Source organism: Dermochelys coriacea, chromosome 22, assembly GCF_009764565.3.
Source record: "Dermochelys coriacea isolate rDerCor1 chromosome 22, rDerCor1.pri.v4, whole genome shotgun sequence".
Lineage (NCBI taxonomy): Eukaryota > Metazoa > Chordata > Testudines > Dermochelyidae > Dermochelys > Dermochelys coriacea.
Genome location: NC_050089.1, coordinates 3,186,669 through 3,430,461, shown reverse-complemented (window position 1 = coordinate 3,430,461; position 243,793 = coordinate 3,186,669). Strand labels below are relative to the sequence as shown.

The window sequence follows — 243,793 nt, the reverse complement described above, 5'->3', positions numbered from 1 at the left end:
CTCCCCCCCCCCCAACCCAGAGAGGCTGGGTGACCTGCTGAGGTGAGTGGGGTGGGAGTGGGGCTCCCTTCCTGGTCCCTGCCGTGGGGAGCTGACCCAAGCCCCACCAGCCTTTGCCCTCCCACACCCCAAAATAGAAGTCAAACGACACCCGTGCCCAAGGGTGGTCGTCGTCGTCCCGCCCCGGGCCCTGGAGCTTTTCCTAGCACGTTGAGGGGGGCTCCGAAAGAGAGGCTGAGAACCCCTGCAGTGGGGTGAACGGGCCTTTTCCTTCCCTAGCAATAGAGAGTTTATCTGGCGCCCCACACCGGTGTGGGCACCCCCCCCCCCAGTTAAAGCGACAATCACACGCTCACATGGCCTGGAACTGGGCGGGGGGGGGGGGGGGACAGGCTTAGGCCTGCGGTTTGAGGTGGGGCTCAGGGTGTGCAGCCCCCGGGTCGTTCTAGCAAGGCAGCGTTCACACCCGGCTCCGTGCCTGTATTGTTCCATGTGGATCTTTCCCCATTTCGTACGGCAAAGGCCAATCTCCAAAGACACACCACTGCAGTTCCCCACGCCCGCCCGCTCCCTCCACCCTGGCCGGGAACCGCAGCAGCCAGGCGAGCAGGGCGCCATGGCTAGACCACGGCATGCCAGCAGCAGTTAAACCGCAGGGGGTGTGCTCATGCCAACGAGGGGCGCAGTCCTCAAGGGGTGCTGCTTCGCCAAGCCAGAGAGAAAAGTGGGCGTGGGGGGGGGGCGGGAACTGCCCCTCTCCATGTAACCCCTGCATGTCCAGTTTTAAGTTCAGCCCGGGCCCCGCTTTCACGCTTCGTTGCACAGCTGGGAAGGCAGCGAGGGGGTCCCCGGCACCAGCCACTGCCGTGCTCTCCACCAGCTGGGACGCTGGGGTGACTGGGCACTGCACAAACCCGCGACAGACCCTGCCTGCAAAGGGCTCACTCACCGCAGGAGCCGGGGGGGGGGCGTCGCGGCTCCCTCCCCGTACGGTGCCCCCTGGCGACGGGGGGGTCCGGTGCTGTGGTGGCCTCTCTTCCCGCCGGCCAGGCGACGACGTTGGTCTGCCCCTTTCGGGGTAACCGAGTCCGACACGTAATTCCTGGGCCTTGGGTCGGGTCTGGGCTCATGCCTCTTTGGGCAGTGGCTGGTAGGGAAGCCAGCCCCTTCCTCTACGCAGGGTTCCAGCCCAGGGAGCCTGTAACCCGCAGCCACGGTCTGCCCCATTCCCCTCCTTGCTGCTGTTTCCCTGGGCTCCTTCCTACCCAGCCTCCCTTCCCCACAACTTCTCGGGGTGGGCCCTTCTTCCAGGGCTAGATTCACCCCCAGGTTTCCTCCTCACCACTTCTCTGCTCCCAGATAGTGGCTGCAAACACCCCCCCTTCATAGCTCCCTTCTGCTACAAACTTCTTCTCCTTGGACAAGCCAGGCTGTTTCTGCCCAGCTGGGCCTCATGATCAATTGAGCCTGGATCTGCCTCCAGATGCAGCCCGCTAACAGAATTGACCTCACAGCCACATTTAACCCATGCATAGCCTGTGTAGGGTACCACCACCCCACCAACACACAGAGCAGTCAGTGTAAGTGCTGCTTCCCTTCACCATAGCACTATGACTAGGCAGTAGTTTGCAAAGATTTAATATTATGACGACATTTGTTTTATAGGAAAAAATGATGGATCTTTTGCCATTTTTCCAACCAGCTTGGCATATCGCTGCCTCAGTTTTCCCACCTGTACAATGAGGGGTAATACTCACACATCTGAGGCTGGTTGCAAAACATTTTGAGGATTAAGAGCATGGTAAACACTTCTATCGTTCTTTACAGATTGATTAGTTTGTCCTTTTATTATTTGATTCTAATTTTGAACTGACACATTCTAATTTTCTCAACAGTGGTTTGACTGTTTCCAAAGCCGTATTAGCTACAGATGTTCCTATTATCCAGAAGGCCGTGCTAAATGTGTCCCTCGAACCAATTTGAAAGTTGACGTATGGATAAATACCGGCCTGCTGGCCTGGCATCTTTCACTGGCACTGCAGTCCTTCTCTCTCTCACACACACACTCAAACACACAGTTTAAAAGAAAAATGAAACTTGGCCACCAAACGCCTTTTTTAGGGTTTTATCCACAAATGAAGTTCTTTGTTTTGCCTTTTTCAAGCATACGTTTCATTCTTTACATCAGATTTTTTTTTTAAACTGCAATCTAGATTTACAATATATACAATCTAGAGAGTAAGGGATCATCAGCACATCTTGCAGATTTACCTATGTACAGTCTTTGGAGCAAGAATTCTTTTATAAAAAAAACTCTTTTCAAAAAGTCTTTACAATTGAACCGTGGTACAATACATCAGTCATCTTCGGAGGCAACTGGGATTCTGAGATCGCTCGCACTCCAAAGACCAGTGAGCATGACAGAGTTTAGAGTTGACAGATACTGTACAGTAAATATTTCAGTGTCCCGCCCCCAGAGGGTCAGGTCTAGACACACAGGCATCACCTATCCCAAGTTCGGGAACAGCTCCACCAGACCCAGGGAGGACCACACAGTGCCATCGCTCCCATGGGTCTCGGAGAGCAGGGGCAGAAGTCGTCTATCATGATTTCCTTCTACATCTCCCTCTCCCCTTCCACACCTCCCTCCATCTAAAAACCTATGCAAATGCCAAAAGCTTTGGAAACCCAGCAGCAGGGGACTGCACTTTTGGAGCAGGGGCACATGGGTTCCACCACTGCCATCACCACAAGGTACCAAGCAGCCATGGTGCGGGGCACCGAGACACCAGGAACAAGCCCAAAGAGGCAGCTGAGAAATCTCCCGCCACCCTTCAGAGCTTGACAAAGGGAGCTGGGGGGGGAGCGGGGGCTCCCCTTCCTTGCCTGAGTGAGCATGGCATTCAGCAGCCCACTGCAGTACCCCGCAGCGCGTGTAGTGTAGGAAGGAGAGTGGGGATGCTCTGCTGAGACCACAAGCCCTGTGGGACAGGGACCATTCTCATACGTGTCCACACAGCGCCCGCTGTCTGGAGGGGTACTGGCCCTGCAGAGGGCAGCTACAGCCATTGGGCTACCGTAGTCACCCCACAGCCATTCCAAGGTCAAGGGAGGGCGAAGCTGTTCTCCCCACCTAGCAATACCCAGCGCTCAGCCCGATTTTCACCCTGGTCCCTGCATCAGCCCCACCGACCCCTTCTTGTCCCCAGTACACCCAGCGCTCAGCCACCTCCTCTGTGTTGGCCCCCTGGACAGGGGCTCTCGGAGCAGGAGCCCGTGGGTGGGGTTCCAGAGGAGGCGGGGGCAGGACACACACAATACACTGGGCATCCAGCACTGTGCCCACTGGATAGGCTGGGCTTCCAGGCAGGGAGTTCATGGCTTCTCTCAGCGGGCGATAGCCGGCTGCTGCGAGTGCTGAGAACCAAGCAGCCCTGGGACATGTATGCACACACACACACACACACACACACACACCCCTCCAGCAGGGGCAGCAGGGATGGACACACCCACATGCACCCATGCACCCTCACCCTCCAGCAGGGACGGACACACCCACAGCCACCCTCACCCTCCAGCACGGACGGGCGCACACCCTCCAGCAGCGGGCAGCAGGGACGGACACACACACACACCCTCCAGCAGCGGGCAGCAGGGATGGACACACACACACACCCTCCAGCAGCGGGCAGCAGGGATGGACACAACATACACACGCTCGTTCCCTAGCCATGCCCCCTAGTGGTACCAGCCATGTTACACATGCCCGACTGCTACAAGGGAGAAGGGGTGCAGTGGCAGGAAAAGCTTTGGGCCCTAATCCAGCACTCACTAAGTCAACGGGAGTCCTTGAGTGCGGTTAAACACTTAGTGATGAAATCAAAACCCTACAGACACCCAAGGGACAAAGCTGCTACCCCAAGGCTGTGCCACTATGGAGGATAAGAAGGGGCTGGGTACTTGCTCTGCATTGGAACTGGGTTAGGAGGGAGTATCCCCAAAGGTCACTCCCGCTTCAGGCAAAGCAGAAGGATGATACAGTTTCAATCCCGCTGCTCCTTACCCACCCCACAGGGCAGTTCAATGAAAACAACATTACACTCGTACTGCAATAGACACTGATGCTTCTTGGATAAATAATCATTTAAATTAGTTCATTAAATTAACTAGCATTGAGCCACAGCATTGCCTGCTCAGGAGAGACATTTCTGCTCAGTCCCACAAAGTCCAAGCTCCTTTGGGTCAACATCTTGAAGAAGAACATTTCCCCCTATTCTCCCCCACCCCAGGGAGAGATCTGGGCTTTAGCAGCATGCATGCCCCCAACCCCGCTTCAGGATCTAAAGGACCAGCTCCCAGGAAACGTGTGCCCAGAGCCCGATAGTTGGCAATCTCGGCAGAGAGGAGACAGCTTGAAGGGCGGGCTATGGAGACTCACCTCCTGTCTGAGCCCTGCAAGTTCAGGGCTAAGACACGTTGGCTGAGAGCAAGGTGCAGTCCGGCAGCCTGCGTGGTACCCAATGGGTGGTGGGTGTCATAGGCCAAGGGAGGCTAAGCCTCCCCTAACCCAGGCCATGGCCCTGCCCACGCTCTGCCCCATGGACGGTGCTCCCCCTATCTCTGAAGCCGGTGGGGGCTCAGCTTGGGCCGGTGGGTCAGGGCGGGTCGGCTGAGGCTCCTCCGGCTGTGGTTGGTGAGGGGGCACGCTTGAAGCTCCAGTGGGCAAGGAGGGAAGCAGGGGGAGGCATAGCCTCCCTGAAGGGGGCATTCACCCACCGCCCACGGTGGTACCTGTTTTGTGGATAAACTGAGGGCTGCATTCCCCAGGCTGTTGGTCTGGCCTCTCTCCCCTGCAAGAAATGCACTTGCAATTCAAGTGGGGGGGGGGGGAGGAATTTGATCAAAAGTTTTTTCTAAAGGAAAAGGAAACCCTATTTATTCCTACTTCAGATCCTTAAGTGTGGCCGAGCGGAGGGCGTCTGCCATCCGATCTCAGCCCCACGGTGGAGGTGGCCCTGGGGACAGCTCATTCCTGAAGCGGCCACGATTCCTCCTCCAAACCAGGAGTCACCTTAGCTCCCCATGCTAGACCCTCTTACAGAACAGAATTCAAACTCCTCCCCTGCACTGCCCGAGGGCTGCTGGGGGTAAAGCAGGCAGCTGTGCTCTGTCAGCGAAGAATAATTTAATGCTCCCACCACTCTGCCTCTCTGCCCCCACTTTGATCGCCACCTCCCCATTCCCACTGGGAAGCAGCATTGGGGGGAAGGAGGGTCAGTCTAAAACCCCATCGGCAAAATACTGCACGGTTCCCCTTCCCCCCCCCCCCAAATAAATGTTTAAAAAAGGACACCATTACAACTTTCACCTACAGCAGCATTCCCACGCGCTGCACCCCCAGAGACAGCCCCCCACCCTGGGAGGGGGGCTGGTGTAGGGGGGTCAAACCAGCCCCGCTGCCTCTTTCGGACTGAGAGCAAACTGATCTGGCGAGAAGTTGACAATTCTTCACCTGTCCAGCGTTCAGTTCAACAGAGCGGCAAACAGCCCCAGTCCCCTACACAGAGCAGGCAGGCCAAAGATGGGGGGTGCAGCAGCAAGCCATGAGGGCCCATCCCACGGGGGCACCCTCTGCGCCACCCTAAAAGCCGGCAAGTCAGCGTTGGCTTGGCCACAAAGGGATCCAGCCACCCCACAACTGTAAGGATTTTGGATGCTCTGCTTCTCAGCCTTGACACGACGTGGCTGAAAGCCACGTCAGCCTGGCCGAGGGGGACTCTGCAGCCCTCTCCCCCTCTGCCCACTTTCTCCAGGACCAGCGCTGTCCCCAGCAGCCAGCCCTCCCCACGAGCAAGGAGCCCATTCGGGGCCCTGCGGCGAAGCAGCAGGTATCTCCGGCCCGGTGGATGTTGGGACGCGCTGGGCAACAGGCAGCCAAGGTGGAGGCCAAGGCAATGCGGGGAGATTCCAGTCCACGTCCCATCAGAAGTACGTAAGGTTCTTGACGATGCCTAATTCAAGCATCCTTTTTATTGCCAATGCCTCGTGCGAGACATTGTGCTCCGAAGCCTGCAAAACAGACAAAAGAGAGCTCATCAGCTGCCACTCCACCCTGCCCTGTCGTGGTTCGCCCTTTGTGATACTCAAGGGGGCGGGGGGGCTGCAGCTTTAAAAGGGGACTGTCATTGTTTTAAGAGTTTAGTATTTAATGCCTATAACTGCAAAGCAGAATTTCAGAAAGCCACAGAGTAAGCCACTCGGCCTCACTGAACCCACTGATAAAATGGGCCCATTGGTAACTAGCCACCTTGCAGATGAGAAAGCTTGGAAGCTTGGTTAGCAAGAAAGGGGATTGTCCATTTTGCATTGATTCAACAGCGAAGCAGGCTGGTGTCTCCTCCTTTGTCTACTAAGCTGCTCACAGACTAAATTCTTCTCTGGGCTGGGGAAATCTTTGCTGTTATATTTACAACCCCACAAATTCTATCAGGCTGGCAGTGTTTGCAGAGGTTAGTCCCACCAGGAAAGGGGGAAGTGGATTCAGCTGACTCCCTAAGGCAGATAACTCCTATCTAGAGGGGGTAGTAAGGGAGCCCTCTGGGGATGAAGGATCTAGGGTGTGAGCTGAGCAGCCCTAAAGGAGGAGCCCTAGGAGCAGCCCAGTGTGGAGAGATGTTTTGAGCTGAGCTGTGTATTAGGTCATTGCTAATGTCTGTGCTCATCGCTAATGTCTGTGCTCATCAAGCCAAAAGAAGGAGGCAAGTTTGCACTTTACACAGCACAGGGACTGTGTGCAAAAACACTTGCTCTGAGGCTTTTACACAGACTTGTTCTGAGAATTTGTGTTTTACTGTAACACGTGCCAGCTGGGGAATGATGTGGACTTTCTTGTCTGTGCCACAGGAAACTCACATCCAATAACTCACCACCAAGATTCAGCCTGGCTTCACGTTGCACTTGTGCTTTAGATCAGTGGTTCTCAACCTTTTTGGGCTCAGGACCCATCTATAAATGTTTATGGCCTGTTGTGACCCACTAAATAGGGTGGGGGTGGAGGCCCTGGGGTGGTTTTGGTCGGGTCCTGCCCAGCACTCACCCCACAGTGGTAGCTCCTGCATCTCCTGTGCTGTGGGGCTGGCTGGGCTTGGCTCTCCCCTCCGGGTGTTGAACCTGTGAGGTTGCAGCGCCACTCTGGTTTGGCCCCATCTTCCTGACTGAACCAAATTTGTGCAAGTGGAGTTGTGACCTGGTTCAAGGGGTTGCAGTGCCACTCACTCAATTTTGGCCTACCTGGGCTCCCATCATCATGACGGCTGGGCCATACCTGAGTGGTGCTGGGACCCCAGAGGTTGCAGTGCCTGGAGTGGAGAGGTGAGACCAGCCAGCCCCGTGGGATAGGAGCCGCAGGAGCTGCCACATGATCTTTGAAACATTCTGGTAACCCAATTTTGGGTCCTGACCCATGGGTTGAGAAACCCTGCTTTAGATGACACCATCTCTCTGGGGAGGGACTATCTTCATTAGCAATTTATTAATCGTATTGCAGTAGCATCTCACAGCACAAGTCATGGACCTAGACCCCAGTGTGCAAGGCGCTGTACAGACAGAATGAAAAGATGGTCCTTGTCCCAGGGATATGGCAAGCTAGGTGATCTGCTGTCTGTACAGGGCCTAACACATGATCTTTGCTTATTGTTCCTAGACACTACCATAATACAAATAGTGCTACTACCTAGAGTATTTCCTAGGTATCCCCTCTACTTACTCTGAGGAATACTCCAAATGCCAAGGGAATGGAAGAGTTTTTATGGATCATCACTGTCATATGCACCATTGCTCCCTTCTGGATGGAATGCATCATAGCTATTTATGGATATGACCATGGATAGTGCCCACAGCATATGGAGGGGCGGTGTAACCCCTAGTTCTATTACATACCGAATCCAGACAGCTTACCGCTTATACGTTAATAACACAATTCCCTCTGGTGACATTTGTAAAGCCCAGAGATTCGCACAGGAAAGTAACAGCAAACCGTGACCACCACCAGAGGGGAAAGAGTGCGGTCACTTACAGCCATTGATTTAAGTGTGATTTGCTCGTAGTAGTGTATAGTCTGTTTCTTATTGGCAGAATCGGGGTACCCAAAGCCTGCGATATGTACCAGGTCACAGAAGTGCAATGCCAAGGTGATGGCTAATAATCCTGTTGTTGGTTTCTAGAGGGAGAGAGATGAAAGAGAGAGTCAGAAGGGCTCAGGGTGATAAAAAACCCCATACATACTGGGTTTAGTTCAGATTGGTTTTCTCCTCCCTTCTTTCTTTGGGGTCAGGTCCTGTGTATAACACTGAGGTTAGTATGCATGATCATCAGAGCTGTGCAAACACTGGGTCTAGGCTCACCGATGACCATGGTGACTTGTGATACATGGATGCAATTTGTCACATACGTGTGACTTAGAATGAAGGTTCCCCCCTTAGGAAGGGCAGCTTCTAGCTATAGGGCTGCCGCCTTTACAAAGTGGGACTCTCAGTTTTGTCCTGCATATAATCACCACCTGTCTCATGGGGTATGTGATACATGACGGGGGGGAGAGAGTAGCTCCCTTTGATGGACACCCAGCCAGCCAGTTATCTGTAAAATCCCTCTTGGTCTGTTCTCTGCTTGCTTTACCTGTAAAGGGTTAAAAGGTCCCTCAGGTAAAGAAAAGGGAGTGGGCACCTGACCAAAAGAGCCCATGGGAAGGTAGAACTTTTTAAAATTGGGAAAGAAACTTTCCCTTTGTCTGTTGTTCTCTGGGCTGCAGGGACAGGGAGCAGTAATGCTGAAACCAACTTTAAGCCAGGTATGATTATAGATTATCAATTCATACCTCAAACCTACTTATCTGGAGCCTCAGATATGTAAGTAAATTAAGGGAATGTCTAGGAAGATGTGATTAGGGTTATTTATTTTATTTCTTATTGGCTTGTGGATCTCCTCTGATGCTTTTGTTTGCTTGTAACCTTTAAGCTGAAGCCCCAAGAAAGCTATTTTGGGTGCTTGATTTTGGAATTATTCTTTTAAAATCTAGCAAGAGCCTACATTCTAGATGTATTAAAAACAAAAAGGAAAGACAATACAATTTACCTTTTTTAAGAACAGAATTGAATTTTTGGTGTCCTGAGAGGTTTGTGCACATGTTGTTTGATTAGCTGGTAGCCACAGCTAATTTCCTTTGTTTTCCTTCTCAGCTCTTCCCCAGAGGGATGAAAGGGCTTGAGGGTACCCCACAGGGGGGAATTCCCAAGTGCTCCTTCCTGGGTTCAAAGGATTTTTTTTTTTTTTGCATTTGGGTGGTGGCAGCATTTACCAAGCCAAGGTCCGAGAGAAGCTGTAACCTTGGGAGTATAATACAAGCCTGGAGTGGCAAGTATTCATTTTTAAAATCCTTGCAGGCCCCCACTTCTGCACTCAGAGTGATAGAGTGGGGATTCAGCCTTGACAGAGTATAAAACATCTGGACAATACAAGAGAGGGAATATTGGGTCATGAACTCCAAGACACAGATGGATTGTCCAAGTAGCTCCTTGAAAAATCTCCAGATGGGAGAGCCCCCATGACTGTGTGCCAGGTCATTAGGATCTGCCGTAGATCAAGGCACTGAGAATGGATAGTTTGAGGAAAGCTTTATTGCCCATGACTGCAATGGACGGATATCCAAACAGCACTGCTTAAACTCCCAAAATCCTGTCCCAGCATGCACCAGGCTCAGTGTGAATCTGGGACAAAAATTCTCTTCTTTAGCTGATCCAAAGCCCCAATAAGAAACCTGGAGGGGTAATCCCTGGGACATTATACCCTCCCCTCCCAAAGTAGCACATGCTGGACGAAATGGGGAGGACAATGGAGACTCTTGCATGGAAATCCATTTATGGGAACAAGGAGAAAGTCATACAAACAGTTTCTCTGGGCGTGGCAATACCGTCCTTCAAACAGCCAGCTGCTCTGGAAGGAGCTTCTCCCCCTGCTAAGTTGGTAGGAGCCATGCTGAGCTGGTCTCAGCTGGAAATGACCTTCCCCTAGCCAAGCTGGTCTGGGAATCTCTCTTTGCAGATCCTTTAGTAAGTTACTTCTACCCTGACCTATAAGATTTCCATGCTTGGGACATTTCTCTCTGTTTGACATGGCTGGGGGGATGTGAGCCTTGATGGAGAAAGACCAGAGAACAGAAGAGCAACTTATTGCCTCCTCAGCCAATTCTGTTCACTTCCAGGGAGAGGAAGATATTCCTCTCTGGCCGTGGCAGCCCCCCATCCCCGAATGACGCTGTTCCATTTGGACATCTGCTTACTCCGATCCCCCCTCATTGCTAGATTTAGGGTCACTGTGGCTCTGCACAGGGTTACTCATTCCTCGGTTATACGCTCTTCCATATGTAGAATTCAGCAACATCAACACGAGGTCAATGTATGCCAAAGATGTGCTCCTTGGAAGCAGCTATTTTGAAAAGGACATGGGGGCTGTAGGGAATAATCACTGAACACGAGCTCCCTGTGTGATGCTGTGGCCCAAAGGCCTAATGTGATCTTTGGAAATATAAACAGGGGCATATTGAATAGGAGGGGTTCTATTACCCCTCTGTTTGGCACTGGTGTGACTGCTACTGGAATACTGGGTCCACCATTCAACAAGGATGCTGATAAATTGGAGAGGGGTCTGAGAAGAGCCATGGGAAGGATTCAAGGATTGGAAAACCTGCCTTATAGTGAAAGACTCAAGCAGCTCAAATGCTTTCGTTTATCAAAGATAAGGTTAAAAGGTGACTCGAGCACGGTCTGCAACTACCTACATGGGAAACAAAATTTGAGAATAGCAGGCTCTTCATTCCAGCAGACAAAGGTCTCCAGTGGCTGGAAGTTGAAGTTAGACAAATGAAGGCTAGAAAAAAGGCAGAGGTTTTTAACACTAAAGGTAATTAAGCATTGGAACAACTGTGGTGGAGTCTCCATCAGGGTAAATTTTTAAATCAAGATTGGATGTTTTTCTAGACAATCTGCTGTAGTTCAAACAGCAATGAATTTAGGACAGTTCTTTGTCCTGGCCTATGCAGGAGGTCAGACTAGATGATCACAGTGGAACCTTTCTAGCCTTACCGTCTATGAAGCTATATGATTCTTTGTGAAACACTGACTGGCTCTGGGACATTTAACCCTCTGAACCTCAGTTTCTCGAGCTATAAACGAGGACTCCATCAGATTTCTTGCAGGTCTGTGGGGACATTTGCTAGTCAATCATTCCCAAGTGTTTTGAAGATGCAAAATGCTACGGCATTACAGCGCCACTACAGAAAAGGATGAGAAGAGAATTCCACTCTGAACTCCGGAGACCTTCATAACTTCCGCCAAACGTTATGGGTTTGTCTGATTTCTCACAAGTGATGGACAACATCCTTGAGCAGAAGCTGCTTGCTAGCTTCTCCCTCCAGAAGAGCAGCTCCTCTGGTTTAGACTCCAGCCACAATCAGTTCCTAATCGTGGCCAACTTTCCCCCCAACAAACAGTGTGAATATAATCTCAAGGATGCAGGGAAACAGAGGTGAGTGGGTTGCCAGCATCTCCCCCCACCCGGGAGGCCCCATACTGCGGATGGATGGATCACCTAGCATTTTATCTACAAAGCACCGTAAGAATCACCCAAGTGGCCTTCACCTTGGTCTCTTCCTGCCTTGGAAAGGGCAGTAATTTTCCAAGCCATGTGGACCCAGCCCTGGGCTACTCAATAAGTTGATGGGACACGATGGGGAAAAAGGAGGGGGGGCAGTGCAGCAGAATGGCACCAGGCCCCCTTAGTGAGTTCCAGTCAGGACCGCCCTGTGATTTAGATCCGGGGCACTGCAAGTCTGTCTTGCTCTCTCTGCCCCCAGCACACTGGCTCCCTTACCTGTTTAATCTTCCGCGGCTGCCTCATGGAAAGATTAAGCAATTTAGCAGCAGTAATTTCCATAAAGTAAGGGTTCAGAATGCGCACTTGTTCGGGATTGGCATCCCAGATTAAAGGGGGCTGCTTCCAGAACCCTTTGCGAACCTGGAAAAGGACAACAGGAAAGTCAGGGGCTATTCTTTCCCCACTAGGGCTGCCCCAGGCTTGCACCCAGCGGCGAGAGCGAAACAAGGCAGAGGAGAGGCCAGACGTAGCCCCCTGCTCTCCCTGCGGCACTTACTCGCTTCTTGTCATTGAGGATCGTCTCCAGCCACTGGAAATCCATGGGTTTAAAGGGCACCAGCACCAGCAGAGTATCCGGGTTGTTTTCCCGTCTGGGGTTGAAGTGCGCGGACTCTGGGTAAAACAGCCGCATAGTGGTTTTGGAGCCCACGTCCCCCTCGTACCCATGAACCGGTGCGTTGTTCAACCTGTGGGGAGGGAGCGCAAGATGAGGAAGGAGATATTTCACACATGTCCCACTTTCCCCATGACCTGTCCCATTAGCACCTGGCTTCCCGTCCCAAGCGGAGACGCCTTCAGGGATTCGAGCCACCTGCTCGCTATACTTTGACATGATAGATGTTAGGTTAGGGGACATGGGGACAGGATCCTTCAGGAATGAACTCCCCCGGGAAGTAAGGCCCATCCCAACACCCCCCACCTCCCACTTGAGTGCCAGGCGCATTGCTTTGACCTGCCTTCTCTAACAAATCCTGAGGAACGTGAGTGTATATTTCCACAAAACCACCCAAACCCAACCCTTCGCCTGCCAACACATCTCTCCCTGGGACAGGATGAGAGAGCAAACACAGGACAGATGTTAGTCACATTGCTTAATGCATGACTGCAAGGTGCTCATACACTATAGTGACAAGCGTGGCAGAAGGGCCTGAATAGACTAGAATTTCCAGGTTGGACTAACCCAGATCTCCCACATCCCTTGTGTAAATCTGTGCATTTCCGTTCAGATCAGACTGAGGAACTGGCCTAAGGAGTCTGAGCACTTGCTTCTCGCTGGTGCTGGCAATTCCAGCTCCCAGGAAAGCCCAGCAGCCTGCTTCCCTGTCAGCTTGCCACATGGGCTACTGGGGAGCCCTGCCATCTGGACCCTCTGGCACCAGGAACCGCAGACTTCCAGGGTCCAAATCGCCAGGGCATCCCTACCACACAGTCTGCCTGGGTCCACATCTCCAGAGCATCCCCACTACATGAGCTGCCCCAGGGACCCCAGATTTCCAGGGCCAGTGTCTCAAAGGCAGCCCTGTTATGTCAGAGCTTCCAGGCTGCCTGCCATGGAGCCAGGACCCTGTGGGCTCTCCGGGCTTCCAAGCTCTCTGCTGTGGTGCCAGGAACCTGGCACTTTTGAAAGCCTGACTCTAACTGGAGCTTGGCTCCGAGATCCTCAGCCTGGAGTCTGGAAATCCTGAGGTCTCTCAGGGTCATTGCCATCAAGCTGATAGCCTGGAGGTCCTGGAACAGGCTGCCTCATATAAGCTGCCCAGGGACCCTGTATTTCCAGGCTCTGCAACTCAAAGGGTAGCCCCAGGGCCAGGGACCCCAGAGCTCTCAGACTCCCCTGGCCAGCTGCTAACAGCCACAGTGAAACTGGTATGAACATTTGGGAAATGCCACGGGTCCATGCTTCTGCACCAAATTTTTGTTCAGGATTTCCCGTTCGCCAGCCATTCTGATAACATTTGATTCCAATTCAGAACTCAATCAAATGGCAAAATGTCTTGGCCAGCTCTTGTCTGTGCAAGCCCTGCTCCCTGGCTCTGCCTCCTTTCATGCACTCCAACGCGAAGTCAAAGGAAAAGGGAAAGATACGTGGCTCACACGCCGCATCAATTCTGATCTCTCAACATGAAAAGAATGCATTCCGTTTTCCTCCATCCCATTAACGTAGCATGGATCCCAGAGTGTTTATCTCAGTCTGTCCCCAGGTATCTGCAAACATATTCCACTGGGTCGAAACAGATGTGATGGATCCTTGTTGGGAGGAAGACTAACCCCAATTTTACTGAATCTCCTTAGTGCCTTACCTGATTACCACGTCATATTTGTTGATTGCTTCCCCCATGGAGCTGTTTCGGAGCCGGTGTCCGTTCCCCACCACTGCACATCTTCGGCACTTCATGCTGCAAAAGAAAAGATAATCTCAACCAAACGCCCTAACTGCCCTTTTCATCTCTGGGGGATTCTCTTCCGCTTTACATTGAACAGTTTAGTTCTTTACACATTTTTAGAAGCAACGAAAAGAGCCTCGACTCCTTGGCACCCTCTAGGGTTGAGCTTCTTGCTGTCCCGGGGGGGAGGGGGGTGTGAAGTTTTGTACGTAATTCTATGGATTTGTGATGCAAAAGGTCAGACAAGATGGTAATGGACGCTTCTGCCTTGAGATCTATGAATCTGCAAGCACTGCATTTTTACCGGTGGATTCCAGGAGAAATGCAGGTGTGAATTCCCATTGCCGCTCTCCCTTGGCCTAGTCAGTAGGGCCATTTCTCTGATGTAGACACTTGCCCCCTCCCACCCACTAGGAGCTAAACTGAAATCACAAACCCATTTCACACAGACCCCTGAGTAGCAATGGCACCCAGTCACTACCAACACAGCTAGATTCCAAGTGGAGACCCAGAGACAAGAGAGACCCTTTATCAGCACATTAAACTGCAAACAACACATGTTAACACCCGAAGAAGGTGGCAGGTGCGTATAATAAGCCCTCTGCTCAGTGGACAGCAGGGATTGAACTTGAGACTTTCATCACTAAAAGCAAGAGCCCTTACCGCTTGAGCTACAGGAGTAACTCCTCTAAATTGGCACAGAAGTAGACTCTTATCCTCTTATGTGAACTGCACCCTTAGCATGAGTTACATATCGTTCCGCAGGAAAGACCCTGGCCTGGGATTCTGTTCCCTGGTGTGACGCAGACTCCAGGTGTGATCCTGGGTAAGTCTCCATCTCTCTGTGCCCCAGTTTTCTCATGTGTGAGCTGGGGATGCCACCCCAGCAGCATAGGGAGGTTGTGAGGTCTACAGAAGCTCCCGAGCCCGTCAGACGGGGGATACTATGGAAGAGCAGGTTTCAGAGTAGCAGCCGTGTTAGTCTGTATTCGCAAAAAGAAAAGGAGTACTTGTGGCACCTTAGAGACTAACAAATTTATTAGAGCATAAGCTTTCGTGAGCTACAGCTCACTGCATCCGATGAAGTGAGCTGTAGCTCACGAAAGCTTATGCTCTAATAAATTCGTTAGTCTCTAAGGTGCCACAAGTACTCCTTTTCTTTTTATGGAAGAGCAGAGGCAGCATCCTCCTGCAGGCCCTGGGCACCGTTCCGGCAGCAACGGCTGAGGTCGGAAGGTGAAAACCAAGTGCCAACCTGCCTGTTGAGGAAAAGAAACCTGCTGGTGCCAGAAGCTGGGGTGGAAAGAAGCATCCATGTGATAAGCCAGCCCCGCAACTGGACCACTGTCAGAAAGATCTCTAGGCAACTGGTGGAAGCTGCTTCACCCAGTCAACCCAATTCTTCCACCAGTTCAAGCCACTTCAGAGAGATGACTCCGTGGCAGCAGCTTGTTGAGGCCAGTCTCTTCCCTTCCACTGCTGCCTCCAGCTACCTGGAGAGCTGCGAGGCAAACACCAAGCCGTTGGATACCCTCATAAAAATGGGATGAGAGGCTGGATTTCATCCCAGAGCTTATAGATAGTGCACTGAAATGCAGGGAAACATAGGGGGTGAGCCTGCACTCCGCACCTCCCCTAGCAAACCACAAACAGCACTGTATGGCGCGAACAGCCCCATGCTTCAGCTCACCAGGGTGCAACAGGGAGGTGGCTGCTGCTGCTCTAAAGCCGCCAGTGTGGCCTAGCGACTCGAACACCCCACTGAGTCGCAGGGATCCTTGGTTCTATTCCCAGCTCAGCTGCTGGGTGACCTTGGGCAAGTCACATCTCTCTGTGCCTCAGTTTCCCCATCTGCACAATGGGACTAGTGATACTGACCTCCTTTGTAGAGCTCATGGAGATCTACGGAAGAGATGAGCTAGGCGTTAGTATTTTATTGCATCAGAGACAGGCCTTTAACTGGCCCAGCAACTGCCTCTGCAGCATGTTCCATAAGTCCTGGCTTGACCCCAGGTTTCCCTTCTGTCCTAGGGACAGCAGCCCAGCTGCTGGAGGCGACAGCCACACGAGGAAGTATCTGATTACACTGTTCAGCCCTGCATTGGAGTTTTGTTGGGCCTCTGAGATCTGGTTCTCGTTCCTGATTCTAGGTGGGCTGGGTGAGTGGATCCTGTTCCTTTGCTCTGCTACAACAGTGCCCCAGATCCTCTGGGGTTGTAGGAAAGGGGAGGGAGGGGGTCACTCACACTGTATTTATGACCCACGCCTCGCATGGTCCGTGCCTGACTAGCTCAGACAAGCAGACAGACCAGAGCAAGAGAGAGCCAGAGCTCGGCTGTCAGACAGAATCATGGGCACGGGAGCGAGTCACCATTCCACAGCTGACTGACCCTGCAGCTCGTTACCCGCCTGCCAAAAAGCAATGGCTTGTTTTGCCATACATCCCCCAGAGAGTCCAGCAATGTACTTCATTTTAGTGCAAACAAACAGCCAGGCCGCTGGCTGGGGCTGCAGCACCATTACATCATGTCCTGGAGCATGTCTGTCAACACGGGGCTGGATAACAGATTGCAAGTCTACCAGGGGCTCAGAAATCCAATCCTGCCATTGGCTGCAGGGAAGCAGCACACTGGGGGGAGGAGGGGTCTCATCCAACCAACTCCCTTGTGCACATCATAAATCTGCTCATCAGCCTGGCATGCAGTTTGGCAACCTTGGCTCACAAGGGGCCCAAGGACTGAAATAGCAGCGGGGCTGCAGGGCAGGATTAAGGGGTGTCAGCATAGACACAAGGACTGGCAAGGCAGGCGGGCTGAGCCACATGGAGAAACTTGCCTGTGCTGGGCTTGACTCTGTCCACCCCTCCCTCCCTCTCTTCTCACAGTTTACATGGGGAGAGGAAGCAGCAGGAGAGTGGGCGTATGTGGGACAATGCCAGGGAGGGGAGGAGAGATGAGGCAGGGGTACAGATGCGGGAGAGATCTGGGCAAAGCTCCACATACACACCAAGGGAAGGAGAATGGGGCAGTTTGGGGATGTTAGTGATCAAGAGGGCACTGGGGTGGGGTTTGGCGATGCGCTCCCAACACACACAGAAGGCCAGGGTCTCCGACAGTCAAACACCCCAGCAGGTGCACTCACACGCCAGAGGTATTTGTGAAAGGGCACAGCTCAGGGCAATGGCAGCTCTTCGGGTGAGCAGGGCAGCCTACATAGGAGATGGAAAACTCAGACTTCAAACCCCCCTCCATGGGTTAAAGCCCAGTGTTAGGCAGTGGTAACACCTGTGCCACGTGCTGGAGGTCCACCAGTTCTACAGCAAGATGGTGGGGAGACAGTGGGCATGCACTTAGTTCAAGGGGGAGAGGCCCTCTCACTGCAGTGTACATCAGGGACACCGACTGACACGCTGAGTCTCTGGTGCAAGGGGACTAAGTCTGTGCAAGCAGTTTCTTCTTTTTGGCAAGTTTCCAAAGGGCAATAGTAGACGATGGTTCTAAGGAGAGGTGAGAGTGACCTGTATGCTTCTCCACCAGGAGCTAAGGATGCGAGGACATCTCAGCCCCAGGACAGGAGTTCACCCACCTGGCTTTTGGATTTTCTGGCAGCCATCACCTGAGCTGTCCTCCAGAGGGGGCTGGCGGCCAATTTAGGATGAATGAAAAGCACATGGTGACGATGGCATGGGCGGAGAGGGTGATAGGAAAGACTCCCAGGAAAGAGGAGGAAGAGATGGATTGTACCCAAGAAGATGGTAAACATGTGGACCTTTGCGCTGCCTCAGACAGACATAGATGGTGGATGTTTGCATGACAACCCAACCCCACCTGATGGAGAAGACGACTCCATTGTCTCTTTGTCTTGATCCAGAGCCTGGTCAGATGATTTATGAACATCCACAAGGGGACCAAGAAAGAGAACACATAGGCCAATATAAATGGACTTCAGCCTCCTTGGTATTCAGGCCAAGAGCTTCCTGTGTTCATTCGGAGAGGGGGCTCTGCTGGGTTTAAATCCAATTTTTGGTTCATCAAAATCTTTGCTAGGGATCTTCTCATCCAGCGTGAGTCCAGGCTGGCAGTAACTGAATGTCTCCAAATGCCACCTGAGCGCCGGTGACCTACATGAAGTGACTCTGAAAACTCAAGGCCCTAGCCTGGAGATCCAGACACCAAATCCCTCAACTCACAGATGGCTCTAACTGGCCCAGCAGAGAAGCCAAGGGCCGGATGGGCTGTGGGGCTTGAACTCCTCACAAGGGCACACTGATATTAGACAACACATGAGGGGCAGAAAGGAGCTAGCCCTGCCACTGTGCCCTGTGCCTGACTGGTGGATAAAGAGTGGACTTGAGTCTCCAGAGCTCTCAGTCCAGCCCCTTCCACAGCTCTGTGATGATCATTCACCCGACAATGGCAGCACGGGAGGAAACGTTAGATGCACTGGAATTACCTTTGGATGCTTTCGGGCACCGAGTAGCTGGTGATCGCTAACACCCGGAGGAGAATGTCTTCTGCAAAGGAATGCAAGGGGGCAGTTAGTGAGATCAGCCCTCCCCAGAAGCCATGAGATCCCCATGTTAGGGACAAGACCCCAGGCTACCCCCATGCACCACATGGCAACCAGAGAGGGAATTCTTCTTTTGGAGGGCTGTTTCCCTGGGATCATCCCCTTTCCCACCATCAAAGGCTCCACTCCCATCCTCCCTCTGGCCAAAGGCAATTGGGCCTGGCCATCTTCCACACGCAGTCCCCTCTGCCATGTGCTGACTGGCAGGGCTGGGGAGGTCAGATAGAGAGAGGGGTGCAAGTAGCAAAGATGCTCTGAGCGCCACTCAGGTCTTTCCCAGTGGATGGACCCTGCAGCACATCCATGCCGGAGCATCCTCCTCGAGGCTGTGGCAGCCACACAAGACAGATCACAAGTTGTGCAGCAGGAAGGAAAGAGTGTAGCAACTTAACAAGAATGGTTCAGTTCCTCTGAGGCTGGCGAGGGAAACAGAGGCGGCCATGTACTTATTGATCAGGCAGCAGTTGGAACAAACAACATGATGCACTTAGGTGCCTTGAAGCAGGAGCACTGAGAAAGACTGGATAGAGCCTTCCTTAGCAGCTGTCCTGTTAACCTGCCCTCTGGCATCAGCACTCACCAGCCCCAGGGCTGCTCCCAAATGCACTCTGTGCAGAACCCTGCTTCCTTGGGTATCCTTGTCTGTCTGCATCCACCTGTTGTTTCTTGTCTTAGACTTAGATTTCAAGTGTTTTGGGGCAGTTTGCACAGTACCCAGCACAACGGGGTGTTGGGCCACGACTGGGGCTCCTAAGTGTTACAAATAAATAATGACAGTAATGACAGAAGACTCTCGCTCTCTCCAGAGGAGCCTGCATCTGCACCAGCAGATCTCCTACCCGCTATTAAGACACAGCGCTGCCCAGAGCTTCCCCTGGTGGCTATACACCTCCCAGCTGCAGTGGGGTTCACCACACTCATCAACAGCCATGGGGCAGGCAGGCAAGGAGGAGCTGGGAGCAACCATGTTCACTGGCAGATGGTGGCTGAAGTCTCTCGCATTCCACCATTGGACCCCTCCCTGCCATCCACACTCCCAAAGTGAACTGCTCCTGCCAGGAGTGAGGACTTGGGTAGATGTTCAAGAGAGCTGGCAGGTTCTCAATTGAATGCACAACTTCAAACTATGCCAGTGCGAAGGAAAGACAGGAAAAATCAGAAGAGACCCATATGGCTCCATCAGGAGCCCTCTGATGACCTGAAAACCAAAAAAGAATCCTACAAAAAGTGGAAACATGGCCAAATTGCTAAGGAGGAGTACAAAAGAACAGCACAGACATGTAGGGACAAAATCAGAAAGGCTAAGGCACAAAATGAGTAACACCTAGCCAGGGACATGAAAGGCAATAAGAAGAGGTTCTTTAAATACATTAGGAGCAAGAGAAAGACAACGGCAAGTGTAGGTCCTCTACTTGACAGGAAAGGAGAGCTAACAACTGATGAATGAAGAAGGCTGAGGTATTGAATGCCCATTTTCCTTCAGTCTTCACTAAAAAGGTTAATGGTGACCAGATACTCAACACAATTAATATTCACAAGAAAGGAAGGAACACAAGCCAAAACAGGGAAAGAACAGGTTAAGGACTATTTTGATAAGTTAGGTGTATCCAAGTCAGCAGGGCCTGATGAAATTCATCCTAGGTACTTAAGGAACGAGATGAAGAAATCTTGGAACCATTAGCATTTATCTTCCAGAATCCATGGAAGATGGGTGAGTCCCAGAAGGCTGGAGAAGGATAAACATAGTTCCTATTTTTATAAAGGGGAATCAGGAGAACATGGGGAACCACAGACCGGGCAGACTAACTTCAATATCTGAAAAATACTGGAACAAATGATTAAACAATCAATTTGTAAGCACCTAGAGGATAAAAGGATAATAAGGACTAGCCAGCATGGATCGGTCAAGTACAAATCATGCCAAACCAACCTGATATCTTTCTTTGAAAGAGTTTCTGGCCTAATGAATGGAGGTAGCAGTGGATGTGATACATCTTGATTTTATTTCAGAGTAGCAGCCGTGTTAGTCTGTATTCGCAAAAAGAAAAGGAGTACTTGTGGCACCTTAGAGACTAACAAATTTATCTGAGCATAAGCTTTCGTGAGCTACAGCTCACTTCATCGCAAAAGCTTATGCTCAAATAAATTTGTTAGTCTCTAAGGTGCCACAAGTACTCCTTTTCATCTTGATTTTAGTAAGGCTTTTGACACAGACCCACATGAGACTTTCATAAGCAAACTAGGGAAATGTGGTCTTGATGAAATTACTATAAGGTGGGTGCACAACTGGTTGAAAGACCAGACTCAGAAAGTTGTTATCAATGGTTCACTGTCCATCTGGGAGGGTTTATCTAGCGGGGTCCCGCGGGGACAGTCCTGGGTTTGGTATTTTTTTTAATGACTTGGCTAATGGAGTAGAGAGTATATGCAGATGACACCAAGCTGGGAGAGGTTGCAAGCACTTTGGAGGATAGGATTAGAAATGACACTGACTTTGACAAACTGGAGAACTGGTCTGAATTCAACAAGATGAAATTCAGTGCAGACAAATGCAAAATACTTCACTTAGGAAGGAAAATAAAATGCACAACTACAAAAATGGGAAATCAGTGGCTAGGTGGTCGTACTGCTGAAAAGGATCTGGGGGCTATAACGGATCACAAATTGAATATGAGTCAACAATGTGATAGAGTTGCAAAAAAGGCTAAACATTCTGGAGTGTGTTAACAGAAGTGTTGTATGTAAGACACACAAAGTAACTGTCCCCCTCCAGTCGGCACTGGTGAGGTCTTGGCTGCAATACTGTGTCCAAGTTTGGGTGCCACACTAGGAGCGAAGTGGACAAACTGAAGAGAGTCCAGAGGAGAGCAACAAGAATGATTAAAGGTGTTCATTTTTGTTCATCCTAGAAAACCTGACCTAGGAGGAAAAGCTAAAAATCTGGGCATGTTTAGTCTTGAGAAAAGAAGACAGAGGGGACCTGATAACAGAGGTCAGCTATGTTAAGGGATGTTACAAAGAGGACCGTGGTCAATTGTTGTCCTACCTTCAGTGGACATGAAAAAGTAGCAATGGGCTTAATCTGCCGCAAGGGAGATTTAGGTTAGATCATAGGAAAAACTTTCTAACTCTAAGGCCAGTTAAGCTCCAGGATAGGCATCCAAGGAAGGTTGTGGAATCCCCATCACTGAAGGTTTTTAAATCCAGGTTCGACAAACCCCTCTCAGGGATGGCGTAGCTTTACTTGGTCCTGCCACAACACAGGGGGGCTGGACTTGATGACCTCTTGAGGCCCCTTCCAGCCCCATGTTTCTATGACCCTATCTATCCCTGGAGCCAAAAGCCAGGAGGAAGGGGAGGGAGAGGACTGCTGCCATCTCCCAGGAGCAGTTGCTAGGGGATAAAAGAGATCCACATCTGGTGTGGCTTGGGCACGGAGAGGGACACTTTGCACACAGGAACTGGAGGGGTATACATAACCAAAAGCAGTCGCTATTACTTCCGCGTTGCCAGACTTTGCTGTGTTATAAATGATGTTAAGGCTCCTACAGCTTGGAACAGGCACCCTTTTACTATTTTTAATCTACATAAAATAGTCTTTATTCACCTTTTTAAAAAGAGATTTAGTTATCCAGTTAGGGAGCAGAAACAGTATCGTGTGACTCTGACAACCAATCACGAATCATGGGCAACAAGCAAGTTGCTGCAAACCGTTTGTGAACGCCCGACTGGCTGAAAGTTTTTCTCACAACCTGGGCAAGCAATCACCAAACCTTTGTAAGAATTCATCTGTTTGGGGGTAATTCCCTAAACAAAAACAGGGGTCAGCTGACAAGTAGTTATTTGCAACACACTCACGGAAAGGCCATGCAAACCATAAGCAAGTCCAGGGCAGAGCCAAGAAGCCACGGGAGAGAGCAGATCAAGCCACATTGGTTAGATTGCAAGTAAGAAATAGGAGGCAGCAGGAGAGACAGAAAAAGCAGGTGTAAAGGGGAACACATTTCCTTTATTATGTGCCATGCTGCAATTAACCAAACCCCAGGGATTGATGCTGCAGAGCAGAGAAAGCAGGTTTGCTTACCGCTTCCTTTAGTCCCATATGGCAGCTCATACGGCGACTGGTTCTTCACCCAAAAGTAATCGTTTAGGTGTAAAAACATGGGATGGTCCCGTGTGTAACTGCAAGGAACACAGAGCGGGATTAGCCAGAGGGAGGTGCAAACCTGAACTGAACTGGCATCTTCAGCTGACTTCACAGTCTATTCTCCGCCCTTGCCTCACCCCCAGAGCCCGCCGTGCCAATCCTCCCCCAGTTCCCACATGCCATCCATCCCCTGGGAGCAAAGAGCAGCCCTGCAAAGGCCCAGCTCCTGCTCAGAACAGTTACTCACTTTCCTATGAGCAGCGTGGCTTTCTTTTCCAACTCTCCTTGGGGACACGTCATTCTGACATCTTGCACGGGGAAAGAAAAACTGTAAGGCAAGCAGCGGAGATGGTGATTTCCCCAGCCCGGGCTCCGCCCGCATGACGAGCCGTCCTTTCCACATCCGGCAAGCAGGCGCAAGTCCACGCGAGAGCAGAGCATGTCACTGCCAGACAATAACTGAGGGCTTGGGTCCCATGTCACCTCCAGGCCATGTGCCACTAGCAGAGCTTATTGCAGGTCATCCTAGTGACAAGTTGCCAGAGGAGCTATGGCAGAGCCTGAGGGAATCTCCAGGTATACTAAACTAAGAATATGCTTAGTGGGTAATAGCAGCCCTCTCTCTACTGACTGCTATATGCTCAAATACTAGGCTCTTAAGAGAGAGAGCAGTATGCAGAGATGTCACTCACGTCTTCAGCTCTAGGCAGAAGCACCAAAGAAAACTGCCTAACATCTTTTTCGACTGCTTATCCTCTGCACTTATTCTTTAACCCTTTGGGTGCGTCGTTGAGTAGAGAAAAAGGTGCATTCTCATTCTGTGAACTAACCCCATCGTTTAACTCAACCTCCTAACATGCATTTAAAACTACAACCAGCCTTCTCTGGGATTCTACCTCACTTAAGTTATTAGTCTTCACTAACATGGTAAGAACGCACCTTTTAGTGAAGACAAGGCTGAGACGCTCACTCACCATGATCCACAGCCCAGATTTTTCAGGATCATCCCAAATTCACCTTGGACAAGCACTGAGCTATCCCCCAAAAATCCGATAGGCTTGGGAAGGGGAACCCCCAATGCATGGTTATGCAATGTCATCACAACAAGATGGCACTTACTGGTGCCCTTCACCTGTTGTGCGGTTGAATTATAATCGTGTTTATCCTGTAGGATGAACTGAGGAGGTGAATCTCATCAGCTGATCCAGACTAGATAGGCCTCCCTTTTATCTAGCCAGAAGCAGTGTCATTTAGCTATCCCTGACTCCAGCTTCACACTGTTCCTGAGATCGAGAGTGTGTCCCTTCCACGCACTGTGTCTTAGTTTCAGAGCGAGGCAGCCTGAAACCATCAGGAAAGGGCAGAAGAGAAAAGCCTCTTGCCCCCACTAAAACTTTTAAAAAGACACTCACAGATGTATGTACCTTTCTTCGCGGGATATAGAGTACCACGCCAACACCAGAAAGAACGCCAGCCCTAAGATCATCTTCCATCCTATGAGAGACAGAGAACATGCTGTAATGCTGGGACCACGGAGCTGGGACCACACAACATGCAACCCTCCCATCAGCTCAATACATGGACCTTGGTTTACATCCTTTTAGCCAGATCTCAATTCACAGGCAAAGCCAATTTGAACTCATTTTTTGAATAAGGTTTCATGGGGCAGTGTGTCAAATGCTTTAGTGGTTTGCAGATCAGTTCTCCTCCTTTCCCTGGTGTCTATGGTATAATGCAAGTTCCAAAGTAAACTATTGGAACTTACAGGGCCAGATTCACGCCAGTCCTAACTAATCCTTCCCAAAAATTAATATGTGAAGAAAATGCAGACACATTCCAATGGAAGAGGAGATGCAATTTCTGGATCAAATTCTCTTCTTCGCTGACTTCAGTGGAGTTTTGCCCATTTACACTAGCAGGGAATTTGGCCCTCTGGCAGTGGTTTCTCATTAACCCTGCTTTCTCCAGAGCAGCAGCTGTTCCATTTTTTTGCTGTGCCTGTATGGAGAAGGCAACTAACCCTTTCTTTCATTTCATAGATTTTTTTTTTTTTTTTAAGGCCAGAAGGGACCGTTATGATCCTCCTCCTGCACAACACAGGCCTGAAATTTCTCTCCCTCATTATTGCATCAAGCACAGTTCTAGTGGTTGAGCTGGAGCAGGATTTCAGAAAAAGACATCCAATCTTCGTTTAAAGACTTCAGGATTATGGCAAACCCACCACAACCCTAGATAAGTTGCTCCAATGGTTAATTGCTTTCCACTTAAAAGTTTGCATCTAATTTCTAGCCTGAATTTATCTTGTTTCAGCTCACAGCCCACAACGGATTTTGTTATGTCTGCTAGATTAAAGAGCTCTCTATTAGCAGAATTTTTCTCCCCACAATGGGGAATCGCCTGAGGTGATGCTACTGGGAATTGAACTTTTGGTTCCAATGGGTCTGGCCTATCGGCCCACCAACTCAGCATCTCCCTCCTTCTGCTGGCACCACTAAACATCTAAGAAGCCTGCCCTTCCGCAGGGAGAAGTTGCCATTGTATGATGTACCACTCATGCAGCACGTTACAGAGGGTGGCACATGCTGAGCTCTCTCCCTCTCTCTCTCTTATAGAGATTTTACCTTTAGTTTCTTTTTGTTTTGACATTTCTCAGACTAGAATAAAAGTCATTCAGGCTCAAAGTGCCTGTTTGCTGGGTGTGTGGAAAAGCAAAATTTATAATGGCAAAGTCCAATGCATATTCGATCACTCAGGGAAAAATAAAGTTTGACAAGTCCGTATTTCAGTGCAATGTGCAGCAACAGACCAACGTGTCTGCTCTATCAGTGACCGATGGGAGACTGAAGGTCCAATTCTGCAATTGAGGAGACTGAACTCCTCCATGATTTGAGGTCAACCTGTAGCTAGAATACAGGTCAAAGATATGGAACTGTTATTAACAGCATCAGTGCTTACGTTGGAGAAACTTGTTATGATTCACCAGGCTACTGAGATAACTTCAATGCAAATTACTCTGACTGGATGTCTGGTTGCCGACCAGGGACCAGATTTGGGTTGGTGCAACAGGAGAAGAAAAAGAAGCCAAATGCACAGAAAGCAGCTAAAGGGGAACAACAGCATGGAGCCCACAGTTTGCAGTGGCACATGATGTGAAAGGAAACGTCTGCTCAAGCAGCATCCAGCACGAGAAACACACTGGAGAGGTATGTGTCACACAAGAAGATGACAGAGAGGAAGCTGTGCTCATTGGTATAATGATGAAGTGCAGGTGCCATTAGCACCCATCAGCAGGATGGCCCAGAAATGGAACACCTGACCAGGTAAGGCTGGTGACAGGAGCACACAGCTGCATTATGAAAGATGAAGCAGCTACTGAAGTGTGGCTATCCGAGTCATGAGTCCCACCCACTTAACTTCAGCCAAAGAAATTTGCATCCGAGATAAATTTATCGTTTCTGTGGAACAGACACTTCCTGTTCAGAGGCTCATGCTCACATGCTGTGAAACAGAGCCATTTGCCAAGCCCCTTAGCTGGCCCAGACTCTTATACCCGGTTGCGGCTAGTGATATGTCCACCACAGGCTGGGCTGTTTAATCTACCTTTATTGGTCTTTACAACCAAACTAGACCTGATCTGCCTGCCCTGCTCAATGAACAGGAAGTGTCTGTTCCACAGAAACGATAAATTTATCTCGGATGCAAATTTCTTTGGCTGAAGTTAAGTGGGTGGGACTCATGACTCGGATAGCCACACTTCAGTAGCTGCTTCATCTTTCATAATGCAGCTGTGTGCTCCTGTCACCAGCCTTACCTGGTCAGGTGTTCCATTTCTGGGCCATCCTGCTGATGGGTGCTAATGGCACCTGCACTTCATCATTATACCAATGAGCACAGCTTCCTCTCTGTCATCTTCTTGCGTGCGCTCATCCAGAATCATCTAACCAATCACAAACTGATCCCGGTCGACACACCCTGCCCCAGCCTGTCACAACCCCTTCCCTGGCTCAGGGTACCCTGCCTGCCACCAGCCAGCCACAACAGTCTCCTCACGTCTCTGCCCGCTAACCTAGTAGCAGCTGGTGTCCACGTAAGATGGGAGGATTCACAGCGTCCCTCCCATCACCCACCTACTACCTGTTTATATTTGCCCATCACTATAACACGTAGGTACCAAGCACAGGGAGTAGAAGCTCCAGCAGGGACCTCTGGGAATTACATCCTAGTCCAGTCTCATATGGGCTGTAGATTCACAGGGCTGTGTGTTTTTTATTTCCCCTTCTCCAATCCCCTCCACTCCCCCCCAATACACACATATTAGCCCAGCCTAAGGATGAGGGAGGTGGGAAAAGATGGCCAGATCAGAAACAGTGACAACTGTACATATCGTGAGAATGTAAGAATGGCCGTACCGGGTCAAACCAAAGGTCCATCTAGCCCAGCGTCCTGTCTTCCAACAAGGGCCAATGCTAGGTGCTCCAGAGGAAATGAACAAAACAGGTAATCATCCAGTGATCCATCCCCTGTCGTCCAGCCCCTGCATCTGACAGCCAGAGGTTTAGGGACACCCCGAGCATGGGGGAATATCCCTGGCTAATAGCCATTGATGGAGCTATCCTCCCTCTCCCACCAGCCTCCTGGAGAAGACAAAAAGCTCCCTTCATCCTTCTTTGTGCCACCTCATCACACCATGCACGACCCTCCACACACTGGCTGATCCTCCAGAGCCACCGCGAAGGACAGAATGAGATCACGCCCTTGACCCCACTGGGAAGGTGATGAGTCATCCCTGAACTAGAGCCTGGGTCAACTACACGCTAGGCTCCAGCCAATCCAGGAGCCAGGAGCTGGTCTGGTGACTCTCAGGGCAGGTATATAAACCGCTTGGGAGACACGGCAGCTCCGTCTCCCCAGCTCACTTCATGGCTTGGAACCCTCCCCTGCCTGACAGTGGGGACAGACCACAGGCCTCAGCCTGCTCCAGCCCTGCTCTGGGTCCAGCCTGGCTCCCAGCCCTACTGCTGCCTTGCTCCGATCCTGCTCTTGACTCCTGATTCTGGCTCCAACCGTTGGGCCCAGCCATCCTTGCCTTGGTTTCTAACACCCACCTTGTTCCTTCCCCAGTCTGGGGGTCGCCATGGTGCTACAGGTCAGTATTAAATACCATTCTGTACATGAATTATCCGTGACCCTGCAAACCCGTCTCAGGGAAAGAACACAAAGCGACAAGGACTTACGGGACTTGTTGATCATTTTTATCAGCAGGAGAGGCGCCACCCGTTGGCTATTGCTCTCATCGCGGCCACTGCTGGTCACCTAGAGTGGGAAGAGGAAGACGCTTTGAGTCATACCTGCCAGGCAGAACATCTGATCACCCTGCACACATCCCTTCCCCTCCACGCTACATGGCACTGAAAGTCCTGCCTACAGGTATTCAGTGCCATAGAAGCACTTGCATTAGTGTGGCATGTGTGATAGTGATGCTAGCAGTTAAGATTTTATGTTAGCAATCACACACACACACACACACACACACACACACAGAGGCAGGCAGATGCTGATCATATATATCATCTGGTCACACACTCAGGGATTCAAAAGTGCCTCTGTGAATTAGGAGCGTAAGTCACTGTTGAAAATGAGACTTTGGAAGATTTCTATGCAGAGAGATTATAGACAGGTGTTTAAATTATACATGCCCTTCAGCAAGAAAAAAAATCAAAACCATTGAAATTTCTGTTTGAAAAAATGTGGTTTGTTCCATATGAACAAAATGTATTAATGTTACAGAAATAGGACTTCAGATGAGCTTATGTTTCCCGGTATAGTTCACAAATGTTATATGCCATGAAATGCTGTAGGTCAATTGTTAAGCACTTACTAAAAAAAAAACAAAAAAACAACCTAACTATACATATGCGCTTCTAATCCATATTCACATAACATTATATTTATGCAGCTGCATATTATTCCATAGGGTATTGTAGATAGAGACTAATAACTGTACTTCACTTCCCATGGAATCCCTGACGCACAGTACAGCTAAACATAGATTATTTATTAGGTTGTGAGCTAAAACATGAAGAGTTATAAATTCAGGCTGCACAGAGAAAGTTTTCCCCATTGAAGAGTTCTCTCCATGTTGTTATCAAAATAAATTAGATGTGAATACTTTCCCTTGCCCTAACTTTGCAGGATGGGGTATGCATAGTGATAAGCCATCTTCATTTTCAATTCACATTTTTAAAAAATAATTCTGCACACACACACACACACACACACACACACACCCATAAAGTGAGAGAGAGCGACCACCCAGACTGACAGACTCTGGGTCTGCACCACGCACCAGATGTGCTTTGCAGCTCCTGAACCAAGCAGACAGCTGCAGAGCTGATGCATCACCAAGGAGCCAAGCAGATCAGACAGAAGAGGCAGGTATTAAAGCAGCACACATCATGTCAGATTCCACGTACTCAGAAAGAACCAGATTCCTTTGATCCAGCCATCCACTTGAAAAGAGGCTTGGCTAGTGCTGTGTGTTTTCTAAAGACTTCTGCACTCACTCTGAGCTCTTCGGAAAGCCGCCCTGCGACGCATCGGGTGACTGCACCAGGGTGGAAGATCTCAGTGGAAAGGTTTGAAACCACCTTCCTAATTATCTCTTTGTGGTTAATTAAGGAAATATAATGAGCAGGCCTTCCCCACCCATGTACAGCATGTTTACTTTTTTCAGAGCAGGTGTCTGCAAACCAAGCGATTTTCAACAGCTCAGTCACTTGATTTATTACTTGGGTTCCTGAATGATTCCATAATTAAGTCATGTTTCCTTGAAATCTTTAGGCTGCCGTGGATCTTCGCAGAGGCAGACACCCCTCTGGAGAAGGGTGCCAGCAAACCAGGCAGGACATTCTTCCAAAATGACCTTTGCTCCATGCATCCATCTTGCTGATCCTTAGTCACTGGCAGGACAAAGCTGAGCATTCTCACATCCCTGAGCAGTCTAAAACTCTTCCAGGGCAATGGGAGCCAGTGGTTAAGCTCTCACCACTCCCTGACCACTCTAAGGTCAATGTTTACTTTGCCACACAATCCTCATTTTACCCCCCTTCCCGCCCGCACTCAGCAGTCACCATCTTGGCCAGCAAAAGCCAAACAAAACTAATCTAAAGCCACCTTTATTCGGGGGTGGGGGCACCGCTCGTTAAGAGCGATTCCCACCCTAAGTTGCTGGGGATATGCCACGAATCATTACAGGACGGAACAAATTAATTTCATAACCATGCGGCTCCTCAGAGCTTCAACACGCCCTGGAATTTATTCCTTCGCTAAGTGAATGTAAGTGCTGGGGAACAGGCGCCAAAAGGTCAAGCTTAGAGAGGCTTTGTTCTTCTCTTTACCCCTGCACTGCCCCTCAACCTGCCTTATCTCAGATCTAAAACTACCATATGCAGGGGAAGAGGATACTTCACTTGCCAGGACCCAATCAGCTGGGGTGCTGTGACCATTGCCTGTCACCAATATTGCCTCATTGTTTCCTTGTTCTCCCCTGTCTGGCTGTAGCCAGCCATTCCCTCCTGCCTTGTACTTAATTCATAATCTTTCCGAGTCTGGCTCTTTGCCCTGTGTTCAAGAATCGCAGCGTTTAAGACCAGAAGTGATCACTAGATCATCTAGTCTGACCTCCTGTATATCACAGGCCACCATCAGCCAGCACCCACGCACTAAACCCAACAGGTGAAATGACACCCCACTATGGCTAACCTCAGGAGACTAAGCTATTGTGTGCAGAGAAGAGACGGGCCCGAGGTGCACCAATGCCCGAGGCCCCACCAGTGGCAGAGAGCTACCAGAGAGAGGTAACTCACAGTCCCTTCCAGCCTCGGCCCGTCTGCAACAGCCACCTCTCATGAGCAATCTCTTGAGCCTTCTCCTATCTGACCACCAGCAGGGCTGCCCAGGCCATCGATAAAGACATCTGAGAAGTAACAAAGGACCAAGGGTGACCTTACCAACTGCAGGGGATTGAGTGGGCAGGACTCACCTACTCCATCCTAGCAGAAAACAACACCTGCTTAATGCTCCAGAGAACAGCCCCAGACAGTCTCTGCTGATAAATATGCCCTGGAATAAGATTTCCTCTTCACGCCCACCTTGGACAGGAGTTTAACTCCAGCAATTGTCTCCGTCTGACTCTCTGCACTCCTTACATGCATGGATTCCAAGGCCAAAAGGGACCATTGTAGCATCTAAGTCTGATAAAAGACCACACTGCTCCACAGCAGTGCTAGGATTGGAACTCACATCCTCCAGTATCAAAGGCTACAGCCTTACCCCTGTGCCACCACACCACCTCCACCCTTGCTGTGAGGCCACTTTGCAGGTCAACATGGTGCATGCCTACCGTCTTTCCTGCCCAGACGGAGCAGATATGACTCTTCTCATAGCCCATACAGGTCATTCTACAGATCAACTGGAGGGAGCACTGCTGAGTAATGTGATACTTCACCAAGGAGCTGCCCAAAACCGGGGATTTCTGGTTCCTGGGAAACGTCAATCTTTTGATTGTTTTCATTCCACACTTTGAATGTAAATTGTTTTTTTTGTTTTTTTTTCAAAATTTCCCATGAACCACAAATCTAAAAAAAAAAAAAAATTGTTTTGGAAATACCGACCCCAAACAAGACTTGCTCCCCAGAAGCAGGGCAGCCACTGACTGACAGTCTTGTCAATTTCACTAGAGCTGTGAACCTGACAAGAAATTTCAGTCCTCAACTGTTGGGGCTCCTGGGGTCTGCAACTCTGGGGCAAGGAGTCTGAAAGTCCTCATTGTCCCCAGATTCCCTGCTGCAGATCTGGGAGTCAATCCTGATTACAGCTGGGGCTTTCAGGAACCCAGATCCACAGCAGTGAGCCTGGAAACCCTGGCACGGCAGGGCTGCCTTGCAGCTCTGGACTCTAGGAAGGTCTGGGGTCCCCAGCCTGGCACTGCCCACAAGGCTAGGCTGCCCTGGAGCTGTGGACCAGGAAGTGCTGGTTCCCCAGCATCCCGCTGTGCAAGCTGGCAGCAAAGGATAGAATCTTGCATGGCAGGCAGGTTTCTGATAGACCAAAACCATTTTTACAGGCCATTTGGGGATCAATACACGGGCATTTGCTGACAAAAAGGTTCAGAGTGGAAGTTCAGACTTGAGCCCTCTGGCTGACATTACAGCTAGGCCACCACAGACAGTGAGCGTCTGCCTTTTACCCCATGCATTGTGTCACTGCAAAAGCAAAACAACACAGTGAGTGCGTTTCTGGAGGGGCAGGGGTTCACTGCCAGTGAGTTTAATCTCAGCTGATTAAACTCACCGGGCATTCAGCTGTGTGCCTCTGGACCCCACCCAAAAGGATGTGCTCTAATTACCCACAATGTCACTGCTCATCTGTCTCATTGCCCAATGAAGCCACACAGCTGAAGGGAGTCTTTGCAGCTGGGTTGGGTGCACCCTGAGCACCAGGGTGGCTCATCCACCTGAAACACTCACCAGGTGAGGAGATCTTAAAACAATATAGAACATTGGCACTTTTCTGCCACATTTCTTTGCTAGGAACTCACAATGCTAACCAAACCCTAAATCTGCCTCAGCCCATCCTCAACAGTAGGTCAGCAGGAGTGTCCCCATTTTACAGACAGGGAAAGTGAGGCATAGAAGTCAAATGCCTAGCCCCAAGTCAGTGGGAGATCTAGAGACAGAACTTGGATCCTTACCTTCCAGCTCCATGCTTTGGTCACTAGACCGGAGTCTTCCTCTGTAATCCCAACCACCCACACACTGCACCTACTAATCTACAGCCACAGCAAAAAATGCTTCAAAATGAAGAATGGCATTAAAAATGATGGAGGGACGTGTGAGGTTTGTTTTGTAAGTCATTGTGCTACACAATAAACGCGTTTTGAAGGTGAAAAGTGCTACAGAGTAGCAATGTCAAGAATTATTGTGGTTAGCAACAAGCCTGTGAAGGATTCTGTGCTCTTTCAGGGCCTCCATCCTCTGCCTTTGTTTCTTCATGTCATCTAAATGTGATTGGTTCTTTAAAAGCAAACCTATAGTCATGAATCAAGGAAACATTTAATAAGAGAGACTGTTGATAGCACATAAAATATAGAGTAAACACAATTAAACTGTAAAGCGAATGAACAAAAGAACTGGAGTACTGGATGAAAGGAATCTGAAGAACACACACAGAGCATGAAATAAGGAGTGACAATTAGTCATTTGGTTGTAGTGTTGGTCCCAGGTGAGTGAGACAATAGCTTTTATTGGACCATGTAGTGGGGTGGCTGCCCCACTCCTGCAGAAAAGGAGTAAAAGCAGCCCGGGGATAGGCAAAGACAGCAGGTCCTACCCCCTTGCCAGTGATGAGTGGCCATTACACTGCAGTCTGCCCCAGTGAGCGGGGGCTAGATGACGACTGGCAGTAGCCACAGAAGCAAGGTGAGTTTAGAAGGTTGGGGGTTCCCCTGGGAGGGGAGACCCAGAGCATGGGGGTACTGCTGGGGCAGAACCCTGAGGTAAAGGGGCACCGGGGTCCAGGAGGGACATGGGGGCCAGCGGCAGGCGAGACACCCGCCTGCAGAGGGCACTCCGGGCGGGAAAGAGCTAATTCCAGAGACGACCAGCAGGAGGCGCTGCACTGGTGAAGTGTCTCCTCGCTACAGACCAACTTCAGCTGGTAAGCTTTCGTTTGACCTGAAGAAGTGCTCTATGGAGCTCCAAAACGCATCTCTGCCAACAGAACTTGGGCCAATAAGAGATATCACCTCACTTATTGGAATCACCGCAAACATAGGACTGGAAGGGGCCTCTTGGATCATCAAGTCCAGTCCCCTGCTATCCCAGGCTACCCCATCAAATACTCCCCTTCATAAACATAACATGCTTCACCTTAAATCCAGTCCAGTTTGTTGCCCCCACTGCTCCTAGTGGGAAGCTGTGCCAGCGCTTCTCTCCTCTGACAGTTAGAAACCTGCCTCTAATTTTCAGCATAAATTTACTCATGGCCACTTTAGCCCCATTTGTTCTTGTGCCAACATTGTCTTTTAGCTTCAGTAGCTCTTCCGCCTCCCTGGCGCGTACCCCCAATGTATTTATGGAGAACAATCAGATCCCCTCTGAGCCTCTGCTTTGCTAGGCTAAACAAGCCCAGCTCTTAGGCTCTCCATTCTCCTGACCAACTTAGTAGCCCTCCTCTATGCCTGTTCCAGTTTGCATTCATCTTTCTTGAACATGGGTGACCAGAACTGTAGCCAGTATTCCAGATGAGGTCTCACCAGTGTCTCTTACAATGGCATTAATACATCCCCATTTCTACTGGGAATACCTCACCAGATGCATCCTCGGACCACATTTGCCTTTTTCATGGCTGCATTGCATTGGTAGCTCATTGCCACCTTGTCATGGCCTAATACACCAGAGTGGGCTCTGGACAGTGAATCTGGAGACCTGAATTCTATTCCCGGCTCGCTGGGGGACCTTAGGGAAGTCGCATCCCCCATCTGTAAAATGGGGATGGTATTCTGACTTGCTTCTGTAAAGTGCTTTGACTTCCATGGGTGAGAAGAGCAAAGTATTAACAACAAACAAGGAGGAGGGGCACAAGTAGACCAGGAGTCGGTAGAACAGCATACTGCATCTCAGTATCCATCCCTGCAGTATCCAAGCTCTTCCAAGGTAACTAATGGCTACATTTCGAGGTCCCTAGTGGACTTTAAGTCTTCTGCTCTTCTCCCTGTCCAGTGGAAGGAGAGGGCTAGGCTTGGGGTATACACGTTTGGAGGGTGTCCCTAGCCTCTGTTTGCCCGAAGCTGGGATTGGGTGACAGGGCATGGATCACTGGATGATTATCTGTTTTGTTCATTCCCTTTGGGGCACCTGCCATTGGCCACGGTCAGAGGACAGGATAATGGGCTTGATGGACCTTTGGTCTGACCCAGTATGGCTGTTCTTATGAGGGAGTGAGGGGTCTGTCCTTCTCTGTAGTGGGACAGCTTTGCAGAGCATCCAAATGCAGCCAGCATCAGGGTTAGTCTGAACTCCACTGGAAGCTAGTTTCACAACCAAACCCTTTCGATTGAGAGACATTTGGCCCCATCAATTGGGCAATCAAATAGCTTTGAGTCATTCTGTGATCTCTGTTCACAGAGGACGCTGGATGCAGTTCAAGTAACAGCTGTCCCCCCTCCTCCCCCAGATTGCTACACCCACAAACTGATCCACATGAGTAGTCCCCTGCCCCTGTACTTTGCCCCACTGACTTTACTGGGACTATACAGGTATTAGGTCTGCACATGAGGATTAGAGTGCAGGATCAGGACCTTCCGCTGTGAACTCTTCGGGGCAGGCAATGTCTCCTAATGCCGATACTGCACGCATGCAGACACACACAGTGCCTAGCAGAATGGGGTCCTGTGTAAAGCTGGGTGAAAATGGTTTTCCCGTCACTCAGTCAAGAGTTCAATTTCCTCCCCCCCCTCTCATATTGGGACAAAAAGTCAAAAATCTCAAATATTCAGGAACCAAAAAGCCAAACAAAATTTTGGTTTGGGTCCAATGAAATACTTCATTTCAATATGTTGTGTTTTGGTGTTGCCATTTGTGTGTGTGTGTGTGTGTGTGTGTGTGTGTGTGTGTGTGTGTGTGTGTGTGTGTGTGTGTGTGTGTGTGAGTGAGATTCACTGAAATTTCTGAATGAGAGAGTTTAAAATCAGAAAACTAGAATTTTTCATTTAAAAAATATCAAAGAAACATTTCAATAATTTCAAAATTTTTTCAATGTTTTTTCAAGTTGGGAGATTCAAATCCAGCCGTTTGGAGAACAGCTTCGGTTTTGATGCACTAGGATCTTTTGACAGAAAATGATTAGTTGAAATAGAATTTCTATGGAATTGAAATTCCAGGCTTGAATAATAAGAGTATAGCAGTCAGAATATACTACCAACCACCTGACCAGGATGGTGACCAAGATTATGAAATGCTCAGGGACACCAGAGGGGCTACAGAAACAGAAAACTCAGTGATAATACGGGTTTTCAACTAACCGCATATTTATTGGGAACATGTCACCTCAGGACAGGATGCAAAGATAAAATTTCCACACACCATTAATGACTGATTCTTGGAGCAGCTAGTCCTGGATCCCATAAGGGCAGAGGCAATTCTTGATTTAGTCCTAAATGGAGCAGAAGTTCTGGTCCAAGAGGTCAGTATAGCTGAACTGCTCAGTAATAGCAACCACAATGTAATTAAATTTAACATCCTTGTAAGGGGAAAAATTCCAAAGAACCACCATAGCATTTAACTTCAAGAAGAACTATGCAAACATGAGGAAGCTAGTTAAATGGAAATTAAAAGGAACACTCACAAGAGTGTAATACCTGCAAGCTCCATGGAAACTATTTAAAAACACCATAATAGAGGCTCACATTAAATGTATATCCCAAATTTAAAAAAAACAGTAATAGGACCAAAAAAATGTCACCATTGCTAAACAAAGGAGTAAAAGAGGCAGTTAGAGGCAAAAATGAATCTTTTTAAAAATTGGAAGTCAAATCCTACTGAGGAAAATGGAAAGGAGCATAAACTTTGGCAAGTCAAGATTGTAATAGTATAACGAGGCAGGCCAAAAAAGAATTTGCTGTGTAACTAGACACAAAAGACACAAAAACTAACAGCAAAAAAAAAGTACATCAGAAGCAGGAAATCTGCCAAATATCCAATGGGACCACTGGATGATCGGGTTACAAAACGAGCACTCAAGGAAGACAAGGCTGTGGCTGAGAAATTAAATGAATTCTTTTATCGGTCTTCACTGCAGAGGCTGAGCGGGCGATTCCAACACCTAAGCCATTCTTGTTAGGTGACAAATCTGAGGAACTGTCCCAGATTGAGGTTCAGTAGAAGAGGTTTTGGAACAAACTGATAAATTAAAGAGTAATACATCACCAAGACCAAGTGGTATTCACCCAAGAGTTCTGAAGGAACTCAAATATGAAATTGCAGAACTATTAACTGTGATGTATAACCTATTACTTAAATCAGCCTCTGTATCAGATGACTAGAGGATAGCTATGTAAAGCCAATATTTTTAAAAAGGTTCCTAGGTGCTCCTGGCACTTAGAGGCTGGTAAGCCTAATTTCAGTACCAGGCAAATTGGTTTAAACCATAGCAATGAACAGAGTTAGCAGATATATAGAGGAACATGATACGTTGGGGAAGAGTCAACATGGCTTTTGTAAAGGGAAATCATGCCTCACCAATCTATTAGAATTCTTTGTGGGTGTCAACAAGCATGTGATCCGGTGATATAGTGTACCTGGACTTTCAGAAAGCATTTCACAAGGTCCCACACCAAAAGCTCTTAAGCAAAGCAGGCAGTCATGAAAGTTGCAATACTACAACAAAAAAACTACAAAAACAGAGAGAGACTGCTGAATTGGAATTAATTTGCAAACTGGACACCATTAAATTAGGCTTGAATAAAGACTGGGAGTGGAGGAGTCATTACACAAGTAGAACTACTTCCCCATGCTTATTTTTCCTCCTACTGTTACTCACACCTTCTTGTCAACTGTTGGAAATGGGCCATCCTGATTATCACTACAGAAGTTTTTTTTCTCCTGCTGATAATAGCTCACCTTAACTGATCACTCTCATTACAGTGGGTATGGAAAAACCCATTGTTTCATGTTCTCTGTATATATATATCTTCCTACTGTATTTTCCACTGCATGCATCCGATGAAGTGGGTTTTAGCCCACGAAAGCTTATGCTCAAATAAATTTGTTAGTCTCTAAGGTGCCACAAGTACTCCTAGTTATTTTTTCTCATGGATCAGTAACTGGTTAAAAGTTAAGAAACAAAGGGTAGGAATAAATGGTCAGTTTTCACAATGGAAAAAGCAGCAAATAGCAGGGTCACCCAAGGATCTGCACTGGGATCTGTGCTGTTCAACATATTCATAAATGATCCAGAAAAGGAGATAAACAGTGAGCTGGCAAATTTGCAGATGATATAAAATTACTCAAGATGGTTAAGTCCAAAGCTGACTGTGAAGAGTTACAAAGGCATCTCGCAAAGCTGGGTGACTGGGTAACAAAATGGCAGATGAAATTCAATTTTGATAAATGAAAGTAATGCACATTGGAAAACATAATCCCACTATGCATACAAAATAAGGAGGGTCTAAATGAGCTGTTACCACTCCAGAAGGAGATCTTGGAGTCATCGTGGATAGTTCTCTGGAAACATCTGCCCAACGTGAAGCAGCAGTCAAAAAAGTGAACAGAATGTTAGGAACCATTAGAAAAGGAATAGATACTTACTGCCATATTACCATAATGTCATTATATAAATCAGTGATAAGCCCACACCTTGAACACTGTGTGCCGTTCTGGTGGCCCATTTCAAAAAAGATAGATTAGAAATGGAAAAGGTGCAGAGAAGGGCAACAAAAATGATTAGGGGGCATGGAACAGCGTCCATATGAGGAGAGATTAATAAGACAGACTTTTCAGCTTACAATAGAGATGACTAAAGAGGATATGACAGAGGTCTAGAAAATCATGACTGGTGAGGAGACATGAATAGGGAAGTGTTGATTACCCTTCTCAACCCAAGAACCAGGAGTCACCCAATGAAACTAATATGTAGAAGGCTTAAAACAAACATAAGGACCCACAACACACAGTCGACCTGTGGAATTTGTTGCCAGGGGATGTTGTGAAGGCCACAAAAATAACTGGGTTCAAAAAAGAATTAGGTGGATAGATCCATCAATGGCTATTAGCCAAGACGGTGTGAGATGCAGATCCATGCTCTAGGTGACCCTAAACCTCTGATTGCTTGAAGCTCAGAATGGATGGCACAGGGGATGGATCACTTGATGACTGCCCTGTTCTGTTCATTCCCTCTGAAGCATCTGGCACCAGCCACTGTTGGAAGACAAGATGCTGGGATAGATGAACTGGTCTGACCCAGTGTGGCCATTCTAATGTTCTTATGAAAATTTCCCAACAAGCTCCAGCACTGCTTTCTGATGGGGGGTCTCGAGCACTACCCTGGTACAAACACCACAACAACACTGCCCATTCTTTCAGAACCTGGGGATTCACTGTAACAGAACCTGGCCTCTCTCTTGCATGTCCCATCCTGCTGCTTTTCTTCCTGATTTTGATACCACTCCTCCTCAAGGAAAGGGGGAGATCCAGCCTGTCCACTGTTTGAAACCAAAGAGGTTTTGTATGGTATGGTTACCAGCCCTGACTGCTCTCCTAGCCATAAAGCAGTTTAACCTGTAACAGGCATGCAGAGCCACAGATAATCCTGTTAGCGCAAATCAGCCAGTTACATATATTAATATTTTAATAAATAAATCAGACAAAAAAACCCACAGCAATTATTCAGTGACTTCCCCTCTCCGAACACACCCTCTAATCCCCAATTAAGATGGCCAGCTAGCACTTATGTTGGATAGCATCTTCCATGGGAAGGATTCTACAAAGCAGGGCCTGGATTGTGCCCCAGAAAAGGATGCAAAAGGCCAACAAAAGCCCGCTAAGTGGGACTTAATTGATGCACAGGCTTGGTGCTGATCCTCTACATGGTGGACCAGTTCCAGAGGAAACACCGCACAGCTACGCATGGGAGACAGGTAAACTGGGCCCACATACGAGTACGCGCATGAGCGCCTGAAGCTGTTTATTTGGATTTGTTTAAAGAGCGCCTCAAGTAATCTGGTCTGGGATAACGGTAACCCACTGTGCATGGGCAAACAATTGCTTGATTGCCACATGCTAAAATCCTGTGGGTGCAACTCTCGGTCACTTCTGAAGGGAAAAAAAAAACCCAAAAGTTAATCCTCGAAACAAAAAAGTCATTATGCAACTGGGCAGCAAGAGTAATTGAATCAATGCAGAAGAGCACAGCTCAGGCTTCACACGGCCTGGTGGACTCTGGAAAGTAGCCCATGTGCATATCCAAAGATCACCGGGAGGTCAATGATGATTCTTCTCTGTATTGTGGTAGCATCTACCCTATTCATGGGCTAGCAACCCAGTGTGCTAGGCGCTGTACAAACACAGAGCAAAAAGGTAGTTCCCGCCCCAAAGAGCTGTCAATCTAAAATCACATTGTACTGACAGGGCACTTTTCTTTATTGTCTTCTTGGACATCTCTTAATTAAAATGTCTCTTATTTTCCCAGTCTGTACGAAGTTTGCCTAGGCATATGAATAACCCCCGTTACTACTTCTGTCAGAACTATGTCCATTACTTTCCTCAGTACAACCGACCCCAACAAAAGTGCCATGCACTCAGTCTGGCAACCCATCAAACCAACAGCATGCAACCAGAGGGTTAAACCTACAGGCCCAGATCTGCAGCTGGCATCGTTCGAAGTAGCTCTATTGGTGGCTCGGACTCCTGCATCAGTGGGGCTAAGTTCAAAACTAGATGCCTTTCTGAACATCTGCCCTAGTGACCACAACTGAGTAGATGATCACCATGGTGATCTGGCCTTAAAACCTATGAAAACGTATAACCATTTCTCTTCTTGCGGCACAGAAGTCATGAGCTCTGCAGCTGCATTGATTCCACCTGTCCTCCTGCATCCCACACTGCAGTGCTTCAGATTGGGAAGGTACCCCATAGCTCCTGCAACCCAGCCACAGTGTTGGGAACTATGAGATAGATGCTTCCAGAGGCCCTGCATGTACTGGCCCAGTCACAGGTGCAAATCACAGTGGGTGTTGTTGCCCCAACACAGCTGTGGCAGGAAGAGCCGGCAGCGTGAGACTGACACATGACCAGGCAATGTAACAAGCCATGCTTTGCAGCAGTCTCCTGACTGAACTCAGAGGTCATAAGAACTTAAGAACAGCCCAAATGGGTCAGACCAAAGGTCCATCTAGCCCAGTATCCTGTCTTCTGACAGCAGCTAATGCCAGGTGCCCCAGAGGGAATGAACAGAACAGGTGATCATCAAGTGATCCATTCCTTGTTGCCCATTCCTAGCTTCCGGCAAACAGAGGTTAGGGACACCATTCCTTCCCATCCTAGCTAATAGCCATTGATGGATCTATCCTCCATGAATTTATCTAGTTCTCTTTTGAACCCTGTTACAGTCTTGGCCCTCACAAAATCCTCTGGCAAGGAGTTCCATCGGTTGTCTGTGTGCTGTGTGAAGAAATACTTCCTTTCGTTTGTTTTAAACCTGCTGCCTATTAATTTCATTGAGTGAACCCTGGTTCTTGTGTTATGAGAAGGTGTAAATAACACTTCCTTCTTTACTTTCTCCTCACCAGTTATGACTTTATAGACCTCTATCATATCTCCCCTTAGTCGTCTCTTTTCCAAGCTGAAAAGTTCCAGTTTTATTAATCTCTCCTCATATGGCAGCTGTTCCACACCCCTAATAATTTTTGTTGCCATTTTCTGAACCTTTTGCAATTCCAATACATCTTTTTTGAGAAAGAGCAACTACAACTGCCCTCAATATTAGAAGTGTGGGCGTACCATAGATTTATATAGAGGCAATATGATATTTTCTGTCTTATTATCTATCCCTTTCTTAATGATGCCCAATATTCTGTTCACTTTTTTGACGGCCACTGCACATTGAATGGATGTTTTCAGAGAACTATCCACAGTGACTCCAAGATCTTTTTCTTGAGCGGTAACAGCTAATTCAGACCCCATCATTTTATATGTATAGTTGGGATTATGTTTTCCAATGTGCATTACTTTGCATTTATCAACACTGAATTTCATCTGCCATTTTGTTGCCCAGTCACCCAGTTTTGTGAGATCCCTTTGTAGCTCTTCACAGTCAGCTTTGGACTTAACTATCTTCAGCAATTTTGTATCATCTGCAAATTTTGCCACCTCACTGTTTACCCCTTTTTCCAGATCATTTATGAATATGTTGAATAGGACTGGCCCAGTACAGACTCCTGGGGGACACCACTATTTACCTCTCTCCATTCTGAAAACTGACCTTTTATTCCTACCCTTTGTTTCCTATCTTTTAACCAGTTACTAATCCCTGAGAGGACCTTCCCTCATATCCCATGACTGCTTACTTTTCTTAAGAGCCTTTGGTGAGGGACCTTTTCAAAGGCTTTCTGAAAATCTAAGTACACTATATCCACTGGGAAAAAGAAAAGGAGGACTTTTGGCACCTTAGAGACTAACAAATTTATTAGAGCATAAGCTTTCGTGAGCTACAGCTCACTTCATCGGATGCATTTGGTGTGAAATTTGGTTTTTTCCACCAAATGCATCCGATGAAGTGAGCTGTAGCTCACGAAAGCTTATGCTCTAATAAATTTGTTAGTCTCTAAGGTGCCACAAGTCCTCCTTTTCTTTTTGTGAATACAGACTAACACGGCTGCTACTCTGAAATATATCCACTGGGACCCTCTTGTCCACATGCTTGTTGACCCCCCTCAAAGAATTCTAGTAGATTGGTGAGGCATGATTTCCCTTTACAAAAGCTATGTTGACTCTTCCCCAACAAATTACGTTCATCTCTCTGTCTGATAAGTCTGTTCTTTACTATAGGTCCCTGCAGGACTGTTTTCTTTCAGATGCACCCGGCGGCTGAGCTGTTAAGGGCTTCGCTGACCTGCCAACAAGTGTGACTTTGACAAAGCAAAGCAAATTCCACCTGAGCAATGCAACATAGCAACCAGGCAGCTGAAGGCAGGTTCAGGAAGGGTGGCATCTGAAGGGTGGAAGTGCAAAGGAGGAAGAGGAGAATTGTTTCAGGTGGGATAAAGGGGTAGAATTAGGACGTGGGAGCAGAGTAAATGGTGAAATCCCCCTTTGCAGATGAGCACAAGGACTAGCTAGGCGTCACAAGGCCTCTTGCACTTGTAAGAATTTCATCCAATGTCTAAACAAAAGTACTTTGGTAAAAAGGAAGAGAATTGCGTTTGAGAACGTGTCAAGCTAGCACCCAGAACATGGTATGACACCAATAAAATTCCACAGCTTCAAGGAAAAAAAAACCCACCTAACATAAAAATGCCTGAAATTAAACCCGAAGAGAGCCAGCCAATTCCTACTGCAAGGGAATCCTTCTGGATTTATGGCTCACTAGGACAATCTGTAACCCACTCACCTCACCCTTTGGTCCTATGACTACAGGGGTGTGAACAGGCCACTTCACCTTGATGGTCCCTTTAGCTGTGACACTCGGGAACCTTTCCCAGCCCTGAAGAAGAGCTCTGTGTAATCTCAAAAGTTTCTCTCTCTCACCAACAGAAATTGGTCCCATAAAAGCTATTATCTCACCCACCTTGTGTCTCTAATGTCCTGGGACTCTCATCACTCATTGACAACCCCATCCAACCTTAACTCTGACCCCTGAAACTCGCAAAAATACAGCAAATTAGTGATTTCAAAAGGAAAAAAACTAAAACTTGGGAGCGAGGGGAAAAATCAGTCTAGCTTGAAAATAAAAACAAAAACAAAAAAAGACCTGTTTGCCAAATCCTCATCTAAACTTCTTTGTTTGACCAGTTCTATTTGTAGATCCCATACTGTTAGGAGCTCATGGAGATTCTCCTCGGTGAGACAATCATAGAATCATAGAATATCAGGGTTGGAAGGGACCTCAGGAGATCATCTAGTCCAACCCCCTGCTCAAAGCAGGACCAATCCCCAATTTTTGCCCCAAATCCCTAAATGGCCCCCTCAAGGATTGAGCTCACAATCAGTCCTCTGCTTTGTGGAGAGGAAGAGGGGATCTGACCCCCTGAAGTGCTGAGTAGGCACGGCACGCAGTGATACCTATGACGTGTCAGCCTGTCTGCAGAGATGTTTACCATGGCTGATTTTCACAGTAAAATAAAGGAGCAGGTAAATGTCTAGTTATGGCTATGCAGAAAGGGCAGAGCTTGTGCATCACAAGGTCAGCATAAGGATACAACATACCTAAGGGACTTATCAGCCCCACCACTTCCTGTAAGTTCCCATCAAGCCAGGAAGCAAAGCTGCCAGGGGAATTCTGGGTTTGTTGACTAAGCGACACCCTGAAGAGAGCTGTTAGGGGCAGGTATGCAAAAAGCAAATAGATTTTACTGCCAGCATCACCCTGGCTCTGTGCTGTGGTCTCCTGAAATGGGGAGGGGAAGGGCCACCAGACAAAGCAGGCGCTAGTCAGCAATGGGAGCACTAGCACAGGGTCCAGCTTCTAATTCATGTCCTCACACAGGAAGGGAGCATATAGACATGTCAGCTACCACCTCTTGCACCTTCTCTAACACCCAGGTGATTCTGTGCAGCCCACAGCACTAGGATTCCTATCTCCCATGGATCCTTCCATGACACCCTCCCATTCTATAGTGATCTCACAAGGGGCCCATGTACAGCATTTAACTTTTAGGCTCCTGCAGTTATTAGCTGCCTCCTCTTAGCCACTTGGGGGTTAGCCAGCAGCAGTCCATTCCACAGTCCCCATTTTAAAGGGCATGTCGAAGCCCAAGAGTCAGCCAATCAATGGGAGCTTTCCATTGACGTCAATGAGTTATGGATCAGGCCCACTCTAAAGACTCCCATCTCCTTCAGTGCCAGCACCGTGCTGGGCTTGACCCTGCAAGATGTGGAGTGCCTCTCGTGGGACTCTGGCCAACCTCCGGGGTGGAGCCCTAGGTACAGATGGAAATAGAGTTCTGGGAAATGCAATGCTATGGCCAGGACATGACAGTGTGCTGTACCTTTTCATCCTCTGTTTGCACTACTCTTATTTAAAATACCCTTTCCCAGCTGATTTTAAAAAAAGGTTTGCTTTTATTAGCATTAAAAATCAAATCCCCACCTCGGCCTGAAGAACAACCAGACGGGTAATGAGCTTTAAACTCACATTTTAAGTCTCTCGCACACGCAGAGGGAACAATCAGCTTGGTGCTGTTCCTTACCATCCAAAAATCACGTCGGTTTCATCCCTACAGAAGGTCATGCACTTAGACACTAACACCCATCCCGAGGGTAGTGCTCTATTCCTGTGGTGCGTACGACGTATCCCTTTCCCCATCCAGGGCCAGGTTCACCCCCTTTTAACACGAGTTAGGGCGATGTGGGAGACCTCGGTTGAAATCGCTGCTCTTCCTCAGGAGGAGAGGGGAATTGAATCAGGGTCCCCCACGTCCCAGGTGAGTGCTCTAATCACTTGGCTAAAAGTTCTGAGCCATCACTGGCCCTTCTTTGAATCTAGCTTTTTAAACGTGCCTGGAAACACAGGATTTCTGCTCAAACAATGTATGTGTTTGGGCTCAAAGAAAACATTTTCAATTCACTAGAAAACTTCAGAATGTTTGGATTTGGTTCAGGTTGAATTGAACTGTTTTGCTGATTCTTCAGAACAGCCACTGAAGCTATAAATTAGTTATTCACCCAGCTCTGGTCACAATTATTAAGCATGCTGCTCTCAGAACTTGAGCTGACAGCTCTACTGGTCAAAGAACAGATTTGGATAAGAAATAATAGGAAGCATTAGGCAGAGTAGAATCCAGTTTACACTCCCATAGCAGTGTCAGCTCCTGAAGAGCTTCTGTGGGTTAAGGAAGAGCAGATGGAAAGGGATCAGAGACAAAGTGTAACAATGGGGCCCTTCTCCACTCCCATAACTACAGTGTGGTGACCCCCCACAGTCAAGGAAAGGAGTATTTCAATAGCACCCTTTGGGGCTCATCCCATGGAGTCATGTGCTGGGGTTTAAATCTGGAGCTACCCAAATCAAGAGAGAGTTAATAGATTTCACTGGGAAAGGTAATTTAGCCAGAGATTACCACCTTTCAGTGCAGCCTGGGATACTCTGGGGCATGAAATGACCTTCTGAAGCAGCACCTACTTCACAACCACTCACCCCAGCCCAGAATGTTAATGCAGCAGTCAGAAGCTTATATTAAGGAGAGGATCCCAACATCTAGTCTGGAAAAACACAAACTTCTCACCGCGAGGAGAGGGCTACAAAGAGCACGTCTCACAATGCGACTCAACGTGCTTTCCTTTAGAGTCCCCCTCATCCCACTCCCAGTCTCCCTCTCCCCACCCCCAAGCAAGATGTACCACCCAGATGGGGGCAGACGTAATTGGTGACCAGTCTCCCAAATCCACTGCAGCAGGGGTGTGCTGGGAATGGAACATTTGGAAGAGTTTAGACGGGATGGGAGCTGAGATTTTATACCCCCAGCACATGTAGTGTTTTGCATCACATGCCTATAGAGCCAATAGGCTTTTTTACCCCTTTGCACCTGAGGAATCTCAGCCATTCGGTCTTCCCCAGGGGCCAAGGGAAGTCCTTAGCCACAGTGGCAGGCAGCGGAGCAAGTGTCGCAGACAGGGATAGATGTTAAACCCCAGCGCGATCGGCATACGGGATCCCGCACTCCTCGCCCACCCAGCCGACCGGGTTTGTGCAGTCGCTTCCCACACACCCCCGGCACAGGGTCACAGACTAAAATCACCTCTTCACCTGCACCGGGGAAAGTCCAGAGAACCCTAAAAATAACATGGCAACTTCATGCAGCGCGGCTGTCTCCGGGGAGCTGGTACTTGTTTCCCTCTCCCCAGAATGTCTCTCTCAGTTGAAGGGCAAGGGGGAGGAGAAACAGATGAGGGGAAGATTTAACATTAAAACAAAAGGGCCTGCAAGGCTTTGGGGATCCCAGGCAGCAAAGGGTGCCTGCAGAAGTCTTTTCCCCACCATCCCTTATAAGAGACGGTGTGCTGCAGGAGGGCGGATGTGGGACGCGTAGCTCGTCTGCTTTCTATACATCAGCCCAAACCTCTGCTTTCTATAATCTGGAAATACTCACATTATCTCTCATCTGCTTTAAATTAGGGATTCATTCTTGGGAATGCTGGAGTGATTAAGAGCAGATCAGCTATCAGAAATGCAAGCTGGGGTTGGCAAAGGCTCTGAAATCTGCCTGGGGGAAGGCGATTCCCGCACGTCACTTTTATTAAACAACACAAGTTTCTGGGTCCAGATTGCGATCTAATTTCAGATCAGAATGATGGGACAGCAAAAGCCCTCCGGATTGCAAAGGACTGGAGTTGTCCCTGCCCACACAATAATATATCACTCATCACACAAACCACAAAAGCAATAGCTGCTATTTTAGTAGGATCTACAAAAATATGTTTCTATGCCAAACTTAAGGGAGTGTGCTGCTTTTAAACTTTAGCAAAGTTAAAAGCTTTAAGTGACAGAGGTAAGGCTTGGGCACATGGCAAAGGTAGAGAAGAAGGAGAGCAAGGGGAACAGCTGTGGGGTGCAGCATGCAGCAGGACTGAAAGCAGAGAGTGCAGACTTTGGGGTGAGTAAGCACAGAGCAACGCTACGGTACACATAACAGATGCACCCTCACTGAGTAGGGTCATCAGATAGCAACTGTGAAAAAATAGGACAGGGGGTGGGGGTAAATAGGTGCCTATATAAGAAAAAGTCCCAAAAAACAGGACTATAAACATGGGACATCTGGTCACCCTATCGCTGAGTGCTTGTACACAGAGCGAGATACAGGTGGGATGCAGACCTAAAGAGCACTGTGCACAGAGCAAAGTCAGGATCAAACTCCAACGAGCAGGAATCCTACAAGCTGCCTGTGTACGAACCAAACAGGGTTATTGCAAATGAGATCCACCTTCCAACTGGCAGACAGGACACAGAGCAGCCCCTTGGCTGGAGAAACCCCTTCCCCACAGCAGCTTGAGAGGAAGGAAAAGAATCTAGCAAGCCACTGCACGTATCTGCATCTCCAGCCCCTCCAAGGTGCAGGGTACTTTGGAGGTAGGAACTTCATCTTGACCCTCTTGCCTTTCCAAATTTCAGACTGCAGTTCTCTCCAAGGGGCATGCCCTGGGGATTACTGATACACGATCACAACCACCAGGGTGAATCCTGCTGTCCTTACGGAGAGGATCCTACTAGTTTCAATAAGGCAAAGGGTCAGCTGCCCTTGATTCCAGTTTCACAAGTTTTTTCCCACGTGGTGACAGGCGTTGCCCTCAGCAAGAAGAGCAAGCATGAAGCCCACCGTTACCTTTATTTTACATTTGGGGCTTTTAATGAAAAAAAGACAATTTTAACAAAGCCAGTAGTAACAGACATCGCTCACCATCCACTATTTTGGATCACCCAGCCTGCAATTAAGCAAGTATTTTAATATGAACAACAGTGTAGAATATATTCAGTGCCATAATCCCAGTTTCCCACCTTCCACACAAACTTCCTCGTGGCTGGACTTTACAAAAACTAGACAAGCCATTTACAAAACACACTTTGCTTCTCTACAAAAGAAAAAGGACACTAAGCTATCTAAACTACTATATGCCACAAGGGGCCACAACAATGGTTCCCGTAACCCACCCAGCAATATTGTTAATCTATCCAACTATACTCTTAGCCCAGCGGAAGAATCTGTCCTATCTCGGGGCCTCTCCTTTTGCTCCTCCACCCCCACGAACATGATACAGTTCTGTGGTGACCTAGAATCCTATTTTCGACGTCTCAGACTCAAGGAATATTTCCAACACACCTCTGACCAACATATTAACCCACAGAGACCTTCCTGCCAACACTACAAAAAGAAGGATTCTGGGTGGACTCCTCCTGAAGGTCGAAACAGCAGCCTGGATTTCTACATAGACTACTTCTGCCGACGTGCACGAGCTGAAATTGTGGAAAAGCAGCATTGCTTACCCCATAACCTCAGCCATGCAGAACACAGTGCCATCCACAGCCTCAGAAACAACTCTGACATCATAATCAAAAAGGCTGACAAAGGAGGTGCTGTCGTCATCATGAATAGGTCGGAGTATGAACAAGAGGCTACTAGGCAGCTCTCCAACACCACTTTCTACAAGCCATTACCCTCTGATCCCACTGAGAGTTACCAAAAGAAACTACAGCATTTGCTCAAGAAACTCCCTGAAAAAGCACAAGAACAAATCCGCACAGACACACCCCTGGAGCCCCGACCTGGGGTATTCTATCTGCTACCCAAGATCCATAAACCTGGAAATCCTGGACGCCCCATCATCTCAGGCATTGGCACCCTGACAGCAGGATTGTCTGGCTATGTAGACTCCCTCCTCAGGCCCTTCGTTACCAGCACTCCCAGCTATCTTCGAGACACCACCGATTTCCTGAGGAAACTACAGTCCATTGGTGATCTTCCTAAAAACACCATCCTAGCCACTATGGATGTAGAAGCCTCTACACCAACATTCCACACAAAGATGGACTACGAGCCATCAGGAACAGTATCCCCGATACTGTCACGGCTAACCTGGTGGCAGAACTTTATGACTTTGTCCTGACCCATAACTATTTCACATTTGGTGACAATGTATACCTTCAAATCAGCGGCACTGCGATGGGTACCCGCATGGCCCCACAGTATGCCAACATTTTTATGGCTGACTTAGAACAACGCTTCCTCAGCTCTCGTCCCCTAATGCCCCTACTCTACTTGCGCTACATTGATGACATCTTCATCATCTGGACCCATGGAAAAGAAGCTCTTGAGGAATTTCACCAGGATTTCAACAATTTCCATCCCACCATCAACCTCAGCCTGGACCAGTCCACACAAGAGATCCACTTCCTGGACACTACGGTGCTAATAAGCGATGGTCACATAACCACCACCCTGTATCGGAAACCTACTGACCGCTATTCCTACCTACATGCCTCTAGCTTTCATCCAGATCATACCACTCGATCTATTGTCTACAGCCAAGCGCTACGATATAACCGCATTTGCTCCAACCCCTCAGACAGAGACAAACACCTACAAGATCTCTATCATGCATTCCTACAACTACAATACCCACCTGCTGAAGTGAAGAAACAGATTGACAGAGCCAGAAGAGTACCCAGAAGTCACCTACTACAGGACAGGCCCAACAAAGAAAACAACAGAACGCCACTAGCCATCACCTTCAGCCCCCAACTAAAACCTCTCCAACGCATCATCAAGGATCTACAACCTATCCTGAAGGACGACCCATCCCTCTCACAGATTTGAGTAGCCAGTGCTACTCAAAGTGGTGGTCCGCGGACCAGTGCTGGTCCGCGAGCCATCAGCTGCTGGTCTGCGTGCACATTAGGAAAAAAAATTGCCAGTCCCCCACATCAGAGAGCTTGAGAAGCACTGATGTAGGCCACGTCTGCACTAGGAAAACTTTACCCTACAGATATGGGTACATTGGGATTCCGGCAGCACCGGCGTCCAGCCACAGAGCAGGACCCCATTGTGCCCGGTGATGTGTACGTACATACATACACACACACGCATACAACAAAGAGATGGTATGCTACACCGGCAAAGTGCTCCTACTACGGATGTAGCTTATACTAAGAAAGCTGCACTTTCACCAGTTCCCTTCCCCCCGCAAAAAAGTAAGCAATACTGGCAAAAGTGCCCTCCTGCTGGTACGGCCGCATCTCTGCTAGGCACTTTGCTCACACAGGCCTCGCACTTCTTCCCGCCCCTGTCCGACATAGCTACGCCAGAAGAAATCTGCAGTGTAGACATAACCTTAGTCTCTCTCTGGCTTTGTTTCCCCATCTATATCCTGGGGATCAGAGGACTGGGGGTGCGGGAGGTGCTCAGATGCCAGGGTGATGTGGCCCAAGGAGCACCTCAGAGAGAGAAGATTGCAGCAGCCAGAAATGCAAGCGTCCTATTGGAGTTTCTGCCTGCCAGTGACAGCACAGTGCTCCCCTGGGTAAGAGGATCACTCCAATATTAAAACCAAGCCTAGTTTTCTTCTAATAAACAAAAATCCCTTCTTACCTGGCATGGTAAGAATTGCCTGAAAATTGTCATCCCTCTTACTATAATCTCTGGAAAGGTTCCTACAGCTTCAGCCCTCCTCTCCCAAAGCTACGGTGGTCAGTGCACAGCTCCCATTCTATATTCCCTGGGTCTGCAGCTCCGGGCCCAGAGCAGTCGGGACAGAGAGGGGAGGAGCAGGCTGTTGTTTTTAATCATGTTCTGTGACTGTGTCCCTGCTTCTGTTCTTTTAAAAGCTGGTTTGGGGCTGGGTGGGGGGGAAGGGGCAGGGGCATAGATTTGATCGGCTTGCTAGGGATGGGCACATCTGACTAATAAAGATTTCTACTGTGCAGTTACGTGCACAAGTCAACATCCTCCTCTCGCTGCAGTGGCTGGAGAGGTGCCAGTCGAATACAGTTACCTGGAAAAGGGCAGGGAGCAGGAGTCTTATGTTTGAGGTGGCTTTTACACACAAACCCAGGGCATCAGATGACAATGGCAGTGCAAAGACTTGGGCTTTCCTGCTCTAGAATGTGCTGCGTGTTGTTGTTAGACAAAGGGCAAAGGGACTTGCCACATAGGGTATGTCTACACTAGATCAGGAAGACGCAACTTTTCCAGCTCGAGGAGTCAAACCTGCACCAGCTCTGGTCCAGCTAGCGTGCTAACAGAACCTAGCCATAGCAGCATGAGGGGCTAACTGTCCTGAGGCTGGTGCTGTCCAGGATGCTAAGTACATACTCAGCATGTATGGGTCCCAATCCCGCCACTCACGCTGCAATAGCTATGCTTTATTTTTAGTGTCCCCTTGCTCACAATGGGCCTGATTTTCAGTGACTTCAGCTGAGGTACCCATCCCCTCCACCAATCTGACCTCGTGTGCTCCTGGCTAAGCCAGGGCATGCCCATCTGCCACACTGGCACCACTCTGAAGTGACCTCCTCGTTCTCCAGAATCTCTGCATTCATATAAACATCTCCGCATTCATATAAACATCATATAAAAATGGCTGCATCAAGCCCTCAAAAGCATAAGCAGAGCGGAACCAATGCAGAGATGACTCTGCAGCCAGCCTAGAATAACAGCTCAGAGGCGTGACCTGCCCCATTCCTCGCAGCAGTGTGGGGTTACCTCTGATGGCCCATGCGAACTCATTCTCTCCCTCCTCCAGCACGAAGGCAGAGGAAGAAGCACTGATCTGCACAATTTACTGCAAGTGGTGTTTCATTTTCGTGCCACAAGCAAGTGACATTTGGAAGAGGGCACTACTTAATTTTTCCCTTCCAACCACAAAGGATCCAAGCCAGAGATGGCCCAGGTCTGCTGACAGTGTGTGTGTAGGGGCAGGGGGAAGGGCAGAGTGAGGACAGCTGACTTCAGCCGCGTGACTGAGCATGCTCAGTACAAGCCAAGCAGCAAATCAGAGGGGAAGGGCACGTGCCCTCCCCCCTCCCTTCTGATCCACGCCCAAGGAGCCTAGCAGGGACCATGGGCATACTGAAGTGGGGCAGCCAAGGTCAAGGGGACCAGTGGAGCTCCGAGTACACATGACAGGTTTCAGAGTAGCAGCCGTGTTAGTCTGTATTCGCAAAAAGAAAAGGAGGACTTGTGGCACCTTAGAGACTAACAAATTTATTAGAGCATAAGCTTTCGTGAGCTACAGCTCACTTCATTGGAATGCATCTGATGAAGTGAGCTGTAGCTCACGAAAGCTTATGCTCAAATAAATTTGTTAGTCTCTAAGGTGCCACAAGTACTCCTTTTCTTTTTCCGAGTATACATGATCATCCTTGGAACACCTACACAATCTACAGTGAGCAGCATCTCCATTTGGCAAATCACGGGGTGGAGCTTATTATGTGGACGGAGCTTGGAGAACTACCACCTTCCTCCCCACCCCCAAGCTGACTCCCAGGTTCAATCCCCCCATCCCAGTTTTCCCCTTCTGTAAAACTGGGGTTGATGATGCTTCTCTCCCTCACAGAAGGCTGCACAGATTAACCAATGCTTTGAAGAGTCAAGTATTCAACATTATTCTCTCTGGATTCCCTTTCATCGGGTTAATTTTACTCTTCTCAATTCTGTTCCTGTGTTAGCAATATCATCCCCACTTGTGGTATCTACACTCCACCCAGGATCTGCTCCACATCCATTTCCTTTCTTGCCCTTTGATTTCCAGTGAACCATGATTTATCCCCACCAGATGAAATACCGTAACTTCCCAGCCTGTTACAACTCGTCCCCCTGTTTGTGCTCATACCGCTGTACTGGTTTTATGGAAAGCCAAGAAAGAAACAGAACTTCCCTCATCTTGGAAGCCTCAGAACAGCCAAGGAGACCGGATGAGGTGCGAACAGCTCAGATTGCATTGAGGAGGAACCAGGAACGTTCATCCTCAGGTGTTGCTCCTCTCTCCGGATCGGTCATTGCCTGTCCAACTGATGAAGGAACAGGAACAAACATCCTGGGATGCCAGCGCACACTTGTGTCCCTGAGTTGTCCTGAAGACAGCTATGGTGACCATGGTTCTCTCTCTAGGGCAGGTGCCACATGGGCAGCAGTGCTAGCTAACCCAGCAACATGCCTCAGCCCCGGACTGGAGCTTCCCTTCACACCACAAGGCCACTGCTAGCTCTTCACACCCTAGTCAGTTCTTGGCTTATCTGTGAAAATCACCAGCGAGGGGGTACTGTCAGTACCAGCTGTGGGGTGCAGGGAGGGGGGGCTGTGATGTAAACATCTGACTGGAAACTGGACAAAGACATTATTTCATGAAGGCCAATAAGCAGCCATCGTAGGAGAGAGAGACAGAGAGCCTGGAGCACTGGGCCTGGTGCAAGAATTGAGGCCTGAACCAGCGGCTGTGAACCAAAGTCACACCATGTATTAAAGCAGACAAGATCACTGTCCAGCATATGAACTTGGCAAAGCTGCTGGTAGCGTACTAGGCGCTAGATATAATGACAGGTTTCAGAGTAGCAGCAGTGTTAGTCTGTATTCGCAAAAAGAAAAGGAGTACTTGTGGCACCTTAGAGACTAACAAATTTATTTGAGCGTAAGCTTTCATGAGCTACAGCTCACTTCATCGGATGCATTCAGTGGAAAATACAGTGGGGAGATTTATATACACAGAGAACATGAAACAATGGGTGTTATCATACACACTATAAGGAGAATGATCACTTAAGATGAGCTATTACCAGCAGAAGAGGGGCATGTATATAAATCTCTGCACTGTATTTTCCACCAAATGCATCCAATGAAGTGAGCTGTAGCTCATGAAACCTTATGCTCAAACAAATTTGTTAGTCTCTAAGGTGCCACAAGTCCTCCTTTTCTTAAGGCGCTAGATATTTACATAAATATATTCCAGCTAGTACTGAATTGGGATGTATTTGTACAAGATGGTTTGACAACACAATGAAGAGGGATGTTTATTCAAGCTATCAGGACCAGGTGGAGGTAACAAACAGATGTCAAGAAATAGATAACGAAATAGGCAATGTGCCTGGTTGGCTGTTTGTTTTGGTCTATAATGTCTGGGTTCTTCCCCTTAGTTCTTTGTGGGGAGTCCGGCTGCTGACTGAGCCGTTCCTTGCCACAGGGCTCTCGGGTGTTAGCGTACCTGTAATCATGGAGCCAGAGCGCTATCCTGTGTCTTTGGGGCAACAAACCTGGCCTGGGGCCTTTGTCACCGAACCGGGCTTTATGAGTAACATCGAAGCCTGCAGAACTAACTCGCTGCCCAGTCTACTAACAACATTGAAGCTTCAAGGACAGACTCACTGAGCTGTCTAAACAGTGCTATCGAGGCAACAACTTTCCAGCCGCCAAGACTTGACCACACTGGGTAGTACTCTCGAGGTCTGCTGAACCAGCCTTCTGCATAGAGCTGGAAAGACACACGGAAAGAACACACACACACACACACACGCGCGCGCGCCAACTGACAACAGCCATCATCAAGTGGTCACCAACAGTGGATCTGGAGACATCTGACAGGGAAAGTGGTCACAGGTGACAGCAGCATGTGAAGATAAAATGCATCCAACCCAGAGCAGGGCAGGCAAAGCTTCCCCAGGAACAGCTTCCAGGCTTAGATTTAGGAGTGAGAGACTTCGTGCCCACCCTGTCCAATGAAGGAAACAAGCTGTTCCGCTGAGGATGCGTGGAAAGGGACAGTTGTGTGGGGAGATGGCACAGATTAAACCCTTCATTGCATTTCCCTTCCCACCATGATAAACCAAAAAGGGCCATTAAAAAATACTGCTAGCATCTCAAAGCCAAGAGAGAGCCAGACAGAGTAAGACGCAATTGTGCTAATGCCAGGGGAGTGGGATGTCACTCGCTCAGTGGAGATAATCACAGGCCCATAGGGTTCAAAGGGACCGCAAGGATAATCTTGTTTAGACTGTCAAGCTGCAGGATTTGTTGTGTCTAAACCCTTCAAGGCAGACGGCTATCCAGACTCCTTTTGAAAACTTCCAGTGAAGGAGCTTCCATGACTTCCCAAGGCATCTGTTCCACAGTTCTACTGTGCTTACAGTTAGGAAGGTTTTCTTGAGATTTAATCTAAATCTGCTGTGCTGTCGTTTGCATCCACTGCCACTTGTCCTGCCCTCTGTGGCAAGAGAGAACAATTTTTTAATCGAGGGAAGGAATTAATTCCACATTCACTTCTCTGTCCAGCCACACCCATTCCTCCTGCAGCAGTTGATGGAGACATTTCCAGCCGTTTGCTGGCACTCCCTGCTCTGCTTTACCTGCCTCTGATTAACTGCGTCAAAGGAAATTTGTCCCCTAATGCCCCTACTCTACTTGCGCTCCACTGATGACATCTTCATCATCTGGACCCATGGAAAAGAATCCCTTGAGGAATTTCACCAGGATTTCAACAATTTCCATCCCACCATCAACCTCAGCCTGGACCAGTCCACACAAGAGATCCACTTCCTGGACACTACGGTGCTAATAAGCGATGGTCACATAAACACCACCCTATATCGGAAACCTACTGACCGCTATTCTTACCTAAATGCCTCTAGCTTTCATCCAGATCACACCACACGATCCATTGTCTACAGCCAAGCTCTATGATATAACTGCATTTGCTCCAACCCCCCAGACAGAGACAAACACCTACAAGATCTCTATCATGCATTCCTACAACTACAATACCCACCTGCTGAAGTGAAGAAACAGATTGACAGAGCCAGAAGATTACCCAGAAGTCACCTACTACAGGACTGGCCCAACAAAGAAAATAACAGAAGGCCACTAGCCATCACCTTCAGCCCCCAACTAAAACTTCTCCAACGCATCATCAAGGATCTACAACCTATCCTGAAGGACGACCCATCCCTCTCACAGATCTTGGGAGACAGGCCAGTCCTTGCTTACAGACAGCCCCCCAATCTGAAGCAAATACTCACCAGCAACCACACACCACACAACAGAACCACTAACCCAGGAACCTATCCTTGCAACAAAGCCCGTTGCCAACTCTGTCCACATATCTATTCAGGGGACACCATCATAGGGCCTAATCACATCAGCCACACTATCAGAGGCTCATTCACCTGCGCATCTACCAATGTGATATATGCCATCATGTGCCAGCAATGCCCCTCTGCCATGTACATTGGTCAAACTGGACAGTCTCTACGTAAAAGAATGAATGGACACAAATCAGACGTCAAGAATTATAACATTCAAAAACCAGTTGGAGAACACTTCAGTCTCTCTGGTCACTCGATTACAGACCTGAGAGTGGCTATTCTTCAACAAAAAAGCTTCAAAAACAGACTCCAATGAGAGACTGCTGAATTGGAATTAATTAGCAAACTGGATACAATTAACTTAGGCTTGAATAGAGACTGGGAATGGATGAGTCATTACACAAAGTAAAACTATTTCCCCATGGTATTTCTCCCTCCCCCACCCCCCACTGTTCCTCAGATATTCTTGTTAACTGCTGGAAATAGCCTACCTTGCTTGTCACCATGAAAGGTTTTCCTCCTTCCCCCCCCCTGCTGCTGGTGATGGCTTATCTTAAGTGATCACTCTCCTTACAGTGTGTATGATAAAACCCATTGTTTCATGTTCTCTGTGTGTGTATATCAATCTCCCCTCTGTATTTTCCACCAAATGCATCCGATGAAGTGAGCTGTAGCTCACGAAAGCTTATGCTCTAATAAATTTGTTAGTCTCTAAGGTGCCACAAGTACTCCTTTTCTTTTCTTAGAGACTAACAAAAGCTTATGCTCAAATAAATTTGTTAGTCTCTGAGGTGCCACAAGTACTCCTGTTCTTTTTAAAGGAAATGCAAGACTCCTGTCCTGCTGGACGGGCAGGTGTGCCAAGGAGGAACTGCTTTGAGAACCAGTTGGCTTAGCCCCCAAAATCAAGAGAGCACGTGCATGGTTTAAGTACCACAATGTATTTTGTTGCTAATCCTTAGCAACCATTTTCCATACGGATTTAGAGCTTTGCCACTGAAGGACTCAGACCCAGGCCATCACAAACAGCCTCAATGTAACAGAAGCTCAGTCACGGTTCTCAATGCCTCGTTTTGTTTTATTTGGCCACCTTCACTGAAGACAGTCACCAAGGCCGTGCATGCATTAAAATATCGCATAGAATGAGTTTGTGGCAGAACCAGAAATGTTATCAGGCTACCCCGGAGACCTGACTCCCAGAGCTACACCTTACCTCACACCATCTTTCTTCATTATAACTTGACTGCAAGACCAAGCATAATGGGATAGTTAGCAGTGACAGACCAACCCCTCCACACACAGCCACTCACACAAAGGACCGGATTCTGCCACCCTTACTCATGCTGAGCAGTACTCACTTGTATAGTCCCATGGATTTCAATTTCTATTGAAAATAGAATCAGTCCCTCTTGCAGTTCAATACTCTACATGAGTATTGCTGGCAGACTTGGGCAAAGTCTACAGTAATCACGAAGGGAAGGGAGAAGTTCCGGCCAAGCCCATCTTCACACAGGGAAACTCTCTCAAGTTAACTCCAATGTCAGAGCTACTCTTCAAGGAAGCCATCTCTGTTGTTTTTCATTTAGTGAGCAGTTGGAGGCACTTAGCGCCCCTGTACTGTGTTTCCAGTTTACAAGAAATTGGAAGAGACCTTTACAGTGCAGCTGAGGCCTCAACAGAAGAGGGAACACTGGGTGAGACATGTCTAAAAAGGCAATTAATGAGCTTCCATAACTCAATTAGGTACCTGTTAGACCAATTCTAAATGGAAAGGCAATGCATCCTCTTTCACCTATGCTCTAGCCAAGTCCTAATAAGTGCTCTCGCATTATATTCAATTGCAGTCCTGCCTGAGAGTACGTCACTTCATTCTCAGATGTGGCTGAGATATGACAGAGACAGAAAATACACTGTTGCTTTGCTAGACTCTGATACAGTGTTATTGTTAGTTTAGAGACATACCAAAAAATACAAGATCAAGTTAAAGCTATATAATCATACAGCCTGAAAATATGCCAATAATATACATAATGGGTAGGCCTGGGGGATTAGATTTATCAGTAAACATCAATTTCACTATATGCACACAAACCAATGAAAAGAATATGGCCACTGATGAGAATCAAAATTTAAAGAGAGGCAAAGTAAGGAAAACACTGCTTGAGAACGTATGAGAGTTCGATTTAAGGCTAAAATTCTGACATGTAATGATGACAGTTGGGTTTGAACCATCATAAAGCTTTAACTTTTTGAATCTCAGCATCTACTGTCGTTCAATAATTATTGTCTGACCCCTCCATTGTCTGGTGCTCCATAATTCCCCACAACTGTGAGAATTTAAAATCAATACAAATCTTAAAAAAAAAGGCTTAAAACCCATCATTTTGCACAACTGATACTTTTAAAATTGATCAAAATAAAAATAAGTGCTTAAAAATAAAAATCAATATTATCTGTCAAGATAAATAAAAATTGAACTCCGACAAGCTTAATCATGGGCCAGATACTCAGCTGGTGTAAACCAGCATCACTCCAGGCCAATTTACATCATCTGAATGTTTGTATATTACCCCCACACAAGCAAAGTGTCTAAAGTTAGCCACGTAAATTCACATTTAGCCATCTGTTCAGTAGTCGGAGCACCCACAAACTATAAAGGACGTCACCTGTCAGATGGGGTGCAGATGGATTGGGAACATATGCAGCTAGAAATTACAATAGTTTCTCACTGTTCTTGCTGTGATTTTTGACAGTCTCCATCACTAGACATGAGAACAGAGAAACATCAGCGACCATCTTGAACTGTCAAAACAACAGATTTTCTGCATACGAGACTAAACTCTACAGGTGCAAGCGAAAGCCATTTCTATGGAATAGGTTTCTGCATTTCAGCTGCTTCCCCCCGGCTTTCCAGAGACAAGCCACAGACCAATTCAACAGCCTGTCCTTAAACGCAGCACATTCCTTTCATACTAGCTCAACCTAGTAGTTCTGTCTGACCGCGGTCTTTTAGCCAAACTGCACCAAGCAGTGTGTTCTGGGAACCAGAATCAAATTGTTTTAATCTCTCAATAGCAGAAAGAAACAAGAATGGATGCTGCAGGCTCAAAGGCAGTAACTAGGAGTGACATGGGGAAATGGAGCAAAGGAGAATTTTACACTCAACACAAGTCAGATTGCCTAAGAGCGAGATGCATCCGGCAGGGGAGGGGACTCCTGCGGGAACCAGGAGACACCACCGTCATAGAGTAGATTCCAATGGCCAAGCGGAAACTGTGCAATTCAAATACAACCAGGGCGCAAGTGTGATCAAAGAGCTAATTAAAGATAATTAGCTAATTTGTAGGTGGGATGGGGGCAATTATAGGGAATTAATTACATGAAACAAATGCATGGCTGAACATTCTGTATTCCAAGGACTATTTACTTTTCAAAACATTCAAAGCAGCTGAATTTCACACCTGATTCCAACTCCCACCAGGACCCAGCGCTCAGGTGATGTGCAGTCCTCATTCAGAGCCACAGCGCTCACTCCTGCTTAGCTCGCCCTGTGGGCCAAGTGCACTTTTCACTCCAACATTCACCAGTTATTCAAGACCTGCAGACAGGGCTGGCTCCAGGCACCAGCATCTGGAAGGGGGCGGCAGTCGGTGTCCCACGGCAGCAATTCGGCGGCAGCTCCGCCACTCTTCCTGCCACGGTGGCTTTTGGTGGCAGCTCCGCTGCTATTGCGGCGGCGGCAATTCGGCGGCGACTGCTTGGGGCGGCATAATTAGTAGAGCCGCCCCTGCCTGCAGCACTGGCTTTGGTACCAGAAACGGTGCACCAGCCTCGCAGCAGGTGCATTCAACACCAGCAGTCTTGGAAACCAATGCAATTAATTTCCTTCAGCAGATCGGACCAGTCCCAGTGACAGAAGTGGATGGCCAGTTAGCGCCCTGGGGAAAGCGTTAGTGAAGGAGTAGGGAGCGTAATGGGAAGCCTGGAGAGGTTATGCATGTGGGTGACCAGCAAGGTCAGCTGAGAGTTTGGCTTCAAGTGGAGAAGGCCATGTTCCAGCCCCTATTGTGTGGAAAGGAGGGCTGGTGTCTCTGAAAGTACAACTCCTCTCCAGTATCATGCAAGGAAAGGAAGCGTGCTCAGGGTTCAAACCATCTGGGAGACACACACCAGGGGAGGAGGACTGGGCGATCTGTGAAACAGTCGGGTCCTGCTACAGTTCAAGCTTCAATTCCGAAACGCACCAGGAAGTGTTTAACGCCACTAAGAGAAGCTCATAGCTTTACTTGTACACCCAGGGGAAAAAGACTCCACTAATATGCACACGGCTCCTGCTCGCCACACATCTGTTGTATTGATTCAGGCTGTAGTACTAAAAAGGTATTGCTATTTTATCTCCTTAACCTTTCAATTGGTACTTGCTAGCTATTTAAAAAAAAAAAAAAATCAATAAGCAGGCAAGGACTGAACCCAACAGCAAAGCACTATTAGCACACGTCTGCATAGCAATCCGTTGTCAAGAACAATTTATAGATAAGGAATTGGGGATGGAACAAACATAAAAGTTCCTGACTAGAGAGAACTCCCAAACACTCATTACAGCCTCATTTGGCTACAAAGAGCCAGCCCAGACAGAGCCACAGTCTGGGGGAGAAATGCAGCAGCCCTAACGATACTAATACTAATCGCTCGGGCATAGCTCATCCAAGAAATTAGCACTTAGGCGTGTAGACAAACAGCCGAGAGAGAGGACAACAGGGCACATGCGACAGGAGATTCAACCCTAGGGGGTGAGAAAAGATTTAGGGTGTGTCATCACTAGGAACAAAGGTGCTTTCTTACTGCGTGTGAGCTAATGCACGATAAGAGGTAAAACCCTAGTGAACACCAGCCAGCATGTGGTTTTCCACACCTAGTAGCAGGTCGAGGTTGTCATCAGTTGGCTTGTGTGTGTGTGTTCTTTTCGTGTGTTGTCCCAGCAGGTAGCTGGCTCAACAGACTGTGATAGTACTGCCCAGTGTTAAGTGATGAAGGATGGACTATTTTTGCCACAGTAACGCTGTTTAGGCTGCCCAGTGCCTCTGTCCTTTGAGCTTCCATTTTATCACTATTAACAGCAGATAAGGCAGCCCTGAAGCGACTCAAAGATAGATCACAGGTGCAGTTTGGTGGCAAAGCCACTCGGCCAGGTTTATTGGCTCCTCGGCACAGTTTTAGTGCCTGGCCCAGTGTGTGCTTGATAGCAAGGATTGGCTCCGTCAGCAGCAGGAATTTCGCTGTGCCCAAGGCCACCCAAACAATTATGGTGAAGTACCCCAACCTTTATAGGCTAAGACAAACAACTGGAATACACAACTTACACCTCCCCCTATGTATTTCATGACGTTTCTTGGTTACCATTTTTTGGTTTTGATATTTTGGACACAACATTTTAATTTATGATGTTATTTTGTACTAAATTAAAATGTATTTGTCTTCATCATCATGTTCCCATTACGCCTCTGGAGTTTAGGGTAGCAACGAAGCTCCTCCGCTCCTGTCTGTTTCTGCCAAGTCTTTCAATGGTTCCCCAGCTGTGCCCCAGGTTTTTCAGCTTGGCTTCCACAGCTCTTCTCCAGGTTATTTTCGGGCAGCCTCGTTTTCGCTTGCCTTCAGGTGTCCATCCTATTAGTACTCTGGTGACAGAATCAGATTCCATCCGAAGCATGACTGATCCATCTCCAATGCCTCCTGGCAACAATGGTGCTCAGATCTTGGTTTGAGATTGTTCTGGGCCAAAAGATAGAAGATTTTTCTGAGGCAGGTTGTATGGAATGAAGACAGTTTGGACATGCCAGACTTCCTCATTCCCCAGCATTCTGCACTATAAAGTAGTATTGAAAGTACGCAGCACCTATAAATCTTGAGTTTGGTTTTGGTGTTGTATTTTGATGATTTCCAGACCATATTTAAGCTCCTGAAGGTGTTCCTGGCTTTATTGATTTTGTTCTGGATGTCCTGGCTTGTTCCACCATCCTGGCTGATGGTGCTGCCCAAGCATATGAATGTTTCTACATTGGTGAGAACATAATTCTCTATCTGTACTGGTGATGGTGAGGCAATATTAAAGGTCATGACATCTATCTTATTGCAGGTTTCAGTCCAGTTTGCTGGCTGAACGCACTGAGTTAAACTCTTTTTTCTTGTGTATGGTGTTGGGTATGTGACAGAAGAGTGACATCATCTGCAAAGTCCAGGTCTTCAAGGGATGAGAAGGGTGTCCCATTTAATGCCTCTTGGCACGTCTTTTGTTGTACACTGCATTACCCAGTCGAAGGCAGTGCTGAAGAGGATTGCAGACATGACACATCCCTGACGTACTCCTGTTTTGACTTCAAGACTGAGCTCACTGTGATCAACACTGCATGCAAAGTTGAAATAGAAGCTTTTGATGACATTGATTTATGGAAACGAATTCCATATGCCCGTAGAATGTGCCATATGCTGGTCCTGTGAATGCTATCAAAAGCCTTCTCAAAGTCTATGAAATGTATGTAGAGTTGCAGTTGCCGTTCTATGCACTGTTCTGTTATGTTTTGTAGATCTGGTCTGTGCATCCACACCCTTTCTGAAAATCAGCTTGTTTTTTTCTGATAACACTATCAACTGCCTCTGATATATGCTGGACTGTGATCTTACAAAATACTTTGCTTGGCACAGATAAAAGTTTGATACCTTGCCAGTTACTACTATCACTCGGAGTTCCTTTCTTTCATATCTTCACTGTAACCTCATTGGTCCACTCATCTGGCACTTTTCCCCTTTCCCAGATTGATGTAAATAGAGGGGCAAGGATAGATACTGGTAATTTAGGATTTAGCATGAACAATTCTGCATTCAAGTTATCCTTGCCAGGAGCTTTCCCATTTTTTAAGGATTTGATGGCTTGAATGATCTCTTCCTTAGTTGGGGTATCTGTGTTGAAATCAAGATCTTCTTCTGCCTCTGGGATGTTTGCTTCCTTTTTAGGTAGCTCCCTGTTCAGCAATTATTTGAAATGCTCTATCCAGAGCATTTCTTGTTCTTTTCAGTTGTTAGTAGGTGTCCTTATTTGTTCCTGATGAGAATGTTTGTTGGGGTCTGTCGTTTACCACCGATAAGCTGCATCATTTTGTAGACGGTTCCTTGTTCACCATCAGCAACTGCATCCTCTGCTCGTGTTGCCAGATTATCAATATAATGCCGTTTGTCCGCTCTCACAGGGCGTTTGACCTCCCGGTGTGCCTGGCTATACTGCTTGTGATATTTGTCCTTTAGCTTCTGGGATTTTGTGTCTAAAACTTCTTTCGTCAGAGCTCGTCTGGTTTCTATGGCGTTCCATGAGCTGGGTGTAATCCACTCTTTCCTTCTCCTTTTCCTGTAGCCTAGACAGGCTTCACTGCTCTGTTTATAAATTGCTGTTACTTTGTCCCACTTCTTGTTGATCTCCTCATCTGCATTCCCCTCCTCTTCATCAAGGTCTGCAAGTGCTTGAAATCTGTTCTTTAACTGCATAACAAAGGCTTTCTGTATTTCAAGGGACTTTAGCTTGTCAAGATCATAACATCTATGTCCCTTGTTTGGTGGACCCACACTTCTCAGTTTTAGCTTGAGTCTTATTTTGTACTAAATTAAAATGGATTTGTACTAGCTAAAATACATTTACGGAAATATTTAGTGCCTAGTACACTAGCCACAACTTTGCCAAGTTTAATGCCATTGCTGAGAAGGAGGCATGGAAGATTACATCAGGGAAGGTCTGTAGAAGCATTTTATATTTGCCAAGGGTGTTGGGGAGGGGAAGGAGGGAGAAGAGAGGGTTCCCTTTCCCCTTCTTAGAAAACAAACTCCTTTTCTAGTCTTATACTCAGCCAAAGGGGTGTGTGAATTCCCTCTCTCTCCCTATAGGCTCATATTACAGTAGGAGGTTGAACTGTGCTTTTCCACAGGTAGAGAGCATGAGAATCGTCTACTTATTACAGCAGAAGGAGCCACCCCCCCAGCAACTTCTAATCCCAGCTGTACCCTTCACCTCTCTGATGTCAGGCCCCACATTTTGGATCACGCTTCCAGAAGTGCCCACTCATTTTGGGTGCACAACTGGAGGCATCCAGGGGCTAATTTGCAGAGATTTTGAGCACCCACAATTCTGACCAAAGTCAGCAAGAGCTGAGAGTGCTCAGCACTGCTAGAAATCAGGCTCCAGATGTCTCAGGTTGGGCATCCAGAATCAGTGGGCACTGTGGGCCGCAAGCCTTCTCTGTTTCAGTTTACCGGTCTCTAAAATGAGGCTAAGACCTACATCACCGGGCAGAGAGAAGGGGAGTGAGAATTATTGTTTGCAGAATGCTTTGAGATCCTCAGACAAAAGGGCCGTGTACTCAGTCTCATTATGTGATTTCCTGGGGTCTGAACTGGGGCACATGGGAGAACATTTATTGTCTAACCAATACATCACCATCCAAGGATTTAGAGGAAGTGATTTAGGGTCCAAGTAAAAAGCCTGCACATACATCTTGAGTAAAGATGACTGGAAGGCTTAGTCATGCTCTGAGGACCTTTCACAGCCAGTTTTCACTGAGAAGTGACCCCAACTGGCAGGAGAGGTGAATCACTATGTTTAGTTATTGGTGCAACATTCTCACAGATTATTTTCACTTCTGTATGTTATTGCATGCATTAAATAAATGTGCGATGTTTATATCTTTACAAAGGGCTATGTGCCAGTGACCACGTCTATAGCAAATGGTACATAGAGAAATAAACTGCATTATTCTGCTGTTGTAATTTACTACCCTCCTACAAAGTCGCAATGAACTGGTTTCCAAATCAGGAAAGAAATGATAATCTATATGCCCAATTTTCATAACACCTGCTAATAAAACCACCACCTTCTTCACTGTTGTTTTCAAAGACTCAGATTTTAAGACCAGAAGAGACCATTCTGACCCTTTATTTAGTCAGTCATCCTAGCTTTTCACCCAGTGATTCCTGCATGACGCCCATAACTTCTGGCTGAATTGGAGTGTAGCTTTTTGAAGACTTCAAGCAATGGAGGATCCATCACAATGAAGTGAGCTGTAGCTCACGAAAGCTTATGCTCAAATAAATTTGTTAGTCTCTAAGGTGCCACAAGTACTCCATCCCTGGGTAAATTGTTCAAATGGTTAATTATCTTTGCTGTTAAAAATCTGCACTTTATTTCTAGTCTGATTTTATCCAGCTCCAGCCATTGGATCTCACTCTGCATTTGATAGATTAAAGCGTCCTCTGATATCAGAAATCATCTCCCCATCCAAGTGTTTAGAGATTAAATTACCTCTTAAACGTCTTTATTAAGCTAAATAGAGTGAGTTCCTTTAGTATTTCACTGTAGGGCAGGTTTCCCAGACCTCGAATCATTCTTGTAGCTCTTTTCTGATCCCTTTCCACTATGTCAAAATCCTTTTCACAGTGTGGACACACAGCCCTCTAGTATTGATGTATATTTTCACTACTCAAAGAGCAACCATCACTCTACACTTTTCAGATTCAGGAAAATAACAGAATCAGAACAAGTGAGCACACACACAGCAGGCAAGTCTCCCCTCTGCAACATGCTGCATCAACTCTGCCTCATATCACCTGAGCTGCCTCTGAAGAAAACAGGCTCCTAGGAGTTAAGAGCTCCAATACCGAGAAAACAAGCTCCTAACAGTTCCAGGGCTGCATACATACAGCACATTCAGGCTAGTAGATTTCTCCCTAATTCCCTAGCAGCCACTCTCACAAGTGAAAGGAGATGGAGAGTGGAATTCACTGCTGTACAACAGCAAGGGGCAGATACACACAGAGGGGGATAGGAGGATGAACAGAAGTTGCTTGGTTTAATCCACTGGAACATTCCAATATGCTGTTTCATTACCAGAAGTAAGTGGCTATGGGAGACCATGCAGCATGGTTCTTTGAATATATTAAAACACACACAAAAGTCAGACACCCAGTTACCAAGACTCCCCAAATCGCTGGCCACCTTCTAAAGTCAAAGTCTACAAAACCACTGTCAATAATCACAGCTCCTTTATAACAAAACCAAGTAGTTCTAATAACAAAAAGCCACCGGAGCTTACCTCACACGAATCGTGAGCATTTCCCGAGTCTGCCATGCGTTCAAATACTGAGCTCAATTTCCCAGGTCCTAAACTAGCTCTGCAGAATGGCAAGATGGCAGTTCCTGTTTGATTAATTAGTCTGTTATTATGTTTCAGAGATTACATACATTACATGCATTACAGAGCACATAGAGAGACCTGGCCACCTGATGAAAAGCAGATCAAGGGGATCCCTACTTATTTCTTTTTACGATAATTGGACCTTGTTATTAGGACATCATTTGGATTTTGTTGCTGTTCTCCCTCTGCTATAAAAATATATTCCTGGCAGGGTATATATATTCTCATTGCACACACGTGGGACTGTTAAATTTAGTTATTTAGTAAGGACGGACACCCAGTGCTCCCCAAACAAACCACGATTCTTTGTTTCCCATTCACCCCGTTTGAGGTAATATGTGGTGGTGTAGCCATGTTGGTTCCCAGATATTAGAGAGACAAGGTGAGGGAGGGAATCGTGTGGCTTGAAAGCATGTCTCTCTCACCAACAGAACTTGGTCCAATAGAAGATGTTATCTCCCCCACCTTGGTTCTCTGAGTGTTACAGGAGAGGTGATGCTGTAGTGTGGTAGCCAGCGTGGGACCCCAATTCCCTGCCTGACCTTGGGCCAGATTTTCAAAGGTATTTAGGCGCCTCGGGTGATTTTCAATGGTGCCTATCTGCCTCTTTAGGGGCCTTTGAAAATCTGGCTCTTACATCTCTCTCTGCCTCGTTCTGTATCATATGGGGATCTAATACCTCCCTGCTCACGGGGGCGTTATGAAGAGGGATACTGCATGGGAGGCACTCCCGTCTATTGGCCAGACCAACCCTGGTCTCTGGGGCAGGGTATTCAGGCTGTTTCTCATTCCAGCTCTGCCAGTGTTTACATGCCTGCTATTGACTGTGAAGGGACTCCACCCTGAGTAACACGTGTGGGTTTGGAGGATCAGGGCCGTTATTAGGACTCCAGCCAGGGAACATTAAGAATGAGTGGGAGACACGTGGAATGTGATTTTCAGGGCGCTCCAGCTGAAGTCAATGGGAAATGCAGGTGCTCAGCACCTCACAAAGGGGCCTCAAGCTGGGCTCCCCAGATCAGAGGCCACTTTTAAAAGTGTGGCTGATTAGTCCTTGCCAGGCGAAAGCTCTTTGAGGGTAGGGTCATGGGCTAACAGACCCTGGCACATGGGTCATACTCAAGGACTAGGTTAAAGAAGGATCATAGTAATTTAGCCCTTTGATTGGGGGGGCTCTACGGAGCACAAACAGAGACCTGGCCATCTGATGAAAAACAGATCAAGGGGATCCCTACTACTAACCCTCCCCTCCCTCACTACCTGGGGTTTTGTAACTGCCTGGATTTCCTAAAGCTCTGAGCCTGGGTCTGGCCTTCACCATCACATCCCATCCCATCCCATGTCCCCACAGTGACCCCCTGCAGCACTCCCAGACAGATGTGTGGTTTCTCCTACCTGCGGCTTTCACCACCTGCACATCAAACTCCACTAATTCCAAGGGCTGTCCTCTTAATCTCCGCATGCCTCCAGCCAGGCAGGTGTTTACTCAGGGACTCCAGTTACCTCGTCTCTCCACCTGCCCCTGGATACTCCCTCTGTGTTTATCACCGTTGCCTCGTTGCCCTGTTTACGGGCTGGCCTGTATGGCTTTGGGAGTCATCCACTGGGGATATTTCACAGCAGAGAGACACACACACACACAGCGCGATTTGAACAGGCCTGCATTTCGATTGGCTGCAGCAGGTTGTCTGTAACAGAGGGGCAGACATGACCCTCCGGTTCCGGATCAGTGGACCGAGGGTGCCAAACTTTTATCCTCTCCCCAAAGAGGGAACAGCTGGTGTTTAACCCTTACAATGCTGGCATTCTCCGAATTGTAATGCAACAGAATACTCAGGATGGCAGCGAGAGAGATTGTTACTGAGCTGGGTTTAAGCCCCGACAGAAAAAGTTTTAGACTTTACACCGCATGCTCCAGGGATCAGAGACACACAATCCAGGTCTGTTTCTCTCTGTGGGATGGCAGGAGACAGCTAGGTGGGAGCCTGACCCCCGAGCAAGTTGAGACCCTGGGACTTAGACGAACTCACCTCAATTCAGGGGCTTCAATTCAGAGGGAGAGGGCTGGTGGCAGAAGAACCAGGTGGCCCAGCCCTGCTCCCTGCTGCTACATTAGGGTAGCAAGGATGATCACTGGGTGGAACCTAGGAGATTTCGGTGGGGAGGGAATCAGCAACACCCAAGGTTGGGCTTTCAAAGGTAACGTCTTCCAGAGAAGCATCCCAGAGTAATTTATATGAGCAAGCGGCAGTTTTAATAAATGCAAACTTACCATTTAAAGAGAACAAGTCAACTTATAATATATATATATATATATATATATATATATATATATATATATATATATATATATATATATATATATTTCTACTGTCCCACCTCATGTCATGCACATTAATGGCTATGCAGATACCAGTTATATAATTAAACTGGTCTGGCAAGAACACTCATTTCCTCCACTCCTCCCAACCTTGTACAGATTTGGGACAAGAGTACATGATGCTGCTTACAAGTGTCAGGAAGTCAAAACATGCTTCATTGTATTTCATTGATAAGTTAATTTCCAGAAGATCACAGCTTTCCAAAGCAGAGATAAGTGCTGAGACCCTTCATGGATCACATCCCTCCTCTCTAAGCCCAACACACCCAGATCTTACATTCATTCTCTTTTAAGGAGACAGAGGAATACTCAAGTCATCTTCACCCACCCTTTAGATTCCGCTCTCTGTTCACAGTTCTCAGTGCATTATGTCACATGTCAAAGCAGGGGAGCTTCCCCAAAATAGTGAGAGAGAGCACTCCCTTAAACCAACTCCTCTTGGGTGGTGGTGCAGGCACCAGCCAACACAATTGCACAACCACAGACATGGTGCATTTCACCCCTTCTTGTGGTTTGGCCCAATGCAAGCAGCGAAGAGATCCAACAGAGACTCAGTCTGTATAGTTAAGCACAGTGTCTATGCATAAAAGTAGGTCGTTTCTTTTCAGCTGTCACTGGAAACAAAAGCATTCATACTTCTAAAATCCACCCAATGGAAAGGAAAAGGGTTTGTCAAGAGCAGGTTTCAGAGCCTCTGAACTTGAATTCAGCCTAAATCCCTATTGGCTGAGCAGATCAATAGCCCAACAATGCATTTGAGCTTCCCTCCCAGGTCTCTTTGAATAATCACAGTTTTGCTTTATTTTTGTTTTGTGTTGCTTTAAAAGACATACTGACACCTTAGGGAAAAGGACAAAGTTGGGGAAGAGCCCTGGTTTTCTTGTCTGGAAGTGCCAAGCGCACTGCATTATCCTGTTGCTATGCTCCATGTACTCGGAGCTTTTGGTCTTCATTAATACAAAGACAACATTAATAAAACCCTTAGTCTTTATTATCTATGAAATTTGCAGGAGAACAGGTTCTTGGTTAAGGGCTCACCTAGTCCTGTAGTCTCGTTGCCACCTGAAATTAGTCCTCTCTGGCACATTAATCGCTCCACTACAAACTGGAGTTGACCTGATGTTTGCCATTGAGTCTTCCCCTACCTCCACACAAGAAACATGAGAATTAAGGGGTCTCTTCGCTCTCCTCTAGAGTGGCAGAGACTGGCTAGCAGCAAGATGGATCAGTGGCCTGCTCTCCTGGCCCCAACACCCTCATCTATACAGGAAAGCTCTATCTACACTGGGTTGTTTTACACCCAGAAGGTGACAAGTGCTAACCGCGATGGAAGTTGCTAGGTTAGGTCCGTTTTGCAATGCTCCAGGGTGGTCTACATTAAAGGCTCCCTCCCACTCTGTATAGCTGTAGGGGTTCCCCACCCCAGCCCCTGTAGCTATATCAGCATAGTTCCAGAGGTGGAAGTTTCCCTGGTGCAGGCTGCAGCTGGATCTGGCTTAGGCGCAGTTTGAGTTACTGGAGACGTACTTTTATGTTCCTGACACTTCCAAGCTGTTTGCGGCACTGAAGGGAGCCATAGCAATAACACTCCTTTGCCATTCCAGAGAGACTTCCATCTGGGCATCGTAAAGCAATTTACGTTCATTTATTCATTAACACGCCTGTGAAGCAGGAACAGGCTGCTCCACTCATTTTACAGGTGGGTAACTTCTGCTGTGCAGTGATTTCAGTGACTTGCTCATGATAACATAGCAGGGAAAGAGCAGAACCCAGGAGTGCTGAGTTGCAGTACGCTGCTCTAACCATTAGGTAACACTACTGCTGCTGTTGGCATCCAAGGGCAGGGAGCAGAAGAGATTTCCGAGGGATGTAATGCTCCCTGTCTTTGGTTCCACTGATTGTCAGAGCAGCATGAGTGACAGCTTGGGATTGTTCCTTTTGGCACCACAATGTGGATTCCCTTGGGCATACCGTGTGCTGCGCTGACATTACAACAGTGCATACTCAAGCCTAGAAGAGGTCAGTGATTTGAGGGAGGGGAAGGGAGAACTGCAGCCTTGGCTCAGTTACAGCATCTCACTTTTGACACTAGATTTGGCACTGCTATTACAAAACAATGGATCTGCCTCTCTTGTACACAGCCTAGCACCATGGGCTCCTGGTCCATGGGTGGGGCCCTTAGACAGTTGCCAACCTACAGCACAGAGATAGGGCCCTGACACCGCAGATGGGTCAGAGCACAGGTAAGGATGAGGCATGATAAGGAGGTCTCACAGGGACTGGTCTCTGCCCAGTTTGAAAGCCAACAGGGCCAGCTTAAGAATCATCCTCCACTCCCAGCAGACCCAGTTCAGAAAAGCTCTGAAGCATTTGCTTAAATCCCATTGACTTCAAAGGGACTTAGGCACATTCCTAAAGTCAGATGTGAGTTTCAGTGATTTGCTAAATAGGTAAGGACTTTTCTGACTCAGAGCCAAGGCAGGTGGACTGCGATCGGCGCTGCTCAGACCACCGGCTGGCGTTACCCCAAGCAGCAGGAAAGCCGGGAAGGAAATGCAATAACCGTTGTGTGTTGTGTTCAGAAGACACCATAGGACAAACCCAAGGGGGCAGCCTGTGCACAGTGGGCAGCTGGAGAGAGCACAGACCAACGGGGGTGGGGCAGAGAAAAGAGACCAAGGGCGCCGTATATCGTTGAACTGATTCTCAGACTGCACACCAAGACGCAGAACTCAGGCCAGCTCACCAGTACCCCATATGGCAGCTCATTTCCACCCCACCCCAATGTCACTGCATCATCTAGCTCACTTTAATTACTGCACACAGTGGAACCCCCCAGTAGTGACCTTGGTGAACTCCCCGATGGCAAAGTGGCATGAGCATCACTTCTGTGCTGTTCAGCAGCGAAACTGCACTTCCTCTCCAGCCGGAGAGAGATTCTACCTCGCTCACAGATGCTCAATACGGCATTCTGCCCACCTTCTGCTCTCACTGAGCAGAGGGGAGAAATTGCCACTACCCTAGAAAATCAGTCTTGCTACAGTCACCCACACCCATGCCTCCTTGCGAGTGCCCCCTGCCGCTTGTTGCTTCTCTCAAGGTGATTGTACCTGGAGATCTTTTGCCAGACGCAACCCTTTCTATTCGGTAAAACCCTGTTTGCAAGGAAGCATTTGCATATGATTTCTGTTAATGAACAACAAAAATAAGGAAAAAGAAAAGGAGTACTTGTGGCACCTTAGAGACTAACAAATTTATTAGAGCATAAGCTTTCATGAGCTACACCTCACTTCATCGGATGCATTCAGTGGAAAATATAGTGGGGAGATTTTATATACACAGAGAACATGAAACAATGGATGTTACCATACACACTGTAACCAGAGTGACCAGGAAAGGTGAGCTATTACCAGCAAGAGAGCCGAGGGTGGGGGGAGAGGGAAACCTTTTGCAGTGATAATCAAGGCTGGTAATGGTCCACCTTGATTATCACTACAAATGGTTCTCGCCCCGCCCCCGCGCCCCCTGCCCTCCTGCTGGTAATAGCTCACCGTTCCTGATCACTCCTTGTTACAGTGTGTATGGTAATACCCATTGTTTCATGTTCTCTGTGTATATAAAATCTCCCCACTGTATTTTCCACTGTATGCATCCAATGAAGTGAGCTGTAGCTCACGAAAGCTTATGCTCTAATAAATTTGTTAGTCTCTAAGGTGCCACAAGTCCTCCTTTTCTTTTTGCGAATACAGACTAACACGGCTGCTACTCTGAAACCAGAAATAAGGAAGCATTTCACTGTGATACTCAGTAATTCACTGGCCAGAGGTAGTAAACAACATTTTTCTCAGCTACTTTACTGTCGGGGAGTTTGCCACGGTCACGCACGTACACACGTTAATTACACCTTAATGACTGCTCCAGATTCATGATTTAAATTTCCCAGCAAGTCACTAATCTGACCTGAAATTGCATAGCACACTCATGTAGGCGTCCTCAAGGGGCCAGGTGACAACTCTGTGATCCTGTTATTCAGAAACGGACCATGCAGCCTGAACAGTCTGACTGCTCCTCACACGGAGCGAAATATGTAAAATCATTTTCACGTGGAACGGGCTGGGGGGTCTCTCTCTGCATCCTTGCAGTCATATGTGAACGTAGATGTCCCTGCTCTAGCGGGTCAATGCATGGGCCGCTAAACAATATTGAATAGGATCAAATCCAGGTTCTATCAGTCTGGAGTTCAGAGGGAGGGCAGGGCTGGCTTTCACGCCCCACAGACCCAGAGCCCATGGCTGGCTTTTTGCTGGTGATGGGCGCCTTCCAGATGCTAATGGTAAATAGAAGGCTGGCATTTCCATGGGGTCACAGGTTCTGAAGAACCGTTATCAGAAAAGAAGAGGATGAAAAGTTACTGGAAGAAAAGCGTGTGGTTGGGGCCTTCTTTCCAGGTAACACAATTACTGGCTATTCCCCAGTGCAGGGGTTCTCAACCCAAGGGGTTCATGAACAGGGGTCATGACCTCCTGGCCCTTCCCATCACGCTAAGAGGGAGCAGGGTCACTTATTGAACCACTGCCCTAGCACTCAGAGCATACAGCGGCTTCGTTCTCATGCTGCTAATAGCGACATCTGCACCGCACTGCCCTCCTTTCCTTTGGAGAAAAGTTAAAGAATAAAAGGAACAGCTGGGGGGAGGAGAAAAGGAGGCTACTTACGTCCGTCCCCTCATTCCAAAGCCAAGACGGCAGCGCCTCCGCAGGGTGGGGCTTTACAATCCCACTCTTCCTTCCCCTATTAAAGGAAGACAAGAGACAGAAGGAGTACTTAGTGCAGTGGCATACAGGGAATTGTTACTGCTGGGGGAATTCCGTCCCACTGTGCATGCTCAGAATTCATGTCCCCTGCAGATTTCTTTGCTTCCCCGCAGAAAAATGACTTTCAGACAGGGAAGGAAAGGGAAGCTGCAAGAGCAGCCATGCACCACTCTTTAGCAGAGCAGATGCATCGTTTCAGGCACCCGGAGCAGCCGGCGGAGAGGTAAATCACTGTGGAGCTGGAGACACCCCAGCCAGCAGCTCCTACCCTGAGATGGGATCAGTTGCTAGTTCCGGCTGAGCTGGAGGCAGGAGAGAACTGGACTTCTTCTTCCCCTGAAAGGAGTGGCTGGGGCTGTGTCAGACCCATCCGCAGAAACCTCCCCCTGCTGCACGAAGCTCAGCATCCTCCCCTGCTTCCTGTCCCCATCGCTCTTCACCTGTGGGGGGAGAAGTCACTGTACCGGAGCTGCTCCCCCATCCATCCAGACCTCCCATACCCAGACACCCCACCAAGCCTCACCCCGTACCCCCCTAGCCCTCCATACCCAAAACCCTACCCCACTGAACCTCAACCACTGCACATGGAGCCCCCTGAACCCAGACCCCCTGTCTCCCGACCCCCACCTTTTCATCCAGACTACCCCTGAGCTCCCTGCACTCGCACCCCCACCCTGATGAGCCCCACCCCCGAACCCCCACATCCAGACCCCATGCCACTGATCTCTAATTAGCTGCACCCAGCCCCCTACCCAGCCCCACTCCCCCAGCACACAGACCTCCCAGCTGAGACCCCTACACCCAGACCCCTCTGCTGAGACCCAACTACCTTCACCTGGAAGCCCCTGCAGGGTCTCATTGCCCCTGCACCTGGAACCCCACTCCCAACGAGCCTCTCTGCATCCAGATCCCCCCACTAAGCTGCCTGCACCCAGACTGTCCCACACAGAATCCTCTCACCCCACACCTGGATCCTCCCACACTGAGCCCCTTCACATTTGGATCCTGCCTGGTTGAGCCTGCCTGCCCCACCCCTGGTGCACTCGGCACAGAGCCCCAGTCTTGTGCTGTCAGGGTCGGGTGCAGCCTCACCGCTGAGTCCATGTCCCAGGGGTGGGTGGTGGGGTTGCAGGATGATCTCCCACTTTCATGCAGCCAGTGGCCTCTGCATTTATTTATTGACAATTAAAACTTGCAGAATTTTAAAATATTGTGCACAGAATTTTTAGGTGCAGAATTCCCTCAGGAGTAAATTGTGCATCACTTAATTGCTTCTTGTATTCAGGGCCACTAGAACCCGCTGTGCTAGGGCTGAGGAGTTAGAAGACACGAATGTCCCCATGCATCTCACCACACACCGGCTGAGCTGTGAATTCAACCTCTGAACAGATAATTCCCCCTCCATGTCTTCCATTGCTCCTGCTACCATGATCTAGTCATGTGCAATTAGGGGCAATCCAATCAGAGCCCCCATGCAGGGCTTGTTATTTTACCTTGGAAGATGTTACCAATCCCAGCTCTTGAGCAGAAACAGAAGCTGCTACCTGAGATCATCGGGGGTGTCTGGTGCCTGAAACTCAGAGCCATTTATGCTGCTGGTGAGAAGCTGCATCCCCACCCATAAGCAGCAGGCTGCAAGACTCTTTGGCTGACTTTGAGTCACCCTGAAATTGCCCAGCCCACAACTCTTGAGCGGATGTTTACATATATTAATTTACCACAGCAATAACTACGCACCCTGCTGTGACTCCTGGCCGTTTAGATTTTAATTAGATTCTGCTTAGATTCCAACAAACAGGGCAGATGCTCTGCTGTATCTAGTTCATCAAAGGGGCGTGGCACACTTAACAGCCCCAAGGAAAAACAAATTGAACTGAATTGCCTGGCTTCTTCTGGTAAGTTTTGGGTCTTGGCCCATGGGGTTCCTCTTCTGACCCAGACCTCTGCTGCTCTGGGACGTTTAAGAGAGGATATAAAAGAACCAGATCCTAGGCATAAAGCTTTATGCACATGCACAATCCTTTCCCTGCACCCACAGGCTGCTCTTGTGGATGGCCGCAAGCACAGTCCCGGTGCAGGGTCTGCTGCGTCTCTGGTAACGTATTAGCATCTCAGTGCATGGAGCATCAGTGATGCTGTGGGGATCCTAATGCTAAGATCCCCCCAGGGCAATTAGCTAATACCCATGGCACTAGAGAGGATGAGGACCTCTCCGGTATGTTGACCTCCACTGATTGACCTTATGGTCCATAGGCATCCATTGCGAGTCCTGGCAAAGGTGCGGCAGGATCTATTTGGACTGGAACTTCGCCTGCTAAGGGAAACAATGGAAGCAGCGTTGCTCTGGACATTACAAACCAGTGAAGGAGAAAGCATCTTTCAGTAGGCCAAGACTCCCTAACTACCATCCACAACCATCTTCTCTCACCTTCCTCATCTCTGCTGCGGTTGCTATAACTACCTTGTGAGTCATCCCAGCTTTAGCTGACCTCCAGGAGGGGTTCCTAACTCCTATTGCTCTGCTTCCTCCACTTGGAGTCTGATGGGACATGCAACATCGCTTCCCACTTTTAGGTTTTAGTGAGAATTGCAGCCCCACTTACATGTTATTGCATGCTGTTCTTGTCAGCAATGGAAAGCAGTAACCCCTAGTAGTTAGAGCAGGACTCCTGTGCCCAGCTGGCCACTGAATCACTTTGGACCAGTCTTTTAACCTCTCTCTGCCTCTGGTTCCGCATCTGTAAAACGGATCCAACAAACAACATCATCATGTACCTACTTCACAGAGTGTTGCATGACTCGATGAATCTGAGTCACGCAAAGCTTGTCAGATGCTAACCTAGAGGTCACATTCATCACAACTGTTACTGCAAGAGCCAGTTTAGAAACACAGGTAAGAGTCAAAGAAGGAGCCAGTTTAGAAACACAGGTAAGAGTCAAAGAAGGACCAGCAAGCGTCTTCCCTTCAGGGAGGTCCCAGCAGCCCAGGTGCAGCATGAAATGAGGCCAGCTTCTCACAGCAGTATCGGGATTTCCAGAAGAGAAGTGGTGGAATGCAGTGAGTTTGTTGCCCACCATCATCCTCATTCTCCTTGGGAGTGAAGCTTTGGATGACTCTAATTCTATGTCTCCACGGAGAGTTGTTCTTTCCCTGGCTCGCTCCTCCCCATCAAACCTCATCGCCCTGATCTGAATGGGGTGCCACTTCAGTGTCTCCCCTCCCCGTATTTTTAAATAGATCATCTATGTTTACTAGACCGCCCCACTTGGAGAGGTCCAGAAACGTAGGCAGCGCAGAGTTAGCCTTCAAGGTCATTAGACAAGTATGTGAATCCTGTCCCCGTATCGCATCCTGAGCCACTTGACATCCTCCCAATCCAACAACCTGTTTGTGAGCCAGCCATTTATCCATCCTGCTAGGCAGCACTCCTTGGCTCGCTCAGCAAACCTCCCCTGTTCTACAATCCAGTACCTTTGCAACAGTCATGATTAGAATTAGATCTGTCGCATTGCTATCAGCTGCCCATTCAGTTAGTAGGTCAAAGAGAGCATGATCTTGTTAACCAGGCCCCCTGCCTACACTAGCCATTACCGCACAGCTTAGCTCTTCTTCGGTTGCTCGCCCACAGCAGAGAAGCTCATTTAGTGCTGCTGGAATGTTTCAGAGTGACATCACTGGAGTTTAATTGTCCTGTGGATGACAGAGAGCAATGAAAGCCAGAGAACCGCAGCAGTGCCAGCTTTCCACACACACACACACACACACACACACAGAGCCCTGCTCTAACATGTTTCAATCCAGCCTGGGAGGGACCCCTTCTAGAGGAGTTACAAACACACAACTCATTCCTTTTGGTCCTCCTGCCAAGACTGGAGTTAAGGTAGGCAAAGGAGAAGGACGTGGACCTGTGCCACTAGAAGAAAGAAACCGATCTCGTTTCACATGAACACCAAAAAGCCATAAAGGAAAGAGTCTATAACAAGGGGGTGACCAGATCACCAGTAAGCCCTTAAGGGAAACATGCAGCTATCCAGGTCTCAGTGGCAAACCACTCAGGAGTGCAACATACATGTGAAAGGTACGTATCGATAGAGCACTGTTTGCAAGGATTCCAGGCAAAATACAACGTGAGCAAAGCAACCTAAGCCAGCCTACTTTCCATAGTCCTCAGAGTACAGCAGCAGTTCCCCCTAGCAAATCCCAGCTTCACTCTGAAAAATACGAACGCCTTAGAACACCAGAGGAAGCAGATAGCAGAGGTTCATAGAATCATAGACTATCAGGGTTGGAAGGGACCTCAGGAGGTCCTCTAGTCCCACCTCCTGCTCAAAGCAGGACCAATCCCCAACTAAATCATCCCAGCCAGGGCTTTGTCAAGCCAGGCCTTAAAACCTCTAAGGAAGGAGATTCTACCACCTTCCTAGGTAAGCCATTCCAGGGCTTCACCACCCTCCTAGTGAAAAAGTTTTTCCTAATATCTAACCTAAACCTCCCACACTGCAACTTGACACCATTACCCCTCGTTCTGTCATCTGCTACCACTGAGAACAGTCTAGATCCATCCTCTTTGGAACCCCCTTTCAGGTAGTTGAAAGCAGCTATCAAATCCCCCCTCATTCTTCTCTTCCGTAGACTAAACAATCCCAGTTTCCTCAGCCTCTCCTCATAAGTCATGTGTTCCAGTCCCCTAATCATTTTTGTTGCCCTCCGCTGGACGTTTTCCAATTTTTCCACATCCTTCTTGTAGTGTGGGACCCCAAACTGGACACAGTACTCCAGATGAGGCCTCACCAATGTTGAATAGAGGGGAATGATCACATCCCTTGATCTGCTGGCAATGCCTCTACTTATACATCCCAAAATGCCATTGGCCTTCTTGGCAACAAGGGCACACTGTTGACTCATAGCTAGCTTCTCGTCCACTGTAACCCCCAGGTCCTTTTCTGCAGAACTGCTGCCTAGCCATAACTATTCAGTCTCTAGTCTGTAGTGGTGCATGGGATTCTTCCGTCCTAAGTGCAGGACTCTGCACTTGTCCTTGTTGAACCTCATCAGATTTCTTTTGGCCCAATCCTCTAATTTGTCTAGGGCCCTCTGTATCCTATCCCTACCCTCCAGCGTATCTACCTCTCCTCCCAGTCATCTGCAAACTTGCTGAGGGTGCAATCCACACCATCCTCCAGATCATTTATGAAGATATTGAACAAAACGGCCCGAGGACCGACCCTTGGGGCACTCCATTTGATACTGGCTGCCAACTAGACATGGAGCCATTGATCACTACCCGTTGAACCCGACAATCTAGCTAACTTTCTATCCACCTTATAGTCCATTCATCCAGCCCATACTTCTTTAAATTCCACCAGAGCAGCCCAGGGCAGGTTTGGCTCAAGTCCCCACCACAGCAGTGCAGGACGGGAGATGTTACCTAATAGCATACAACAGGTACGAGACACCTCCTGTGTTGTATATAGTCAATGTACTGTAACCAGGCAGGGGGAACATACTCTGAGCTTCATTCCAACTGGGCTCTGCTTTTTACCCACTCAAAACAAACTCAGCAGGATTCAAACCCTCAAGCCCAGGGGCTGCTCCATAAACTCTGATTACACGTTGCTCCTAGAGCCAGTTGCTAGTCAACTCCAGCTCCGGCATGCATGTGTTACCTGAGTGACAGGCTGCAAGATGTGTGGTGCACCTGAGGCAGTAGCATATGTGGAATGCAATGAGGACCCCGTCTGGGCACACACATCAAAGAACAAATAGCCGGCCTGCACACACCACATGGGAAAATGCAGAACATGACTCATCCCTGTAGCACTGGGATTTGCTAACATTAGAGAGGCAGTGGATAAATGACAAGAGAATCCAAAGAATGGGAGGGCGAGGATGATGAGGGCAGATGTGGAGGAGGTTGAATAAGCACTTATGGCATTTTTCATCCTTAGATCTCAAAGCGAAGGTAACATTATCCCCATTTTACAGAGATGGAAACCAAGACAGAGAAACGTGAGCAACATGGCCAAGGTGATAGCAAATCACTAGCAGAGCCAGGAATAGAACCCAAGCCCTCCTCAACCTGGCGCCCCATCCAAGAACCTGTGTATCGCAGCTGCAAGCTGGCAATCAGCTGACATCATCCACCACAGAAGTGGCATTTCATTGGTCAATGGAGAGTATCTGCAGGCAAGGCTTTATCAGCAAGAATCAGAGATGTGTATTAATCACACAACCATTATGCAAATATTGTCAAGGAAGAGCCAATAAAACCTTTTATTGCACACCACGATGGCACCAATACTTATCCTAGGATAATTTTCAACACTACATTATTGTTCAGCTGTTCCTCTGAATCTCCTGGGATCTTTAGTTCCAGCCTTTGGTTTTACATATCTGCCAAGATGACCCCTCCCTGCCATATCATAGGGTCCCTGCATGCAGTACAGGCTCAGAAGGAAAGAGTGCCACTTAACAGGTACCAGCCGGCTCTTCCTAGAAGGCTAGACTTGTTCCTTCAAGGTTCCCACTGCAGCACTGACCAAGCTGGACTCTGCTTACCTTGGGAGGAGCTAATAAAACAAGAGCCCAAGGGGAGCTAACTTGTATTCAACCCCAACTTTCTCTTGCACGTCACATTACGCGGTGTCTTATGACGGTCATGCAATGAAAGCTCCCATTGTAACACCCTGGCGCACCGAGTTACAGCTGCTCTGGGAACCTTATATGACTTCTGGGAAGCTCCAATCTCAACCTCAGTGTGGCATTAATAAATACAGCCCATTAATACGTTCACAGCACATGCACACACATGTGAGATCCGCTATGAGGACTTCTTGGACTGGGCTGCAGTGAAAACAGTTCCCAAACAGGTTACACATCTGGAATACTGAAGTAACAAGATTCCATGATACAACAGCTGGTCAACACCATCAACATTAAGGTCTCAGTCCTGCCAGTGGCCCCATTAGCAAGGATACAGCACACTGCAGCTGATTGCTAACAGCTCCTCTTGAGCACACTGCTCTCTTACTCCAGAACTATTTTATAAAGGAGGGGGGAAGAGGCTATGGATACAAGGCCAAACTAGCTCCCATTACGCTTTGGAGAGCGAGTTAGCTCTCGCTCTTCCACTGCATGCTGCAGCAGCCTGCCCGCACTCCTAGCTTCTGCTTGCAATGCTTGTCTCAGAGGAGTTGAAATCTTTCAGAGGGCCAGGGGATGGAGGGTAACAACTGGCTGTTGAGGTCATGGTCCATCATTGCGAATGGGCAAGTCCCACAGAGAAGACAGGTTTTGCGATATCCCATGGTTACGCATGGCAAACACACTGTCTAATGGTCAAAGCAGAGCACTGGAGTCAGAACTCCTGGGTCCTATTCCTGGCTCTGCACAGACTCACTTTGTGCCTTGGGCTTCCCGATGAGGGAAATTGAGGCACTCTAGACCCCTCAGGTGTTGTTCTCCTTGATGTTAATGCTGCTCCAGTTACTAACCCTCTGCAAGTGCCCAGCCTCAGTGGGAATTAGGGTCAGGGTACAGGTGCTGCTGCTGCAAGCAGAACGCGGCCTGGCATCTTTATTGGCTACACTGATACAGCTAGATGAGAGAGGAAAACAAATCAGCTTAGCATAATGGATTTACTGTCTGAAATCCAGCTCAGCCCTAATCAATGCCCCATCTCTACCCAGTACCAGCCATACTCGCTTGGCAAGCAGAAAGGAGCAGCTCCCTTAGAACCACCACTAATTTGTCCTGCTCCAGCAGAGATCACCAGTGCTCACACATACACACACCGCCAGCGCATGGTGGCCGGATAGAGAGTGCAGACTGTCTCGGGCATGCTGTGAAGCATGAATGAAAGTCACTGTGAGGAGAAAAATCTCCTACTTGTGCATTTCCAGTTCAGGCATTGCAAATGCAAACCTGGGGTTCTCTCCGTCTCTTCTAAACCAGTGGCTCTCAACCTTGCCAGATGACTGTACCCCTTTCTGGAATCTGAGTTGTCTCACGTACCCCCAAGTTTCACCTCACTTAAAAACTACTTGCCTACAAAATCAGACATAAAAATACAAAAAAGGGTCACAGTACACTGTGACAGAAAAAGCATAGACTTGCTCATTTTTACCATACAATTATAAAATAAATCTGGAATATAAATATTGTACTTACATTTCAGTGTATAGTATATAGAGCAGTACAAACAAGTCATTGTCTGTATGACATTTGAGTTTGTACTGACTTCACTAGTGCTTTTTATGTAGCCTGTTGTAAAACTAGGCAAATCTCTAGATGAGTTGATATACTCCCAGAAGACCTGTGTGCATACCTCTGGTTGTGAACCACTGTTCTAAAGCCATTGCTTTCATGCATTTCTAGAGGAGAAGTGAAAAAGGAAATGCAAAAACAGGTATTGGCAAAGAAAATATATAGGCATTCTCCAGAGAATGCAGCACAAATGTAAAGGCAGGTTAATGTTCGCACGTTTTACTCTGCATTAATTCTGGTTAATTTCAGATCATCACTTGACTAAAATAGATTTGCCTTTTCAAGGGAAAAAGCCCTGCTGTGGGCTGTAGAAGAGGTTCTTGAAACTAAATTACAAGGCCAGTATTTTTAGACAGAAATAACTAGAAATTCCAGACTGACATAGAGGTTGTGTTAATCCTACTGAAACGTCTATGGTGTCACGAGAGACTTGTTTAGGGAGCGTTCCCCTTAAAAAGCAGGCTAAAGTAACACATGGTGCCCAGCATCCCATGGGCAGACACTGAGTCTCTTGCACTGAAGATCACAGAGTTCCTGCCTAGGGGGCTGGCTGACCTTTGCCTTGTTCCAAAGTGCACACATTAATCATACAGCAGATAGGCTGGGAATCTCCAACCCTTATGGGTAACCACCTGTGATAAATAAAGGAGTGGGGGGGAAGAGAAGCTCCCTTTTATGGGCACCCAGTCAGCCAGCTAGCTATAAAATCCCTGTTAGTGGCTGTTCTCTACTTGCTTTACCTGTAAAAGGTTAAAAAGTCCATAGGTAAAAGGGAGGCAGGGGGCACCTGACCAAAAGAGACAATGGGAAGGCTAGAACTTTTAAAATTGGGAAAAAACTTCCCCTTTGTTGGTCTATGTTGTTCTCCCGGAGAGCAGGAACAGGGCTGGAGCTATGCTGTAAAAGCTTGGGCGAGGTATGAAAATCATTATATCCTACCTAGAAACTACTCATTTGAAACCCCAGATATGTCAGTAGGGCAGGGAATGTCTAGGAAGACGCGATCAGGTTATCTCCTTTTATTTATTTATGGCTTGTGGACTCTTCTGTGGTCACCCCAGGTGCTTTTGTTTTGCGCGTAACCTTTAAGCTGGAGCTCAAGAAGCAATCTTGATGCTTAATCCTTGTAATTGTTTTTGTTTTTTAAACCTAGCAAAAAGCCTAAGCTCCAGATGTCTTTTCTTTCTTTTTGTTTTTAATAAAATTTACCTTTTTTTAAAGAACAGGATTGGATTTGTGTGTCCCTAAGAGGTTTGTGCACATGTTGTTTAATTAACTGGTGGCAACAGTTCATTTCCTTCTCTGCTCTTCCCCAGAGAGGGGATAAAAGGGCTTGAGAGTACCCCACCGGAAGGAATTCCCAAGTGCGCCTTCCTGGGCTCTTAAAGGGGTTTTTGCACTTGGGTGGTGGCAGCATCTACCCATCCAAGGTCAGAGAAAGGCTCTAACCTTGGAAGTTGAATACAAGTCTGGAGTGGCCAGTATTCATTTTTAGGTTTCAGAGTAGCAGCCGTGTTAGTCTGTATTCGCAAAAAGAAAAGAGTACTTGTGGCACCTTAGAGATATTTTGAGAGTGTGTGGCACAAGCTGTCAGCATAGTCTGTGTGGTATGTAGATTGTAATGGATTTTTTACCTTCAGTCCTTTCGGTATGATGTCCATCTGTTTGCATTTGGAGAGGAAGATGATGTCTGTCTGTATCTGTACGAGTTTTTTCATGAAGTTGACAGATTTCCACTCTATACGGCTAAATTCAGTGCCTTGCATAATGACAGGTTTCAGAGTAGCAGCCGGTGCCACAAGTACTCCTTTTCTTTTTGCGAATACAGACTAACACGGCTGCTACTCTGAAACCTGTCATTATGCAAGGCACTGAATTTAGCCGTATAGAGTGGAAATCTGTCAACTTCATGAAAAAACTCGTACAGATACAGACAGACATCATCTTCCTCTCCAAATGCAAACAGATGGACATCATACCGAAAGGACTGAAGGTAAAAAATCCATTACAATCTACATACCACACAGACTATGCTGACAGCTTGTGCCACACACTCTCAAAATAAATTTGTTAGTCTCTAAGGTGCCACAAGTACTTCTTTTCTTTTTATTAATTTTTAGAATCCTTGTAGGCCCCTACCTTCTGCACTCGAAGTGCCAGAGTGGGGAATCAGCCTTGGCACCACCCCATGGTCCTACCCCAATTACTGACTGTGTACACAAATAGCTAGACATCTGAAATATTGCCGAGCATAGAGATCATCTCAAAAGCCCAGTTTTACCTGGAACACAGGTGGTTTTGGATACAGAGATCAGTATCCAAAACAAGCAGGTCTGAGGAAGGGCACACAGAGGCTGACTGCATGCCTGGAAAGGACAAGTACTGTGTGAGTCACATCATTCAGCAGGGGCAGAAAGTTTCTCTCATGCAAGACCCTGATCCTTTCTGAGGTTTACCAAGACAGGCTTGCTCATGGCAGAGCCCAATAGAGCCCATTCAGCCACACCTCCAGGCATGCCCTAACCTCAACGCTTTCAGTCCAGCAGCTGCACTCTAACCAGACATACCCAGCACTTCTCCAACGGCAGCGTGACGGGTACGTTCTGCCCCATAGCAAGTGCTTTGTACCAGGCAGCCGAGGGGCTAAGTGCTGGATGTTGTTACGTGACTTCACAGTCTGTGTCTCAGCCAGGCCCAAGCCCTGGAATAACGAAGCCGGCAGAGTTCCGGAAATGGAACCACAGTTGTTTATCCATGGCAGAGGGCACAACGGCACCTGCCCTCCTGCTGCTGCTGGAGTGGCTGTACAGCAGTTTCTACCCCGTCCTATTAGCATCTTCCTACCGTGCACATCCTTGCAGAATAGCTTCCGAGACAAGGATCTCCCCTCCCTGCAATCTGGGAGGAACCACGCTGGTTAGGGGCTGCCTATGCCGGGTGCCAACAGCCACCAAGCCAGCGCAGTCGCTCTGCTCCACCACAGTGGTCACCTGGCTGAAGAGATGAGTTTGGTTTTGGGGGTGGCGGGGTGTTGGAGTCTGCAATGTCTAAGACAGGGGTAGGCAACCTATGGCACGGGTGACAAAGGCGGCACGCGAGCGGATTGTCAGTGGCACTCACACTGCCCGGGTCCTGGCCACCGGTCCGGGGGGCTCTGCATTTTAATTTTAAATTAAGCTTCTGAAACATTTTAAAAACCTTATCTACTTTACATACAACAATAGTTCAGTTATATATTAAAGACTTCTGGAAAGAGACCTTCTAAAAACGTTAAAATGTATTACTGGCACGTGAAACCTTAAATTAGAATGAATGAATGAAGACTCGGCGCACCACTTCTGAAAGGTTGCCAACCCCTGGTCTAAGAGGAGCTCCACTTGCCCAGCCCCAGCTGAAAGGAGCTGGCAGGCAGGCTGGGGGATGTAGTTTTAGTGGGGATGTTGATTTTTAGTGGGTGTTGGTCCTGCTTTGAGCAGGGGATTGGACTAGATGACCTTCTGAGGTCTCTTCCAAACCAAATATTCTATGATTCTAGTAACATTACAGAATCCAGGTCGAGCTATCAGAGAGGGGTGGGGGGGGGGGTGTATTTTATTTTATTTTATTTCTGACTTTTGTTCAGCTGGTTAAGAACTATATTTGTACAGCTTTCAGAGTAGCAGCCGTGTGAGTCTGTATTCGCAAAAAGAAAAGGAGTTCTAAATTTGTTAGTCTCTAAGGTGCCACTAGTACTCCTTTTATATTTGTACAGCTGCTGCAGGGGAGAAGGTGGGGGGGGGGGGAATTAAAGCATGAAGTTTGAATGAATTTCTCTCTCCCACAGTCTAAGTGGAGAAAAAATAGAAACATTCAACGCTGGAAAAGAGAGGAGAGACTTGGTTCAATATTTAAAGAGTTGAGAGACACTCCAGAAGGAGTTTTTCAGTTTCAGCACCTCAGGTTTGAGAGCTGGGATCTGCGGGGGAGGCGATTTCACAAGTACAAGCTTCAACAGCTCATTGTTAAACATTCGAAAATGGTTTTTAAATAGTCATTGATTCCAAGGCCAGCAGGGACCATGGTGATCATCTGTCCCACCTCCTGTATGACACAGGCCAGAGAACGGCCCCCAAATAATTCCTAGAGCAGAGCTTTTAGCCAAACCTCCAATCTGGATTTTAAAATGGCCAGTGATGGAGAATAGACATAGTGACACGTTCATCTACGAGGGAACAACGAGGCTAGTGGCAAGGTACAAGAGTGCAGGTAATTTGTTAGGGCCTCCCGCAACAGAGGCAGGGTTCATTTCTAACAGGACACAATGGGATGAAACAGGCAGGATCCATCTGACATGGAGTCGATACTGCACGGCCAGATTGACGCACATGAGCAGAGCTGCGTGGAAGGCAGGGGGCAGGAATGGACTAGCAGGGGTGTTGCAGGTCAAGATTGTGGGACTTTGGCAGAGCTGCGGGGAAGCTCGTGATCGGATTCAGAGCTGTACCAAATAGCAGGGGTTCTAGGACAGCAGAGTGGGCTGTGGGTGAAAAGTGACGAACTATGGCACAGCTCTGTGGAAACCAGTCACTCTCCCCCTGATGTTGTCTTCCCCATTGCTCCTTTCTTTGCATTTCTTTACCCTTTCTGATCAAACCTAGCCTCAAGTCCTCCAGAGAGTTTGGCTGCCCTCCCTTCGAACCTCTCCTCCCGGTCTCTTTGGCACTGAGTCATCAGCAAGGCCATGCCCAGCATTCCAGGTGTGGGCTAGACACAGATTGATTTGGAGCTCATCAGTGCCAGCTGCAAAAGGGCAGGCAAGGAAGGAGAGAGAGTTTAGAACTCCGGCAGGTTTACTACTTTGCCAAGGAGAAACCCACATGCGACATCCAACCTTCCCCATGGGAGAGCGAGGCCCAGATCCTCAAAGGTTTTAAGGTACCTAACTCCCATTGGAGTTGGACACTTAAATACCTTTGAGGATCAACTGGGCCTGAGTCTCCAGAGGGAGAGAGATGTTAAACCCGCCCTTTATACTTGGTCTGACTACGAAGGAAATATGCCGGCTCTTCAGTAACGGGTTTCCAACTGGACTCTTCTTTTAGTTGGAAGCTGTTGCATATTGGAATTACCTGCAGGGTAGGTTCCTGGGATTGGACATGCAGGAAGGAAATTTGCATAGCAGATCCCAAAACAAAAATAAGCTCATTGGGTGCCCAAACGCAAGCTCACAGATCCTGCGGGAGGATCTGGGATGGAAGGAGAGATCAGGGACTGGCATTACACACATGCTGTTTGCCCCAAGGAGGGGCCTGCGTCAGCCTCAGAAAGGAGGGCCTGTGGCTGAGGCTTTGAACTGGGTGGGGTTCACAGCCCAGTCAGACAATCCTTCTGAAACCTTGAGGGAGCCACACAAGGCCACATTCCAGGTGCTCAGCACCTGCACTTGGGGCCAGGTTTTCAGAACAGTTCAGCACCCATCATCTCTTTTGAAGAGACATCTCTTAATCGGTGTGATGTATCTGTTAAACCCGGATAACAAGCCTGTCCTACTTCACCGGGTTGTTGGAAACAATCACACACAGTAAGGAGTGCAATGTGCAAATATCAAAGTGACAGAGGCCACATAAGATCCCCACAGGGGTTGGGAGGAGACCAGAGACCTGCATAACTTTGTTTTTGCCCTTGGGGGGGAAAAATTCCTTTGCTCAAAGCAAAAAAAAAAAAAAAAAAAAAAAAAAGGAAATTTTATAGGCCAACATCAAAACTGACCCAGTGAAATGTGTTTATGATCAACCATGTTCCATACGAGAGGGTCGAAAGGTTACAGCACACACCTGAAGAAAAATTTCCCACTCATTTTTTGGTTTGTTAGACTTTGTGCTATGGAAAATTTCAACCATGAAGAAGGGGAAGATCTTGTCCAGCAAGTTTCAGTAAAATCAACGTAATAGGACAGCCCCTCCGCCATTTCCACTGCAGCTTTAGCATGCTAGGGAGCAGGAACAGTTGCTCCATCAGTGGGTGTGAATCTCATGTTACAAAAAAATCCATATCTGCACCAATAGGAAAAGAATAAGATACATAAACCGAAATGTGGTGCCAACACAAATCCCACCGCTAACACCCAGAAACTTGAACTAGTTATCTCAGACTTGGTAAACTCGCTTCTTATCTACAAGGACAACCCAAAAAAAATCAGCAGCAAGGTGGATCACTTCCACAGACATTCAACCTTGAGGTCCAGACTGGATCGCCTCTCATCCCACAGCCTGGGCTTTGTACACAGGTGACAAATCTAAACATACACATGCACACACCCCAGCATGGGACACAAGCTTCTGAACATGCCTAGATAAATAAATGTGTTAGTCTCTAAAGTGCCACAAAGTATTCCTGTTCTTTTTGAGCATGCCTACAACATCCTGAATTCTCTGAGAATCTGCAAGGTCTCTACCATATTGTTTCCACCCACACAAAGATATGTTACACTGCCATACCCTTTGGGTATGTCTACAGTTGGAGCGGGGGCTGTGATTCCCAGCCCCAAATGTAATGCCCTTCCTTCCTCCCCAATTCTGAAATATTTCTTTATAAACATTGCATAGCACTCCAAGTTTATGCATCACTAAGCTGTGGTGCAAACTACATTGCTCAGCTGTGGTGCTAGCTATAAATAGAACAGATGCATCTTTCTTGCCCTGAAGTGCTTTAAGTTGTCTGGAAAAAGAAATTAAAAAAAGATGATACAAAAAGCACACATTCTGGAATTTTTACTATCAAAAAGGTTTTGTTCATCTGAGTTCATTTTGCTGCGTAGATGCAGTTTCACCAGTTTTATACACCTGCATTTAGCATTCCTGCAGAATGTGAAAAAGGAATCACTCGAGCCTTGCCCGCAACACTCCTCAAATCTGGACGGTGTCCCATGCTTGCCTGCGGGACAACCATCACATTCCCTTCACTCTGTCAGACCATGCCCATCACTGGGCAACATCTTCAGGTTTGTGAAGCCAACGAAACTACACCAATTTACATCAGCTGAGGGTGTGGCCCCTGGATTCCAAGCCATGTTTGCACAAAGCTCAGCACTGGCAGAAAGTTTGAATTTCACATTGTGTAGGGAGATTTTAGGCTTGGCACAACAGATGGTAAATTTCACGTCTTCCAGGAAATCTCCAGTGATTGCGGACAGCACTGTGAATGCAGCCTCCCCTTGGCAGATCCTGCAAGGGAAAAGGCAATCAGAGCTCTGTGTTTTCAATAACGCAGACCCTGGGAGTAATCCACTCCCACCAGGAAAAGAGGGACCAGACTTTGAGGTCACCCCAGCAATGCAAAAAAAATCCTCAAACCCTAATTGGTGAAAATGGTTTAAAAGGAAAATAAAGTTACTGTTTCTGGAGCCTAGTTTATTTCCATTTTACTAGACAACATTGGGATTGTGTCTTTTACTAGCAGCAGCATGTAATGAAATCATTACACCCACAGATCAGAAACTAAGAGCTCAGAGGAGGGCTCTGGATTGGTTCCTTTTTTTTAAAACCACTCAGACACCGGCACGTTCCACATTCAGAAACAGGCTGTGTCTAAAACACCCTCCCTAAGCCTGGCTTACGAAGTTAGGTCTTATCCAGTTTGTGCATGGAGAAACTGAGGCACAGAGAAACAGAGACGTGCTCAGAATCACCCCTCTACTCTGCCAAATTCCAAGGGGCAGGGAGGTGAGGAGAAGCGTGGGCACTGGGCAGCTTGCAACCTCCACTCTCGCAGGACTTCTTCCACTCACTGACCCTAGACTCCATGACAGGGAAAGAGCTGGCTCAAGGACTAGTACAGATGGGGAGAACTTCTTGGAAGGCCAGGAGGGAAAAGGTCAGGCTAGCAACATGACACACCTGTGGGAGTTCTTTCTTGGGGGCACTAGCCCTGAGTCAGCTTGCTGTTGATTTCACCTGCTCTGTTGGAGGCCAGCTCTCTCAGCAGGGACTGGCTAAAATTAAGACAAAACACTACTGGGCTTGACCCTGAAAGCCATGACACTGCAGCTTGTAGGGAACACAATCCCTAGCCACAAAGCTTCTCTGGGTTATCCCATTTCCTCGTGTTGGCCCTTCTGACACCAGTGTCTGTTCCCTGTGCTGAGCAATACAAGGCCACAGTCACCTACCTGCTAAGTCAGCTTCCCGGTGGAAAAGAAATCAGTAGTATGGAATCTGGGCTTATTCTAAGTGTAACTTTTCTTCTTTACACCCATCCAACAGCCCTGGAAGGAGATGGTCAAACAGCATGCAGGGCAATCCCCTCTACTGGGAATCACAGCCCCACACCAATGCCTTATTCCCAGGAAGCAGCTCTGCCCCAAGAATTTACTCTAGTTACATCCTAAGACAGAGCGCAAACTCTCCCGCGGCTCACACAGCTCTTTCTACACAGAAACGGACAGAACTAAAAACTAAACAAAGCATGTCTTCCTAGGGATGAACATTTGCTCTCATGCTAAGAACGAACTTGAATGACTAACAGCTCCACCTGGTGATGCCTTCTATAACTACGGATGACAATATTTCAAACATCTTTATGCCACATAAGCCCCCAAAGCAGTTTACAGATATTCATCAGAGAGACAGGCCCTATCTAGAACAGGGACCCTCCCAACATGCCCTTAAGTAGGAGATACAGACCCCAACTCATGGCTCATGAATTCAGATGTAAAATTGCCCAGTGAAGTAGACCCTGCTCTGTGCTGCTCCTCTCCAGCAGGCTGGGGGTACAGCAGGCTCCTCACCGTGCTTGGTCACTGAGGGATACAAAGACTCCTCAATGTTGGACCACCCCCATAGCAACACTGCCCTGAGACTGAGGTCTGTGACCAGCAGCTCCAGCTCCATGCTCTGGTGCTACATAGCAGGTCTGGAATTACATCTCAGAAGATTTCTGTAGACCATCGCTTAGCATGCATACGGTAGCTTTCATCCCAAGCAATGCAAAGCTCACACAGCACGGCTCCATTTATTGATCAATCAGTTGGTGCATATGTTCCATAAATAGACTGAAGAGCAGTTTACCTGGCCTATGTAACTATGAAATCGATGCATTTTCACATGGTAACGTCAGCATGCTCAAACAAACAGCCACCGGATAATTTACTTAGCAGGGATTGGCACTGCTGCGTAAATGAAATGTGTCCTGAAAAGTGTGGCTTGGAAGCTTCAACACATCCAATAAGTGTGTGCCAGCTGAAAACAGCACCACAACTAGTTCTCACACACACACACACACACACACACACACACACCCCCTGGTAAACCTCATGTACATCAATGCAATAAACACATCAAATGAGAGGGATCTGAGAGGATGGGGACACTGGTGGAATCACCGTTGAGTTATGAAGTTCCACCCAAAGGGTGTGCCAGTATAAACTTTATTCTACCCCACTCAGTGACATGGATTTGTGATACCACCCCAGCTTCACCCCACCTGGAAACACAGTCACCTCTGCAGGGAATTGCAGCCGCTCTCAGATATACGACATGGGAGTTTAGGGCAGGGAGTGAAGAAGAAAACCAGTTCCACTTGAAACTGCAGGGGGAAGCAAAGAGGGAGCAAGTGGGGATTTGGCCAGGACCCCAGGGTAAGCCCCCCATCGCTCATCAAACATACCATTGGATCCTTAATGTCACAGGTGGTCAAGGCCTGAATGTTACATTTCATCTTAAAAGGCCACAGAAGGGAAATTGGGGTGGGTGAACCAGTTGGGCTCAATACATCCCACCCAGCAAGCTTCTTTAATCTGTCACTAGCAGCTGGTAAGTGCATCTGGAGTAAGCACACTCCAGGGCATTGGAATCTATTCTACTCAGGCATCAAGCTGGGTTTCCATAGTGTAATGGTAATCAATTTGCCTAACATGCGAAAGGTCCCCGGTTCAAAACCGGGTGGAAACAGATCATTGTCTCTTTTGGGGGAGGGAGAGCCCTGTGGTTTGAGCATTGGCCTGCTAAACCCAGGGTTGTGAGTTCAATCCTTGAGGGGGCCATTTAGGGATCTGGGGCAAAAATTGGGAATTGGTCCTGCTTTGAGCATGGGTTGGATGAGATGACCTCCTGAGGTCCCTTCCAACCCTGATATTCTATGATTCTATGATTATTCCACGGCCATCCTTGTGGCGGCTGAGCGCCTGTACCCAGACCACACTGACAAGAGCATTTGCTGGGAGATCCTGCACGAGAGACATAAGAGGCATTTCTCCTTTCCCTGGTGACTCTGGACACACACCAGTTTGGCATTTCGAGCTTGTTTTGGGGGATTTTTTATGGACAAACTAAGCTGAAAAGTTTCTGGTCATGCTACGAGATGCTGGCCTTGCCCTGCGAGCCCACACCAACCCCACCCTCTGCCAAGCAGGTCGTGGCCACTGGAACTATTTGGGGAACAGAGTCATTCTGCTAGGCCCCAGGAAAGCACAGAAACATCTCTACATTGCCGAGGGGATTTCAGCTGCCTCCGTGGTTCGCTCAGCACTGGAGGACAGGGACTGGCTCCACGTCTCACTTGAAACCCAGCTTCTGCCCTCTCCTTAAACTTACAGGTACCTCCAGGGGCAGCATACAAAGGGAGGAGTGGGGGAAACAAAACACAATCATGCAGAAAGCACAGGGGACAGACGGAAGCACAAACACATGGGCATGTGTGTGCACAGACACACAAGAACTGTTGATGGAGAGCCAAAGTCCACTAAGCAATGCCAAACCTGAAGAAAGCCAGCAACAAGGTGAGTATAGATTATTTCTCCGCAGTACCACCCATTCCTACAAAGACTTTGGCTCCAACTAGCCAGATACACCAACATCTGCAGAAAACTCCCAAGAAGAAGAAAATTCAGCAAACCAAAGATACAATGCAACTGGATTCCCCAGTAGGGGCATGCCCTTTAGACACCTCACTTCCAGCTGTTTCTTCTTACGATCCTAGCGTCCCTGCTCATGGGACTCCAGAGATCAATCAAACCTCAGAAAAGGTGTGAAAGCCAGAAAGCCATGTCACCTTAGAATCATAGACTATCAGGGTTGGAAGGGACCTCAGGAGGTATCTAGTCCAACCCCCAGCTCAGAGCAGGACTAATCCCCAATTAAATCATCCCAGCCAGGGCTTTGACAAGCCTGACCTTAAAAACCTCAATGAAAGGAGATTCCACCACCTCCCTAGATAACGCATTTCAGGGCTTCACCACCCTCCTAGTGAAAAAGTTTTTCCTAATATCCAACCTAAACCTCCCACACTGCAACTTGACACCATTATTCCTCGTTCTGTCATCTGCTACCACTTAGAACAGTCTAGATCCATCCTCTTTGGAACCCCCTTTCAGGTAGTTGAAAGCAGCTATCAAATCCCCCCTCATTCTTCTCTTCTGCAGACTAAATAATCCCAGTTCCCTCAGCCTCTCCTCATAAATCATGTGCTCCAGCCCCCTAATCATTTCTGTTGCCCTCCGCTGGACTCTTTCCAATTTTTCCCCATCCTTCTTGTAGTGCAGGGCCCTAAACTGGACACAGTACTCCAGATGAGGCCTCACCAATGTTGAATAGAGGGGAACGATCACATCCCTCGATCTGCTGGCAATGCCCCTACTTATACATCCTAAAATGCCATTGGCCTTCTCGGCAACAAGGGCACACTGTTGACTCATATCCAGCTTCTCGTTCACTGTGACCCCTAGGCCCTTTTCTGCAGAACTGCTACCGAGCCATTCGGTCCCTAGTCTATAGCAGTGCATGGGATTCTTCCGTCCTAAGTGCAGGACTCTGCACTTGTCCTTGTTGAACCTCATCAGATTTCTTTTGGCCCAATCCTCTAATTTGTCTAGATCCCTCTGTATCCTATCCCTACCCTCCATCCACCAGCCTCAGTGGGAGGAGAGCACACAATGAGACATCCAGAATACTGCCCTCAGCTGGGCGGTGTACACTGAGTCCCTGGTGTACGTCTCTATTACCTATCAGCTCTGTGTTCTTGGGAAAACAAGGCACAGTACTCAGCCTGTCTGACTGACCTTGGCCCCCGCCCCCGCACCCAGCCTCTGCTTGAACAAAAACCGATCAGAAGAAAGATTTACAAAAAGCAATGAAAAGGCTGTAGGAGACACACCTAAACCCCTGGGATAAGGGTGACAGGATTAAGGAAACACCCCTAGCACCAGTTGCATCGAAGATGGGACAAGGAGGAATCTCTATTAGCATATAGAATGTAGAACAGAGATTCCAAGGCAAGAACTGCATGGAACTCTGGGACCAGAAAAGCAGGGAAGCACTGCATGATGGGGGAATCTCTGCTCCAGATGTTAACGAACCCACGCCTGCACACACCCAGCTCAGTAGTTATCAGACCAATTCTAGTAATAAATTCTTTACTGGTATCCAAAATAGTGAAGCTCCCTAATTGCATTGTGAGCTCCCTCCAAGGAACACCGCCCAAAGCCAGGAATGATCAGTTCCTATTGTCTAACCTGAACAACTCAACTTTGGTATACTCCCTTGAGCCATCAGTTTACAGATAAATGAATCTAGTGTCCTCCCTTGAACCATTGTTGTTTCTCTACAAAAAGCCCTACCCATGCTCAAGTAAGTGTTCTGATGCCTGGATCCAATATCTGCATCAGTCCCATTGGGACTTCATCTTCTCCTGACTGATCATGCCGGGGGTTCTGCCCGTCTCCAGCATTCTGGACCCTCAGCTACCACCACTACCTGGGACCCCTGATTGATTCAAGCTTCATGGAGTGGTGAGAACCCAGCACTCCCTCTCTCTAGGTATAGCCTTCTGACCCTGACTTGTGTAATCAGTTATCGCTTTCTAAACATGATTTTTATAACCAAATTTAAGTTAAATTTAATATTATAACTGTTTTGTTTGTTTGGCTCCCCTATGGTTATTATCTGGCAATAAATAACTTTTATGATTAAGCTGGTTGCTTCTCTCTCTCTCTCCCCGCTTCATGGGTGTTTTTTGGTTTCCTCATTCACTCTGCAGCAATGCTCCTTGTACCTGAGCTAAAAGGTCCCTGTAGCACCCCAAAATCCTGTGAGGTCGCTCATCAAGTGGGTTACTACCAGAACAATTGTAACATGAAAGTGGGGATAGGGACATGCTGAATCTGGGACATACGAGGGCGACAGCTTGGAAATGCTGCTCAACCCAGCCTGCTGAGTCCAGGGACATATAAGGGGTCAGCTTGGGAGTGCTGATTAACCCGGTCCTCTCAGAGGTAATCTGTTAACGTGTGTGTATTCATCTGATTCTGGGGCTGGAAGAACCCAGCCCTGGGGAACCTAGGTCCTGCAGGATAGCTCCATTGGGAGGGAACTTGCAGCAGGGAGAAGTAGAGCTCCATATGAGAACACGAAGTGACACAAGCAGTACACTGAAAGAAGTACAAACCCTCCCCCACCCCGAAGAGTAACCCTAATAAATGAGCATACCCCAAAGTAATGGGCAAAGCTGGTAAGAGTCTCCCCCTTATCTGTTGTTTCACCTATCTATCGCTCATCAATAGGGGAACGTGTTCCGATTCATTTGGATCCCAGTCTGCGTATCCGTCCTTTGCAGTACAGTACTGTATGGTAGGTTGCAAACGACGGACAAGCAGATTGGGAGCGACGTGAATTGGAACACTTTCCCCTATTGTACAGTACTGTACTTGTGTCCGCCAGCGACCCGCAGGGCCACTGATCAACTCCTCCCCCTCCCTCCCAGTGCCTCCTGCTTGCCTGCCTCAATCAGCTGTTCAGCGGTGTTTAGGAGGTGCAGGGGGGAAGAGGGCTCCCGTGTGTGGACTCTGGGAGTGCACAGACCCAGCTGCAAGGGATCTTTCTTTAGAGATGGCTTTTGAACCCTCTATTAATAAGTCACTGATCTCTGAAGGTGAAGTGTTTCTGTGCTGCCGTTTATCCCCTCATGCCGGTTTGTTTGTAGGACCACATGTGGGCTTTGGCAGTGCCGAGGGCTCGGACGGGAGGCCACTACTGTTGCAGTTCATAGGCTCACTCTTAAGGGCTGACTCTCTGGAAAAGATCCTGGAAGTGTTTTTGTGGGTCTCTTGGAGGATGTGCATAGCTACACATAGAAACCTGGGGAAACGAGAGGTCAACATTTGGCTCTTCTGATCGTTCTAGTAACTTCTGCCTGCTCCTTGCAGGTGTGCAGACTCCCTGGGAGCCCTGCTCTCGTGACTGGGTACATTAGAGGGTGGTGAATGAACCGGAAGTGATACCTTGAGAGGGCAACATACAGCTGTATGTAACATCTGGTCACCAAACCACGCCCTATGTCCTAGGGCCACTTCCTCTCACCTGTGCATGATCTGTGGTAACTCTCGGAGCAGGGGTGGTAGCCCCATGACATGCCCCTTCCACTGACAAAGGGTGGGAGAGAGAGGCAGTCACACGGCAGGTCAATGGCAGAGCAGGGATAGAACATACATCTCCTTACTCCCCAGGGCCGGGGAATGGAGTCCTACAAAGGGCAGGTATAAATGGTCAGTTTTCTGAATGGAGAGAGGTAAATAGTGGTGTCCCCCAGGGGTCTGTACTGGGCCAGTCCTATTCAATATATTGATAAATAATCTGGGAAAAGGTGTAAACGGTGAGGTGGCAAAATTTGCAGATGATACAAAATTGCTCAAGATAGTTAAGTCTCAGGCAGACTGCGAAGAGCTACAAAAGGATCTCACAAAACTGGGTGACTGGGCAACAAAATGGCGGATGAAATTCAATGTTGGTAAATGCAAAGTAATGCACATTGGAAAACAATCTCAACTATACATATAAAATGATGGGGGTCTAAATTAGCTGTTACCGCTCAAGAAAGAGATCTTGGAGTCACTGTGGATAGTTCTCTGAAAACATCCACTCAATGTGCAGCGACAGTCAAAAAAGTGAACAGAATGTTGGGCACCATTAAGAAAGGGATAGAGAATAAGACAGAAAATATCATATTGCCTCCATATAAATCCATGGTATGCCCACATCTTGAATACTGCATGCAGATGTGGTCGCCCCATCTCAAAAAAGATATATTGGAATTGGAAAAGGTTCAGAAAAGGGCAAGAAAAATGATTAGGGGTCTGGAACGGCTTCCGTATGATTAATAAGAGATTAATAAGATTGGGACTTTTCAGCTCGGAAAAGAGACGACTAAGGGGGGATATGGTTGAGGTCTATAAAATCATGACGTGTGGAGAAAGTGAATAAGGACGTGTTATTTACTCCTTCTCATAACACAAGAACTAGGGGTCACCCAATGAAATTAATAGGCAGCAGGTTTAAAACAAACAAAACGAAGCATTTCTTCATACAACACACAGACAACGTGTGGAACTCTTTGCCAGAGGATGTTGTGAAGGCCAAGACTATAATAGGGTTCAAAAAAGAACTAGATAAATTCATGGAGGACAGGTCCATCAATGGCTATTAGCTAGGGTGGGCAGGGATGGTGTCCCTAACATCTGTTTGCCAGAAGCTAGGAATGGGTGACAGAGGATGGATCACTTGATGATTCCCTGTTCTGTTCATTCCCCCTGGGGCACCTGGCATTGGCCACGGTGGGAGACAGGATACTGGGCTAGATGGACCTTTGGTCTGACCCAGTATGGCCGTTCTTATGTACATGCTTCCTGCAGTTAAGGCTTCTTTCATCAGTTCCTCTCCTGAGCTGTTGTGGAGAGCCGAGTGCTGTTGAACAGCTGCGACGTCCCACTCCAGAAACAGCCACATTTCATTGTTGGATGAAGTAATTTCTGTGGGTGCCTCTCGGAAATGCAGCACAAACCTGGCATCCCAGGGGCAGGGGATGCTCAGGTGGCTTTGAGCCAAGTCTGGCCTGCTCAGCAGCTGAAACTGCCCTCATGTAGCCCAAACCAGGCTGCCAATGGGTGGCAGCACCACACAGACCTGTCGTTGTGGTGCCCACTATTGCCCTACTCCCAGTACATCACTGACAGTGAAGCTTGTTCATGGCCATCCTACTCTGCCCCCGCCCTGTGCGAATTCTCCCCTGGCCTGACGCAGTCTTTGATGGGCTGCAGAGGGAAGGAGCCAGAGCCTGTATTTTAGATAGACACAGACAGAGGCAGGCTGCAAAGACCATCCTCGGGGTTACGGAGCACTTTATGAAATAAGAGAATACTGAATATCTACCTGCTAGGCATTACCAGCCTAGGAATTATTGCACGGCTGTGACTCTTGCTTTCATTAAAGAGCAGGGCATTCATCTTGTGCACAGGAAAAATCCCAGCCACCAGAGTAGAAAGTCCGTGTTTCCCATCCTTTACTTAGGACCATTGCTCATTTCAGAAACAACCCACACACAGAGCAGAGGGCACTGGCTCCTGTGCCTCCCCTCCCAGGGCCACTGCCTGATCGGTCACTCCAAACCCACTCTCACATGTGCAGTATAAGCACCAGGCAGCCAACGGCTGCGTTCAGCGAGGCAAGGCTTCTTCTGGGCGGCTTAATGGAAATCAGGTATGTTTTCTCAGGGTAAGATTGATGCTTTCTCCTTCCCCAGCCAGTCTCGGAGCACACGCATCCCCCCCCTCTCCCCCGCACTGAGCGCCCTTACAGATTTCCTGGGACAGCTACCTTAAAAAAAGGGGACGATCCTGGAAAAACCTGGATAGGTGGCCCCACTCTCCCCAGCTGGGTCGCTGCTGCTGCCCTATATACCCATCTTGCCAAAATCTGACATCCCACCAGCAAGGGGTTAAGTGAGGCAGACGGAGGGAGGGCCCCACTACTCCCCTCTCCAGAAGGGAAGGATTCAAGATGACTCAATTGTTACACAACCCTGAGTAGGAGAAGCTGGGAACATCTGGAACGGCAAGAGCCGAAGCTCATGAGGTGCTCCTCTGCGCATTGCTGAGGCCTCTCTGGGAATCCCAGCGGAAGGGCAGTTCTGTGAGCGGGAGCCAGCACACCTGGCTGTCCCTGGCTTGCTGCAGGGCAGGAGGAGGGGAATACAGCCTCATGCTGCTGGCCAGAGACACCAAGAATCCTGGACCGGGGGGGGGGGGAAGGGCTCTAAGAAAGAGGACGACAGCCTGGCAGTGAGCGAAGGTCCACCTGCTTGCAACCCCGCTGAACGCAGAACCCCGCAGCTCACACAGCAGGCAACAGTTCAGTAAATCTGCTCCCAGTGGGTGCCTGCATGCCCCATGCACTGCCGCCAGTCCCTCCTACCCTGCCCCCGTTTACCACAGCCACCTTCCCAGCTCTTTGGGGCAGGGCTGTCTTCCGTTCCCTGCGTCCAGCGCCTAGCGCAATGGGATGCTACCCTGCAATACAACTGGAAGTAACTCATAGTCAATAGCCTGGCCTCCTGGCTCCCAGTTCAGCTGCCTCCATAGGAAAGGCCAGCCCCAAAGGGTTAAGAGAAAAACAGCCCGCGCTTCTCTTGCTGAAAAGTTCTCCTACGTTTCCGAGAGCCACAAGTTCCTGCCGAAGGGGGAGCGCTGAGGGCGGCTCAAGCAGCAATCAGAGGATATGTAACAAGCACAGGAGCACAGACCGTGAGAGACTAGAGCGTGGCAGGAAATAAAATTGGAGTCTGGCAGGCAGAGAGATTCCCTCCTGACCCTCCGTGGCCCCGAGCTTCAGGGTTAGAAGAACCACCAGCTCTCTGCCTACCCCGGCCAAGACAGACGGGTCACTCACTTGTTTGCCAGGTTTGGGTGTGGGGGGGCAGGAGACAGAATTCTGGTGTGTAAATGGAGCATTACTGAAAGTCTCCCATCAGGGAAGGGACTCGGGTTACCTTTCCCCTCCCTGGCACAAGTTCAGCACTGATCTAGAGCCCGCCTTGCCCAGACTGATGACTGGCCAGCACGAGTGGTCTCACTCCCACTGGTAGTGGACAATGGCCCATATCAAAGAACCCCACAGCCGGCCCCTCAATGGCCATCTCAGCAGAGACTCCCCTCTCGCTGCTGGAGCGCTCCCAACCTGCCCACGGGGTGGAGCCCCAGGGGCAGAAATCGCTGCCATCCGTGCTGCACCCCTTCCATGCACAAAGCACTTCTGCTGCCAGGCTGCCACGCGCTTGTGACGAAGTGGGAATGTTCTTAATGTTTTCTCTGAATACTGTGTGGGTGCCTCAGTTTCCCCTATGCAGTTCTTAAGTATCCCAGTGGTGGGATAAGGGTGTGTGATTGTGGTAGAGCCCTTGGGGGCCTGTGTGATGGTGTCTGCACAAAGAATGGCCGACACCCTGTCTCCTGGCAATTGATGGCCTGGGCCCCTCCTCTGCAAAGATGCCAACTGAAGGTGTTGGAGAACAAAGAGATTGGGTGGCCTCCTGGCCCGGAAAAGAGAAAGGCCAGAGGAGGGGCTGGAGAGTTTCAGTTTGGAGCTGGCTGGGGAAATAGGGGGAGGCTTAGATGGGGCTTTGGCTTCCCTGCCCCCCCAAGACGGACTTGACTGAGGGGTCCTATTCTCTGTACCTACAAGCTCTGTTTTAGACCATGTTCCTGTGGTCTAAGAAACCTTCTGTTTTACTGGCTGGCTGAGAGTCATGTCTGACTGCGGAGTTGGGGGACAGGACCCTCTGCCTCCCTCAGGAGCCCCGCCTGGGCGGACTCGCTGTGGGAAGTGCACGGTGTGGACGGGGATGCTGAATGCTCCGGGGTCAGACCCAGGAAGGTCGACGTTGTGTAAGCTTCTTGCCCTGGGGAGAGGAGGGTTCCTCAGAGTCCTGACTGGCTTTGTATGGAGTAGCTCCAGAGCATCGCCCGGGGACTCCGGGAGGGCTCTCCTCCTCAGGGCCACATCGCTTGGAGCACCACAGCCTCCCTGGCAGGCAGGTGAGCGTCCTGCCCATCGGGTCAGTGGGAACAGAACCCAGGGGGTCGGACTCCTTGTCACTGCCCACAACCACCAGAACCTGCTCCAGGGGTCCACAGAGATGGAACACGAGCAGAGTTCGGTGGTCCGGAGGCTAGCGCTTCCTACTGCACACGGGATCCCAGGCCATCCCCAGCAGTCACACGGCACCACAGTCAGTCCAGGCAGCCCCACTAGCTTCATTTGCTGGTATACGCACTTCCCGTTGGCCCTCCAACACCTCTCTCCCCCTATGCCTGTTCCAGTGCCCAGGGCTACCCCACACCCAACTGCTCCATATGGCATGTGGGACCTAGCATACAGAATCATCAGGCTGTGATCACCATGGGAGATCCCACAGGCCCAGCCGGTTCCCACCTTGCATGGGCACCAAGAGCAACCAGATTGTCTGAGGGTTGTGAATTCCTGCCACTCGGCAGCACCTCAATCCAGCCCAGAGGCAGGGAGCGCACGCAGGTGACTGTCTGGGCAGCACAGTGCTGGCTTTACTCTGCAGGACCAGACAGCACAGCAGAGTGCCGGGCACCTACGTCCAATGCAACCGGCTCCACCCCATCGTGAGAGCTTGGGAAGGATGCCATGTGGAGGGCAGGGCGGGACTCTCTGGGGCAGTGCTGGTGGGTGTTAGCTCAGCATGGGCTGGTTGGGCAAAGGTGCAGAATTTCTCTGGCCATCCACCCCAGCTGCAGTCCCCTCCATGCTCTTCCTGCCGTCTGGACTGGCTTCACTCGCCCTTACCCAGCAGCTTGAGCTGCTGCTACCGCAGGGATTTCCAACCCAAAGAAACTGTCACCGTCTCACTCCTAATTCCTGCCATCTGTTGACTGGCTCAGACGCAGAATTCAGTCTTTGTTCCCACTGGCGTACCCGGCACTGCCGGCTTTCCAGGAGCTGGGCTGCACTGGGCAGCCGGTTCCCTGAGCTCAGCAGATTAGAGCTTGTGGTTAATATCACATGCCCTCACAGAGACAGAGGAGGACTAAGACCTGGCTCAGGGGCCCCAAGCAAATGCATTTCCAGCAGCAGCTTCTGCATGTAGGGCTCTCTCACAGCTCCGCTCTGGTACATAGCAGAAAAGGGTATGAGCCACAGAGGGCTGCCCTGCCAGTGCTAACACTGTTCTTCCACTGCGAGGATTAGCTGCCCTGTCCAGCACAGCATCTCCCCAGCTAGCAGGGATCAGCATTGCCGCCAGGTGGACGTGACTTGACTAGGAAGTGGAAAGGGCACCGGACTGGGAGTAAAGAGATGTATGTTCTATCCCTGCTCTGCCATTGACCTGCCATGTGACTACCTCTCTCTCCCACCCTTTGTCAGTGGAAGGGGCATGTCATGGGGCTACCACCCCTGCTCCGAGAGTTACCACAGATCATGCACAGGTGAGAGGAAGTGGCCCTAGGACACTGGCCGTGGTTTGGTGACCAGACGTTACATACAGCTGTATGTTGCCCTCTCAAGGTATCACTTCCGGTTCATTCACCACCCTCTAATGTACCCAGTCACGAGAGCAGGGCTCCCAGGGAGCAGGCAGAAGTTACTAGAACGATCAGAAGAGCCAAATGTTGACCTCTCGTTTCCCCAGGTTTCTATGTGTAGCTATGCACATCCTCCAAGAGACCCACAAAAACACTTCCAGGATCTTTTCCAGAGAGTCAGCCCTTACTAGTGAGCCTAAGAACTGCAACAGTAGTGGCCTCCCGTCCGAGCCCTCGGCACTGCCAAAGCCCACATGTGGTCCTACAAACAAACCGGCATGAGGGGATAAACGGCAGCACAGAAACACTTCACCTTCAGAGATCAGTGACTTATTAATAGAGGGGACAAAAGCTATCTCTAAAGAGAGATCCCTTGCAGCTGGGTCTCTGCACTCCTAGAGTCCACGCACGGGAGCAAGCTTCATACCAAGCAAGAGGGGGCCAGCATCTGCCATTCGTGGGTTAACGTTTACAATGCAGGAGGCCACGCGCCATTGACAAAAAGCCAGCAGAAGTACCACAGCTCAGCCGGTACTAGTGGGTTTCTCACCAGGAGTCTCTGAACAGGCGATAACAAAAGCTATTTGAGTCAAACAATATTTACTGGACTCTTTATTTGAATTTTCAACAGCTCAGACTGCAGCTCAGCATGACACAGACCACTCAGGGGAACACCAGGCAACACAGACCATCACTCCCACGCCACCAACCACATGCAGACGGAAACCAGAACCAAACGCAGGCTAGAGGATGCTACAGACCAGTAGGAGGGAGACTTGTTTAGGGGTTCACACGCAACACTCCAGATAATTAAGCCTCAACACCCCTCTGGAGTAGTTCTCTATATTTACAGATGGGGAAACTGACTTGTAGGAAAGTCAAGGGACTTGCCCAAGGTCTCACAGTGACTTAGACTGTAAAATCCTTGGAGAAAGAAGGGGCTATCTTTTTGTTTTGTGTTTGCACAGCGCCCAGGATAATGGGGTCCTGGTCTATAATAGGGCTTCTATGCACTATGAAAATTAGACCATTAATCCTTTTTATTTTTCTTTTCTGTGATCACTCTAGGACCGTTTAAAAACATTTCAAAAGATCTGTTAATATCACCCTAAGGAGTGTGAAAACCAAAAGAATTTCTAGGTCTCGTTTATTTTTCTGTCTCTGTCATTTACTTTTTGCATGAACATGACAAGTAGGCTAGTTGGCTTTCCTTCTGCTCCCTTTTTTATTGTTCAAGTCAGTTTCACATTGTAGTTTTCCTACACTAGCATGGCCCTGCAAAGTTTGAGTTGCAAGCACTGCAGGGGAATGCTTCACTGGAACTTTAAAGGAGAAGAACACAAACGATTCAGAGATACAGTTCTAGTTGTCTGAGCTGGAGTAAAACAGAGGGATTGGTCAACAAATTAAAAATCTAAGGAAACTCTTACTCATGTACATGAGCATTCCTCATGTAGCTAATCAGCGCGATTACCCATGGCTCTCATTCAAACCAGCACTTAAGCATTGATCACAATTAATGGAATTTAAGCAGAAGCTTACATTTTAAACTTTGGGAGACAGGTCAGTCCTCGCTTATAGCCCCCCAACGTGACGCAAATACTCACCAGCAACTACACACCACACAACAAAAACACCAACCCAGGAACCAAACCCTGCTACAAACCCTGGTGCCAACTCTGTCCACATGTCTATTCAAGGGACACCATCATATGGGCCTAATCACATCAGCCACATTATCAGAGGCTCGTTCACCTGCACATCTACCAATGTGATATATGCCATCCTGTGCCAGTAATGCTCCTCTGCCATGTACATTAGCCAAACCAGACAGTCTCTACGCAAAAGAACAAATGGACACAAATCTGACATCAGGATTCATAACTTTCAAAAACCAGTAGAAGAACATTTCAGTCTCTCTGGTCACTCAACAACTGACCTAAAAGTGGCAATTCTTCAACAAAAAAAACCTTCAAAAACAGACTCCAACGTGAAGCTGCAGAACTGGAATTAATTCGCAAACTGGACACCATCAGATTAGGCCTGAATAAAGACTGGGAGTGGTTGGGTCATTACAAAACCTAAACTTAATTTCCCCAATACTAATTTCTCCCTACTGTTACTCACACCTTCTTTCAGAGTAGCAGCCGTGTTAGTCTGTATTCGCAAAAAGAAAAGGAGTACTTGTGGCACCTTAGAGACTAACAAATTTATTAGAGCATAAGCTTTCGTGAGCTACAGCTCACTTCATCGGATGCATTTGGTGGAAAAAACAGAGGAGAGATTTATATACACTCACACAGAGAACATGAAACAATGGGTTTATCATACACACTGTAAGGAGAGTGATCACTTAAGATAAGCCATCACCAGCAGCGGGGGGGGGGGGGGGGGGGGGGGGGAAGGAGGAAAACCTTTCATGGTGACAAGCAAGGTAGGCTAATTCCAGCAGTTAACAAGAATATCAGAAAAAGAAAAGGAGTACCCGTGGCACCTTAGAGACTAACAAATTTATTAGAGCATAAGCTTTCGTGAGCTACTCTTAGGTCTGTGATCGAGTGACCACACCTTCTTGTCAACTGTCTGTAATGGGCCACTCTCACCACTTCAAAAGTTATTTTTCCTCCCTTGCTATCCTGCTGTTAATTGATTTATTTCCTTAGACTGACCTCACATTTGGCAAAGCAATCCCCATCCTTTCATGTATTTATATCTGCTTCTGTATTTTCACGCCATGCATCTGATGAAATGGGTTCTTACCCACAAAAGCTTATGCCCAGATAAATTTGTTCGTCTAAGATGCCACAAGAACTCCTTGTTATTTTAACTTAAGTGCCTTGCTGAATCGGTGCCCACTTGAATAAGGATTTCCAGGACTGAGCCCTAGATACGGAGATAAATTTAACCCAAAAGCCCCTCTAGAGTTTTTCCTAATTACTGAAAGCAAGCATTGTTCAGTCAGCAATTCAACTCTGGGTAGTTGCAAACTACCAGAAGGAGCAAGGGGGAGACAGTACATGGCAGTGCATACATCAGAGAAAGAAACAAAGAATGAACACTGCTGCCAGTCATCAGCAATGTCACACTCATAAATGGGCTCTACCAGCAGGATATACTGTAGGCTTAAAATTCAACCCATATTGCCATTGTTCTAATCTAGACAGGAAATGATGGTCCTTTAGATTCCAAAGGGTTCCCCCTGCCTTTGATTTAAACAAATTAGAACTCCACCACACTGTCAGAGAATTCTATCCAAAAATGAAAGTTGCAGCGATCAAGTGATTGAAACCTGATGTCCTTCTCTCCGGGCAGCAGCGTCTAATGTTTGAACCGACAAATGAGCAGGTCTCTCTGGGTCTATTCCTGCCTCACTGCAGCCTTGGGTCAGCAACTCAACCACAGTGCCTCAGTTTCCCCACCAATTAGAATAGAAACACCATTCATCTGCCAGCTGGAGAGCATTGAGAGATTTAATTACAGATTTACAACGTGCTTTGAGATCCTGTAATAAAAGGGTGCTCTGGAAGTGCAATACAGTTTTTCCATCCGAATGCACAAGTTTGCCATATGGGAGACATTAGGATCAGACTAAAAATAAAATAAAAATACAATTGAACAAGCTGAGAGGAAATTAACATTAGAGACAGATCAAAAGCCTGGAAAATAATATACAAGTAGCAACTCTCTGAAAGACCAACAGGAAGTTCCTGGAAGAAAATCTGAATGGGATAAAGCATTTCACTAAAAAGCAGAGCTTGCATCGTCCTTGTTAAGGCAGGATTTTGGGATCTGGGCTTTCAGGAAGAGAGGCTGTTTTATAGCATATAGAGTAGAGATTGGCTGCAGTGCTAGAAACTGCAATTATTTAGGGCCACTGCTGCCCTTACAACACTAGTAACAATCCAGGACTTGCTACAGAAGAGTGATATGCTACTGTATTTTAACAGGGGTCTCCCTGTAAATGTCACACCTTAGCCTGATATAAGCCCCAGGCCCGTGCACCAAAGGTACATGCGCTTACCCACAAAGGCAGAGATGGACTGAGGAATGGATTAGTTTCTTTTCTCTGTTTCAAGGCAAATGCTCTTAATTATTATGCAAGGAGGGAAAGCAGGAGCACTCGAAAACAAACATGCATTGAGGACACTATGCTGGAAGTGTAACCCACACACCTCCTGGCTATGGTGTTCTGTCCATCTAGTTGCACCCAGATGAGCCAGAGAGAGAGATTGCACTAAGCTCCAGAGGCCCCAGGTTCGAGCCCACCCGCTGACGACCAGGGTCTGTCAGCGTTACAGAAGCCCATGTACTCTGTACCTGAATGCACTCACTGAGCACATGGAGAGCGTAGCCCAGGGTGCAGCGGGAGGCATTTGAAATTTGGGGGAGGGGAAGAAGAGGGAACATCATGGTTATTGCTCATCACCTGCCCAGAAGAATATTTTTGAGCAGGCCAACAGCATGTTCAAGTGTGCCATGGTAAGTAAGCCATGTCTTCCTCCGGCTGGTGATCCACACCATATAGTCAGAGCCTGCTACAGCTACCAGCTAATGGAGTTACTCTTTTTGCTCAAGTGCCAGCATGATTTTCCTGCCAAAGGACCAGAGTTCAATCCTTGCTGACGACCTGAGAATGAGCCATCAGGGAATGAGAGTTGGAACTCGCAAATAGGGTGTTATTACGCCAAAAAATAGGCCCCTATGGCTAACAAGTAACATTGCCAGTGAGCAGCAGTAGAAGGCTCTGATGCTCATGCTGTGGACTTGCACAGCTTACCTGTATATGCATTCCCAGAGCCAAGCAGCAGAAGGCCTGGTCCAAGGACGAGTCACCACACTGGAAAGCTGGAACCCCACTCCACTAGCACCAGTAAGTGCATGAGACGGAGAATGAATAACTTCCCCCATCTCACTAACCTGCTTCCCAGCTCCTCTCACTGTACCTAGCCGTGCCCCACTGCCCAAACACTGGAAGGACCAGCCCCTCCCTCGCTCCAAACAGGAATTCCCCTCCCCTCCTCAGAGAGCCACAGCCATCCACCCTGGAATGCATCCCCATCACTGAAGCAATGCTGCTCAGTTCTTTATCATGCAAGCGTTTCTCAGCCCCTACTCATTGCCCTGGCTATGAACCCGTTTAACTAGAAGAGCCAGCAGGGGCACTTTAGCTTCTGCAAGGCAAGAAACTCAACCTCTGTGCCTGGGTTTTCCCACCAATTAAAATGGGAACACCACACATCTACCACCTGGGGAGTGTTGAGAGCTTTAATTACAGATTTGCAGAGTGCTTTGAGATCCTCTAATAAAAAGGTGCTATGGAATTGCTATGTTTTTTCCCTCCTGCCATATGGGAGACATTAGAAGTATAATAGCCCTGGCATCATACAGCAATCTAAAGAAACCCACAAGCTGAGAGGATAATTACATTAGAGACCGATAAAAGGCCTGGAAAATAAATTCACACACAACTCTCTGAAAGACCAATAGGAACTTCTTGGAAAGCCTGAATGAGATAAAGCATTTCATTAAGGAAGTAGACCATGCATGGTGCCCCACACATCTCCATCCAGACTGGGTGCTACCGGGGCTAAGGGGACATTCATTCAGATGATTTTCAAGGGCTCCAAATTATTGTTCGAAAGGGCCAAATATGTGCCAAGTTATCCAATGTTAAGCAATGGAAGTGACAATGACATGGTCCTGGCTCAGTAACCAAATTTTGCCTTTTTAAACTCAAAACTCAACATTTGCCAGGGATCCTACTAGCTGCTGGACTGCTGGAAGATTGTTAGTTTTTTAAATAGCAACATCCAAGGCCCCAAAATACCCACTTGCCTCACAATAATGGGACCCTAGAACTGACCCTGCCTCCATCCCCTCATCATCTCCACATAGACAACTCTGGTGTTCTGCTAAAAGACCATTCCAGTTAAAAACATCTGGATGTGCCAGGTACGTCGCATGGCATGCGGGCTGCCCAGGCATTTCCCAGATGCGCCCAGTGCATTCAGCAGCTGCAAAATAATTAACACAAGAGGGGGCATATGCTCAATAGGTAGAAGCCATTGGATTCCTCCCAATCTGACCAGAGCGTTTCCAAGAGACGGATTCCTCTGCCATCCCAAATGCTTCGAGCCCACAGGAGCTCCTTCCAAGGGGTGTGTACGCTCACCACCACACACAGTCTCCTCTGCACAGCAAACGTCCTGAGTAGGCCAATCTTTTACCATCCCCGGTTCTCCATGTCCCATCCAGGGGAAGCCGGATAGATGGGTAAAGGCAGCTCCAGAGCCAGTGAATGACAAACACCTCAACAGAAGGGAAGAGGAGGAGAGAGATGCGAGATGCCGCTACAGCCGAGCGAAATTTTTCATCCAAAACCTTCTTTTCTTGATCCCTCCTCCCCCAAAAATGCACATTCAGTGACCCCAAACCCTTTCGCGAATTCGTGCCAGTTTCACTAAATTGCACATGGTCAGAAAAGGACAAAAATTCCCCAAAAAAGTCACAACGTTTTGTTGCGACATTTTCAAACCGTAAGGTTTGGAGTTCCTGAATCCACTATTTGTTTGGCAATTTTATCAAAAGATGGTTTTTGAAAAAAGTGAAACACACTTGAAATCCAAATGAAATGTTTCATTCACACCCTCCCCTCCCCCAACCCTCCAAATTTTTCTTCTTCATTTTCTCAGATTGGCCAGCGGACTGAAAAATCCATTATTCACTTCACTCTCCTCCTCTCTGCCCCGCCAACTGCGTTAAGACCCCCACCCCCTCTGAGATGTTGATAGCACTGAGCTACAATTTTGCTTCAAGGCTGACAGGACCCACATCAAACCCTGAGGAAACGGGCTGCGGCTTTCTGCTCAGACGCTGCCAAGCCCAGCACTCGGCCCTCCCTGTGCTGCTTCAGGGGGAGAATCACCACTGAGCCCTGCCACGCGGTGGCTTGGATCGCACAGCCTGCCCGTCACAGCCCTCAGAGAGCTGGCAAGCTACAATATGCCGCCAAAAGAGCAAACCTCTCCCACAGAATCTGTCTGCGAGCTGAGCAAGAAGTGGGGCTCCCCCGCTGGGCTTCACTCAGCTGCCTGCCAAAAGGCAGAGCTCTCAAGGGCAGAGCCAGCACAGCCTGGTCTGCTGCAGGGCGCCCCCTCAGAGCTGGGGCTGACAGACACACCACGTCTGCCTCCTACCAGTGTTTAATTTGTGCCAAGGCTTGTCAGGCACCTCTGGGCTTGCTGCATCAGTTATGAATGTAAAAAAATTGCTTGAGCCCCAGCACCTCCTTCATTACAAATTATGCACTGCCTCCTACCCAAGTTAGACCCTGGGTTCAAGGTGACATGCCAGGAGATGCGCCAGGCTCTTTAACACCTTGTTCACCAAGATCTTTCATACCAGAGAGAAGGGAAAAGGCTACAGGATCGAGGGAAGCCAGAAAGAGCACCGTGAAAAGCAGGACACAGCACCAAGACACATTTGCACCAGGCTCCACCCCGCCCACACTCTCCAGCTAATCTGGCTCATTGAGCAACGAGTCCTCTCGTTTACTGATGACCTCACGCTACCGTACGGCAAAAGGAATCTGACATGGCTGGGCCATGATGCAGCCATCCCCTTGGAACAACTTATCCAGGGTTGGGATGGATTCTTCATCACTGGTAACTGATAAATCAAGATTAGATGTTTTTCAAAGAGACCTGCTCTAGTTCAACAGGTATGAATTCAGGGGAGTCCTCTATGATACAGAGAGCCCTACCAAACTCACAGTTGTGAAAAACACAGCACGGACCATGAAATCTGGTGTTTCCCGGGAAATCTGGATATTGTAAGGGAGTAGCAGTATTGCCACCCTTACTTCTACACTGCTTCAGAGCTGGACAGGTGGAGAGTGGCAGCTGCTGGCCAGGTGCCCAGCTTTGAAGGCAGTGCTGCCGCCAGCAGCAGCACAGAAGTGAGGATGGCAATACTGCAACCACCCTACAATAGCCTTGCAACCCCACCACGACCTCCTTTTGGGCTGGGATTCCCATGGTTACAACACCATGAAATTTCAGATTTAAATATTGGAAACCAGGAAATTTGAGATTTTAAAAATCCTGTGACTGTGAAATTGATCAAAATGGGCCGTGAATGTGGTTGGGCCCTAGTTATTGAGGAGGTCTGACCAGATGATACCGATGGCCTTGGAATCTATGAAATCCCCACACATCCAGGTGTGTCATGATCAAAGCCTCCCACTTAGTCACAATTCTGCAATGCAGCAAGTGTCACAGCTGGGTGGTGGACAGCCAGACCCAGTAGTCAGAGCCAGAGTCCTCAGTCACAAGACAGGAGTCAGCTGGGTCAGGATAGCAGGATCTGGAGACAAACTGGAGGTCAGAACCACCAAGCCAATGCCAGGAGTCAGGCCGGGTCAGAATGCCAGGAATTCAAGCAGTGGGAGCAGAAAGCACAAGGCGCAAAGTTGTTCAGACCAGTTCCTGTGCTGATGGCTAGCCCAACTTAAGCCAGCAGCGGATCAGCTGGTCCGGGACTCCACCAATAGAACTGCAGGGGCAGAGCCTCAAACTGGGCTTCATGGGTCCTAGGTAAGCAAGCGTCAGCAGGCTGCCAGGTGGAGGGCTGGAGCATGGCTGTTCCTGCAGACCCAGCTTCAAAACCTGTGGGTCAGGACAGTGAGGGCATCTCTCCCAGCCAATGGCTCCAGCTGCTCTGCACACAGCCATGTAGAACACTGCCGTGCACCCAGGGGGTGGATGCTAGGGGAAGGAGGGTGGGTTTGTTCTTTTTCCACGTGAGGCCTAGGATAGCCCTTCCCACAGGAGGGCAGCTCTGGTGCTGCGTGGGGTGGGGGGCTCCCTACTCTCCCCTTGCACACCCAGGAGGCCTGCCTGCTCGATGGCCTATTCCTCTCTTTGACAAGGGTCACTGGCAGGTCCCATCTACTTTCCAAGGTGTCAGGGGACGAGCACTAACAAACATGACTGAGGCTGTCACATAGATGGGCCCACAGCAAGGGACGGAGCGGTGCTATTTTAAAAGGAACTCAGTGGAAGACGCCCGGATCAGCCGGAGTCCTCTTGAGGAGGTTGGCGCCTGGACACCCTTCGACCTTGGGAAGTAAGAGAGACAGACATCAGCATTCCCTATCTCCCGACCACAGTCATGAAATCCACCCAATCAACCAAGATCAAAGGCTAATTGCTACTTCCAGAGAAGTCAACGGCAAAACTTCCAGAGATGGCAGTGGGAGCAGGGTTGTGTTGGTTACATTCAGATGATAAAACATCAGAGGCCACATTGCTACTAGAAGATGCAATATCTACAGAGGATGGATCACTTGATTATTACCTGTTCTGTTCATTCCCTAAAGCACCTGGCATTGGCCACTGTCAGAAGACAGGATCCTGGGCTAGATGGACCATTGGTCTGGCCCAGTCTGGCCGTTCTTGTGTTATTGATTAGAGACCAACGGTCAGGCCAGTTCCTGCTGCCCTTCCTCAGAGCACAAATCAGCAGCTATGGATTCAGCAAAACCCACCAGCTCCTCAGCTGCTGATCAGCATGCAAGTCACAGGAAGGTTATGGCCTCACACAACTTCATTCACAACCCTTTCTAGCATAAAAATATCTTCAAAAAGACTGTCGTTATGGAAAGAGACCTCCGCAGAACTGCTGAGCAGTGACAGTTTGAAAGATGGAGTTCTTTTAAGAGGACATGATGAGCGAGATTTTCAACACCTGGCTGGAACAAATGGCAAAATACTTCAACCCAGGACAGGGACTTTTTTTTTTCCTTTTTCTTTTTTTGTTTTTTGAAAGTATCAGAGTAGGGTTTTTTTTGTTTTTGAAAGTATCAGATCCCAGTGCTTGGGAAATGTTGGCTGATACTGAAAGCTTTTGCCCCTGGTCTGACAAAGAGCTCTCCAGCCCTAGCATGTCATGAGGTATAAGAGTCACATCATTCTGATTACCTTCATGCCTGGATAGACATGATGGTAATGGAGGCATTAGATACATAGGAGATCAGATCACATTAAATAGCAGCTGAGATGAATAAAGATCCTTGTTGAGTCCTAAACTCCACTCTTGAGCCATGGAATTAATTCCAGCTCTGATAAATGCTCCGGCTGGTTCTGATTTTACCCAGACAGGTTTTCCCCCTCGACCTTGGCTGATGCCTCCAGGAAGAGTGGAGACCCCAATGACCTCCAGGGAGATGAAATAGGATGTCTCTCACTGCACGATTCAGGCAGGAGAGAAATGACTATGAAGGAGAGGAGATAGTGTCCGCTTCATGCACAAACATCTTGGAAAATCAACCATGCTGGGGAAAAGTAAAAAAGTAACAGTTCAGTGGGCTTTCCATGACCCATTGCCGTTTGCAAAATTTATCAGAACTCGGCAGCTCTTTAAAAGTATTTTACACAACTCCCACGAAGGATAGAGCACCGACCAAAAACACCCTCCCTCCTCAATCGGCATTCTGGAGCCAGATGGGAAGGTCTGAGGTTGCAACTGATCTAAAAACGAATGCTGGCTACTTAAAAAACCTCTCTGGATGTCTGTAAGAGGGACCTGGTTGTCCCAAATGAGAATGAGGGGAGAGATGGAACAAGAGTTAAGGACAGCAGAGCATGAATGCCTTGCAATGCTGCATGGAGAATTTCAGAGCAGATTGCAGGGATGGCACTGGTGGCTGGGGGAGCAATTTTAACAGGAATGGGGAGCACACTTTAATGCCACAGAAGGTTAATTCTAGTTACATCGACTCCCATGGAGTAGCTGAATCATTAGCATTTAAAAGTTCCTGCCCACAAGCTGTAATGCATGACCAAAAAAAAAAAAAGAAAAAAAGAGAGGCATGATCAAAAGCCTCACAAGAGCCATTTTCTTTAGCCAATAGGTCATTAGTAAACACTGTAATTAAGGGCTCGGGAGAAAGCCGGTGGAACACTAGTGAATTTGGAACAAACCCATTCAATTAAAGGCACATACATGGGAAATGCATACATCAGATCTTCAGTCCTTTCTGGGCATCGCACAGAACCAGCCCATCACACCAGAGCCATTGGCTGCCTATGAAACGTGCAGAGCTGGGGACATCTGGAAGGCAGAAAACACTGGTGCGATTCTTTGCAAGCAACGCAATCAACAGGGTCAGTCGTCCCATTCAAAGCAAAAAGGCCTCCTTTGTTCTCATGCTGGTTAATCAGGAGACTCTTGTTCAGGCAGCTTTTAGGCTCTTCCATTCTTAATCACAGGCTCATCCTCTTTTATACAGTGGCTGTGCCCATAGTTCAGGGCTAACACTTCAAAGGTCTGTTGGTCTCCCTCCCTAAGCAACGAGGAACTTCTGTTTAAGGACGTAGGAAGATAGGGGCTGTGCAGCCTTAAGTTTTGTATTATTTTTGTGCCTTATACTTCCCCGAGTCAGTTCTCTTACAAAATTAAAGCCCAAACCGAAACTAGTTATGTGACAAATAGGTACTCAAAGTTTCAAAAACCTGCTTAAAGTTTTTCCCTATGATTGAAAAACTTTGTAATTGGATCCTAAAAAGCTGTAGATTTACTTCAACTGTAATCTGCAGTGGGCTGAATAGGCAAAAATCTGGCCATGCTTGTTTGTCTTCACTAGACAGCCACAAATAAGGCAAAAGAAAACCTACCACATTGCCTTGCTCAGACTCAGTGTAGAATTAATAGCCACCGAGGCGATAAACCAGTCGGGCTTGTATAAATGGCATGTTATCTTACTTTGCAGGCTACATCTAGGAGCAACGGAACAACACCGGAGACCAACAGGTAATGAATAAGCTGACTACAATCACAAATGTCCTAAGCAATGCCACAGATATCTGAGTTATTATGGGTTTCAGAGTAGCAGCCATGTTAGTCTGTATCCACAAAAAGAAAAGGACGACTCGTGGCACCTTAGAGACTAACATATTTATTTGAGCATAAGCTTTCTGATGCATACAGTGGAAAATACAGTGGGGAGATTTTATATACACAGAGAACATGAAACAATGAGTGTTACCATACAGACTGTAACAAGAGTGATCAGGAAAGGTGAGCAATTACCAGCAAGAGAGAGGGGGAGGGAGGGGAAACCTTTTGTAGTGAAAATCAAGGTGGGCCATTTCCAGCAGTTGACAAGAACAAAAAAAATTCAAAAACAGACTCCAAGGAGAGATTGCTGAATTGGAATTAATTTGCAAACTGGATACAATTAATTTAGGCTTGAATAAAGACTGGAGTGGATGTGTCATTACATAAAGTAAAACTATTTCCCCTTATTTATTTCCCTCCCTATTGTTCTTGTCAACTGCTGAAAATGGCCCACCTTGATCATCAGTACAAAGGTTCTCCCCCCCGGACCCCCCCACTCTCCTGCTGGTAATAGCTCACCTTACCTGATCACTCGTTACAGTCTGTATGGTAACACCCATTGTTTCATGTTCTCTGTGCATATAAAATCTCCCCCACTGTATTTTCCATTGTACGCATCCGATGAAGGGCGCTGTAGCTCATGAAAGCTTATGCTCAAATAAATGTGTTAGTCTCTAAGGTGCCACAAGTCCTCCTTTTCTTTTTGAATTATTATGCTTAGGGACATTATGGCGACAGGACTTTACCAGTAAATATATGCATACATGATAACAGTTGTCACCACAATGATTATAAAGATACTGATGAAAAATGCAACATATTTCTTGGAATAAAGAGGCAACGCTGTTGAGCAGTCTGGTAAATTGTTAGTACAGTTCCAGCTGAAGACTGATAAGGTACTCAGGGAAACTGAGATAAACCAATACAAAGGAAAACCCTGTACTTTTTATTGGCACCATAAGGCCTCCTTTTAATCATAGTCAAATACCTCTCGATGGCTCCGGCTAACAGATGAAACGTGGAAACTCCTAGCTCATAAATAACTATAAAATAAATCAATTGGCATATAAATATTGTACTTACATTCAGTGTATGGCATATACAAGTCATTGTCCGTATGAAATTTTAGTTTGTACCGACTACATTAATGCTTTTTATGTCGCCTATTGTAAAACTAGGCAAATATCTAGATGAGTTGATGTACCTCTGTGTTGAGGGGCTGTACTCCGCTCCTGGGAGAAAGGGGAGGGTGACTGGGGAAGTGGCCACAGCAGCCCTGATAAAAGCGCTAAGGGAGGAGCTGAGTCTCTCTCGCTAGCCTTGGAGGGAGAAGGGCCTGGCTGCCTGGGAATGGAGGGTACCTGATGCAGAGCAGGGCTGGGGAAAGCTGGGGAACTCCAGCCTGGCAACTCCACAGGCTGAAGCCTTGTTTAAGGCCTAAAGAGGCACCGGGGTGAAGAGGTGTAATTTGGGGATAGGCAGTGGCAGCTGGTCCAACCCCGTTGCCGATGATGAGTGGCCATGACAGATTGCAGTTTGCCCCAGAGAAAGGGGGCTAGATGATGACTGGCAGTAGCCACTGAGGCAAGGTGGGCATAGGGTTTGGGGGTTCCCCTAGGAGGGGAGACCCAGAGCATGGGGTACTGCTGGGGGCAGAACCTCAAGGTAAAGAGCAGCAGGGTCTGGGAGCGACACGGGGACCTGAGGCAGTAGAGACACCAGCTGACAGGATCCGATGAAGTGAGCTGTAGCTCACGAAAGCTTATGCTCTAATAAATTTGTTAGTCTCTAAGGTGCCACAAGTACTCCTTTTCTTTTTGCGAATACAGACTAACACGGCTGCTACTCTAAAACAGCTGACAGGAGGCGCTCGGAGACTGGAAAGAGCTAATTCCCAGACAACCAGCACACCTTTATGTATCCCCAGGGGTATATATACCCCTGGTTGAGAACCACTGATCTAGGCCATCCAAAAGTAGCCGTTGAATCCCTCTTCAATCATTCCCTCTTCTACTTCAGCTGGGCCTTTTAGTTTCTCCCCAGCCCTCTGCATTAGGTCTTTAATCACCGTAACATCAGTAATTTCTCGTTATTTAATGTTGTAAAGCATCTCGGATTACAGCTGGTATAAAAGTAAAATGTAAAGTGTTATATAAAAACACAAATAATTCTTCAGGTCCCCTCGAATGTAATGAGAAACAAAACCCAAAAACCAAACAAATGTAACTGTGCTTTTGGAGGGACAGCTACAAAATATCGCCAAACATGTAACCCCCGCAATGTTTTTGTTAATCTTGTTGATCATTTCTGAAGCCCATTGTATGGAGGAAATAATTCCTCAAAGTGGGAAAAAGTGCTTCTGGATGACAAACGTGCTTGCCCATGACACCTAACAAAGAATGGCTACCTACAAACCCGTTTCACTGAAGGAAAAAAAAAAAAAATTTCAGTCAGTTATCACTATTCCCCTAAAATCCAGGACAGTTCTCCAATCCCCATGTCCTGGTTTACATGTTAAACTTTTAAAAGTTTATTTCATATGATGAAAAACTTTGCGTTTAGCAAAAGAACATGACAAAAATGACAGTTTTAAACTGAGAAAAGAAAGTCAGGAAAGGAGGTGGGCGGAATGGGGAGGGAGTGAACTTGGCACTGCTACTGCAGAGACTACAGACTCCTCTCTGAACTTCAGCTGTCACAAAGCTGTGGATTTTGTCATTTAAATTTTTTTTTTCTTTATTGAAAAAGCCATTAATTGTGGGGTTCATACTGTGCCTTAAATGTTAACGCATTCTTTACATTTACAAGTAGAGCAGTCTTTGGTTGGGTTGTTTTTGTATTCTAGTCAATTCACTTAGGCAAAAAACTTTAAAAAGCAAACAAACAAATTTATCGTGGGATAAGTCCCCAACCCAAGAGCAATTCTGTAGCAGCAGCAAATGTTAAAAGTTTTTCCACCAACTGTGGCAGTTGCTGTTATAGCAAAAAGGATTTTGACCTGACCTGAAGTTTAAGTAACACACACTCTGTAAACTTCAATCTCTTCAGAGATGCTACAGGGAGGGGTGAGAAGGAGGACTCTGGGGTCAAGGCACTAGACTGGGACTCAGGAGATTTGGACTCAAACATCCAGCTCTGCCCCTGACTTCATGTGCAACCTTGGGCAAGTCACTTTATCTCTCTGCATCTCCATTCCCCATATGGAAACACTCTTTTCCCCAACACTTGAACTTGTGGTATAGTAAAATATGGACTGTCCTTGTGATGGAGAAGCTTTCACACCAAGTGAGTACACGCAAGAGAAGCGCCAAAAAGATGATAAATAGTTAGAAGTTTGGTTACCCTTTTTAGCATATGCAGAAGGGGAGGGCTCCCCAGCCAGCAAGCCAGAACCTTACTTGGATTCTTTGAATATTAACCTGATCCTGAATAAGTCATGTATGATATAGTATGTTAAATGTTTTATTGTAACTGTGCCTTATTAGCAGCTGCCTATTTTTTTTTTTTAAATCTCCTCCCTTGCCCTGGCTCCAGCCACATCATCCCCACCCCTAACACCTCCCGACTTCCTCCATTCCACTGCCTCAGGCTCCTGGCCTGCAACACCTTACACAGCTCTGCCTCTCTTCTCCTCCGGATGCCAGTTTCATCGCTTCTCACGTGCTCTCCCACACCGACCCTCATTCCCGGAACAGCCGCCCTGAGCCGTTCCGCAAAGCCACCTTCAGATCTGTCCTCCAGATCCAACTCTGCATTAACATCTTTGAGAGATCGGGCCATTCATGATGGCTCAGCTGAGGGCCAGGTGAGAAGAGTTGACGTATGCCATTGATAACCGTTCTTACAAGAAAATCTATATACTTATGTTACATTCAAAAATCTACATTCAAAGAACACAATCAGGCTTGCAAAAGTCAAGTCCTCAAAAGCTAGGAGAGATCAGAAGTGAGGCTGTCCATTATGACAGTCTTTAATTACACAATCACAGACAATTTTTCCAGATGACACCTGCCTCATTCAGTGCACAGGATGGACTCGCCCTGGGGATGAACCAAGGTTGTGCAGTGAAGGAAAATATTGTCTACAGGCCCCTTGTCTAATTTGTTGCAGAAGTTGGAAGGTGCGTAATGAATAAAACGGGGGTGGGGGGAGAGAAAGGACGGTCTCTTGGCTAAAGGAAAAATCCTGTGTGATGCTGCGCAAGTAACATGAACCAAAGTTTTCACAGGCCACCGCGTGGTCCTCGTCTGCTGGGGGCACAATGTGAGATGCCTGTGGTCTGAGCTGCAGACGTGCTGAGCACTCAGACCTGTGGTAGACAGGAGCTCTGCTCTGATGTGCTATAAAATGATAAGGACTCGCTTCTCACACTGGACACCCAAGATTAGATAACAATTGACAATTTTGGCTTCAATCTCTGGGTCTCAGCACCCATCTTTAAAATGCAGATAACACACCACTTTCCCTCTCAAAGGGTATTATTGAAGATAGTTCCGTACAAACATTGAACTGGCTTCAATTCATTAAGGAGAGCACCATGGAAAAGTCCATGAGGAAATTAATAATTCTGTACTCAAGGCAGGGTTTGGATGGTAGACAGTAAATAATGCATAGGGCCACACAGTGAATGAGGAGGATAAAAAGAAATATAAATAGCTACCCAGTCAGTGAGCACTGTCCATCCTGTTCAGTGAAGGAGGCAAAGGACCTGTGGAGCAGAAAAACAGTGTGCAATCATGTAATTAAAACCGATCACAATGCATACACACAACGGGGTCAAATTAAGGCCGCACAGACAACTTTTATTCTGGTATGTGACTTTTCAGAGATTGACTTTGCAACCTAAACATTCTTTTAGCATATTTTTTATTACATCCAAAAACTAAGCGAGACAGCCAAAATCTCTCTCTCAAAATTCAGCCCAAACATCAGTGCTGCCTAGTGACCAAAGCCCTGGGCTTTAAGTCTGGAGATTCGCAACTGCGCCACGGGCTTTCTGGGTGATCTTGCACAAGTCTCGTTATCACTGTGTGCCTCAGTTTCCCCATCTGTATTTCAGGGATAATGATGTTTACTTTCTTTGCAAAGCCCTCTGAGATCCATGGATAAGAGCTAGATATCATCAATCATCATCATCATCATCATCCTCAGAGAAGGTGTTGGATCAATGTATTCCACCCTGTTTAGGAATGAAAGCACAGACTAAGGCCTGGTCTACACTACGAAATTAGGTCAGTATAACTATATCACTCAGGGGTGTGAAAAACCCACACTTCTGAGTGATGCAGTTAAACCAACCTCACCCACCCCCCACACACCCCAGTATAGATAGCACTAGAATTTGACCTAGCCACTGCCTCTCAGGGAGGTGGAGTACCTATGCCGACTGGAGAACCTCTCCCACTGACATAGGTAGCTTCTTCAATGTAGCATTTGAAGAGTAGACAAGCCCTTAGTAGCTGAAGAACAAGACTAGGCAAAGCCATTTAGTCCCTGTACCTCACTCCCTTGCTCGTTTGTAAAATGGGGATAACACAAGCCTCCCATGGACAATTGTGGGGGCTTGAGTCATTCATGTCTGTAGCCACTCATGAAGGTGCTATACATGACAGATACTTCCCGTTTCCCTCTCCTCCTCCCCCATCACCAGCTAGATCAAGCTTTACATGTCTGGGGGCTCTACATGGAGGAATCAGGTTAAAAACACATCTGACATAAATGAGCCCCTTAAGTCAATGGAGCTACAAGCAGGCTGAATTTTGCCCATGAAGTTTGAATTTCCCTTATACACACCATGCCTGCACTTGGAGACCGAACAATACAGCTGCTGCTTGGGGGGGGGGGGGGGGAGCCTTTGTCTGCAGTGGGTAATGGGATTAGTCTACACTTATCAGCTCACAGCAGGTACAAGTGCTGCCCAGGGAAAGTCCTGGTTATAGACTCTATCTAGGAACCCCACCCCATTTCATACTCTGTGAGACAAAGCGTCAAGCTGCCCTCTTCTATGAGTGAGTAGCACCCACATGCCCTGTATGGTGAAAAGAAGCCACTCTAAAAGAGCATTCCCGGGCAACACGTGCCATGGATATCTCCAGCCTTAAAATAACCCCACCTGGATGCCTCAGCATTTCCTGCTAGGGTAGGAAGCAGAAATCTGCATCTGAAGAAGTGGGTTTTTTACCCACACAGCTTATGTCCAAATAAATCTGTTAGTCTTTAAGGTGCCACCGGACTCCTAGAAATTTCACCAAATAGCCCAGTCCCCTGTATTTCCAATCCAATTTTCACAGCAAAGCGGTTCAGGAAACACTACTTAACATTGCAAAGCTCCTTCCCCCCCCAGCATTCAAGGCAGCTCACAAACACGAGCTGATTTAGCTCTACAATCACTGCTGCAAGCTAGTGCAGCACTATGATCTTTGTTTTTAAAATGGGGAATCTGGCCTAAGTCCTTTCACTTCTGTGCCTCAAAGTAACACAGGGAGCCAGGTAAAGGAACCCCACTCTTCCATCTCTCCCTAGTCGTCTTCTCCCACTGCTGCATCATGCCACCTTAAGGCTTGAATTCAGCAGCATATCCCTTGAGGGTCTCCAGTCACAGCTGTATTCCGAGAACACCAGCCTGCATTGCCATACCCTGGCAAGAAACACATGGGCTATCGCACTGGCACTGAGCCGCTGGTCACCTGCACAGTTATGACCAGCAAGGAGGCTGTAGGGTAATGTAACCCCAACTCTAGCCATCCAGGATTAAAATGCATGATGGGAGGCAGGGGAACTCTAGGGGAAGGAAAGGTGGGGGTATTTGGGGTTCAGATCCTTGGCAGCATCTTGCCATAAAGTATTTGAGAGGAACCATCAGTCCCAAGAGAATTAGTCTTCAGGGGGACAGACACTGGAGCAACATCAGCCTGACTATTAGCACCACTCAACTCTGTTAAGTGAGACACACCCATCACACAGCCTGGAGAGATGGCAAAGACCTATTTGGACAGGCAGTGTGCTTTAGTTCTTCAGTGGACTGGGCATTTTCCAGGGCTTTGCCCAGCTAGGTTTTCAAGGCCCCAAAAGACAGGCCTTTCCCTCAGCAGCCTATGCCATAGTCTCATATTGTCCCTGTACAGTCAGCAGGCAGGGAAAACCACAACGTGGGACAAGGAGCATGTGCCGAGGGACCCACTAGTGCCGTAATGCCATAACCCTCCCTCTCCCCTGCCCCTCCGCACAGCAGACAGGGGGGATGGAGAGGGAGGAAAAACAAAACCTACAACAAAACCACAGAATGGGAATAATGTGAAGCCACCAGTTTTACGTAGCAAGCGCCCAGAGGAGCAGTCACCCAGGAACTCCTCTGCTCCGCTGACTCCCTCCCTCCTCCCCACAGACAGGGGAGCAGGGCCTGGGTGTGTGGGACATACAAACTTCTCCAAAGAGCAGCCAGGGGAAAGGGGGGGGGGGCACCACGGATTGGCAATGGGCTACCAACTCCAAGAAAACCCAGCCCAGGACTGGCTTTGTTCAGCGCCGGGCACAAGGGCAGCTTACTCCAGGACTCAGGCTCCTAATCACTGTTGACAAAGCTCTGGCTGGGATGATTTAGTTGAGGTTAGTCCTGCTTTGAGCAGGAGGCTGGACTAGATACCTCCTGAGGTCTCTTCCCACCCTAATCTTCTATGATTCTATGTTGCAATACATGTAATACTACTACTACTCTCTCCCACAGCAGGTCTCTGGCCTGAGACACAAATTAAGGGGGCTCAGGACACTGAAAGTACCAGAATTAGACCTCTGGGTCAGGCCCTGATATCCCCAGGACGTCCCCTCTGCAGTCCCATGGCATCCAGACGCATTAAAAAAAACCCACACAGATAAATCAGCCATTATTGGCAGCCCTGGCACAGAGCCAAGGAAGATACACAGAACTAGTGAAGGTGGGGGCGAGGGGGGGGGGCGCGTGACTGGCAACATCTAACTGCAGCAACCCTCACAATCTGGTGCCTGAAGCCATTTTACAGCGACGGCTAAAATAGAGTGACCAGATGTCCTGATTTTATAGGGACAGTCCCGATTTTTGGGTCTTTTTCTTACATTGGCTCCTATTACCCCCCCACCCGCTGTCCTGATTTTTCACGCTTTGCTGTCTAGTCACCCTATGCTAAAATCACACCGTGCCCAGCTCAGGGCAGGCCAGGGACAGAGAACTCTCCAGGGGAGATTCCTTGCACAGACCTTTGGCGTTGTGCTTCATGCCTCACAGCACCCGCTGCAGGGGAAGGAAACAGCGCAGCCTCAAGTCTCACTGCTGAAGAATACAGTCCCAGCCAGCATCTGGCCCTCCCTCAGCCATCGGCTGGATCGAGGCCCTGTCCTTTCCCAAGCAGTAACCACCAGGCAGGGAGAGAGGGGCCTGGAGTCCTGGGCAGGGAAACCCAGATGCACACGAAGCAAAAGCAGGAAATGCGACTGAATATAGCTCAGGGAAATAATCTCCTTACAACAGCCACAATTAACCGTTGTTTTATGAGCAGCTTAATTGTCCCTGCCTGGGCTTTAGGCTGTTAATTTTGGCTCTGAAAAAGGGAGAGAGATTTGTAGGCCAAGGCCCAAAACAAACTAAGAATTGGTGACATTTCACATAGAGAAGAGCAAAATAAAGTGGGTTGAAGGAAGCGGGATGAGAGTTCTACCAGGCTCCAGGAACCCAGCTCCACCACCGCTCTGACAAGGAGCAGACAGAGAGCTGTGGATAGAGAAATTTGTCGTCTACTGCATTACATGCAAAACGCAGCTGGTAACCACAGGGCCTGGACTGGATCCCCGCTCTGGAGGAGACACGACACCACTGACAGCGCACGTATTTCAGGCTGGTACATACATTCTCTGTGGCCTGTCGGGCTTTCAAGGGAACCCCAGGACTAGGGGAACCACACACTGCGTGCAAGATCAGGACCTGGAAGAGCTAAGCACTTCGTTCCAGGTCTTCAGTCAGCAAAAAATGTATATTGCGGGGTTCTGCTCGCAGACCATGAGAGAATGTAAGGGCAAACGCCCAGCTGCTGGAAATAGGAGTAGTTGCACTGAAGTCTGGCTAGCTTTGGTACTTACACAGCCCCATTACCATAGGGTTGCCAGTTGAAAAGGGACCCTGGCGGCTTCGGTCAGCACCGCTGACCAGGCTGTCAAAAGTCCGGTTGGCGGTGCAGGCAGGTTCCCTATCCGGCCCCATGCGACTCCTGGGAAGCTGCTGGCATCTCCCTCTGGCTCCTAGGTGGAGGGACAGCCATGGGGGCTCTGCCCGCTGCCCCTGCCCCCAGCGCCATCTCAGCAGCTCCCATTGGCCAGGAACTGTGGCCCCTCAATCTTTACTGTATTTAGCCTCACAACACCCCTGCAAGGTAGGTCCTGGCTATTAACCCCTTTTTACAGCTGGAGAACTCAGGCATGGAGAGACTAAGGGTATGTCTACACAGCAGCTAGACAACCGTGGGGCTGGCCTCCGCTAGCCAACTCAGGCTCGCGGGGCTGTTTCATTGCTGTGTAGACTGCTAGGCTCGGACTGGCGCCCAGGCTCTAGGACACTGCAGGGGGGGAGGGTCCCAGAGCTCAGGCTCCAGCCCAAGCCCCGAAGTCTACACAGGAATTAAACAGCCCGGCAGCACAAGCCCTGCAAGCCCGAGTCAGCTGGCATCAGCCAGACGCGGGTTTTTCTTTGCTGCATAGACATACTCTAAGTGGCTTGCCCAAGGTCACACAGAGAGTATGTGACAGAACCCAGGTCTCCTGAATGATCAGTTAGTGCCTTAGCCATTGGACCGACTTCCCTCTTTCGTAATTCATCTGAGCTATACCAGTTTATACTAGCTGGGGGTCTGAGTCACAGAGCTCACAGATAACAAGGAGCTTGCACATTAGGGATTAAAAGCCTCTGATTTGGATAACAGGTAACAGTAGCTGGAGACTACGCTCTAGGGAGTTTATACCCATAATATTTTAGTGGTGAACGAAGATTCCCACCATCTGATGCTCTGTTTGAGGTGTCTATGTCAAATGAGCTTAGGAGGGCTCCGTAGGAGAGTTGTGAAAAAATACGATATTTTTTTGCAGTTGTTTCTTTTTAAATTTCTGCAAAAGTTTTCATTTTCCGCTGAAAAACCAAATCATGAACATTTCTGGGTTTTGGCTTTAGGGGTTCCTTCCCCTCTCCCCAGTCTCACTCTTTTCTCCCCATCTTTTCCAGTGGCACAATGGAGAAAAGGGAGAAGAAAACACAAACACTTTTCAGGTTTATATATATATATATATATATATATAAAAAAACCACTTCGTTTTTCAGGGAAAAAACAGAAGGTTTCCTTTCTTCGGAAAGAGGCGGCATTATGTTGAAAAATATCTGAGTAAGGCACATCAAGCAGCTCTGGCACCTAGCGGCCGGGTATCCACGCCCTAGCTGGCAGGCTCAACAGGGAGGCCAAGTTATAAGGAGTAAACTCCCCCAGGTTGGAGGGCTCCATTAGGAGCTGCAGAAGTGGGTCAGGTGCACTGCAGCCGGGGGGGGAAGCTTGTCCTGCCACTGCCTAGGCTGTACCACTCCTCTGGCTACACAGAGGACTTTGGATCTTCAGTGCTTCTTTAGCCATGAATGACGCAAGCTGGCAGGCAGAGTTGTAGGAGAGAGATCTTTATTAGGAATGCCAAGAGGCCAGCATTACATGCGGAAGCTGTCCCAAAACCTGACCTTCTCTCTTCCCAGTTCCACTCACCACTCTACATCCAGGGCTTCTGAGCCCACGCACCGTGGCCAGCACAAATTCACTTAGAGGAACTGAGAAGCAGCCTGCAGTAGGGCCGTAACCCCAGTAGATGAGTTTCTCCAGAATACAGAAATCTGATTTACAGCCTGTAAACTCTGGGTGCCTTGCAAGTGACATTTGCACCAACAACACTCGTGTCGGGATGTGGCATAAAAAGATGAGAGTGAGGGAGAGAGATGGGAGGGTTGGAGAAGTAGGTTGGGCATTTGTGATAACGCATAGCCTTGCCAGGTCTCCAGTGTGCGAAGCTGCTCTGCAACTGGAGGTGACGTGAGAAGATGCTGCACACCCCCCTACCGCCTGCACCTTTCTCCCGAAGCCCAACATGTTTTCTCAGGTTCATCCTGCAGGAGGCACTCTTGTGCTTTGAGTTTTTCTTAAGGATCTAGTGGACCCTGCAACCTAACCCATAGTCACACAACTATGTGCATTCAACACAGCCAAAAAGCCTCATTTCACACCCCTCACCTTAGCACAGATAAAACAACACAGGATGCCTTGACTTCCTTGCAAGCAAGGCCAGTTCACAGCTCCAAAGGAAGGAGTATGTGAGCTAAAGGGCTCTGCTCCATGGATGAAATTTGCCAGCTGCACACAATGAACTTGAATGAAGATGATAAATCTTCTCAAGAGGTGGGGTGGAGGGGAGGAGCTTGCACAGATTAGAATCATGTGGGGTCTTTGCAGTCTAGAACTGGTGGAATGAGAAGTGAAACAGAGACTGACCCAAAGGGGGAAGCCAGTGAGTGTCTGGGGGGGGTGAGAGCTTGGGGGGGGGGAAGAGGCTGCTTCCTGGCCTAGCAATGCAGGAGAGGAGAACCTAAGCTAGGGTCTCTGTTGCCTTGTGCCTCCTGAACCAGAGGGACCATCTATTGAGTTCTCCTCCCCCACCAACAATACTTCTTTGTCCTCCCATATAACACCGCCTTTCCAGCGATCTCTACATAGAGAGATTTCAGAGTAGCACCCGTGTTAGTCTGTATTTGTAAAAAGAAAAGGAGTACTTGTGGAGACTAGAGACTAACAAATTTATTTGAGCATAAGCTTTCATGCATCCGATGAAGTGAGCTGTAGCTCACGAAAGCTTATGCTTAAATAAATTTGTTAGTCTCTAAGGTGCCACAAGTACTCCTTTTCTTTTTACATAGAGAGAGCGACTGGCCCAAGGTCACACAGCAGAGCAGTGGCAGGATCTGTGGCTCCCAATCCCTCTTGCTCTAGTCACTAGGTAGCACTTCCACCAGCTGCTGCCTGGACAGCGGAATGAACAGAACACAAGAAGCAGGCTCAGAGGGTATTTTCTTCTACAGGGACTGATGCCCCCGTGGCATCCAGAGAACAGGCACAGCACAGCTCATTTCCCCCACTCACTGCTCCCTAGTGCCATAAGTCATTGCCCTGGAGGGACCATCTGCAGGGGGAGAGGGGATTCAGATGCTATTTCCCCCTTGGCCTGGTGCCATGGACATTATGAACGAGACCAACACCAGCGGGAGAGCACGAAGAGCTGGGCAGGTGCCAGCAACATTCTGGCCTGAATGCATCCGATGAAGTGAGCTGTAGCTCACGAAAACTTACGCTCTAATAAATGTGTTAGTCTCTAAGGTGCCACAAGTCCTCCTGTTCTTTTTGCGAATACAGACTAACACGGCTGCTACTCTGAAATCGGTCATTCTGACCTTGTGCGCCATGGAGCTGGAGGGAGCAGCTGGCACAGAGGCTGCTGTAACCTTAGCCCCTCCCAAGTGCGCCGCAGGCAGGAAGCCCCATGGTCCGTTTGTCGGGCCAAGTAGATAGGGCACAGGGAAGGGAATCTCGCTGCATTCAGAGGGAGCCAAGAGAGCTCAGACACTCCATACTGCTAAGGTCAGGCCCCACATGACCGTACTGCCAGCCCTACGCATTGATAAATCATGAATCAAGGGTCCTCCCGCACAAACCTTAACATTGGCTTAAAAATCATGAGATTTTAAAGTGTATTTATACGTTTGAGAGTCTCCATTTGCCTGCTGCTTTTTGAGCCTTTGAGGGTCACATTTCTCAAGCTTTTCTCTGCAACCACAAGGGTTAGAGATTGTTTTCTTTTTCTTTTAAAAATCAAACTCACAATCACACGACTCCAGAAGCAGGAGCATTCTGAGAAAAAAAAAAAAGAAAAAAGCCATCAACTAGGGTGAAACTCACTCTCAAATTGTGAGAGCTGGCAACAATGAAATAAACACACACACGCAAAGCATCCTGGTTTTCCACATGATGACCATGTTCCAGGAAATTTTCAGGGCACCTGAGAAGTCCTGCTTTTCATTTCAAGCAACATTCGTTCAAGATGCGCTGCTATGCCTAATGAAAAGTTTTCTGTGCTTACTAGGAGCGAACAGTCCAATGCCATGATGGATCAGTAGGAGAACAATATTTGGAGAGAAGAGACTAAGCAAATGAACAAAGATTAGAGCTGGTTGGAAAATGGGCTTTTCCTCCATTGAAAATTTTGAGGTTTAGGGAGGAAAAAAAGCAATAACTAAAATATTCAATATTCAAGAAATGCCATCCCCGGCCTCATGGGAGTTGCCGTTCAAGTGTCACATTCTAATCTCCTCTAGAGTCTGGGCAGCCTGCTTGGATTACATCTCCCATGATGCACCACAGCCTACCCTCTAGGTGCATCCTGGGAAAAGAAGTCCAGCTGGGGAGCCCAGCCCACAGAAGAGAACGGAAGCATGAGGCATCTGAACTACAACTCCCATGAAGCACCACTGCAGTATTTCAGAAACTAAATATTTGGGGTTTGGGATGAAAACTGAGACTTTTTTGGCTTTCAGACATTCCATTTTTGACCCCCCCCCTCAAAAGTTCCCTTTAGAAAGCAGACGTTTGTCACAACAAAAATGCATTTAGTCAAAAATCAAATTTTCCATCAATAAAAGTTTTGATGGACAGTTTTCAGTCAGCTCTAGCGTAGGCACGGTCAAAGCTGTTCTTTTGCCAGGAGTCAATGCTGGAGACATTCAGTGTTTTATGCTGAATTCATTCAGAAAACTATTGGGAGGACAACTTGCACTTGGAACAGCTAGGCCTCCTGCCTGCCAGGTGTCACATGAATAATCTGTAGCAGAGCCGGGAACTAAATCCAGATCCCCTGGCTCCCGGTCCAGTGCCTTAACCACAAGACCCTCCTGTCTCACTACATAATAAGTGAAATTCCACTTTCCAACAGCCACTTAGCTGTTCCCATTGTGGCATTCAGAGGAGGACACTGTTCCACGGGTTAGGGCACTAGTCTACAAACTGGAAGATGCAGGTTCAGTTCCTTGTTCTGTCACTGACTCCCTGTATGACTTTAGACAAGTCACCAAGTCTCTCTGTTCCCCATCTGTACAATAGGGACAATAGCCCGGCCCTACCTCACAGGGATGTTGTGAAGATAAATACAGTAAAGATTATTTAAAATGCTATTAGGATGAGGGCTGTTGAGTTGACTGGGAATTCGGGAATTCCTCAACAAAACAGTTTGTCAGAAAAGGACTGATTTGTTGAAAACAGAACTTTTTGCAGTTTTGACAACACTTTCTTCAGCGAGGTTTCTCAAATCCAGTATGGAATTAAGGTCTAAACCAGGAGAGACCACCTCAGAATAGCCAATAGCCTGGTGGTTTGGGCATTCACGTGGGATATCCAGGTTCAGATCCCTTCTTTGCCCAATTTGCAGCAGGGACCTAACCTGGGTCTCCTATGTAGTAGGTGAGTAGCCCAACCACCAGGTTTTCTGGGGGTGAATCTGTCTCTCTCTTGCTCTCTCTCTCTCCTGATGCAAAACAGGAAATGTATCAAAATGTCAAATGTTGCAGGACCATAACATAGTTTCCTGCCTAAGTGTACATAAAAGCGTACAATAGATTCTAGGCCCTAGACTCTTCATGTTATTTTCCCATTCTCGCTGGTGTAATACCCATCCCCACCCAATTAGATCATACCAAAGCTTCAAAGCACATGTGTCTCAATCTCCAGTCTCCTCCTCACCCCCAAACCAACCTCTGCATAGGCTGTTAATAGCTTATTCTCATTTATGTGAAATAAGAGACAGAGTAACAACCCCTGCTGATTACATGCGTGAGAACTTTCGCAACGAATCAATTTCACAGCATGTCACCGCATTAATTCTGTTGTGATGGCTAGCACAGGCCACTTGGGAGGTCAGCATGTGAAATGGTGACAGGGCTGTACAGTGCAGTGGAGTGATTTGTGAGATACGGGGGTAGAGCAGGCCAATAGACTGAGACACCCCTAAAGACAGGTCCAGGCTCCCTCTATGCCTCAGTTTCTCCACACAGATAATATTTGCCTTCCACACGTACTATTGAGCGGCTTAATTCCTGCTCCTTATGAAGCACTTTCAGATCTTTTCAAGGAAGCAGACAGGAGAAGTTTTTTTATTTTATTATTTTATTAGTTATTTTAACCCGCAAACCGATTCAGTTTATTGGTGCTAAATACTCAGACAGCAGATTGCTGAATCCAAGGTGGTCCCTGCAGAGCTGCATCCTAAACAGATTTTGGAAGCACAGACCTAAGAGTACAGTGTTCGGATCTAGCCACGCCCTTCGCAAAGATATTAAGGGATCTTATATTTGTACAAACACGGAATGGCACATGGCAGCCAGAGAAGTTGGGTAGTTCTTACTGGCCACACTGATTAGACTTTTTTAAATCTTAAATGCTACCTACGGCATTGTACTCAGAGCAGGTAGCCTGACCCACCTCCCACCTGTCCTACCACTAGTGCAGATATGTCTACCCAAGCTAGAAATAACATCTCCAGTGTAGAATAACCTTAGATTCAGCGTGAGGGAGCCAGAATCCACTCCTTGAACATTATCAGAAGAGTTCCGACCCATCACACACATGAAAACCCACTGAAGGCACCGAGGGTGGCACCAGAATCACTGAAGTCAATGGAAGAAGTTAAAAACAGAGGGTTGCATGAGAGTCCCTGAGCGCGCCGCAGGACTGACAGTGGAAAGTTCTTCACTTGTAAACTGAGCACAGCTGCATCTGGAGACACAACCACTACAAAGCCACAATGCCATCTTTAGCAGAGCCACACTTTAATGCTCACTGTATCATTGAACTCTGCTCCAGTCAGGTCTAAATCACACAAGGTTTGGAATGCCAGCAGTCACTAGTTGTCCATCTACTCTACAGCTTTCCCCTATTGTTCTCCTCAGTGGAGCTGCATGGATGCTACAGCAATGGTGCGAGATTTCCCCAAAAGGATCTGGGGAGACAAAGCCGTAGCATTCCTGGTTCCTCAGCCAGAGCTGGAGGAGAGGGCACAGTGCAAAAATAAATAAGACCTTTCTGGTCTCTTAACACCACCTCTCTCACTATGGGGGAAGGCTGCTATGATTAGCACGTAGGACAGTTTCCCACAAAGTGCAATGTGAGCTGGGTAAGGAGGAATCCAGTCGTAAGAGTTTGCAATTTTGAGCACTTTTTCTCCCAAAGGATTTCAGGGGCACTTTAGAGGAGGGATGTCTGCCACCACTGGAATGCAGCCTCCTCTGGGGTGGAGCACAGCGGCTCATTAATCGGTGCCCAGCAACCAGAATAAAAAATAATCAACAGAAAATGAGTTCACTGAAATTTTCCATAAGAAAAAAATGTCAGTTTCAATTAAGTTTCTCATGTTAACATTTTGAAATAAAATGAAACATTCCATGTCCAAGTGTCAATTCGAACCAAAAACATTTCAGTTCAAATTGACATTCTGACATTGCCAAACTTGGAATTTTTTGTTCCACAAGAAGGCCAGGGCACGGAGGCTACCCCGGCCTGGACTTTAAAGATCCCATGTATGGCCAAGACTCCTGTTTCATGGCTCGTTTATAAGAGGAACCTCCAAAAATAAATAAACCAGCAGATTCCTTAGGAGGTTCTGCACAAAGCATGTAAGGGCACTTCCTCTAACCCCTTCATCACAACTCCTCCCTGCCCCAGCAAGGGAGGTAAAAAAAAAAAAACAGAGGAGAAACAACTCCAGTAGGTTTATCCTAGTTTCCTTCCTGCCTACTGTCTGTCCAGCTTGTTTGCTGCACCGAAGAGGGCTGACTGATGCAGTCGGATCAGGAGCCAAAGCCCCAGCATGTGGACAGAACCTCCCCATATCTGCAGTACTTCTGCAGCAGGTGCCATGGGGTGGAAATCTCAGCACAACTCACTTTCACAGCCATGGTTCACCTTCCCTGATTCCCTGCCAGTCCCCTCAAAGCGCCACACCGGCTGCTCTACTGAGGTGATCTCATCTGTGCCACTCTGATCTCGGTCATTCACACCCCAGCATTCCTCCTACGTTCACACTGCACTCTGCTCTCAGGGGTTGCTGGGGCTCTGCAGAGAACAGTGCGGACACATCAAGAGTCACCAGCCTCTCTGGCGAAAAGATTGGGTTCCAGGAATGGCTGCGAGCACAAGTGCACAGGAGGGGTATGTGCCACCAATCCTGTGCCCGCAGCATCTGGATACCACACCACAGAGCTCAGGGAGGCTGCATGCATGAAGAAAGAGAACAGATGCCAAGGGACATTTACTCTCTTTCCCCAGGTGCTTCCACCCTACTGGGGAGAAAGCAGGCCATGCCGACCAGAATGCTATAGCCTGGCTATTACAGCAGGACACCTGGGTTCTTTTCCTGGCCATCCCAGTGGCTCATTGTGTGACCTTGGGCCTGATAAACGTCCTGTGGGACCCGTGGGTGCTCAATGTCCCTGGAAAGCAGGCCATGCATGTGTCTGCCTCAGTTTCCCCAGCTGTCAAATGCAGGCGCAGATGCTTCTCTACCTCAAAGCACCTTACAGAAGTTCTTCAGGCAATGGGAGCCCAGGTAAGTAGAACAATGACCAAAATAAATAAATAAATAAAGCTGCCCCCTGATATTTTATTTTTAAGGTGAATTTAGTGCTGGTGAAAGGTGTCCCATTGACAGACCTGGCCTTGAACTACTCTCCTTAGCTTCAGGATGGGCATGGCAGCAGGGGAAGTTCCCACCACAGCTCCCTACCAATGCACCTCGGTCTTCTTTTAAAGAGAAATCCCTGCACCGGAAGGAGTTCAGCCTCCATGGCCCATTCATTCCCAGAGGGAGCCTTTGCTGAGACTCCATCAGTACCAATGGGGATGTGGCTTGTAGGGCGTGGACACCAGGCTGTGAGAGATTGAGGCTGGTGACTGGCTCAGAGGTTTGCCATGCAGTGTATGCAATGGTCCAGTTTATCCTGACGTAGTTACAGGGCCTGGCTTTACTGCAGTTACTGGATGTGACTGCAGCTCGTGCGGACATCCCTGGGCTAGCTTCAGTCTAGCTAGCTCGGGTCTTGGAGCAGTGAAGTCTCAGCAGAGAGCGCTAGCTCCGTGAATGTTATCCAGGGATCCAGGCAGGTTTGTACCGCGGCTTCACTGCTTGGGGACCCAGTGTAAAGCTATCTCGGGCATGTCAGGTAGTCAGATGCCCTGACTGCCGTGTAGACAAACTGGTGCAGAAATACTGCACCAATCCGGAGGCTCGAAGGCAGCACGCTCGGTATAAACTACAGGCCTGAAGTTGGGACTTGAAGCTGTGGGAAACATACAGTGAGCATTCACACATCACTTCATGTGCAACACCTCCACCAAGTATAGGCCTCTTCCAGCCTTTGCTTGCAAGTACTCACAACTGGAGCTATTTCTTTCTAAATCCCACTGAGGACCCAGAGGCCCAGCAGTTGGGCGGGACTGGGAAGTGCAGGAACCCAGTTCTGGGCAGACCCTCATAGTACAGGGCCTTCACAGACAGAGAACGCCCCGTCTCTTCCTCACCAGGCCGTGGGGCGCTTGGGTGTTTACACGTACATCCCTGACCTCCACCAGTCTCTCTCCCCCTTCAGTGGCCTGAACCGAGCATAAGTCCAAAGATTACTGACACCTGATGGGGGAGGGCTACGTAAATAGCCTACTAACGTTTAAGATCACAAGCTGCATTCTCCAGGGCTACATGCACGTGGTCAGCAGCGGTGCACATGCGGGTTCATGTCCGTGCCCACCCCCCACCAAAAGTTATAAAGCAGTAGCTGACACCCACAGCAAGAGGCCCTTTCCCTCTTGTGGCCTGGAGTTAGACCCTGGGCACTAGCTGCCTACAATTACTCCTTTCTCCCCTTCACGGCTACGGGAGCACACCCTCAGCCCTCTCCCGGATTCCTGGCAATCAGCTGTCCTTTGCAGCCTGGAAGGTCAGCAAACTTGGGCCCAAGACTTGGGCCCAAAGGGAAGAGCAAAGTCCGGAGTCCCAAGCCCTCACAGAGAACACCTTGCCAGCCACCCCTTCTTTTATAACGAGGGGGATCTAATTGAGCGCTCCAGCAGGCTGGTAGTATGGAAGGGGGGGGCAATCCCTTCAGCGGGCTGGCCTCCGCACTTTATAAAGGAGGCAGGCAGTGTTATCCCCATTTACAGAAGGGGAAACTGAGGCATGGGGAGGTAAAGTGATATGCCCAAGGTCAACCAGCAAGCCAGTGGCAGAGCTGGGAATCGCTCCTAGATCGCCTGAATCCCAGCCCAGTGCTCTATCTCCTAGGCAACATTGTACTGTAAAAGCAGGGCGGTCAACTCACTTGAGTGCAACACCTGTTAATTCACCACCAGCCTGATTGGGAGGGTGAGCAGGACACACACTTTGTCCTGATCCTAAGAGGATCGGGCATGGGGGAGCTAGAAAGGGAGGGAACAGACCAGGATAATGCTGGGAAGGAGAAGAGCAGGGGGAGACAAAAAGGCGTATAAAGGTCAGGCAAATAGAGACAGGATAGGTCAGCAAAGTGCCTTAGACAGCGGGTTTTAACAGGAGGAGGAGAAAGCCAAGAGGAAAGGTCTCAGGGAAATTAAACCACGTGAAACATGCCGAGAGTATTGCCAAAGACAACGTGCATCGAGATACAGAACAGAGCCAGCAGCAGGAAGGGTGGTTTGGAATTTTACAGACAGATGGTTTCCGCCAGCATTTCCATGCTGCTTTCACAAGGATTTGATTTTCTAAGCCCCAAATAGACAGGGAAAGGGCCACCCCTCCCCTCCCACTCCAATTCCTTTGGGATGCTACAGACCCGGTCTTGACAATCCCATGATTTTATCATGAATCTCGCGATATTTGGTTTTCCGCTGCTTAAAGCCCCCTGCTGGAGACAGGCAAAGATGGGGAAATTGCAGTTTTCATTTAATAAATAAATAAAATCTACCCCACGTGGCTGCAGAGAACAGCTTCAAAATGTGACGCTTAAGGGCTAAAAAACCAGAGGTTTTAAAAATCTCCTGACTTGGGGCTCACTCCTTTTCTGATTTCCCCTGGCTATCTTTCCCTGCCCTGCTTCGCTCCTTCCCTCTCCCCATCCTCTACCACCCACCTGACTGAAGACAAGAGGTCTAGGAGAACCCAGGCTCTCCCATCTGACACGACCTCCAGATTTGATCAAAACTGTACAAAAAGCAGTTATGGCTTTGGATGACGCAAACCTGCAAGATGACAGGACAGAATGGCACGGCGGAGGTCTGCAACCTCAAAACACCACCAAGCCGTTGGGGTTTCACAGAGCAGGTGTGCAGACCACACTCAGCTGAACCATGCACAGCTAAGCAGGCATGCAGCAGACACATTGCCAAAGACACCCAGCAGCAAGAAAACCGAGATTTGCAACAGCAGCTTCAAATATCCCCTGCAAGGGTGGAGAGAAAAGCCCAGCACTGAGAGCTACAGAATTAGCCTTTATTTAAAGCACAGGGGATACTGCTTCCCTAGCAGGCCCTGCTGCTCACTGTGGTACTCGCTCTCCAGTGCTGGGAGGATTTGCCACAGCTCTTCAATAGCTCTTCAATCCAGCAGACATGGCAGCTTTCACTCCCAGCCCCGGGGACGGCAGCGCGTTTCCTCCATTTATTTATTCCCTTTTAAAAGATTTAATGTCTTCCCACAGTGATGCTCTGGCAGAGGGGCTCCTGGCTAACAGCTAAAGGGCCAGCACTCTGCTTGCAGCCCGTCACAGCCATGGCATGCAGAAGGGGGAGAAAGGAGGGGACAACGGTACTGGGGCCCTGAACTCAGGACCCCCCAAAACATCTATAACTGGGATGAAATGGCAGGAGGTGGAGCCCCAGCAAACATGGATTTATCGGGGCATCAAATTTCTTTTGACTGGCCTGCCAGCATCAGTGGCACAAAACCAGGTCCCTCCTGAACAGAAACACAGCAATAAATTCATAGTACAGAAGCATCGGTGGTGCCCTAGAATAGCCCATAAACCCCAACTGATTTTGTTTGGGAGGGGGCCCAGCCTTGACTTCCACTCCTGGATTTGTTTGTCCCACCTTTTTTGGGGACAAGCAAAAGTCTCTCCTAAATCAAAGGAGCTGACAGGCATGCTCTGCCCGCTGGTCCCGAGTCTGTGTGATAAAAAACCCACCACACAGCAGCTGGTTCAGATCAGCTGAGTAGGGCTCCCGGGGCATGGGCTGCAGAGTCAAGGAGTGCTCCCCCATTCCACAGAGGAGGAAAACCAAGCCAGGGGAGCTCCACAACTTCCCCGACACCACCCAGAGCGCTTATGTCAGCGCTGGGATTAGGCCTCAGGGCTCCCTCTCATCTCACCTCATCCACCTGCCAAAGCTAACCAAGTGGGCGAATAAGACAGTTCTGGGCACAGCCCCTGTGCCTTTGGCTGAAGAGACCATTCCAGGCTGTATGCAGGCATAAAGCCCAGGGACTCGCCCGGCTGATGGAGAAGCACAAGTGAAACAGGGCTGCAGAGACTGCAACAGCTTCCCCTCAGTATATACTTCCTTCTGTTAAAGAACACAGGCGAGACAAGGAAGGCGAGGTAATATCTATTATTAGGCCAACTTCTGCTGGGGAGCGAGACAAGCTTTTGAGCTTACACAGAGCTCATCTCCAGGTCTAGGAAAAGTAGGGCAGGTCTACACTTAAAACGCTGTCGCACTTAACTAAAGATGTTCCTATGCCAACAGCAGAGCTTCTCCCGTCAGCATAATTAATCCACCTCCCTGAGAGCCAGTAGCTATGACCTGGCGCTGTCTACACAGGGGGGTTAGGTTGGTATAACTACGTTGCTCCTGGGTGTGGATTTTCACACCCCTGAGCGATGTAGTTATACCACGCTAGGTCCGTAGTGTAGACCGGGCCATGCTCAGAGTGTCACAGCTAACTACAAGGTGGAAGTTTGGAACAGATTAGGGTCGACAACCTTTGAGAAGTGGTGTGCCAAGTCTTCATTTATTTACTGTGATTTAAGGTTTCGCATGTCAGTAATAATATTTTACATTTACAGGGGCGGCAGACAGAACCCCAGACCGGCGGCAGGCGGAGCCGCTCAGCCCGCTGCCGGTCTGGGGTTCCATCCGCCAGCCCCTGCCAGCTGGGGTCCCAGCCGCCAGCCCTGCTCAGCCCGGGGTTCCGTCCATCCAGGCTGGCAGCAGGCTGAACGGGGCCGGCAGCCGGGACCCCGGCTGGCAGCAGAGTGCCACTAAAATCAGCTCGGGTGCTACCTTTGGCACGTGTGCCGCAGGTTGCCGACCTCTGGTTTAGCATGAGGAGCTGACATGTTGTAAGAGACTAATCAACTTGAAAGGGGCAGTTAACACCACTGCAGTGATAGGACAAAAAGAGGTTTAGTGGGTTATAGATTGCTGCACTGAGCCATAAATCCAGCCAGGACAACCCATGTAGGCTCAGCTGCGCTAGCTCAGTAAAAATAGCAGGGTAGCCGTGGCAGACCAGGTGAGCCAGCTGAGTACACACCTAGCGTCTCGGGCAGGACTGTACTCTGGTGGCAAGCTTATGCCACCACGTCTGCATTGCTCCCTTCAGTGAGCTTGCTCAAGGCTAGCGTGGGCATGCCGCCACGCCTTGCCCTCACCCCATGAGAGGCAGCCCCAGAAGCTGCAGTTTCTATCTTCACTGCCCTTATCTGTCCCCTTTTGTCTGTGTGTCTTGCTTTTCTTCAAGGAAGCAGGCCTGGACTTCAAGAACATCTCCAGACTGTCTCAACTCCCCTCTTTTCTTTCCCCACAACAGGATGGTTATTACAGCTCTCTCTGGGTCAAGGGAAAGGGCACCTTGCTGAATACTTCACATGGCAAATGCTTTAACTCTTCCTCCTTTTTCTTTGTCTTTAATGAAAGGCTGAAGAGATTTTTAATGGTGATTGTTTGTCAAGGGACTAAGCAGGCCAAGGTCTCTGTACCCGAAACCCTGAACAAGAAAAGGGAAACCCAGTCCCATTTAAAATGAAGCACTGGACACCAGAGGCTAGAGTGCGGATTGGGGTTAGATTTAGCAACTAAGTAGCAACTAGTCACAGCCTGTTGTTACGGCAGACAGTGCTCCTGGTGTTCCAAGGTCATTTTCTTAGCCTACGAGCAACTTTTGACTCTTGGGAAGATGTGCTGTGGCAGTTCTGACTTTTGCAAGGTCTTGATGTAGAGACAGCTTGGGAGAGGAGAAGCTGTGTGAGCAGCAGGAGGGTTCACTCACCGCCAGGGGCTCTGACTAGAGTCAAGCCCTGAGCCACAGCTGCTCTCTGGGAAGTGGGCCCTGGCGCAGAGATTCCTGGCAGCAGGGTCTGCCCTGCATGCTGGTTGACCACCTCATTCCGGGACTGGTGCTTTATTCACACACATACAAGCTACAGCTATATATACTCCCAGACTCCACGTCACTGATTTCTCCTCCACCAGCTGCAAGGCCAGAGACACCTGCTACTACGTGGCAGAAAGGTGACACTGGCTTCAGAATGGCTGAAAATTGACTGGATGGCTCGGATTTGGCACCTGCCCCTTCTAGGCTGCTGGTGGGCAAGTTTCAGGGTAACGTTCTGGATGCGTGGGTGTTTTTGGAGCAGACCTTTAGCAACTGGGCCTAGAGAGACTAAAAGGCCCCGCTCCTACAGTCAGCTAAAGGTGATCTCCTTCAGTTCAAGGGGAGGAGGCCTGTGGCTCTGAAGATTAAGGACCAGGGGTCGAGCTTGGGGGCTCCCTATGGATTTTTCTGGGGTTTTTCATCTGTCCATATACCTGCAGAATGAGCATGTTCCATCTGATCACCTGGGACCGAATATGGTGCAAGTGGAATGAGAGGAGTGCCCCAGTCCAGTGCCTAATGGGCTATCCACATCACAATTGCTATCAAAAAACAGGCCAAGGCAACTTGAGCTATGCAGATACCTCTCCTGAAGGTGGTTCCACTAAAGCTGGGGAAAAGGCCCATTTTCAGTGTCCTGCCACCGCCCACGCTCTACCGGCTCTGTGGCTAGAGAATGGTTCTCGGCCCGTGGGGTTGTCACCAGCCACTTTGAAAAGCCACACACTGATACTACAATAAATAAATAAATAAATAAATAGATTGCATGCCTCAAGCTACCACGCTCTAGACAGCCCATCAGTATTTGACATAAACGCCCTAAGCCAGAACTAAACAGGGAGTGAAATGTGTCAAGGAGAAGGGATGCTTACTTTAAATTTTCAGAGTAGCAGCCGTGTTAGTCTGTATTCGCAAAAAGAAAAGGAGTACTTGTGGCACCTTAGAGACTAACAAATTTATTAGAGCATAAGCTTTCGTGAGCTACAGCTCACTTCAGTAGCTCACGAAAGCTTATGCTCTAATAAATTTGTTAGTCTCTAAGGTGCCACAAGTACTCCTTTTCTTTTTACTTTAACTTGTTAGCAAAAATTGGCCCGCTTGCCTGAGATGGGGAGGAGCTGATGAGGAAGAATCTAATTAGCATAGATAAAGGGCACATTCCTGCGACAAACGTCACCTGGGTGGAAGCAGGAGGCCAGCAGCAACCCAGCCATCGAGATAGCCAAAACAGCCCTCTCAGATTTCAGCTCCGCACAGATGTGAATGGAAAGAACAGCACAGTAAATCTAGGGCCCATCTGTGCAGCAAGGGGAATGCGAGCGGCACACAATCAGGATTGCCATTAAAGGAGCCAGACATTGAAACATCCCAGTCCATGGGTCATCCATAGGGGATCAAGATCACGGGGGCTGGGAAAGGTGTTCGTAGAGACAGACACCAGCTAGATCCCGCAGAATGGAAATGAAGTGCAGCCTAAATCCACACACAAGAGGGGTGTGTATCATACAGAATACTAGGGACCATCTTTTTATTCTCTGCTTGTACAATGCCTAGACCAACGGGTTCCTGGCCCATGGCTGGGGATGGGAGGTGCTGGGAAGGGAAAACCACTGTACAGAGAAGGAAACTACAGTATAGAAAAAAAGAACAGGAGAACTTGTGGCACCTTAGAGACTAACAAATTTATTTGAGCGTAAGCTTTCGTGAGCTACAGCTCACTTCATCGGATGCATTCAGTGGAAAATACAGTGGGGAGATTTATAGACACAGAGAACATGAAACAATGGGTGTTATCATACACACTGTAACGAGAGTGATCAGGTATGGTAATGCCCATTGTTTCATGTTCTCTGCATATATAAATCTCCCCACTGTATTTTCCACTGAATGCATCCGATGAAGTGAGCTGTAGCTCACGAAAGCTTACGCTCAAATAAATTTGTTAGTCTCTAAGGTGCCACAAGTCCTCCTGTTCTTTTTGCGGATACAGACTAACACGGCTGCGACTCTGAAACCTACAGATAGAAGTTTCCCAGGGTCAACCAGCTAGTCAGAGGTGGAGCTGGGAGTCCAGACTCCCAGTTCTCTGTTCTACACTCCTCCCTTTCACCAGTTTAAGCACTAGCAATGATTGGAAAGAAGGAGAAAGGTAAGAGAGGATCTCCCCAGAACACCCCAGTATTTTCCACTTGAGTTCCACTCCTTAACCCACAACCCAGCTGAAATGATCCTCACCAGAGCGCTGCCACACAGCCAAACCTTCTCCTAAAGGGCTTGGTGTTTACAGAAGCACAGGATTTAGTAGTTACGACACTGATCAGTATTGGCCAAATTCCCTACCATACGCAATGCTAAGATTCATGAACTGAGAGATCTGGCATTGTCCCGCTAGCCAATTTCTGCTCCATTTGTCACACGAGACTGTGCAGTCAGTCATGATCGTACGCAGCTGGGATATGCCCCGATCCAATGACTTAATCCTTACCAAGTGATCTGCGCTGCAGAATGCCCAGGATTGGAATGACTTGGCAGGCCACTGCCCTCTACGGAAGGGAACCAGAGCTGTTACCTGTGTGTCTCCGGCCCTGCACGGCTAAGGGCTATTCCCTTGAGCTCCTGTGGCAGTAACACATGCTTTTTGAAGAAGATCTGGATTTGATTGTGGCTGTAAGCATGATGCTTCTATTGGCTGCAGCGTGGAGCCCAGGGATTGTGAGGGCTAGATTCACAAAGGGGCTTAAGTGCCTAAAGCGGCAGTTAGGTGCCTAAGTCCCAGATTTAAGTGCCACGGGTTTTCCCAGAACTCCCGCTCGGCCGCTGCAGGCACCTACGCTTTGCAATAAAAGTTTCCTCGGTGCCTATGTTTCTGCCTCTGGGCCTGAGCACTCACTCCAGCCACCCAGACCCTTCACCCCAGAGCAATTCACCAACGGGGGGAGACAGGGTCTTCCTCTGCTTAACCTGCCTGCGGGGCCCCGTCCATAGAGCACATCTAGCTCCACACAAAACCGGAGCGTGAGGGGGGACCTGCCTTGTAACTTTAGCCTGGTGGTGAGGGTATTCACCCAGGATGTTGGAGACATCCTCAAGTCCCACCCTGCCTGATGAGGAGAAGGGATTTGACAGGGATCTACCACCTCTCGGGTGAGCACTCTAACCACTGGGCTATTGGAGAGCCTGATGCAGCTAAATCTCTCCTGTGGAAGCTGTTAATAATCTGGATAATTAAAGAGTCATTGGGCCACGAGGGAATGACTCTGTAGCCTGGTGGGGCAGGCATGCCTGGGGGAGACCCAGGCTCCAATGGCTATTTGTTTGTTTAGCCACAGTTGAACAGCATCAACAAGAGATACGGAAAAAGCCCCACATCTGACTGTCCCATAGCTCTGTGGGTAGGACCCTCACCTGTTCACCTGAGCCCAGTTCAAATTCCATCTCGGAGGGGGGACTCAAACAGGGGGTCTCCCTCATCCTGGGTAAGTCCCCTAATTCCTGAGCTACAAGAAATGCTTTAGGCACCTAAGGCCAGGAGAGGGTTCACAGCTGATGCAGAAGGTGGCTATAGCTTAATTTAGGCACTGAACTACTTGAGAGGGAATGGAGCTTAGATCATACCCTTCTCTTTGGCATCTCCCATTGGCTAGCCTAGGCGGCTCTCTGCTCAGCGTGCTGGCTTCTGTGAATCCCATTCTGAGGTGCCAATCTCCCTCCATTCACCGGATCGGCAGCGTGAGCACCTAACTCAGGCTGTGTATGATTTCCTGGGCACTAAAGCCCTTCGTGAATCTAAATTCCCACAAGTGGTACAGCTCCATTACCATATACTCTGGGGAAAATGGTAGTGGAGGCTCAGCCTTCACTGAACAGCTCCACGCTGGCCTGTCCATCAGCCCCCACACTGCTAGTCTCCCAGCTCCTTCCACGAAATGCACACAAGGAAGATTCTGGTTGGGCAGAGACTGCAGAAAATCTGATGTCAAAGCAATACTTACATCATGCCCAAGCCACCTGGGTTTCTCTGCCCAACATACACAGCCCCAACAACTTCCCAGGACCTGGAAGAGGCTCCATAGTTCAGAAGGGGAAGCTTTGGGACTGGAAGGGAGCAATGAATTATTTCAGCAATGTAGAGGCCCAGGGAAAGGCAAACAGATGCCAGCAGATACTCACAGCAGTTGGACACAAGGTTGTTTGTCCGACAGAGGGGAACAGAAGCAGATTGGAAGAGACCTCACTTGCCCGTGTCCCAAAGAGAGCGAAAACCCTGGATCAAAGCCCAGGATATCCTGGCCTAAGCTCACTTGCAAACATCTCAAAGAAGAATAAAATGGGGAAGAGCTATACTTATTTTTTGGTGGGGCAGTGAAGATCCCAGGAGCTCATTGCTACAACATGAACAATAGTCTTTTCATCAGAAGCCAAGGCTTATGCCAACCTCCAGAACAGTACATGCTGGCCAAGAGAATAGTCCTGATAACTTGACAAGCAGCAGATGGTACTAAATCCAGAGCATGCCATGTGAACGTCTTATCACTTAGGATGCATTAGTCCATATTTTACCAGCTGTACGTTCTCCCTTTTCCCTGTGAAGGGGAGTTGTAGGAGAGAATGAAAAGCATTGCTCTAGATGGCAATTATCTAGGAAGCACCCTGCACTGCCAGGTTGTCTAAACGATCCCAGCATCAACAGAAGAGCTACAGCCTGTTATCACAGCAGCACCGTGCTCCCAGTAGTGAGGACAAAAGCCCAGCACGGATTCACATACTACCATGATAAATGCCATACTAACGGCTAGAGAGAAGTGAAACATCAGAATTCTAGGATCAGGTGGCACCAGGAAGATAATTCCTTTTAGAAGATGTGACCCAGTTAAGATCTCGTTTCCTACCAATTATGACGCCGCCAACAAGTGCAACAATTGAACGCGTTGAACTAAGACCCAGAGATTAGACGACAACATTGTTAAAGCCTGGAATGCTGAGAATCAAGCCAACAGTATTCCAGTAGCTGCATTCACTCTGTTGCACCTGGGAGAAATCAGGAGCATTAAATTGGGAATGTCAGGTTGCTTTGGTCTCCCAGACTATTATGATACGTTCCAGGGAGGTTCCACAGGAATTTGCAGGCATCACTCATTTTGAGTTGACTGCTATTACTGCAGCCAAAGAATTTGTACCAGTTAAGAGAAAAGCTTGCTTCTTTCACCCGTTCAGAAGTATTATAGTGTTTAAGGTACCTACACAAGGAGGTAGTGGATGGCTAAAAGGACCGGTAATGAGCTAAGTGGCAGTCGTTTATCAGTTTAAATCTCGTATCAGAACACTAGTGAGTTGAAGGTGTTGCAGGGATTGGCCTCTGCATGAAATGAAATGGGCAGAGAGGTTAAATATGTTATGGGAATACACATTTATTCATGAATTTGAAAGCCAAATCGGATTCATTGTATTCTTGGTTCTTTCCACAAAGATGAGTGTTTCTCCTTTACTGGTGCGAACACTCAGAGCTAATTTTACACTTGAATATTTTCCAGAAATTAATGTCAAATTGTGAGACTGTAAAATTCCCAAGCCCTGGGACATTGGCTAGTTACACTGATCTGTTTTTGTTCCCTTGATTGCTTGAGTTATGGGACCACCCAACCCACAACATTTCATCCCAGGAATGTAATCAGAAGTAATTTTGAATGAGAAATGAAATCAGGAATTTTGCAAATCAGTTCATAGACAATTCATGAGCAGGAAAAAAGGCACAATTTGGCAAATAAATTATTGATTCTGCACAACTCAGAAGACTCAGTCCAGTCGGCATCAGCTAAGCATCCAAGTCACAAAGTCACCATCACTAATGGGCTATCTTCTTTGCCAGCTCAGAGACAACAAAGTTTGAATGGGCCATGGAGACTGAAGTCTCCTCATTCCTAGAGCAGTCCTTCCAAGTCAAGGAGATGGCACTTCCAGCAGGCAAGGTGAGGGAAGCTTGCAGAGCAGCTGCCTGTGAGATCCCTGTTCTGGTCCCAACAGAGCGAAGTACTTCAGCATATGTTTAACATTAAGCATGTGCTTAAGTCCCATTGACTTCAAGTGCTTAAAGTTAACACCATGATCAAGTGCTTTGCTAATCAGGGCCTATGGTTACAGGACCATCCATCTGTGCCAGACAGATTGCTGCTACAGTTCAGCCTTAAGCTCATCAATGATTTTATTTGTAAAAGGAAATTTAAAATATGCCCCATTGGCACTTTGGTACGGAAAGGGCCCAGGAATGTCTGAAGTTACAGGACCTGCCTGCATTAGCTTTTCTGCACTCTGGGAAGACGCCAAATAGCTTACGTTCACTAGAGGTGGTGTTTGGCTCTGTGTCAGAATTGGGTTTGGTCTAGGGATTGAAGCAGAATCAGACAGAGGGTTAGTGTTCAACAGTGTGAAATTCTCACCAGACCTTCGGCACAAGACTTGTGAGATCAGCTGCACTTGTAGTTCAACCTCAACCAAACTGAAACTGGGAACAGAAAATTCTCTGAATGAAACCTAAGCAGAGCCAGAAGGGCGGGTTCAGAACCAGGGATGCAAATCAGACCTCCGCTTCTCCCTGGTTTTAAGATTCAATGCTCTAGTTTTGACCTCTCGCTAGCAACATAAGGGGTCAAATTCATCCCCAGTATTACTCCATTGACTTCAGCAAAGTTAGATCAGGGATGAATTGGAAAATCAGTATTGTATACAGCTTGTAGAGCCTCAGGGGAGAACAAAACACACAGAAATAGAGCCATACAAGTCCACAACCAAAACACATACATTTTTTGCTACAACGGTGGTCAATACATGAGCCACATGGATGATTCTCAACAGTTTAATCCCAGTGGTAGCCACTGGGTCATTTACAGCTGGAGAGATCAACTACAAAGGATGGACTTTGCCAGATTTTGGAGGTGGGAGAGGCTTTGGAGAAATGTTGCAAGAGGAACTACAGAAGTGAGAGTTACAGATGGAAATAATTGTGGCCAAGGAGCCACACCCATCCACAGAAGTGAATTCCAACACTGTGAGCTCAGGTTAAAGACTCGTTTAGAAGGCAAACAAAAAAATATTTACGAAAAAAAATATTTTTAAACATACAAAACAAAATTTGCCCCTAAAGAAAGTAAATGCTCCTCTCATTCCAGACACAAGTTTTCAGTTACAAAGATTTAGTAAGTGACCCTTCTTTACCACCATTTCTGTATATACCTTTAGGGAGGAGGAACAGAATACTATTTTCTTGATTTTAGAGTATTTTCTTAAAAAAAAAAAATCTGTGCTTTTATTTATAGGTATAATATTTATTTTAATCTTCTCTATTAAAAAAACATGAAAATTAGAAATCAGTGTCGCAGAGGGTATGGCTTAAAAACTTAATCACACATTTGTGTTTGTACAGAACCTAGAACAGTGGGGCCCTGGTCTTTGACTGGAGCACCTTGGTGCTACTGCAATATAAATAATTACCACCACCAAAACACTGTCTTCCTAGGACCAAAAGTTCAAAATTCATCAGGGTCAGCTTCAGTGTTTGCAAAGAAAACAACAGTTAAGGAACTCCCAGAGAGGCGGAACATCCTGTGCTCAGGTTAGGTTGCATCTCACTCCATTTCTGAGACGGCCCTTCCTTGGTGCTGTTGTCCATGCAGCAGCTTTGTGGAACCGACGTCTGAGCAGCAAAGCACCACGCGAAACTCAGACCAGTGGGTCCACCTCTGAACCCAGCAAAGACGCAGCAACTTCCAAAAGTGAGTTTAATTCTGTGAAGGGGTCGGCCGCAGAGATCCCCTTGGGACTATCACCTGATGTGCTGAAATTACCTCTGAGCCCGTTTTCCCTGCCAGCATGGGACTCCAGAACCCTGCCTTGTTGAGCCAGACACGCTAGCCTGCTGCAACACAGACCTAAGATCTGGGTCACACCCCCAAAGCTGCAGACTTTAACTAAAAACAGCTCAGCAGGTTACCTGTCTCCAGCACCCAGACACCCAGCTCCCAATGGGTTCCAAACCCCAAATAAATCCATTTTACTCTGTATAAAGCTTATACAGAATAAATTTGTAAATTGTTCACCCTCTATATCACTGAGAGAGAGATATGCGCAGCTGTTTGCTCCCCCAGGTATTAATCACTCACTCTGGGTTTATTAATAAACAAAAGTGATTTTATTAAGTATAAAATGTAGGATTTAAGTGGTTTCAAGCAATAACAGTTAGAACAAAGTAAGTCACAGAGCAAAACAAACCAAAACCCGCAAGTCTAAGCCTAATACATTAAGAAACTGATTACCGATAATATCTCAGCCTCAATAAGCTTCTTTCACAGACTAGACTCCTTCTTAGTCTGGGCCCAATCCTTTCCCCTGGTACAGTCTTTGTTAGATCCAGCGGACATCTCAGGTGGTAGGCAGGGGTTTTCTCATGACTGGCATTCCCCTTTGTCCTGCTCTACCCTCTTTTATAGCTTTGGCACAAGGTGGGAATCTTTTGTCTGTGCTTATCCCAACCCCTGCCTCATCAATAGAAAACAACAAGGATTAAGATGGATTCCAGTATCATTTGACATGGTCACATGGCACTGTCAGACACCCCCCCCCCTCCAGTCTCCATTCTTCCTGGGTTGGCCCAAGCATATACAGGAAGGTTTGCAGGTAAATAAACCATTTACAACCAAATTGTCCTAGTCATTGGGAGCCATCAAGATTCTAAATCACCATTAATGGCCCACACTTTGCATAATTACAATAGGACCTCAGAGTTATACTTCACATTTCTAGCTTCAGCTACAAGAATGATACATGCATACAAATAAGGGAAATAGGTTTCAGAGTAGCAGCCGTGTTAGTCTGTATTCGCAAAAAGAAAAGGAGTACTTGTGGCACCTTAGAGACTAACATATTTATTTGAGCATAAGCTTTCGTCCAATGAAGTGAGCTGAAGCACTCTAAGGTGCCACAAGTACTCCTTTTCTTTTTATAGGAGAAATATATTCAATACATCATAACCTTTGTTATGATACCTTACAAGAGACCTTTTGCATAAAGAATATTTCAGTTACATCATATTTACACTCATAAGCATATTTTCATAAAATATATGGAGTGCAACGTCACACATTCCTCTCTGAGTCAGCAGTTTCTGAAACAATCAAGTTATTTTACTATTGGTGCTTGGGCTTCAAAGTGCTGAGTAGAACCTATGTGGCACTAGAGAAGAGAGAAATTTTTAAAATGACACGAGTCCTTTTTAGGAAGTCAATAAAAAATTAAGCGAGACAAAGGCTGGTTTGGTGGTTAGAACACTGGAGTGGACTGAAAAGTTGGGACATTCATTATAATGGAGGGCTTGAAAGTGACGAAGAACTCAGCATTGGCAAGTTAGTTTTAGAACAGCGCTTCCCCTCAAGGTCCCACTCTGCATTTCAAAAACAACCACCTCATTGAGATCCTGCTGGATGGAAGATGCTATACCAACATAAAAAATTAGTGGAAGAACCTTTTACTGGAAGAACCTTAGGCTAGCAAAATCAGGCTTAAATTGTTCACCATCTGAAAGAGTCCCTGCTTTGATACAAAAGCTAACACCAACACGCAAGAGATCTGGCTGTAAGCTAACATTTCAAGTATTTCAGAGTCTCCTTTAGAGAAGAAGAAAAACAAAAAGTGTATATGAGATTTGGCCAAGTTATTTGCCATATCCTGTAATTTAATCTTTAAAAGAACTACCTGTACAATAGCATCAATTCTATGATGTTGCAAAAAAAATAAAACCAACCAGCAGCCACGGGAGGTCCTTCAAACGTCCTTTTTTTGCATTTGTGTCTGGCTCCAGGAAAACAAGTCTGACAAGAAGTGTGGCAGGTAATTCTGGGAGGACTTATGAGGCAATGAGAAGGCACTCACTGAACACAGTATCCCTTTGCTCCAGGGGCTGGGGTTGTGTAATACCACAGCCTGCATGGGTCATCAGCTACAGGGATTGAATCTGGGACATCTGGATATTCATGTCAGAGTCTCTGGTGCTTATGCTAGAAGACCCAGGTCTCCTAGCCAAGGCTATAGCTGGCTAATCAATGTCTGTAACGCAGCCACCACTAGTGGGGGGGAAAAGCACCACACTCGGTAGGCAGGGCTTACAATTACATCTCCCCCTCCTTTTGGGGGAAAAAACACCAACATAATATTGCATAAATGATCCAGAAAAACGGGAAAACCGTGTATTGACAATGTTTGCAGGGGATACAAAACTGATCAAGATGGTTAAGTCCAAAGCAGACTGTGAAGGGTTACAAAGGGATCTCACAAAACAGGGCGACTAGGCAGCAAACTGGCAGATGAAATTCAATGTTGATAAATGCAAAGTAATGCACATTGGAAAACATAATCCCACCTATCCATACAAAATAATGGGGTCTAAAATTAGCACTTAAGAAAGATCTCGGAGTCATTGTAGATAGTTCTCTGAAAACATCTGCTCAATGTACTTCTTCATAGTGCACAGTGAACCTGTGAAACTTGCTACCACGGGTTGTTCTGAAGGCCAAAAGTATAACTGGGGGAAAAAAGAATTAGACAAGTTCATGGAGGAGAAGGTCCATCAATGGCTGTTAGCCAAGATGGGCAGGGATGCAACCCCATGCTCTGGGTGTCCCTAAACCTCTGACTGCCAGAAGCTGAGACGGGATGACAGGGGACGGATCACTCAAAAAATTGCCGTGCTCTGTTCATTTCCTCTGAAGCATCTGGCACTTGCCACTGTTGGAAGACAGGATCCTGGGCTAGATGGACCACTGGTCTGACACCATATGGCTGTTCTTCTCTTCTTAACCACAACCAGTCACAAATATGGCCAATTAGACAAGGCACAGGGATACTTAGGAGGCAGATGAGTAGATGACCTGAACACCTGACAAATGAGAGGATTACTGTGCCTCTCATTGGATGTCTGTCAGTAGCTACTAGCTCTGAACATCAACGGCTTCGTGATCACATGGCCGCTCGTTCTCTGCACAGTTCCTTCTGCTGCGGCTTGGTCAGCCACTGGGGTGGCCTGGAGCCACCTAATGTCTGCTTGCTGAGCCTGCTCCTCCACTGGCCATGACTGGGTGGGCACGTGTGATTTCCATCAGCACACACAGACTGAATGCCATTCTGTCAAGAATGTCAAGAGAGCTGGCGCCTTCCTTGGTTTGGTTTAGATTCTTCTGTTCCTTCTGTCAGCCTGACTGTCCAGGTGGCGACAGTTCAAGATCTTGGTGTGGTCAGCCATTTCCCACCTGAGATCGAACATTCCCTCCCCCTCACTGCTCACCAGGCTTTCAGGATTCCCGCTCTCTCCAGAATGGAACATTTGCAGCTCTGGATGCAAGTTGAGGGCTTTAGCAGGTCTGACGTGATCCCTTTTTAGTAACCCTGGGTATAAACAACTTCCCCACAGGACTGCCTCTGCATCACGGGATGGGCAGGAAAATGGGCAAGTGGCCCACTCTCACCTTCACTGGGAGGTCTTCTTTAGCTCCCTGCCACCATGTCCTCCCACACAGCCATCATCAGATCTTCCTGCTTGTGTGTGTGCCGTCTACCTACACTTGAACCTTCTGATTGGGACATTCCCAGGGCTCCAAACTTCCATGCAAAAGTCAGGATACTTTTCCATATGAACAACAAAATGGAAGTGACCTGTCTTGTATGTAGGAGCCAAGGGGATCCCAGAAGGGGATTCCAGAGTGTCATCAAGCATGTGGCATTCCCCCTCTTCCTGCAGCTTTGGGGCTGGGAAGGGCCCCAGGGCCAGTTACCAAAAGCCAAGTACCTGTAAAAGTTAGCTAGCCAACAGCCCCCTCCAGCAAACTAGTCAGTCTGGATAGGCAAAGTGTGAGCAACTCCATGTGGTTGTCCCTCAACTGTAAAAATCAAAGAGTGTCTACACACATTCCCTGTCTCCAACCACACACTGCTCAAGACTGTTGCCTTGCTGCTGTGGACAGGATAAGCCATGTTTAACACCCACTGTGCATGAGCTCTCACCGTCTGCCAGTTGTGTAGCATCCTCTGCTAGAACAAGGGTTAAACACACCTCATTTTTGCAGGGCAAACAGCGCCTCCCACTGGCACATAGTGAGCACACTGCAAGCATCTCACAGAGTTTCACTCCCAAGGAGCAGCTGAGCCAGGTAACTCTGCTAAAGTGCACTAGTGGCTTAAGATCCTCCTCTCCACCACCAACAGAACTGAGACCTGCCAAACTCATCTCATAGCTCCAGCAGCTGTAGAAAGTGATGCCCCCAAGCATGTCTCAAACTGGAAAGCCTCAAAGAGTTCATGGAGCCACCTGAAAAAGTCCTGAGGCAGGAGCCAAATGCTCCTAATCAGAGAAAACAAAGAGGTGCAGTTTCCACAATCAGCAAAAGAGATCGCTAATTGTTACACAATCACGGGATTATACAATCCTGGGAAGAAAGGAAGGGCAGTCAAAGCTGTCATCAAGAATGAGGAATGGCTGGGAGCACAGACTACAGGAAGCAGATAATTACTTCTCCGTTTCTCTTCACTGGATTGAGTTTAAGGCATGTGACAATTTGCTGCAGAGCTACCCCAGTCTGGGATGATCTATCCCTCAGGCCTTGACCTCTCAGCACTGGCTTTAAGAGGTTACCCATGTGCCAGGAGCCCCCCTCACGCTCCAGGGCAGGAATTGAAAGGCACACATGACCACAGCAGCTGAAGAAATATGCTCTCCCTCAGGGATACCAATTGTGGTTGGACATATTCCTGGAGGCTTCATCACATGACAGAAGATTCCAGGACAATCCTGGAGGGTTGGCAACACTATCTGCCTTCCCTACACTGGGGGACTGTGAGGGGGGTCTGGTAGATTGGTTGACATAGAAAGACACCTCACACTCTAAGGGTCCAATTTTGTGAAGCGGCTCTGTCCCCGTCCCGCCCACAGCAGCCTGCAGGAGGCGCTTCACAACTGGCATGTTCACATCCTAAACCAAGGCTCTCCCAAAAGGTCTCTCCAGCTGCTCCATTCCCCAGCAGCCCAACCTCCATCCCCACTTGCGGGGGATGCTCTAGGAACCTACCTCACACCGCTCAGGCTGCACCCCAACCCCCTCTTCTCTCCTTAGCCTCAGTTTGTTATTCAGAGCCCCAGGTTGCAATCAATCGATCCTGGACACATTCTCAGATCAGCCAAGTAAGGATCCATCTCTGGATGGTTTAACCTGGCCAGTCTCCCCTTCCAAATCCCACCCCCCACAGCGGCAAGAGCAGCAGAACAGACCCAGACGGGGAGTCCCTTCCACTTCCAGTTTTCCCCATGCCTGGAGTGCTGCATTTCACCAAACAAATGAACCTAATGCTTAGTCCTAGAGATGTCAACCTGCCTACCCCAAACCAAACCAAAGTAGTCTGTTAGGTGCACACTTCTTGCAGTGTCTGTCTCTTTAAGGGCATGATACACACACCCCAGCTTCCGGCACGTGTCTATTGTTCCCTAATGAGGACATGACCACACCATTTTGGGGGGGTCAGGGAGGAGGAAGAGGGGATAGTCTTCTACAGCAGTGTTTCTCAACCATCAGTCCATGGGCTGGCGCTGGTCTCCCTGACGCAGTTGAGAAAGCAAGTCTCTGGTATCGAAACACTGCTCTAGCGGATAAAGATAATCTAGTCACTCAGGAATTTTAAAGGAGGGGTGGGTTCTTCCCAGCATTTCATTTACAATTGTGGCTCTGACCGGGATTCTCGCTACAATGTAAAAGGATCCGACCACATCCCTGCATAATGCTCCCAGGATCAGGGACAAGGCCATTAGACAGAGGGAGCTCTTGGGTTGACAAACCCCCTTCTAGCGGCTTGGCCAATTTGTGGATTCATCACGTTCCCCTGCCGCTTTATACGTTGTTTCCCAGACACGATTGCGTTGAGACTTGGAAGCAAATAATTCACCACTGACACTGCCTTGCAGTGAGGTATGGCTGAGGCCCAATCCGGATTCAGGGGTGATGAGCATCCCCATAGTCAATGGGCATTAGGAGCAGCCAAGGACACGCTGCATCTTGCAGGATCCAGCCAAACTGATAGTTTACTGTATGTGTCTCGCTCCATAGGTGTAGATGACATTTCACAACCATGTAGGAAGACAATGTTCCTGGCCCAGGGCACTGACAGTCTAAATTAGATATTAATTACTGGGGATTAGGAGCAGGCTGTAGGCAATAAACAATGAAAATACTTGTCAGTTGCACTAAGCTTTACAGATATCACCTAATTAATCCTTAAACCCCTCTGTGACCTAGGTCTAATCCCAAATTTATATGTATTCCTCTCTCCATAGCTTAATGAGCTGCAGAAACACTTCCCCCTCCTCTGCCCTCCCCCCAGCGCAGCTACAGAATGCATTAGGAGACTCATCTCATCCCATCAGTAAGAGTTGTTCTGTGAGCTGTAGCTCACGAAAGCTTATGCTCAAATAAATTTGTTAGTTTCTAAGGTGCCAGAAGTACTCTTTTCTTTTTTTTTTTTTTTTTTAAAAGAGATCAACAGGATACATCTCCACAGATATAGAATCACAGAACTGGAAGGGACCCCGAGAGGACATCTAGTTCAGTCCCCTGCACTCAAGGCAGGACTAAGTATTATCCAGACCATCCCTGACAGGTGTTTGTCCAACCTGCTCTTAAAAATCCACAATGTTGGAGATTCCACCACCTCCCTGGGTAATTTATTCCAGTGCTTAACCACTCTGACAATTAGGAAGTTTTTCCTAATGTAAAACCTAAACCACCCTTGCTGCAATTTAAGCCCATTGCTTCTTGTCCTATCCTCAGAGGTTAAGAAGAACAATTTCTATCCCTCCTTCTTGTAACAACCTTTTAAGTACTTTAAAATGGTTATGTCCCCTCTCAGTCTTCTCTTCTCCAGACTAAACAAACTTCTTCAATATTCCCTCATAGGTCATGTTTTCTAGACCTTTAATAATTTTTGTTGCTCTTCTCTGGACTTTTTCCAATTTGTCCACATCTTTCCTGAAATGTGATGCCCAGAACTGGACAGAATACTCCAGTTGAGGCGGAATCAGCGTGGAGTAGAGCGGAAGAATTACTTCTCGTGTCTTGCTTACAATACTCCTGCTAATACATCCCAGAATGATGTTCACTTTTTTTTTGCAACAGCTTTACAATGTTGACTCATATTTAGCTTGTGATCCACTATGACTCCCAGATCCCATTCCGCAATACTCCTTCCTAGGAGGTCATTTCCCACTTCGTATGTGTGCAACTGATTATCGCCTAAGCGGAGTACTTTGCATTTGTCCCGATTGAATTTCATCCTATTTACTTCAGACCATTTCTCTAGTTTGTCCGGACGATTTGGAATTTTAATCCTATCCTCCAAAGCACTTGCAACCCCTCCCAGCTTGGTACGTCCACAAACTTTATAAAAGTGTATTCTCTATGCCATTATCTATATCATTGATGAAGATATTGAACAGAACCTGACCCAGAACTGATCCCTGCAGGACTCCACTCGTTATGCCCTTCCAGCATGACTGTGAACCACCGATAACTACTCTCTGGGAACAATTTTCCAACCAGTTATGCACCCACCTTATAGTAGCTCCATCTAGGTTGTATTTCCCTAGTTTGTTTATGAGAAGGTCATGCAAAACAGTATCAAAAGCCTTACTAAAGTCAAGATAAGCGCCTTTTGGTTTAGAATAATAAAATGAGAGAAAAGGAGATCTCTTTAAGAGCGCACAGTGCGTCTCTTCTGTGAACAGTCTGCACTGAACAGAATACAAAATGGCAGCTTGACTCTACAGACAACTATACCTTTAATTCTAAGGACTGCAATAACCGAAAACAGAATACGTAGCACAAAATCTTCAGTGAGGAGTAGAAAACTCAGTGGATCTTTCCACTTTTAGTGCCCTCCCTTGCCATAAAGATCCTGCAATGAGAGCTATATTGCCAATTTATTAAACGACGTGTGAGGCAGAAGAGAATCCACCTTCCCTTCCTGTACCTGTATCAATTTTACAGGGCTAACAAGATAACATCTTGTCTCTATCACTCATTTCAGGAGGTGAGATTCAGATGCATAGGAAGTGGAAAGGTGGCTTCTGGGTCCGTTTTCACATGGAGCCACTTTTCTGACAGGTAGACTTAAGGGTGTAAGCAGGGCCCATCAAAGGAAAGAAAGTGACCCGATAAAGGAGAAAATGCCACATCGTCAGGTAAATGTGAATGAATCCTACTCCTGCGAGGAATTTAGGTGCACAAATTATAGATCCTACAGTATATTAGGGCCTGAGTCAGGCTCTGATTAAGTCAAAAAGGGGATTGCCTTTGACTCCAGTGGGAACTAGATTTGACCCACCAGGGACGTGAAGCAGAACCTCACTAGTTCCATATGTGAGCCACTTCAAGGTAGCAAGTAATAAAATAAAAATAATAAATAATAATCTCTAGATCTTTTACACCCTTTCATTCACAGATCTCAAAAGCACATTTCCAAGGAGGTCAGTACCATTAGCCACATTTTTCCAATGGGGAAACTGAGGCACATGACACACAATCATTTAGAAAGGCAAGGTAATGCCTCAAGTCACATTCAACTCCTTCTGCTTGTTTTATAGTGTGGCAATAGCACAGAGGTTCTTATTGGTTAAGCCCCAAGAAACGTTAAAGTTAGCCCTGCCACAAGGAGTTTGCAGACAGAGCAGAGAACAATCCCCCTGGGCACACCATATTGGGTAACAAGGAGTGATTTAATCACTGCTTATATTCTCAACTATCTTATTGGGCGTCACAGATCATTTCTTATTTCCACAGTTCACTTACAGCCCTGGCTGGTTTTCTTGGTTGTTACACAGCGGTCAGGTTTTGTTATACAGTAACACAGGCAGTACTAAAAAAAGAATACAGGGACCAGAAGAACTAGTATGTTAGAATTTAAGGGCTTATATATCGCACTCATTCCTATCCAAATAAACGGAAATCATTATAAACTTAAAATGTGCTTTTGCTAGATAACAGTTTAAATGTTATGGTGCCTCATGTCGCTGCAAATGTACTGTACGGAATTCCATGCAAGACCCGACTATAGCATCTGCTATTAAGTCTCACTTGAACCATTTTATGGTGTTGGCAAAAAGAAAAGGAGTACTTGTGGCACCTCAGAGACTAACAAATTTATTTGAGCATAAGCTTTCGTGAGCTACAGCTCACTTCATCGGATGCATTTCTCACAAAGCTTACGCTCTAATAAATTTGTTAGTCTCTAAGGTGCCACAAGTCCTCCTTTTCTTTTTGCACATACAGACTAACACAGCTGCTACTCTGAAACCTGTCTTTATGGTGTTGCTTATCAAGTGCCTGGGTAGTAAGATTCCACTGTGCCTGCCCAGGCCCTGTCCATGCTACGACCGAGGTTGTGATTCGTTACTGGCCTGGCTAGCTCGAAACACTGTTAGCGTCCACCACACCATGATTAAAACTAGGACTGGTTGAAAAGTTTTCCATCCAAAACAGGTTTCTGAAGGCAAATAGAGTTTTTGACTCAATTAAATTTTTCCTGCAAAGTGCGCTTTCCGCAGGCAAATGCCAACTTTCCATCCAAAAACCCAGGCACCTGGTAACAGGAAAGAAGTTGTTATTTTGGTGTGCGGGCTGCCGCAAGGCCTCATCAGGGTCCCATTCTTGTCCCCAGCTGGGCAGCATCCCCTATGAGGCAACACACCAGGGACTCCCAGGGTGCACCGCGGTGGCTCACCAAGAGAGGACCATGTTACACAGGAGACGGCTGTGCAGCCAGTCCTTGGTCCAGGTGCGTTTAGGCCATGCTCAGTTCATCTAGGAGCCAGGAGTCAGGAAAGGGGAGAAAAATTTCAAACATTTTAAAGACCTTATTTATTCTTAGTCAGTCACTGAAAACCATTGCAGGGGTTTCCGAGCCACCTGTACCTTCAAATGTCACAGCAGGAATGTATTTTACCAGAGGAAAAATACATGAGAGTTAGCTTTGTAAAGGTTTCAGAGCAGCAGCCGTGTTAGTCTGTATTCGCAAAAAGAAAAGGAGTACTTGTGGCACCTTAGAGACTAACAAATTTATTTGAGCGTAAGTTTTCGTGAGCTACAGCTCATTCATTCATCCGATGAAGTGGCTGTAGCTCACGAAAGCTTACGCTCAAATAAATTTGTTAGTCTCTAAGGTGCCACAAGTACTCCTTAGCTTTGTAAAGGGAAATCAAAGCTGCTTAACTCTTTGATTGCAGGCATTTTCCAAACAGCTTAGGAGAACGTGTGATGTTTTTATTGCACAATTGCAACTCAAAGTGCAGTGCACTGTAATTGGGTGATACCGGACCAACGATATTGCTCAGGCACTAGAAAGATAAGATGCGGGGTGGGGGAGTAAATGGATTTCTTGTTTCAAAACTATCTCCAGGATTGCAACAAGTTAAGCTGGCAAGCAGTGAAGAAGTGTTCATTAACAGAGAGCTCATTTAAAAACAAACAATCTCAAGGAATGCGGCTCTCAGAGAGGAGTACATAGAGGGACTCCTGGGTTCCATTCCTGGCTCTTCCTCCTGGGACTTTGGCCAAGACACTTATAAAAATAACTTGGCCCTTCACTAGCATCTTTCATGGGAGGCTCTCAAGGGGACGTCACAAATGCTAAAGAATGACACCTCAGCCCGCAGAGGGCAAGTAAGAGAAGAGACTACAGAACAATTGGATTCCGCTGCAGCAAGACAGATATGACACTGCAGAGAACCGATGCTTGAGGCACGGGCAGAGCACAACTCAAAGGCAAGAGCACTAGTGTAAAAGCCAGACACAAGAAACAAAAGCAGAGAGAATACCACTGGGAGCTTGGCTTGTTTAGCCTAGCACAATGAAGGCTCGGAGGGATCCAGTGGTTTTGGGTAATACATCAGAAGAGTCAGTTTCAGGGAAGGTGATGAGCTCTTTAAGCTGAAGGATAATGCGGACTCAAGAACAGATGGGGCAAACTGATCATGTGTAAATTTAGGCTGGAAATTGGAAGCCGGGAAGCAGGCTCTGGAACAGTCTCCCAAGAGGAGCAGTGGGGGCAATAAACCTCACTGGTTTTAAGGTGGAGCGGGATATATTTATGAAGGAAATCATACAACAGGGTTGCTTGTGATAGCAGAGGACTGGACTTGATAACCCAGGGAGTCCCTTCCAGTCCTGTGCATAGTCTAGGTTTCCCCACCCCCATCTCCTATGGGGAGAGATTGGGCAAAACAATGCATCCATCACAGCCTTTAGGTGTGCACTTGTACCTAGCCTTTTTTAAGGCTACCCAGGAAAGCTGTGACTAAGGGCCCGACCCTGTAAACACTGCCAGGCATAGTGCTTAGTCCCTGTGGGTGGAACTCCAGAGTAAGTGATACATTCTGTAACAGAAAGAAAAGGAGTACTTGTGGCACCTTAGAGACTAACAAATTTATTAGAGCATAAGCTTTCGTGAGCTACAACTCCCTTCATCGGATGCAGTGAGCTGTAGCTCACGAAAGCTTATGCTCTAATAAATTTGTTAGTCTCTAAGGTGCCACAAGTACTCCTTTTCTTTTTGCGAATACAGACTAACACAGCTGCTACTCTGAAACCTGTCATTCTGTAACAGAGCGTTCACAGCTCAGGTCCTCAGTAGGTCACAGAACAGGAAGATAAGACTTTCCCCTGGGGAATCCAACCTTCAGATACACAGACACGTGACCTGGATGAGCAGGGTGTGCGCACATCTCTGAGGGCAGAATTGGGCCCAAGGGGTGAAAGTGATCATACCAAGAGGGAGAGAGTTGGAGGAGAACCCAGACGGCTGCAGACATCGGCCCTCCTGGGACACCCTAACCAGCCAGGTGATGAGAGGTCACGTGAGGGAGTCAATCATTTTAAAAAGAAAAAGGCTAATGTGAAAACTGGCACCTTTGTTGTGGCTGGGGACTGAACGGGGGGTGTCCGGGGCTCACAACACGTTACAGTTTGGGCTGAAGGAGCGAGTTGACTAATCTAGGAGCTGTAACAGATTTATAGCCTCTATGGATCAGACTCAAAGAGGGACAGGCTGAGCGGTGGATTACATGAACTTAACTCCTCTTCTTTGGGCTTCCCACTGCATCCTCTCCTTGTGCCCATTGCTCAGCTCTTCACGGCAGGGGCTGTTTTGATTCCATGCTGAGGGTGGCACCAGAGACGCTGACGCTGCTCAGAAAAAAAAAATATTAGTAATTCCACTAAAAACAGACTGTGGAATCTCTCTGCAAATGAGGCTTTTATGTCAGAACCAGCACCTCTGAGCCACATGCCAAGGCAGCCAGCTTGCTGCAGCGGGGGAGTGGCAGAGAGAAGAGGAATGAGAAGTAAGCCCATGTCAGACCAGAATCAGTTCCCTTTCTTCTTTTGTTGGCAGCTAGAGAGTCCTGCCTACAATAAACGCTGGGAGAGCCAGAAAACACTCAAGAAACTGACAGCACAGAACCCAACCACCTAAGAGGAGATGCCAACGCGCAGTCAGAGCACACCGACTCTGCTTTCCGCCCTGAAAACCTTTATCAGCTTTATTCACTAATAATCTTCAACCAGACTGAAAGTTCAACAGCCTCTCAAGGAGCCACTTAAGCCACCTCCTTCCCTCCAGGCATTTGTTTCGGTGGGAGGGAGGGAGCCATTTCAAAGGTGGAGACACAACTTTCCTGGATTTAGTCCCATGAGCACGGCCATTTTGAAATCCATTTTCCACAGTACGAACCAGAGACTCATTTAGTTTCCCTGCCCCCTGTAGAAAGACAAAGCCCTAAACACGTGGGAAACCAGGCGTGTACTGCCCCTGCCTGGATAGAATGAATCAGACTCCCTGAAACATAGGGGTCTTTCCCTCTGTTGCCTGGAGGTTTGAAGAGAAGTTATTGTATCCCAGCTTTACAGATGTTTAAGGGAAATTCCCAGCCCCATGATCACAGAAACATAGGACTGGAAAGGACCTCGAGAGGTCATCTAGTTCTGTCCTCTGCACTCAAGGCAGGACTAAGTATTATCTAGACCATCCCTGACAGGTGTTTGTCGAACCTGCTCTTAAAAATCCCCAATGATGGAGATTCCACCACTCCCTAGGCAATTTATTCCAGGGCTTAACCACCCTGACAGTTAGGCAGTTTTCCTAATGTCCAACCTAAACCTCCCTTGCTGCAATTAAAGCCCATTGCTGCTTGTCCTATCCTCCAAGGTTAAGGAATTCTTCTCCCTCCACAGCGCTTTCCACATAAGCAGGTGCAAGGGTTCTTTCACAGCAGTACAGCAGGAAAAGAGAGAAGAGCTCATCTCGCATGGCTTCAGAGAACATGGCTGCACACCTCCAGCGGGGCTCAGCCTGATGAGAAGGGTGGAAAGTGCATGTTCAAGGCTTAGTTTTTTGCCGTCTTTCTCCAGTACCTTGGCAACCTCACTTGGGGCTGGAGACAAACTGAATGGCTCCAACTCCTCCTGCACTGTCGCTGTAAAATGACCTCTCACTCACTGGTTGTTTGAAGGACTGAAGTACCCTTGTCATTTCTTGCTTCCTTGCTCCAAGAGTAGACTGCAAGTGGTAATTGTGTGTATGGTCCAGAATTTAGGTTAATGCATTTCAGGCACTCCTGATGCACCCAACCTTTACACTGACATTTCTACTACTCTTTAGTGGTTCACGTACCGGGTCCTGGGTAATAACCTGAGAGGACACCACATTTCTAAAACTCACCTGACTCTTTGTTAAGAGAACTAGTTACAGAGATTATGCAACTGCAGCTAGCATTCTAGCCATGTGCAGGGAGACTGACTTCTCGGTGCCTCTTCCAACCTCTTCCCTTCGGCAACCTGTGTACCTCCTTCCAAGTTCCACACGGGCTGCTACGGTTAGTAGCACTGCCCCTTTGGCCTGAGAGCTTAGGCAATATTCAGAGCCTTGCAAGACTGGTTCTTTTAAGAGGAGAAATGGATGATGTGAGTCAGGTACATTATTTAGCTCTACCCTGTTTATTTATAAGAAATGTCAACAAACTCCTGTTTCCAGTGGAACCAAACAGCAGGAAGTTCCATTGCTCAGAAATCCCCATGCCTGCCTTTGCATCGAGCTCTGTGCCCAAGGAGCTCTGCTGCTCTGCACAGTCTCAGGCCATGCTCGCAACTGCTTCTCTGTCTGCTGGCTTTTTGCCTCACACACATACCTTGCCAAACAATCCCCTATCCCTGCATTTGCAATCAGGGAACTGCTCAGCCCACACAACTATAGCTTCTGATCAGGCCTTGTCACGAGGCCTTGGGTGGTAGCTTCTCATTTCCAGCTATCAGTACCTAAAGGGATTTAATTGCTCCTGTTATTTAGCCTGAAAGCAGGATTCTTAGCATACTCATGGGCACTAACCAGATTTGCAATTGTCTACAGATCAAAGACCCGCTTGATGGCAGCCATTTACACCTGACAGCATAACAGTAGTTCCTTTCACACCTGCCCTCTACTTCATGCCCTCTTGATGCTTGCCCCTTCTCTCTGCCATCCACGTTAACTTTTTGGCAGGGGAGAAGATCAGGCACCACTGTATTGCCCTCCATACCAACATGTTTATTTTGTAGCTTCCTCTCTAGATGCCGCTTTTAAGCACCCAGTCATGAATGCAATTCTTTCATTCCCCCAAACGAAAAAAATTCAGTGGTCAGGGAGCAATCTTAGCCACACATAGCACAATCCTGTTTTTCTCAAGCATGTACAGGGAAAAGATCCAGGGACTTGGATAAATGGGGAAGAATTCACAGGACTCCCGGGAAATAAGACCAACCTTCAGTTACACAGAGGTGAGACAAGTAGAATTATGTCACAGTTTTGTTTTCACTTTAGGAAATAAGAGATTGCAAAACAATGCCAGTACAATAAGATTGCTCAGCAGGTTCCCAGTGAGAGGTAGATTTTTGCCAGTCTAAAGAAACCCAAACTGGGGCACTTGGAGCAAAGTCTTATCAGGGACACATACCAAGCTTTGTCTTTCAGTGATGGAAATGAGACCAGAGCAACAGGGAGGAATCTGAATTCCAGAGACACACGGTAATTGACAAATACGGTAAGCACCCCGGACCCGCCAGCAGGGAGAGACCAAGGCTGGGCTGGAGGCCAAAGGGATGAGGACTGTTCAATGCAATCAAAGCAGAAAGCAGCAGTGAGGTACATGAGCAAGCCACCGCTGGCAGAAGAGCAATACACAAGGATGCGCTAGACACCGAAGTGCATGGGATTCTCCAGAAAAAGGGCTAGCACAGAATCAGAGGCGCAAGTTCTCTGACCTGTGCTTCACTGGCACAAAGCCAGTCTAGGTTGGCAGTGCCCCCAGCTAATGGCTGACCAGCAGCCTATCTGAAATGAGTCTGGCAGGTCTCAGTCAAGTCCCTGGCAGACAGGCCTTTACCACGGGTGGCGGGTATAATATGACAGCGGAGGCTAAGCCCCCCCAAACCAAGCCCTGACCTCACCCATGCTGCGCCCCCTCCCACAAGTTGGGGTTGGCGAGAGACCCTGTGCTGGGGCCCGTGAGCGCACCAGAGCTGTTTGGCCAGGGCTACTCCGGCCACGACGGGGGCTCGGGGCTCCGGCGAGCCTTGGGGGAGCTCTGGTGAGTGGGGCAGGGTTGCGTGGCTAGCCTCCCAAAGGGGGGGGGGGGAACTCATGCACCGCCCATGGCTGTCTACCATATATCGCTCAAGCCATCAATCACAAGCGACATCCCCTGCGGGCAGGCTAAGCGGAGGCAGAGAATTGAACGGGCCATAGGACACTGCACTATGCTCTTGCTCCTCAGGGTGGCACTTCTGAGACAGGACTGAGGCCTACTGAGGTTTGTCCACACTGCTGCTGGGAATGACAGCAGCCCGGGAACAAAGACTCAAGCTAGCGCACTAAAAATAGGTGTGTGGACGCTGGCGGAGACTCAGGATAGCCACTCAAGCTCAGACCCAGGGAGTCGGGTGAGCCGGAGCCCCCACCCGAGCTGCAGCGTCTACACTGCTGTTTTTAGTGCACTTGTTCGAGTGTGTCTACCCCAAGCCAGAAGACTTGTTCCCAGCTGTAGTCCAGACGTACACGACTGCCGGAGGACACCAAGGTTGCACTTCCAAGAAAGTCGGTGGCAGGGCTAGAGATGGAACCCAGCAGCTCCTAGCTCCAGGTCTTCTATTCAGATCCCTCCTCTCTCTGATCAAAGTTCAAACACCTAGCGCGTGCCAGCAACGCTGCACCAAGCAGAAACTGCCTCCCACAGAACACAGAGAAAAAGGAACAAAACAAAACACTACAAGAGGAGTTAAAACCAGCGCTAGATCAAGATAGAGACAAAGCAATACATCACTACGGTCAGGACTAAGAGGAACATTCAAGACAAGCACATGCCTCTGATCAACCTAGGGTGACCAGGTGTCCCAATTTTATAGGGACAGTCCCGATATTTGGGGTTTTTTCTTATATAGGTGCTATTACTCCCCACCTCCTGTCCCGATTTTTCACACTTGCTATCTGGTCACCCTAGATCAACCCCTATTTAAAAATTAAACAAGAAACTGAACCAAAGGAGAACCTTTTCCCCAACATATCAAGGGGCAGCTTTACTCGAACACTACTGTTAAAGTCTATTTGGAATACATCCTGAGCCAGGATCGAGATCCATTTTACAACTTTTTAATGGTCAGTTTCAGTGCGTTACGCCCAACTTATACTGGCATCCCAAGAGGAGAATCAGTGCCTCTGTTTCTAAAAGTTCAGCAATCAGCCATTTAGCAAAAAACAGCAGCTTTTAAGTTTCTGATCAGCTGCTTACCTGTTCTTTAAACAAATGTAGAAAGAGAAAGTTGCTTAGATGTGATTACATAATCCACTCCACGGCGTATGCAGAAAAATTTAGTCACCATCCTATAATTGGAGCTCAAAGCCTTTGACTCTCATGCACAGGGATCATGGAGATAGGACACGAAATGGGGAGGGTGCTGAGTTATTACAGAGAATTCTTTCCCCAGTGTCTGGTTGGTGGATCTTGCCCACATGCTCAGGGTCTAACCAAACTGCCATATTTGGGGTCAGGAAGGAGTTTTCCCCCCATGTCAGATTGGCAGAGACCCTGGAGTTTCCTCTGCAGCGTGGGGAACAGGTCACTTGCAGGTTTAAACTAGTGTAAATGGTGAATTCTCTGTAGCCTGAAGTCTTTAAACCATGAGTTGAGGACTTCACTAACTCTGCCAGAGGTTAGGGATCTATTTCAGGAGTGGGTGAGTGAGGTTCTATGGCCTGCAACGTGCAGAAGGTCAGACTAGATGACATAGATGCTGGAACTACGGGTGCTGCTGCACCCCCGGACTTGACGTGATTTCCATCATATACAGGGTTTACAGCACCCCTCATTATACAAATTGTTCCAGCACCCTGGCTAGATGATCACGATGATCCCTTGTGACCTTAAAGTCTAGGACTTAAATCAGAAGAGTTGCTTGCAGTTTGCAGTGTGAATGGCAGAGCAGTTGACAGAGTCTGTAATTTGCCTTCTTTTGAAAAGCCACTTGATTAAAAAAAAAAAAAAAAGTGTAGCACTATAGAGATCTCATCACCATTGTCCATCAGAGAAGAAACTAATTTCTAGAAATTAATCATCTCATCTTAATTATTAGAGCTAGATAGGAAATGATTTCCCCATCTCAGGAGAGTTTGAGATTTCAAAACGTTTTTTCTGTCCCAAATCAGGATAATCTCAAAAATATTCATGAACCAATAACAACAAAAGTATTAGATCAGGTCAGTCAAGACATTTTAATTTTAATAATTGCACAATATTTTGTTTTGATGTTGACCTTTTTATATTTAACCTTTTTTAGTAAGAGGTAACTAAAATATAAAAATAAAAAAATATCAGTAGGAACCAAAAAAACCCCAAAACACTTTTCATGTTAAAAACGTGGAAACAGGATGCGCAACTAATTTCAAAACTTCTTCAAAAGTTTCAAAAAACCAACCCCTTCATGCAAACAGCTTCAAGAATCCCAGCAGCTCTGTTAATGCTTTGCTGAGATTCAGAACACGTGGCAAATGCTGGTCACTATATTCTCGAGAACGTTAGCACCTCAACACTACAGCTGTATCTACATACAACACAGAAGCCACTTACCCTGCCAAGGGAGAGGAAGTCTGGCCCAGGCACCTGCTGGCTACTGGCCACCATTTCTGTAACCATCACTATCATAGGCAGGTGGCCGGGTTCGAACTCAGGGCTTTCCACACGGAGCTGTCCCCACTGAGCTCTGGACAAGTCCGTTTTAGCAGCAGGCAGAAACAAGTGGTCAGAATAGTCACAGAAGGGGCATATGCAAAGACACTAAACAGCGGGTTGCATACAAACTAGCAAGCAATGCTACCCCACCCCAGTGAGGGCACGAGTGAAGACAAGGCCTTGATCTTTTTTAATCACCACATTGTCTCACCCTGCTCATGGACAGCCAGGCAAATTGTGCAGATTTTGCACAGTTCCAAGGCAGAGCCAGGTGCAGCTCCCCATTTTAGGCTTGAGTTTTCTTTGACAATTTTAGTTAATTCCAACCCAAAACTTGGAGGAAAAGTTTCAGGGAGATGCAAAAGTGGCATGAATTGAAAGCCAAGGAACATTAGCCCAGCTCCGTCCCTGACCACATGCCACATCTATAGTAGCCATCACCAGGAAACCTCCCCCGGTGGCAGCAACAGTAGGAATGTTACAGCAGCTGGGACAAGGGCATTTTTACCACCATAGTGGTTAACCAGGTGGGGAAACTGAGGAACAGAGGGATTAAGGCCAGGGTTTGCCAAAATTAGCCACCTGAACCTAGTCTCCTAAATCTGTATTTAGCTCTAAATAAAAGTGACTTGATTTTCCAAGATGCTGAACACCCAGCAGCTCCCATTAAACACTTATAATTAGAATTAAGTTATTTATACCGAGGCAACCCAATCAGAGACTAAGACCCCACTGTGCTAGGCATTCTACCTCCCAGTCCGGATATTTTTCATGTGAGTGAGCTGGCCACACAGCAGGTCCATGGCAGAGCTCAGAAGAGACCCCAGCACTGAAGACTTCTCCATGCTTTGCTCTAACCCAGTGATTCTTAATGTATTTACCATGGGGGGCCACATATGTGGCCCACAATGTGTTATGTGGGCTGCCTCCAATACTACCTGTATGGCCCTGAAGATGTCATAGGGCCCACAGCTCTGTGCTGATTAGGCCACCAGCAGCCTGCGGGTTGAGAACCACTGCCATATGAGGCAATTGATTGAATCTGCAACCACATACCTCAGGACAGAATTGTAAGATCTTTAGGTAAAAGTCATGGCATTTACTCATATTTCTATTGACTTAGAAGCAAATGTCAAATGTCTCTTGGCTGGGAGCAGCTCCCATCTAGGAGTGGAAGATTGGGTCAGAGGGACCACAGCACTAGTCCATACCATCCTGAGAGCAAGTGATCTGCCTGAGGTGGAGTGTAACTGAACACTGCCTCTGATAAGAAGCTTGTTACTTGAGTTACTTAGAAGGAGGAAGGGAAGGAAGGGCGTTGGTTGGTTCTGTGACACATGATGCTGTCAGCAACAATGATCAGGAAAATACCCGGCCAAAGCTGCAAAGCCACAAATGGAAAGAGGTTGAGCACAGGGCTTATTGTACCAGAAATTTTAGTTCTAGTCTGCGTGAGATCACATGGCCACAGTTCTTGCTGCTGAATCAAGATGATTTTAGTTGGGGATTGGTCCTGCTTTGAGCAGGGTATTGGACTAAATGACCTCCTGATATTCAATGATTCTATGACCAGCTTTCAGAGTAGCAACCGTGTTAGTCTGTATTCGCAAAAAGAAAAGGAGTACTTGTGGCACCTTAGAGACTAACAAATTTATTTGAGCATAAGCTTTCATGAGCTACAGCTCACTTCATCGGATGCATCCGATGAAGTGAGCTGTAGATCACGAAAGCTTTTGCTCAAATAAATTTGTTAGTCTCTAAGGTGCCACAAGTACTCCTTTTCTTTCTATGACCAGCTTAATTGACAACCAGACACTCTGGCCCAGCCCCACAAAGAATCAGCAGCAAAGTTAGCAGGGATGCTGCTAATGTTTTGCAACCAACCCAGAAGCTCTGACTGCTGCAGAAGGTGGCCGCCTACTTGCTCAGTGGTGTGTGTGGGAAGGAGAGGGGGTGCATTAGGCCACTGTGCCCCGGGCTGCTGAATACTGCAGGGCGACATTCCACCACCCCAGCCCAGACTGCTCCTAGACCTGATTGCCTGGGGGCAGGGCTCTCAGCTCTGGAACTCACGCCCTCAGCCAACTCCACTGGTCCAACACAGCCAGAGTTTGCGTCCCTTCACGAGGACTGTTTGCTCCAGCTCTCGCAGCGGGTGGAGGGCCTTGCAAGCTTGGGGAAGCCCTGGTCACCTAGAGGGGAGGGTGTCTGGAGGCCATGCTCTTTCCAGTCACTGTTGTCAGTTTGGGGGTCTCCTTTAATGCAGCTAAGTACACCAACAGGGTTCTGAAATTAGGGTGAGTATAAGCGTATCTGCACTGCAAGGTGTAGGCAGAGACTACAGATCCTGTGACCCTACCAGCCCAAACCACCATATGCACAGCTGGGCTTTCTGGGACACATCTGACATCCCGAGTGTGATGTTCCCCTGGCGTTATCTGGACCGGTCACGCCAATCCTCGACTCTGGGAGCCAGCCTTACCCTGCTCTGCGGTGAGAACTCCCACTCCTGGGCTGTTCGCGCACAGCCTCTAGCATGTAAGGTGCTCCCAGTATGAGTGAGGACTTTTGGCCAGTGGCTGCTTGGATTGTGCAACCGAATGACACTAGCCAATATCTCCAGTCCCAGACACAACCTCCGTCTTGCAGTGTCCAGTTATGCTCACTGGACGCGGCAAGCTTATATGAATTCATCATTTTAATAGAGAAATTGATATGTACCAGGCTGGTTATCCCAAGGGGAGTCTCTGACATGCTTCAAAACAAATGCACTGTTTCAGGTAGAATAAAGAAACAAATTTATTAACTATAAAAGATAGATCTTAAGTGATTAGAAGTCAAAGATTAACAAATTGGATTTGGTCAAATGAAATAAAAGCAAAACACATTCTAAGCTGATCTTAACACTTTCAGTGCCCTTACAAATACACATGCTTCTCACCACAGGCTGGCTGGCTGCCCTTCAGCCAAGCTCTCCCCTTTGATCAGCACTTTAGTCACTAGGTGGTGGTGTCTGTAGATGGAGGTGGAAGAGAGAGGAAGAGCATGGCAAATGTCTCTCCCTTTTATCATGTTCTTTCTTCCCTCTTGGTTTTGCTCTCCATTCAGGGTCAGGTGAGCATTACCTCACTGTAGCCCCAAACTGACTGAGGGAAGGGGGGTGACTCACTGGAGAGTTCAACAGATCCTTTGTTGCTGCCTAGGCCAGTGTCCTTTGTTCCTGTGAGGCTGGGCTGGGTTTGTCCCATACATGCCCTGATGAAGTGTGAACTGCCCCTCTGTTCCTGGAGAGTTTTGCCTGGGCTTGTTTTAAGCCACGAGGTCACATTTTCAGCCTCATAACTATATACATCATATTACAACCTATAACATTACTATAACAACAATGCTCAGTCATCATGAGTCTTCCGAAGACACCCGATATGACAAACTTTGCATTGAATACCACAGAATCATATTATAAGGATGAACTTGGGGGTGAAGATTGTTCCCCCGAGATACAGTGTCACACTGAGCCTTTAGAAGCCCCCTGCCTCCAGTTAGCTCTATAGTCACCCAATCTGTCTGCTCCATTTTCTTTTGGCTCCCTCCATGTCTTCTTCCAATGCCCCTTGCCCGGTCTCCCCTTGTGCATGCCCCCGCCCCGCAGATCTCCTCATTAGAGCACCCAGAAAAGGGCTGCAAGGCCCAGCTGAGCAGCTTGGCCCTACAGAGCATTCCACCATCCAGGCATACCCAGCTTAGAGCAGCAGGATCATCCCCTACACCAGTGGTTCTCAACCATGGGTACATATATCCCTGAGGCTATGCAGAGGTCTTCCGGGCGTACATCTACTCATCTAGGTATTTGCCTAGTTTTACAACAGGCTACATAAAAGCACTAGCAAAGTCAGTACAAACTAAAATTTCATACAGGCAATGATGTGTTTGTATTGCTCTATATACTATACACTGAAATGTAAGTACAATATTTATATTAAATTGATTTCTTTTACAGTTATATGGTAAAAATGAGAAAATAAGTATTTTTTCAATAATAGTGTGCTGGGACACTTTTGTATTTTGATGTCTGATTTTGTAAGCTACTAATTTTTAAGTGAGGTAAAACTCAGGGGTACGCAAGACAAATCAGTCTCCTGGAAGGAGTTCTGTAATCTGGAAAGGTTGAGAGCCACTGATCTACACATCACAGACTAAATAAAACCCTGGGCAGTGAACGACTAACATCTAGCAACCCAGATTCCACAACTTACCCCTGGGACACCAGTTCCACAGTGTGACTGACCTTGGCATGAGGAAATGGTTCCTCTCCTTCACCCCAGCCAGAGTTTTCCTTTGTTCAGTCTCATCCCATTCCTCTAAGCTCTTCCTTTCCAAATCACCCTGTGCGATCCCTCTCCTTCCCTGTTTAATCAGCGTGCATGGCGCTTTGCAGAACTTTATGAGCTTGCTAACACACTATGGGCACAGCAGAGACAAGCCAAGGCCCTGGAAACCTGAATTGTTGAGATCTGGCACGTAGCTTGCAGTTTGTTTTCTTGTATGCAAGACAGCAGGAGAGAGAACAAGAGGCGGGTGGGGCTTGGAGCAGGGAGACGCTGGTAGGCTGGTCCAGACAGAAAGCAGTAGGCAAAGACAAGTGGGGACATGAAGAGGTGGATAAGGGAGACATAGGGGGTTATGAGGAGGGTCAGAGTAGGAAATCAAGACTGTTATAGGAAGGGACAGCAGCAGCATGCAAGGCATGAAGGCAACAGCAGCCTGTCACATGGGGCAGCATGAGCTAGTGGTTAGAGCACAGGGTCAGGAGACCTGGGCTCCAGACATGGTTCTATTGCTGGGTCACCTTTGGAAGCCACTTTGCTCTCAGTATGCCCAAGATCACCCCCACCTGCGTGAGGTGCTTTGGGAACATCAGATGAGAGGCACTAGATGTGGCCCGTATTCTGAGCATGCAGACTCTGCTCCCCATCCACCATTGAGGTGACGCACACTTGACTCTCTCCTTTGTCAGGAGCCCCTCTCCCTTGGCAGGACTTTCCTGGCGTGAGAGTTACCCAGATCTTTATGCACTGTTCCCCAAGCAATGGTGTTGGGGACAGCCCTTCCTGCCATACTGCAAGTTCCCATCTTGTTTGCACCCACAACCACACCAAGATCACTTCTCCACCTCCAAAGCATCTTCCTCCCTGCACATCACGTTCCTTCTCACCCCCACATCCACCCCACATATTAGTTTGGAGTTCTCACTGTTTTCATCCCGAACCAACTCACTAAGCAGCTCTATCCCCCAGTACCCATTAGCGAGCTTTTCCCTGCTGCTTCGTCCAAACGATCATAGAATCCTAGAATCTCAGGGGTGGAAGGGACCTCAGGTCATCTAGTCCCAGCCACTGCTCAAAGCAGGACCAATCCCCAACTAAATGAGCTATTGGCCCTACATCAGTCAGATTCCACAGGCAAGTGATTTCCTCTGGTCCCTGATGGGCACTTCACATGAAACTACCTGGGTATTCTTTGCTTCCAGCCCATCAGCAGGCATTGGAGCCATTTCACAGGGGCACTTGCTGGTAATACAGTCAGCAGGTCCATGACTATATAATTCAGGCCAGGACTTCAGGAGAGCCTGAGTGGTGATGCTAGGTAGTACAACCAGCCTGGGAGCTAGAAAGGATGACAAGATCTGTCTGCACCCAGCAGCCTCAATAAAACACCCCCTTTATATTCATTACAGCCAGATCCTATCGCTTTTCTATTGCCAGGGACACTGCATTGCCCAACCCAATTTTAAGTGTGTTTGTTGAGAGGAAAATGCCTCTCTGGACATAGCAGGCGACAGCTAATTGCCTGGGCCCCAACAGACCATGTGTGTTTTCAATTGCTCATTAGAGGAAAAACCTGTAGAACAGCGGAAAGATACTCCCCCATCAGCAATAACAGCAGGTCAAGCCATTCTCAGCAAGGCCGCACCCGCTCCTAAGGAGGAGCAGGCTGGAACGTGCAGCCCGAAAGAGGAAGCCTTCCCTGGCGGCCATGGGGAGGATGCACATGCCTTTGGCGGGAGGCCGGGACTGCCCGATATTTACAATCGATCAGTCCCATGTGGGGGCTGCCTACATCACAGGGCAGAGCCACCAGTTTAAATTAAAAAGAAACACAAAACCTTGCCCCTGACTAGCACTGCCCCAGTGATGGGATGGTGACCTCAAAAAGAAGCAGTCCACTTTCCTTTTCTTCTCATTTCTCTTTATCTCCACCCACAAACCACTTCTCTTATCAACTCAATCCCAGGAGCTGCACACATGACTGAGCAGATTCAGCAGGAGAAGGGGACTCAGGACACCTGGGTTCCATTCCCAGCTGGTACTGGTTTGCTCTTTGGCCTTGAGCAAGCCACTTATCACTGCACCAGATGCCCCATAGGGGAAGGGATCCTTATGCCCTTGTGTCAAGCAAAAAGATGCCATAGAAGCACAGTGGCTTATTAGGCAAGGAAATCTCTCAAGAGCCGCAGTCAGAGGAAGTCCTGAGAAGGGTTGGGGCCTTGTAAAGAAGGCTGGTTTGATTTACAAATCAATCGTGCTTAGTGTTTGCTACTATGTTATCAGTATGTTCCAAACACACACACATCAGTGCTCCCAAAATATGGAGCCACGGAGGGAGGCAACACAGATTAGCTCATGTCACCAACAAGTCAGCAGGTTGCTGTGCTGGACTGTTACTGGTGGTGTAGGAGGATTCTAATGCACATACACAGGGTCGAATCTTTGCATAGTTATACACACAGCTGTGTGCCTGCATTGAATCTAGTCCACTCAAACACTTCACAATCCTCCTCCCAGATGCTCTGATCCCTTAATTCACCATGCCCTCATCCTGACAAATCCATCCCATGCAAGACCCCAACGGACAACTTTCCTTCTTCCCCACCCACCTCCCAAGATTTCTGAATTTCCAATGGCTCTTAACGGTTCCTCCTGCAGTGGAGCATCTAGAGTTCATTCATGCGTGTGCATTACAGAGACCTGAACCCTCAGCAGAGACATTCTTTTGCAAAGCAACAAGTAAACAGAAAGAAACTGAAAAGCAAAAACCAAATTGTATTTGTATCAGCGCCTAGACCACAAATCTGAGGGGCTATTTGCTGACACACAAATCTGCAATGCCCCTGTCAAAATATCCAAGTGTGACTATTAGCCATATACTTAAAGGTGTGACACATTTAGAAAGACAAGATGGGGGAGGTGACATATTTTACTGGACCAATTTTCTGTTGGCGAGAGAGACAAGCTTTCAAGCTACACAGAGCTCTTTTTCAGGTCGCATTTAGAGGCACCCAAAATAATCTCTGTCCTGGTTTTAGGGCTCCTTTTCCCTAATAAGCACTGATCTACAAAATCAATGCAAAACCTGCTTAAATAATAATACTGATCTATTGCCAATATTCGAATCCAGCAAGATCACATTTTTTTGATGCCAGAGCCTAATGAAAACCAAACTCATGTGTGTGTCTGTCCATTCCATTCCTGTGATTTCCTTTTAGCAGTAAATTCCAGTAACTCAGCATGCATCTAGTTGTTCTCACATGCCTTCTACTAGCTCCCCCATGATACCTTAACATTAGTTTCAGAACCACTAGAAGCTGTTTCCTATACCAAGCAGCCAGTGATGCTATGCGCAGATCAGACACATGCCAATACATCACCCTTCCTGAGTCTCATCTTTTCCAAGCTTGAAGTTTGGTGGTGGCTGTTTATTTTACCCCCCACCCCCTTAAGAAGTCTAGATAACCAGATACCCCAAACAAGCCTATCAAAAAGACCTGCAGTATTTCTCACTAGATCCTTCTAGTCTTAAAATCAGAAAAGCAGAGACAGAGGTCCAAGTTCAAACACATCCAGAACATTTCAGGCACAAGAGGCTGCTCCCTGCAGTGCTTTAAAGGTGGATTCTGGATCAGCGGTGGACATGAGCCCAGTTTATGGGCGCCTTTTGTTGCAGCCTTTAAATCCGCTTTAATTTTATTTTTAGCTCAGGAGTAAACAAAAACAAAAACCAGACCCGCACGCCCCTCCTGGGTTGGTCCCAGGCAGCATGTCAATTACACACCCACCCTCCCACCCCGGTGCTGCAGCCAGAGGAATGCAATTGACCAATTTCCCCCTTTAAAACGCCTAACGCTTGGGGCGGGTTCGGGTACAGGGGCTTATGCGCATCCCCCCACCCCAGGTCTGCTCAGCTGAGCTGCTTGAACTCACCTTCAAGCAGCCATCCGGGTGCCTAGGGGGAGGAGGGGGCTCCGATCCGCTATTTGCTAGCCAAAGCCGTCTGCAAAGGGAAGAAAGGATTGTAATCCGAATTGTGCGGGGGGCTGCAGGGCTCCCCGGAGGAAGGGCTGCAGAACGGAGCTGCTTTGCAAAGGAGGGAGGGAGGGAGGGAGGGATGCGAAATAATGGCCCTATATAAAGTTAGCATGAGCTGGGAAGAGAGGAGTGTGGGCTGGGGCAAACGGATGAAGTTGGTCCGCCCCTGCTGACCACGCTTGCGCATAGAGCAGCTGGCAGCCTAGGTCAGCTGTGTGTGTGTGTGTGTGTGAGTGAGTGTGAGAGTGAGAGAGAGAGAGAGTTGGGGTGGGGGGAGCAGGAGGGAGATGCCAGCAGGAGGTGGGGGAAAGGGGTTGATCCCGGGGAGGTTGGAGCACAGAGGGGTTCCCTCACTCCCCCCACCTCCTGTGCTGGGTGCATGAATGAACAATAGGTGTGGAGGGAAAGGTCTGCTCCCAAGATAAGAATAGCCCCTTTCATAGCTGTCTCCCTTTCCCAAGGTCTCTGTTTACCTCTTTCCCAAGGGAGATGGAGGGTATTGATCTTGTTTCCCTGCTTTGGGGTTGGAAAAAAGATAAATCTTTAAAATGCATCCTAACTGAAGAGGGGTGTGGGGCTAACAGAAATCCCTTGCACTAAGTAAGGCCTTTCTCTTTGTTTCCTTACACCTTTCTCCCCACCCTCTTTACCCCCAAGATACAGGCCCCTCCAGAGGAGACAACCCTGGTTGCATGCAACCTCCCAGTGCAGCACAGCCTGGGGGCAGTTCACCAGGGAAAAGCATCTCCTCCCCCACCCGCAGGTGCGCTCCTGCCCCCTCTGGCAACACTGCCGCTCACCTGCTGCTGTTCTGGAAGACCCGCAGAGTCCATGGGTTCTGGCAGTGGCCCGACATGTAATGGTATAGGCCCTATGCTGGGCAGCTTGCAGCCTAAAATTAGACAGGGCTAAGCAGCAGGAGAGGAAGTTATGTGGGCTGCTTTTGTATCACAAATCACACACACACCCGCCCCAAGGAGCCTAAAATTCAAGGGCAGCTCTGATGGTTTCATCCTGGCTCCAGGATCTCAGTGCACTTCACCGCCTCACAAGCCTCACAATGAGAGTGTTCATCCCTATTGTATGGATGGAGAAACTGAGGCACAGAAAAGCACAAGGTCTTGGCCAAAGCCACAAGGTGAGTGCAAAGCTGCTGTGGGGTAGTATTTGCTAAAGACATTTCCCCATGTCTGCACTTGAGGAGCTCCCATCCTGCTCACCTAAAGAGGGGACTTCTCCTGAAGATCTCAGTGAGGAATGATGGTCCATTGGTGGGAGACCTGGGTACAGTTCTCTGTTCCACCACAGCTTTCCCTGCATGAGCTTGGGCAAGTCTCTTTGGCTCAGATTCACAAAGATATTTAAGTTCCTAACTTCAGGGAAACCAATGGGAGTTAGACGCTTGAGAATCTGTGTCTGTTCCCCATCCGTACAATGGGAATAATAGCACTGCCCTACCTCACAAGGGTATGGTGAGGTGCTCAGATACTATGCTCACAGGGGCCAGATAGGTACCTTAGAGAGATCGGGGAGCAGCTCCTTTCCGAGAGACTTCTCAATGTCCAAGGAACAAGTTTCAGGCAGGGGTCCTTGCTTGGAGCCCAGCCAGCGAGGCAGTGACTCAGAGAACTGGCTGAGTTCTAAGGCAGCCCTGATGGGAAGCTGGCAGAGAAAGCGTTCTTCATCAGGGATTTATCCTGCAGTGACATTCTCCATGACCTGTTCGCTATTGACAGATGAATGAAACCGTGGGTATAATAACTGGTACTATGACACCAACCAACCAGCCTGGTCTGGCTTCCAGTCCTGTCCAACATCCTCCCCCCCCTTCTGACAAGTCCTCGTGCAGAGTCTGCTCCTTATGGTTAAATATGTGCCTAACACACCAATCTACCATTTTAGCCCAAGCTGTGCCTGTTTGGACAATTTCTTTAACGAAACTCGATGTCATCCTCAGGTGCCATAGGAGCCAATGCCTATTGTATGACAGATCCAACAGTCCAGCCCCCTGGTTTTGACCTTCTGCCCCATCTGTGGGCCAAGCTTAATCACTTGAAATGTAGAGTGATCAGATGTGCTGCAAATGACTATAAGTGGGACTTTCACGACTCTCCCTTTTGCTGCTGTGGCCAGTCAGAAGATGCAGGCCGCACTCATTGGGCTGGAGTGCCTGGTTCCCCCCATGGGCTTGCACAGTGCTCTTCCCTCAGCAACTCGATGGCCAAGACTTAGACTAACATGCTTGACTTGAATGTCTATGTAGATGCAATTGCCAAAAAAAACCCAACCCAAATCCATTAGATGGAACAATGATTCTCTGACAGACTCGGCAGCAGAAATGGACGTGGTTCTGGCTACAGGTGTCACTCGTCAAAAACATGTCTGTGAATAAACATTTCAAATAGCCTTAGGTTTTGGAATAATCTATTATATTAGACTCCATTGTCTCCCACTTCCTCCCCGCTCCCAGAAAAGGAGTAATTTTAAAATGCAGTTTATCTTGGGCTTATTGGGCTTAAGCGCTAGATAACATAGTAGTGAAAAACAATTCCCTCCACTGCAGGAATTAATGGTGCTATCCTGGGGCTCAGGAGGTCTGACTAAATTGGTGGTTCTCAACTTTTTCCAAACTGTGACCCCCTGCTGAAACAGAAAATGGCCGCTATCCCCCCAACCATAAAGTGAGGAATGGTGCTCACCACCACCCTCAGCCTGCTGGTGACCCCAGCTTGAGATCCCTGGGGGCTAGATAGTCATAATGGTCCCTTTGGCCTTAAAATTCTATGGATCAATAATCTAATTAGCAGATTTACCTGTTGTCTCAGAAAATGAATTATATATTCAAAAGAGAAAAGATGGGAGTTTGGGGAGGATGCACTATATTGCCAATATTAACACCTCCCCTCCCCCCCCAAGGTTAAGTCATTGCTGTAAAGGCAAACATCAGTGCAGCTTTCCTGCAGGACAACTTTGGTGCCTCCATCATATTTATTTACTTACTTGGATTTTTACAAAATATCATTTTTTCTTTTGAAAAAGTGGCCATCCAATGTTTTGCAGGCCCTTGACAATCTTTGAACATCTACATTAAATAAAGAATTTGTCATTCTAGCACTTTGCCCTCTGAAGTTTCTCATCATCTGGATCTTTCTGCTGAAATCAGGGGTGACACAGCTAACAATGTTGATGCTGAAACCTAATGATGACAACATAAAACAGTGCCAGTGCGAGCCCGTTGAGGGCCCTAAGCAAGAATATTTTGGGAGGCGCCATACACAACACACTAATAAGTAATGGGGCCCCCTAGAGCTGCTTGGGGTCCTACACCATTGCTTAGTCTGGCTCTGATGTAAAATGTTAGCAACCTAAATGAGAAGAGCGGGGCTGTCCACAGGTCTCTCAAAGCAGTTGTACCAGGATGTTTGAAGAGTTAAGAACAGAACATTTCATCTGTTTACACTTGGTTCCCATTATCGAGTTGTTCTACAAATTCATGAGGGCTGGAAAATGGGCTATGTGAATAGAAGCTCACATGCTGGGGCATTCATTTGATGACAGATATGTCCAATCATAGGTACCGACTTCCCCTCTGCCCAGTGGATGCTCGACCCCTCCTGGCTCCGCCCCTGCCCTGCCTCTTCCCGCCCCGCCCCACCCTCACCCCACCTTTTCACCCCTGCCCTGCCACCTTCCCCTCCCCCATTTCACCTCCGTCCCCCAAGTCCCCGCCCCTGCCCCGCCTCTTCTCCACCTCCTCTCCTGATCGTGCTGCGTCCCCACTCCTCCCACTCCCTCCTGGAAAGTCCTAAGAGCCACCAAACAGCAGTTAGGCGGCAGGCAGGAAGCGCTGGGAGGGAGGGGGAGGATCGGGGACATGGCACGCTCGGTGAGGGAGAAGGAAGGAGAGCTTGGATGCTGGTGGGTGCAGAGCACTCACTAATTTTTCCCTGTGGGTGCTCTAGCCCCGGAGCACCCACGGAGTCGGCACCTATGTGTCCAGTAACAACCAGATTAATTGACAAACCTATCAACAGTCACTGAAATGGTTAGGATTAGCAGTGTTAATAAAACAAAAATGATCTTATCAGTCCTTTAGAAAGATAATGGAGCAAATAATCAAGCAACCAATTTGCAAACATCTAGAATATAATAAGGTGATATGTAACAGTCAGCATGGATTTGTCAAGAATAAATCATGCCAAACCAACCTAATGGTTTTCTTTGACAGGTCAACAAACCTTGTGGATATGGGGAAGTGGTAGACATGGTATATCTTGACTTTAGTAAAGCTTTTGATACTGTCCTGCATGACTTTCTCATAAAACTAGCGATCTACAACCTAGATGGAGCTACTATAAGGTGGATGCATAACTGATTGGAAAATTGTTCCTAGAGAGCAGTTATCAGTGGTTCACAGTCAAGCTGGAAGGACATAACGAGTGGGGTCCTGCAGGGATCAGTTTTAGGTTCAATTCTGTTCCATATCTTCATCAGTTATTTAGATAATGGCATGGAGAGTACACTTATAAAGTTTGTGGATGATACCAAACTGGGAGGGGTTCCAAGTGCTTTGGAGGATAGGATTAAAATTCAAAATGCTCTGGACAAATTGGAGAAATGGTGTGAAGTAAATAGGAAATTTGTGAAATCAACAAGGACAAATACAAAGTACTCCACTTAGTAAGGAGCAATCAGTTGCACAGATACAAAATGGCACATGAGTGCCTCGGAAGGAGAACTGCGGAAAGGGATCTGGGGGTCATAGTGGACCACAAGGTAAATATGCGTCAACAGTGTAATGCTGTTGCAAAAAAAGCGAACATCATTCTGGGATGTATCAGCAGGAGTATTGTAAGCAAGACACGAGAAGTCATTCTTCCGCTCCGCTCCGCGCTGATTAGACCTCAGCTGGAGTATTGTGTCCAGTTCTGTGTACAGCATTTCAGGAAAGATGTGGACAAACTGGAGAAAGTCCAGAGAAGAGCAACAAAAAAGATGAAAGGTCTAGGAAACGTGACCTGTGAGGGAAAATTGAAAGAAGTGGGTTTGTTTAGTCTGGAGAAGAGAAGACTGATGGGGGGACATAACAGTTTTCAAGTACATAAAAGGTTGTTACAAGGAGGAGGGAGAAAACTTGTCTTCCTTAACCTCTGAGGATAGCAATGGGTTTAAATTGCAGCAAGGGCGGTTTAGCTGGGACATTAGGAAAAACTTCCTGTCAGAGTGGTTAAGCACTGGAATAAATACCCAGGGAGGTGGTGGAATCTCCATCATTGGGGATTTTTAAGAGCAGGTTGGACAAACACCTGTCGGGGATGGTCTAGATAATATTTAGTCCTGCTTTGAGTGCAGGGAACTGGTAGATCATCCTGACCTACAGCCCCCCTGCCATTCCAGTCCTGAGCTTCCCTTCAGCAGAGACCACAAGTCAAGCTGAATTATGCCAAAGGGTGTGTTGTTTCTGGGATGGTTACTCATAGGGATGATCTCACAACCAGCTCCTGTGGCCAGCATCAGCAGCTCTTCCTGATCATCTCTACTTTATAAAGGTTCCACTCTCTAGAGTTAGAGAAGGTGCCATCCCCTGTGGGCTGCTATATCAGTGATCACAGTGTCTCTGTCAAGTGCAGTAATATCTGTGTAACCTCTGCTAAAGCTCGGGCTTTATCCACTAAGCTACTTATTCCCCATATGTCTGGTATTTCAGCATACCTGGCACTAGGGTTTTCTTTGTGGCAGGAAGTGAGGCAACGGAGTGGGCTCATCCGTGGGGACCGTTATGAATGGCAACATGCGAACTGCATCTCCAATGTCAGGCTGTAACAAGAAGATCCAGTGGAAATAAGTGGGGCCCCAATCCCACACGGGGAACTAGGACCTGTCTGAATGGTGTCCAGAGCCAAATATTCAGTTGCTTGGGTTCCTCACTGCAAGTTTTGTGGTGCCTGAAGACAATAACAACATTCAATACAATTGTAATCATGACACTTCCTCTCCATACAAAAATACTAGATCAAAACAGCAGTCAGCTTGCAAAAAAGTGAGCACATAAAAACAAAACACACTCGAACAACTCCAGGAAGTTCCAAAGCCCAGGTAACTTTAGCTCCGCTCCACCCGTGTCTGCAGGGCACCACCATTTTTAAATGACATGAGCATGTACCATTATTTTTGCAGTTCTGGCTCATTCAGGGTGCAATTGGCCCCCATACAGAAGGCCAGCACTGGGCCTATATATGGACACCATCACCATGGCTAAGCCCAGAGTGAAAGTGCTCAATCTGTTGCTACTGTAGGAGTACAATGCTAATGCTCAATGCCACCCTCCCAGAGCCAACACTGGCTACATTAGCAGCAGCTGCTGCTGATTGGTTGGGAGGTAGCATGGCCTAGTGGATAGTACACGAGACTGGGACCCAGGAGTCCTGGATTCTATTCCTGGCTCTGCTGCTGGGCGACCTTGGGCAAGTCATGGCCCTGCTCTGTGCCTCAGTTTCCCCATCTGTAAAATGATGTTGACCTCATTTATTGAGCGCTTTGAGATCTACTGGTGAAAAGTGCCAGGTGTTGTTGTTATTCTCCCTCACCCTGCTCTGTGCAGGGGCAGGGATCTTGAACCCATCCCAGAACCACAGCTCCATGGCTCTTACCCAACAGACCAGTCCCCTGCCCCCGTCTATTCAGCATCTTAGCTGCCAACTCTTGTGAGGAGGATAAAATGTAACCACGCTGGATTTCTGGTTAGCTCCAAGGAGGTAACAAAGCTCTGCAGTTTAATCTGGACACAGGATTCTTCTTTTCCTGCTCTGAACTGTTGCGCAGAGAGTTCTGCTATCTCCGCCCTACCTCACGGGGCAGTCTGAGGTTTAATTAAGAAATTTTGGGAAAGATCCTCAGATGGAAGGAGTGTTGTATCTGATCATTCAAGTCCCCCCAGAGTCCCTGACACACCTGATTCTCACTGGAGTGAGCCCTGGAAACAGCCATTTGTCTATGGCGTTGACATCTGCCATGAGACCACACGATGCATACTCTAAGGCAGTGGCTCTCAAACTTTTATACTGGTGACCCCTTTCGCATAGCAAGTCTCTAAGTGCGACCCCCCCTTATAAATTAAAAACACTTTTTTATATATTTAACACCATTATAAATTCTGGAGGCAAAGTGGGATTTGGGGTGGAGGTTGACAACTCGTGACGCAAGGTTATTACATGTGGGAACTCCCTGAGAGGTCCCGACCCCCCAGTTTGAGAACCCCTGCTCTAAGGGAAACCGCAGATCAACTCAACAAGCTGACATGTGAGGAGATGAAAAACCCCTCACCCTTGTCCTTTGAACTCAGTGCAGAAACATGCCAGGGAGAGAGAACTGGCAAAAGATTAAAAGAAATTCCAGGCAGGGGAGATGTGGCAAAGGGTCCTTCATGGATCCAGAAGCACTTAGAGAATTCTACACGAATATTGTGAGATTTTGACTTATTGGGGACACAGAAAACAGCCACCAAAGTCCAAGCAACAATGGAAGCAGACAGTGCAGCCTGTAAGGGTGATTCTGAGCAGATCAGGGAATCTAGGTTAATCTCATATGCTAATACTAATTTTTGGTCAGATATTTTGTTCTTCTCCCCTGGAATAATCCAATTTGCAGGTATGATACAGTGTAAAGTAACTGTGGCACTATAAGCAATAGCGATCCATGAATGCATCAGATACGCCATGGCCCAAACCGTGTTAGTGTCACCAAGAGTGGAATTTGATGCTTTTAATTTTGAGGCTGGAAATGCCAGTTCAGAACGACGACTATAGGGCTTCATTATATATAAAGAAAAAAGTCAATTGTGTAGTAATGTGCACAGCACTTTACAAGCAGAGAGCAATACCTGTTCCCTGTCCTTAAGAGCTTAAATCCCGTTGGCAGATGCTTGGGAAGGCCCGAAAAGAAGACACTGGAGTAAATTTGCTAGTTGCATCCATATGTTCTATAGTATCCAACTCAACTTGCAGTTCTACTCCAAAGAGCGACTGTAGAATGGGAGTTCCTTCAGCCCCCTTAATTAGTCAGAGCTTTGATCATTTCCCAAAGCAGCAGGATTTACACACCTTCCAAAACTATTGTCACTTTGGATGTTCACATTACCCATCTAAACGTTCAAATCCTTCAAAGCCCATATCCCCCAACATGATCTTGTGGTGGTGAGTACACTCTCTGAAGTAATAGTTCCTTCTATCAGGACAAAGTCTGCTGCCTTCCGAGGCCACAGACTAGGTTAGCTTGTGGAGATCCAGCCGAGGAGCCAGGGGTGATTGCACTACAACCTGACTGGGGTGGAGGAACAAGGCATCATGCTAGGGAAGAATGGCAGAGCAGTAAACTGCAGGGGATGCGTGCAGGAAAAGAGAACAGCTCTGACTGAGTGGGAAAGGTAACCAATAGACAAACATGCCAGTGAACCTCAGATGTCAGTTGCACATTAATTATCATCGCCTACCAGTTTCTGGGTGCCCAGGCATGACAGAAGCTAGTCTCTCTTGGAGATGTTAAGCAGGGTCTGTGTTAAGATGGCATGGTTTATCTTTTCATTTGTTGCCTGCTGTGCGTTCCCTCGTTCTGCACGGATTGCCTCTGAATGCTATTACCCTGGGGCTTGTTATGAAGCAATCTGTTGGAGACAATGCTCCCTGTTTGCTGTCAGAGAGCTTCCCACTTAATGCCCTGCAAAGATGCTGTAGTGCTTCCTTTGCTTGGCTTTCCACCATGTTTCAAGCCTGCGCTTGTCTTGAAATCAAAATGGATTGGCAGCTGGCCCAGCCACAGAGGTCAGTCGAGGCAGCCTTGGTTATATCCAGGTGAGCCTGGGGTTATGATCAGTCTGCAGGGTACTTTTGGGAATGACTAAATGGTGGTTTAGATTAATGCCAGCGCAGCTTCTATCCAATTTGGTGACCTTTGCTTCTTGCTCAGCCGGCATAATAACAGTAATTATTTTACACTGTTATTCATGTTTAGTACTGGGCCCACTGCCATGCAACCTGATGGCCTGTATAGCTCCTTTCATCCTACAGTGTTTGCAAGATACATCCATCCAGCACTGCCCAGTGCAGTCAGCTCTGGGGAGGAGACTGGGTTGCCCTGAGTATAACCACACTTCTGGCTGCAGGGGAGAGGAGAATGGGGGACGTTTGGTCAAGGATGCCGCAGGGAGCGCACCCGATTTTAGGATCTCTAAGGCTTGATTTTCCAAACGGTGGTTTTTGTGTGTGTGAGTAATAACACAACTTCTCGGCCAATATGGGATACTGCAGAGTATTTGAAAGCCCAGCATATTACTTGGTTACAATCAGCTGTGGATTTTGCTACCCAAATTGTGCAATACTGTTCGTTTATGGATGATATAGACGTCAAGGTGTCTTTATGAAAGATTTGCTACGTTTACCAACAAATACAACAGGAACACAGATATCAGAACCACTGCATTACTGCATAGGCTGAAAATACAAATTGGACTAGGCAAATTGCAAAGGAATTACAAGTGATGGTGCAGCAAGATAGAAATAGCGGAGTTGTGAAAAAAAATACCTGAGGCAGCTGGTAATGATGTTTGAAATCACTGTTTCATTCACTGCGAAGCTTTGGTGTCCAAGGGTATTTTCCCTGATTGTATGGCAGTGCTGAACGAAGTAGTGAAAACTGTTACTTTTCGTAAAGGAAGCTCATTGAACAGCAGGCTTTTTGAAGCGTTATGCTCAGAAATAGAAGCAGAACACATTCATTGACTGTTTCACACTCAAGTCCAGCAGCAGTCATGGGGCTGGGCACTTACAAGGGTGTATGAACTCAGAAAGGAGATCCACACTTTTCTGGTAGAGAAGCAGCCTAACTCGGCAAACTTGTTTGACCCTGATGGTTAAAAAAGTTGGCATCTCTAGCTGACGTTTTCTCTATTTTAAATGACCTGAATTTGAAGTCACAAGGAAGAGGTAATGATTTGTCCTCGACATTATGAACGGATACACGCATTCCAAAAGTCATTAGAACTGTGGCAAGCACGACTGATAATCCGAGCTACTACATGTTCCCAACCCTGTTACAACACACGGAGGAGAACAGCATCGGTGAAGAAAAAGTGAATGAAATGAGAAGTGACAGACAGTCACACCTCGCTGCTTGGTCTGACCATTTTAATCGCTACTTCCCTGCAGAGGGGTTTCAAAACTTGAAGAAAATGCATTGGGTGAGAGATCCTTTTGCTTTCAAAAATCCCAACTCAATACTGGAGCTAAACTTGATGCCTGAGCAAGAAAAAGAGCTGCTGCAAGTCACCTGTCATAGCACACTCAAAACATGCCACAAGTCATTAAATTTGTCATTGTTTTGGATAAGTGTTTTCAGAGACTATCCACCGTTAAGATCAGTGTTCTGTTGTTGCTACGGTTCACAACAACCTCCATGTGCGAACTGTGATTTTTGATGTTGACAGGGTTACAAAGGAAAGAAACGGACCCAACAGCACACCTGATCTGCGATTAGCACTTTCATTTTATGATTCAGATTGGAACGAGCTCATGAACAGGCAGGCAGGCCCATCCATCACATTGAAGAAGTGAGACTCAACCTGAATGTCCTTTTTACAGTATTCGTGCTGTATTTTAAAATGTTTTACAAGTAGCGTATCGTCAATCTCTACATTTAGTTATCACTTGAAGTGAAGTGGTTAAAGCTAGCATGTGTTTATTGGGATTTGATGAAACCTCTAGTCAGAAGATATTATTGTTTTGAATCCCGGGGATAAGTGTTCTTCCACTGATCTAGATGAACAGTTAGTGCATGCAAGCTGGGGTGTAAATCTGCAGTGCGTTAGCATGCTGTGCACTGTCTGTGTAAACCCTGCTACTGAGCATTAAAAGTTCCCCAGTGCACTTTGATCTACTATGCATTGAAACTTGCTGTAGATTTACACCCTGGCTTGCTACCCACCAACGGTTCTTAGAGTCTAGACAAGCCCTCAGAAAAAGAACATGTAAGAGTACGTGCAACAGTGCCATCTGGTGACTCCTGCCAGAACAATCTTTGTATTTTTAAGGTCTCATTCAAAAAGACGCACACACAAAAAGCTGCTTAGATTTTGATTCAGCTGCTTCAGAAGCATAAATTGAATTAATCCTGCCAGGATTTAAACCTGTGCTTCTAGCATCCGTCTGAAGGGGAGGGAGATGGAAGCTGGATGGCCCTTTGGTACAAGGCTCTCACCCACCCATGAATTCTACATCATCGCTCTCGAGGAGGAGGGTAGCTTTGCTTTTTCCCCTTAGGGAGGGGAAAGGAGGCAGGATCTCCACACAGATCACATTGGCTCCTCCTAAAGGAAATCCCCCTGTTGGTGCATAGGGTTTGCAAGTCGGGAAGCACCAGTTGCATCATATCTCCTATAGCAGAGCTCAGCTGAGTTCCAAACAGATCATACCGCACCTGAGTGGTTGTTCCTGAGCCCAGACAGCACCTTCACTGCGCTTCCAGAGCATTAAACAAGCCTTACAACCTCCCTGAGAAGGAGGTAAGCTGGATCAAAACCAGACAGTAACAACTGGACAGAGGACGCTTCCCCTGAAACAGGGCAGCATCTACTAACCTGCCATCTTTTGCAGACTGCACCCACCTCTGGTGGAGAACTGAGGCACCTGCCTTTCTCTCACCCTTTAGCAACACTTTGTAGAACTTGTCACGCCAACCAGATATTAGTGAATGTAAACGGACACCCCCATTTCAGAGAGGCAAGAAAGTGGGTGAGGTAATGTCTTTTACTGGACCAACTTCTGTTGTGTAAGAGAGAAGCTTTCGAGCTACACAGAGTTCTTCTTCAGGACTGGGAAAGGTATTAAAGCTAAATACAAGTTGGAACAGATTGTTTAAAGGGTAAGTAGTTAACACATATTCCAATGGACCATTCAAGGTGAAGTGGCCCATTAACACCCCTGCAGTCACAGGACCAAAAAAAAGTATCTTTATTAAAATCATGATTTTTAGTGTCTAGCAAAGTTCTGAATTTAAGCTCCCAGGCTTGTCTTTGGCAGGTGTTGGGCAGGTGTCCTTTGAGGACGAGGACTGAGAGGTCAGGTGTAGAGGGATCGTTTTGTGGGAAGTGTTCACCCACAGGTGATAGGGTGTTTTTGTCTTTTATCATTTTCCTGTAAGAGTTCATTTGAGAGTCTTTCACCAACAGAAGTTGGTGGAATAAAAGCTATTACCTCCCCCAGCTTGTGTGTCTACTCTCCTGGGACCAACACAACTACAACAACATGGCAGATCCTCATCTCACACACAGGACCCCAGGCACAGCATGGTTAAGAATGAAGCCATGCAGTGAGTAAAATCAGGAGTCCTCCTTCATTGCCTCCTACCCCGGTCCCCGGCCACCTCCCACATCCTGGTTTCTCCTGGCAAGACCACAGGGTTGGATAACTCTCCAGCCAAGCTCTCTGTGGTTCTCTTAAGCTCCTTACCTAGCCTGCCTGGCTGATTTGCCTAGGAGGCTCAGCTGTCCCTCAAGAGATCCATTTAGTCTGCAGAGAGATCTCTAAAACCTGGTCTAGATTGCATGGCCACAGCAATGCTCTTCCCAGGTGCCGGATACTGGTTCCTTCTGCAGCCAGTAAACGTCCTGGCACTTTGTTCACTGGCAAAGAGGAGTTTCCCCAGCATGTAAAGAAGGAGCAGGATGTGTCTGGGGAGCCTAGGCCTTGCAAACCTCATCACATGCCATTTGCATCCTGCACGTGTGCAAAACCAAATTGCCTTCAATTAATGAGGGTTGATTTTGTTCTATTCTATTCTATTCAATACAGGTTCATACACTGCATGCACCACCATAATATCTGAGCACCTTCCAGTCATGCTTTCAGCAATGTGACTATGCATCTGTCTTGTGTCCTTTCCCCTCCCCTGGGAGCAGTGTGCGCAGGGGAGGGTTTTGTTTTGATTCACACTCTGTCACAGTTCTCAGCTTCTGCGAGGCACCTCCAACTGGGTAGGCGCTGCGAAGACCTAAGGGCACCCCCATCTGCCGGAGTGATACCAAATGTGCTAAAAGGTCCTTTTGCATTGACAGGTATGGGGTGCTTGACTCTCACTCCCTTGTGTATGTTCTCAGTTTCCCTAGCCCTGAAGGGCTGGAGGTCAGGAGCACAGGATGCAACAAGATGGATGCAATAGGGTCACACGAGCAACAAGTGAAGGGAAAACAGTGGGGCAATCTGCTCAACATCGTAGCTGTCTCTACATAAATTCAAGGAGAATGGGGGATGAACAGGAAGACTGGAAGTCTTAGTTCATAAGCTAAATTATGACTTAATTGCCATCACAGAGACTTGGTGGGGTAGATCTCATGATTGGAGTATTGGTACAGAGGGGTATAGCCTGTTCAGGAAGGACAGGCGGGGGGAAAAGGGGAGTAGGTGTTGCATTATACATCAAGAATACATACACTTGTTCTGAGATCCAGAAGGAGGTGAGAGGCATACCAGTTGAAATTCTCTGGGTAAAGATAAAAGGGGGGGGGGGAAGAGGTGGGACATGAAGTAACCAGCTTAATCTACAGCAGAGGTGATTTAGGTTAGATGCTGGGAAAATCTTTCTAACTCTAGCAGTAATTAAGGACTGGAAAAGGATACGGATAGTTAAGTACTGGAATAGTTTACCAAGAGAGGTTCTGGAATGTCCATCGCTGGAGGTTTTTAAGAAGTTAGACAAAAACACCTGTCAGGGATGGTCTAGGTTAACTTGGTCCTGCCTCAGTGCAGGGGGATGGATTTGACGACCTCTTGAGGTTCCTTCCAGACCTTCATTTCTGTGATTCTATGACTCATGCCCAGCTATATCACATTGCTGAAGAGGAGACAAAGGCATGAGTAACTGAGATCAGGTCATTGCCAGTATGGGATGGAGTGTCCTAGCTGACCAGAGATGGTAGAAAGCATTACTCATGGATGGTGCTACGTGAAAGGTTAGCATCATCAAGAAATCCAGGAGCACGCCTGAACTGTGGACTGAATTAACCAGTAGTGTGTGTGTACCTTCAACCAACACACCATGGCTGAAAACTCTTAAACTGCTGTCCTTTGCCCACCAGCATCACCTCTGTCTTGCTTGGGTTCAGCATCAACCAGCTGTTTGTCATCGATGAACTGATCTCATCCAAGCATTGGACCATCTTGGTGGTAGTGTTGTGGTTGTATGTGGTAAAGGATAGGTAGAGCTGTGTGTCACCTTCATATTGTTGGCACCCAAGTCCGTGTCATCTGACCAGTTCACCTAGTGGCTGTGGTAGATGTTGAATAAGACCGGAGAAAGAACTGTTTCTTGTGGCTCTCCACAAGAGAGGAATCAGGTGGTAGATGTGCAGTTTTCCATCACTACTTATTGGGTGCGTTCCTCCAGGAAGGACTCAAACCATCCTGAACCCCTGCCACCTCTCTCAGGTGAGACAGCAAATTCTTATGGTTGACAGTGCTGCAGAGAGTCCAGGAGGTTCTGTTGTGAAAGGCTGATGGTTCTTTTTTCCACCCCTTCAAAAACAAGTGAGTGGATTTTGCTAAGTCACCTTCAAAATATTCTCCTTGGAGGTGAGACCCGGCATAGGAATTCCCAGCAGAAAAGGAGAATTTCTGTAAAAGACTGCTTGAAAGTAACCTTAACTATGCAAAAAGAAAAGAAGTACTTGTGGCACCTTAGAGACTAACAAATTTATTTGAGCATAAGCTTTCGTGAGCTACAGCTCACTTCATCGGATGCTGTAGCTCACGAAAGCTTACGCTCAAATAAATTTGTTAGTCTCTAAGGTGCCACAAGTACTCCTTTTCTTTTTGCGAATACAGACTAACACAGCTGCTACTCTGAAATTTAACTAAGCAGTCGTGTTTGATAGCAGAAGCAATTATAATTACCTATAGTAATTCTAACAGATGGTGCATTTTTAAAACTCATTGTCATGACAGACTGTAATCCATTATTTAGAAAACCTGTACAAAGATTACCTTTACACTGAAAATACATATTTTTAAAATATATTTTGTGTGCTAGTTGATTGCCAGTAGCATTCTTGATAAAGTCAGTCATTGCTAACTAATCCACACTGCTCTAATATTTAATTTACAAAGCACACAAAGGAAAGATTTGCCAGTTAGATTAATTCAGCACGATCACTCAGAAGTAATTTAAAGAGGGAGAAAACATCTGAAAAATGAATTCATAATGAGTACCATCTCACTGCCTTTAAAGCTATTTGTCCCAGCCGTACAAGAGGAGTTCACCATAATAAAACTGCTTAAAAATTAAAATGTTCAAACTCACTCACTAACTAGGAATTTGGCCAGGACACCAGTAGCACCCTGACTCTTGTGAAAAATGCCAAGGGACCTTTAATGATCACAATCAGTCAGGCACCTCCCTCTGCACTGCACCTCTTACCCCCCATGCCAGAGTATTATTATTATTATTGATTCGTATTGGGGTGGCACTAAGAGGCACTAGGCCCATTGTGCTCGGTGCTGTACAAACATAGCATTAGGCTGCAACGTGCTAATGGCTGCCAGCAGGTGAGTCCTGGATCCAAGACAATCACAGCCCTCATTAAAGCCAATGGGTGCCAAGTGCTCTCTTTAAGGCTGAGCAGAAGGAGCAGTTAAGCCCTGTTATGTTGTAAAAAGAGCTGGAGGCTGTGGGATACAGCCCAAGGATCTAGGCCCCATGGCAAGTCAGAACTAAGCCATGTGGACTGAGGGGTTTCTCTGGTTGCCAAGGCAGAGACAAGGTTGTGCGTGTTGGAGGCAGGAAGCCATGAGATGGAGTTGTAAGTGTGATCCCAAGAGGAAACAGAGAGAGAAAGCTTCTTGGGCACAGAGCTTGTTGGAGGGGCAGATTTGGGGATTTCTGAGCAAGGAAACTGCTTGTTGCTGTTTGTTTCTACTGAATTCAGAGAAAAAGGACTTTGTGTCTATTCTTTGTAAATAAACAATGTTACACCAGATTGAGGCCTCATTTGGATCTTCGACTTTTCTTCCTACCAGAAACAACCCTGCAAGGCCCCAAATTCTAGCTATCTGGTCAGGCCGAAGGGGCAACAGGCCGAAGGGGCAACACTATAACAAAACCCTCTTATGAGGTCTAACAGGACTCCAGCCTGGGATGACTCAGCTGAAGGAAACAGAAGCAGGGGGATCGGGAGCAAAGAAATAACATGCTGATGTTTGCTAAATGGCGAGAGAACCATCTGATGTTTTCTTGGAGTCTCACCAGAATGCTGCCATCTCCGGAGATGCTGTGTCTGCTAGAGTGCTGCGCATTGGGAAGACAACTTTAACAAGCTTGATTTTTTACACACAATACATTTTGAACTTTGACAAATGAAGGCATCAAATAAATTTGAAAATTAAATTGAAATCACTGCTGAGAGGTCATCTCCGTGTTGGTCTTTCCCTCCCCAGTATGTTTTATAAAAATGCTTATAGATGGCTTGTCGGGATTTTTTTTTTAATTTTGATGGATAATATCAACATTTTCAATTTTTATCTATTTAAATTTTCATAGTTGTGGAAAATTATGGGAGGATCAGACAAAAATTATTTAATGACAGGAGACATTGAGATTCAAAAAGTTAAAGCTTTCTAAGCATTGAAACACAAATTGTCAACATCGCATGTCAAAATAGACAAAGTAAATATCCTTAAATCCAACTCTAGTAAGTTCTCAAGCTGCATTTTTCTTATTTTGCCTAGCTGCACATTTCAATTATCATTGATGGAAATAGCTTTTTGTTGGTTTGTGCATAGATGACTAAAATCAACATTTATCGACATTTACTGATAAAAATCTAATCCTTCCAAGCCTATAGATGGAGCTTGTTCCACATACTTTGTGAGGTTTCTTATCAAACTGCTCTATGAAATCTCTTTACTACAGAGTTGAGACTCATTCAAAAGCTGGACTTGAGGGAAATGACTTTTGGGAACAATAAAAGCCAAGCTATAAAATTCCTAAATTGTAGCACAAGCACAGAGTAGTACGATAGCCACAAAGTGAAAGTACCACATGCCCCTTAATTATACACATGTGTTTGAACTCTTCTAAAACTAAGAGAAGAGGTACCATTAACTGCACTTGAACTGCCAGCAGCGGTAATATCAGCAGACCCAAACAATATTATACGAAGTCATCAGAGTTCTCCTTTACAACTTTATGATGCTCTATTTCCTTGAAAGAGGTTGGTTGAGTTAAAAATGTGTCCAAAGTTTCGGATATCCTCCTAAAGCTATCAAACATGTGATGTCCAAAGAGCTGTCACAACGCCATTGCAGGAAATACTCATTAATTAAAGCTCATTACTATCAGATTCTCCCCTGGAGCTGATGCTATTAGTTTTGTTGGAATACTTGTCCACAGGCCACTTTAGTCACGTTCAGATTACATGGCTGGGAGGCTAGAGTTTCAACTGTTTCTCCCCTGGGTGATATCACTCCCCTCACCAGCCAATGGCAGTTCCTCCCTGATACAAGCGTTATCATCGATCTGTCCCTACTCCCTTAAGGGGTCTAGATTTGCCAGCTTGCTCCAAATCACCACCCCTAAGAAGCCATGTCGGGAGGAAACAGGCCCTTCCCTGCTTTGTGCTCCAAGAAGAGTCAGAAGCATTATACCTCCATGGCCTGGTCTATAAATTTAAGCTAATTTGGTTGCTTAGAGAAGCAACCTACATAAGAATGGCCATACTGGGTCAGACCAAAGGTCCATCTAGCTCAGTATCCTGTCTTCCGACAGTGGCCAATGTCAGATGCCCCAGAGGGAATAAACAGAACAGGTAATCATCAAGTGATCCATCCCCTGTCGTCCATTCCCAGCTTCTGGCAAACAGGCTAGGGACACCATCTCTGGCCATCCTGGCTAATAGCTAATAAAGCTGACTCCGTCCCATTTACCAAATCAGCTGCAATCTGGAGTGAGGTCCAGACATCGCCTCCAATACCCCCTATCTCCATTGGCTTCTGTGCAGACAATGACCCTGCTGGTAGAAAACCCCTTGCTCCAGTAGGGGTTGGTCATCGCAGGAGAGAAGGATACACCAGGTTGCTTTTCTTGTTGTTGCTAGAAAGGTGCCTTTTCGGCCTCAAACACAGGAACATCTTTCCATAGCAGCAAGATACTGTTTGAACAGTGGAGCCAAGGCTGCTGAAAGCTCCTCCTAGGTCAGACAAGTCCTTGATCCTGACCAGGCTTGGGTGTGATTGGAAGAAATAGGCAGGGTCTGAGCTGCTCCCAAAGTGGAATGTCAGCGATGCTCGCTGATAAATCTGAGCTGCTTCCTCTATCATCAGGCTCGGACAGACTAGAGCTGGCAACCAAAACAGTATAGAGCAGAAAAGCAAGCAGTTCCCTCACAAACCCCAAACTCTGGGGGAATCACAACCAAACTACAATGGGGCTTAAACTAGCCTCAGAATGCCACTAACTGCTCCCACCTAAATAGAAAGTGACAAAGCAGGGGCGGGATAGGCCCTCTGTGTTTCACCCCACGATGGAAACACGGCAGAAGGTGATAAGAGTCAAATGTATGGGAGGCTAGAAGGATCCATGAAGGGACCTGGAGCTTTTCACATCTGGCTCAAGCTCAGCAGTGAGCTGAAGCTGGAACCATCCACTAGACAGTCAGTGACCCATGTAGAGTGAGTTTGGCCTAATTCTCAGTGGGCAGGTTCTAAAAAATCTACTGCTGCCCATCCATGCCACCAATCCCACTGAAGCTGGGCCAGGGTCCAGAATGCCCCTAGATACTCCAGGAAATGTTAGCAGTGGTTACCTCCTACAGTCATTGGAGGCTGCTGCTGGGGCTGCCTGCATCACGTGCTCTGCCTTGGCTTCCCACACCAGGTGCAGCATTGTCGTGAGGACAAATGCAGCCAAGGAGATTCCAGTTTCATATGCTCCCTAAGCAGAGATGGGAGTATATAGGGGTGGTGGCAGATGCAGGTGCTAGATGGAGGAACAGGCCAGGTCACCATCCTTGGAGGGAAATGAGCGTGCTGTCTGACCCACACACACAGGCGGGAACAGGAGGCTACTAGACTTATCTGCTCCCTCAAGAAAATGGCTGTTAGGCCGTGTGAGAGGACAGTAGGACTCTAGGGGTTTGGAGGAGCATCCAGACTTCTTCCACGTTGGCCCTGAACCCTGAGGGGAATTATGCAGATTGTGGAGCATGAAGAGTGGTTGCTAAGGCTCTGATGAGTTATGTTACTGGGCTGAAACCGCCTCGCTTGTTGCCACAGCCCAGGAGCAGCATGGTCTCGACTCGAGCAGACAGGGCACCGGACTGGGACTTGAAACACCTGGGTTCTGTTCCCGGCACTGTCCCGGACCTGCTGTGTGAGCTTGGGCCAATCACTGCCTGTCCCTCTCTTTCCCCTCTCACCCACTACCGCTCCTCTATTTAGCTCAGTGATACTCAGACCTCAGTAATTCAGGAGCTGAATTAGGCATCAGCATTACCTAAAAAAGCCACAGTCGTGTGAGTTCATTGTGTCATCTACTATAGTACTATGCATATTTAAACAGTGTGACGGGGAAAATATTTAGTTTTGCTGTGAGAATTAATATATAACAGTGCAAGTTGACGACTTAATTGGTTAATAACATAATAAAAGCATCCTCATTGGTTAATAACATAGGTTAATTAATAACTAAATAGTTTTAATACCAGGTGCTGCAGGAGACCCATTAAAGAACCACTCGCGACCCGCAGTCCGAGTATCACCAAGCAGCTGCACATACTGTGCCAAGCAGAGTGGGGGCCCAATCTTGGTCTGGCTATCCCTATTTTAGGGTTTCCTCCTCTGAGGCACACAGCAGAGAAGTCAGTTGGCCAACATCATGTCTGTAATAGAGCTGGGAGTAGAACCCATGTGGCTAAGAGTCCCACACTCCAGCGCACTATCCCCTACCCCAAACTGAACAACATGAAAACGGGACTCATTTGGGTGTTCTGATTGTTTCAAATCAACAAAGTTAAAATCCATCTAAGCCCTAGAGGTACACCCCCCCCACATAAGCTGAAGGTACAGGAAAAGAGGGCTCAGTGGTGTTCAAACTGGGTTACGTGAGCTCTCCTTGGGGTAAACGAGAAAAATCCTGCGATGGCGGACAATGCACTCTATTTAGTAAGACTTGGTAATCTAATCATAGGTATATTAGGACCCTATCTCAGATGGGGGTATGCAGTAAACTACTTGGAAAGGGGTACACAGCCTAAAAAGTTTGAAAACCACTGCTTTAGAGTGAGGACACTTTACTGCGAGAGACCAAAGTCCCCATCGTTGGTATCGTGACGGTGCAAATACAAAGCTACTCCGCCAATTTCAAGAGACTTTCAAACCAGCCCCAAAACCCCCATATTGTTTACTTAGATCAAAGATCAACTTCTGTTTGAATTATTTAACAAACTTCATTGTCAGAGGGTTAATTGTTCAGAGACACTGTATTAACTTTTAATATAAATTTTAAACTCAACAATCGTGTATGTTACTAATAACATGTTAGAATGCAAATCAGGGAAGATTTTTTTTTTAAAATCAAATCTTTTTGTTGTTGTTGTTGTGAGGCAGAACGTGGAGAGTGGTCAGGGAGGACAGCTGTGTTCAAACAAGTCAGTCCCTTGGAGGAACATAGGTGTGGGAGAAAGAAGACATGGGTTTCAATCCCAGCTCCTCCTCTCACAGTGTGTGTGACCTTTCAGCAAGTCACTTCACCTCTCTGTTTCTCTATTTTAATCCATAAAGGAGAGGTAATATTACAATGGCATGCATCACCAGGTGGTGCTGTTACAGTCCTCCAAGTTCTTTTTCTTAATATCTGAGCAAATGTTCAGTCTTGGGAAGACATGCTATGTTGTATGTTTCTAGTTATATAAAGTTCTGCATAGAGGGACCTGTACAAGGAGCCGGAGATTTTGTTCTGTCTTGGGTTCCCATCGGAGTCAATTCTTGAGGCAGAGTTGCTCCCTGGGAACTAGGCACTGGTGTTGGGCTAATATTCCTGGCAGAAGGGATTGCCCTTTGACCATGCTTTTTGACCACCTCTGTTTCCAGATTATTGTATGTAAATAAAAAGATACAAATTAGAACAGAGGCAGACTCTGCATCATTGATTTCTCCTCCACGGGGAAGCTGACCTGCAAGGCCATAGACAGTTGCTACCTCTTCACAAAGGAAAGACACTAGTGTCAGAAACAGGCCAGTGGTGTTGGGAAAAGGGACACAAATATTTACTTCCCCTTACGAAGCAACTTGTGGTCTATGGATGAAAAGTGCTACACTGGAGCAAACCATTAAGACCACTTCCAAGACCAACTGCTACAATAGTTTTCTGTCTCTTAAAGCATCCCTTGATCTGTATGTATTCTGCTCAGGCTGTAGATGACTGATGAATCTGAAAACACCCACAGCAGATCATGCAACATTTTATTTATTTAGATGCATCACATGCACTGCATTTCTGTTGTGAAATAAGTGGATCTTATGGATATTTCATCTCTTTCTCTCTTTCACTGGAATGCTGCAAGAAGGTACTGTAGTCTGAATATTCATTAATCAGGTGACAGAGTGGAATAAATTCCTGGGGCAGCTGTGACTATTCTGTCCATGTGACAGTATGTTGTTGTACTGTTCTTGTGCCACTCCCATTGCAGAACTGTTGGTCATCACTTAGAGTAATTGTCAGAAAAATGAATTCCCTGTATTTCTTACAAGAGAAGGAAACAGTGATGGAATCAAAAAGAAAAGGCCACTCGGCTCCATCTGTGGCTTTTCCAAGGAGACTCATGCTCCAGTGAGTTGCATAAAATAAATAACCTGCCTTCCTGGAAAGAAAGCTGCATGAATCTGGCAGTTACATCAATGGTCACCAACAGACAAGCCAAAGACCCTTTTAGCATCTTCAGCTCATGAACTTTCAAGTTGTTTGAGGCACGTCCAGGTCAGTTCAGTCAGAAAAACAATAGAAAGACAGGCAGATATACCTTTGACCCTGAAGGATCCCAAGGCCTTTACACATACACAGAAATCATTTTGCCCAACAATAAAATGCAGTCACCACTGGGTGGGAACAGTGCAGCTATTTAACAGCACACAACAATGCTAATTGCGACAGAAAGAGAATTAAAATACCGCATCCAACTGGAACTGCAGGAGGGAATTTTCAGGATGCCGGAAGCAATGATCAGAATTGGACTGGTCAGAACCAAGTCTGGAGATGCACATGGAAGAAAAGTTTAACAAGATTGTGTGAATGGCTTTTCACTCTCTGGCTTATACCCGTTCAAAATCTGAATAGACCAGACCTGTAACTATTTTTAGTGAAAAGTTGTACTGCAGTTATACTGGCATAAAGATGCCTTATACCTTATACCGGTATAGCTTGTTTCCTTCCAGTATGGAAATAGCAGAATAAGCACCTTTAGACTGGTATCTCTGCATCCAAACAGGTGGCAAGGTTTGTGCCAGTAAACTATGCCAGTACAGTTAAGCCGTACAATGTGTGTGTGTAGACAAGGCCTTAATAAATCAGGAAGTGAGAGCACTGTCATTCACAGCACTGCTGGTTCAGAGAGCTAGAGGGTGAGTAGACACTGGGGGCTGAATGGCAGGGGATCCATAACAAGCTAGAAAAGCTTAAAATAAAAGCATTACAGAGAAAACATATTGAAACAATAAAAAAACCTACACACATGATGAGCCCAACTCCAGGAAGGGTTCTGGCAGGTGAACAGTCCTTCAAACTCCACCAAGGGATTTTTCTGTGGTCACAACTTGGGAACAGCTGTTAGCTCAGAATAAGCACCCCCACAGCTCTGTCATTCCTTTCAACAGGTGGGGCCTTGGGGAACAGGTGATCAGCAGACGATGGGTTGCTCCTCAGGGCGTAGCTTCAAAAGGCTGGGTCCGGAGGTGAGAAGCTGCCTTCCCCCTCCTCCCAAGTATTTTCTAGGAACCCACTGAACCAGAAGTGCACTCTTACCTGGCACATTGTTTAAAAGAGTTCGCTGAAGCTCATAACACTTCCCAGAGTTGACATGAGCCATGTCTCCCTCCTAGAGACGTTACATATAATCCCACTATAATTTGTGAACATTTCAATTTTTAATACAAGAACTCCTGGGACACTTATTTCAATAAGGTTTGTCCTGGATATTGCGGGAAATTACTGTAGCAGCCAGAAGGAGATTTGAATTGGCAATTCCACCCTTCCATAGCTCTGCTGCTTGATAGTAAGTTGCCCTGTCCTCCCCACAAACTATTGGGTTTGCTATATTCAGATTTTCACTCCGGACATGCAAGTCCCCGAGTATTCTGCCATTCACCAGCTGCAAAAATTTGCAGGCAATTTCATTAAAAAGGTGTTGTGAAGAAAACCTTCCGTACACGAACCGCCCTATTTATCTGTTAGCTACAACTCTGAAACCAACCGTTGACAATTTAAATGTCAGCACTGTTAACTATTGCATTGCTGCTTATTTTAGCAGACATTAGCAACTCATGTGTTTGTTCCATGATCCCAAACTGCTCCCCAGGTGCCAAGCCCTCTTCCTCCTCACACAACTCCTGATATGCAATTATGTGTTATGAGTACATCCTGCAACGCATTGAAAATGCAGGGACAGTGAAAATATCTAAACATTACAGATTATTCATTTTCAGATTGAACTCAGTAAAAATCTTCTTTTTTTCATTTATCTAAAGCTGATGAGGAATTGCTGCAAAATCCGGGAGTGTTTATATCACAGAACGGGATAAACCTTTAAGAGAGGTGGGTTTAGCTCCACCTGTGACTTATCCTCCTAAGTCATAGGTGCCGACTCCTTGGGTGCTCCAGGGCTGGAGCACCCATAGAAAAAAATTAGTGAGTGCTTAGCACCCATTGGCAGCCAGCTCCCCCACTCCCCCCAGCGTCTCCCCTCTGCCAGCAGCCCCTCCGATCAACTCCTCTCCCCGGCTCCCAGTGCCTTCCGCCCACTGTGATCAGCTGCTCCACGGCATGCAGGAGGTTCTGGGATGAGGGGGAGGAGCGGGGATGGAGTAAGCTTGGGGGAGGGGGCAAAACTGGGTGGGAAGAGGGGGGCGGGGGTGGGGGTTTGGGGGAAGGAGTGGAGTGGGGACGGGGCATGGGGCAAAGTGGGGATTGGGCACCCCCAGGGCAAGGAGGAAGCAGGTGCCTATGTCCTAAGTGATAGGTCTGAGGCCAGGGATCAGGTGATATCCTACAGGTTACATGGTCCTTAGATTAAAGATCAACAAAGAGAGCCCTGCAGGTGACTCTGGGGTCGGGGAAAGGACCTGGAAAGGGACCAGGACAACAGGATCTGGTTTACAGAAATAAATCATCTCTGAAGAAAGGGACTGAAATTCTGCTGCTGTTGGGAGCTTTATTTGATCAACTGCCCTGTGAGTCAGCCCACCAGCTTCTAGTTTGTCACAGAAGTTAAGTGAACCTTTCCACAGAGCACAGAGGACATGATTCCATGGGACACAGGGATGAACAGTCTCTGCTCAAACAACATTTTATTGATAGAAATTAAGGGAACGGTTACTACGGTGATGGGAACACAATCCCAATTCTTACAAAACTGAGTTAAAAAAAAAGTCAAAGACAATAAAAATAATCCATACATAAAAAGGTAGAAAAGCAGCCCGCTTCCAGTCCCTGGGATCTCAAGCTTTGCCTGCTTCCTGGAATTTTTTCAGCAAGGCTTCATCTGCCCGGAGGGCAAAGGTCAGTGTACGCTTCTGGTAGTACTGGGGGTCGAGCTCCAGATTGTCAATAACGTCCGACAGGAGGTGAGCTCTCTCCACTGAGCAGCCTGGTGCATCGTAGCTTAGAGCGGTGAAATGCACATGCAGGTGGAAGTAGGATGGCTGGTAATGCAGGTAAATCCGCAGCTGGGAGCCAGCCACGCCAAAGCGCTTTAATATGGCTTCCTGGGGAAGAAAGGGTAGAGAATTTAATCTCCCAAATAATACACTGAAAAGTTTTAGCATCATATCCAAGGGCAGAGGACTGGATAGAAGCACACTGGTATATCCAATGACCTAGCCCAGTCTCTTGTGATGGTGAATTAACATCAAGGGACATCAGTACTACTCCTTTCATCCAAAGATCTGAAAATATACAATTTCCAAATTGTACAAAGGAATTGCTGAAATACAGTAACCTGTGAGGTGGAATATAAAAACTGAGTTCACAGTGATGCTGTGGATCATTTAGAACAGAAAGTGCAGAGTACTGGCTGAAACAGCAAGGGGATGGGGATAAGATTTAGGTAGCAGAATGCAATTACTCGACTGGAATTTAGTCAGGACAACAGGATTAATACTCCTGCTTTACAAAAAGTGCCATGGGACCTGTAATGACCATGAGGGATCAAGCCCTCAGTTCTAGGTCTTGTCTGAGAATGTCAGAAGATGAGGTTTTGATTACACACTAAGGAACTTGCTCTCCAGTGTTTTTACATATTTTCCCCTTCTCAGATTCCTGCAGAAGGAAATTGACGGACAGGGTCATGCAATACTAGATGCTTGGCCGACAGTCCGCCCAGCTGTAAATCCACCGCTCAGTGTCTCTTTGAGAATTCTAACCCGGTGCAGACAGAGGCCAGCTGCACACTAAAGCTTTATTAGAGAGGCGGGAAAGGGGGGAACAGACTCCCAAGCCCTGCCCAAAAGCCTGTTACCAGCCAAGCTCACTGGCCATCAGGTACATGCCTGCTGAAGAATTTAAATGGGTGGAGAACTACTTTAGGTTCACATACCATGCAGTGAAAACATTAAGGAAAGAGCTGTAAAAACAGACTGAGATGAGAGCTTACTGCATGGGCTCTACCAGAAAGGATTTATGAAAGCAGATGTCAAGGCTGTGATGATGTTTGAGCATCTGAGCTGTTATCTAATGTTTAAAATACAAGCTGGGAGGCAGGAGGCGAGCAAGTGGGAGGGGGGAGGTGGAAAGGGAGGAGATGGTGTCTGCTGTGGGGGAAAGCATCCCAGCACCAAATATAGAGGAGCAGGGGGAAAGGGAGGGTAAGTTACAGTTTCTCCAACTAATCCGAAAGTCACTGTGGGAGCAGAGGTGGGAGTAGTTTTGGCCACCACCCCACACACATAGCTGAGCCTAGTGGCACATGTCCCCTCAAACTTTATTCTCCAAGGCAGATGCCTGCTCCAGCAGGGAAGCCAAATCACCAGGCCCATACGCACGGGACACATCCTCGTGGGTAGGAAAGCAAAGCGTGCTAGCTCTGCACATACCCAGCACAGGGAGAGAGGTGACTATAGGCCAGATTCTGATCTCAACTCCGCTAGTATAAATCTGGAGCCATGCTACTGAAGTCCCTTGAGTCTGTCCCCGCAGGGTCACCAGTGAGACAGGTCCAGAGCTGCCCCCGTACAAGCCCATTTGCTGAAATGGGGGTTTGAGGAGCAGAGGGCTGCCTCCTTCCCATTAACTACCTCCATAATGAGGCCTGTTTGTTGTAGGGGCTGGAAAACACACCCAGCATGTTTACCCTTAAGAATGCATCCTGTCAGCTTTTGTTGTTCTCCATTCCAGACTTATCGCTCCAGTTTGCTGGGTGAGTTACAGGATCCTGTTACCAATCGGTGTAATTAAAGCTAGAAACAGCGACAGAGAACTTGTCAGGGACCTTCCAACATGCTGCGCTCGTGTGCGGGTTGGGAATGCTAAGATTCCTCACCCCATCTTTTAATTAATCTCTGCTTTCCCTGATGCAATTACTTCCTGAATTTCCAGTACAATGAAGGGGAAAAAGCTCAAGTCCCTGTTACTGAACATGCTATATCATGGGCCTAGAAAGATCATCAGGAGCAGAAAAATGGGCATGAACTTAGAAGCAAGTTAATAATGCAGGGGACAAACCTCCTGCATGACTCAGGAAAGTGACTGCCCCCCAACTCCAGTGGGCAGTTTCTGCAGGGCTCATGGTCATAATGCTTAGCACCTCTACAGCACTTGTATTCAGAGATTCCAAGGCCAGAAGGGACCCTGGGATCATCTAGTCCGATCTCCAGTATGACACAGACTTGATTAAAAAACACCCTGTGACAGAAGAATCTACCACAACCCTTGGTGAGTAGTTCCAATGGTTAGTTACCCTCCCTTAAGAATCTGTATCGTAATTCTAGTCTGAATTTGTCTGGCTTCAACTTCCAGCCAGGCACTGGATCTTGTTAAACCTTTGTCTGATAGACTGAAGAGCCCATCATCAAATTTCTGTCCCCCATGTAGGTACTTACAGACTGTGATCATGTCACTCCTTCACTTTTCCTTTGGTAAGCTAAAAAGACTCTAAGGCATGTTTCCCAATTCTTCTAAGTACTTCACATATTACCTAGCGCATCTCTCAGACCCTGGCAAAGTAGGTATTATCCCCCTGTTGCACATGGGAAAACTGAGGCTCAGAGAGGGGAAGCCCATGATCACACAAGTGAGTGGCAAACAGGAATAGAACCGCGATGTCCTGACTCCCTGTCCCCTGCTCTAACCATCCCATTTCTCTCTCTAGAGCCAGGAGTTTCATATCTTGCAGCCATCCTTGAGTTCAGCAATCTGCAGAGCAGCAGTGAGCTTTCTCCGATGGGCCCACCCATCAGCCAGAGCTTCATTTTAAGTGCTGGTGGCTCAAGCCAGGGCTGTTATAGTTACAGCTTTGGAAAGGAATGGAAGAGGAGCCTCATACAGCACATGCTAAAAACAGTCTCAGTGAAGGATTGACTGGCTTTGCGAGAAGGGGTGAAGTTGGCTAAAAATCTGGCTAAAGTCTGGCTAAAAATCCCAATTCCAAGTCAGACTGTGTGTTCAGACTTCAGTGCTCCAAGCCCAGGTGCCAAGATTCTGCTCCAAAGAATGGGTAATGTCACAGCCAGGATTACAGGTTTCAGAGTAGCAGCCGTGTTAGTCTGTATTCGCAAAAAGAAAAGGAGTACCCGTGGCACCTTAGAGACTAACAAATTTATTAGAGCATAAGCTTTCGTGAGCTACAGCTCACTTCATCGGATCCTGCAGCCAGGATTACATCCACCGTCTCTCCATGGCTGATCATAGAGCCAGCTAATACAGCGACATGGAAGCCAAGAGACAATAATCATGTGGGAGGCTGAATTCAGTGAAGATGGATGCTGCTGCTCTAGGCCTTGAGACAGACTCTACCAAGAGTTTGAGCCAAGTCCACTATAGGATAAGCTGCTGTCATCAAAACTCATCATCCCTGCATAAGAAATGCACTAGTCTGCCATGGAGAATCCTTGTCCTGGCTCCAATTCTGAAGCTGGAGGAACCTTTTTCCTATTCTTGGGTCATGTTCACAGAACTGGGAACTGCAGATTGGGTTTGTCCCACGAGGAGGACACTGGTAAAGCTACGGAAGAGCACATTAGCCTTTGGAGCTCTGTGCTCTGACCTCAGGACAGAAAGCAGGATGGCAAGACAATGAAGACTCCCTGCTTATGTCCAATGGGAGCAGGGAGAAAACCAGAAAATGCTTCCCAGGGCCCTAAAGAGACATGTTACTTTCCTACGCACAGAGCCCTTATTACTGCTTGAAGCAGTTCAAGCAGGGCCACTGTAACTCATCTGGCCTTTAGTGAATAAATCTTGCATCACACTTTAGATTTTATCTTTTTCTTTTGCTAGTTTCTCCCTCTAGCACAGAAGCACCACCAGGCACGTCATATACAGCAACACAACAGGCCTTAGGCAGTGTCCGGCAGGGCAGCCACATTCATGCATAAATTAATATTTACCTAACCATTTTCATCCCCAAGAGCTTCACAAACAGCACTCAGTGTCACTGGAATTGCAGCCACCTCTGGGGTAGGAAGAAACATGCCAGGTATGCAGTAAAGGCAGAGCTCTTTCAAACTGGATCCTTACACTTCTAAGCCATTTCCTCCACTCTGTGTTTCCATTTGGGTAACAGCTGCTGTGGAGACCCCATTTCCAACATCTGGTCTCACAGAAAGAGTCACCTTTTGTTTTGTCAGTGACATCTGACGGCAGAAAATTAATCATAATCAAATTACTGTCCCCAGCAGAATAGGAGCGGCTGGAGGACGAAACTATAAATGCAGGCCCAGGGTGGGTAGGCTGGTGGGTATGAAACACTCCAGACAAAACCCCACGCGGAGAGATTGTGGAATATACAGGCACTTTCCAGTCTGCTCCCTGAGCAAACAGCTGTCATGACAGCCCAGGTCGACTCCCTAAAACCTCACTGGGGGAAGCCAGCATCAGCAGGGTGAAGTTGGCTGCTGATGGGAAACCGAGGCAGTTCCCAAACTGATCTTCCACAAGTAAAACAGAGACCCTGATGGGTGCTTATATACTAAGGTGATGAGGGCCATAAGAAGCCAGATAGATAAGTGATATAATACCCACCTTTCCTTCTTGCAAGATGTTCCTCAGCAAAGGCAGGTGCTCAGCGGTGAGGTCTCGCAGTGACTTTATCCCCCGACAGTGGCAGATGGCTATCAAGTACAGGTCATCTAGCTGCAGAGACAGGACCTTGTTACCACCAAAATATAACATAAAAAGCAGCTGGAGATTCTAGGTCTTAGAGCTTCACAGAAAATATAACTATACTAGTGCAGCTATGAGAGGGGTCTTGCCCCATATCGATATGGACTGTTGTCATCCATTGCACTGCCACCTAGATTGGGCTGAATAGTATTTGTGAAACAGGATATTAGAGATCTTCCTCCCCATATACTAGGGAATGATTTCTTTGTGAATGGAGTTTCCCCCACTGTTGACCCAGTTCTATACTTGGTCAAATACCATTAATCAATATTTTCCCCCAATCAGTAAATAATGTATTTGCAATTTTCCCCCCATCATTTGACCAGTTCTGCTGACACCTTTGTTATGGTAAATGGAACAGCTAAAAAAACCCCTAAATATGTTATAGTGATGTAGGATCAAATCTTTACGACCACGTCTTCTCTCTTCTTCCGTCCTTTGACAAATCTCTCTTTGGCCTTGAATATTCATACTTTCCTGCTCCTAATATGCTTAAATTAACTAGCAAATTGAATCACCTTTCACAGTGACACTTACTGCTTTTGTAGCACCTTTTACATGAGTATCTCATAATCAGTTTTAAAATGTTAATATCAAGTCCCACATCTCTGGGAGGAAGACAGTGCTATGACTGTGACGTTCCCCTCTGGTGTTATCAGGACCGGTGATCTGCTAGGTCACTCCAATCCTTGACTCTGGGAGCCAGCCTTACCCTGCTCTTCTGGGAGAACCCCACTCCTGGGCTGGTCACGCACAGCCTCTGGCATGTAAGCTGCTCCCAGCTACTTGCAACCGAATGACACTAGCCAATATCTCCAGTCCCAGACACAACCCTAGGAACCTCCATCTTGCAGTGTCCCAAGGGCCACACTGGGGTTGCAAAACTGTATGGAGGGCCCGGTAGGGAAGGCTGTGTCTCCCCAAACAGCCTGACCCCCACCCCCTATCCGCCCCCTCCCACTTCCCCTTCCCTGAATGCCCCCCTCAGAACTCCCCACCCATCCAACCCCCCCTGCTCCTTGTCCCCTGACTGCCCCCTCCTGGGACCTCCCACCCCTAACTGCCCCCTTCCAGGACCCAACCCCTTATCCAACCCCCCCGCTCCCGTCCCCTGACTGCCCTGACTCCTATCCACACCCCCATCCCTGACAGGCCCACTGGGACTCCCAGGCCTATCCAACCCTCCCCCACTTGCTGTCTCCTGACTTCCCCCGCCCTGAACCTTCACCCCATCCAACCGCCCCCTGGGACTCCCACACCTATCCAACCGCCCCCTGCTCCCTGACTGCCCCCCAGGATGCCTCACCCCAGCTCCCTTACCATGCCCCTCAGAACAGCATGTCTGGCAGCCACACTGCCCGGCTGGACCAGATATGCTGCCGTGTTGCCCTGCAGGAGCGTGCAACCCCGCCGCGCAGAGCGCTGCCCACGCGGCGGCGTGACAACAGGGGAGGGGCCAGGGGTTAGCCTCCCCGGTGGGGAGCTCAAGGGCTGGGCAGGATGGTCCCATAGGCCGGATGTGGCCTGCGGGCTATAGTTTGCCCACCTCTGGGCTGACTGGTTGCCCTTCAGCCAGGCTCTCCCCTTTGATCAGCGCTTCAGTCGCTGGGTGGTGATGTCTGTAGATGGAGGTGGAAGAGAGAGGAAGAGCACTGCAAACGTCTCTCCCTTTTATCATGTTCTTTCTTCTCTCTTGGGCTTTGCTCCCGCTTCAGGGTCAGGTGAACATTACCTCATCGTAGTCCCAAACTGGCCAAGGAAAGGGGGATGACTCACTGGAGAGTCCAACAGATCATTTGTTGCTGCCTAGGCCAGTGTCCTTTGTTCACAGAATCATAGAATATCAGGATTGGAAGGGACCTCAGGAGGTCATCTAGTCCAAACCCCTGCTCAAAGCAGGACCAACTCCCAGTTCTGTGAGGCTGGGCTGGATTTGTCCCATACATGCTTGATGAGATGTAAACTGCCCCTCTGTTCCTGGAGAGTTTTGCCCGGGCTTCTTTTAAGCCATGAGGACACATTTTCAGCCTCATAACTATATACATGAAATTACAACCTACAACATTACTATAACAACAATGCTCAGTGCATCATGAGCCTTCCGAAGACACACGACATAATAAACTTTGCATTGGACACCACACAATCATATTATAAGGATGAACATGGGGGGTGCAAGATATAGAGTGTCACAATGACTGCCTTTTTACAGCTGGGTAAAACTAGACATAAACTTGCCCAAAGCCAGAGTGAGGCAATGGGAGAACTGAAAATAGAAGTCAGGAGCCTAGATTCCCAGCCACTTGCTCGAAGCATTGTCTCCCTGCAGGACGAGAGCGCAACGTGTCCCCCTGAACAGAGGTTAAGGAGATTTTTCTAAGAATTCAAAAGGGCAAAAGCGTAACTTTTTATTTCAAAATGGAAAGGTCTCATGTGTTTCTGCTTGAATATTACAAATTGGGCCAGTTTCCAATCACTCTGGTTCTTTAAATAACTCATCTCTCAAGAATTAATGAGTCAATTCACAATACCAGTGCAGTGAGCTACATCTCATCTACAGAAGATGATCAGCCAGGCTTCCAGCATTGCCCCAAGGTACTTGGTGAAACAAACATTTGATCACCCTTATGGACCAAGTCATTATAAAGGGAAAGAAACAAAAATCTTTTGGCTAGGTATTACATACAGGGTAACGCAAATACACAGATGTTCTCTCAAGATTCTTATTTCAGAGTAGCAGCCGTGTTAGTCTGTATTCGCAAAAAGAAAAGGAGTACTTGTGGCACCTTAGAGACTAACAAATTTATTAGAGCATAAGCTTTCGTGAGCTACAGCTTCCGAATGCATCCGATGAAGTGAGCTGTAGCTCACGAAAGCTTATGCTCTAATAAATTTGTTAGTCTCTAAGGTGCCACAAGTACTCCTTTTCTTTTTGCGAAGATTCTTATTGAGTTTCAAGGGCTGTACTGGTCATAAAATCAGTTGTAAAGTTCTGATTTGTCAGAACATACATACATACTATTATTAATTATTATTGGTATTCCATCAGCATTGCGAGACCGCAGCTGAAATTGGGGGCCCATGTAGAGCCATACCTAAAACTCCATCTATATTCTGCATGTTTTCTGCCATGGGATGACAAACCTTTACAGAACACAGCTTTTGTAGCACATTCTATCAGCTGCCCCATGCTTCCAAAGTGTAATCCTTCATGTATGCAAACATTCCCTTTCTATAGGGTTCGACAGCTTGTGCTCCTTGTACTGAGTTAACTACTCTCTTAGGTACGTTCACAACATGTGTATATAGAACAAATAATTTAGATGTCTAAGATCCTCTCTGCCTTTTCGCTGTTAAAATAATTCCACCTGGCTATTCGGAAAGAGCAGTTTATTTGAGAATATGGCTCTCAGGATGCCTGCTCAGACACCCAAAGCATGACACTTCCAATCACATCTTTTCGTTTCCAAGGCACAAAGTGATTTTCATTTCTCGACATTTATTTAGCATTCTCAGGCTGACCTAGTTAGCTCAGTGGGTTCACTTTATAGCTCCTAGATAAGACAGCATATTATTGAGGCTTATTAAAATCACCCTGGGATCCCTATTGGACCTGGACTACAGACACAAAGCAAATCTCTCTCTTCTCCTTAGAACAACATCTGTATGTTGCTGTTTGAAATAAATAAGCCTATTGCTAAAAAGGCTCTGGATGATGTAATGTAAAACATTTCAGGCAATGCCGCAGGGCCCTTGTGGGTTTGAGAAGAAGTGAATGGTTAGAGAGATCTAAAACAGGCTTTTAGCAGCATGTTTAACTAAAACGCATTCCTCCATGCAGGCCAAAAAACCAACTACTGTATTTCCTAGGTATCAATTTACTCCCATTATATATGGCCTGGTGATCCTGGAGAAGAGCCTTCTAATCCAAACCTCAGCAGCTGAAGTGGATAATTAGAGACACTTCCTTCACTAGTTCAAATACTTGGAAAACTCAGCTTGTCCATGTGGGAATTCCCATTTCCCTGACATCACTGGGCTGGAACAGAACCTCACCCACAATTTCAATTTGAAAGTTACAATTATACAGGGAGGTCTGTAGCTCTGCCCACTTGCCGACCTTGGTGAGTGGTCAGAGCAAAGATAGTCATGCAGACGTGTAATAAATCAGTGGCCACAAGGAGTTTGTAACCATTCTTTATAGAGCATGCTGTGGTCCAGATTCCCAGCTAATGTTAACCGGTGTGGTCTCACTGAAGTCAATGCAGCGGCACCATTAAGAAACTGGCCCTATAACCGCTTAGGCTTTATAGATGTCAGCTAGGAGAGAACGCAACCTGTGTAAAGCCCAAACGCCTTAACCATGGAACCTGCCCGTTATCTGTTATCATACTAGGGCTTATAAACTCTGTGGGTCCCCAGCTGCTAGAGAAAGACACGATTACACACAACTGGGCAGGTCTAATTCTCTCCAGCAGAGCAATAGCCAGCACACTGCATGCCCACATTGTGGGAAAAGGTCATGCAAAATGTACACTGCACAAACAGCTCCAGTCTTCTCTTTACACACAGAGCATACAATGTTTTGGAAGACACAAGCCCTTGCAGATGCTGAAGCCTGAAATCATAGTTGTAGATATCCAGCAAGAGCATCACCTCCATTGCATTATTTACGTGGGGGGGGGGGGAGAGAGAAAAGAAAAGAAGAAACGATTGTGCAGATTTCACATTTTGACAGCGAGGAACGCTAGCATCTTCTGTTCACTTTATTGAGGTCACCGACATTCAGAACAATTTCAAAGAGTAAACAAACAAACAAGAATTCCTGCTGCAATCCACCAGCCTGAAATAATTAAAATCTACCCGTGCGTCATCCTCAATTAAAGTGATACGTTAGTGGAACAGGACCCTGCTGAGCAGGCTTCTAAATCCTAGCTCGAGAAATGCTTTGACAGCTTGGGAGCCATGTGGAGATGATGTAATTTAATCTAGTGCCTAAGGCTCTGGGATGGAGCCTGCCGAGTGTGCTGATCGGATGAATCAAAATCAGACAGTTCAGAACAGATGAGTGCTTTGAAGGATCACTGCTGAATGGTTGTTATGACAGATAGCAAGTTTAATGCGATATACTCCTTGTAGGACTCGAGATGCACTGGACTCCAACTCATTCGGTGTTTTTCAAACTGTAATTTATTTACACCGGATCTCTATCTTCCCCTAGATATTCTCTCCTGACTGCACATCCCTGAACTTCCCACAAGTCACCTGATCTGAAGTACATAATTCTGCTCTTTCTGGGGGCAAGACTATGAACTGCATATGTAACCTGCTGACTGCAAGAGAGCATGCATGCACTGAAGTTTGTAAAAAAGGCTCTATGATGCGTGTTTTCTTTGTCCTGACTCTATTCTTTTCCTCCCACTTCTTAGGGGATATCCCTGTTGAAGCCGCATTGTCTCAAAATAAAATAATTTATCATTTGTCTAATGCCAACAGTGTCCTAAAAATTTGAGGGCAATTTGCGATGCTAAAGCGACTTCCACCCAAGGATCCCCAGGTGTCTTGCAGATATTAATGAAACTAAACTTCACAATACCCCATGCAAAGCAGGCAAGTGTTATCCCCAATTTTAAATAAAAGAGGGGGGCCGCAAGCCCAAGAACTTTTGGAGTTCATCCCCAAAATATGCATTAGGAGGAGGCTGTCCAACTGGGCAGAAAGCAAGTGAGAACACAAGTGCTCTAGTGAGAGGAAAGCAGGTGGAAACTGGCCCTGGGGGAACCCAGGGAGTGGACATTATGAGGTGTCCACTTTGAAGGCCCTGGGAGGTAGTGCGGTAGTGAGGAAAGGCAAGACAAAAATGGCTTGCCTAAGGCACCAATACACATGGGATGAACCTGACTCCAAATGGCCCCATGCTTGTTCAAAGCCATTCACAGCCAGGGACCAATCCCTGGTTCATATGGGGCCAAAGACCAAGTGTTCATCACTCTTCCTGTATAGGCTCTCAGCTGCAGGGAGCAGCTATGAATCCTGGGGGGATCTAGATACTGGAGATGGAGTCTAAACAACTTCCTTGATCTTTTTGTTGCCTCAGTGAATCATTAAGTAAGGCAGCCTTTACACATATTCTATGGGTTTTTAAATCTCAGCAGCTGCTCTGTTACCGACAACTTCCGCACGTGCAGATCACTGAGCAGAAAGGGTCCGACGTCCTATACTAGCCTCAAGCTTTCTAACAGCTCTCGTGCTCCTTTCTAGCATCCAAAAAGAGCAGAGGCCAGAAGACAGAATTTGCATTAAAGAAACCAAACAGATTATCCCGTAGTTTTAAAGACAGTGGAGACCTGTGGGAACGAGCGGTATTTTACGCCTGCCAATATTTGGCAATGAAATGGAAGGGCTCACACTGCTTGGCCTTCTGCTTGGTTTTTTAAATGAAGGAGTAGGAAACAAGGAAAACAATACAATCTAGGTAACACGTGGCCTAAATATCTGAATTGGTTCCAATGATGCTGACAAACTAATTTCTCTAGAGCAGAGGTTCTCAACCTTTTTCTTTCTGAGGCCCCCCAACATGCTATAAAAACTCTACGGCCCACCTGTGCCGCAATAACTGGTTTTCTGCATATAAAAGCCAGAGTCAGCATTAGGGAGTAGCAAGAAGGGCAACTGCCTGGGGCCCCATGCGACAGGGCCCCCCCACGAAGCTACATTGCTCAGGCTTCAGCCCCGGGTGGCGGGGCTCAGGGACCTGGGCTTCAGGCCCACGCGGTGGGGCTTCGGCTTTCTGCCCTGGGCCCCAGCGACTCTAATGCTGGCCTTGATTGGAGGCCCCTCTGAAACTGCTCAAGGCCCCCTAGGGGGCCCTGGACCCCTGGTTGAAAACCACTGGTGTAGAAGAACTCGTATCAGCACTTCTAATCCTGGCTGGAGTCACATGTTTCCGTTCTAGAGAACTAGAATTCATGCTTTTTGGAATTCCTAGATGAAATATTTTCACCAGGGGAGGGGGGGATGGTTAATTATAAATAGCACTTTTCATCCTGAGATCTCAAAGCACTTGTCAAAGTTGGATAAGTATCACTATTCTCCTTTTACAGATGGTGAAGACCAAGACACAGAGATTAAGTGTTTTGCCCAATGTTGCACAGCAACTCAGTGAAGACGTCAGAAATAGGATCTCCTGACTCCCAGTCTAGTGCACTATTTGCTGGATCACACTTGAATATAAGAGTATAAAGTTATTTTGCAGCATTAACTCAGAGTGCTCAGAGTTAGTTTCAGTCCTGGTCCATATATTTTATAAAGTGGAACAATAGAAAGCCTTCCCCAATTTAGCCTAGTTAAATGTTCTGAGGATCAGAAACCCAAGGCAAAATCCTGGCTCCACTGAAATGAATGGGAGTTTTGCCAAGGATTTATATGGAGCCAGGACTACAACCTTGGAGTCTTGTTATTTTGAGTTTTAGGGCTTAAACTCCATTTATTTGGTCCCAGGTCTTGCAGTTTTTAGACCACAAAGTACCACATTAAGCATATTGGTATAAGAGCAAAAAATGTGAGTTAAGAACCACTACGTTAAGGATTATAGGCTGTACTAAGATCTGTGAATGTCAAGATGTGAAGAAGAAGGAGTATCATTCCAGTAAGGGGTTAAGTAGTTGCTTATGAGGTGACTGTGTAATACAAGCTATGACAGTAACCTTGATGCAAGCGCAAATAGTTAAGCACTCTAGAAGAAGGAAGGTCTCTGTGGGTTAATATGTTGGTCAGAGGTGTGTTGGAAATATTCCTTGATTCGGAGACGTCGAAAATAGGATTCTAGGTCACCACAGAACTGTATCATGTTCATGGGGGTGGAGGGGCAACACTTCCTACCAACACTACAAAAAGAAGGATTCTGGGTGGACTCCTCTTGAAGGTCGAAACAGCAGACTGGACTTCTACATAGAGTGCTTCTGTCGACGTGCACGGGCTGAAATTGTGGAAAAGCAGCATCGCTTGCCCCATAACCTCAGCCGTTGGTTGAACACAGTGCCATCCACAGCCTCAGAAACAACTCTGACATCATAATCAAAAAGGCTGACAAAGGAGGTGCTGTCATCATCATGAATAGGTCGGAATATGAACATGAGGCTACTAGGCAGCTCTCCAGCACCACTTTCTACAAGCCATTACCCTCTGAGGGTTACAAAGAAACTACAACATTTGCTCAAGAAACTCCCTGAAAAAAGCACCAAGAACAAATCCGCACAGACACACCCCTGGAGCCCCGACCTGGGGTATTCTATCTGCTGCCCAAGATCCAATAAACCTGGAAATCCTGGACGCCCCATCATCTCAGCATTGGCACCCTGACAGCAGGATTGTTTGGCTATGTAGACTCCCTCCTCAGGCTCTACATTACCAGCACTCCCAGCTATCTTTGAGACACCACTGACTTCCTGGGGAAACTACAATCCATCGGTGATCTTCCTAAAAACACCATCTTAGCTACTATGGATGTAGAAGCCCTCTACACCAACACTCCACACAAAGATGGACTACAAGCCGTCAGGAACAGTATCCCCGATAATGTCACGGCTAACCTGGTGGCTGAACTTATGACTTTGTCCTCACCCATAACTATTTCACATTTGGAGATAATGTATACCTTCAAATCAGCGGCACTGCGATGGGTACCCGCATGGCCCCACAATATGCCAACATTTTTATGGCTGACTTAGAACAACGCTTCCTCAGCTCTCGTCCCCTAATGCCCCTACTCTACTTGCGCTACATTGATAACATCTTCATCATCTGGACCCATGGAAAAGAAGCCCTTGAGGAATTTCCACCATGATTTCAACAATTTCCATCCCACCATCAACCTCAGCCTGGACCAGTCCACACAAGAGATCCACTTCCTGGACACTACGGTGCTAATAAGCGATGGTCACATAAACACCACCCTATATCGGAAAACCTACTGACCGCTATTCCTACCTACATGCCTCTAGCTTTCATCCAGATCACACCACATGATCCATTGTCTACAGCCAAGCGCTACGATATAACCGCATTTGCTCCAACCCCTCAGACAGAGACAAACACCTACAAGATCTCTATCATGCATTCCTACTACTACAATACCCACCTACTGAAGTGAAGAAACAGATTGACAGAGCCAGAAGAGTACCCAGAAGTCACCTACTAAAGGACAGGCCCAACAAAGAAAATAACAGAACTAGCCATCACCTTCAGCCCCCAACTAAAACCTCTCCAACGCATCATCAAGGATCTACAACCTATCCTGAAGAACGACCCATCACTCTCACAGATCTTGGGAGACAGGCCAGTCCTTGCTTACAGACACCCCCCCCCCAATCTGAAGCAAATACTCACTAGCAACCACACACCACACAACAGAACTACTAACCCAGGAACCTATCCTTGCAACAAAGCCTGTTGCCAACTCTGTCCACATATCTATTCAGGGGACACCATCATAGGGCCTAATCACATCAGCCACACTATCAGAGGCTCGTTCACCTGTGCATCTACCAATGTGATATATGCCATCATGTGCCAGCAATGCCCCTCTGCCATGTACATTGGCCAAACTGGACAGTCTCTACGTAAAAGAATAAATGGACACAAATCAGACATCCAGAATTATAACATTCAAAAACCAGTCGGAGAACACTTCATCTCTCGGTCACTTGATTACAGACCTGAGAGTGGCTATCCTTCAACAAAAAAAACTTCAAAAACAGACTCCAGCGAGAGACTGCTGAATTGGAATTAATTTGCAAACTGGATACAATTAACTTAGGCTTGAATAGAGACTGGGAGTGGATGAGTCATTACACAAAGTAAAACTATTTCCCCCTGTTATTTCTCCCCCCCACCCCACCCCCCCACTGTTCCTCAGACATTCTTGTTAACTGCTGGAAATGGCCCACCTTGCTTGTCACCATGAAAGGTTTTCCTCCTTCCCCCCCCCCTCCTGCTGGTGATGGCTTATCTTAAGTGATCACTCTCCTTACAGTGTGTATGATAAAACCCATTGTTTCATGTTCTCTGTGTGTGTGTGTATATAAATCTCCCCACTGTATTTTCCACCGAATGCATCCGATGAAGTGAGCTGTAGCTCATGAAAGCTTATGCTCAAATAAATTTGTTAGTCTCTAAGGTGCCACAAGTACTCCTTTTCTTTTTGCGAATACAGACTAAAACGGCTGTTACTCTGAAAAGGACCAGAAAGTGAAGCTACTAGTAAGTCACTAAACAAAAGTGAAACTGGCCAGTCTGTTCTCATTGTCAAGCAGAGCGAAACATAGTGTTACATTAATGATACATAATTAACTAACAACACCATTAACGATAACAGTATATGTAATTTTTAAAACCTGCAGTTTTAATAATCGCAAGTGTTGTTAAAAATACAGCTAAGGAGGCTTCTTGTGTGTTACTTCGAAACAGACATTGTCCCTTTAAAGAGCTAGAGGATCAAATGAGAAGCTAACCTGTTTCTGATTCCACTTAAAATCTGGAATGAGAATGAAACCATTGGAAGACTCAGGGTTTTCGTGGATTATTCGATCAGCCTCGGCCTTCTTCTCCAGGATATTATACACCCACTGGAAGAAAGAAATACGCAATTTATAAGACAGCAAACAAACAAATGCTGCATCCTTCACTTCAAGATCTTAGATTAATTCTGATTCACTGCAATGGAAGCTGCACTTGGATTTAAAAAGGACCAAATAATTTTATGGCCAATAACATTTGTAGTTAATTATCCATGAAATAATCAAATATGATCCAGGCCCATCAGCTGATCACTAGAGAGGTCAGGAGGGAATTTTTCACATATGTACATAATTGCACAATGGACTAGATGAGTTATGGGAGATTTTTGCTTTCCTCTGAACCATTGAGGGAGATTTAGGTTAGATGTAAGGAAAAACAAACATTCTAACTGTAAGGATAATTCGAACAGGTTACCTAGGGAGGTCATGCAATCACCCCACTGGAGGTTTTTAGGATTGATTAGACAAAAACCTGCCATGGATGGTCTAGGTTTGCTTGGTCCTGCCTCAGCACAAGGGAATGGATTAGATGACCTGCTGAAGTCACTTCCAGCCCTACGTTTCTATGATTCTATTAAGTATTGACCCACTGCTGGAGATGTGATACTAGACTTAGATGGTTTAATCCAGCTATAGCAATGCTACATTCCTGTGTGAGAAAGCTTTGAAAGAACTGTCCCTGACAGGATCATCGATGCTATGAAACAGATACTGCTGAAGCACAGCTGTTTAATATGGCTGGGGAAGAGTTTATCTAGGGTATTAAATGAGACTAAGGGTATGTCTACACAGCAACAGACACCCGTGGCTGGCCCATTCTACCCAACTTGGGCTCATGTTCTGGGCTGGGGCAGGAGCCCAGGCTCTAGGAACCTGCAGCAATGAAACAGCCCCTCAGGCTGAGCCACATGAGCCTGAGTCAGCAGGCATGGGCCAGCCGTGGATTTGTCTTTGCTGTGTGAACGTTCTCTAAGGTGTTTGGAACAGGCACTCTTCTCTTACTATGAGTTTTACAGCATGTAACCACAATGGGGCTCTGATTCTGATTGGGGCTCCCACAATAATAATTCAAAAGACTGCCAGTTGCCCAGAACATGTTGTGTGTTAAATTATGGTTTGCTCCTGCCTATGTGGCTGGACCAACCTATTTTATAACCAGGTTAAAAAAAAAAAAAGAAGAAAAAGTGCATTCGCCCTGGCTTTAAACAAATTTTGATCCATCCTCCCAGGCTATACCAAATGGTTATAACACAGCTGGTCTTCCCCCATGTTAAGCCACCATGCTTTAACACAGTCAGTTTCACAGGGAAGACAGGTTCTGTTAGTGCTAATATCCATGGTCAACGTTTTATGCCATGGTCATTCCCATTAATTTCTCTTTAAGGAGGTTTGCAATATGGTACGTGCGCGCACGCTTGTTCTGTGTTTTGCTAAATGACTCCGTAGTGGTTTTGCTTGTTTACCTTCAGTAAATAATCTGTAATAAGAACGGTGCTTTAAAAAGGGAGCTGGGATCTCATCACAGCAAGACTCAGCTCAGAGGCAGAGCTAGCAAAGCAGGGATCTTGACTTTAGTATGGCATAGCGGGGTGGCCACCCCACTCCGGCCCTGAAGGGGTTAAAAGCAGCCCTGGAGAGCTGTGGCTGGGAACAGCTAGGTTGATTGGGGGAAGCAGCCACAGCTGGGGCCGCACCCCAATCAGGCCACAGCTGGCCCTTATAAGAGGGCTGTGGGCCAGAAGCTGAAGAGTCTCACTCTAGCCCTGGAGCAGGAAGGGCTAGCTGCCTGAGAGTGAGATACCTTAAGCAGAGCAGTGCTGGGGAAGGGCAAAGGGAGCAGGGGAGCTCCAGCCTGGTAAACTGCCAGGCTGCAGGCCTTGGTAAAGGCCCAGAAAGGTAGTAGGGCTGCAGAGGGGCAACCTGGGAATAGGCAAAGGCAGCAGGTCCTACCCCCTTGCCAGTGGACTCTTTTACAGACTGCAGTCTGCCCCAGGGAAAGGGGGCTGAATGATGACTGGCAGTAGCCACTGAGGCAAGCTGGGTTTAGAGGATGGGGGTTCTCCTGGGAGGGGAGACCCAGAGTGGGGGTACTGCTGGGGCAGAACCCTGAGGGAAAGGGGCACCGGGATCCAGGAGGGACACAGGGCCAGCGGTAGGCAAGACAGAGGGCACTCCAAAAGCTGGAAAGAGCTAATTCCCAGATGACCAGCAGTAGGTGCCACACTAGTGAGTCTCACCACGCTACAATGGCTTTTGATACTGTCTCGCATGACCTCATAAACAAACTAGGGAAATACAGCCTAGATGGAGCTACTAGAAGGTGGATGTATAACTGGTTGGAAAACCATTCCCCAAGAGTAGTTATCAGGGGTTCCCAGTCCAGGAGGGCATATTGAATGGGATCCTGCAGGGATCGGTCCTGGGTCTGGTTCTGGTCAATATCTTCATCAATGATTTGGATGGCATAGAGAGTCCATGTATAAAGTTTTCAGATTATACCAAGCTGGGAGGGGTTGCAAGTGCTTTGGAGGATAGGATTAAAATTCAAAATGACCTGGATAACTGGAGAAATGTTCAGAAGTAAATAGGATGAAATCAGCAAGGACAAAGAGGTTTTTAAGGCCAGGTTTGAGAAAGCCCTGGCTGGGATGATTTAGCTGGGGTTGGTCCTGCTTTGAGCAGGAGGTTGGATTAGATACCTCCTGAGGTCTCTTCCAACCCTAATCTTCTATGATTCTATGAATTGCAAAGTACTCCACTTAGGAAAGAACAATCAATTGCACACATACAAAATGGGAAATAACTGCCTAGGAAGGAGTACTGTGGAAAGGGATCTGGCAGTTATAACGGATCACAAGCTAAATATGAGTCAACAGTGTAATACTTGCAAAAAAAAAAACATCATTCTGGGCTGTATTAGCAGGACTGCTGTAAGCAAAACACGAAAAGTAATTCTTCCATTCTTCTCTGCACTGATAAGGCCTCAGCTGGAGTACTGTGCCCAGTTCTGGGTGCCAGATTTCAGGAATGACGTGGACAAATTGGAAAAAGTCCAGAGGACAGCAACAAAAATGATTAAAGGTCTAGAAAACATGACCTATGAGGGAATATTGAAAAAATTGGGTTTGTTTAGTCTAGAGCAGAGAAGATGTGGGGGGGGAAGGACACGGACATGGTAACAGTTTTCAAGTACATAAAAGGTTGTTACAAGGAGGAGGGGAAAAAATTATTCTCATTAACCTCTGAGGACTGGACAAGAAGCAATGGGCTCAAATTGCAGTCATGGAGGTTTAGGTTGGACATTAGGAAAAACTTCCTATCAGGGTAGCTAAGCACTGGAACAAATTATCTAAGGGAGGTTGTGGAATCTCCATCATTGGAGGTTTTTAAGAACTGGTTAGACAAACACTTGCCTGGGATGGTCTACTTTTACATAGTCCTGCCTTGAGCGCAGAGGACTGGACTAGAAGACCTTTTGAGGTCCCTTCAAGTCCTATGATCCACCAAGGCCTGAGATTCCCTGCAGTCCCAGGAAACTGATCATGGGACACATGGTGGTATCTGCTGAGCCTCATCCTTCCTCCCAGTTCCCAGCCAACACGACATGGGATTAATTCCATGGTTCACAAAATGTGAACTGCATTCAAAAACAGTAAGTCCTCATAACTACAGCTGAGCAGCCACCTTACTGAGAAGAGAGAGCTAAAAATAATCTGAGATCCTAGCAGAGGAGATACCACCATGCCCTTTTATTGTGTTTTATACAAGGACCATAGATCTTGTCACCAGCATCTCAACTTCTACCAATGAGGCATTATCCACATTTTATAGAGGAGGAAACAGAGGCACACAGAAGTGACGGGTCCTCCCAAGACTGAGAGCAAGTCAGAGCTGGGAATAGCACTGTTGTAATAATTGGGGCCTGACAGGCCTACCCCAATTGTGAGCTGTGGAAAAATGGCTACAAGTTTATAAAATCACCGTTCCAGTCACGATAACAATTGTTGCTGGGGAAAAGTACAAAAGGGAAACTCCATTAGTCCAAACAAAAAGGTTTGCTGATATAACTCAAGGACTACATTAAGATCATCTGGTACACAGAAGGATTGGGGGACCAGAAACCAATGGACCAAAATTTGTTGTGTATGGAAATTGGACTTAAGTGGTGGACAAAATAATGAGGGGATGGGCTATTCTTCCCACCATTCCTTTTTCAGTGCCTTAAAAAATCCTAGAGGCTGCTTGGAAATGGGTGAACCAAACGAAGCAAGGTTTGGCATCATGGCTGCCACCCCAGCAACTCCTGGGGCCTCGTGACACTACTGGACCTTCATCATCCTGATCCTGAAAAGTTTCTTGACCTGACTGGGCCAGAGACAGCGACCCAGGGATCATTGCCACCTCCAACAGCTCCAGCTAAATCCCAAACACCACCTGGCATGAGAGACTTTGGATCCTGCTGTCACCTGCTCTTTCATGTGTCCTTTTCCTTCTCCGCTTTATTTCTTCTCTTTCCAATTGCTCTCTTTTTTTGCCTCCTGTTTAACAAGCGTCTGGCTTAGCCAGCCAAAGCTGCATATTTTGCAGTGCTGTGCACCTATTACTGGAAAGGCAACTACAAATAATGCCTACATAGTCTGAGGTTTGCCAGATCTTGGAGTGGTTGAGAAGACCCATATGCTGTACCTGTGTTCCTCCAGTAGTGAGGCTGTAAGTGAGAGCTTCACAGACAGAAGCTGCATTTTCTACCTTTGCTATGCTTTTCTTTCCCTTTGTGTGTATGTTTGTCTCATTTCATTTTAAAGGAAGCAGGATTAGACTTTAACAACAACAGCAAAAACAGCACCAGGCCAGCTCAGCGAACATCTCTTTTTCCCTCCTGAAAAGGACAGTTTTCACCATCTTTAATACCATTTAACTGACTGTGAAGACGGGGGTTTTCCCTTATAAAAATTCTTTACAGCTGAAGCGAAAGGGAGTAAGAGCTATCGGTTAAAAGGAAAGCCTTATTTAATAACTTTACATTTCAATAACTGTTTTTCCTTCTTTTTCTGTATCTTTAATAAAAAGTTTAAAAGATTTTTAATGGTGATTTTGCCATGGGACTGCGCAGGTCAAGGTCGCTATACTTGAAACCCTGAACCAACTTTAACTGTTGTGTTGTATTGTGGGGGTTGTGTTAACACCATTGACTCTCTGGGCCCATTCCAAAGAAGTTAACACAATGGCACGCCCAAGTCTAGACCCTGGCATCTGCTTTAACCACAGGGAGTCAACAGCAGAGCTGAGTACAGATGCCAGGAGTCTTCACATCCCCAGTCAGCAGTTTTAATGACCACCAAACACTGCCTCTAGATTGGGGTCCTGGTAAGCCAATCCCATCCTACTGCTGCATTGCTTTAATCAGTCAAAGAAGGGTACCATTTCAAAATGAAACCCTTCAGCGGTTTAATAAGACAAGTGCCTAAGGCATTCCATACCACAGTGAGGAGCAAGGGATACATGCTCAGACAAATCCATTAGATTGGTCTCCCAATGCCGATTAACCCGTATGACGGCAAGAGAAACTGGCCTGCAACCTTGGGGACTAGACCCCACTGCTAGTGCCATTCTAATGTCACCTTTCAAGTAAGCCGGCCACTCCCCACTTCAAAACTGCAGAGCTTAAGGCAACAGATACAATTTGGGGCTCTATAGGGTACCTTTCATACCCTTATACTGTACACATGCTTTCTACGAGACTGTCAGAAGAAGAAAAGCTTCTGGGTCAGTTTAATAAGTCTGCGTGAATCTATGGCACACGACAAACATCGGCCAGTACAGCTACATTGAGTGTGAGGAAGGGTGATCCCTTTCGAACACAGCTGTGCTGGCACTACTTCCTGTGCTTTTCACAGTATAGCTTATTTCATTCATGTGGACTGGGATAAGCTAAACAGATCCAAGCGCCCTTGTGCTGGTATAAATTGTGTCCATACAGGAGCGCTTTTCCAGGATAGTATACTGATATAGCTACACTGCTCAAATGCTCCAAGTGTAGACATGGCCTAAATCAATCTGCAAACTCCATTTTGTTTTGTGAATGCCATTCTGAGTGTAAGACCACATGATGCCTACACATTTGCCTTTTACCTTACATCTTATGCTGGAACCTCCAAGGTGGAGTCAGGAGAAATTCCTACACCTAGCAGAGAGCTAAAAAAGGAAAGCTATTAACATGGATGATCTTTCATTGAGATGAAAGATTCCAAAACAATGAGCTGGTCACTGCCCAGGAGAACCTGTTCCACCTGATAGGCTTGTAACCAAGCAATGGATCAACTGAGGAGGAGCTAAAGCATCTGACTAAGGAGGCTGGAACTTTATAAAAAGGACTTGCTGGAGCAAGGCCAGAGCCAGAAGCAGATAAGGTTAAGTAGAAGAAGAGGAGGAATCCTGGACCCCCTGAAAAGACATTCACCAAAGCCACTGATCAAATGTTACAGGTTCTTGGATTGGGGAGGAAACTGAGGCAGGGATTTGCGCATGTGTGTTTTTTCCCATAGATCTGTATCTCTCTTGTGGCATCTTAGAGAGAGAGAGAGAGAGAGAGTGTGTGTGTGTGTGTTTTAGAAATTCCTTTGCAGAGTGCGTGTTACTTATTCACATGTGCGTAGCTCCCAAAGGGGGGAAACAAGCCAGAGGGTCCATACCTTTGGAGGAGGCTTGGGAGAACCAGCACTAGTTTGAGAGCCGAGGTAACCCACCAGGATTTCCAGCTCAACTTAAGCACAACCTCCTGGTTCTGCATGGTCTTCAAAGCTGGAGCCTCTGCTTGCTGATTTAAGAACTTTAATGACTTGCTCTGGCCATTCACATTTCTCCTCTCAGCAACTACACCATCCTTAACAGCTCCACTTATATTATTTGACTTTCTGTCTGGCAAGACCCTGCTTCTCAGAAGGGATACAGGGCCCTAGATAGTGCAGAGGAATGCCTCCTTCTGGGGCACTACTGTCGAAGGACAGCAGTGTTTGGAGGTGCCTAGATTCCTGCTGAGGAAAAGGAAGAGGACAGGAACTGAAGGCAGAGTAGAAAGCTTGTGGATGTGGGGACAGATGCTTGTGAAAGGCAGACCTGGTAGGTTATCTTTGTGCTGTCTGGGGATTGAGACTCTGGCATTCCTCAGCTCACACTCAGAAGGGAGGAAGCCATCTGCCCACCTGCACTGGGGTTCTAGCCTCTGTACTACTGTCAGAAACGCAGCCTCTAGGGATGCCTCTTGCAGCAGTGTTGTTCAGTGGTTATAGTACCTGGCTTCAACCCAGGAGATCTGGGTTCTATTTCTGTTCTGCCAATGCCTTCCTGTGTGACCTGGGGAAAGTCACTTCCTCCCTCTGTGCAACAATTTCCCCCATCTGTAAAACAAGGATGAGAGAGACTTGCGTGCCTTTGGAAAGTGCTTTACAATCTGCAGATGAAGACACTGTTTGCAGTATTGTATTGAAAAGATTCTCAAACTTTGCATCACCTTGCTAGCCCTCATACAACTGTAGGTGGCTACTGTGCATTTGTTCTAAATATCGCTCCATTTCTTTTTTTGCAACAGATAGTGTCTGTTAAATAGGCTGAGCAAGCAAGGGGGAGTTCAAACTCCTGGATTCTATCCTAGTTCTGCAAAGACTTGCTGGGTAAGTCATCCCCTGTGGCTCAGTTTTCCCACCTATAAAATGGGTCAAATCCATTTTTCTTCCTGAATTCATGCCTGTAAAGCTCAGTGACACTTAGAAGAGGAACAAGCCATTCAACCACGTTTGGATTCTCTTGCTTTGAATTCCAGTAGGTTTATAAGGAATTGTCAAAAGCAACACTGTCAGCTCCCCATCACTGATGTATATCTCTCCTAGACTGCAGCTCGCAGAATTTAAAAACATCTTTTTAGAAATTATATCTGGGGCTTGGTTTCTTCTAAGTGAATTGCTGCAAACATTTTCTTGGGTTCCTAGGTGATGCCCTCAGCATTAACTGCCTCTTTAAAAAGGCAGGTAAGGTACGTAGCAGAGTTGGGTTGGCAGCTGAAGATCCATTTTAGTCATTTTGAAGCCACAATTCTGCCCTATCAAACTCCTACTAGTCTACATTGGAAAACAAGGTGGTCCTGTGTGATTAAAAGGGGATCAGCTGATCATTGTTAGTCTACTTGCATTAGACACTAGAAGATGCCTGTCCAGAGACAATTAGTGCAGCTACAATGGGGACATTGCTCTAAAATTGTCCACGCCTTGGATTCAAGATTCTTCTGTCTGGAAGGATGGAGACTAAAGTGGAAAACAGACTGTTTTCCGAAGGATGGAAAGTAATTTTTTTACACCCTTCTTATTTTGTCTGCTCTGCTGGTTTCAACAGGAGAAAGAAGAGGATGAGAGACTGCAGTATGAAAAGTGGATGGCTAGGGTATACAGTATAATAAAACTATGTTGGGGGACCTCTCCCAGTTTACTTGAGATAGACCATCAGATGTGCCTTGGTTACTCTGCTTTCCCAGGAGGACAGTACAACTCACGAGTGCAGACTAGAATATATACAGTTCAAATGGTCACAACAGAGAGGGTTAATCCTAGTGTAGTGTCAACAGCAGCCAAGTCCAGGATGCTTACAGCTGTCAGAGTAAAGACATGGAGAAAAATGTTTGCTTTAGAAAAAAGAAAAGGAGCACTTGTGGCACCTTCGAGACTAACAAATTTATTGAGCAAAAGCTTTTGTGAGCTCCAGAGTGAGCTTTAACACCTGTTCTTTTTGCGGATACAGACTAACACGGCTGCTACTCTGAAACCTTTGCTTTAGAAAGGTACAGTAATCTACACAAACATCCTCTTGTTTTCTCCCCGCTAATAAATGCCTATTGTAGATGATTGGTGGTGCAGTTTGATGATGCTGGCGTGAGAGCTGAAAACTGTAGCAAACAAAAGGATATGAGACAGGAGAGTAATTGAGAGCACATTGCAGCCTACAAAGTGGCCTCTCTCAGATGCAAAGAAGCCCAGCCATGTTCAGCTGTAAATGATTAGAAAAGAAACATCACAACAGCTACCCTGTTCTTAACTGCTTCAGTGCTGCGGAGGGTAGTAGAGAAACATGGACAACACCCCTGGCTACCCTGGGAACCAGGTACAACACTGATCGAGCCCCAGCATCCCAAAGAGAGATCAGCACTTTAGAGCAGTGGTTCCCAAACTTTAACAACCTGTGAACCCCTTTCACTAAAATGTAAAGTCTCGCAAACCCCCTCCTAAAAATGAGCATTTCCAGAGATTTTCTCCCTTACCTGAGCATAAATTATAAAAGCAGTGATCTTGGAAATATAAAATTTGTTTATGTCATGCTTATTACACACTATTTATTAATTAATATTTATCATTACCGGATTTTTATTACATTATGAAAACGGCAACACTCTTCCAAGATCTCACTATTGTAGCCTGTATCACTTTGAATAAGCCTGTTGTAAGACAAGACTCCTGTGTTTAGTCAAGTAGTACCAGAGGTGAAACAGCAGGAAGGTATTTAAGAAGCCAACTCAAAGAGTTCCTCCTACACAATCATTCAGGTCTTGACCAGTCCAGGCAAACAACGCACATTAGAACAAAGCTTAAATTTGTTCTTCATAATAATTTTAAAAACAAAACAAGCTACCTATTTAATTTTAAAAACAGCAAAAAAAATCCATCTCCCTTTCCATTCTTATAAGCAGTCTTGAAGTTTAAATCCCCTCAGTGTGATAGGTATGTTTGCTTTGATCTGCTTAGCTCTTGGAAGCCCAGGGGCTCCAGGCCACTGGCCCTGTGCTGCTCAGGGTCCCTATGGACAACTCTGCCCGCCATTAGGGAATTTTTTCCCCCGAGAACCCCCGGTAACATTTTGCAAACCCCAGTTTGGGAACCATTGCTTTAGAGAGAGGTTATTTCTAACGTATTGCCTCAGTGGACCCTCACCTGTGGTCCTATAGCAAGGCATGCAACTCCCTCATCAGGAATTAACCCAGGCAACTTCACAAAGGAAAATGCATGGAGGCTGCAGCAAAGAGGGTTAGGAATAGTTTGGATTGGGGGCTGGTTTTGATTTTATATCAGCTGCTGTTCAGATTAGACAGGAGTTAATTACTATCCTCACTTTTAATGCACTTTTCAAAGCCCTACACAAATATTACCTAATTAGAGTCAATGTTGCGTTTCCAGAATAATTACTCCTACTTCTGTGCAATCAGCATAAGCTGGTCCCAGCAGACTAGTAGAATTGTTTTCCTCGACCCTGTGAAGCTCAGAAGTGTGATTGCAAGTGGGGCTGTTCAGTCAGAAGGTGGGTAAGAAAGGAGAACAAACAAACCCTTGCTCCAAAGTGACCCTCCCCCCCCCAAAAAAAATCTGAAGAAGACAGAAATCATCCAAAGTGATGGGTTTGTGGATACACAAGACAGTATTTCTCTGCCCTGGCGACCATCATCCCAGCACAGGACTGAATTTTTCCACAAAAAATATTCTAATAGTAAGTTATAAACTCAGAGGTTCACAGCTTGTTTCGAAATAGTAACATAAAGGACCAACAATGTTTTGCGATGAAGCAAATCAAGGAGAAGGATTACAATGCCTCACATTTCTTTCCGAAAGGTCCCAAAAAACCTTAAAAGGCAGCCACCTCTCGAACAGAGGGTGGCAACGACCCACTGGGCAGCAAACTACCTCACTGGAGGGATGATGAGAGGTTTTGGACAGGCCATCACAGCAAACCCTGTCTCATGAAAAGGTTAGGGGGATTTCAGTGTCCAGCCACAGCACAGGTGTTTAGGGCCTCATCTGAACGAGCCTGACACAGTAAACTTCAAGAACTCAATTATTATCCGTATTGCACAGGGAGCACAGATCACGACCTGACAGTGCTAGGCGCTGTACAAACACAGTACAAAAAGATAGGCTGTAAGCTCTCTAGGTCAGGGACAAGGGACAACAGCTGGATACAGATAGAGAGGAGTACAAAGAAACAGTGTGGCAATATCAGTCAATATGATGGGACGTGGTTTCAGCACACCAGCAGCCTAACCATTCGTCAAGTTTTTTGTAGGCATCACAGGAAAGAGTTTTAAGGAAAGGGCCTTTGAGAGAATACAAGTCATTTGCGTTTGGTATGCTAGAGAAAGAGGAAGCCGTGAAGAGTTGCAAAGAAAGGGGCAAAGTTTACATCAGTATTATGCAGGCAGAATTGGCAAGATTTAGACATAGCCCTCTCTAGAGACTCGCATCCAGGTTAAGATGAAGATGATGCCTAGGTTATGGTCTTGAGCGACAGGGAGGATGATGGTGGTGTCCATGGTGAATGTGAAAGGAGGTAGGGGAGAGGCTTAGAGGGAAAGATTAAAGCTCACTTATCAACACTTACAGTGCTGTAGCACTTAGTGAAGATGCTACTTACACTGACAGGAGAGCTTCTCCCATTGGTGTAGGGACTCTACTTCCCCGAGAGGCAGTAGCTATGTCAACAGGAGAAGCCCTCCTGTCAACATAGTGCTGTCTACACAGGGAGTTAGGTCAGTAATAACTGCGCTCAGGGGAGTGGATTTTCCACATTCCTGAGCAACATAGTTATACCGACATCAGTTTGTAGTATAAATCAGGGCTCAGATTTAGCTACATTGATCTTAAGCTGACGGCTGGAAATCCATGAGAACATGTCAGAGATACAGGGCAAGGTTTGAGTTTAGACACAGGAGAGAAACCCAGCACAGAGAAGCAGATGTGAGAGTCATCGACACAGACTATAGTTGAATTTAAGTTTGCAGATGAGATTACTCAGAGATCAGGTGCAGAGGGAGAGGAGAAGGGACCAAGGACAGAGTCCTGTGAAAACCCCCCCTGCCCTGAAAGCTGGAGGGGATGAGGAGGATCCTGCAAAGGACACACTGAAGGGGGGAGTAGAGAAGTAGGAGGAGAACTAGGAGAGGACAGAGTCAAGAAAGCCAAAGGAGAACGAGATATCAAGAAGAAAAGCATGTCAATGGTATCAAACAGCTGACAAATCAAGAGGAGGATAGAATATTGGTTCTGAGCTTTGGCCCGGAAGAGGGCATTATCAAGTTTGGCTAGAGGGGTGAAGAGGGAAGGAGTTGGATTGTAGAGGGCCTAGACTGGAATCAGAGGAGAGGAACTCCAGACAGCATGTTCAATGAGCTTGGAGATGAAATAGCTGGAGAGGCAAGAGGGGCTAAGATGTGGTTCGGTTTTTTGAAAGATGGAAGAAAATGTGCATATTTGCACCATGAAGAGAAAGAACCTGAGGGGAGTGGGAGGTTAAAATGAAAGTAGGCATGAGAGTGGAGTTGAGGGAGATCAGGAGATGGGATGGGATCAATGAAGCAGGTGGAGAAGTTAGAAGAGGAAACAGATGAGAAACTTTTGTACCAATGATGGAGGTGAAGGAAGAGGGAGTGGTAAGAGGGAAAATGGGGAAGGCGGCCAGAAAGGAGGAGATATCACAATTAATCTACCCTTGAGCTGAGCCCCAGGATCTGAGCCTGCGAGAGAGGAGCTCATGATCAGATATTTTCAAGAGCTCGCCTGTGCATATCAGCGCAAGCTGACAAAGGCAGCAGGGTGCTGCTTCTGCTCCTAAGACTCCCACAAATTCAAGTTGTCATGTAGATATTTGGCTCAAAGACAATTTTTTATTTCTGGTTTGTTTATCTGAAGAGCACGATGGGCATCTGCTTGTCTTGACATCATTAAGCTTGTCTCACACTTTGCAATTTAAACATCATCAACAATATGTGCTCCCATGTGCACAGCTAGCAAGTTGGTGAAAGAAAAAGAGACATCAGAAGTTACTGAGAGAGAGACTGTATACAGAAATTTCAAATTCAAGGTAACTACCAAGCTAGGGAAATATTCTATGGATTAAAAGCCAAGGGCAACCAAACCTGGGCTGAACAAATGATGTCTGACAAACTGACAAGCAGCCAACCAGTACTGCAAGATCTTGGGTGTATCAACCTTTTCCCCCTCCTTAACTTCAGAGTTATTCCGAATCCACACTAATCCCATCCAGACTGGAATCTGGTCTTATATATTCAAACTCGGCAGCCAGTACCACACAAACTAGAACATAGGGGACTATGCCATCGTCCAAAAGGCTCACCCTCACAGACTGTCTTAGGAAAACAGCTGGATGCCCTAGATAATACAGGGCCGCAGAGGCAAGAACCTACCATACCTGGATGCTGAAGCTCTGGGATTGTATAAAGGGCAGCGTAATGTTCTTGTAATCCTCCCCAGTCTCGTGGATGAGATGCACATCTTGGCGCAGATATTTCTGAAGGTGTTTCTCGGTGGCTGGATACACCACTGTGGTTTTTATCTCTGGAAATAAACATGTTTACAATGTTATAATCAGGAGACTAAATCTAAGTTCCATCCTGTCACTGGCTAATTGTTTCTCATTTTTAACCAACAACACGGTAACAGATTTCAGAAATTACTTCCAAGGTAGTGGGCGATTTGCATAAATATCACAGGAACACTATGCCCTAGAGCTCATGCTGCTCATTTGCATCAAGAAAGGTTCACAGAACCCGGATGCTGAAGATAATCAGTTGATAAAACAGAGAGTGCATATTTCCAGCAAAGGCCGGAAGGGAACACATAGGTGAAAATATTTTTACACACAATGGCAAAAACAGCAGCCTGGATTTATGCAACCAATTCCAAGGGAACAGCTCTCCAACTGTCACCAATCAGATGAATAAAATTAATACAACAGTGCTGCACAGAAAACAGTCATGTATCCGGACGTGGATACACACATCCGGTGGTCAGTCTAGAATCCCCATGTTTTCTTTTGGCCAGACTGAGCTCAGGTTTTTGCTGGTGCGAATCCACCTAGGGAGCTCTGGAGGTGAAACAGTGACCTGGGAGGGGAGTTTGCAGCAACAGAGAGAAGTCACCATCTCCACTCCATTAGGGCACAACAAAAGGAGGCCTGACCTGAACAGCTGCAGCATGTCCCCATTCTGCACATCACCGCAGCAGCTTCAAACAGCAGGGCACCTATAAAATCTTACACCCCACTGACCCACGAAAGCTGCCCACCCTCAACCACATGGGAAGGGATGTGGAATAAATGCCTGGAACTCCCTCTCCTCCCAGAGGGAAGGCAGAGGTTGCAGGGGGATGTAAATTACCCATCTCTTTTGTGAACCTGGCCCTTCCAGAGCCAGCACCTGCAGGTTACACTCAAATGGAATTGGAGGGGAACTCGTGATCAGTTCTGACACTGGGCTACAGAGTCAGCAAATATTTATGCTACACCAGTGGCTCCCAAATTTTTTAGCCTAAGACACTGGCTGTAGGAGCAGCGCCTGAGGCTCCCTCTCTAGCTTAATGAGGGGTCTCTTTGCCCTCTGCGGCCCGCTTGCCAATCAACAGTCCTTGCTCAAACTTGGCAATGCCTTCACATTCTCCCCAAGGCTGAGGGTTTACAACTGGCTGGAAAATTTCATGAAACTATAAGTTGCTGAACAGATTTTAAATCAGAGAAAAGAAACCCAGGCTGTGGTCTCCTGAGCTCGGATTTATTTATTGCTACTTCTGTAACTCAAAACCTATTTCATATTTACACAATAAAAAGTACAAATGCCCTGAGCGCCTTCGCAAGCTGATCACAGACGACTGGGAAAGTGATCTGGGGAAAGCCAGAGCAATTCTGAATGAGCTTCCCTCGGCTTCAGGTGCACAAACAGTTCAAAACCAAACCCCAGTGAATTTTAGTAAGGGTTGGCTTGAGTGCATACTCAGGGCTACGCTGGCCTGGATTTGCTCAGGCGTGCCCATCACAGGATACAGAATTCAAGGTGGAACTTCCAAGGATTGTAGAGCTGTTCTTCAGTTAGAATCTGGCCCAGATCAGCAGTCATCTAAAATGGTCTCTCCCCTCAGGTCTGTCCAGTGGCCTATGAGCAATGAGCTGGGGGCAGTCTCAGTGCCGCTCTTAGTGCACTGATGTCCACATCCCAAAGTCACCACATCTGGCCTCTCCAACGGCAGTCTCCTCAGAGAGCCGAAGGCCTGGGTGGGCCATAGAGATCTAACTACTTGCCAAACCGATCGGTGGGCCCACTCCGCCAGGGACAAGACACATTAGCAGCATGAAAGGCAGCCTGGTCCAGATTTTTAAAGGTATTGAGATGCCTAAAGACACAGTGGGATTTTCAAAAGCATCTAGGAGCCTAACTCCCACACCAGGGGTTGAAAAGTTGCACTGAGCGCCTAGCTTCCCATTGTGGTGCTTCTGAAAATCCCTCTAGATGCCTATATATCTTTAAAAACCTTGCCATGACTTCCTGGGCTGCCTCCTGTCCCATAGAAAGAGCGGGCAATCGGACACCTTACACCAAGGTTACAATGGCTACTTTTTAAACAACATTACCAAGCGGTGTCATTACCAAGTAACCACCACTAGCACATAAGAAAACAGGATCAGAACCAACAGCACTAGATACACTTGAATTGCATTTACACCTGGATATCTACTCCACACCGAGCAGATCTCTTCTGTCTGAAGCAGTCTGGGTCCCCGGAGTCAGAATCTTTCTATAACTTTCTGTGGTTTTTCTCTGGCTTGTGGGGTTTTTGTTTTATTTAATAAACCACATGAATGGGTCTATCTGCTCTTATCAGTCCGTAACTCCCATTTTAATTGTTGGTCCCAAGGCCAAAGCAATTCTGGAAATTCAGAAAGCCCTTAACTATTTCAGCCCCAACGCGGAATTCCTTTTTTAAATGTTTCCTTACCAGCTAACCCTGCTGGCTGAGACTGCTGCTCAGTGTCCCTGACCGAGGGCATGTCTGCCTGCGTGCTCTTGGCCAGGAGACCATTGCGAGACTGCTACCGACCAAGAATTCATCCCTACTCCCCCTTAAAGGTTGCTGGTCTTGGAAGAGCACATCTGCAGATCTGCTGTTTGGTGCAGGCCCACCAGGCCCCTGAGTTTGAGTGTGGTGAAAAGAGGCAGTGTTGCGGCTAAAGGAGGCAGGCAGCAGGACAGAAAGACAGAGCACTGCTCTGGACTAGGCCAGCCATGATCCGGTTGCCCCAAGACTCACACAAAGTTCGTGTGAGCGGTCTGACTGCTCAGAGCTCCAGTATGAAACTGGAGAAAAGCCTGTTGAGAGTCTTTGGGCTACGTTTAGAGGCGAGAGCAACAAGGGTGGCGTCGTGGTGGGTGTCTCCTATAGACCACCAGGCCAGGAGGAGGAGGTAGACGAGGCTTTCTTCGGACACCTAACACAGGTTTCCAGATCACAGGCCCTGGTTCTCATGGGGACTTCAAACACCCTGACATCTGCTGGGAAAGCAATACAGCGGTGCCCAGACAATCCAGGAAGATTTTGGAGAGTGTTGGAGACAACTTCCTGGTGCAAGTGCTGGAGGAACCAACTAGGGGCCATGCACCTCTTGACCTGCTGCTCACAAAGAGGGAATTGGTAGGGGAAGTAGAAGTGGGTGGCAACCTGGGCAGCAGTCACCAAGAATGGTTGAGTTCAGGATCCTGACAAAAGGAAGAAAGGAGAGCAGCAGAATACGGTCCCTGGACTTCAGAAAAGCAGACTTTGACTCCCTCAGAGAGCTGATGGGCAGGATCCCCGGGGACGCTAAATGAGGGGGAAAGGTGTCCAGGAGAGCTGGCTGTATTTTAAAGAAGTTTTATTGAGGGCACAGGAACAAACCATCCCAATGTGTAGAAAGAATAGCAAATATGGCAGGCGACCAGCTTGCCTCAACAAAGAAATCTTTAAACACAAAAAGGAAGCTTACAAGTGGAAACTTGGACAGATGACTACAGAGGAGTATAAAGATATTGCTCAAGAATGCAGGGGTGTAATCAGGAAGGCCAAAGCACAATTGGAGTTGCAGCTAGCAAGGGATGTAAAGGGTAACAAGAAGGGTTTCTACAGGTATGTTAGCAACAAGGTGGTGGTCAGGGAAAGTGTGGGATCCTTACTGAACAGGGGAGGCAACTTAGTGATAGATGATGTGGAAAAGCCGAAGTATTCAATGTTTTTTTTGCCTCTATCTTCACAGACAAGTTCAGCTCTCACATTGCTGCACTGGGCAGCACAGAATGGGAAGGAGGTGAGCAGCCCTCAGTGGTGAAAGAACAGGTTAAGGGCTATTTAGAAAAGCTGGACATGCACAAGTCCATGGGTCCAGATCTAATGCATCCAAGGATGCTGAGGGATGGCAGATGTGATTGCAAAACCACTGGCCAATCTCTCTCAAAACTCGATCGGTGGAGGTCCCAGACGATTGGAAAAAGGCAAATATAGTGCCCATCTTTTAAACATGTGTCTGGGACGGGACAATTTAGATGGGATTGGTCCTGCTTTGAGCAGGGGGTTGGACTAGATGACCTCCTGAGGTCTCTTCCAACCCTAATCTTTGATTATTCTACGATTTTCTGACATACTGGATGATTGCCCTCCCCTTCAAATGTTCGAAAACCCAGGGTGGGTCGGGCAAGGGTAAGGGCCACCAACTGAGAGTAAAACTTCAGGAGTTTCCATTTCCCATTGCAGGCAGCATGTGCTGACCTTGTGCTGCAGGCTCCAGTTTGTTTTGGATGCTACACTTCTATGCTCTATATACGAACGTTGGTTCCCGACTCTGGGCTTCAGTCCGAAAGGGTTGGTGTGACTCAGCAGCATGAGGCGGGAGGAATCCCTGACCACAGAAGAAGAAGGGTCAGGCAGGGTATTCATATGCCAGATGGTTTTTGCATTCAGGCGTGGGGCAGACCAACCACAGCAGGAGCAAATGCATCAAAGCCTCCATCCCTGGCAAACTGGCCCAGCTCTCTGGAACAAGGCGACACAGTAATGGACTTACTATCACCAGTGTTCAGGGATCACACCAAGGAACTGAATAATCACCAAGCTATTAAACAGCTATAATAAATCCCAGACTGGGCTCTGACAAATATTAAAGCATGGTCTGAGGAGAGCTCTTAAGAATGGGATGGGAACAGAGAAGGAGCTACGGTGAGTTTATAGCAAGCAGAGGAGACTGTGGGAAAAATGCACTAATGGGAGAATGAAGCACAAATTCATCCTGTCGGCTGGGCAAATATCCTTCAGGGGAGGAGACTAGATAATTCAGAAAAAGATGAAGAGATTGCTGGGCATCCCTGAGGGAATTAAAAGGGAAAGCTCCCAGGGAGGTTAAAGGAAAGTCTCCCCCACCACCCTTCATGGAAGCAGTGTGTACTCTTGGTAATAGCTGAGACCTGGGACACTGGACACTGTGCAAACCTGCATAAGTTACTCACTCATCCTCTCTGTGCCTGCTTCCCCATCTGGAAAATGGCAAAAATACCCAGCAGGGTGTTTGGGAAACATGCTATTTTCAAAGTGCTTTGGGATTCGAAGACAAAAAGGTCGTTGAAGGTCAGTATAGTGTTGGCTAGGCTCACCAAATTCCAATAAAAGCGAAGTTGTTATTATATAGTCACTTTCTTATGTATAAATACACATTTATGGCCAGATTTTCAAAGGAATTCAGCTCCCATTTAAGTATCTACATGAAGCGACCAGATTTTCAGAGAAGCTAAGCATGCGGCTACTCCCACTACTTCGTTCTCAGAGAGGCATGCAGCACAGATTACTGTATTTAACGAAGCTTCTGCTGTTTGACAATAGTGGTATTCTTGGTTTCAAAACAGGGCTGCAATCGTATATTGTACGGCAAGGTCAAGCTTGGCTCACTAGACATTTACAACTGCTCACTTCCAGGTATGGAACAAAAGAGACATTCCTGACGCACAGAAGGCAGATTAGACACATTAAGCCAAGAGACAAAAATGCCACAGCAATACATAGAATATAGATGTATCATTCTCCTTTACAACAGCTTATATTCTGTTAAAGAGTAATAAGGTGCCACATCCTGTTCTCAAAGCATCCCTAGCACACCTGCTGTTGACAACATTGTCAATAATGCGTGTGTTTGTGCTGCTCCAGGCTGGCAAGCAGCCTCTGCACCCTGGCTTCCCAGTCATCAGATAACACGACCCCACTAGTTTCACGAACACAATAAGCAGAGATAACACAGGGAAGATGATACTCAGAGCTGTCAGTGCATCTCAGACAACTCCTCCTGCCTTCAGTTTGCCAAAGGCACACTACTCAGACACTACAGCAGCTCAGGGGATAGTAGTTAAATAGCTCTTACCCCATGACGATTGGCAGGACATGGCTTCATTGTTATTAGTCATTGGTACTGCAGTAGCACCTAGGAGCCCCAGCAATGGACCAATACCCCACTATACAACATGTAGCACAAAGTTCAGAAATCCAGGAAGCAGAGATTAGGCCAGGTTGCCCAGAACAGCTGGTATATTCTTCTCATTAATGTCGGGGGGGAGGGCGCAGCCGCGCAGAGCTCTTGATTTCATTGTTGTGAATGCAGTTGACTTTCTGAAAACGCTGGCATGATGGACTAGCCACAGTGATCCCATCAGGCACAACCACAGAGAAATACCCCTTTCAGCTGATCAGCTCTGAGACTTGGTCGGGGGAGAAGAGAATGGACACATGGTTCCATCAAGCTGCAGGCTCTTAAATACACCAGGTTCTGCTTTTCTGTCTCAACCACAGACCAACTCCAATCACAGCATTCTTCTAGCAGGCAGGAGGCCCAGAAGAAGAGTCTGGAAAAGGGGCTGGCCCTAGGTGAGATCTGGATACAGATGGTAAAATTATAGGAATTTGAACCCTCTTCCCACTATTATTTTGGCTTCCTGTGGGTATCCCACAATACATGAGAGAGTTGCCCAGAATACAGTAGGGCTGGGTAAAGTGCTAAGAACCCAGTGATACCTACCCATACAACAATGCAGCACAGCGCAGACACATGGCACAAACATGACTATTTCCACTGCAACCCCAACAAGGTGAACACACACAACTGGAGTAAGATGCAACAGTTTAACTACATCAAGGCATGGTACCTTAGTGGAACTTTCTGATGTAGGAAAGCCCAGTAGGTGCTTAAGTGGGAGCTGAACGCATTTGAAAATCTGCCTTTGATGGGGTGTCTGCCCCATACTGGCCAGTAAGGGGTAAATAGAGCCCTAGAGAGGCCGTGCGAAAAGCAGCCCATAGGAGAGGGGCTCTGAGGAGCGGCCAACCAGGGACCAGCAGGCCCACGTAAGAAGAGCCTCAGGGCAGAGCAGAGTCAGTAGCTGCCTGGAACTTGAGGAGGGAAGACTGCGTCTGGCATAGATTGCAACCCTGTACCACCTTGGACAGGCAGTGCAGGCAGGAACTGGGGAGAAGAGAAGGAGCTCCAGATGGGCTGCTGAGACAGAGGAAGGTGCTGAGACTGTGGGAAAGTGGCCCAGAGAAATGCAGTGACAGTGGAGACAAAGGAATGCAGTAAGTGACTGTGGTTTGGAGGGTCCCTGGGCTTGGACCCATAGTAGGGGGTGGGCCTGAGTCCCCGCCCCACACACTCGCCACTGGGCAAGCGGCTGGACTAGGAGCTAAACTCACCTGGCAGGGGGAACATGGAAAGTGACATGGACAGAGGGCTGAGCCACGAAGCAGATGCTGCAGCTCTTGACACTGAGAGAGGGGTTGCAGGTGGACTGCCGAGAAGAAGTGATGGGGTGCAGACCGCAGTGATGGGGGAGTTGGCCTCCACTAATCTCCAAGACAACCAGTGGGAGGCACTGGATCAGCGGTGAGTGACACACCGCGTGACACTGCCCCTTAGAAGATATTTCAGCTGGCTTAAAAAGTAGCATCTCCAAGAGGCAGAATAATATGAAATCTTGTTAGGTCTCCAGCAAGAAGGAGGAATCTGAATTACTGTCACTCCAGGAGTCTTACCTGAACAGCTCCTTCTGATGGGTACAACCCAGAAAGAAAAAGTGCATCTCAAATTTAAACCTCTCTTTTGGGAATTGATGCAACCATAAAGATCCTGTACCCAGCTTGAGGCAGAGACTCAGAGCCTCACAGCACAAAACCACAAATGCCTGCCTTTGCTGAGAAAGGAAAGTGGCAAGTAGAGGGGGACTGCCCTGACATTTAATTGACGTCCTGCTTGCTCTATCTGAAGTACCCGGGCGGACGGGGGTGCTCTTCCAAGAGTACACAGAGGAGCAACAGAGTGCTCAAGTCTACCTGCTCATACTGTTCCAGGCCAGCAGGGAGCACGGGGCACTCCTGTGATCAGCAGTCCACTTCAGGCTGAGCAGGAAGCAGAGCAACTAGAGTCTAGACTCTAAAGAGTTAACCACCCCCCTTCCTAAGAGGTTTCAGAGTAGCAGCCGTGTTAGTCTGTATTCGCAAAAGAAAAGGAGTACTTGTGGCACCTTAGAGACTAACAAATTTATTAGAGCATAAGCTTTCGTGAGCTACAGCTCACTTCATCGGATGCATCCGATGAAGTGAGCTGTAGCTCACGAAAGCTTATGCTCTAATAAATTTGTTAGTCTCTAAGGTGCCACAAGTACTCCTTTTCTTCTTCCTAAGAGGGTGTCTGAAGAGCAAGTCACATTGGTGGTGCCTCTACATCTTACACCGGCTAGATGGAGTGCAGGGGGCTGGAGAAAAGAAACCTTATCCCTGGACAAAAGTTACCAGGGATAACATCTTGGCAGGAGAGAGGAGGAGAGCAGAGAACACTGGGCTTCCAATTAGGTCACTGCCTCTGGGACCCAGGGGGCTTCCTCTCCAAGTCCCAAGTCTTTGGTATCTGTCTCTGGCTAGTTACTATCTAGCCCTGGAAATGCTGTCTTGCTAAGGTGCACTGGAAGCATTCCTGAAGCAAAGCGAGTTCCCCTGGCTGAATCTTTAAAGTGGAGGCTGTTTTAAATCTGAAAACCTGTGTCTGTAACCCCCACTGGAAACAGAGCTAGACAATAGGGTTCAGAGTAGCAGCCGTGTTAGTCTGTATTCGCAAAAAGAAAAGGAGTACTTGTGGCACCTTAGAGACTAACAAATTTATTAGAGCTAAGTGAGCTGTAGCTCACGAAAGCTTATGCTCTAATAAATTTGTTAGTCTCTAAGGTGCCACAAGTCCTCCTTTTCTTTAGACAATAGGGTGAGGTTCTATGCAACCGATCTCAGGAGAGGCAGACAGGGATATCTTTCTAAAGCACATTGATTTCTCTCCCATACCCTTATTCTTGCATATTTTCATTGCAGCCCAGGTGCTCATTGTTATTTGTTCTGCTGAGCTTTATCTCATTGTTTTTTAATTAATTTGATTTTCTCACATCCCCTACAAAGCCTGGAAAAATCTCTCTGATCCCACAAACTACGCAGCTCACTCTCCTTCAGATCCCTCCCTTGTGACTCACAGCTTTTAGACAGACTCCTAGGGCCAATCCCAACCCTTGGCCTTGGCTCCCAGCATTGACTCCAAACTTTCCTATACTCGATATACATGAAAGAGCTGACGAGATGCATGTACGATAATCTGATTATCTCCTGACTGCTCGCCATCAGAACTCCCACTTTGTACCACTCTGTTACATCCAAGTTAGACTGACTCCCATCAGGGCAGCAGCCTGTCATTTGAGTTATTTAAAGTATCACATGAACTTACACTGCTATACAAGTTTCAGAGCTGCAGCTGTGTTAGTCTGTATCCACAAAAAAGGAGTACTTGTGGCACCTTAGAGACTAAAATTTATTTCAGCATAAACTTTTGAGAGCTACAGCTATGATGAAGTGAGCTGTAGCTCACAAAAGCTTATGCTGAAATAAATGTGTTAGTCTCTAAGGTGCCACAAGTACCCCTTTTCTTTTTACTGCTATATAAATATCATACTTGGCTCTTCTGAAGCCACTCCTATTCTAGGGCCTCAGTCTTAACCCAGAGATGGCTTTGAATTCAGTGTGGCTCTCTACACACAGCAGCTGGGCCATCCCCTCCACCGCAGCAGTCGGCTTCCTGTTTACCAAACAGCTCCACACTCCCAGGAAGATGCAAGGGCAGAGCCTAAGTTAGTGCTGCTACTACCAGCATTGGCTTTGGTACAGACATGCACTTGGATACTCCCTGTCAGATACAGGGAGTACAGTTCCCTGGCTTATTCTCTCCCTGCAGAGCTCTGGCAGAGGGTCTCCTGCTGGATCCCCAGGCGAATGAAAGCAAGACTAGAAGCCAGTGCCTCACCGTTTACATGCTCCCCACCATAGATGCATCCAATCTGGTTTCCTCCCAAGCACAGAACCATAGAGGGCAATCAGGCCCAGAGGATGAGACCTCCTGTATGATCGCAAAGAGACGACTCGTCATGGAGAGGGGTGGTGTCCAAAGAAAACTGGAAAAGCTCTCAATACAACAGAAGAGAAGGCTCAGAGAAAGGAAGCTTCAGTGATTCAATTACTTGTTCCGAGACCCAGCTGACATGTGGACAGTGTTTAGAAAGAGTTTATAGCTAACTATGGAAAAATAATTTGTTTACCTTGAGATTAAAGTTCTTGGCATGTGCTTTCCTCAGCAGGATAGGGGATATAGCCTTCTATCCTACAGCCTGACAACTTTGACCTCAGCAATGAATCCAACCACAGCATTACAACAACAAAGAAATTTTAAAAAGCCCTACTTTTAAGCTCTTTAGATGGGGATTCAGCGTGTAGCACAGAACTTAGTGAAACACTATGTGTGTGATCAATCCTCTTGCTATGAAACTTGCATTGTTATGGAAAGCGGCTCTAAAGTTTAATGTAGGAGATGGAAAAACAAAACCTTGAACGACCATCTGATCCATTTTAAACAAAGGGGTGGGGACGCAGTTTCAATCAGTCCTAGCGAGCAATCAGGGACATTTCAAATGAAGATATTTTATCCAACCGCTCCCCCACATTTACTTTTTCAGCATGGATCACCTCCACAAATACTGTACAGCACCTGCCAATTCAAATTTAGGCTTCAAAATGTATGCTGAGCATTTTCTATATCAGGAAGGCAATATGGTTTAGTGACTAGGGTACAGAATGGGGATTAGGGAGACCCTGAGTTTAATTATGGCTCTAACATTGCTTTGTTAATCACTGACTGCATAATGGTGGGTAAGACATCGGGACACAAAATTATTTTGTTTCCCCATATGTAAAATGGGATTAAATATCATACCTGCCACGCTCATGGAGTCTAAGAGATTTATCCATCGTGAAGCATTTGGAGAGCCTCAGTTAGAAAGCTCAATGTATACACGGTGACTGTGCTTAGTGTAAATATATATATGTCTGAAGCCTGGATAACATAAATATCTATTTGTCCTTAAAGCCAGGATTTAACATTTTTAGGTCAGAGCTGCACAAGCTGGGAGACTGGGCCTTTTTATTTCATGCCAAACCTAGTTTAATGAAATCCACAGGAAAATGTTGGTAACATCAAATATGAAAATGTGACCCACAAGGAAGTCTGGTCCGATTCCCACCATACACATGTCCAAACGAGATCAGTTTCCAGCCATTGGTTAGCACTTCTCTGGATGAGGTAATAGCAAAAGACAAGGCCATGACTTTGTTTAATCCCCCTCAAAACAAGGCAGTTTAAAATAAAACACATACATTAGCAGCACAACAACAATGCAGACCAAAACATTCTGAAAAATTCAGAGTTGCCAGAAAAAACTTTGGCATCTCAATTTCTTGCCTTCAAGAAAGGGTACAGATTCAAGTCGTGGCAGACTTGGTTACTGGAGACTACTATTTCTCATGCAGTCTGGAAGGTAAGTGCTCCAGCATTTTTTGCAGAGTTCCCTGGGCTTTCCAGTGCTGAGGACTGCACACCATTTGTGGCTCATTCCCCAACATTTAATCAAAAACTTTCCAACAAGAAATAGGCACCATTAGATCTACAATTTCTGACTTGTTGCTCTCAGTGGAGATTGCAGCTTAATGTACTTTATACATTTCTAGAACCCAGTGCAGAGGAAAGGAAAAATAAACCCTTAAAGCACAGCTGTGGTCGAGAATTAATGATTATGAAAGAAAGCGGAAGGCAGACTGTGGTTCACTAATGATCATTTCACTTCTAAAGGTCTCATCTCCCCGGAACATCCTGAGACCACTAATTAATGTACATGACTAAAGCTAGAGAAGCTGTTTTAACACAGACCAAGTTTAGACCCTGACTTCAATTAGGTGCCTGGCACTTCAGATTTGGTATGTGAGGCATCAGCTTGATTCACATTGAACAGCTTCACCTAGCCACAGCCATGGTCCTCTGTACAGACATCAATGAGGCAATGCTAACCACTAAACTGCTAAGTCTTTCCAGTCGTTGATGACCAACTGCACTGGTCCTTCCTTTAAAATGATACAGTTCCTGAAAAACTAGATACATATTGAAATAATATTAATGACTGAAATCTACAAGAGTCGATGAGTTAAATGAATCACTCTATCCTCTGGTCACCCTGTGGTTCTGAGCTCTCATCAGGGCCTGGGGATTGTCTGAACTAGAGGTTTTTTAAATTGAAGTAACTAACTTACTTACACACGCTAGTGAAGACTCCACCAATGTTTGTGATTTATTCTGGAATAACCCATAAATGACAATTAACTGGAGTTAAAAACCTCTGGTGTAGACAAAACCTGAGAGAAGCAAACAGGCGCCATGCAAGAGAGCCACTATAGGTACTCTGATTGCACAAAATGGCTATCTGGGCAGCTCATCCTGGAAATGGGTCATCAGGTCCCATGGGATCGTTCTGGGGGCATCCACACACTGGGTGCCTTGTAGCTGTGCTTATTCCAGTGCATGTTTGGACTCTGCAAGCACCTATTTTTATGAAATCTCGTTCACCTGATACAACTGTCCCATTTATACTGGCTAGAAGCCACTGTAGCATGCACTGATTCAGCTGGACCAGAGCTGACATCTTCACAACAGGCGTTGCAACAAACCTGTACAATTAATGATGGCAATCCCCCTGGAACAGCTGTTATGTGTGGATGCAAGATGCTGCAAAGCTCCAGATGTCCAGCTGCTTGTTGCAACATTTAACATAGACAAGGCTCGTATACACTAAGATGCTGAGACACAGTGAAGTTGGAATATAAAGTACAAGGACAACTTGCACTTAGATGGAAGTCCATATCTTGCCTGGTTTTAACTCAAACCCAGAGTGTTATGTCAGTATAGTTTTTTGTCTTAGCTTTTTACCTTGCTTAATTAACAAAGTAAGCGACCCTACTCAGACAGTTAGCAGCTCCTTCTGAAGAACGACCCATTATGACCAAAAAAGGCTAATACAGATATTGCAGCATTCCGGTTTCAGATGTGTTTAGTATTCTAGCTCTTTAGCAACATCCCCTTTCGCCCCTGCATACTGCAGTCTCCCCTGCACTCTCTCCAAGACATTAGAAATTCATATCTAGCTAAATGCATCAAATTTCAATCTAATGCAAATTTAAAAGGAGCACGCTATGGGGAGTCCCAACTGAGCCAGCTGGAGCAGAGAAGCCTTGTCCTCTCTTCTCTCATACTACCCAAGCACGCAGACTGCAGTATTAATGAGGTAAGCTTTTTAACAAATTGAAATATATTCAGGATTTGAATTAGGGCAAGATGCCTGCAGTGCTTGAAACTTTGCTTTTGATGGGACCAAGTGACAATACGCATGTTTTCCCTTAACAAAGAGAAATGGAAGCAGTGGTTGTTTGGCTCCTAATTGATAATATTGCCTATTCTTTTAAGTAAATTAACACTGTTCCTGAAAAGTACCCTGCCCAGCTAGGATGCTACAGAAATAGTAATAGAAAGTTTTAATGACAAGTTTGCAATCTTCCCCAAGACCCCCTCTCTCTGCTTATCTTCTGCCACACTTGCTCTCATTTAACCTTCAGGTATCCACTTCAATAACCAGCAAAAAGCAGTAGTGGACACTGTCAACAACATGATACAAAATCCTCACCTCTATTATGCTCAGGACAGTTCTCTCTTACTTACGAACACATTTGAATAGTTCTCTCAACTAAGTATCCAGCTTTAACTTACTCTGCATCGAGCCCTTTCAAAGTGACAAGAGCTGGCTGTAATGAAAACGCTGCACTAATTATCCACTCACCAGGAAAAAGAAAAATGCCTCCATAATTTAGACCCTATTAAGCAAATGCTTGGTTGCAAGATGCCTTCTTAAAAGGCCAACATAAGTTGGAGCAAGCTGCACAGCTAAGGATACTCCATAAAAATCTCTCAGCCTCTGCTCGTCAGTTGTTCACACCTAGGGACTACCATGACTCAGCCAAGGCTATAATGCACAGGAAGGATTTGGGGGTGTGAGGAGAAATCTTTCAAGTGGCTGGTTCCCCTATCACGGAGGACTTGAAAGGGTATAGTCAACATCTAGAAACACCTGGAACAAGAAGCATAGGTTTGTAAGATCTTTCCTGAGTCCAACCTCCCTTTCTGGGTTGTTCTTCCCCATCTGTTCTCTCCCTTATTCTTCCTTTATTTCCAGGTTCTATCCTCCCATCCTGCATTGCTGCTGAAAGCTTTACTAATCATTTCAAAACGTAGCGTGGTCCAGATAGGGACTGACTGACAAAAGGAGAGAGATTGGACAGTGCCAGAGCACCTCGAAGGTAAAGAGATTTCCATGGTGCAGCTCATTTGAGAGCATTTTCTGCTTCTGCAGCCTGGAATAGGGTACCATCTGGATTGGTAGGAAGTGGTATCACTTCCTGTACAACTGAATCATTTTCTCCCTAGCTTCTAGACTCTCCTCTGCAACCTCTCCGCCCCATGTGCTCAGCAGCAGAGTGAGGTCACTAGAATTTGAATCACTGATGTACTATTGTGAAGGAGCTCAGGAGATTAGTAAATTTCACTCTCCATGTGTTGCAGAAGCACTCAACTCTCCTACATACAATGACAGATACCCATGAACTTGTTCATTAAAATGCATAGCTGTGCATAGCTAACTAGAACATCCTCTGAAACAGGGTTCATAAGGAAAAACCTTTAACTACATCTGTGCTTCCAGGTGCCATTCACATTAAACAGTGTAGATTTTCCAGAAAATGCAACATCTTTCAGTGGCTAGACTAGATCAGACCATCTCTTGTTGGCACTTGGGAACACTGCTTACTAAGCAAAGTTGGAATACTCATGCTGTTCCACAAAATATGAATGACAGACTCTGGATAGTAACTTAAAAGAAACCAGATGTCATCTAAACAAACAGACCAGCACAAATAAAAAGTTAAGAAATACGTAGCTTAATTGCCCTGGCTTTTACTTATGGAGCCTTTGGCATGAGAAACTCTTTCTACTGCTGTGGAAGCAAACTCTGCTCTTTGATTATTCAGCAAAGTTAGTTAGAGAACTATGGGTTGTGTTTTGTCAGCATTTCAAACTTTCCAACTTACAGTAAGTTGCCTATTGAACGAGAAAGAGAAAATTGATGAACAGGCATTAATGTGTGGCAGGGAACTTGTTTAAACCAGCACACAGAGAGTACTGGTTTTAGGGAAATCAATTCAACCCTGTTTTCCAAGCACATGAAAAGAATATTTAATGTTTGCCTCCACAGATCTATGTAGATGGATCACCAAGGTTTAGTGCTAAATGATCTCTCCCAAGTCCAATGATTGGTTTAAAACAATCATGGAAACTGCTTTTGATTTTTAGAAGTTAAAAACAGTTTCTCTTCTGATTATTAAGCCACTCATGGATGTAGGAAACCGGTTAACAGTCACAAACAGCAAGTCCCTACTACCCCCTACAGCCAGTGTCTCGAACGAGGTCTGACTCCAACAAGATAGCCTTCATCGGGTGACTCAAAAGGTAACTGTAACCAAATTATTTTCAAATGAATTTCCCACTTTACATGTCGGTGTCTCTTTCCTGATGGACAATGATAATCGGGTGGCCTGCAAAGAAAGTAAAAAGAGGACACAATCCCATTTTCTTCTTTGTGCTGAAAAGAGGAGGACTGGAAAGGGTTTTTTTCTGCTTCTTTTTTGCCTAAGAAATTCAAAGGCTTGCCAACTCCAGTTTTCCGAGAGAACTAACATGATGAGGATCCCACAAGTAGCAAGGAAGTGAAATCTGACTGACACAGGAATGGATTTATTCTGAGTGTAAAGCACACTGATTTTTTTTTTTTTTTTTGGTCTTGTAAACACAGTTTTACTCAAACATGCTAGAAACACAGGGAGAAGAGATGTCATTCCCCCTCTAGTTCCTCTCAACATCACTACCTGAACTGGTCAGACTACATGGACTCAAGAGCCACCAATACAGATAATACACAGCTTTACCAATCCTTCACCACAGACGTCCACACCACCATCACCACCAAGACAGCCTAATTCTTGGATGGGATCAGCTCTCGGATGAAGAATAGCTGGCAGAAGCTGAACCCGGGCAAGACAGAGGTGACGGTGGCGGGCATAGGGAAGTACTGTGAAGAGCTTGCAGCCACAGTGCAATCTCTGTTGGTTGAAGATACATACCCACAATTGGTGAATTCAGTCTGCATTCTAGCAGTACTCTTGGAGCCCTTGCTGATGCTGAGCTCTCATGCAGCAGCATCTATGAGTAATGCTTTCTACCACCTCTGCTTGGCTAGGAAACTCCATCCCATCCTGGTGGATGGAGACTTGGCCTCAGTTATTCAGGCCTTCGTCACTTCTCAGTTTGATTACAGCAGTGTAGTGTACCAGATGACGAAGCCTTCACCACTTAGGAAACTCCAACTAGTTTAGAATGTTTCATTGCATCTCTTCAGCAACGCAAGCTTCCTCGGACATATCAAACCCATCCTCCGTTCTCCACACTGGTTTTCCACAGAATTACAAATTATGTTGAAGGTCTTGGTCTTTATCTTCAAAGCGTTACAGGGCCTGGGCCCCAGATATCTAAAAGACCCACCAAATCTCTGGGACAAAGACTGTGGTCAACAACTCTGCTCTTCTGGCACAACAATAAGAGTAAAGCTCACCTGTGTGGGAGACAGAACCTTCTCCAAGGGCAGTCTAAGACCATGGAAAAACAAGGACCATCACAAACCTCCACACTTTTCACTCCAAATGCAAGGCATTTTGACCTGCCTTCTCTTACGTAAACACACTTCTCCCTCTGGGGAGGATGACAAAACAAACATGTGACAGACGTGTACTCACATTGCTCAATGCACTACTGGATGGCGCTTAAATAGTACCGTGATGAGTGAGGTATAAAAACCATGACAGTGAATGACTGTGAAAGCTCCTAATCCACTTCTCCAGGTCCTCCAAAGAGACCTCTAGCAAAATAGGGAAAACAAGTCAGGAGTTACTGGTAAAAACAAAAATGGCCTTCCTTGTCCATCAAGGAAGAAAAAGTGTCACTCCAGTCTCTATGAATACTGGTGAAACAAAGGCAAGAGTAGAGGACAGGACACAGTCGCTTAAATACTATTATGTCAGGTACTGTTATAAGAATCAAGAGAGATTGATAGGAAGGATGATCATCTTTGGGCACAGACCATCTTTTTGTTCTGTGTCTGTATAGCGCCTAGGCCCATGACTTGGGCAGCTAGGTGCTACACTAATACAAACAACAACAATAATCCTGACTCAAGTCCAAGCAGACCTCTTCCTTCTAGTTTGGAAAATGAAGCCCTCTACATTGTTTCCTTCTCTACTCCAAGTCGAGCGCTTTTGCCCCCTTTGTTCTACTATGCAATCTGGCCATTGCTGGGGTGAGAGCCTTCTTCTCTGCAGCTCCTGTTGTCAGGAGCAGCCTTCCCATATCTCTCCTCCTCAGTTCTCCACCTCACTTCCAATCTCATTTTGAAATATGTATATATTAATACATGCATGTTTACCCTTTTCAAACCACGTAGTTTCTTCCCCCACATTCCTCCCTGAATATTTTGGGGCACAGTTTGCATGAGAAGTGCTGTACAAAGTTAAGCTGTATTGCATTGCTGACTGGACCCCTGAAGGGGCTGGATTTAAATGTAGTCAGGACACCACCTGCTGATGGGACGAGAGAGGTTTAGTGTAGTCAAAACAGAAAAATGATAAATAATGGCAAGAATGGAAAACCAAAGACTTCGGGCCTGGAGAGAAGGGCAATAAACTACATGCAACATTCCTCACCTGCCTTCCTCATTTCTCCTCCACTTCAGTTCACACTAGTCACTTTCTTCACTGCCTACTCTCACACTGAGCTTCCATCCATCCCTGACTTACCAGAACTGGCTCAGATACACCTCCCGAGCAGCAGAACCCCATCTTCTTCTGTTAAAGGGACAGGTCATTTCTCCAACTTCTTCTGGCATCTGGCTTCTAACGGCCACAAACAATGAATT

The 243,793-nt window shown here is 47.3% G+C and overlaps 2 protein-coding genes and 2 long non-coding RNA genes across 19 annotated transcripts in view; all 4 read right to left on the bottom strand.

Moving 5' to 3' along the window:
- Positions 1–2,111: 2,111 nt before the first annotated feature.
- Positions 2,112–4,845, bottom strand: LOC122457186. The gene is made up of 2 exons (XR_006276586.1): positions 3,664–4,845; positions 2,112–3,479 (listed from the first exon to the last, which is right to left on the bottom strand). It is a non-coding gene; the product is annotated as an uncharacterized LOC122457186 (long non-coding RNA).
- A 68-nt stretch (positions 4,846–4,913) lies between these two features.
- ST3GAL4 (ST3 beta-galactoside alpha-2,3-sialyltransferase 4) lies at positions 4,914–172,353 on the bottom strand. 16 transcript variants are annotated; one of them, XM_043500787.1, is made up of 14 exons: positions 172,139–172,353; positions 118,731–118,778; positions 73,461–73,536; positions 66,264–66,367; positions 28,041–28,119; positions 24,219–24,300; positions 23,054–23,134; positions 22,744–22,841; positions 18,543–18,603; positions 14,007–14,102; positions 12,203–12,392; positions 11,923–12,066; positions 8,075–8,218; positions 4,914–6,069 (listed from the first exon to the last, which is right to left on the bottom strand). In XM_043500787.1, the coding sequence occupies exons 4-14, from the start codon at positions 66,297–66,299 to the stop codon at positions 5,983–5,985; spliced, it is 1,098 nt and encodes a 365-aa protein (XP_043356722.1). In that variant the 5' UTR covers positions 66,300–66,367; positions 73,461–73,536; positions 118,731–118,778; positions 172,139–172,353; the 3' UTR covers positions 4,914–5,982. The 16 variants fall into 16 exon arrangements, with proteins under 16 accessions (XP_043356722.1, XP_043356721.1, XP_043356723.1 ...); XM_043500786.1 differs by lacking the exon at positions 172,139–172,353 and adding an exon at positions 164,984–165,142; XM_043500788.1 differs by lacking the exons at positions 118,731–118,778; positions 172,139–172,353 and adding exons at positions 88,647–89,027; positions 164,984–165,142.
- LOC119846668 lies at positions 112,007–115,147 on the bottom strand. Its single transcript, XR_006276587.1, has 2 exons — positions 114,685–115,147; positions 112,007–114,147 (listed from the first exon to the last, which is right to left on the bottom strand). It is a non-coding gene; the product is annotated as an uncharacterized LOC119846668 (long non-coding RNA).
- Positions 172,354–196,821: 24,468 nt separating the features above from the next.
- DCPS (decapping enzyme, scavenger) overlaps positions 196,822–243,793 on the bottom strand; it is a 77,914-nt gene continuing 30,942 nt past the window's right edge. The window contains exons 3-6 of the mRNA XM_038380988.2: positions 225,679–225,824; positions 212,377–212,490; positions 201,725–201,835; positions 196,822–197,253 (exon numbers count right to left, since the gene is read on the bottom strand). Of these exons, the coding sequence (XP_038236916.2) occupies positions 196,987–197,253; positions 201,725–201,835; positions 212,377–212,490; positions 225,679–225,824 (638 nt within the window). The 3' untranslated portion in view covers positions 196,822–196,986. The remainder of the gene's footprint in view (positions 197,254–201,724; positions 201,836–212,376; positions 212,491–225,678; positions 225,825–243,793) is intronic.

Coding starts and splice junctions, on each gene's coding strand:
- ST3GAL4 (XM_043500781.1), bottom strand. CDS start 76,415: ATGAATGTGACCTCTAGGTTAGCATCTGACAAGCTTTGCGTGACTCAG. Junction 12,067..12,202: donor TCCTCAATGACAAGAAGCGA/GTAAGTGCCGCA, acceptor GTCCTTTTCCAG/GTTCGCAAAGGGTTCTGGAA. Junction 8,219..11,922: donor AGCCGCGGAAGATTAAACAG/GTAAGGGAGCCA, acceptor CTCTCCCTCTAG/AAACCAACAACAGGATTATT.